Consider the following 286,519-nt stretch of genomic DNA (forward strand, 5'->3'; position numbering starts at 1 on the left):
CAGCCATTTGTCTGAAATAGTATAGGGAATCTTGCCTTGGAAGACCTCCAAGGTCCCTTCCAACTCTGTTTTCTGTTATTCTGAGATGCAACCTCCTGGGTCCCACACTGACAATTGAGATGAAATGACACCAGGAGATAATGCTGTACATTTGAAAACTTTCCATGGAAATCCATGGATCAGTTGGGAATGACGAGAACTCTAATCCACTGCAACAAAAAGGCACTAGATTGGAAAAGATGCACAGAGAAAGAAATAAGAAACTTTTAGATTCCTAAATGGCTCAGCTCCTAGATATGTGCTGGACTGTCTAATTCAGTTTACGAGTTGAGAATTGTGAAGGTTCCTGATCTACAAGATGTGAGATCCTTGAGGGTTTCAAAGTGGTATTTTCTTGGAGTGGCCACTACTTTACAGAAAATCTTTCTTTCTTTTCCAGACAGGCACAGCCTTTGGTGGCATTTTGAAAAGTTACAAGATGGGGCTTTAAATTGGATGTTGCCCAATGCAGATTGGTGTCATTGTTTTTACAGGGTTTATTAGTTGTTAATTTTAATGTTGAATTTCTGCTGTATTGTTTTAAAAAATTGTTCCATGGTTTTTATGAGTGTAAAATTATGAGTGCCATATGATTTTGAGGAGATATGCATGAAATAAATAAATAACTTGCTCCTTATAGGGGCCTCCTGCCTTACCAAAAAAGAAGTATTATTGGTTACCGGTAAATTGCCATGATAAAAAAAAAGGTGCCATATGTTTTTCAATGTGTCTATACCTGGTCTAAACATGAACTGAGAGCAAGGAAAGGTTCACTAAATAGAAAGCTGTGATAGAATCCCAGACTGGGAACAATTGAATAGATGAGAGCTAATGGAAAATAAAGAGAAGGGAAAGAAAGAAAAAGGATACAGGTAGTTCTTGACTCAAGGACACAATTGAGACCAAAATTTCCCTTGCTTAGCAACAGTTGTTAAGTGAGTTTTGCCTCATTTTATGACCTTCCTTGTCACAGTTTTTAAGTGAATCTGGCTTCCCCATTGACTTTGCTTGTCAGAAGGTCGCAAAAGGGGATCATATGACGTTGGGATGCTGCAACCGTCATAAGTATGAACCAGTGGCCAAGCATCTAAATTTTGATCACATGATCATGGGGATCCTGTGAAAAATGGTCATAAGTCACTTTTTTCTGTGCCATTGTAACTTTGAACAGTCACTAAATGAACTGTTGTAAGTCGAGGACTCCTGTATCATTTATACTCAGTTGGCTGGATTCATGGACCATCTCAAGTGGGGAACAAAGCTAGGTTTACACTTCACCCTAACATAAAACAAGAAATTACAAAGTGTAATTACATACAGTAACATACCATAATCAGGGGCCCCAGCCCCCTATAAAAGAGCAACCAAAGTATTGAGATATTTAAAAAAAACAACCTTGAGAAAGTCTATGCTGGAATACCAAAGATTTGAATGAGATGTGTAGATGGGGTTGAGGACCTGACCATTTTGGCTAAGGGGGAATGACAGAGCCCATCAATTCAGCTCAGGGCAACTTGACCCTTCAGGCCTCAATGTGAATGACTCATTCAAACTGACACATCCTCGTCCTAGATAAATGCCCAAAGTGGAAAGTGATATTCATGGACAGCCTAGAAAAAGTATCTTCTGACCTGAGAATAAAATTCTGGAGACCATAAAACCGGTGTCATAGTAAGCAAAGTCTTTAGACCACTTTATTTAGTATTGTCCACAAGCATTAATTTGATATGTTTTGCAATAGTGCTGAATATCTGTAGTTCGGGTGTAGGATGAGGGTGAAGGTTCGTTCTGAGCTTATGGGTTGGTTTCCGAGAGTTTCGTTACCAGGCTAGGTAACATCTTCAGTGGAGTTTAGGGGAAGCCCTCATAAACAAGAACATGGACACTGACATCCCCTAAACTCCACTGAAGATGTTACCTAGCCTGGTAACGAAACTCTCGGAAACCAACCCACAAGTTCGTTCGCTCCTGTAAATTGATATGTATCTAGTCCTCTTGAGCTTCCCTGCATCCGTGTAATAGGTTCTCCAGGGGAAGGATTAAAATTCAGAGGCACATTCTTTGAGTGGAAGAAGCCCCCGATGTGGCTAAGAAAGACTCCTGCTGGACATCTCGGAAAGCTGCAGTCAATTCACATATGGCAGACAGTTCTGAGCTAATGTGCTAAAGTTTGTTCGTGTAAGCATCCTGTGTTTTTGATTCCCCCCTCCCCCCGTCAGGACGGGTGGTTGATGATTAAGAGGGAAAACTGAATTCTTCCCAATCTAAGTTGCTAAAGCAAATGAGATTTTGAAAAACAAAAGGGAGAAAAAGATAGACTTTATATTTTCAATTAGAATGTCACTTTACACAGATCTAAAATTAATATTATACCATAGAATAATGGGGAGGAAGTCTTCGACCTACAACAGTTCACTGAGTGACCATTCAAAATCTGAAAAGTGACACGACTGCTTTTCACACTTATGACCACTGTAGTATCCCAATGGTCACAAGATCAAAATTCAGATGTTTGGCAACTGACTCATATTTATGATGGTTGCAGTGTCCTGGGGTCATGTGATCAACCTTTGCAATCTTCTAACAAGTTAAGTCAATGGGAAAGTCAGATTCACTTCACACTGTTGTTAAATAACCATGTTACTTAGCAAGTGCAGTGATTCACTTAACAACTGTATTAAGAAAGGTGGTAAAATGGGGCCAAACTCACTTAACAATTGTCTCACTTAGGAAAAGGAATTTTGGACTCAATTGTGGTTGTTAAATCAAGGATTATCTGTATTTTTCCTTTTCATGTTGCAGAAAGGGATCACATACCCCCCCCCCCGCCAGGACACTGCAACTGTCATAAATATGAGTCAATTGTCAAGCATCTGAATATAAATTACATGACCATGGGGATGCTGTGCAACAGTCGTAAGTGTGAAAAATGGTAATAAATCACTTTTTCCAGTGCTGTTGTAACTGTGAACACTAAGTGAACTGTTGTAAGTCGAGGACTACCTGTACTTTTAACAAAAATATACTACACAGGATACCAGACAATCTTTAAACATTTTTATCAAGATTGTCTAGTATGAAGGTCCGTGGTGCTGACTGTCTAGTGTGCTGTACAGACTGTACTTCTTTCTACAAAACCTCTTCTAAAATGCTGAACCAAGGTCCCAGAATATTTTATCAGACTGAAACTGATTGGCCTAACCAACAGAAGCTTTGCTCACCAATTTGCTCTCTGAAAAAGTTAGTGCAGGTAGAAGGGGATGATTTACCTGGATGGAATATGGTTCTTTGAGAGCTGCAGGGTTGAATTCAATACTTAAATATCAATACTTACTCCATCCCTTCTAACATTTAAGTTCCTTTCTAAGGATCTTCAGATACTGAAGACTGAGATTTTACAAAGGCAAAGAATTATCTTTGAAGAAAGATAATTCTGGGACCAATTCATATGCTATTACTAAGAATCAACATTGACTTGATGACACATCCTAGACTGAGGATGGCGAGATTGTTCCCTGAAGGACTGTCGATCATGGCCTCTGTCGTTGGGAGGGTTAAAAGGTCGTTGGACAGCCAGGGATTGGTACCCGGATTCCGATGAGCGAAACGACTCCCGATGGTAAGGAAAGGTCGAACGCCGGTCAGACCGTTTAGAGGCATAGGGAAAGACTTTCTTTTTGTCCTTACCTTCCACAAGGACTGGATCTAACGAATAAGGAACCCCCGGCAAAGGTAGATGAAGCGAGCCGCCATTTGGTCTTCATATTGGCCTGCCAGTGTCGTAACCATTGGAAACTCCTGGAAGTTATATTAGAGGCCAGTGCTCGTGAGGCAAATTTTGCGAAATTGAGGGTGGCGTCTGCGGTATATTTGGCGTCTGCTATCAATTTATTAACGTCTTGATGCAGACGGGAATCATCCGGTGGCAACCGAGACTGCATCTGCCGCAGCCAGATGATTGAAGTTCTGGCAAAAAAAAGGGCCAATGTAGGCGACTTTATGGCCCATGCCACATGCTTGGTGCGTCTTGCGACTCGAAGCCTCTGCCCTCCTATCCCCCACTTTAAGTCCTTTGGCGGCATCAGAGGGGAGGATGTTAGGTGAGGTCAGTTGCGCCAAAGGTGTGTCGATCACAGGAAGTTTGAGGAGGTCCTCCAGCAACTGGTCCACCGAATAAAGCTTTTTATCTAGGCCACTTGGGGCCAGGACGGAACCTGGTTGAGTGCACTGTCTTTGGACCATGTACACAAATAGTTTGGGCACTGGAATGGTGTCGTGTTCCGGAGTAGCCTCAGTGAAGAGAAGGCTAGCGGAATCCTGAGGATTGGCGGAAGCTGCAGCACACCCCTGAGCAATGCCCATGTTGGCGGTGATCCGTACCTTGTGCAACAGGGTTTTGAACATCTCATGTCTAAATACCATGTAATATGTGATCTCTCAGAAGGAAGCTCTTCCTCTTTGCCGGAAACTGAATTCAAAGGCCTCATCCTCCTCCATCGGATCCTGGTCATCATAATGGGATGGGGAAGGCAAGGTAGTAACATGAGAGGAATCACTGTCTGGATGGCTCAATGGTTGGGTAGACCTGCGAGAAGGCACAGGAGCTGATAAGGGGGCCAGAATGCCCCTTTGTGTGAGAGCCGAATCAATGCTCCTGGACACAGCTTGCATGATAAAGTCACACATTTCCTGAGGAATCGTTGAGGGGAGATTTTCCACTGGGTGGAGCCCCGCCGCAGTGGGAGTGAAGGATGCTGTGCGACCGTGCGGGCATGGTGGATCTGAGGTGGAACCAGATCCTTGAGCGAATACCTCTCGTATCACCGCGTGGTTGACCTGCTCATCAGCAGGCAAAGATGGAGACCAAGTGGCAAGATCCTGACATCTCTGGGGAGAAAGACCCTGGATCGCAGGTGAAATGGTGCGTTCCCTGGTTTCCGATGCGCTTGTGGCAGAAGATGTAACCACCTTCTTTTGCGTCTTGTCAAATTACTTATTTAAAGTGAGGTGTCTACGGTCAGCATCCTTATCGGCCGCTGCAGAGGAAGTTGCAGTGGACTCAGGTTTACTAGTGATAGAACGGGATTTAGATGTTGATTTACTTTCTGCTTTCCATGCAACGAGATCTGGAACAATGAGATGGAGAGTGGCTGCGATCTGCCATAATGCCAGTGGTAAGTAATCGCCTGTGACAAATGCAGGAACTGACAGAACAATTCCTTGAAGAAAAGATGCAAGCTGGTAAGTGTGACAGGAAGCTAACAACACAGCTCTGCTATGTCACCAGCCCAGGCAAAAACAAAGACAATGGGTGTCTCAGGCACACCCCAGGGACACAGAAACGGTGAGAGACTGACAACACAGTCCCTGAAACACCAACCCCAGCAGCTGTAAATAAGCAGGGAATGCTGCCGAAACAGCCCCCTTCAATTGCCAGTAAATGCTGCAATGGCTAGGAAATGGCAACACGGCTCCAGAAACGCCGGGCGCGTAGTGAATGGATGGCTGGTAGTTGTCAAGTGGCAGTTAAGAAGCTTGTAACTAACAAGCGCTGACTGGCCATTTGTGCCCTAAAATAGCGTTCGGCAGCAAAGGCGCCGTTTCGCGGCCAAACAAAATGGCCACCGGGATGGAAATTGGCCAAATTGCGGCTTTGCGATGACGGTGGCGAAAAAAGGAGCTAAGGGAAGCTTAGCCCCGACAACACGGGGCTGCCCCTTCCCACCTACCCGCCACGCTGACAATCAGAGGGAACACTGCAGCCCTGACAACATGGGGCTTGTCCAATCTCTCAGGCGCAAAGCGGACAGCATAGCTTCCCTTGCATGCCCACACTCACGGCAAGAAAGGAGAATCCCAATTGCCAGGGAGAGAGGCTGGCGGTGGCAGCTGCTGCTCAGCTGAGTGGCTGTCAGTGAAGTGAACGTCTTTCGGTGATTCTGTACAGCAAGGAGTCAGTCAGAGCCGAGAAACCGTTCAAAAATCAGTACAAAAAGGAGACGAATTTAATTTAGAATCTCAAATAAGAGAGTCCATTGATGGAGCTCAGAAGAAATCAGTCATGATGGCCGGACTGAGTTAATGAACTGGAGACAAGCCTGAAGGGGAGGTGTCTCTATGCAAATTGGATGGGTTGAGACTCAGGCTCAACCCATCCAAGACCAAGTGGCTGTGGTTTCCGACGTCCCAATATAGTCAGTTGGTGCCATCACTGATTATTGGGGGCGAGTCATTGGCCCCCATGGAGAGGGCTCGCAATTTGGGTGTCGTCCTGGATTCATGGCTGTCTTTAGAAGAGCATTTGACGGCTGTGGCCAGGAGGACTTTTTATCAGATTCGCCTGATTCGCTAGTTGTGTCCCTTTCTGGATCGGGACTCGTTACGTACGGTCACTCATGCCCTCACTTCCCGCCTGGACTACTGTAATGCTGTCTACATGGGGCTCCCCTTGAGGAGCACCCGGAGGCTCCAGCTGGTCCAGAATGTGGCCGCACAGGTGGTTACGGGAGCGATGTGGCGCTCCCATGTGACTCCCCTCCTGCGTGAGCTGCACTGGCTCCCGGTGGTCTTCTGGGTGCACTTCAAGGTTTTGGTTACCACCTTTAGAGCGCTCCATGGCTTAGGACCGGGGTATCTACGAGACTGCCTTCTGCCACCAGTAGCCTCTCACCGACCAGTACGCTTCCATAGAGAGGGTCTTCTCAGGGTGCCGTCAGTCAAACAATGTTGACTGGTGGCCCCCCAGGGAGAGAGCCTTCTCTGTGGGGGCACCTGCCATCTGGAACGAGCTCCCCCCGGAGATATGGAGGATCCCGGATTTGCGCACTTTCCGCCGTGCCCTCAAAACATTCTTATTCCAGCAGGCTGGTCTGGCCTAATCTCCCTTTTAATTGCTTTTAAATTTGTTTTATAAATTGGGGTGTTTTAAATTTGTTTTGGGCCAAAGTATTTAATGCATTTTTTAAATGGTTTTTTAACATTTGTACTATGTGTATTTTATCTTTTAGATGTTCACCGCCCTGAGTCCTTCGGGAGTAGGGCGGTATATAAATTTAATTAATAATAAATAAATAAATAAAAAATTTAACTCGGTCTTTGGCCAATGACGAGGACAACCCATTCAATGGACTCTCTGAGCAGCGCAAGGGAGAATTAATGTTTTAACTTTTAATCTCCAATGTTTTTCTTCAAGTCCCATCTCAAGGCTGTCAAAGGAAAAAGTGGTGTGATTTTTGCACGCTGAAAGGGTATGATGGTTTTGAAGTTCAACCCTTTTCAGCTGGGGAATTTTAAAAGTGGGGGAGGTCCTTGGTGATTTCTGAGCATCTTTGTTTTCTTGCAGATGTTTTGTTACCCAAACTAGGTAACATCATCAGTGCTAGTAAGGAGTGGAATTTACTCTCAATTTATATTCTAGTGGTTGGCCCTGGAGTGCTCTTTGGTTCTTTGGAGGTTCTTTGGTTGGACTGTTTACTGTTGGCTTTTTTGGGAGTTTCTTGACTGGGGTATTGCTTATTGATTCTCTATGGAGATTCTCAATCATTCAGGTGATAATTGTCCCAAAGGTGCTTTTTCAAGAGGCAACTGGACTTTGTTTTTTTCTTGAAGATGTTTCACTTCTCATCCAAGAAGCTTCATCAGCTCTGACTGGATAGTGGGGAATGGAAGGATTTATACTCCTTGCAGATAGCTAGTTATTTGCTTTTCTTTTAGAGAATTGTTAAGGCCACCTGGAGGTTTATGTATTTTCAGGATCAGCTGAGTGGTGCAAATGGGTGTGGAACTGCTGAAAAAACTGTGTTGATGGAGGGCTGTTCAATTTTGACATAGATGGCCTTTGATCCCTCTTTCAAACCAGCAGTCCTCTCTGTCCAAAATGTGGACTTTGCTGTCTTCAAGAGTGGCCTTTGTCTTTTAAATGCAGATGGACTGCTGAATCTAGTCCTGATGAGTTTGTTCTCCTATGTTGTGCCATGCCTTTATCAAGTAGCTGTTTTGTTTCCCCAAGGTACAGATCTGCATATGGCTCACTGCATTGTACTTATACCAAGTTGCTCAGTTTAAGGCCAAGGTAGATTTAGGGTGGACAATAAAAATATTGGGGTCAATAAGCTTCTACCTTAGGGTATTCTTGGGTTTGTTTACTACTGATTAGTCTGATGCTAACCTTCGAGTTAATCTATGCTGATCTGGGTGTTGATTGCTGGGGGGGGGTGTTTGGGTCTTTTTGTTCCCTTTTTGGCTGTTTGTTTCTTTTGTGGAAGGAAGGCTACTGTCCAGGAAGAAAGGAAAGCATTTAGCAACGATCCAAATATGAGGAAACAAAAAATTTCGGAGGGAAGAAAGAACCTCGAGCCCGGTTACTCAATCAACGTCGCCGCTGTTTTTAGATTCCCTTTTTTTGGAAATCTTTCGGGGGTCCTGACGTTGCGCAGCATCGCGGAAGAAAACCGGATTGGACAAAGCAAAGACCGTTGGAACCAAAGAACTGGCAAAAGAACGTTAAAAACCGTCTTTCCCGGGCTTCGTGCCCTCGGGACCCACCCCTCACCTCTGATTCGCCGACCCAGGTGTCAATCCAAATCCCTTCGAGGCAATTCAGCCAATCACCTGGCCCGGATTGTTCCCATATTAGTCTCAAGATCCGATACTCGTTAGTTTGAAATGTGGAGCTCGGCAAAGCGTCATTATTGTCTCCAGACAACGCCTCCCAAGCCCATCAAGAAATATGTCGGGCCTTTCAATCGACCGGCTAAGGCTGGACACATTCGCGCCCAGATTAACAGCCGCGGCGCTTTATCGAATTGGAAGGACGCTACTCTGGAAACACTCGCATTTACGGTTGCCGTTTATTTGACGACAGGCCGTCGCCTCTACGGCACGAGCATCACGTGCGTTGATGGCGCCGAGAGGAGGGTTCTCCCTGCTGATTGGAGGAGGCTTGCCGGCTCGTCTTTTCATTGGTTGCGTAGTGCTTAAGTACACGCCTCCTCTGCCTCAGAACAATGACTTCGGTCTACTTTATTGCGGCTTCTTCAGCTTCCCGGCTAAGAGAAACGGAATTCCGATCCTGCGTTCCTGTCAGGGATTGGCAGACGCTTCCCGCTAGTCCCGCCTCTCATCGGAACACCTCGTCTCCTCCCTTCCTCATTTTCATCGCAGTATCCCACAAGTCCCCTTAGTGATTGGCTGCGTCCCCAAGCCCCGCTCTATTCCGATTGGCTACTTCTCCGTGGGACCCCCTGTCTTGGTTCCGAGTCCCTCTACGTTCATTTCTTTCTGTTTTTTTAAAGTCCTTTCGTGATTGGATAAACCCGTCTTCCTCCTCGCTGTTCATTGGGTGAAACGTCGGCCCGGAGTGCGTGCGCAACTCGGGTGGCTCTCTCGATCTCTGGCTCGCTCTTTTTCTGGAGCTGCCGCCGTTGCTGCCGCTGTCTAGGTGGGGGGGCGGGGGGGGAGGGAGCCGCGAAGCTTTGAGCTTCCTCCCTCTCGTTTCTCTTCCCTCACCGTCGCTCAGGCATTCGGCTGGGCGACCAGGCCGCGTCCCCCCCCATTGGGGGGGAGGGGGCCCATTGTTATGGAGACGGGTTCTGGGGATCCCCCGTCGCCGCCGCCTCGGCCCAATGCCTCTCGGTCGGTCCTTCACGTTCTCAAGCGGAAGGCTCCGACTCCTGAGGCCTTCGAAGGGACGACAAACAGCAAGCCAGGTTTGCCTCTGGCCACAGCCAACGATGCAGCAATAACCATGGACCCCGGTGAAGTGCCAACCGCTGCCACCCCGGCAGCACCTTGCAACCCTACAGAGGTGACATTAACCACGATGATTGCAGAGATGACACTTGTGACCAACAATGCTGGAAAGGGGGCAGAGCCTGGCGAGGCGAGGTCTGAAACAGTAGCGATGGAAGCTGGAGATGGGTTTTCGGCGGATACGGTGGTCCCCGTGGTCAATTCGGTGGCTTCTGTCATCGCTAAGGCTACCGAGAATGACGGCGGGGTGATGCCAGCATCCGTGGCTTTGCCAAGAGACACAGTAGTGAAACCCCTACCGGTTGCACCAGCTTCGCCAACGGTGATTGTGGTAGCCCCCAGTCCTATGACCCCACCGGAGAAGACTTCACCAACATCTCCGGAGGGTTTGATGCTTCATGACTTTTCCACTCCTCGGCCACCTCAAGACATGGGTTCCCAGTCTAGCCTGGGGACTACTGCATCCAAAGTCCCTCCGGCTTCTGATACTTTGAGTTATTTAGATTCTGTTAGTCTCATGTCAGGCACGTTGGAGTCGCTGACTGGTCCTGGATTCCTTGACGATGCTAGCTCTCTGGGGTCTGATTCTGAAATCAATGGACTTGCCTATCGTAAGACTGATAAATATGGCTTCCTGGGGGGCAGCCAGTATTCCATTACACTGTAAGTATTGGCATCACTGTGATGGCCTTTATGTTGGGGAGAAGTGCTTTATCTCAAACTAGTCCCACTGATAGGCATCCCTCTCACTTGGACTAGAGTGCTGATAATAGAGAGCTTCAAATTTCTGCCCTGTGGCCCACCAGCTCTTATTCTGGTGAAAGTGAACTCAGGAGAAGTAATTGTGTCAAGTACGGCCCTGATTACGCTGCCACATAGTTAAAGAGGTCCATTATTGATCAGCTTTCTTAAATGACTTTTTTTCTAGTTTGAGACTCTGAGATACTTCCTGCCTAAGCAGGGGGTTGGGCTAGAAGACCTACACGGTTCCTTCCAACTCTGTTATCCTCCTCCTTCTCTAATACAATTTTCTGGGAAGATATAATAATGCTTCATTTTTCTGATTAGCATTCAGGAAGGAATAATGAAAAAAAAATTGTTGGTTTTCAGTAAAAAAAAACTTCCCTTTCTTCTGATCATTCTGTATTTGACATGCATCAAATTCGAAGGGCGACTAACAAATTACATTTTACTTCCTCTAAAGAAATGGACAATACTCTACACACTATTCACTTCTGCATGGGAGGGAAGGTCCATAAATCTGAATAGCTTAGGGCAGTAAAATAGACAATTGGACTATCTCAAGTTCCTTTTCCTTAAACACTTAAATATCTCATTGCAACATTGGTTCTCTGGTCTGTCAAATGAGTCATTTCTCCACTCCATATATAGCTAAGATGTATTTCTATCCTCTTTTCCATAACTATATTTTTCCTTTTCAGTTTGCATGTTCTTCCCTTTGGTGTGAAATCAGAATCGCGTCTCTCGGGGTGTGGCTTCATACACCTTTTCATTGTGATTAAGTGGCTGTATTTCTTGGCTTGGCCCATACGTGTGATGCATTTTTTTTTGTTTTTGAGCACCAGTAATGTGGCTCCTGATAATCTTTCTGTGGTTTCTTTTTGGTTTGAATACTTGTCATAAAAATCGTTCCACATACTGTTCTCTTGAAATCATCCCTATTGCAGTAACTGCATACTTTTGTAATGATGCAAAAAGAAAAGCAGTAAAAAAATTCCTGCTTCAGGATTTTGACTGATCAAACTTCAAAAAGGTGAAGTCTTCTTAAAGTCAAGATTGATTCTGATAACTTTAACTGATATCTATAGACATTATAGATAATTTTCATGGCAATTACACACAAGCAGCTTGTCACAGCCTCCTGGAATTTTTCTTCTTCTTTGCTTCCCAGTCTGGCCTATAATTCTGATATTTCACTAGGGCGGTGTTTCTCAGCCTTGGCAACTTGAAGATGTGTGGAAACACTGCACTAGAGTGAATATAAGCATTTCCCATCCAAATTCTTGCAAGCTTGCTTCTTCTGCTTAGTTTCTGAGCCTAGATAAGTTCAGGAAGATGCTGCATCCCATTAGATAAATTTATATAAGCTCTGAGCACACATACCACGAGCCTTATTTCAAGCAGCTTTTAAAGCTCCTGATTGTTTTAGAATCAGCTTACATTTCCCACGAGACTGCAGCTGAGAGAGGGTGGCAGCTACAATAATGAATTTGTGCTGAGGTTGATGCATTCTTTGTGCAGCCTGAAAAACCACGTGTTGCCTTTCCAGAAGAGCTTTCGAGCACTGCCCTTTGGAATTTATTGCTTTTCTTCTTGCTGTCTCTGCCACGGTGTCTCAACAACTTATTCAGCCAGGGAATTTGGAGTTGATTGAAAAGATTATCGTGCAGCAGTATGGGAAGCGGTGAGCCTGTGGACTTCGATCACAGTTAGATGCAGCATTATAACATGTACCACTTTCCACAGTCCCTGAGTGGCAGGTGCCAAACTGTACCCAGTTAGCATTTCTTTCCAAACTCACATGGCTATGCCAGCATTATACACTGCTGACTGAAAGGGAGCGTTTTCCCCCCCATGGCCCTAATCTCTTGTGGCATATAAACACCAAGCATCTAGACATTGATCCATTCGTTATGGTGTCCATTTGGGCACTAATGCAGCAATTCCAGCAGTTGTCTCTGAAATTAACCGTTCTTTAAAGAAAAAGATTTGCTAACAAATGCCAACTTTACTTGTGCAGCATTAGATTCAGCCTAAAGAATTTCAAGATGCTGAAGGAAATTTCAGAACTGTCTTTCTAGTTCTAGAAACCTTTAATGTCTGCTCCTTTGTCTAACAGTAACTGGTCCTTATTCAAATATTATTCGAAGATCGAATAATCACTTTCATCAGCTAGCAGATGGAAGTACTCTTCTAAATAGGGATAGGATATAATGTACTCAGTTATAAATTGTTGCAGCTAATTGCTATTTATTAGCATTATATCCAAGGAACCCTCTCTGAACTTGTTTAAGTTGCGGTTAAAATAGGAGGTGGAACAAAGCATGCCCATTTTTGCTAAAAATGAAAGTTTCTTACAGATTTACACATGTAAAAAAAGGTGTGTGCTCTCCCTCCTGAGGCTGCTGATATTTCTCTGCAAGAAAGCAGATAATAACAAAGCATGTTAGACATTATAGATTATGGTGTAGGTTTTGCTTTGTTTCAGTTGGCGTACGTGCTGTGGGAGGGGATGATGGTGTTTCTTTGTAGCAAGATTCTCTTTTTGGTGGTGGATTAGCTGCTATTCCTGCCTAACCATCTGTACTAACCTTATGTCGTTCTCAGCTGCTTGTGGAGTGGAAACCCTCTACAGGAAGCCTGTTTTTTGAGGAAAGCTGATCAGCACAAGCCAGAGTAACCAATAGAAAAAAATGTGCATGCTAAGAACTAAATTGGCTTACAATTGAAAAAGAGAAGGTAGTATTTAGTATTTGACTAAGCTTTGAATATACTTTCCAGTTACATTCACTTTTATTCATAGCTTGAACTGGAAGAGAGGGTTTAAAAAGCAGTCTAGAATTGGGGTTTGCAGTTAACATTTAACCATTTTTCCTTATAGCCAAACATTAGCTACAACATGGGTCTGATGTAAATTAGTTGTGCAATAGTATTCTGTTTTTTTCCTCCCTCATACATCTATGTTTTCTTAGCAAATATAAAGGTTTGCCTTTGCTTTCTTCCAGAATGACTTCCTGGACTAGTTTATCACCTTGGAATTTGCTGATGGGGTCCAACTCAAGTACTGAGCAGGCTTTCTTATGCTTTTGAGTCCAAATAAAATTGGCCAGGTGCTGAGATCTGGATATTGATTGGTGTGATCCAAATGATCTCTTGTCTATCTCCTGTTTATCCTTGAATAGCCTTTGGCAAATTGCTTGGAAGGTTTAGGGGAGGACACGAAAGGAAAGGAAGGGCAGGATGCGGATTTGAGGTGGCATTAATGACCAAGTCCAGGATTGTATCTGTGATACAAGCATGGTCAGTAAGTGACGGAGGCTGGTTGATAGGCTTCTTTAGGGCAGTGAAAGACATGCTTAATAATGTTGGCGCACCTGCTTCTTTTGACAGAGAAAATATGTTTTTCACAAAAGCACCAGTTAACTGCTTTCTTCCTATTGGTGTGGCTTTGGGGGAACAGTATTCTTCTCGCCCACTCAGAATATTTATTTCTATGGCTTTTTACAATCGGTCTCACCACTTCCTGTTTGGCAAGCAGCCCTTCCTGTTTTTTGCTGGGTTTTGTTAATGAGAGCCCTGCCTAGATCTTGCTTTATGATCACCATCAACCCTGAACCCCCTTGCCTGAAACCGATGAAGTTGGGTACCTTCAATCGGATGCTGCACCATTCTAGTTTTTCATATAACTAACCTAATTCTCATTGCCCCATAAACTCTCAAGAAAGACTCAGTGGATTGTGACTCACAGCAGGCTGAAGGCAGCTTCCTAGTTTCAGATCACACTAACCCAGCTGCCCTGCACGTTCTTTCATGTCTTTGTTTTATTGTTAAGGTGGAGGCTACGTGTGAACCTTGTTTGTGGTGGTGATGTGCATCAGCTGATGCCGGAGGCAATAATGGACACAGTGAGAAACCATAAACAGTGTGATAGAGAAACATTTCTGTGAGATACTGTCAGGCAGGAAAGACCAGGTCCACGCACGTGAAGTTTCAGTTAGGCTTATTTATTGCTTAAGGCCTGTGCATAGAAATTTTCTCAATTATTTAATTAATTATTTTCTCAATTAATGGTCAGCACCTGGGTAGAATTAAATAAGGGTCAGTGGCTCTCGGGTAGGATTGGAAGTACATTTGCAGCTACATACGGATTCTAGGCTGATCCCTCTTTTCTCTCCATCCCCAGGTTCTGCCTTTCCTTCTACAGATACAAATGTATAAGGAACTCTTCTCCCATAACCCTCTGGGAGCCATAAAAGCAAGGGGGAGATGCCAAAAGTGTAATCCAGGATATTTTTTTTTACCATGTACAGCACCTGACTGTGTGTGTGTGCACAATGAAGAATGTGTTAAATTATAGCGTCTGCAGGGCAATTTAGCTAAATGTAGACCTAACAGTTAATTTGTTCAGAATGGGATGACTACAGGTTGTCCTCAACTTAAAACAGTTCATTTAGTAACCGTTTAAAGTTACAAAAATATTGAAAATGGGACTTATGACCATTTTTCACACAACTGTTGTAGCATCCCCATGACCATGTGATCAAAATTCAGATGCTTGGCAATGGTTCATACTTATGACCATTGCTGTGTCCCAAGGACATGTGACTCCCTTTTGCAACCTTTTGACAATCAAGGGCAGTGGGGAAACCAGATTCACTCAACTGGGTTACTAATTTATCAACAACAGTGATTCACTTAACAACTGTGGCAAGAGTCATAAAATGGGGCAAAACTCACTTAACAAATGTCTCGCTTAACAACAGAAATGTTGGGCTCAATTGCAGTCGTAAGTCAAGGATCACCTATACATGCTATCTTAGAGGATGTTTGTGATCCATCTTGTCACAATGAGCAAGCAGTTGTAGAGCTTCCAAGACCTAAGACGCAGTGGAGTTGTGGGGAGGAATAGGTAAGACTTGGAGAAGCTTAATTTGCCACCATCCCAAAGGTTTGTCTTTTAGGGTTTGAATTGCTTTTTTTTTTTTTTTAATTTGATTTATATGCCGCCCTTCTCCGGAGACTCAGGGCGGCTTACAATGCGTTAAGCAATAGCCTTCATTCTTTTGTATATTTTATACAAAGTCAGCTTATTGCCCCCACAAACTGGGTCCTCATTTCACCTACCTTAGAAAGGATGGAAGGCTGAGTCAACCTTGAGCCTTGGAGAGATTCAAACCAGCAGAAATTGCAGGCAGCTGTGTTAATAACAGGGTGCACTAAATCCCTGTACTATCAAGGCTCTTTGCTCTTCCTTTCTCAGTAAAGGAGTTTCCTTTTCTTTGTTGGTATGGACTCTCAACATAAAGGAGATGGTAAGAGGTCTGTCATATTGCATAGTTCCTTAGCCCTTCCTCTGAAGAGCAGAAACCTTAGAATTGTGCAAGACACACATTTGTAGCATTTTTCTTAGCTCCTCGTCTTCCTCGTTTGCTTTTTTGCTGCAGGGAAAGCAACATCCCTGTGGATGTGGCCAGACAGAGGGAACTTAAGTGGCTGGACATGTTTTCTCATTGGGATAAGTGGCTGTCACGTCGATTTCAGAAGGTGAGCAGAGATTAGGGTCAGAGACCTCTGTTCCTGGCTAATAAAGAAGAGCTTTAATTTCTGCTTGGGTTTTTTGAATTTCTGTCTCTTTGCTTCACGTATTAATGATTGTACATTTTATCGCAGGTGAAATTGCGGTGCCGGAAGGGGATTCCCTCTTCTCTCCGTGCCAAAGCATGGCAGCTACTCTCAAATAGCAAGGAACTTTTGGATCAAAATCTGGGGAAATTTGAGGTATTTTCACGAATTTTTTAAGGCTACTAAAATATACAGGGAAGCCTACTTTCTTATCTTGGAGAATGCAGAAGGTTTGATTATGTCTAATAGATATATTTATATCCTGCTTTTCCAAACGCAACTTATTCTGAGGTAGCTTACACCTAATAGCAAGCCATATTAATAAACTGCAATAAAAATCCCCTAAACTTAATAATTGGGAATTCTCCTGAATAACAGGGTGGGAAAGGAGAAGGTTGAGCTGGAACAAGCAGACACCTGGAATGTCTTTCTGGAATCCGTTCCATAACAGAAACTGTTAACAATTGATCCGGTGAAGCAGCATTTCTCAACCTTGGCAGCTTGAAGATGAGTGGACTTCAACTCCCAGAATTCCCCAGCCAGCTTGCATAGAGGCAGTAAGGAAAAGTCCTCTAAGATAGGCTTCTGCCTCCAAATTCACCGACTTTCCTTCCTTGTTGCCTTTCCTTTTCTCTTAGGATTTGGAGCGTCAGCCTGGCGATCCCAAATGGCTAGATGTGATTGAGAAGGACCTCCACAGGCAATTCCCTTTCCATGAGATGTTTGCAGCTCGGGGAGGCCATGGGTGAGAGAATTAAAGAAGGGGTGTTTTTTGTCCAGTGCTCAGACGTCTAGGGTTGGAAAGTCACTGCGATCCTTTCCGTTCTCAGAATGCATAAAACAGTTTTCTCTACACACTAGATCAGCTCGTCACCCCCAACTCCTTTTGAAATTTTTCATAAGCATGCAGGTAGTCCTCAATTTACAATCACAATTGACACCAGAATTTCCATTGCTAAACAAGGTGGTTGTTAAGTGAGTCATGCAGTTGTTAAGTCACATGGTCATTAAGTTGAATCCAGCTTCCCCCATTGACTTTGCTATTTGGAAGTCAGCTGGGAAGGTTGCAAATGCAATCACATGATCCTGGAGTGTTGCAGCCATCCTAAATACATTGCAGTTGCCAAGAGCCTGAATTTTGATCACACGATCATGGAGATGCTGTGACAGTTGTAAATGCAAGGACTGGTCGAAAGTCACTTTTTTCAGCGCTGTTGTAACTTAAAATAAATGATGGTAAGTTGAGGACTATCTGTATTGGTCCAGCTCTTTCTTACATTGAATTGCCTCTGCCACTCCAGCCTCTACTACACCTACTCCTGTATCTGATGGGTCTTTCAGTGCCTTTCTTCATCTCTAGACTTAAGATAATGGGATACAGGGCTAATCAGGAACTCATGTCTGCCGTCACACTTTTAGTTGTTTCATTAACATCCTGGCACATGATCTGAGAAATGCTGAGCATTAACTGGCCTATAAGCCTTGTTATTAATTAAAGACCTGAAAGAAATATAACAGAGAATTCTGCTTTATTAGAGTTTGGTCTTGTGAACAGTGAACTCATAGAGTCCAAGAGTCTAGATTAAATTTTCCACTCCTTATCCTCCATCACAGGCAGCAGGACCTCTATCGCATCCTAAAAGCCTATACCATCTACCGGCCAGAAGAAGGTTACTGCCAAGCACAAGCACCCGTAGCTGCAGTTTTGCTGATGCATATGCCCGCGGAGGTGAGGAGCTGCTTCATTCGTACTGCAGTTGCCAGCTTAGAAAGCATAGTTTCTCTGGGAAAAAGCCACACTTCCTAGTTTTACTTATATTTGCAGAATATTTCAGCAGTTTGGAGCATGTATATTAGTGGTCCCCGATCCTCAGGCTGTGGATCACTACTGGGCCATGGCTTATTTGGAACTGGGCTCACAAGAGGCAGGTGGTTGCGTGTGTGCAGCTCCTCTTGCACGAGTGGTGCCCCAAAGACTTTTCCCTTGCGTGAGTGGAGCTGCGTGGTGTGAGAGAATACTGCTTGGGTCAGTTCCCCTCTGCCCCTGCCAGCTGGGCTGCCAGACCACCTACTCCTGATACTCCAAGAGGGGAGCGGTGAGAGAAGAGGCTGAATGGGATGAACGTGCCCTGCTCACCTTCGCTGACTCACTGAAGCTGCCTGTGCTGGACACCTGGTCTGCTTTTGGACCATTGGGCAACCTCAGCCTGAAGGAGCATGAGACAGCGCCCCCAAAGTCTTCTCTTCTCAGTGCCAAAAGCTTTTGCAAATGGGCAAAAGGCTTTGGGGGAGCGATTTCGTGCTGTTTCAGGCTTCCGTCCCTTTGCAAAAGCTTTTGGCATGAAGCCTGAAGAAGCATGAAACCGCGCCCCAAAGGCTTCCCTCTTGCTTAAATGAAGCTGCGCGCATTCTGCCACCACTTGTGAGGCCTGGTTCCCTTCTCTCTCCCACCCCACCCAGGCTGCCAAGCCGCAAAGGTTGAGGATCGCTGATATATAGTCGCTGCACTTTGGAAGTCTTTTTTACAGCAGGCATCCTGCTTGCCTACATATCAACCTCTATCCTTTTGGACTGCCGGGCACTTTACCAGTTCCAGAAGCTGGATCCAGAGCATTGACAGTGACCATGTTTTCAAGCAGCATCATGCATGTGCGAGGTTAAAACATAACCATTACACTAACTGGCAGCCCTGATGGGATCTAGGCCTCTTCTCAAATTGTGACTTTGTTCTCCTTCTGTGGCTTTGCTACCGGCTCTGATATGTTACTTCTGTGTCGTTGAAGAAACGTGGAAGCCCCAGGTTTGGGAGAGGGCTAAGGCCCCTGAATTGAATTTGCTGGCTTAGTAACTGGAAAGTTCTAACTGGGAGTTTGCTAGAATGCTAGTCTGCCATTCACCCAACTGTGGCTACTGCGATTATCCGGGCTAAAGATTCCTTGGTCTTTCTCCACAGCAAGCTTTCTGGTGCCTGGTGCAAATCTGTGAAAAATATCTTCCTGGATACTACAGTGCTGGATTGGTAAGTTTGACTGCTTTCCCACAGAGAAAAGCACTTCAAAATTCTTCACTGGTAATACCTTTTGTATTACAAGTAGTCCTTGTTTAACAATCGTTCACCTAGCAACCGTTTGAAGTTTCAATGGACTCCCCAAAAGGAACTTACTACCCATATTTGAAGTTAGGATGGCTGCGTCCTCCAGTCCCATCCCCCCACTGCATTCATGTGATTGTCTTTTTTTTTTTATTGAAAAGTTTTAAAAAGTTTTACAGACATTTCCCCTTCCCCCTCCCTCCTCCCCTTCCAACCCTCCCCTTCCCCTCTCTCCCCGCCCCCCCCACTTCCCAGAGCAAAATACAGGGTATAACATTTGATAATCATAAGCTAACATAAGCTAATTATCTATAGCCTCCTATCCCCCTCTTGAACTTTTAACTCCCCTTTTACTAAACTAAATTTAAGTACTTTATAAAATCTCTTTGATCATTCATAAGCTATTTGAAATTTTTTAATCCGATATTTGCCTTGAATATAATCAATCCATCTTCTCCATTCTAACATATATTTCTCATTTGAATGGTCCTTTAGATATGCTGAAATTTTCGCCATTTCTGCTAAATTTACTACTTTTAATGTCCATTCTTGAATAGTAAATCTTCCTTCTTCCAGTACTGTGCCACCAAGAGCCTTGCTGCAGTTATTAAGTTCAGAATCAAATTAGTCTCTATAGCCGTACAATCTGTGGAGTAAACTTTATCCTTTTTTAAAAAATATTTTGAATAATCCACCATATTTTTATCCAAAATGCTTTAACTTTTTTACAAGTCCACCAAACATGAAAATAGGTAGCATCAACACAATCGTATCTCCAACATTTGGGTTGTAGGTTTGGGTACATACAAGCTAACTTTTTGGGATCCAAATGCCATCTATAAAACATTTTATAAAAATTTTCTCTCAAATTTTGAGCTTGTGTAAATTTTTCATTTCTTACCCAGATCCTTTCCCATGTTTCCATCATTATTGGTTCCTCAAAATTTTGTGCCCATTTTATCATACAATCTTTAACTAACTCTGTTTCCGAATCTATTTCTATCAATATATTATACAACCTTTTTATGTGCATTTGACTCTGGTCCCTAATTTGTTTTATCAAATTTTCTTCACTTTGTGTAATACCAATTTTCTGATCTTTTTTCCATCTATTCTGCAGCTGTACATACTGAAACCAGGTTTGAATTGCCCTTTCCTCTCTTAATACATTCAGAGGCTTTAACTGTAGTACATTTCTTTCTGTAATCAGAAGTTCTTTATAAGTAATTACATCCTGTCTTTGTTCTATACTTATATTTTCTATCGCATGTCTGGGTAGTACCCACATGGGTATCTTGCCATTCAATTTATATTGGTATTTTTTCCAAACACGCAGGAGGGCATTCCTTAATATGTGACTTTTAAAAGTCCTGTCCACCTTTCTTCTCATAAACTAAGTAGGCATGCCAACCATATAGCAAATCATACCCTTCAATATTCATTATTCTTTCATCTGTTAAATTAATCCAGTCACTAATTGCTGACAAAACAGCTCCTTCATACTACAATTTTAGATTAGACAGTTTCAAACCTCCTCTTTCACGTATATCCTGCATTATTTTTTAATTCAACTCTTGGTCTCTTCCCTACCCAAACAAAGTTATTAATGCCTTTCTGCCATTCCTCCAAATTTGCATCCTTTTTAAGTATTGGTATCATTTGAAAGAGAAATAGAAACTTGGACAGAACATTCATTTTAATTACTGCTATTCTTCCCAACAAAGACAGTTGTAATTTTTTCCATTTATCCATTTCTATCTGTATTTTATGCCATAACAATTCATAATTATACTTGTATAATTTCCCATTTGACGTTGTAATAAAGATTCCTAAGTACTTAACCTTTTTCACTATCTCTCATCCTGTTACTCTTTCCAATTCTTCTTTTTGATTTGTATTCATATTCTTAGCTATCATCTTTGTTTTCCCTATATTTATTTTAAACCCTGACACTTGACCATATTGCCTAATTATATCCATCAAACCTGTAACTGAATTTACTGGTTGGGTTAAAGTTACAACCAAATCATCTGCAAATGCTCATAATCTATAATTATGTTGCCTGATTTTAATACCCTGTATGTTATCTGAGTCCGTATTTTATTCAGCAATACTTCCAAAGTTAAAATAAACAATAGTGGAGACAAGGGACATCCCTGTCTTGTTCCTTTCTCAATTTTAAAAGTTTCTGTGAGACTACCATTAACTATTATTTGTGCTGTTTGTTTCTGGTATATTGTCTTAATAGATTGTATGAAATGCTCTCCCAACTGCATCTTTTGTGCTACTTTCACTAAAAACTGCCAATTCAATCGATCAAACGCTTTCTCTGCATCCAAAAATATAAGCACTGCAGGGACTTGGTTGTTCTTCCCCAAATACTCCAGTATATTAACAATTTGTCTTACATTACTTTTCATTTGTCTCCCTTGTATAAATCCAGTTTGATCTTTATGAATCATTTGTTGCATAACTGACATTAGTCTATTTGCCAAAATTTTTGCAAAGATTTTATAATCTGTATTAAGCAATGATATGGATGTGTAATTTTTGGGTTGACTATGATCTTGATCTTCTTTCGGAATCAGGGAAATAAAAGCTGTTCTCCAGGATGGTGGCACCTCTCCTCCCCGTTGTGTTTTAGCAAATAACTCCTTAAGAGGTTCTACCATTTCTAATTGAATTTTTTTTTTAAATAGTTTTTATTGAATATAAATATTAAAAAAGATATACGTAACATATACACAACAAACATTTATACAACATATACACAAAAAGAGTGTAATTTCTTCTTAAGCATTTTTTCAGAGTGACGTTCTACAATTCTACTTATAATATATTCCTTCACCTCTCTTTAATCTAATAATATTTTTTATTACATATATATGTATCAATCGGTAATATATCCCCTATATTTTTTGTATATTTCTAATTTTTAACCAATTATACCAATTATTCCATATTTTATAATAGTCTGATTCTTCTTTTTCTTGTAATTCTTTGGTTAACCTATCCATTTCAGCGCATTCTAAAATTTTCCCTATTACTTCTGTTTCACTTGGTATTTTTTCTTGTTTCCAATTTCTTGCGTAGGTTATTCTTGCAGCAGTTAATATTGTAAGATATTTGATATCCTTAGGGTATGATTTGTTAAATATTCCTAATAAAAATGTTTCTGGTTCTTTTTCAATCTGTGTTTTTGTTATTTGTTCCAACCATTTTTTGATGTTAGACCAAAATTTCTTTGCTGCCGGGCACGTCCACCATAAATGATAGAAAGTCCCTTGTGCCTTTTTGCACTTCCAACAAATTGGGCTATTTTTAGGTTGTATTTTTGCCAATCTGGTTGGAGACATATGCCACCGATAAAACATTTTCAGTTGGTTTTCCTTGTACGCCGTTGCTTTCGTTAACTTTAGGTTTACCTGCCAGAACTTTTCCCATTTTTCCAAAGGTATTGTGTGTTTGATATTTTGAGCCCACTTGATCATCGTTTCTTTGACTGTCTCTTCTTTCAATTTATAGTGTAGGAGAAATTTATAAATTCTACTAATTAATTTATTTTCTGAATCTAATATAATTTTATCTATTTCTTGTTTTTGATTATAAATTTCATATGTTTTTATATGTTCTCTATATTTGGATTGTATTTGAGTGTAAGTCCACCAGTCTATTCCTCTGTGTAAATCTATCTCCAATTGTTGTTTTGTCTTTAGTTTGCCTTGATAGTCAATTATATCTTTATATCTAATTATTTTTGTCTTATCTGTTAAGTTTGGGTGCCTAATTGATTCAGCCGGTGCTAGCCAATTTGGTATCTTCATATAATGTTGTTTTTTAATTTTAAGCCAAATTTGTAATAGTGAGTTCCTTATTGTATGTGTTTTAAAATATGAATGTGTTTTGTATTTCTCATCCCACATAAAGGAGTGCCAGCCAGTTTGAAGTTCGTGTCCCTCAATTGTTAAAGTTCTAGAGTCCTTTAATTCTATCCAATCTTTAACCCACGATAGTACTGCTGCTTGGTAGTATATCTCCCAGTCAGGGAGTGCAGCTCCTCCTCTATCTTTTGTATCCTGAAGCAGTTTAAATTTTATTCGTGGCCTTTTCCCTTGCCATATAAATTTAGATGTTATTTTATTCAGCTTTTCAAAAAACGGTTTATCTATTTTAATTGGGGTGACCTGAAACAAATATAAAAATTTAGGTAATATAGTCATTTTGATGGCCGAAATTCTTCCTAGGAATGAAATGTGTAAATTTTCCCATTTTTCTAAGTCTTTCTTTGTTTGTTCTAGTAATTTATCATAATTGTTTTCTTTAATTGCTGATGTTCTTGTAGATAAGCAGATTCCTAGATATATTTTTGTTGTTGTTGTTGTTTGAATTTGTATATTATCTGTCAAATCTTTTGTTTGGATTTCCGTAAGGTTTTTAACAATTAGCTTTGATTTACTTTTATTGATTTTTAGTCCAGCCACTTCTCCAAATTCTTCTATTTTTTGGAACAAATTAGGTATAGATTCCATAGGATTTTCTGTCAAAAACACTAAGTCATCAGCAAAGGCTTGAACTTTGTATTCTTCTCTATTAATCCTTAAACCTTCAATTCCTTGGTCTTCTCTAATTTTTTTCAACAGGATTTCCAATGATAGAATATATAGTAAGGGGGAAAGTGGACAGCCTTGTCTGACTCCTTTTGTTATATTAAATTTGTCTGTTATGTCATCATTCATAATTATCCTTGCTGATTGCTTGGTATAGATTTCTGCTATAATTTTCCCAAATTTTTCCCCAATTTGCATATTTTGTAATTGTTCAATCATAAATTTCCAATTTTGGTTATCGAAGGCCTTTTGGGCGTCAAGAAAAACCAACGCTGCCTGCTTCTCCGGGTGTGATTCATAATATTCTAAAGCGTTAAGTATTATTCTCATGTTGTTCTTTATTTGGCGTCCCGGCAGAAATCCATTTTGGTCTGGGTGTATATATGTATTTAATACTAATTTAATCCTTTCTGCCAAGATTGCTGCAAATATTTTGTAGTCGGCATTCAATAATGAAATAGGTCTATAGTTTTGTATTAACTGGAGATCTGTGTCTTCTTTTGGAATGATTGTTATTATGGCTTCTGTCCATGAATTTGGTATTTTGGCTTTCTCCATAGCTTCATTATATAATCGCAACATATTCTCTCCCAATACTTCTTGCATTGTTTTATATATTTCTACCGGTAGCCTGTCGGGTCCTGGTGTTTTATTGTTTTTTTGCTTTTTCAGTACTTCATCTAGTTCTAGTTTGGTTATTGGCCTATTGAGAGTGATTCTTTGTTCTTCTGTGATTTTTGGCATTCCTGATTTCCCTATGTACTGTTTTATTTTGTCTTCCTCTATTTTCCCCTGATTATATAGGTTCGCATAAAATTTCTTAATAATTTCTTTTTTGGCCTCTTTACTATGTTGAATTTCTCCTTTATCATCTTTCAATTGGTATATCATTCTTTTTTTCTGTTCTTTTTTCAGTTTATAGGCTAGCCATCTGCCCGTTTTATTTGCGTATTCAAAATAGTTTTGTTTCGCCATTTTTATTTTTTGGGCTAGTTCTATTTGGTTTATCAAATTCAATTTATGCTTAATCATTTCCCATTCTTCTCTTATTGTTTTGTTCTGGGGCTTTTCCTGGAGTTTTTGTTCTATTTGTTTTAGGTCTTTCTCTAAATTATCTAATTGTTTTTTCTTCTCTTTATTCTTTTTCCTCGTTTATGCTATTACTAGGCCCCTTATATATGCTTTTAAAGAATCCCATGTGTTTTGTAAAGAGATTTCCTCTATTTTATTTATCTGGAAGAATATTTTTACTTCCTTTTCTAACATCAAATTAAATTCTTTTTCTTTACATAATCTTTGGTTCATTGTCCATCTCTTACATCTTCTTCCCCCTTTCCAATTTATGAATAGTGGATTGTGGTCTGCCCATTGGTTTGTGCCTATCTCAATTTTTTCTACTTCTATTTTGATATTTGGGGTCATCCATGCCATGTCCAGTCTTGACCAGGAGTTATGCGGATGGGAGTAAAAGGTGTATTGGGCCTCTTCTTCATGTGTTTCCTTCCATACGTCTGCCAAGTTTAGTTCTTCAGCCATAGTAAAGAATTCTTTTGGAAGTATTTCTTTTTTCTTTTGTTTTTTTCCCCCAGTTTTGTAATCTTTGTTTGCATTTACTATTGCATTATAATCCCCTATTACACAAATATCATCATATTCTAATTCTGCTAATTTTATATGTAGGTCTTTAAAAAAAACCTGTAGTTTTTGGTTAGGTGCATAAATCCCTACAATTAGCATTTTCCTCTTTCCTATTTCTAATTCAACCATCACCACTCTACCTTGCTCATCGGTATAGACTAGTTTAGATTGTATTTTTTCTTTTACGTAAATCACTACTCCTTTTTTCTTTTTTTGGGCCAGAGATAAATATAGTTTTCCTAATTTGGGGTTTTCTAGGATTTTTTGATAATCTTTTTGAATGTGTACTTCTTGCAGACATATCACATCTGCTTCTAATTTTCGTAATTTTGTGAAAATTTGATTCCTTTTCTTTGGGGCATTTAAGCCATTAATGTTTACCGAAAAGAGTTTGATCTGTTCATCCATTGCCTATTGTATCTGTTTTTTTGTGTTTCTTGTTTCCATCCGTTCCCTAGGTTTTGCACCTTCTCTCTGTTCTCTCTCTTTTTCTTGCCTCTGTCTTATTTCTTTTTCTTCATTTGTTTCTATTGGTTCTTCTTCTTGACTTTTACTGTTTCCTACTTGCTTTCCTGTTCTACTTCTAGTCTAAAATGTGTGTTATGAAATTCTCTTGCCTTTTCTAGAGTGTCTATTTTATATTTTTTGTCTTCCCACGTAATTAAGATCCCCTCTATTGGCAGCCATCTATACATTATCTTATATTTAATCAATAGTTGTGTTAAAAACTGATATTGTTGTCGTAGATTTCTTACTCTTCGGGGTATCTGTTTTAAAATTATAATTTCTTTTTCATTATAGATCACCGTTTCTTCTCTAGATTTCTTATAGGCTTCATCTCAGATTGATTTTTTTTAAAATTTAACATGGACTTCTCTCGCCAATCTGTGTCTTCTTATATAATTTGTTTGTACACGATAAGTTTCTTCCAATTGTCCTTTTATTTCTTCTGGCTCTTTTTGTATCATTCCTGCAATAATCTCCACCATCTTTCCTTCTAAATCCTCATTTTTTTCTTCTGGAACATTTTGAAAACGCAAGAAGTATGAGGCCTTTTCCATTTCGAGCATGGCCAAGGAATCTGACATTTCTTTGTTTAGTTGTAGGGTTTTTTGTTCCATTGCTTCTACTTTTAATTCCACGTGATCTATTTTTGTTTCCGTTTTCCTAATTCTCTGTTCATTTTCTGCTATAGAATTTTGAATGCCCCCAATTTTATCCTTCATGGTCTTGATTTCTTCCTTAACTTCTCCTAATTCATTTCTAATCTCTGCATGGAACATTCTCATTTCTTCCTGATTTTCAGCTATTTTTTCTTGTGTTTGCAACAATGTTTCCTGGATCTTTTGAAACATATCTTGTATTACATTAGGTGCCATTTCCAGTTTTTCTTTTTCTTTTTCTTTCCCCATCATGCTATCTATTGTTTTTTGTTGTGAGGAGGAAGGAGTCATTACTAACGTATTGGTTGTAGGTTTTTTCCCTGTCTTTGTTATGGTGGATGTTGTAGACATTTTTAATATTCGTGTAAAGCTTTCCAACCTTAACATCAATTATTAAGTTATTCCTTAATATCTCTTTTCCCCTCCAAATACTACTTATACACCGCACAACTTATATATAGTTATATTATATTGCCAGTTATCTCAATTGAGCAATTAATTCTTATTCACAGTATAAATCTATTTACTTATCAATCAAGATTTTAATTTAATTTTCTTAATTTTCTAATTAGCAATCTTTCCAATTACCCCCTTTTTCAGTCTATCTCAGAGATACAGTCAACTCATCTGTTATTTTGTATAAAAATCAGTCTTTCACTTTAACAATAATTCCTTGTCTAACTACAATTTCACAATACAATTTATAGCTATAAAAATATTGTCAACATATATTTCTTTCAAATATTAAACTTATTAATTAATTAGACAGTTCAAAATTAATAATTCACTTAATTTTTATTTTCTTTAGTCCTTATTGTCTTCTTGCTTTACCTCTCTCAATCTGTTCTTTCACAGTCAAAAAAAACGCGATCTGTGTCCATCTCAGTCAGTTGTTTTTTTTTAATTCTTCTCCCAGTAATCGGATCTCTGCATTCAGTTCTCAAATCTTTTTTTTTTTAACTTAAGTTCTTATTGTCCAAAGTTATTTGTAAATCCAAAGTTCGAAATCCAGACAGGTCTTCTGTATCCGTGAAATTCACCACTTAGTCCGGTATTTCAGTCTCTGCACTCAGTTTTCCGATGTTTGGGGTTTGAATCAGTTATAATTCCCAGGTTCAAACAGTTTGTCTATATCCACAGAGTCCACAGGCTGCTCCCTTTGCTCAGCTGTAAAAGTCCGCACTCACACCGCTTCGAGCGCTATTTCTCCTTTTCTTATGTTTGCTTAGTCATTCTATGGGATTCTCTCTTCCACGCTGTAGTTGTTTCCCCTTTTTTCCTTCTCCTCTTGTATCGCCGCTGTTGTAACTCACTTGTCTTCTTCTGATTCGATCGCGCGTCCCGTTTGCCGCCTCTATTGTAGGTGATCTATCTGACAGTCACTCGGATTTGCTTCCACTTTTTGCTTCGATCTAGGCGGGCGCCATCACTCCTGTCCACCGATAAGGCCGACTTCTTCTCCACCAATTTAAGAGGTTGATCGCTCGACCTCCCTGATGACAGCGCAACACCAGGGGGCTTCGCGAATTCCTCTTTCGTTTCCCGATCCCTCCAAGTTCGGGAATGCCCTTAAAGAGCAATTAATGAGGAAATTTGGGTTTCAGAGACGGAGCCTCCGTTTCCTCACCCATTCGTGATGACGTCACCGCCGGAAGATTTTTATAATACACTGCTGTCAAACTATCTGTGCCAGGAGCCTTTCCACTTTTTAATTGTTTAATTGCCAGAAGAATTTCCTCAGTGGTTATTAATACATTCAATCTTTCCCTTTGTTCATCAGTAATTGCAAGAATATTCTCCTTCTGCAAATATCTCTCTATATCATTACCTTGTATATTATCACCAGCATATAACCTCGTATAAAAATCTAAAAATGCTTTTTTAATCATATTCTGTTGATATACCTCTTTACCTTTATACTCTATTTTTTCTATTGTACGAGATTTTTGTTTTTTTCCTTAACATATATGCTAGCCACCTGCCTGGTTTATTTGCATTGCAAAAAGTATTATGTTTAGCATATTGCAAGTTCGTTGCAATTTGATCTGACATTAACATATTAAACTGTCCTCGCAATATTGTAATGGCTTCTTTTATATTCTTATCATCTGGTTTATCCACTAACGCCTGTTCCTTCTTTTTTATTTCCTCTACCAATTCCCTCCATTTTTTCCCCTGTCTACGTCTGTAAGAATTATTCAAATTTATTAAAACTCCTCTCATATATGTTTTACTTGCATCCCATACCATTTCCACAGGTGTACCCTTATGCATATTTAAAACAAAAAATTCTTTCATTAACTTTTTACATTCTATCACATTTGCCTCATATCAAAATAAGTTTTCATTCAGTCTCCAAGATCTCCTAGACCCCTCCCCAAACTCTAATTCCATCCACACCGGATTATGGTCTGTTAAAGTTCTTGGACATATCTTTGTCTTCTTTACCCTGGAAAGAAAATCATTTGTAATTAGTATAAAATCAATTCTAAAAAAAGATTGGTGCCTATCAGAAAAAAAAGTAAAATCCTGTTCTTTAAAGTTTCGTTCACGCCATATATCTCTCAACTCCATATCATCCATCATGTCAAAAAAAGATTTAGGCCATTTAGCCCGTGTTTGAATATTTGGCAAAAGGGTCTTTTTGTCTTTTTTTAGTGTCCAATACACCATTCCAATCACCCATCATTATACATGATTTGTAATCCATTTGTATTAATTTTTCATGCAAAAGTTTGTAAAATTTCTCTTGTTGTTGATTAGGTGCATATACTCCCACTAAAAGTATTTTCTTCCCTTCTATTAATAATTCAATCATTATATATCTTCTTTGTGGATCTGCTTCAATTAATTTAGCCATTAAATCTGTTCTTAGGTATACAACTATACCATTTTTCTTCTCAGGAGCTGATGCAACAAAATGTTTGCCCAGTCTAGCATTTATTAGGTATTTCTGATCACTTGTTCTAATGTGTGTTTCTTGCAAACAAATTACATCATTTTTAAACTGTTTCAAATAGTGAAATATTTTTTTCCTCTTTTGTGGTGAGTTTAAGCCATTAACATTCCAGGTCAAAAATTTATTTGCCATCCTTGACCCCTGAAAGCTTATGGAGCACCCACTGGAAGTCCTCCTGGAATTTCCTCTTCGGTCTAGCTCCTCCCACAGCTTCCATATTTGTAATTGCAATTTCTTGGGTTATTATCTGACTTTGTTGCTTCTTTATGTCTGGTTGCTGCTCAAGTTTGTCTTTGATCCTTGGGGTCTTCCATTTTTTCAAATAAATCCAAAAGTTGAACATCCTCTGAGAGTTGCAATAATTCTTGTTGAGTAGTCAAAACACCTCCTTGAGCTTGTGCCTGCATAATTTCCTTTTCCCCCTTTCTGGCCTCTCCTGCTTCTTTCCTTCTTCTGGCTTCTGGAGATGGTGGGTTTCCAGCCCTTAGTATGGTAGTGTAAAAGTCTCTTGCCTTCCAAACTAAGTTAAGATGATGTCTCTCACCCAAATAATTCACCACTAATCCGGCTGGAGCTTCCCATCTGTACTGCAACTGACGCCTTCTAAGTTCATCAAATAAAAAATGCATAGTCCTTTCGAGATCTCAACATTTTTGGGGGAATTTCCTTTTCCTTACTGAAACCTCCTATCCTGCCACTTGAAGTTTCTTCTTATAAGAAACTTGTAAAACTTCATTTCTTGTTCTCCATGTAACAAAGTAGATCACAATATCTCTTGGTAGTTGCCTCTGTCTGGCAATCCATGAATTAACGCGATAAATTTTGTCTATTTGCCAGTCACACTCTGCTTTAGATTATCCAGTAAACTGAGCAAGGGCTTCTGCAAAAATCTCTCTGAGATTTTCCTGGTTATTTTTTTTCAAGCCTCTGACCCTCACTGCCCATTCCATCACTCTGTATTGTGTCATTATGAGTTCTGCTTCCGCCTTTTCCATCTTATTTTGAGCCTCTCCCAATTTAGCTTCCACATTCAAATTAAACTGATCAATTTCATCCACCCTTTCTTCCAATGATGTAACATGACCCACCAGTCTCTTAAATGCTTCAACAATATCTTCTCTTATTGCATCATTTTGGGTTTGAATTGTTTCTCAGACACTTCTTTAATTTTTTCCTCAAAACAGAGTGTGATTTTTTCTTCCAAATCAGTAGACAGTTTTTTTAAAGCTCCCTGAAGAACTTCTAGTGTCAGTGTTTGTGTATCTGGTGGGGCTAACAAAGACTGCATTTTTGATGTTTGAGCTGGAGAAGTCCCCGCACTTTTAGTCACAACAGTTTTTATTTGCTTCGCAGCCATCTCCAAACAGCACTTTCCCACCAGCCACTCAGCAGAACCAACAGGTCTTCTTAATCTCAGTCCTTAATTATTATTATGGTTTATTGATAAGTCAATATTGTATTCTTTAATTTCCAATCCTCAAAATTCCCCAACAAAGTCTTTTTAAAAAGTACTGACAGCGTTAACGAGCATTAATGAGTGTTAACAAGCACTTTCTCTTTTAACTTTCGTTTTCACGCCCTTAAGCAACTCAGCGCCATCTTTTTTAAGCTTTCTCCCGTCACAAGCTCCGAAATAAGTAGTAATTTATTAGAGTTAAATTTAGTATTTGCAGTTGTGATTTCTCCTGTCTTTGCTCTGCCTGCTTTAAAATCCAATCGATGTAAAATCATTTAGTTCGCAGGGGTGGTCGCGGCGCCTTGTTCTGTTTGAAACAGAAATGTCCCGGATCTGGAGCTTCTTCAGGTGCTTGAGAAGCTCTCACCCTCTGCACCCCAGGATTAATCCTGGAGGTCTTGGGGAGCTCTACCCACACCTGCCTGCTCACCTTTCCCTCTTCTCCCGAGGGGAAAGTTCAGAGCCACTAGAACAGCTGATTTTCGCTGCTCTAGCGGCTTTACGAGATCGCGGGGGTTAGCGCTCCCGAAGGAGCTGCCACCGATGCCTGCGGTGCCACCGGAACTCCATGTGATTGTCTTTTGAGTGCAACTGGCCTGCATTTATGCAGAGATTTGATTACGATTTACTGTGCTTTCTAGCATGGAAAAATCAGCCAATGGGTTTGCTTACTGATTGTGGTATTTGCTTAACAAACAAACAAATTTGCTTAACAATCGCTGCAAAAAAAAAAAGTTGTAAAGTTGAATTGGTCATGTGGATGCCTCAATTTACGCCATCATAACTTACAACTGGAAATCCTAGCTCCATTACAGTCATAGGTTGAGGTTTACCTGGGCACAGAAACTTCCAGTATAAGGATGGGCACTAGGGGTTCATTTCTTGTTAAAATGTTAACGATCCTGAGAATCAAGGAGTTAGCAACCTGGGTGTCACCAGAAGGAAAATAGTTAGTATAAAAGCTCCTTTTAAAGGGTACATTTTTTAAAAACAGTCAAAATAGATGTATACAAATAAATAAATGTATAGTTTATTACAACAGTTCATTTAGTGACCATTCAAAATTACAACGGCACTGAAAAAAGTGACTAATGTCCATTTTTCATACTTATGACCATGGCAACTTCAATGATCAAAATTCAGAAGCTTGGCAACTGACTGTATTTATGATGGTTGCAATGTACCTGAGATCACGTGATCTGCTTTTGCAGCCTTCTGACAAGCAAAGTCAACAGGGAAGCCAGATCCATTTAACAACTGTGTAACTAATTCAGCAACTGCAGTGATTCACATAACAACTGTAGCAGGAAAGGTTGTAAAATAGGGCAACATTCACTTCACAAATATTAGCAACAGGAATGTTGGGCTCCGTAAATTGTGGTTGTAAGTTGAGGACTACCTGTATTAAGCTTCCTGGAAGTTTAACAAACCTGCTTTGATTTTACACCTTGTTGGTTTAAAAAATAGGTTGCACTGATGAAAAATATTCATTGCTTGCTGAAACATTGTTCTTGGCAGTGGAATCTTAAAGAGTATTGGGGGAATTATGAATTAAAAGGTACCTGATTTGGCCTGTAGATTTCCAATCTGGTTGAAATGGATGGAATTCCCTTATTAATGTACAGAAATGATGGTATCATCTAAGGAAGACATAGCATTGTCTCTAGTAGAAATATATACTCTGCTGGAGGATGGAACTTCCTGGAAAAGAGTGGGTGGCCCAAAGTTTGAAAATATTCAGTAGGGTCTTGGATTTGAAGACAAAGCAAAAACAAAAAAAACACCCTTTTGCAGCTCCTTAAAGGAGCTCATCCTTTTTCAGGATTGTGCAGCTGCAGAGCAGTTTTGAAAACAGATGGTATGGTCTTAAGGAATTCCCAACAGACACTACCTGCAAACTTTTTTAAAAAAATTTGATTTATATGCCGCCCTTCTCCGGAGACTCAGGGCGGCTTACAATGTGCTCAGCAATAGCCTTCATCCTTTTTGTATATTTATACAAAGTCAGCTTATTGCCCCCACAACTGGGTTCTCAATTTACCTACCTTAGAAAGGATGGAAGAGCCTAGTTTAGCTCTGCAGACTAAAGCACTGTAATTAACATCCAGCTGTCTGCAATTACACCAGTTCGAATCTCCCCAGGCTCAAGGTTGACTCAGCCTTCCATCCTTTTTAAGGTAGGTAAATTGAGGACCCAGTTTGTGGGGGCAATAAGCTGACTTTGTATAAATATACAAAAGTATGAAGGCTATTGCTTAACACATTGTAAGCCGCCCTGAGTCTTCGGAGAAGGGCGGCATATAAATCAAATTAAAAAAAAAAAAATTTAAAAAAAAATGGAAGGCTGAGTCAACCTTGAGCCTTGGTGAGATTCGAACCTGCAGTAATTGCAGGCAACTGGTCTTAATAACCAGCTTAATAACAGGGTGGCTTAGACCACTGTACTACCAAGGCTCTTTTGGCTTTCCACAGCTAGAATATGTGCTGCTTGTAAAGAAAGGCAATGGTTTTTCTATTGAGCCACCTCATCTCAGTTGGTTTTTCGGCAGGTTTCTTCTCCAACCTTTTCTCACTTCCCCTTCTTTCCCCCACCCCCACCCCCCGGGTCAACTTGAAATTTCATATTCTCTGACTGATCTTAAGACTGAGTTAAATCATGACTTATCTGTCACGAGTAGGCCGACTTCTGGCAGGTGTCTGATGATGAGCAAAGCTGAACCCTGCCCACCCCTCTGAGGTCAATCTAGTTTCTCATGGAAAGGAGCAACACAATTTTTGCCTACAGAAACCTTGAACGGTTGCAAACATTTCAGTCTTGCAGATTTTTTTTGGCCTTCAGGTAGCAGGATGACCCATCATAATTTTTTTTTTACTTTGGTTTAAAATGTCATACAAAGCTTTAGGGCTTAGTCAGGTGTCTGGACCCAGCCAGTTGTGCTATGTTCAACAAATAGTGGTTAAGCAAACAGTAGCTTGGTATAATGTACAATTCAATTCTGTATCTCCTCAACTTTCTTTGCTGTTCACAGAGGTTATAAACCCTGTTGAGACCTTGGCGATAAAAAACAAAAGCATTGGTGGGGGAATACAGGCTATCATGTCTAGACCCTCTGAATTCACTCCAGATCCCATCTGTGCTTCTTGTTCAGGAGGCAATCCAGTTAGACGGGGAGATCTTCTTTGCGCTTCTCCGACGAGCATCTCCCATTGCCTATCGTCACCTGAAGAGATACAAGATCGACCCCATCTTGTATATGACTGAGTGGTTTATGTGCATCTTCTCCCGGACCTTGCCTTGGTGTTCCGTGTTACGCGTGTGGGATATGTTTTTCTGCGAAGGTGAGCTATGACTTTCAATTCTCTTTGGATTTCTGTCAATTGCTGCACGCCTGTTTCTTCCCTTACACAGATTCCATCAGGAAGGGAAAAACCCACAGTGATTCTGCAATGTCTGATTTTTTTGCCCCCTGAAATGTTTTTAATTCACTTGAGGAGAACCTCCCTCAACCATTATTTAAAAAGTCCTGGCCAGCATCTTAGCAGTCTCAATGGCTGTTTAACAAAAAAACAAACAAACAAACAAACAAACAAACCAAATGGATAGAAGGAGAGAAAGAGAAGAATTATATGATGTCAAATCTAGTCTAACATGATTATTCTCGAAATGATACTGGGAATCATTCAATCTCTTTACCAGGAGAACTAAGCTGATGAGTCAGATGTTTGTGAATTATGCATGGTATTGAAAAAATTGATTTTGTCTGTCTCAGCGCTGGTGCATTGTAACTTAGAATTCCATTGCATTCCACAAGGCTTGTCTTTGCAAGAATGCTTGGAATGCATGGAATAATAGCTCCAGTATTTATTTTATTCTTATTTATTTATTCAATCAAGCCCTCCTCAACCAAATGACTCTTTGTGCTAGAACCCAGGATTATTAAATAAAAAATGTGGTTATAGCAAAACATTCAAGATAGGCCAAATGATTTTCTACACAGGAGCTTACAATTGAATCCTCTTTGTTCTACAAGGTAATGGTGATTAGTAATTCAGTGAGCAATAAAATGCAGATTAGAGCCAGGGATAGGTGGTATATTTTCCTAGTAGCTGACAACATACACCTTCACAGATACCCAGGGGCCTCTGAATGGTTGCACTTTGTATAAAATGGGGTGCTGGATTTGAGAGCCAAATTCAGCTAGGATTGTTTTAAAATCTTACAACATTTCTCCTTTAATGGATTTGGTTTCTTCAACGGCATCAAATCTTGCATTTGTGACCATATCCTTGGGCCTCTATTCCAACTTTCTTTCCCCTTTTTCTTTGATTTGATTCTTTCTTCCTTCTGTTTATCTTTTTGCAGGAGTGAAGATAATTTTCCGGGTGGGCTTAGTGCTACTCCGGAATGCCTTGGGCTCAGTGGACAAATTGCGGTCTTGTCAAGGCATGTATGAGACGATGGAGAAACTGCGAAATCTCCCGGTTCAGATCATGCAAGAGGAATACTTGATCCATGAGGTGAGAATCCCAACTTTTTTCTTTGTTGCTTCTCTTTACGTATATTGCTGCCCCAAAGTTTTTTGGCTGGGTAATAAAACAAGGTTTTCAAATATAATGTAAACCAAGAATGTGAACTATGGAAATTTTACAAAAAGCGGATTTCAACTCCCAGAATCCCTGAGCCAACCATGCTGCAGGCTATCTTACCTGACCATTGGGCAGCATCTCTTCTCTTCTCCCAAGGTCATCCCACATATATCACATTACATCATCTCAAAACTCTCCATTTCCCTGAGATCCTCAAGCCTGCTGAAATAGTCACGTTTTGAATTTATTAATGGATTTTAAATTCAGAAACTTAGTTGGGATGCTTAATGCTTTCTGAATGTCACATTTACACAGTAATTTGAAATTGACCGATAAGAATATCTGTAGCTTTTCTTTAACTATGTAATTAAAAAATATTTAAAAAGCTTTTCCTGGCTTTAATGCTGTGATGGGCATTGCTAGGGTTGTGTATTTGTGGGTGTGTTGTTGGGGCAATGTGCTGATTTTGTAAACAGCTAAAAAAGAATGCTGTAAAGCACTTAGAAGTAGTATATAAGTCTAGGCACTATTGCTTTATGTATAAAAGCAAAGGATCTGGTTCTATTAACAAGGATTTTGAATGGGATCTGCTCCTGCTTGCATGTACTTCATGACAAAGTCCTCAGCTGTAGAAGGGAAGGTGGATCAAAAGATGCCACATATAGTTATTCCTCCTTCCCCTGTTTCTTTCTTCCTCTCTGATTCAGGTGATCAATCTTCCAGTTACTGAAGCCCTCATTGAGCGAGAGAATACCACCCAGCTAAAGAAATGGCGGGAAACTCGGGGGGAGCTCCAGTACAAGCCCTCCCGCCGACTCCATGGCTCACGAGCCATCCAAGAGGAGCGCTACCGTATGAACCCTCCCCTGACAGCCAGCGCCAGCCTCCTGAGCCTCACAGGACTAAAGCACAGGGTTGCCCTAGGCAGCATCAGCGGTCCCTCCTTCTCCCCAGCTCATTCCATAAGTACCCTGGCTGAGTCTCCTTCACCTTCCCGGGTCCCTGTTGCTGCCCAGAACCAGGTGGTGGTATCCGAAGGTCTTCACGCTGCCCTGCCTTCCCCTACCGGGAATAACACTCCCTTGGGTGGCCCTAAGAAAAGCAGCATTAGCAAAGCGGAAAAGCGAAAAGAAAAAGAACGGGAGAAGCAAGAGAAGATAGAGAAGGAGAAGCAGAAGCTGCAGAAGGAGCGGGATAAGAAGCTGCAGAAAGAGCGGGAGAAGCAGGAAAAGGAGCGGGAGAAGCAGGAGAAGGAGCGGGAGAAGAAGCAGCAGAAAGAACGAACCAAAGAGGAAGCCAAGTTAAAGAAAGAGAAGAAGCTGTCTTTGAGGAAAAAAGAACCCAAATCGGCCCCTGAAGATGGAAGAGATGGAGAAACCTCAGGGGGCTCTGTGCTCCAGGACACTTATTTTTGAATAATACTAAAGGGGTGGGACAGCACAAGGCTGAGCAACTCCCGAGGACCAAAAACATGGTTGCCTCTAGAGGCATAATGTGGTTGAAGGACCCAAAGGAATAGAGGAGAGGTACGCCAAGGGGAATCGCAACTGGAAACGGAAATCCCCCAGACTGAGGGTCAGAGGGGGTTGGAGGAGAATTACCTGGAGTCCATGGGGTTACCTCTTTTGTGTGCCTGAGGTGGGCTTGAGTCCCCCATCCTGCTCTCCTCGACCGTAAGGACCAGAGAGAAAAAGTCCACAATAGCTGCTGTGCTCTATGCATAGATATGGAACTTGGAGGCCCCCATGTGAATTTCACCACAACCGACAGATGTAACTACGCAACACGCCTCTGTCCCCTCCAAGCTGGGAGCCTAACCAAGGAATCAATTGCATTCTATACAAGTACTTTGTACAGAACCGCTTCCCTTTAAAACTGTTTACCGCTCCACAGATGACATAATCTCCCTCCAGAAAGGCAAAGTATGGACTCTGCCCCCTCCCCGATATTAAGAGACTCTTCTGCCATTGCAAAGTGGATTAGCCCTTTTAACATTATCGCATATTTCCCCCTACCCACCCAATTCTCTTCGACCTGATGGGCTCCACAGGGCACTTAGGAAACATCCCATATAGATAGGTACTCTCTCTTCCCCCCCCCTTTTGCATGGCTTCTTACAGGCTAAGCTAGCTGCCTTGTCTCCTGGCCAAATCGCCTTTCTTTTCAGAACCATTTGTTGATAGGCAGACATGGAACCAGGGTAGCTTCTTCGAGCTTGGACCTTCAAGAAAAGAAAAGCTTGGTCCTGTTGTTTTTTTAAAATGATGTGTGTCAAAACTGTGGCAGAAGATTAAGGAAGCTAGTTCCCATATAAGGGATTCCTAGCAGTCAACAAGGGAAAAAAAACCCCTCAGTTTCTAGAAAAGTTTGCTGCATTGGTGCAGAAAAGAGAAGTAATTAGATTGGGTTCGAAAGAGAGGCTGCATTTTCTGGTTTTCTGATTTTGACATGTAGTCAAATAGTTTCAGTCAGAACAAAGGGGAAAAAAAGGTCAATTTCCTTGCCCTTCAGAAATAGCTTTTGGCAGAAACATTCCTGAGAAATCTAGGAGTGTAACCTTTATCTGACCGCTTGCTATTTTATCCAAAAGAGGTATTTACTTTTGGGGAGAACTTCTGTCCCCTACAAGAGATTTTGGCAAACTGTGTCTCCCCAAATGGATATAACTGTAAATTATTGAAATGTTTGTTACATTTAGCTTTTAATCCTATCCCTTAAAAACAAAAGATCCTTCTCTATTACAGAATAAATTCCTTAAGAATTAGTTTTTAACCTCCACTGATTACTTAGATAGTTCCTGGGGTGTACTTTTTGAAGATAACTGAAAATGTTTTCCAATTTTAGCGCTGCTCCCCTGTCTTTTCACAAAACCAACAGGGTTTCTTGAGCAGTGGCTGATAAAGCTGGTTTAAAACTGGTTTATAGCTTGTTGATGTAGATATTAACAAATATGATGCATGCCTGATTTCCTTGTCCCACAAAAATGGGCCTTTAAAGCAGTATTTCTCAACCTTAGCAAATTTAAGATGTGGGAACTTCAACTCCCAGGATTCCCCAGCCAGCATGGGAAATGGTTGAGGAATTTTGGGAGTTGAAGTCCATACATCTTAAAGCTGCCAAATTGGGAAACACTATTTTAAAGTAATCGGAATGTATTTTGCTCTAGACATTTTTTTTTTCTGTGGTTCGCTGTGCGGCCACAATGGAGATCTGTTTCCTTTTAAGGAACTACGTGCCGATAACTGCCTTGCAAACCTTTAATGGTGGAGCAGAAGGCAACTGTCAAAACTCTGGGTTTCTATTCTATGCAGTCTAGGAAAATAATATTGGCAGGTCATAGGGTTGATAAGTTTAGGAATGGTGGAAAGAGGTTTGGGGAGTTTGAAACTGGAAGATAAATTCTTGCTGCTTTGGAAGTCAGACTGGGCTACAGTATTATGAGTCCATACTGGATTCGTGAGTTCCCAATTCTTCCGCAGCATCTTTTCCTTCTCTTGTGTCATGTTCTCTGCAGTTGTGAATAGTTTGAAAATCATGAGCCTGTTTCAGAATCTCACTTCCCCAAATATATCTGTACCAAATAGCAGTTTCTCTTTGGATTCACATCCCTAATGAAAATGTTCTATTAGTCTATTCTCCTCTTTGTATATACTTTTTCTCTCTAACACATATATTATATATATGTTTCAGTATTGTAATTATGTATACAGATTCTTTGGGGGTTTTTCTTTGACCTTGTGCTCTTATTTAATGGGACAGACACTGGAAATTAGGAATCCATCATCTCCCCATGCCTTATTGTTATTTTTAAAGTTTTTTTTTAACCGCTGCCCCTAATTTGGTCAAGCAGTAAATTACAAATAACAACTCTTCGCTGTCCTACTTGTTAATACTTTTTCTTTGTTTTTTTAAAATAATTTGTGCTTCATTTTTATTAGATTTCCTCCTCCCTCCTGCATTGCTTTGTCTAAAAATGTTAACAAAACAAAATGGAGACCAAGTTTGTTGAGTGACTTTGTTAACCAAGGATGAATTGGACTGAAATTCCAACACTGGAGGGTTTTTAAGGAAAGATTGGACAACCATTTGTCTGAAATGGTGTAGATTTTCCTGCTGGAGCAGGGGGCTAGATTAGCATACTTCCAAGGTCCCTCCCAGCTCTGTTTTGTTGTTATTCTGAATTAAGCTATTTATTTTTATGGGATGGTTCAAATCGAAAACAATGGTTTGTTTATTGAAGAAGTCCGGGTTCAGAAAGCCTGTATCACACAAATTTCAGTTAACCAGAGGGAGATGGATTCAGACCACCCAGACCCAGAGTGATGTAGATTTAGTCCTAAATAGACCAGATTGTCCTGAGAGTCAGAGAAATTCCTTCTGGACAGCTAACTGCATTCTCTGACATTTGTGACTGAAATCAAGTCCTAGAGAGGTTTTGCTAAAACCTGGTTTTTCTAGGCACTCCATCTTGTTGTACATTTCATCCCATGCCCTATGAGGGCAGGGGGCAAAATGGATGTGAGAGTGGCTGATTTTCCCCTAAACTGTCCAAGGTTGTTCCATCTCGTATGGTGCCACCCCAGATTTGTTTTCCCCTTCAGAGGGAAAACTGTAGGAAATGGAAAGGGAGATGGCGCCTTCTTTGGCAGCTGCCAAATGAATGATCTGATCATCCAAGACTCGTGTGGACAGGCCTGGCATGGGGGAGAGGTGAAATCTTGGTTCACAGCAAAGCCTCCAGTTGGGTCAGCCCTTTGAAGCATTTTACCCTCTGGGTCTGTTACAATGATTTGGACACATTGCACATCCTGTTCTTTGAATAATACCTGGGTGGGCACCTGGTGGAATTTCACTTTGCTCTCTTGCTGATCAGTAATATGAATATGAATCTGCCACAATTTGAACTTGCATTCCCCTCCACACATTTCTGTTGCAGTTCCTTAAGCATTTTTATGAGTTTAATTAGGCTGGGGAAACTGGGAGGGAGGCTGTGAAGCTGATAAGGAAATATAGTGGTACCTTGGTACTCATCATTAATTGGTTCCAGGAGGCGCAATGAGTACCAAAAATTAATAAGTACCAAACAAATTTTTCCCATAAGGAATAATGTTGTGAGTCGCAAGCCAGCCAACACCAACAAATTCTAGCTGGTGCACTGAATGCCAAACAAACAATGAGTTCCCAGGACAAAAATTTTCACATCAAAATGTATTGAGTACCAAATTGGGTGAGTTTCAAAGCAGTCCAGTGGCGAGATACCACACTAAATATTTCACATCCCTTTTTTTCTAAGAGTAATTTCCATGAGATTCCTTTCCTTCTTCTTAGCCCATACATTCTGTGATTTTGTAGCCCTCCAGATGTTGAAATCAATTCCTTGGGCACAGCCCAGAGCTCCAATCTTTCTGGCTTTGCAGACTGGCAGGGATGGCAGGCAAGTGTGCTCACATGTGCAGTTCTACTTGTGTGAGTGGTGGGTATGCATGCCTGCTGTGTGAGCTCGCCTACCACTTCCACAGCCCAGTTCCGAATGGCTCAAGGCCCAATAGTGAGCCGCGGCCCAGGGGTTGGGGACTCCTAGTCTAGCCAATAGGGAAGTAACGACATCATCTGGACAGTCATTTGTCCCTCACATTTGTGAGTGTTCATGTTTCATTGGAAACATGGCAGAAGTAGGAAAGGAAAATGAAGCACTATATTCTGGAACCTAAAACAAGGAGTAAAGTATAAATATGCTGGGATTATAATTACACCTAAAATTATATATATGTCAAGTTTCCGAAAGATGCCCTAATTAATTCATGAACCATGATCCAAACTTCAAAGGAAATGTATTCATTTATTAGAAGAACCATTCCGGCAATACTCGGATGCAGTTAGGACTGATCCTACGTAGATTTACGTTCCCCTATGACCCTGTCTCTCCCCTTCTCTCTGGTCATGTCATAAATCACGTTCTCCAATTAACCACTTTGGCTGGCTGTGAAATCTAACACCCTCCTTCTGATTGCGGTCAGAAAGAATTTATGGAATTCACTTCAGTTCTCTCTCCCTCCTGCTCATGGTAACTTGAAAGCTTTGCAAATTGACATATAATTATACTGGGATTATCCTGTGAACCCGATTCTTTATTCTCTTTGTTGCCAACTGAAACCTCCCCCCAACTAAATTTTCATTCTGGTAATACATACATACATATATTTGCCTTAATTTTAAATAAAGTATAGTAGTTTATGCTAGGATTTAGGTCATAGGACACAGTTCAGTTTTATCCTTTTTTGTTGTGCTTAAGAATCTGGACAGAAAACTTTGAGATTTGAGATTTTCTTCAGAATAAATAGTATTCAACATCTCATCTCTGCTGCGTATCAAGAGTTTCCTGCAAAAGGGAAGCAGGTATTCCCAGGGTGCACCCCTTTCATTGGCTCCCCAAAGTTAGAACATCCTTCAGACTCCAATCTGCTACTACAGGGAGATCATGTTGAGAATCGCCCAATGATTCTATGCAGAATCAGATTTCAGAAAAGGTGTGGGTTCTTCTTGGAGTCTGAAGTAAGGATTTTTTTTTTCTAAAGCTGTACTAAATAAAGGCAGCGCATCACAAATGCTGCAACTTGTAGTAAAGCTTGAGGAAATCCTTAATAAATGATACATAGAAACAGTATTTCCACTCAAAGTAGAAGAAAAAGATAATCATTGGGGAAACATTATCATCCCTGGTTTATCTACAGTGGTATTTGATAGGCCAGAGAAGATCCTCTAAGATGGATACTGCTGACGTCAAACTAATAGCCCTGGTGGCGCAGTGGTTAGAACCCAGTATTGCAGGCTAATTCTACCCACAGCCAGGAGTTTCATCCTGATTGGCTCAAGGTTGACTCAGCCTTCCATCCTTCCAAGATTGATAAAATGTGAACCTAGATTGTTGGGGTCAGTATGCTGACATTTGTAAACCACCCAGAGAATGTTGTAAAAGCACAATGGGGCAGTATATAGGCCTTAAGTGCTATCGCTATTGCTAATACTCATTTAATTAGCATGCCTGCACCGCAGTGGCTTTGCTGCCTAGAAATTGTCAGTTGTAGCCCCAGCTGTCTAGATAGTATCAGACAGCAGAAACCAGTATAGACAGACTTTTTTCAAAACTGCATTCCAGTTGCTTTATTCTAAGCATACATTTGGGAATCTATGTGTCAGTGTTCCAGGTAACAGACCCAAGGAAATCAAAACTCCTGAGGCTTAGAATTTCCTCAAAGTGTGAATTTATTAGGAATGTCCTATTGGCACAGCTGATGAAGACCTGCCTCTGAAGGACCTGGAGTTTTCCCCACCCAAATCAAAACCCCACGTTCTTGCCCCCAGGTCACACGTTCACCACATGACCCAATCAGGTCATAGTCTCAGCTCCGGCTGACTCTTGTCCAAGCTCTTCCAATACCTGGTACAGCGTCCTTGGCTCCCACAGGAAAGAATGTTATTTTGGCTATACATACCCCTCAGCTATCTCTTATCTCCCGCCTCACGTCCCCACAGCTTCAACACACTGAAGATGCTCCCAAAATGGCTTCAGAGCTGACACTGGTTATTTTTGTTAGTAATAGGCCCCTGCTGTCTAGTATAGATCAGGCTGCAGTATTTGTGGATCCCAATCCTACCTTAGTGGAAAACAGTATTTTGACTCTTCCTGGAAAAGATTGTGGCAGGGAACCACTCTTTCATTCAGGATAGGTGACTTTGTTCACTAGACATTGGTGTAATTAAAACCCACAATAAGAAACCCACAAATGTCCCTTTCCTAAGAAGAGCTCTTGTTCTTCCTGAGTGCTGCTGCATTTCGGTCAAAAAACCTCGGCTCTCAACTTTTTCCAAAGACATATTTATTAAAAGCGTTTAAAGAAGAACCAATATTTTGAAACAAGAATTATCTTTTTCACCGATAGCGACCCCACTGAAACTGAAATTAGGTGCCTCCAAATTCATTGGTCACAGCCAAATGTTTGGGGATTGCTGATTGCCCTATTTAAAATGCATCAAATTCTCTATTTCTGGGACATGCTTCCCCTTTCGCTCCTGCCACTTTATCCTAGCCCTTTTGACATCTTTCCCAAATTCTTGATGGAGGCAAGCAAAATCCATGTTGAAGAACCTTCTTTGTTCTACCAGTTTCGGAAGCGACAGGGATAGGTCTGTTGCCTTGCAGCTTGCTTCTTCCTTAGAGTATTGTTGGCTCTTCAACCGGTGAAATTGGCCTTCTAACTCGGTAACCAATGCTCGGAAGTACTCGAATCCCGCCGTGCTCAGAGCTCGCACCCAGTCTTCCATGGTCTCTTGATCCTCAGCTGCCATCATATAAGACTGGTCAGGCAAGTTATCGGGGTAGCAGATTTTAAAAGTATGAAGCTCTGAGGTGGATTCCTGCAACTCCACTGTGCAGCCTTCTAACACAATGAGTTGACTAGGAGCCCTGTCTCCAGGCTGTTCCCGGAAGAGAAGAAGATTTCCTCGGAGCTCACACCAGCAGCACTGATAGGAAGCGGTGCGGTTATTTTTCTTATAAAGCATGCCCTGCCGGTCTGGGGGCTGATCCAGGTGGGAAGAGGTAAGGATGCTGGCAATGTGGAGTTTGATGGCGGACTGGCTCTGAAACTGGAGAGAGATGAGGAAGCATACAGACAAATAATGAGGAAGATGAAGGAGCTAAAAGAGGAACTGAGCTGAGCACTTTTCCTTAAGCAAGGCTTCCACATGTGTGGAATTATATTTCCCCCAGCAACCTGGGCAAGTTATAGTTCATTAGCAAAGGATGTTTAAGTCATGCTTAAAGAGCCGTGGTGGCACAGTGGTTAGAATGCAGTATTGCAGGCTAATTCTGCCGACTGCCAGCAGTTCGATTCTCACCGGCTCAAGGTTGACTCAGCTTTCCATCCATCTGAGGTCGGTAAAATGAGGACCCAGATTGTTGGGGGCAATATGCTGATTCTGTAAACTGCTTAGAGTGGGCTGTAAAGCACTGTGAAGTGGTATATAAGTTCTATTGCTCCCTTTGCTTTAAGAAAGGGTAGAAAGCCATTCAAAACTGTCTAGGGCAGGCCTGTCAAACTGGCAGCCTGGAGGCCGGATGTGTCATGTGCAGGCCACGCCCACCCCAGCTCCGCAAAGGCAAAAAATGTTGCGATACGTTATATGACGTGATCGATTTTGACACCTGTGATCTAGGGGTTTTGAGGCACTACAGAGAAATTCCTCCTCTGGCCATGATTGTCATCTGCCACCACCTCCCTCTCAGCTATTGGAGTTGTGAATCAAAGAGCACTAATATTTTTAGTGCCTCATGACCTACTATGCAGAAGGGGACAGAGAGATGTAGCTACAGCAGTGTTTCTCAAGCTTGGGAAGGTTAAGATGCATGGAGTTCAACTCCCAGAATTCCTCAGCCAGCATAGCTAGCTAGGGAATTCTGAGAGTTGAAATCTACACATCTTAACCTTCCCAAGATTGAGAAACACTGAACTAGAGCATTATGCATTTACTCCATGAACCCTCTTTGTCAATCACTCCAATCTCAGGAATATCATAGGAATATTTCAACCTCCAACACTGAGGTGCCCAACAGCTGACTTAATTTTGACCACAGGGTGGGTGGGGGGAATTACCATTTTTTCTGTTGCTTGGTTTAGAAGGAGAAAATGGCAGAATTCTTGTCGATTTCACCTAGTGGAGAGAAAAAAAAATGCAAGTCCAGTTTTTGAGACATTTTAGTTTTTCAACAGTGATTTTTTATTTTGAAAAATCAACTGTTCTATTTCTTTGGTTAAGTTATTCTTTTTTTAAAAAAGGAAAGTGACAAGAGAAGGGGAGAGGCATGTTTCTGGGCCACATGCCTCTCCCCTCCTCTTGTCAGTAGGTAGGTTGGAGTGGTGTTTGCTTACCTTGAAAGGAAATTCAGCATATGAACCAGGTATTACTGCTAGCACTACTAGACAACACTACTTTTGATACTTAATAGAAAAAGAGGGAGGGAGGGACCTTTCTGGTGAGCTGAGGGGGGCAGAGCAAGGATGACACAATGCAATTAAACCATAATTTACTTGGGTTTGGCTGAAGTGTGACTTCACTGGACAGCCAGTTTGAGGTAGTGGTTAAGCTAGAAAGTAGCAGACCATGAGTTCTAGTCCTGCTTTGGCCTGGGAACAAAGCAATGGCAAAGCGCTTCCAAAAACCCTTGCCAAGAAAATTGCCAGGACGTATCTAATGAGTCACCAGAGCCGAAAACTGATCTGAAGGCACCAAAAATTGCCAACTTCAGCATTGTGGCTTGGAACCTGTCAAACAGCCCTATGATTTATTTACTGCTGCATAGCAAAGGTAAACTGAATAGGTGGCATCCCATGAGCACTAATGGGCAGCCAATGATCCGAATCTACAATAATCTCAGAGGGAGATTAAGAAGCAGATAAGAAGAAAATTCTCCTTGCTCCTATCATTCTGTATTGGAAAGTTTTGTTTGAAAATAAAGACAGAGGCTCAGAGCCAGGGAAAGAGAATGGAAATAAATAGCATCTTCCTTCTGATGGAGGTCTGAATCTATTAGGGAAGTGTTTCTTAAGCTTGACATCTTTAAGAGGTGAGGATGTCAATTACCAGAATTCTGGGAGTTGAAGTCCACACCTCTTAAAGTTGTCAAGGTAGAAAACTATTGTATTAGGAAATGGGGGGAAAATAAGGGAAGCAAGCAAAATGTTTTACTTCAGGAAACTGTGTGTCCCAGAAGATTAGATATACCTCTAGACAAAACTAACATTTTAAGTTTTATTGTGTCTGAAATGTATTTTTTCTATGCAAGCTCAGTATTTGTATTTATTTATTTTTTTGCAACTTTATAAGCAGCTACTTCTACACTGGATCCAGACCAATGGCTCTGCTCAGACATATTTTCCTTTATATTTTTCTAAAGTCCCTTGGAAATTGAGTAGCTATATATTTTCCCCTGTTTTTGCCACTCAATCTTTGGCATGGGAGGACTTAAAGCTAAAAATTGTCTTCCTCAAGTTGCATTTAAATTATCTCTAGAGGGACTGTTTCCAAAGGGGAGAGGAAAGTCATGTACCTCAACACTAAAGACCCAGGATTTGGGACTCTATATTTTTTTTCCTTTTAAATTGCCAGATGAGCAACATAGCTTGTGAGAATCCTCTGTCCCACATATGCCGGAGCAGGATGCCAAGAGTGATGCCCCTTTGAAAACACTTGGTATCAGCAGGAACTACCAAGCCTATGCATCAAGACAGGAGACAGAGATAATCCTCGATTTACAATAATTCATTTAGTGACTGTTCAACATCACAACAGCACTGAAAAAAATGACTTATGATCATTTTTTAACCATTGCAGTCAATCAAAAGCGATCAAAATTTGACTCTTGACAACTGACTCATATTTATGACAGTTGCAGTGTCCGAAGGTCACACAATCTCCTTTTGCAACCTTTTGACAAGCAAAGTCAATGGGGGAGCCAGATTCACTTAACAACCGAGTTACTAACAGTTACAACTGTGGCAAGAAAGGCCATCAAATGGGGCAAAATGCACTTAACAAATATTTCACTTACCAACAGAAATTTTGGGCTCAATTGTGGTCGTAAGTCAAGGACTACCTGTATAGACTGAGAAGGCTTCTAGTTTCAAACTTCAGCCTTTCATCCTAAGGGCTCAGCCAGGCCATTACATGGAATTTAATGCATACAGTTGGAAAGGACTTTTAAAGAAGAAATAGGATGTAAAGGTAAACACAAAATTGAAAGTTGAGGACAATGGAATAAAAGGAAAAAGACGGAGAAAAAAGAGAAATTATTTGAATGAGGAAGTACACAAATTGTTTCACAAAATAGTGATGAAGAAATACAGGGGAATGAAGAGACTTCAGAGAGTGGAAAGCCCAATACAAAAGAAATTTAAAATCTACACTGAAGTAGTACAAAATAAATGTCATTAAAAAAAAAAATCTAAGCTTTTGAGTTTGAAAGGAAAGTGGATTGCAAGGAAAGGGAAAGGGACCAATTTTGTAATCTTACATCTCCTAGATCATATTGGTTGATGAAATGACAGGCAGCCTTCAGACATGCCCAAATGGGGACTCAAAACAGTGGTGCAAGATTCTGAGTTTGCAAAAAAAAATAAAATTCAAAAGAGGCTAGGTAGGCCATTTCCAGGGATATTTAAAGTAAAGAAGATCCAGATAGAGTAATGAGAGAAAAGTATGACATGCGAGCACTTGCTGAATGCATTCAGCCCTTACCTTTGGTGCCAAATTCATCAGGTTTTCCCCTTAGATTTTTCACTGGGACAGTTTTCCTTTCCTCTCAATTCAAAAGCAATAATTTCCTAGATGAAGAGGGTGGGGCTAATGCTCACCTATGTCCTCTATCCAAGTGGCATTAAAAGTCATTTGATCTCTTGGTCCAGAGTGACAGAGATAAGAGCAGGAAATGACTTTGATCATGGTTTCTTGTTTTCTTCATCCAGACCTCCCCACAAGTGAGTTTGAAGAACAAATGGCTAGAAAAAAAGGAAGATAACTTGACCACAAGCTGGAGTTCTCTCTGGTCCTAAAGAGAACCAGTTTTAGGAGGAAAATAAATTGAATATAACACAAATTGCTCTGCAAAATAGAATCAAACAGCTGAGGTACTAATGGGTTTTTATAGCACTCTGTTTAAATGTTTGGATCTATCAAATTTTGCATGGGTGAACCTTATATTTGTTTCTAATGTTTTTTTCTTTAAAAAAACTTTCTATCCTCCTTTTTATTATTCATACTGTAAATTACTCTGAGGTGGAATCATGAACTGGTGAGGTATAGAATGATTAAAATCCTAATCAGAAAAACAATTCTAGAAATTAACTTTTCTGCTTGCTTCTGGAGGGCAGGTAGTTCAGCTTCAGAGTTACTGAAAGATAGGTGGAGTTTAACTGCTAGGTGGTGTAGTCCTCATTTAGCCACAGCCTCGACCATTTGCAATTATGGCAGTGAAGAAAAAGTAACTTTATAACCAGTCCTCGTATTTACAACCTTTGCATCAGGGGTGGGTTGCCCCCAGTTCACACTGGTTCTATAGAACCGGTAGACCCCCAACGTCATCAGAACGCTTCTGCACATGTGCAAAAGAGCGCATGTGCGAGCAAAGCAAGCTGCAAACCGGTAGTAAAGGTAAGTAAAACCCACCCCTGCTTTGCATGTGTGCAAAGCAAAGGAAAGCTGAAGTGAAATCATAAGCACAGTTACGATTTTACTTAGTGACCAGTTTGCTTAACAATCAGGTTGTTGGTTCCAATTATTGTCGCTAAACAAGAAATGGGGGAGGGGTGTGTTGAGTATTGAGTGACCGGTTCAAATGAACCAATCAATAAACGAGACTCGGGAGCGGGAAAGTTAAGTAAACGTCAGTGGCTGAAGCCGCGGACAGCTCCGGGCTATAAAAGGGGCTGCCGCGGCTGAGATTGCCATTGCAGTTACGGAGCTTGAATAAAGAGTTCGTTCACACTTAGTGTCCAGTCCTTCTTTTGCGCCCATACTTAACACTGGCGACGAAGGTGGGATTCTGAAGGACAATGAACACAACGACGCAGTTCCACAAGCAATTGACAGCCACCCCAATCAATGACTACTGACGGGTCAGATCATCGGCAACCAGCATGTCTTCAATCAGCCTACCCGCCCCATTCAACCCTGCTGGAGAAGACTGGGAAGCGTACATGGAAAGGTTCTACATGTACATGGAGGCGAACGACCTACTGAGCTTGTCGGAGCAGAGAAAGAGAGCCGTATTCCTGACCCATTGCGGCCCGGCCATCTTCAAAATGGCAAAAGCCCTCACTGCGCCGGCGGAGTTGAGGACCATGACCTGGACGTCCCTGCAAAGCATCCTGAAGGCACATTACGCTCCCCAAGCATCGTCCCTGGTAAGACGGCACGAATTTTACCGAAGGGACCAGAAGGAGGGCGAGATGATCAGTCAGTTCATGGCAAACTTAAGAGAAATTTTCGCGGCATGCGACTTTGTAAGCCTAGAGAAAGCCATGAGGGACCGTCTAGTGTTAGGACTAAGGGACCTCACGTTGCAGAGTAGATTGCTGGCCAGGCCCCAAATAACATTCAAGGAGGCCCTGGAGGAAGCCTCAGCAACGGAGGCCTCCCAGAAATCCGCAGCAGCGATGAAGAAAGTCAACAAGGGGCTGCAAGGGAAAGAGGAATCCGCGGTCCATTATGAAGAAGCAAAAACGGAATCGGAAGAAGAGGGAGAGGAGAACGAAGTGTACCACCTTAGCCCAGACTGGAGAGGACAACCAAAAGTAAGAGGAAAGAAAGACTTTTGGTGTGTGGGATGCAAGAGCAACCACCCCAGGGCAGAATGAAAGTTCCGCGACGCTATATGTCAAAGATGTGACCGAAAAGGACATATAGCAAGAGCCTGCAGAGCTACCCAGCCAGCATCCCGGAGAAATCAGCCGAACTGACCACCCAGCTCACCACAAAAGGACCAACAATTCCAGACAAATGGGAAACGACAAACGTTCAGAAGACATCGAAGGAGTGAGGATTCAGGACTGGAGAGGGGAGAAACCCACCAGACAGTCATCGTAGGCCACGCGAGCGCGGGAAGATCAAACAAAATGACGGCGACTGTCCTCATTGAGGTGGGACCCTGCAAGATGGAAGTCGATTCGAGGTCACACCTATCCATGGTATCCTGGAAGACCATAAAGCAGCTGGTTCCGGACATCTCTACCCACGTCCTCAAACACTAATGGCTCACACTAGTCGATTATCAAGGGAACTGGATTCCGGTCCTGGGCACAAAGGACTTCAACATCCAGTTCAAGACCTTCAGAGGGAAGCTTCTGCTCAGCATCGTGGACCGGGACAGGCCCAGCCTTCTGGGCCTAGAATGGTCCGAATCTTTGGGACTAGCTGTAGTCGGAATCGACCACATCGGAGGTGACCAATGGGAGGCTGACCTGATGGAGGAATTTGCGGACGTTTTCGATGGGAGTTTAGGCAAGTACAAGGGGTCCCCAATATCTTTCAGCCTAGACCCCCAGGTTGCCCCCATTAGAATAAAGCCCCGGAGGGTCCTGTTTGCACTGCGACCTAAAATAGACGAACAGCTAGATAAGCTAGTCGCCCAAGGAGTCCTAGAGCCAATCGACCATGCCAGGTGGGAGACCCCCATCGTGACCCCCATCAAGCCGGATGGGTCAGTGCGTCTCTGCAGAGACTATAAGAGCACATTAAATAAGGCTTTGCAACAAAGCGCATATCCCGTGCTGGTGGTCCAACATTTATTACACTCGTTGGGCCAAGGATGAATTTTTGCCAAGTTCAATCTGGCGCAAGCCTACCACCAGCTCCCCGTAGACGAAGCTACCACAGAAGCACAAACCATAGTGACACACCGGGGGGCATTCAAATGTAAATGCCTGCAGTTCGGAGTAAGTGTAGCCCCCGGGTTATTCCAGAGTTTAATGGAGCGGTTACTCCAAGGAATCAAGGGAGTAGTCCCGTACTTTGACAATGTCCTAATTGCCGCGAAAGATCTGAGGCAATTACGACAGCGAGTGAGAGCAGTGCTAACCCAATTCCAAGAGGTGGACTTAAAGTGAAAAAGGACAAGTGCCAATTAGCAGAAACAAAGTAGAATTCCTGGGCTACTTAATAGAGGGCTACGGAATATGTCCCACTCCAGGCAAACTGAAAGCAATTAGAGAAGCACTCACTCCCACTAACAAAACAGAGCTGCAAGCGTTTTTGGGACTATTGAATTTTTATAACATCTTCCTACAGAAGGCTACGATTGCTGAACCGTTGCACCGGCTCCTGGACAGAGTGACGGAATGGAAATGGGGAAGACCAGAAGAGACCGCGTTCAAAAAAGTGAAGGACATGTTGATGTCAGACAGAGTGCTGGTCCAATACTATGGAACTTTGCCAGTTAAACTAACGTGCGACGCATCCCCGTTTGGCGTTGGAGCGGTCCTGAGCCATTGCATGCCGGATGGACGGGAATCCCCTATTGCATTCTATTCTCTAACTTTGTCCAAGCCGGAAAGGAACTACAGCCAGTTAGACAAGGAAGCACTGGCTGCAGTTGCGGGAATAAAGCGCTTCCATGAATATTTGTACGGTCGGCAATTTCAGCTCATCACCGACCACAAACCGCTATTAGGAATTATCGCGGGGGATAAACCCACCCACCCCCATTCTGTCCCCACAAATGCTCCAGTGGATAGAATTTCTGGCAGCGTACGACCACCAACTGATCTACAGACCAGGAAAGACCATCTCCCATGCCGACGCCCTCAGCCATTGCTCATTACCGGACAGCATAGAAGACCCAGCACCCGCTGCCTACATGCTACTAATTGAAACAATGGAGAACGCACAAATATCGGTGAGAGATATCGCGAGGGCCACCGCGAAGGATGGAACGCTGGTGCGCGTTTTGAATTGGATCTGGAAGGGATGGCCGGACGGAAACCTCAGCAAGGAATTCCAACCGTTTAAAACAAGACAAACAGAACTCTCAGGGCTACGGGGGTGTGTGCTATGGGGAGACAGGGTAGTTACTGAACCACTAAGACAAGACATTTTGCACACCTTACACGAGGGCCACCCAGGGATCGTGAAAATGAAAGCATTGGCCAGGAGCTACGTGGCCAGGGATGATAAGGAGATAGAAACCTGGGTGGAAACCTGCAAACTATGTCAAGAAACCCAACCAGCACCACACTCAGCCCCCACATACGATTGGGAAAACCCGGGAGCACCGTGGTCCCGTATACATATAGATTTTGCGGGCCCATGCCAAGGGAACATATTTCTCATTATTGTGGACGCATATTCAAAGTGGCTAGAGGTCAGTCTGATGCCATCGACCACGGCAGAGGCAGTCATCAGGGTCCTCAGGAGACTTTTTGCAACTCACGGATTGCCCGACCTACTAGTCTCGGACAAGGGACCCCAGTTTATGGCTAACGTCTTCGAGATGTTTCTCACTAACCAAGGAATATGGCATGCATTGTCAGCACCAGGAAAACCATCGACTAATGGTTTGGCCGAACAGATGGTGAGATCAATGAAAGAAACATTGACCCGACTGGGCCCAGGGGACCTACAAGCCAAGATCTATAAACTTCTAAGCATTCAACACATTATGCCAAGTGCTACTACGCACCGGAGCCCAGCCGAACTTTTAATGGGAAGGAAATTGAGGTCCACACTCGACAGATTACACCCTCAGTTTAGTACAGAGAAGCCTGTCGATTCTACAAGTAAAATTAGACAATTCCAAGTGGGGGACAAAGTTTACGCAAAAAACTTTAGCGGGAACCCCCTATGGATACCAGCGGAGATCACTCGGATCACCGGCCCACTATCATACAGGCTTTCCACAGCAGACGGCAAACAGTGGAAAAGACATGTAGACCAACTGAGGGGACGAATCACAAGAAGAGACACTGAATCAACTGAAAGAGCCCTCGAGCACAGAGAGGATCGACCACCAGACGGAAACACCCCTACACCAGTACAGGAGCAGACAGAGCGAGTCGTGAGAGACCAGACAAATAACAGCAGACACTTACCTGAGAGTTGGAGCGAGGAACCGAGGAACCAGAACAGCAGTCCAGTCCAGTCCGGGGAGGAAGGAGTTAACATTCAGAAAGATAAGACCATGCCGACCACCGAGTTCGAGAGAGTTCCAAAGGCAAGACCAGAGGAGCCACGGAACTCGACCTCACACTCGGAGAATAATGGACAGACTGATCTGCACAGGTCCAGTCGCGTCCCAAGACGACCCGCCTAGTTGCGTGACTACGCAACGTAGTAGCCAAGGGATTGGACAATGCCAACTAGAGGGGAGAGGTGTTGAGTACTGAGTGACCGGTTCAAATGAACCAATCAATAAACGAGACTCGGGAGCGGGAAAGTTAAGCAAGCGTCAGTGGCTGAAGCCGCGGACAGCTCCGGGCTATAAAAGGGGCTGCCGCAGCTGAGATTGCCATTGCAGTTACGGAGCTTGAATAAAGAGTTTGTTCACACTTAGTGTCCAGTCCTTCTTTTGCGCCCATACTTAACAGGGTGTTTCAAAGCTCAGCGGTTAAAGATGCTTAGCTTATCAGCTGGAAAGCGTAGTGCCAGCCATGGAGCTATCTTTAAGTTGGAAACTTCAGGGCTGCCACAGCGGTGGATGGGCAAGCTGTGGCAATGGGAGGGGGAGGGGAGACAGTGTGGGGTGTATAGCCATAACAACATATTTTCCCTTGGGAGGAGGAAGGACATTCAGCCTGCACCTGGGGAGGCAGGACTGGGAGTCAACTACAGTTGGGACAGCGACCTGATTGGACTATGTGGCGTCCATGTGGATGCAGGGGAAGGAACTTTGACTTTATTTTGCATGGGGAAAACCCGGGGGCTTCAGATTCGTGTTTTCCCAGATGTGCCAAAATGATATCTCTAATAAATTCAGGGTTTGAGGAAAATGCCTGCCTTGGAGTTTTGATTTCGTTGGGGGTATTACTTGGAACCTGACACCTAGGTTTGAGACCTGAGCGTTGCGTGATGGATGAGCTCCTGTTACTTGCTCCAGCTCCTTCCAACCTAGCAATTCGAAACCATGCAATAGCAAGTAAATATATGTACCACTTTGGTGGGAAAGTAAGTGTTTTGTACATCTCAGCAAACAGTCATGCTGGCCACATGACCATGGAAGCATCTTTGGACAATGCTGGTTTCCCTTGGCTAAGAAACAGAGATGAGCACCACCTCCTAGAGTCAGGCATGACTGGACACGTGAAACCTTTACATGTATTACCTTTAAAGCCCTATATGGCTCAGGGCCAGGTTATCTTTGAGACCGCCTTCTGCTGTATAGCTCCCAGCGACCGGTAAGATCCCACAGAGCTGGTCTCCTCCGGCTCCCGTCAGCGAAACAATGCCGGCTGGCAGGCCCGCGGGGGAAGGCCTTCCCTGTGGCTGCTCCAGCTCTCTGGAACCAGTTACCTCCTGAGGTCCGGACTACCCCCACCCTATTGGCCTTCTGAAAAGCGATGAAGACCTAGCTTTTCTGGCAGGTCTGGGGCCATTGATCTTGCTCTTGTGATCTGGCGAGATCCGGCCATGAATGGCGTGAATGAGTTTTTAATGTTTTTAATTTTTCAATGTTTTTTTTATAATTATTTTTTAAAATGTATTGTGAGCCGCCCTGAGTCTTCGGAGAGGGGCGGCATATAAATTTAATTAATTAAATTAAATTAAATTAAATTTACCTTCTAAACAAGAAATAGCTACACCCAACAAATTTTCAATAGTTTCATTTGCATATGTTTTGGTAGATTTCCTCAGATTTCCCAGTGTCCTGATGTATTTGATATAAATTCTAAAACCTTTGGCTAGTTATGCTGGTTGAGAATTCATATGTTTTTTGAAAACTGGACTAAATAAACTGCGGGTATTATGGGTTAATCATGGGTATGGTTTATCTGTGTGCAAACAGATCTTTGCAAAAACTATTATATGACAGAATTGTTTCTGTATATCATTACTCACTCATCTGTCAAGTACCAAATTTCGGTAAGCTGCATTAGAGGAACATCTGGAGAATCCTGGCCTTTGTCTCATTTTCAAAGTATCAAGTATAGAGAAAAGGCAATTAGAAAGAGTGCAGAGAAGAGCAACAAATATGATTAGGGGACTGGAGGCTAAAACATATGAAGAACAGTTGCAGGAACTGAGTATGTTTAGTTTGATAAAAAGAAGGACTAGGGCTGACATAATAGCAGTGTTCCAATATCTCAGGGGCTGCCACAAAGAAGGGAGTCAAAACTATTCTCCAAAGAACCTGAGGGCAGGACAAGAAGCAATGGATGGAAAACTAATCAAGGAGAGAAGCAACCTAGAACTAAGGAGAAATTTCCTGACAGTTAGAACAATTAATCAGTGGAACAACTTGCCACCAGAAGTTGTGAATGCTCCAACACTGGAAGTTTTTAAGATGTTGGATAACCATTTGTCTGAAGTGGTGTAGGGTTTCCTGCCTAAGCAAGGGGTTGGACTAGACCTCCAAGGTCCCTTCCAACTCTGTTATTCTATTCTATTCTATTCTATTCTATTCTATTCTATTCTATTCTATTCTATTCTATTCTATTCTATTCTATTCTATGATGATATAGTATTGGATTTAATGCCCATCAAGCCATCAGCCAAGTAATAGCCACAATCATGTATATTGTAAAATAATGTTTTTCAAATTCAGCAACTTTTAAGATTTGTAGATTTCAATTCCCAAAATTCCACACATTTTAAAAGTTGTCAAGTTTGAAAAATATATATGTAGACCCACAGGTTCAGCAATGAAGTAAAATAAGGAAGGGCAGCAATCCTTGACAGAAAGCAAATGCGTTCTATTTTTGTGTAAAAACATAGGATGTGTTCTACCTCAATAAGACCTGTTGAATATTTCCAGCAAACTAGACTCTTGGGCTGAATGTCCTTTATTTCATGGCACCCAGGTTACAGAGGAATAAGAGCTGAACGATAATGTAAAAGTGAATCTACACTTTGCTTAAATGCAGCAACTGGTTTAATAGGATAGTTGTAGTGCCCAGTCTTTTGTATTCCCCCATTGTTGTATAAGGATCTCTGCATTCTGGTGGAACTGGTGGAACACTGGAGGATAAACTACCTTGGCTGATCTCAAAAAGCTAAGCATGAACAGAAATAATTAATAATTAATCAGGAAATTTGAAAGCAATAGATATATTGGAAAGGCAAAAAAAAAGGAGGGGGGGATTAGCAAATCATTTCCTTATTGTTGCCAGACACAAAAACCTTATCAAATTGCGAGGAGCCAAGGTTAACTCAAGGAAGTTTCCCTAAGGGAATTAAATGGTTTTACAAAGAGCTATGAAGATTCATTTAATTTTGGATTTTGTGTACAGGATTTTTTTCAGTAACTTAGAAACAGGGTAAGGTAATGTAGGCTTTTCTTGTCTGTTTGGTTGTCCCAAAGGTGCTTTTTCAAAAGGCAACTGGACTTCTGTTTTTTCTTGAAGACATTTCGTTTCTCATCCAAGAACTGAAGGCTTTTCTTCCTTATTTAGAGCTTAATTAAGATAGATTTCCTTTGGCCATGGAGTTTTTAATCTACCAATTAGAATTAATGGTCATCACATCTTTCACAGAGTTGTTTATTTAAAACTCTTCTGCCCACCTTTCTTGAATGTTCTAATTTTCTGAAGGGAAGGAATTTTGTTTTTTAAAGTTGTTCTGTTTTTCTTTCTTTTTCAAGAAAAATATTGCTGTATTGGAATATTACTTGGGATCTGCAAGGCTGGTTAAATGATATGCATGAAAATAAAAAAAATAAAAAAAAGAGGCGGGTTAGGAATAGGGGGCAGTGCTTCGGTGGTTCTCCTCCTTCCTCTCTGACCATTCGCAGTTTGTGTTGGCAGGGGGGCAGAGGTCGACCTCAAGGCACCTTATTTGTGGGGTGCCGCAAAGGTCAGTCCTCTCACCCCTTCTGTTCAACATTTATGTAAAACCGCTAGGCGAGATCATCCGTGGTTTTGGGGTAAGTGTTCATCAGTACGCTGATGACACACAGCTATACATCTCCACCCCAGACCACCCCAATGATGCCCTTGCTGTGATGTCCCGTTGCCTGGAGGCCGTGTGGATCTGGATGGGGAGAAACAAGCTCAGACTCAACCCCTCCAAGACCGAGTGGCTGTGGCTTCCGGCGTCCCGGTATAGTCAGCTAGTACCATCACTGACAATAGGGGATGAGATCTTGCTCCCCACAGAGAGGGCCCGCAACTTGGGTGTCCTCCTGGATTCACGGTTATCTTTAGAAGATCATTTGACGGCCGTGGCCAGGGGTGCCTTTTATCAGGTTCGCCTGATCCGCCAGTTGTGTCCCTTTCTGGATCGGGACGCCTTGCACACGGTCACTCATGCCCTAGTCACCTCCCGTATGGACTACTGTAATGCTCTCTACATGGGGCTCCCCTTGAAAAGCACCCGGAGGCTCCAACTGGTCCAGAACGTAGCCGCACGGGTGATTATGGGCGCAGCTTGTTACGCCCATGTAACACCTCTCCTACGCGAACTGCACTGGCTCCCGGTGGTCTTCCGGGTGCGATTCAAGGTGTTAGTTATCACCTTTAAAGCGCTCCATGGCTTAGGACCTGGGTACCTACGAGACCGTCTTTTGCCACCAATAGCCTCCCACCGACCAGTTCGTTCTCACAGGGAGGGACTACTCAGGGTACTGTCAGTCAAATTATGTCGACTGGCGACTCCCAGGGGGAGGGCCTTCTCTGTGAGGGCTCCAACCCTTTGGAATGAACTGCCCCCGGAGATACGAAATATCCCTGATCTCCGTGCTTTCCGCCGTGCCCTCAAAACCCTGATGTTCCAACAGGCGGGGCTAAACATACGAACATGTGAATGATTTTTTAAATGTTATCTAATTCTGGGTTTTATTTGATTGACCAAACTAAGTAATAATTTTAATTAGCAATTTTATGATGTTTGTGTGTCTATATTTTTCTTGACTGTACACCGCCTTGAGTCCTACGGGAGAAAGGCGGTATAGAAATATAATAAATAAATAAATAAATAAATTTAAATCCCTTTAAACTGTAAAAAGTATATTTGCTGAAGTTTTTTTTCCTGTTAGAAGAATTTAGGGCAAATTTACTATTGGGACATATAGGGTATAGCTAGTCCTGGGTGAAGTCTGCTTGCATGGTCGGCCTGGGAAGGAATTGGAGGGATTGTCTCCGTGTGGTCTCTTTTCCAGAAGTGTCACATCTTGGATATAACACAAGGTTGTTGAGTGCTCCACAAAGCAACACATCAACGCATCATTCCCTTTGGGGCACACGATATCACAGGTAGTCCTCGATTTATGACAACTGAACCCAAAGTTTCTGTTGCTAAGCGAGATGGGGGTTGGACTAGATGACCTACAAGATCCCCTCCAACTCTTGTGTATTCTGTTGTACAACATTTATAACGCCGCCTATCGTTCAAAAATATCTGGGAGGCTCCCAGACGGGATTTCTTTGCATTTCTTCAAGTAGTCTTGGAACAGCACCGATCCTTAACCGCAACGACCACCCCACTTGCGTTCATTACACGTCCGTCATTGCGCAATTACAGACTGAGAAAAGGGCGGGAAAAAGTCAGCGAGGGCTGAAAATATAAATATACTAATCCCGCTAACAGGAGAAGCTCCAAAAAGGGCGAAACTATTATCGAGCGCGGATATTTAACTTTTTTTTTTTAAAAAAAATCCTCCTCTATCCATCGCGGCATTTTATCAAAAAGAGAAAAAAAATTCCCCCGGCTTGCCGCCATCATCGGCCTCATCACACGCAGCGCTTTTTATCAGTTTTGCCCACACTTTCCTTCGGCCGAGCTGGGCGGTGAAGCCACGGGGTTGCCAGGAATGACGTCACGTCCTGTGCGACGAGTTGGGTTGGAGGGGGAGGGAAAAAGTCTCTAGCTATGGCGTCATATCCGGCTCGAATGGCAGCAGGAGTCTGATATTGATTCCTACGCAGTGCTGCTGGGAGGCTTCGGGTGCTGTTGTTGCAGCCGCCTAGGTACGACCCGGGTCGTTTGTCCGGGGATGGGACGGAAAGGAAGGTGCAAACCCGCCAATTCTAATTTAGGGTCCCGCGGGGCCCCCTTGGAGAGTCAGAGGAATGGGGGCTCCAGAGGTTCCCAAACGAGTGTCGAGGTCGCCTCCTAAATTGACTTCAGACGTGGCTGCTTTGGTGCAGACTTGATTAGATGCACGAGAAAAATGGTGGGGATCCCCCTTTGGCTTCGATAAGTTCTATTAGAGCAGAGTTTCTCAACCTTGACAATTTTAAGACATGTGGACTTCAACTCCCAGAATTCCCCAATCAGCCTGGCTGGCTGGAGAATTCTGGGAATTGAAGTCCACACATCTTAAAGCTGCCAAGGTTGAGAATCACTGTATTAGAGGATGGGGGGTCGATAGGCGTCCCTTACATCCAATTCTCCATTATGCCCAGTTGAGAAAGGAGTGGGTGGGCTTCGGTTGAAATTGATGGAGACTGTTGTGGAGTTCAGGAAGTGTAGAGATTATCAGTCGTCCAGGTCATGGTTGTTCCAAAGGTGCTTTTTCAGGAGGCAATTGGAATTTGTTTTTTCCCCTCTCTTTTGAAGAAGTTTTGCTTCTCATCTAAGAAGCTTCTTCAGCTCTGACAGGATAGTGGGGAATGGAAGGATTTATATTCCTTGCAGACAAGCTGGTCATTTGCATCCTTTTAGAGCAGTGGTTCTCAACCTTCCTAATGCCGCGACCCTTTAATACAGTTCCTCATGTTGTGGTGACCCCCAACCAGGGGTGGGTTCTAAATTTTTTTACTACCGGTTCTGTGGCCGTGGCTTATTTTGTGGGTGTGGCTTGGAGGCCATGTGACTGGGTGGGCATGGCTAGCTGGTCATGTGACCGGGTGGCCATGGCTATGTGTATAGGGACTACTCAGAGGGCTGAAAAAAGTCATTTCTGACAGGTCCTCGCACTTTTGACTGGTCCTCACACTTATGACCATCCTCACATTTATGCCCGTGCAGCATTTTTAACAACCATGTCACTCATTTCACAACTGCTTCTTTTCACCATGGTGATAAGATAGGGCAAAAAACGTAAAATGTGAGGACAGTCGTAAATTTGAGAACTGGTCAAAAGTGCGAGGACCAGTCAAAAATAACTTTTTCAGCCCTCTGAGTAGTCCATGTGCACAAAAGGACTACCCAGAGGGCTGAAAAAAGTGATTTCTGACAGGTCCTCGCACTTTTGACCGGTCTTCACACTTATGACTGGTCATCATTTATGCCCATTGTAGCATTCTTAACAACCATGTCACTCATTTCACAACTGCTTCTCCACCATGGTGACAAGATAGGGCAAAAACGTAAAATGTGAGGACAGTCGTAAGTTCGAGGACTGGTCAAAAGTGCGAGGACCAGTCAAAAATAACTTTTTCAGCCCTCTGAGTAGTCCATGTGCACAAAAGGACTACCCAGAGGGCTGAAAAAAGTGATTTCTGACAGGTCCTCGCACTTTTGACTGGTCCTCACACTTATGACCATCCTCACATTTATGCCCGTGCAGCATTTTTAACAACCATGTCACTCATTTCACAACTGCTTCTTTTCACCATGGTGATAAGATAGGGCAAAAAACGTAAAATGTGAGGACAGTCGTAAATTTGAGAACTGGTCAAAAGTGCGAGGACCAGTCAAAAATAACTTTTTCAGCCCTCTGAGTAGTCCATGTGCACAAAAGGACTACCCAGAGGGCTGAAAAAAGTGATTTCTGACAGGTCCTCGCACTTTTGACCGGTCTTCACACTTATGACTGGTCATCATTTATGCCCATTGTAGCATTCTTAACAACCATGTCACTCATTTCACAACTGCTTCTCCACCATGGTGACAAGATAGGGCAAAAACGTAAAATGTGAGGACAGTCGTAAGTTCGAGGACTGGTCAAAAGTGCGAGGACCAGTCAAAAATAACTTTTTCAGCCCTCTGAGTAGTCCATATGCATAAAAGGATACAGCAATAGAGAGGGATGAAGGAAGGGAAGGGAAATTAGAGTAGGAGTGAGGGTAAGAGAGGGAGGAAGAGAGAAGGAGAAGGAGAAAGGAAGAGGAAGTAAGGAGGAGAGGGGGGGGAAAGAGAAAGTAAGAAGGAAAGAAAAGAGAGAGGTGGTAGGTTTGAGGAGAAAGATTGCTGTACAAAAAAAAAAAAGATGAAAGGGAAGAAAACCAACCCCAAACAAATATGAAGATATTAAGATAAAGAATAAATTGTTAAACTTTAAAGAATAAAAGAGAACAAATATGAATAAATAGCAATAATTAGAAACACACATACAAACATACAATGTATTTTCTTTGAACAGAGTATTTGGCCGGTTCACAAATTTAAACAGTGTTTAGTCATTTCAATTAAATTTATAATTTCTATATTTCCTTTTTGCCATATTTATTCCTCATCTATTTTAAAAAAAAACCAATATTACCCTTCATCCTCATCTCTAATCTTAATCAAATTCAATTTTTCCCTTCTATTCTATATTATACCCCTTCGCATTGTCATCTATTTTTATATCCATCCTCACATTGGTTAATTATGTAATTATGTAATACAGTTGTTTAATACAAATTCAACATTTTAATATAAATCAATAAGTTATAACTATGTTTTTTGTATATTAATCAATATGAACATGAATATTCCAATTATTTCCATGCAATCCAATTTCTTACAAATCAATTAATTATATTTACCAATAATAATAAACCAAATAATTTCCCCCATATATTCCTCCAAACCACAACTTAACCATTTCTGCTTTCAACACAATATACAATTAATAGTATCTCAATAATTACAATTCCCTAGTTAAATAGAGCTTTTTTTCTTTTCTGTTTTAAAATCTTGAACCTCCTCTTTTGCCCTAAATTTCCCATTGTTTGCAGTTTTGCACCTACTTTTTTTGGTGAGGAAAAAGAAAAAGAAATCTCTCTCTGCCTCATTTTGTCACATTGCAGCAAAGACCCTGCTTTACTTTCAGTTTCGTTTTTTCAGCATAGCTAGGGGGAAAAAAATCTGCTCCAGATTTTTTTGCAGCTAGCAGCAGAGCCCTCCGCAAAACAGCTGAGAGCAAATCAGCTGAGAGTCGAGGCTGATCTAATCAACTTATGCTAATTAACCTATCCTGAAGCTGAAAGGGGCTGTTTTTTCTAATTTTGCAGGCACCGGTCTACTCATTTGTTTTCTTTTAACACTGATCAGCTGTGGGGTGGCGCTTTGAAGCCCCACAGCAAGAATTTAAACAGTTTTTTTCCCTCTAGCCATCAGCTGGGACTCAGGAGGCAGCAATAGATTGAGAGTGGGCCGGGTAAGCGAACGGCCGGCGATCCAACAGAGGCAGAGGGTGAGGGTGAGTGAAGGCATGGGGGGGGGTGAGAGAGGGCTTTGGCGATCCTTGTGAAATGGCCGTTCGACCCCCAAAGGGGTCGCGACCCCCAGGTTGAGAACCGCTGTTTTAGAGGGTCGTTGAAGTACTTGGAGGTGGATCTTTGTCCTCAGGGTCACCTGAGTGGTGCTCCCGGTAGTGCTTCAGGAAGGGAAGTAGCCTTACTTTAAGAGATGGCAACAAAAACACCGTTTTTTTGCAAGTAATGGTTTTTCATCTTTCTGTCTACCAAAGGAAGTGGAGAATTGTTATTCGCAAACCGTGTTTAGCCTGGTGCAGGTGGCAAACAGAACCAGATACGAGAGGTGGTTCAAGGAACTTTTATTGAAGTACAGGCTAATAACACTTCATTCAGTGACTGTTCAAAGTTAACGGCACTGAAAAAAGTGACTTAAGACTGTTTTTCACAGTTTTTATTTATTTATTTGATTTATATGCCGCCCTTCTCCAGAGACTCAGGGCGGCTTACAATGTGTTAAGCAATAGCCTTCATACTTTTGTATATTTTATACAAAGTCAGCTTATTGCCCCCACAATCTGGGTCCTCATTTTACCTACCTTAGAAAGGATGGAAGGCTGAGTCAACCTTGAGCCTGGTGAGATTTGAACTTGCAGTAATTGCAGGCAGCAGATGTTAATAACAGTGTTAATAACTGTTAATAACAGTTACTACCTTTGCAGCATTCCCGATGTGATCAGAATTCCGATGCTTGGCAACTGGTTTCTACTTATGACCGTTGCAGCATCCCGGGGTCATTTGGTCAACTTTTTGCAACCTTCTGACCAGCAAAGTCAGTGTGGAAGCCAGATTCACTTAACAACTGGGAGACTAACTTATCAATTGCAATGATTCACTTAACAACTAAGACAAAAAAAAAGTCGTAAAATGGGGCAAAGCTCACTTAACAGATGTCTTACTTAACAACAATACATTTTGGGCTCAATTGTGGTCGTAAGTTGAGGACTACCTGTACGTCAGCAAAAGGAGCCGAGATCCTGAACTATACACAAATACAAATTTTATACAGTTATAATTAAAAAAGTTAACACCCTAAGAATCATTCATTGTTTGTTTGACACTTGTTTCTTTTGATTGGATTCTTGTACTTTTCCCTCCTTCTTCATACATTGCATGTTTATGCTAATAAGCTTTCTTATCAAAAGGGGTGTGTGTTTTATTATTATAATAAGCTAGAGATTACCAAAGTTTATGTCTACCCTGTTTCCCACCAAATAAGACATCCCCTGATACTAAGCTCAATCGGGCTTTTGAGCGCATGGCAATAAGGCCAAGCGCTTATTTCAGGGTTCAAAAAAATATAGACAGGGTCTTATTTTCAGAGAAACACGGTATGTGCTTTAGCTAGCATCCTTTTAACAGCGTCCTCCTAACTTTAAACTTTCTTATAACTTTCTTGTTGCTAGACAGTAGTTGTCCCATCATTCGTTACTGATCTTGTTACACTCATTGCAGCTGCAATTTTCTGCCTCTGTAATTCCTTTAACAAACTTTCCTAATTCTAACATGAGATCTTCAGAATGCAGGATTCTTCTTATTATAACATTTGGGAGTGCCTGGCAGCTATTTGGACTAAAAGCGTTATGAGGAAGTATGCAGGATTATTTTATTTATTTATTTATTTATTTTAAATAGTTTTTATTGAATATAAATATTAAAAAAGACATACGTAACATATACACAACAAACATTTATACAACATATACACAAAAAGAGTGTAATTTCTTCTTAAGCATTTTTTCAGAGTGACGTTCTACAATTCTACTTATAATATATTCCTTCACCTCTCTTTAATAATATTTTTTATTACATATATATGTATCAATCGGTAATATATCCCCTATATATTTTGTATATTTCTAATTTTTAACCAATTATACCAATTATTCCATATTTTATAATAGTCTGATTCTTCTTTTTCTTGTAATTCTTTGGTTAACCTATCCATTTCAGCGCATTCTAAAATTTTCCCTATTACTTTTGTTTCACTTGGTATTTTTTCTTGTTTCCAATTTCTTTATGCAGGATTATTTTAAATTGTGTTTTTTGGGGCACTGTTTTGGTTCTGAGGGCTTATCAGATTCTTCAGTTATATTAACCTATCACTTCATTGATGCCAAAAGAGTAGACCATATGTATTGCGTGCATCTACCCTGGAATGGGTAGCAAAGGCAGACTTGACAGCTGCTTGTTTACAAACTTTCCCCAGAGGTAGTGTATAGTAATGATAAGGTCCTTATCTGTAGAGGAACCAGCATTCTGGTAAAGCTGGATGCGACACTTATCAGAACTGCCAAGTTCATGTTTTGAACACAGCAGTCTCTCTGCTGTTGATCTGGGTTGCATTTTACAGGGTCATCATGTCAAAACGGAAAGTCACATTTGAAGACCAAGGCGATGATGATGAAGAGGAGATGATCCTCCCAAAGAAGAAGGTGAAATAAATCTTTATAGCATCTTTGCCTAATCTGACTTCTTCTGCCTGTTGTTGGTTAGAGTTCCTATCAATACTGGCCAATCTAGTGGTAGGAACTCCTAGAAATTGTAGGACAAACCACCTGATGGAACCCAGGTTGAGGAAGGTTATTATTTAACTTGAGATCCAGACAACAAAGCCTAAGGAGGAACTGTTCATTACAGTGTTTTTCAATTTGGCAACTTTTTTTTTTTTAATTTGATTTATATGCCGCCCTTCTCCGGAGACTCAGGGCGGCTTACAATGTGCTCAGCAATAGCCTTCATCCTTTTTGTATATTTATACAAAGTCAGCTTATTGCCCCCGCAACTCGGTCCTCAATTTACCTACCTTAGAAAGGATGGAAGGCTGAGTCAACCTTGAGCCTTGGCGAGATTTGAACCCTGCAGTAATTGCAGGCAGCTGGTCTTAATAACCAGCTTAATAACAGGGTGCCTTAAACCCCTGTACTACCCCTGTACTACCAAGGCTTTAAGACATAGATGGACTTCAACTCCCAGAATTCTCATGCTGGCTGGGGTATTCTGAAACGTGTGAAGTCCACAAATCCTAAATGTCTATGGAGATTCTCAGTCATCCAGGTCATACCCTGTTTCTCCAAAAATAAGACATCCCCTGATAATAAGCCCAATCGAGCTTTTGAGCGCATGCACTAAAATAAGCCTCCCCCCCCAAAATAAGCCCTCCCCGAAAATATTTAAACGCAGAACTGAAAATCAGGTAAGACTGCAAAAGGAGCCTCATCTTGTGCTACGTGCCCCAAATAATAAGACCTCTTCGAAAATAAGGCCAAGCGCTTATTTTGGGGTTCAAAAAAATATAAGACAGGGTCTTATTTTGGGGGAAACATGGTAGTTGTGCTTTTTCAAGAGGCACCTGGACTTTCTTGGGGTTTTTTTGAACCCTCATGTTTTGCTTCTCCAAGAAGCAGCTGAGAGCTGAGCTCTCAGTTGAAGAAGCTTCTTGGATGAGAAGCGAAATGTCTTCAAAGAAAAAAAAAAGTCCAGTTGCCTCTTGAAAAATCATCTTTGGGACACACATCCTAAAGTTACCACATTTGAAAAACACTGCACTGTGAAGTTGCAGTCTATAGCTACATACTTAAATTCAGGTAGTCCTCGACTTACAACATTTGTTTAATGACCCTGTGAAGTTACACATCACTGAAACAAGTGACATGATATTATTTTTGTCACCTATTACTATTGCAGCAACCCCATGGGCACATGATCAAAATTTGGATGCCTGGCAACTGGTTCATATGCAATGTCTAGGGGTCATGTGATCACCTTTTGCAACCTTCTGTCAAGCAGAGTCAATGGAGAAGCCAGATTCACTTAATAGCTATGCTGCTAAGTAACAACTGCAGTGATTCACTTAACTGTGTCAACAAAAGTCATAAAAGAGGACAAAACTCTCTTAACTGCTTCAGTTAGCAACAGAAATGTTGGGCTCAATTGCGGTTGTAAGTCGAGGACTGCCTATAAGGACCACAAGTTATCAGTGAAAAAAATAGAGAAAGTTACAGGGAGTAACTTGCTAATTTGAGGAATTAGCTAATTTTCTAACTTGACAATTGGGGGAAAACACGTAAACTCTGAAGGTTCTTCAAATGCTGAACTTCTAAATTCACTTCATCTCTTGAATAGCTGGTGGAACCTGCTATTGGAGGGCCAGGCAGCCGCTTTAAGGGCAAGCATTCGTTGGACAGCGATGAGGAAGATGAGGAGGAAGATGAAGGGCAGGGTAGTAAATATGACATCCTTGCATCAGACGATGTGGAAGGTAAGTAGGGAGCTGTATTGATTATAGATTTCAGTAATCAGAACTTCTACATTCTTTCTAAGTTAAAAAAAAATTCAGTAGTCCCCAAGATTGTGGATTTTTTTAGTGATGACAGTTAAGACACTCTGAATTATGTGGTGACCCATCACATAATCTTCAATCTCAATAAGAAAAATGTTTTCAGACTTTATAATTCAAGTAAAATGATAATTTTGGAGCAGGTTTCATATTTGCACTTTCTACTCCAATAATTTACTGTTTGTTAACAGTTTTAAAAAATTAAGGTTAAATAATATTTTTATTGGTGTCAGGTCAATCAGAAATTAATCTCCTTACTTTATCTTTTTAGGGCAGGAATCTGCCACTATTGACTATGAAGATGGTATCCGGATCACCCCTTTCAATTTGCAAGAGGAGATGGAAGAAGGTCATTTTGATTCAGAAGGCAATTATTTCTTGAAAAAAGAGGCAGTGATTCGGGACAATTGGTTGGACAACATAGATTGGGTAAGTCTTTTTAGGTAGACTTGAAGGGAAGACAGCCAGTGCAAGATAGATAGATAGATAGATAGATAGATAGATAGATAGATAGATAGATAGATAGATAGATAGATAGAGATAGAGATAGAGATAGAGATAGAGATAGAGATAGAGATAGAGATACTATATATATAGATATACTCTCTCTCCCTCCCTCTCTCTCTCTCTATCATAGGATTTAGGGAATTTTAGTTAGAAAGAAGGCAAATAAGAGATGAGTACATTATTTATTTTTGTTTATTTAGTTTGATTGTCCTCCATCTCCTAAAGTCTCACAGCTGCTGTGGAAAAACTGTGCATATACATTATTTGAAGTAAATGTAGGGGAATTTCAGGAGTGTAAAAGGAAATACCATGGACAAGCCATAGAATCCTCCGCCATCTACTCTGGTTATCAGTTTAAACCAGTGTTTCTCAACCCTGGCAACTTTAAGATGTTTGGACTTCAATTCCCAGAATTCCCTAGCTTCCTGTACATAGTACCCCTCCCTCCACCAATAAAATTGAGACCAATGTTGACAGATGGAAAGTATGCTTGCAAAAATTGGAAATGATTGCAAAGATAGATCAGCCATTTGCGTTCTTGTTCCAGACCTAAAATCCATTTTAATCCATAATACATCACTTTTCTTTTACCTAATCTATCCTTTTCTGTTTTTTACCAGGTCAAGATAAAGGAACAGCCTCCCGGTCAGAAGAAATCACTCGATTCTGCAGATAATGACGAAGAAGATGAAGATGATGAAGATCTTGAGGTGGGCCGGACACCTCTGGAGAAGAAGGAACTTCTGGAAAGGATGGTAGACTTAATGTTACCTGGTGAGACAGTAGCTAGAGCCATTCAAAGGTTCGGAGACAAGGGTGGCCCGAAAAGTAGTGGACGTCACCGGAAGCCCTGGACCCGCCTCAAAGTAGATGAAGTTGATCCAGCTGAGGAAGATGATCCCCAGAAGCCAGGGTCACCTGAGCGGAAAGAGCAGCTAGAACAGCTGTCAGGGCTGGCTGACCAAATGGTGGCACGAGGAGTCTATGAAATCTATCAGGAAACCCGGGAGAAGCTGGCTGTGAGACTCCGGGTGTTACAGCACCCTCCTGCAGCACCTTCCTCTGGTGAACCAGAACTCGACATGTTTGCTGAGGAGATCGACGAAGCCAAACTAGGAGAGAAGACATCATCAGGTGAGTGTCCTTGGGGAACTGAGTGTTCCGGGATTGGAAACATACAGTCAAGACAGTGTGCTGAATATTATCATAGCAGGTGAAGGATCACTTGTTGGGGTGTTTTTCATTATGTCAAGGTTCGGGAGGAAAATTCCGCTCAAACTTGCAAAGCTGTGTGTCAAGAGCTTATTTGGGGAAGCCTTGAAATATACAACCCCTCATCTAACACGCTCAACTATCCTTAACTCAGTACTTCTCAACCTTGGGGACTTTAAGAAGTGAGGACTTCAATTCCCAGAAGCCCCAGCCAGCCATGCTGGGGCTTGAAGTCCACACATCTTAAAAGTTCCCAAGGTTGAGAAACACTGCCTTAACTGTATGATGTTCTATTGGGGGGTAAATTCCCTATTATTAGGGAACTTAGGAAAAATACTTCTGACCTATGTGTTTATTCTCCAACAACAGGAAGTCAGACACGTGGGGAGAGTGATGACAACATACTCTCTGAGGTGATGTGGGAATATAAGTGGGAAAACACAAACACATCTGAACTTTACGGACCCTTCAGCAGCTCTCAGATGCAGGTAAGAGGCCAAAAGAGGATAAATGAACTTCTTGTTCACTTCCTCACTTTGTGTCTATTTCTCTCTACCTATTCACTATCCTAGTAATGTCCTTTTTTCTTCATTGGTACAGATAATCCTTTTCCCTTCTTTCTCCAATATCTCATTTATCTTTCTTTTTTCCTGAGTGACTTTTTTTAAAAAATGCATCTTTCTACCATTCTATTCATTTTAATTGCCATCTATTTAGTGTTGCTGGTTCTTCGATTTTGCAATTGTATATAAATCCTGGCTTATGTTGAATACTGGTAGTCCTTGACTTGGACACTTGGTGGCTGTTCGAAGTTACAACAGCACTGAAAAAAATGGCCTATGACCCTTCCCATGGTCATGTGATCAAAATTCAGCCGCTTGGCAACTGACTCACATGTATGATGGTTGCAGTGTCCCGGGGGTCATGTGATCCCCTTTTGCGACCTGACAAGCAAAGTCAATGGAGAAACCAGATTCACTTAACAACTGTGTTAGTAGTTCAGCAACTGCAGTGATTCACTTAACAAACATGGCAAGAAAAGTCGTAAAATGGGGCAGAACTCACTTAACAAATTTCTCACTTAACAACAGAAATGTTGGGCTCAATTGTGGCCGTACATTGAGGACTATCTGTACCGATGGAAGGATGATTCTGTTGATGCACCTTATTTCCCTTCCTGGCAATTGTGAGAAGAAAAACGTATTCTTTGGGAGATTGCATCAGAGAGATTTTTAATCATTGTCACATATTGTTTTTGGTTATAATTTATTTCCTTGGTCAGAATTTTTTTCCTGGACAGTACATTTGCTGTGGGGATAGTGCTTGAGAATTAATTTTGACGGATATAGTATCACTGCCCCCAAATCCATACTAACATACCCAATGTGCATTTTTTAGAATCTGTTCTTTTCCTGGCATCTTTCTTTTATTCTTTTATTAGATTCTTTTATTAGTCTTTAGGTTAAGTAACCTAAATCAAGGGCAGCATATTGGGCAATCTTGAATATAGAATCAGAAATGATTTGTGGAAGCAAAATTACTTATGTTCTTTTCTTTAATCAAAGTAGTCAATTTTGCCATTTCAGCCAACTCCATCAACTTCTGCAACCATTCGTCCATAGTAGGAATCAGACTGCTTTCGAACTTCGTGCGTGATGTGGAAAAGAATGAAACTTTGATTTCGGGTTTTACCGATTAGACTGATAGATCTTTACAGAAATGGCTTGTTCATATTATTATGAAAAAGCAAAAAGTTGTGATTTTTTTTAAAATTTGATTTATATGCCGCCCTTCTCAGGGCGGCTTACAATGCATTAAGCAATAGCCTTCATACTTTTGTATATTTATACAAAGTCAGCTTATTGCCCCCACAAACTGGGTCCTCATTTGATGTTAATGCCTTATTTTACTGTAACAGAGAGAGTCGGAAGTCAATGCTTCTTTTTTTCTTCTTCTTATCTTTTTTCACTTCTCTTCCCCCTTCCCCCCCCCACTGCTTTTCTATTTACTTTTGTATTTTGTATTTTACAATATTTTATAACTCAATAAAACTGTTAAACTAGAATCAGAAATGATGTGCAGCATTCAGTTTCCTTGCAATGCCAGATTTGATGATAAATGATCTTCTACTCCCTTATTAGCAAAACATGCAATTAATACGGTTTCATTTCTTCTAATATTTAATTTAATTTAATTTAATTTCCAATTTATATACCGCCCTTCTCCCTGAGGACTCAGGGCAGTGTACAGCCAAGATAAAAAACATAGAATACAAATATTAAAAAACATTTAAAAATATATATAAATATATAATATGGTCCTATCAAATACCATATTGGCTGAGTGCGTTTTGGGATGACTCTTTTGTTAACACTGCCAATTAAGCGTGCCTCTTTGGTTGCCTCTTTTGTGATATTCCATACCAGATGGTTTTGTTTTCTTTCATGAATGAAGGCGAATATATGTGTCCCAGGATAATGCTGCAGGATCCAATCTGGATCGGCCACCAGGACCAGAGGTTTAGTCTTCCGAGCTTTCGGATTCGTGCTAGAGCCTCATCCTCAGGGAACTTCTTTCTAGCAGAGTCTGTTTTCTTTCCTTTTCTTCTTTTCCCTGCCATCCTTCTCTCTTCCCTTTCAAATTCTTTTTTCTGTCTCTTCAGGACTGGGTATCCCAAGGCTATTTCCCTGATGGGGTTTACTGCCGGAAGGTGGAAAATTCCGAGGGCCAGTTCTACAATTCCAGGCGGATTGATTTTGATCTCTACACATGATCGGAACCCACCTCCGGTCCTGCCAAGCACGAGGGACAGAGTTCAACCCAGCGACAGACTGAAAGAACTTGCCAGACTGTGGGGTGGGGTGGGGTGAGGGCAAGGGGATATTATGTGTGTGCCTGCGTGGGTGGGTGCATTTGCCGAGGGGAAGAGGGGTTCCCATTTAAATCTAAGGATGTTTGGTATTTTGTGAAAAATAAAATAACCTTAAATTGGTTTGGATAGTCAGCCCTTTCTATTTTCCTGCTGGCTATTACATCCCATCGCTGTACATTTTATGTGGGGTAATGGTTGCCAGAGACAAATAATCTTGTACAGGTAGTCCTCGACTTATGACCACAATTGAGCCCAATGTTTCTGTTGCTAAGCAAGACAATTGTTAAGTGAATCTTGCCCCATTTTACAACCTTTCTTGCCACAGTTGTTAAGTAAATCGCTGCAGTTCTTAAATTAATAACACGGTTGCTAAGAGAATCTGGCTTCCTCATTGAATTTGTTTGAAGGTTGCAAAAGGTGATCACATGACCCCAGGACACTGCAACCATCATAAATGCATGCTAGTTGCCAAGGGTCTAAATTTTGATTATGTGACCATGGGGATGCTGCAGTGGTCATAAGTGTGAAAAACAGCCATACGTCACTCTTTTCAGTGCCATTGTAACTTTGGATAGTCACTAAACAAATGGTTGTAAATTGAGGATTACCTGTACATGTGCTGGATTACTTGATCATGGCTCATTAACCAGAGCTAGTGGATTATTTGGGATCACATGCATTATATCAACTGCAGCAGTCAACATGATTGGTTGCTGGAAAATAAGATTTTTCCATCATTAAATGAATGGTTGTAAGTCGAGGACTACCTGTATGCAAGATAGTTTCTTTCAGCCCAGAGTTTTTAAGTTTATCCGGTGATATTTTAAGTTTCTTCTACTCACCAGCCCAGAGCTCGTCAAACAAGGAAAATGTTTTTTAATAGACAAATACACAGATTTAAAAACACAAAAAAGCATAGACGACTAACCTAAAATAAAATCAACATATTTTCCACCCAGTCTTGCTTAGTGGGCAGCCTAATAATTAGTTATCTTGCCACATATATTACACATGAGCAGCTGTGTCCTTAGATTTATAGAAAGGAAATTATCTTTTCAAAAGAACAGATTGATGTTTTTATGGCTACAGAAGTGGTAGGCAATCTGATGGAAAAGTTTGATAATCATCTTGAAATCGATATTTCCTGAAAATCAACTTGAGCCAACTCATTGGCACAGGAAGGAAACTATGGTAAATTATTTCAGCAATCGGTCCATTGAAGCCAGCTAGAGATAGATAGGTGAGTTTTATGTTATTTTTATTTTTAGAAAAAGAATGGATCAGGAAGGGGATAGGAACCTCAATTTTAAAGATGGTTTTGGTGTTTCTTATCCCTCTTGTAGAGATGAACCCTATCTCATGGTATCTTCATAGAATTTCTGTGAAAGTTGTGATTGGTTAGTTTGTTATAGCTTTATTCTTGGAAGATGAGCTTTTTGTTTCCTGTGAATTTTATTGTCCCTGCCAGGAAGCAGATGTCGTATGTTCCAAAAACGTGTGCGATTCATTTAGCTGATTTTTCTGAGTAAATTTGGCTCTTTTTGTGGACAGATTTGACATTGACCTGATTCGGTGACTCAGACTGAAGTTCTAGCTCATGGGTGCCAAGTTCACGGTGTCATGTTGCCGTCACGTGACATTTCACGATGTTTCCCCCCTTTGCGGAGCTGGGGTAGGCATGGCCTGCGTGTGACGCATCCGGTCCATGGGCCTCTAGTTTGACATCCCTGTAAATCTAGCTAGTCTTGTTTTTTTAACAACTTCGAGCAACGCCATCTCTAGAAAGCTTTCCTGCCAATATCCATCTTTAGGACACAGATAGTCTTTGACTTATTCGTTTAGTGACCGTTTGAAGTTAAAACAGCACTGAAAAAAGTGACTTACAACCATTTTTCACATTTACAACCATTGCAGCATCCGGTCACGTGATCAAAATTCAGACACTTGGCAACTGACATGTATTTATGACAGTTGCGGTGTCCTGGGGTCATGTGATCACCTTTTGCGACCTTCTGACAAGCAGCATCAATGAGAAAGCCAGATTCGGTTAATAACTGTGTTATTAACTTAACAACTCCAATGATTCACTTAACAGCTGTGGCAAGAAAGATGGTAAAATGAGACAAAACTCAACAACTGTTTTGGCTAACAGTGGAAATTTTAGCTCTGTTGTAATCACAGTCCAGTTGGCAATTTTGACTAAGAGGTGTTGATAGAATTCCCTGTCAATTTTTCTTCATTGAGCAAGATTTCCCTAGGATGGAATTACAGAAGCGAAACGAGCATTGTCTGTTAAGAGTTTTGCCCACTGGGTTCGCCTACAGCAGTGATGGCTAACCTTTTGGGCTCGGTGTGTCAAAGATTTAGAAAACACCTATTTTGACTCTTCTGCTCTATCACACACACACACACACACACACAAGCACAAAGCATGGACAAAGGAGACCTCTCAAGACCTCCTCTCTGGACTCTGAAAGTCGCATGAGAAAGTCCTGCTCTCCTGGTGCCTCTGGAAACTCCAAAATCTGCATAGGGATGGTCACACAATTTTTGGAGACCTCAGCGGCCAGACAAGAGCAGGACCCTCTTGAGTGATTTCCAAAGGGTCTGGAAGCCTCACCAAAAATGACCTGCCGAATCACTTGTGACACGTGTGTCGTACGTCAGCCATTGCCGGCCTACCACATTAAGCATTCCCTGGTCAGGAGGAGAAAGGGACCATGTAGTCATCCCAGTGCTCAATATACCACAGGAAGTGATTTAGAAATACTTTAGATAGAGATTACACAAAGCAAGGCCGAAGCAAAAGTTGGAGGAACTAAGAATGTTGGGAGGAAATATATATTGGTGTACGAAGAAAAGGAAGTGAGATGCAGAGTGGAGTCAAGAGAAGAAGCTCCAGAGAGGTGAAACCACACCATGGGTCCTATCACTGAAGTGAAGCTCTTCTACCAAGCCGTGATCCTTCTTTGCCTTGGCTGCGGTAGGTAGCAGATCCCCATTGGGTTTAGTAGCTCAGGAACAGGGCAACAGGTTGCCTGAAAAGCATCTTGCCTTTAATAGATTTAAGAGCATTTTCCAGCTTGGGGGAGAGGGAGAGGAATTATTATTTCTTTATAGAACTGGATTAATATCTTTCATCCAGAATTGGCTGGATAGGAAATCCAAACTAAAGGTTTGAGATACAAGGGTTGAGCCTCCCTGCAAAACGGAGAGCCTAGGTGCTCTTGAATTAATTTCAGTAAGAATCACCAGTTGATATTTTGAAAAAAGAAAAGTTAATATTAACACAGAGGCCTTTCTTAAGTGTTGTGCTGGCTGAACAATTTTGAGAGGATCGCTAAATATCGTTTTGACTTAGCCTTTCTGTCAAGCTCTGTAAAGTAGGTTTACATAGACTGAGCCATGCAAACCAGGTGGTGTACAATGGTGTGCTTAGAATGGTTTAAATTCACTCACGTTTGAAGTAGTGCTTTCTATTTCTTATCCAAACTAAGCAGTTTGTATAAAATGCATATTTATTCAATACCTAATATAGAAACTAGAAAGGACTGGGTGCTCACTGCCCCCAGCTACGGAACTAATTTTCACTGATAGCCTGTTTTGTTTTCTGCCTAAGGAATTTTCAAGACAATTATTAAAATAGGAGATTGCTTCTAAGTTTTGTTAACTTTTTCTACGGGGTTATGCAAAAATCACTGCTTGAGGCGATACAACATAAGTAACATCCCAAGACTTAATAAAATGTCATGTTATCCATTTCAGAACATGAAAGATGTAGCTTAATAATGCCATCAGTTTATATTGTATCTTTCAACTAGCTGTTTTCAGATTTCTCTAGCAGTGGCCTATGAAATTAGCCAAGTTTAATTTAGCCATTATATTGCAGGTAGTTTTGTCATTGATTTCACTGGTACTTTTTACCTCAGTGTCAATAATCTTCATAAGAAGCAGTAATACCAGTTTTTGAACCGTAGCAGAACAGCCTTATAACCTTAGACCAATTTAAACGAACAGTAGGTTTGATTAAAGTTGCATTTTATATATATAATGCAATTCCACCCCGCAAAAAATAACAAACTGCATTTGTTATATGCTTGAAAAGGGACACAGTATTTCATCCTACTGAATTCTAATTTAAGGAGGTCTGGTTAATCTGGAGCACTCTAAGCATCTTAAACTAATCCTAGACAGTAGCTAGGAACTTGTGACGCCAGACCAAATAGAAGGAAAAGATAGTGCCAGCTTTTAAATACAATGATTTCCCAGGAAGGGTGTGTAAAACACATAATTTCAAACTGTTTTGAGCATGAAATTTCCCATTTTGAGATCAAAACTGCTGTATTGAACATTCTGGTGATATTTTGAACTTGGAACAATAATTTACAGAGTGTGAAACATTTTCAAAACACTTGGAAACAGCCCATATTGTATCAGAAACAGCCATTTCAGATTTGATATGCTTCAAAATAAGATATTTTTAGTGCTTTGCATAATTCAGAGTGCTTTGACTTCCTTTTCTGTAGTAAATTATATTCTTAACCCATGCCATTTGCATTCCCTTTTTATCTCTATCGGGTTTTATTCTGCATTTTTATAACCTTTTTTTTTAATTTCTGTTGATTGATACTTTATTCTAACCCATTTTTTATTACTTCTCTGAATTCCAAAGTAAGGAGCAGGTGAGGGGAAAAAAGAGAGTAGGTTGTACCACTTTCATCTGAATATGGATATTTTATTTTATTTATTTTAGTCAATTTGGACACCATCCGATTCTGACTGGCTCTGAGCAGTTCACAAATAATAAATCAAAACCAAGATGGGATCCAGGCAAATATTCAGATAGAAAACAAAAGTAACAAAATGAGGATTCCTGTCTGATCTCAGGATCAAGGAGAAAAACCAGGTCTTTAAGGCCCTATGGAACACCAACACGGTGGGAGCAACATGGATTTTGAGGGAGATGGGGGATAGGATATCATTCTAAAGGCCAAGCACCACAACAGAGAAGGCACACTTCCTGGGTCCAGGGGAATGGCATTGTTAATTGAAACTATCTAGAGCAGGGGTCTCCAACCTTGGCAACTTTAAGACTTGTGGACTTCAACTCCCAGAGTTCCTCAGCCAGCTTTACTGGCTGAGGAACTCTGGGAGTTGAAGTCCACAAGTCTTAAAGTTGCCAAGGGTGGAAACCCCTGCTCTAGAGTGTGCAACTCTGCCAATATATAATGCTCAAACGGAAAGTTAAGTAACTTGGCTAGTAATATTGCCTAGAAAGTTAAGTAACTTGGCTAGTAATATTGCCTAGAAAGTCCTCCACGTACGACTTTATAGGCAATAACCAGCACCTTGATTCACACCCAGAAACAGACTGGCAACCACTGCAGCTTGGCATGCTGAGCATCTTGGCTATGCTGAGGTTATCTTCAGATGATATGCTACCTTTGAGTGAGGAAGTGCTACCATATCTAAGTATGGATGGAAAGTTCTTGTGTCCCTGAAACCCACATTCAGGTCCAACTAGAGGTCGCCTTCCTGGCTGCCTTAACAATCCAAGAAGGTCTAACAGAGCAGACAATGTTTTCCTCAGGTGTCACCAACCCAAACCTCTCCCAAATCACATAACAAGACTGAGCCCCAGGCATTTCAGCCCAAATATTCTTCATAGAGGCCTTGTAGATGTACTTACCTGATCCTGCTCATCAGGGCTGGGTCATCCATGACTATCAATGAACATGATGAGGGCATCGGCAGCAGCAATTCCAAGCATGACCTTAAGCCCAACTCAACCAGAAGACTTCATATCCCGTTATCTCCAAAGAAGAACTACTAAAAGCCTTGTAATGAATCAACATTACTGAGCATACTCAAAAAAACCATCCTTCTGTTTGTGTCTACATGCTCGAGAGAGAAGAGTGGTTCTTTTTCACGAATATAATTGGGACTGGTAACTCCATCGCTAAGTGATGCAATTGTAAACTGCAATGTCATGTGACCACACAGACTTACAAAGACGGTTGCAGCAGTTCTGGTTGTCATTGTTAAGCGAGTCACCTGCAGTTGTTAAGGGCGACGTTGAGAAACTCTGACTTGTGACCCCTTGCTGGCTTCCCCGGAAGCTGTCAGTGAAGGTCACAAATGGCATTTACATGATTGTGAGACTCTGTGACCGTCATAATGGTGAGCCTGAACTATGAGGATCGCTCCTCATCTCATTCAGCAGCATTGTAACTTCCAATAGTCACTGAAGAACTGGTTGTTAGGTGAGAACTATACATTCTCACTAACAATTTTGAAAATTCAAGGATATTATCCCTCAGATTGAAATGATATAACTGGGCTTAATTCCAATATGTACCACACTTGAAACAGCCAAAATGATTTTTTTAGAGGAATCTATGCAAGCTAAGTAACATTTATTTACTTGTTTATTTAACATATTTTGATGCTTCAACAATTAAAATTAGTTTGGGTAGCTCACACAGGAAAAGAAAATACTAGATGAGGGGGACAGAGATTAAGGTCCTGCAAGATTATACAACCTGTCCCTAAAATACAGAGCAATTGTGTTTAAGTGATGTATGACGGGACGTGTGTGTTTTGGTGTTCACTTGTGAATAGCTGTGTGGCATGGGGCAAGATTGCCTGTGTGGCCTAAGTTCTCTCAGGGTTGGTGTTTGAGCTCTTCACCAGATAAAAAATGTGATGTCTTTAGCTGCTCTTTGCCAGAGTGTGGTGGAATGTAGTCTGGATTCCCAGGAGGGAGGGGCTGCATTCCAGAGAACCAAGAGACAGCGAAGTTTTGATAGTTTGGTTGGGAGAAATACAGAGGTTCTCAGAGTATATCTTTCTTGACGCTAATCGTTTGCTTTAATTTGATAAGATTTCGGTCCATAAGTGAGGAACAATAAAGGAAATTGCTTTGGGGTAACTCAGTATGTCTTTTTTAAAGTTTTGGAGCCTGACACACCTTCTTGCATTGATCTCCTTGATCAAAGCCTCTAGACCAGGGGTGTCAAACTCAAGGTCCATGGTCTGGATCAACCCGTGGGGTGCTTAGATCTGCCCCACTGGGCTGCCATGGAAATAGTGAAGGACCAGTCCATGGTGCCTCTGCCAGTGAAACTGGAGCAGAGGGCTGTAGGAGGATCCCCCCAATTCTGTCCGGGCCACCACAGGTATCCCCTGGACCAAATGACATCAAGCTGGCCATTCTCACCTGGGCTATGCTCATCCACCCTCCTGAGGTCAAACTCAACCCTGATGCAGCCCTCAATGAAATCAAGTTTGACACCCCTGCTCTAGACCTTCAGAAGAGCTTGCAATTCTTATCAACTGTTTCTCTGGTTCTTTCCTGTTCTTGCTGACCGTATTATCCAGGCAGTCAAAGAGGAACAGCGGGTTCATTTGCCTTTTTCATAAGGAGACATACTACTTGTCCTAACTGTGTCTGTCATCTGCTTCAGTTTGGGGTTTTGTTACACAAGATGGGTCACCAGTGGGCACTGAGGGCATCTTGCTCAAGAAAAGTCACAGAGATGTAGATAGCATGGAGACTTAGAGCCTGGAAATTCATTTCTAATGCAGCCCTGTGGTTTTAAAGAAAGTGAAAGAGTTATTCACAATAATGAACTTCTTCCCTCTAACATACAGTTCTGATGATTTTGTGGTGAAATATGCAGAAGTTCATGGCTTTAAAAAATTGGAATCAAATTGTCTGTCTATAGGGTAGCTGTAGAAGAGATATAGTTTTGTGGAAAAGAAAAATATGTGACTTACCGATTCTGAAGGAATTTGGGGCAGGAAGATGTTTCAAATACAGCCACTGTCCTCTATCTTCATATGCATGTCAAAACAAAGTACATTTTGTGGTTTAAAAAAAGATGAAATAAAAATTGAAACAGAAAAAGTGAAAGCTTTGTATTCTAATGCAGCCAGAGAGAACTATGAATTTCTGTGGAGATTTTGTATGTTCAAAGCATGTGATTCATTTTATTGGGTATATTCACATGATACCTTCAACCACTCTGGAGAACATGAATACTTACCATCATTGTACTCTGAGTGGCACTAATCACACTTCTTGATGACCTTTCTGTGGGAAATTATTACTTTTTTTAAAAAATAAGACTTTAAAAATTGGACACTAAAGGAATTAAAGGTTAATTGAAAGTAAAGTTTGTGTTCTCACAACAATGAAAGGAGAAGAACACAAACTTGATGTTCAATTATTAAATGAAGCAAAATATTCTAACATTGGACTTATTGTAAAATATTTTTGAAAAATGGGCTCAGAAGTTAATATTAATAGTGACATCTGCCTCTGTGAAGAGACTGTGTCTGAAAGATGTTATAGAAGAGGAACATGTTTTACCTGACTAGACTGAGATTGACTTGAAAGTAGATTTACAATTGATAGGATACTAGAATGACATGGAAAAAGTGTTACACTGGACCTTCAAACCAGCTGATTTTTTAATAGTTAAAAGACATATACAAACAATTACCCACGAGAATCACCTGGACAATTTTCCTATCTTGGATTTACAAAAGAGGGACAATGAGAAGGGACAAAGGAAAAAAAATGAAAAGAAATCAAGTTCTGCAATATGATTTGAATGGACTAAACATTTTTTAGTAATAAAAGAAAGAAATATAAAGTTGGTTTATTTGATCAGGTTTAAAATAGATATGTTGTTCATTCTGATAGTCTTTAATGGGCTTTTGCTGATACTAGAATGATGCTCTATGGATTTGTTTATATGTAAGAGATGGAATATGGAAAGAATAGATTGTATTTTAAGAGGAGATAATGAAGAAGGGGGCTAGTAGGGACTTTGGAGGTCATCTAATCCAACCCCCTGCTCAAGAGAGTAAGACTTGATCAGTGTGAAGTCTACTTAGTTGAATATTCTTACAATGGCCAAATTCATATTGGAGACCCACAAGCAGACACAATAAGTAACCTGCCCCTTATTTTACAAATAGCATTTAGCTATGTCACCTTGATGTTTGCATTTTCCACTTCAAAGACACTCAAAATGTTAGTGACCTCATCACCATGACATACCACAAAATCTCATTGCATGGAAATTGCCAAAGGAGGGAAATAATTATTATTCAACCTCAGTGAATTATCTTTTCATGTTATAACTCACGGAGTTAGAGTAAAGGTTATTTCCTTTGTTTGGCAACTCCTTGTGCTGGTTTATGGGTTTTTACCAGGCTGACTAGCTGTCCGGTGTGGCCACAGATTTGAGTCAGAGGAGCAGCTGAAGCTGGGTTTAGTAGAGCACGAGAGGTTAGCATTCAATGACCAATACAGAGTAAGCAAAATAGATAATTGTCTATGGAGATTCTCAGTCATCCAGGTCATGGTTCTCCCAAAGGTGCTTTTTCAAGAGGCAACTGGACTTTCTGCTTTTTCTTTGAAAACATTTTGCTTCTCATCCAAGAGTTGGACAAGCTTCTCCGAAAGCTGAAGAAACTTCTTGGATGAGAAGCAAAACGTCTTCAAAACAAGTCCAGTTGCCTTTGTAAAAGCCCGTTTGGGACAAAATAGGCAATGTTTCCCCACAAGGAAATACAGATAGTCCTCACCTTATGACCCCAATTGAGCCCAAAATTTATGTTTCTAAGCGAGACAGTTGTTAAGTGAGTTTTGCACCATTTTACTACCTTTCTTGCCAGAGTTGTTAAGTGAATCATTGCAGTTGTTAAGTTAGTAACACTGCTGTTGAGTGAATCTGGTTTCCCCATTGACTTTGCTTGTCAGAAGGTCGCAAAAGGGAATCACATGGCCCTCGGACACTGCAAACCTCATAAATATATGCCAGTTCCCTAGCGTCCAAATTTGGATCAAGTGACCATGGGGATGCTGCAATGGTCAAAAGTGTGAACGAAGTCATAAGTCATGCTTTTTCAGTGCTGTTGGAATTTCAAACACTCACTAAACTAACTGTTGTAAGTTGAGGACTACCTGTACTACAGCTTTCTGGTACAGGTAGTCCTTGACTTACAACAGTTCATTAATGACTGTTCGAACTTACAGCGGCACTGAAAAAAAGGGACTCATGGCCATTTTTCACACTTATGACCATTGCAGCATCTCCATGATCACGTGATCAGAATTCAGACACATGGCAATTGACTCACACTTATGACAGTTGCAGTGTCCTGAGGTCACGTGATCCCCTTTTGCGACCTTTTGACAAGCAAAGTTAATGGGAAAGTCAGATTCACTTAACAACTGTGTTGTTAACTTAGCAACTGCAGTGATTCACTTAACAACTCTGGCAAGAAAAGTCGTAAAAATCTTAAAAGCCTCCAAAGTTGGAGCATTCACAACTTCTGGAGGCAAATCATTGCAATGATTAATTGTTTTAACTATCAGGAAATTTTTTCCTTAGTTCTCCTGACATAAATTTAAGATGCTTGCAGCTCCTCTGAGCCACATGATTCCCATTTGCAACAGTGGTGAATGTAAAATTGTTACTACCAGTTCTGAAGAGGTTGTAAGAAAAATGCTGTTAAAGCCTCTGATGATCGCAGTTGACTTGCCTGATCGGCAGAAGCTTTTTTTTTTAAAAGCCTCTGATGATCCCAGCTGACTTGCTTATTTTATTTATTTATTATTTAAATTTATATACCGCCCTACTCCTGAAGGACTCAGGATGGTGAACAGCCATAAATAAAACAAATATAATATAAAATTTAAAAACAAGTTAAAAGACATATTAAATAGATTTGGCCCACTAATTAAAACACCCCTATTTTTAAGAACAAATCCAAATTAAAAATTAAACAATTAAAAAGGGTTAGGACAGCCCCGCTTGATGGAATAAAAAGGTCTTGAGGGCACGGCGGAAAGTGTGCATATCTGGGATCCTCCGTATCTCTGGGAGGAGCTCGTTCCAAAGGGCAGGTGCCCCCACAGAGAAGGCTCTCCCCCTGGGGGCCGCCAGTCAACACTGTTTGGCCAACGGCACCCTGAGAAGTCCCTCTCTGTGGGAGTGTACTGGTCGGTGAGGGGCTACCTGTGGCAGAAGACAGTCTCATAGATAACCAGGTCCTGAGCCATGGAGTGCTCTAAAGGTGGTAACCAGTACCCTGAAACGCACCCGGAAGACCACCGGGAGCCAGTGCAGCTCGCGCAGGAGAGGTGTTACGTGGGAGGGCCATGTCGCTCCCATAACCATCCGCGCGGCCTCATTCTGGACCAATTGGAGTCTCCGGGTACTCCTCAAGGGGAGCCCCATGTAGAGAGCATTACAGTAGTCCAGACGGGAAGTGATGAAGGCATGACATCTAAGGACAGCCGTGTATCCAGAAGGACGCCCAAGTTGCGAGCCCTCTCTGTGAGGGCCAACGACTCGCCCCCAATAGCCAGCGATGGCGCCAGCTAGCTATATCGGGACGCCGGAAACCACAGCCACTCGGTCTTGGATGGGTTGAGCCTGAATCTGTTTCTCCCCATCCAGATCTGCATGGCCTCCAGGCACTGGGACATCACTTCAAGGGCATCATTGGGGTGGCCCGAGGTGGAGATGTACAGCTGAGTATCATCAGCATACTGATGGTACTTCACCCCGAAACCATGGATGATCTCACCCAGCGGCTTCATATAAATGTTGAACAGAAGGGGCGAGAGGACCAACCCTTGTGGCACCCCACACACAAGGCACCTCGGGGGCGACCTCTGTCCCCCTGTCAAAACAGACTGTGACCGGTCTGAGAGAAAGGAGGAGAACCAGCGCAAAACGGTGCCCCCCATCCCCAGCTCTTCCAACTGGCCCAGCATAATACCATGGTCAATGGTATCGAAAGCCTCTGAGAGGTCTAATAGGACCAGGACAGAGGAACAACCCCTGTCCCGAGCCCTCCAGAGATCATCAACCAACGCGACCAATGCCGTTTCCGTGCTGTACCTAGGCTTGAAACCCTTCTTGCCTGATCGGCAGAAGCTTTTTTTAAAAAAAGCCTTTGACAATCCCAGCTGACTTGCCTGATTGGCAGAGGCTTTTTTTCCCTTTAAAAACATTTTTTCTATAACCTCTTCGGCTGAAAGAGGTTGTAGAAAAAATGCTTTTAAAAATAAAAAAAAGCCTCTGATGATTGCGCGACTCAGCTGGGCAATGGGGGGGGGCAGGGATTTTTGCTTCCGGTTCTGCGAACCACCCGCCTCCATCGCTACTGGATCGGGCGATCCGATCCGAACCAGGAGCATTTCACCCCTGATTTGCGACCTTCCCAGCTGACTTCCTACAAACAAAGTCAATGGATTCGCTTAACAACTACAGTGATTTTCTTAACGACTGCGGCAAAAGAGGCTGTAAGATCAGGCATGACTTATTTAATGACCGCCTTGTGACTGAAGTTCAGCCCCAATCGTGGTTGTACACTGAATTATTCATCTGTGTATGAATAATTCACTATCCTACCTCCATTACTGTCATCAGCCCCTTTTTGAAGGAAAAAACCCAGATGGGCTTCTATGCTGATTGATTCTATGCTGCCTTTCCTCTGTTGCAGGCCTTCAGTGCTTTTCAGCTTTCAATCTCATCGATTTTGAGGCTCCTGTGATTTTCCTTGGAGAGGAAACTGACCAGTTTGGCTATCGCGTCATCCAGACAAAATCCAACGGCAATTCCTGGTGAGGATGGAGCTGATTACGTTAAGAACATGGATCTCTTGCTTTTCTTGAAGTGATCTGCGTGTCTCAACTACTAATTCTAAAATAATATTTAAATATTAATTCTAAAATATTATTTAACATCCCTTCAGGTTGGTAGTGAGTGCTCCCTACGCAGGCAACCGGACAGGCTCTCTTTTCCAATGCTCATACGATACACAGAGGTGTCAACCAATTGTCCTCAACAGTAAGTGCAAGCTGAAATACATTTGTGACTCTCCCACATATGGATATTTTTTTCCATTTTATTTTATGAAAAGAGAATTTCTTAAAGTACACTGGCATTGAAAGCTTGAACTGGCTTTACATGTTACTGGGTTCACATAGATCCCTAAACCGTAATATAGTTTGATTTTTTGTTAGCATGTTACATGAATTTAGCTATTTTAGTTTGGATATTATAGATTAGCAGGTCCATCAACCCAGTTAATAGTGATTTGTCAACAAACCATGATTAAGAAAAAACATGAATTATTACGATTTGGAATCCAATCCAACTGTAATCTAAAGGATTATATTTTATGAGATTACAGGTAGTCCTCAATTTATGATCTCAACTAAGCGTATAAGGCACCCTGTTATTAAGCTGGTTATTAAGACCAGCTGCCTGCAATTACTGCAGGTTCGAATCTCGCCAAGGCTCAAGGTTGACTCAGCCTTCCATCCTTTCTAAGGTAGGTAAATTGAGGACCGAGTTGTGGGGGCAATAAGCTGACTTTGTATAAATATACAAAAGGATGAAGGCTATTGCTTAACGCATTGTAAGCCGCCCTGAGTCTCCGGAGAAGGGCGGCATATAAATCAAATTTTTTTAAAAAAAGTATTTTGTTACGTGAAAAATTTGTTAAGTGAATTGGTCTCATTTTATGACTTTTCTTGCCATATTTGTTAAGGGAATCACTGCCGTTGTTAAATTAGTAAATTAATTTTACTAATTAATTTACTAATTTAAATGAACCTGGTTAAATGAATTTAACCATTCATTTATTAAATTTATTAAATTGTTAAATGAATCTGAGTTCCCTATTGACTTTGCTTGTCAGAAGGTCACAAAATGACTCCTGAACACTACAACTGTCATAAATATGAGTCAGTTGTCAAGCATCTGTATGTAAATCACATGACCATTGGGATGCTGCAATGGTCATAAGTTGTGACAAATGGTCATAAGTCACTATTTTCAGTGCCGTTGTAACAGTCACTAAATGAACTGTTGTATTTCAAGGACTACCTATATTTTCTTAGGGCTCCAAGTCTAATTTTCTCAGTCTCCTCCGAAGACAGGGAATTATTTCAATATGATCTTGTGGCGGGAATAATTTCAAAAACTATGAAAGGCTTGAGGTTCTCACAGGAAATAGGACACAATAATTATTATGATTCTTCCCTGTGCTATTAATTAACCATACCTTATTATTTCTGTTTTTATTTTTTCTATATATATTTTTGCTACCTTTGCAATCAACTTGCAGAATGTCTGTTATTGGACAGATTAGAAATATAATAGTAAAATCATTTTTTAAAAGTGCATTCTTAGTCATTAGCATTTGATCTGAGCAATTCCTGACAGTAATGCACAACAGTGCACATGTGGATGTAGGTCCTTGCTTCAACTCCATGCACCTCTTCCAAAATCTCTTAGCCAGGCAAAGTTGCAGAATGCATTTGAGCCACTAATAAGACCAATAAATCATGAAATATTATTTATTTTTAAAAAAGGCTGCCTTGGTTCGACGTGTGTGTTTGAAAGTGATAAGATTATGAAATAGAGACAAACAGAATAACAGAGTTGGAAGGGACTTTGGAGGTCTTCTAGTCCAATCCCCTGCTCTATCTTTTCAGATGCTAAGGTCGTTCCTAGAATATCTTTAGGTCTTTCAATGGCTGCTGATGAAGAGTCTGAATCCAAGATAATGGTAAGACTCAAATAGAATTTTTAAAAAATCTAAGCACAATAAAAATATTAGTACGAATCCTAGAATCTATGTCGGTTTGCATAGGATGAGAGCCCATTGCTCACAAAGACTGAGCTGTTCTGGGTGTATAATGGAGAATTCTTGTTGATTCTGCCAAAGTTTACAAGAGCTATTTGTGTTGGCTCTTCCTACACACAGGCCTGTGGTCCCACTTGGGAACGAAGATGTGGGCAACTCGATTATCTGAACGGCATCTGCTATATTCTGAATGGCTTCGAAGGAAATGTGAAAGAGATCCAGCCAGCTTTCCAAGGTCAGATGAGAAGTTCACATTTGCACATTTGAAAGGTAGATTGTGCCAAGATCTTTGCTATTTGAGAAAGGATAAAAATGGCACCCATCTCTCTCAGAAGCTAGCCAAGGCAAAATGTTCTGCAAGGAATTATTCTTCTCCTTGACAGTAAAAATGCTAACAATAGCACATTAAATAATTATTGGTGACATCTTGGGACACCCACAATTTATTGCCAGAGATATCTATCTCATTTTGCTTCCTGGTCAAGCCAGCCATGATAAGAAACCATGTACATGTAATTCTTAACTTATGACAAAATTGAGTCCAAACTTTCTGTTGCTAAGCAAGACAGTTGTTAAGTAAGTTTTTCCCCATTTGCGACCTTTCTTGCCACACTTGTTATGTGAATCACTGCAGTTGTTAAGTTAGTAACACGGTTGTTAAGTGAATTAAGTGAATTCCCCATTGACTTTGCTTGTCAAAAAAATCTCAGAAGGGGATCATCTGACTCCAAGATATTGCAACCATACTAAATATGAATTTATTTATTTATTTATTTGTTTGTTTGTTTATTCATTCATTCATTCATTCATTCATTCATTCATTTATTTACTTATTTATTTATTTTATATTGTTGCCTATTTGCACATGGCAAGGCGGCCTACAGAATATAAAACCTTATATACTTAACAAATCTCTCATTTAGCAACATAAACTTTGGGCTCAATTGTGGTCGTAAGCTAAGGACTACCTGTAATTATATGGAAGAAGGAGTTAAAAAAAAGAAATTTCCTTTGGATTCTACTACCAACCATAGAGATCAATTTTCTTTATAATGAGTGAATAATGTTTGTTTGTTTGTTCTTTTGTTTGCTTGTTTCCCTATCTATCTATCTACCTACCTACCTACCTACCTACCTACCTATCTATCTATCTTCTATCTTTATCTATTATCTATTAACCTTTCCCCTAAAATAAGACATCCCCTGATAATAAGCCCAATCGGGCTTTTGAGCACATTCATAAAATAAGCCTCCCCTGAAATTAAGCCCTCCCCAAAAATATTTAAACACATGCACAGCCGGTCCCCGCCATTTTCTCTGGGCTTATTTCGGGGTTCAAAAAAATATAAGACAGGGTTTTATTTTCGGGGAAACATGGTATCTATTATCTATTATCTATCTATCTATCATCTATCAATATATTATCTATCTATCTATCTATCTATCTATCTAAATCTATTATCTATTATCTATCATCTATATCTATTATTTATTATCTATTATCTATCTATCATCTATCAATATATTATCTATCTATCTTAATCTATTATCTATTATCTATTATCTATTATCTATTATCTATTATCTATTATCTATTTATCTTAATCTTTTATCTATTATCTATCTATCTATCTATTACCCCTCTCTCTCTCGCTCTCCATCCATCCATCCACCCATCCATCTGTTAAATTTATATGCCAAATATAGGAAACCCAGGAAAATTTTCCGACCAACGTCTGGAAATTTGCTAAGGTAATCCTAAAGTTTATTCAATCTCTCTTCCTTCTTATCCACCCAGAATGCGTCTTTGGTGTGGACGCTGTGATTTTATACGATGATTCTGGGAGCATTAAAGACCCTGAGCTCCACATCATGAAGAACTTCTTCCTGAACCTGATGGACTCGGTGGCTGGGGCAAATGTGCAGGTGAGAGCAAGATTTGAGGGCATGCAGAGCACGTGGGACTGATAATTTCAATCCCTTTATGGAATAGCCACAGCTTGGCTTTGTGCAAATTTTGGTTTAGAGGTGTTCTATGCAATCCGACATTGGCTGGTTACATTCCGAGCCCAAATCTGAAGGGACACTAGAGGAGTCTTCTTCTTCTTCTTCTTCTTCTTCTTCTTCTTCTTCTTCTTCTTCTTCTTCTTCTTCTTCTTCTTCTTCTTCTTCTTCTTCTTCTTCTTCTTCTTCTTCTTCTTCTTCTTCCTCTCCTTCTCCTTCTCCTCTCCTCCTCCTCCTCCTCCTCCTCCTCCTCCTCCTCCTCCTCCTCCTCCTCCTCCTCCTTAAATACATTTTAATAAATTTTTCATTTAGCAACATAAATTTTAGGCTCAGTTGTGCTTGTAAGTTGAGGACTACCTGTAGTAATATTTTTAAGAATTGCAGGTTGCAGGAAGAAAGGTGAGGGATCATTAATATAAAATTACTAGACTTTCCCCAAAGTCTACTACTATGGTTCTGTAGCTCCCGTAATAACTGCAGGAGAACCAAACATTGTATCAGGAAGTTACTAAATATCTTTCTTTGGGGGGAGGGGGGTGCTAGGTCAACATTAAACAAAAAGGGAACTTATTTTTAGTCTTAGCCGCTAAGTCAATTACTCAATAGTGGAAATTCTTCCTTGATTTGTCACTGGACTAAGGTCACTGATAAAATTTTAATGTGAAATTCATAGAGAGATAAATCAGATTTTTATTGGATCTCAAAGAATGAATGTGTGATCAAATAACAGTAGCTGTACTTCTGACAACTCTGAGAATAGATGGGGAATATGACTAAATTTTGAGATGTGCCTGCTTTTGGTGGTTAGCAATAGTAATAGCACTTAGACTTATATACCACTTCACGGTGCTTTAACAGCCCTCTAAGCGGTTTACAGAGTCAGCCTCTTGCCCCCAACAATCTGGGTCCTCATTTTACCCACCACGGAAGGATGGAAGGCTGAGTCAACCTTGAGCCTGGTGAGATTCGAACTGCCAAATTGCAGCCAGCCAGTAGTCAGCAGAAGTAGCCTGCAGTACTGCATTCTAACCACTGTGCCACTGCGGCTCATGGTTATCTAATATTCTTCTTTCTTTCCTGTCTTATATAATGTTAAAAGTATTTATATATACTGTGTATCTATGCATACAGTATGTGTGTGTGTGTGTGTGTGGATGTATTACACACACATATACACAAATATCTTTTTTCTTTTTCCGTCCCCAGTTTGCAGTGGTTCAGTACTCCTCTATATTTACGCTTGTTTTTGATTTCGCGACCTATAACAACACTAGAGAGAAGATTAAAGATCTTATCCACAACTTCAAGCGTTTCAGGGGAGAAACCTACACTCCGTCTGCTATTGTCCATGTGGTGTGAGTACCAGAGAAGGGAAGGTGGGAGGGAGGGAAAAGTCTCCAATGTGCCTTATAGACCCACTCAGTTATGGTTCTCTTTACAGAGATGAAGTCTTCACAGCAAATCGTGGCATACGCCCTCACAGCAAGAAGCTGCTCATTGTCCTGACGGATGGCATCTCCAATGACAGAAGGACCACATTTAAACAGGCAACAGAAGCTGCCAACAAAAAAGGGATAATCCGCTATGCCATTGGGGTATGCAGGGAAATGGGGTGGAGACAGTGGTTCTAGATCAACGTTTCCCAATCTTGACCATTTCCAGATGCATGGACTTCAACTCCCAGAATTCTCATCACTGGCCACGCTGGTTGTGGACTGCAGATCCCAGAATTCCTCAGCCAACATGGTCATTGAAGAACTTTCTGGTACTTGAAGTCACATATTTGGAAGTTGCCAAGGTTGAAAATACTGCTTCAGGTGGACTTCAAACAAGGACGTGTAGGAATTTGTAATTATGGCACCTCTAGTCACTGCCATCTTGTCAAGAACTGATTTTATTAAACATAAAACTTTGAGCATTCCTTGTCTACAAAGAGAGGCTGGGCACACCGCACTGGGCAAAATCTAGACAACTTTAGGAGCTTCTTCAAAGGGTTCAAGACAATATTGAACAACCTCATGGTCTCTAAGTATTTGGCCATTGCTGGTTAAACATTTTAGAAGTTGAAGTCTGTCTGGAGAACATCAGTTTGAGGAAAGTTGGTCTAAGAATTTTGGAAGCTCAAGAGCTTCTTTAAAGGACTGGACACTGGCTGGAGAATTCTGGGATTTGAAGTCCATTCTTCTTAAAGTTGTTAAGGTTGGGAAACCCTGGTCTAGCAGAACAGAGATGATTCAGGAGTAAAAGTGCATAGGATAGGTGAAGTTATTGCGCTTTCTGAGGAATTAAATGTCACAGATAATGCTGAGTCAAAACCAAACAAGCTGCGTGTTGGTATAGCAAGATATGAATCCAGGTTCAAACAAAAACCATATTATTTTTTACATATTTCTGTCATAAACTAACATTTGTTATATGGCAGAAATATATAAAAAATACGGTTCAAGGGTACTTGTGGCCCATCAACATCACTTTAGGAGCTGTGAAATAATGCTCAAATGTTGGAAAATTCTTTTTTTTTTAATTTTTATTTTTTTGAGAAGTTGTGGAGAAGAGATTCCACTCCTCAAAACCTTTGATACCTGCCACCAAAATGGATCCCCTCGCTGTCCACTTTTGGAGGATGATTCTTTATCTGCTGCTCAAAGCATAGTAGTTGTGAGGTCCTGGTTTATGGCTTAACGTGTTTTGCAAGCCCAACCACTGTGGCCTATACATCTGGCTAAACCAAACCAAAGCTTAGTGAATGAAGGGGGAATCCCATGTTTGGGGAATCCCATGTTTGTCTATTGTTGGGCAGGATAACAAAGTAGCTCTTTTTTTTTTTTTAAGTTGTAGGACTAAAAGCAAGATAACCAATATTTCTGCTTGACTTCTGTCTTATTGACTATAGGAATGATGTATTGGTAGATTCATTGGAAGTCACTTTTAAGTCCAGGAAACATCCTGGATGAAATTGGCCTAATTGGTAGCTAGAAAGGGAAAGGGATGTGAAGTTCTGGGAAGTTAGTACAAATTTGTTCTTATCAGTAGTCCTCAACCTACAACCATTCATTTAGTGACTGTTCAAAGTTACAACAGCACTGAAAAAAGTAACATGACCATTTATCACACTTATGAGTGTTGTAGCATCCTCGTAGTCATATCATCAAATTTCAATTGCTTGGCAACTAGCATTTATTTGCAGTGTCATGTGATGCCCTTTTGTGACTTTCTGACAAGCATCTCGGCTTTTCTTGACTGCCTGTGCTGGACAAGTTAAACACATGACTCAAATCATGATCTAACCCGCTTTAATAGCAGCTGTTTGACAGTTCATCAGCAAATGCTGATGTAAAGTTGGAGCTGAGAGCAGCTGCTACTCAGCTCCTCTTTATAAGTCTTCCCGCCGGGGTCCTTTCAATCACCTCCAATCGGCGTCAGCTGCTGTGTGGTTTGACTTTCTCTTTGAATCTGCCACCTGAGAATTACTCGTGTCGCTGGTGTATGACATCTTCAGTCCACGTCTACAGTGTCCCACTGAGCTGTCCTCCTATTTGGGACTGGTTTCCTAACCCCCAGCAGCCCACATTTAGCTGTACCGAACCCCACTAATCCCACCACCGGCATCGCTATATTTATCACTTCGTTCCAGCCACCATCACCAGCACCCGTGTCCATTATCATGGCATCCATGTATTTCGCCGACTGGCTTTGTGTTTGAGTGCCCCTCCCGTTCGGTAAGGTGTCGAGGCAAAGTCAAAAGGGAAGAATCACATAACAACGATGTTACTAATTTCACAATTGCAGTGATTCACTAAACAACGGTGATAAGGAAGGTCCTACCTTGGGGCAAGACTCACTTAACTGTCTCGCTTAGTAACAGAGATTTGGGGCTCAATTGTGATAATAAGTTAAGGACAATCTATATTATCTAGTCCCAAAGGTGCTTTTTCAAGAGGCAACTGGACTTTCTGGTTTTTCTTTGAAGACGTTTTGCTTCTCATCCAAGAAGCTTCTTCAGCTCTTCGCTTCTCATCCAAGAAGCGTCAAGAGCTGAAGAAGCTTCTTGGATGAGAAGCGAAACATTTTCAAGGAAATATGAAAAAAAGTCCAGTTGCCTCTTGAAACAGCACCTTTGGGACAACCATGACCTGGATGACTGAGAATCTCCATAGATATATTATCCAGTGTATCCCTCTCCCTCCCTCCCCCTTGTATCTATCAGGTTGGTCGGAATTTCTTGACGGCTCAAGATGAGCTGCGCAGAATTGCATCATCAAATGAAAATGTTTTCCCTGTGGAAAGTTTTGACACCCTTGGACAACTTCAGAAACAGCTGAAGGATAAGATCTTTAATATTGAAGGTTTGAACATCCTTTTCCAATCATTCTCCTAATGCTCTTCGGAGGGTGATTCATTTATTTTTTAATTCTTAAAGTTTCTTTCGTTGGCAAACTATAAGAGCTTCCCTGTTCTTCTCTGCGATTTATCTTAAGGCTGTGATAAATATTATTGGATAGAGACCCAACCCACCTTCGTTCTTCAGGGGAGCAATAATTCAGCCCATCTCTGGAGAACCAAAAAAGATAACAAAAAGATAAATGAAACTTTTAAAATTTGGCAAATGGCATGCTCATGAGGGAACAAGAGCATTTGCTTCATTTGTGACAGATTATGTTACTACAGGTAATGCTCAATTTCTGACCGGCCGCTTAGTGACTGGTTGAAATTACAACCTACCTCTAAGGGTACTTATAACCCGGATTCGAAGTTCTAACAGTGCCCCCTCCTCGTGCTCACATGATTGCACTTCAGGTGCTTGGTAACATGGAAAACTGGCATTTCTGCTTTTTTGGGAAAACCGTTACCATAGTGAATAATGGATTTGTTTAATGACCGCATTTGTATAATGGGCACACTGTCCGCATTTAATCACTGTTGCACTTGCTGCTGCTAAAAATGTCCTAAAGTCAGGTTGGTTATGTGACTGATCCATTTTACAACCCTTACAACTTATGACCATAATGGAGAGGCTCCATTATGGTTGTAACTCGAGGATTCCACCATCCTGACATCACATCCTTAAAGCAGAGAAGCTCATAGAAGCCACGGACAGCATTGGAAACCGCATAAATTTATCACATGATTTATAAAATTCAAGTATTTTGATGCTGTTGCCAATTGTTGCTCTTATTCGTTATTTTTCTTCTTTGAAAAAGGAGTCTCTAAACCATCACCTGATGCCTCAGACAGCAGTTTTTTCGAGAAAGAATTTTCCCAAGGTGGATTCAGCTCCCTCCTTACACCGGTGAGTAATTTATATCCTTTGTGAAAATATAAGCTTTTGTCATATTAAAAAAAAAAGGCTAAAAAAGCAGAGACTTAGGATTTTAAGGCATGGTATGGATGATTTAGGGACCCATTCTGACCTGGAGTACTTCTCTAAATCCAAAGGAAAAAGGGGGGAGAAAATTTTCATCTGTCTCTTTTCACAACTAAAAGTCACAAGTGACCCACAATTAGTTTACCACTATTTTAAGGAAAAGAATCATACTTAAAAAAAAGAAGAAGAACCCTGCAGTAGGCTGCTCTGAACCCATAGGGAAGAGTGAAAAATCAGTTATTAAAATCTGTATGCACCCTGTTTACCCAAAAATAAGACCCAATCGGAAAATAAGTCCTAGCGTGATTTTTCAGGATGCTCATAATATAAGCCCTACCTCAAAAATAAGCCCCAGTTAAGATCATCAGCCACATGGACATACTTAGTACCATATTTCCCCCAAAATAAGACCTAACAGGAAAATACACCCGAACTGCATCTTTGGAGCAAAGATTAATATAAGACCCGGTTTTATTTTCGGGGAAACATGGGTAGTTTCCTTGTGGGAAAAGAAATGGGGATTTATTTATTTATTTTTCACATTTCTGAACCATCTCACAGAGGGACTTTGAGTGCTATACAATAAAAAAACAAACCCCCGGCTCTTTCACATTTCTCCTGAATTTTTCTGGTATAGGTAGGCCTCAATTTGCAACAGTTCATTTGTTTGCAATTACAATGGCACTGAAAAAAGCGATTAATGACTGTTTTTCACACTCGTGACAGTTGCAACATCCCCACGATCACATGATCAAAATCCAGACACTTGGCAACCAGTTCATATTTATGATGGTTGCAGTGCCCCTGGGTTGTGTGATCATCTTTTATGACCTTCTGACAAGCTGAGTCCATGGGGAAGTCAGATTCACTTAACAACCGTGTTACTAACTTAACAACTGCAGTGACTCACTTAACAACTGGGGCAAGAAAGGACATAAAATGGGGCTAAATTCACTTAAGAAATGTCTCAGCAACAAAAATTTTGGGCTCAATTGTGGTTGTATGTTGAGGACCACCTCTGCTTGGTGACAAGGCTACATGTGTGTATTGGGATAGATAAATTGTCCCCCTTTCATCTCTTCCTTGTTTCTTTTTCTCCTCAGGAACATGCAGTGACTGGGGCTGTCGGTGCTTATAGCTGGACTGGAGGCTTAGAAGAATCATCCTTTGGAGAACCTCCTCAGACCCAATTCCTGAACACCAGTATCAACGAGTCCTATATAGGTGAGTGATGGAGGCCAGTTATTTTTCTCCACCCTCTGCCCCAGAGTGCTAAATTGGTCAAATCCAAGAACCACAGGTTGTTTCTTCTCTTTTTCTGGATAGGTTATTCTGTGGCTTTAGCTCGCTTTCACAAAAGGACCTTCTACGTCACCGGAGCTCCACGGTTCCAGCACGTTGGCCAAGTCCTGGTCTTTGAAAGCAAGAGTGGACGCTTAACAGGAAATATTCAGGGTCAACAGGTAAAGGAGAATAGGAAACAGAATGCAGATCAACCTTCACTGTCGTGCCGGAAGGATTGTAAAACTTCATAGAACTTTTGTTTTACATCAAGGACAGAGTGTCATAGTCTAAATTCATAATTAGTCTACATCCAGCAGACTTTCTATTAGAATGTAGGTATAGATGAAAGAGAGAGAATTGTTACCAGAGACAATTCAAGTAGGGAAGTCCTCAGTACAGGTAGTCCTCACTTAATGACCAGTCACTTAACAACCATTCAGAGTTATGACAGACTTCCCCAGAGCTACTTACAACCCAGTTCTGAAGTTCCAATGGCTGCACAACCACATACACAACTGCAGTCCCGTGTTTGCATTTTGGGCACTTGAGATTTGGCTCAAATTTATGACTGTTTGCAGCGTTGTAGGGTCACATGACCACAATTTTCACAATTTTTTAAAAAAAATTTCTGGTGCTTACATCCTATTTCCAGGAGACCCTGTCCATTGACAAAAATACCATGTCTTCCTGAAAATAAGACCCTGTCTTATATTTTTTTGAACTCTGAAATAAGTACTTGGGCTTATTGCCATGCACTCAAAAGCCCAATTGGGCTTATTATCAGGGGATGTCTTATTTTGGGGGAAACAGGGTAGGTTCATTTATTAACCACTGCATTTGCTTAACAACTGCAGCAAAAAAAGTCATAAAATCAGGGACGCTCCTGTGGCAACCCAGTTAATGACTGTAGTGACTTATAATCATATTCCAGGCTCAGTTACAGTTATACAGTAAGCCAAGGATTACCTGTTGGATTTGCTGGCTGAGCCTAATGAGGATTGGAATGCAACACCAATTAGGCAATCTGATTTATTTACTAATTTATTTGACAGACCCCATTTTCCTACTCAATCACGAGCATTTTAGGTGGTTAAGACTCAATAAAAGGCAGTACAAAAATACAATTCATAAATCAAAATCAACTTTCATCCAGGGCATAGGACCTGGATATCTTCGAGACCGCCTGCTGCTACCAATGGCCTCCCACCAACCTGTGCGCTCCCAGAGAGGGCCTCCTCAGGGTGCCATCGACCAAGCAATGTAGACTGGTGGCCCCTAGGGGGAAGGCCTTCTCTGTGGGGGCACCTGCCCTCTGGAATTAACTGCCCCCAGAGATACGAAGAATTCATGACCTCGGTGCCTTCCGCCGTGCCCTGAAGACCTTTCTTTTTCAGCAAGCCGGGCTGTCTTAACACTTTTTAAAATGTTTTTAATAGGTTTGTTATTGTTCTTTTAATTATGGGGCCAAATGCATATATATCTTTTTTTAACTGTATTTTAATGTTTGTATCTATGTTTTTTACTTTGGCTGTACACCACCCTGAGTCCTTTGGGAGAAGGGCGGTATATAAATTTGATAATAAATAAATAAATCCTGCAGTGGACAGACAGTGGCTGAAATGATGATGATGTTGATACACAAGAATTTAGTCAACTAACAGTCAAACCTAAATTGGTGTTAGTATGGTACTATGCTATCCTGTGTCTGATCTCTTTTTACACACAGACACACAGACACACACACACACACACACAGAGAGAGAGAGAGAGAGAGAGAGAGAGAGAGAGAGAGGCCCCACCCTATGCCACCAGAGTGGAGGGATTGCTTAAACAAGCTATCTATTGCTGGGCAACTTCTCTTTGCGGCACAACGCTTCCTTAAAAATGGCTGACCACAAAATAAACAGCTCAGCTCCGTGACCTATTTTCTTGCATAATTTTTTTATTAAGACTTTTGAAAAGGAGATTAAAAATTAATAAGAATTAATAGAGAGAAAAGAAATGAAAGAAAAGGAGGGGGGAGAAACAGCACAACAAGAAAGAAAGACATAGAAAGAAGTAGCTTTCTGTTTTCTTTGCACCAAATATAATCACAGTTACAAAATAAACTCTTGCAGAAAATGAAAACTCTCTTTTTTCCCCCCATTATCTATTTCTTCTGATGGTCAAAGCCCCTGAGTCATAAGATTGGGTTTTGTTTTCTCTTTTCTGCAAAAGGTCACAAGATGTTTCCGGTCAGAAATAAATAGATCATGTGATGATAAACCAATAAATAATACAATGACTCAACAGGGTTGCCATGCTAAAATGGCTGAATATCTACAAAATGCTGGGCCTACAGACTGTGTGTTGTGCAATCCCACAGAACAGTTTTTCTTCTTTTTAGGTGGGTTCTTACTTTGGTGCTGAACTCGCCTCCGTGGACTTAAACGAAGATGGAAATACTGACCTCCTTCTAATTGGGGCTCCTCATTACTACAATGGAAGCCAAGGTGGGATTGTCCACGTCTCCTCCATCAACAACACGGTGAGTAAAACCATTGGAGGCTAGAAGAGAAATCTAGGATTGAGAAGAAGCTTTTTCACTTTTGGTAAATTGTCTTTCATTTTTTGCAGGAAATGCTTAGTAATTTCAGCAGGTTTTCGGTATTTCTGCCAAAGGAGGCAGATCATAACAAAATCTTCAAGCCTTCTCCTTCACAGCTGTGTGACTATAGCCTTTCATTTTTTAGCTTCAAATGCCAAAATCTTTTTAATATATACATATACATATATATTACATACAAGCAATCTGTCAGAGTTCTGAGTAAAACATCCGCTAAAATCAGAACTCCGACGCAGGTAGATTCCTCAAAGAACATTTTTATTGGATATATCATATCGAATTGGTTTCCATCATAATGGAAACCAACTCTAAAAGTCCCCTGTGTTTTTTCCCTAATTAAAAGAGCAAATATTTCACTCCCAAATGTCACTGGTCACATTGTCCAATGAAAGTAGTGGCAAGCTACTTTCAACTCCTACCTGTTGGGATGACCTTGGTTCCCACAAGAAAACATTTTGTTTTGACTATTAGACAGCCTATCTAGTTCCCCCTCCCTTCCCTCTCTCATAGTTCGTGGCAACTATGAGGCAGCACAAGATGGCTTCAACCAGGTTCGCTTCAGAGTTGACACAATCCCATTATGGGTTTCCCTCATGCAAATTTGCCTACTCACTAAAATGAACTTGTAGCCCCAAACTCAATCCTCCTGACATTATTGCGATTACAGGTTGTCCTTGTGTGTTACAATCACCATCGGGACCGGAATTTTGGTCCCTAATTGATGCAGTTGTTAAGCAAGATGTCACTGGACTGGACAAGATTCTATGACGACTTCTGTCGTGAATCACGCAGAACGTAAGCCAATCTAACTTCCACAGTTGATTCGGCTTGCAGTCACATGACACCAAGACCCTGAATACAAGTCGTAAATACAAGTTGGTTGTCAAGTGCCCAAATTCTGATCAAGTGATGGTTGTGACTTTGAGAATGAGTCATGTAACTTTTTTTTAATGCCATCATAACTTTGAATCATCTTTAAATGAACTGAGGACTAGCTGTATTCAAAGACACGCCCAGGGCAACGAAAATTTTGAGGTGCCACTGTACACATCTGACTATTCTCAGTGATTTACTGGTTGAAATGGCTATGAAAATAAAAGAGTTTTTGATAAAACTTTTAAATGCTTCTTTTTAGAACTTTATTTGTAATACACATACATACACATTAAATACAGGTAGTCCTCGACTTATAACCACAACTGAGCCCAAAACTGCTAAGTGAGAAATTTGTTAAGTGAGTTTTGTCCCATTTTACGATTTTTCTTGCTACACTTGTTAAGTGAATCACTGCAGTTATTAAATTAATAACATGGCTGTTAAGTGAATCTGGTTTCCCCATTGACTTTGCTTGTCAGAAGGTCACAAGGGGCACTTGACAGAATGTCCCCAGGACACTGCAATCGTCAGAAATATAAATCACACCCAGATGATACACTGTATAAGAAAAGATGGAATGTTTTATATTTGTTTTGTTTTTTAAAAAATAAAAAAATTATTAAAAAAAAAGAAATATAAATCAATATTCATGTGGATACCGGAATGGCCGTAAGTGTGAAAAACGGTCATAAGTCACTTTTTTCAGTGCTGTTGTAACTACGAATAGACACTAAATGAACAGTTGTAAATTGAGAACTAACTGTAAAGTGTCTTTAAACAAAAACACACATAAAACAAACTTACGTATGGATTAGTTGACAAATACTGTATGTGACCAGAGAGTGGTAGGAACTTAATCCTGTCTTTTCTTAGGAAAAATGATTTGGTTTTGGCTAATGCAACATTTGCAGCATTTTTTGGAACATAACTACTGTAGATAGCAAGAAGTTATCAAATGTTAGTTTAATCCATCTACTGCTTTGACATATTATATTAGCTTATCTGCCCAGATGCTTTTAATGAGTGAGTTTTTGATATGAGTGCTTAAATATAGAAATGTATGGTTGTTTTTCACTTTTGTTAGGTCAACTGGATGACATCCCTGGAAAATGATTGATAAGCAGCAAAGTACTGTAGAATAGAATAGAATTCTATTCTGTCTCTCTGTGTCTCTTTCTCTCTTTCTCTCTCTCTCTCTCTTTCTCTCTCTCTGTCTGTCTGTCTGTCTCTCTCTCTCTCTCTCTCTCTCTCTCTCTCTCTCTATATATATATATATATATATATATAGAGAGAGAGAGAGAGAGAGAGAGAGAGAGAGAGAGGGAGAGAGACTCACAGAGAGAGAGAATAGAATAATTTGTTCCTGACCAATGATACAGTTATTCAGGCCGCTACTTTCTGGGCCTCAAATGCTATATAAAGTCACATAAGTGTTTAAAATTCCTTCCATGTTTTAATTATTATATTTCTTATATAGTTATTGAATTTTTTATTTAGATTGTTGTATTAATTTAAACAGAGTAGAATAACAGAGTTGGAAGGGATCTTGGAGGTTTTCTACTTCAACCTCCCTGCTCAGGCAGGAAACCCTACATCACTTCAGACAAATGATTGTCCAATCTCTTCTTAAAAACTTTGAGGGTTGGAGCATTTGCAACTTCTGGAGGCAAGTAAAACTACACTAACTAATGTAACTCACGTGCTTCATTCCAGGGTGAGCTTGTTCACCTTCAAACACTACATGGAATCTCAGGTAATGGACTAGGCCGTTTTGGGGCAGCTCTCTCCACATTAGGGGATATCAGTGGCGATGGCCTCACAGATGTGGCCATAGGAGCCCCGATGGAGGATGAAAATCGGGGGGCCATTTACATCTTCCTGGGTGAAACAGACCGACTGAAGGAAGTGCACAGCCAGGTAAGTCCAAATGTCAAAAATAAAGAAGGTAACTGAAGCTTCTCTGCCTGGGTTGATGTGCTCCAGTCTTAATGATCTGTTTTTTTACTTCCTTCTTCCCCGCAGCGGATTTCGGCCGCCTCTGTTTCTCCCAGGCTCCAGTTTTTTGGACAATCCATCCAGGGAAGGTTGGATTTGAGCAAGGATGATCTGACTGACTTAGCCATTGGAGCTCTTGGAAGTGCAGTGGTGCTTCGGTAGGGATGGGTGGGGTGGAAATGGGCATGGACCAGACCTGGCCATTTTATGGCCCCCAGGCCACATCCAACCCTTTGGCTGTCCCTGTCTGACCCCGAGAAATTGGTTTTATTTTGAAGGTGATTGCTAATTTTTTCCCCAGTTTATCTATGTGCATGTGTGTATGCCTAAGCACTTTCACAGCCCTATTGGTTCAACTGTCTACAACAGTCCCAGTTTCTCATGTGGCCCCTTGTGAATATTAGTAAATGCATTAAGCGTCATGGTATAGGATGTGTGTGCAAAGTGCACTAATAATAATAGGATAGGATAGGATAGGATAGGATAGGATAGACTGGACTAGAATAGAATAGAATAGAATAGAATAGAATAGAATAGAATAGAATAGAATAGAATAGAATAGATCCTGGTTGACTCACTACGCAGCCCTGCTCACAACCAGACAACAGTAATAGGAGGGAAGAAGGAAGACACTGGAATGTAAGGGAGGTTTGAGAGGGAACTCTGGAACACAGATTGTGTGAGACAGACCCAAACCCCGAGGTCATTGACTGGGAATATCCGAGGCAGACAGGCCATTTCCAAAATAAAGCAAATGCAACTGGACTGGTGGACAATGGGACATGGGAGGTGAGGGAAGGAAAAGACTTTCTATACTATTGATGTGCGAAAATGTCGGAACTGGCTTATCCACTTCTGTACCCATATGGCTTTTCAGAAAAGTTATACTCTTGGAGAAAAAATGTCCCAGGAGTTTCTTTTGCTGTCTAATGCAGTGGGATGCTTGGCAAGAATAAAATATTCTTTATTGTGTGGTTGGATTTAATAAAATATCCATCAGTTTAGGACAGTTTTTCTCTCTCAACCATCCATCCATCCATCCATCCATCCACCCACCTACCTACCTACCCACCTACCTACCTACCTACCTACCTACCTATACTTGTGGATGCTTGTGGGTGTGTACACCTTATGTAAAATGATCTGAGAGTGGGATAAAATCAATAAAAGTAATTTAAAAATACTTCTGGGAGCATGGCTTGGCCTGTGGCACAGTGGTAGTTTCACACTGACTTGGAACCTACAGTGTGAGCTGAGTTGGTTATTATGTCCAATTGTTGGTTGTGGAATCACAGCAGCTGACAGCTTCTAGTCAATGTTGTCTGGTTTAGGAAGCTAAGCAGGGCTGGGTATTAATTGTATGGGAAACCACCAGGATAGAGACCAAGGCTATAGAGTAGACAATGTAGGAGGAGGCAATGGCAAATCACTTCCTGCTGCCAAAAAAACTACAACATGAATGAGTCCACAAAATCACCAGAAGCTAAATGTGACTCAAAAGAGACTTCACTCTTGTTAATGGTAAAAGAGGAATTGTGCTGCATATTGCATTGAGATATATGGGGATTGTGAAATGACACTTCTCCCATGCTAAGACTAGACCTTATCAGAGATCTCTGTATTTTGGAAGGCAGTTGGGTAGGAAAAATCATAACACCTTTCTTCTGCTTTCCAGATCCCGGCCTGTTTTCACTATCCTCACTTCATTGAGTTTCTCCCCTGATTTGATCCCTCTGGATGATCCAGAGTGTGGAAGCAAGAAGATTTCAAGAACTGATTCTCGTGGGCAAGTCAGTCTTTGCTTCACCTTAACTCTTCTCAGCACGAAATGGAGCTCTGGTAACATCTCAGCACGACTGTTCTTTTGCTTAATAATCTTAATGTTTTAGGTTTTAGGACTCTCCTCTTTCCCTCATGTCTTAAATGTTGATAATTTACTTTGCAACTACTCTTTTCATTTGCCAACTTCTGTTTCTCATCAACTGATTTTATTATTTGTATAAATAACTCAAGGTGGCAAACACACCTATCGTGTTTCTCCAAAAATAAGACCCAACTGGAAAATAGGCCTAGCATGATTTTTCAGGATGCTTGTAATATAAGTCGTACCCCAAAAATAAGCCCCAGTTGAGATCGTCAGTCAGACAGACACATTTTAGTACTGTCCCAAAATAAGCCCTAATGCATCTTTTGGAGCACAAATTAATATAAGACCCGGCCTTATTTTCGGGGAAACACAGTTAATACTCCTTTTGTAAGCCATAGCCATCACGTCCTACTACTAATTTCCCCACCACAACCTTGTGAGGTGGGTTGGGCTGAGAGAAAGTGATTGGCCCAAACCCCCTTAGCTCGCTTTGTGTCTGAAGAAGGATTCAAACTCAGAGTTTCCATAATACAATATAAGATATTGGCATTAATATTTAAAGTCCTTCATGGTTAGGGCCTGGCTAGTTAAGGGACTGCCTGTCTTATTTTGTACTCATCTAGCTGTTAAGATTAACAGGAGAGGCCCATTTGAAAATTGCCCCTTGGTCCAAAACCCATCTTCCTGGTATGTGGGAGCAGGCCCTAAGTTTTGTTTCATAGCTGTCCTTGCTATGAATTTTTCTCTGGATGCTAACTCATTCATTAACTTGTTCTCTCAGTCAATGCTCATTTGATTCAGGGTTTTTTTTTTCTGTCTTCCCCTTTCACTCTTTTTTTTAACAAGCTTCTTTGAGAACCACAATCAACTTCAGCCTCCAAGTTGATGTTAAACGGACCTCACCACGCCTGATGCTAGAGAATGAGACACCCAGTTTTTCAGATTCTCTCCAACTTGGAGTTATGCCCATTTGCATCAACAAGACTCTGTGGGCTCAGGTAGGTACAATTATGCCCTTATCCAAACTGCCCAGAAGGGAATAGTTGGGTCCAGAGGTGGTATTCAGCAGGTTCTGAGCAGTTCTGGAGAACCTGTAACGGAAATTTTGAGTAATTCAGAGAACCGGCAAATACCACCGCTGAGTGGCCCCGCCCTCATCTATTCTCTGCTTCCCGAGTCCCAGCTGATCGGGAGGAAATGGGAATTTTGCAGTAACCTTCCCCTGGAGTGGGGAGGGAATGAAAATTTTACAGTATCCTTCCCCTGCCATGCCCACCATGCCATGCCACGCCCACAGAACCGGTAATAAATAAAATTGAATCCTATCACTGGTTAGGTCCCTTAAGAAGGCAGCATCAAGGATATCACAAATTACATTCCAGCAATCTTAACTTTCTGGCTTCTTTGGACAAATCACAGAACTTGTGATGTTAGTCCTGAGCCCCTCCCCCCACTGTTAATGATTGACAGATACTGTTAATCTTTCCTTTTTAAAAATAATAATAAAAAAAATTCATAGAGTAAATTACAAAAAAAAAAAGGACATACAAAAAAAAACTATTCAGGTGACCCTGAGGACACAAATAAATCTTCAAGTGGCCTCAACGACTCTCTTAAAAAAATGCAAATGGCCATCTGTCTGCAAGGAATATAAATTCTTCCATTCCCCACCATCCTGTCAGAGCTGAAGAAGCTTTTGGATGAAAAGCAAAATGTCTTCAAAGAAAAAAACAGAAAGTTCAGTTACCTCTTGAAAAAGCACCTTTGGGACAACTGTCTTGCTTATCAACAGAAATTTTGGGCTCTGTTGTGGTTGTAAGTTGAGAACTGCCTGTATAATGTAATTATACATTATAAGGTAGTTATAATCTTATGTTCCCTCTTCCCTCTTAGATATTATGCAAATCTCTTTAGTCCCTGGCTGAGGAAGCTTTTGCACTGATTCACATGAAATCAGCTGTTTTGAGGAGTGAAGCCCATTGATTTCTGGCCTTCTACCAACTTATTGGAATTTATTTTTATTGGAATTGCTTCAGTTCTGATGACCTTACAGACAGCCCATTTTCCCTGTGGCAAAATTTTCTGCCTATAGGTAGTCCTCAACTTACAATAGTTCACTTAGTGACCATTTGAAGTTACAAAGGCACTGAAAAAAGTGACTTATGACCATTTTTCACACTTACAACCATTGCAGCATCCCTGGGATCATATGATTTACATTCGGCTGCTTGACAACTGATTCACATTTACAACGGTTGCAGTGTCCGGGGTCATGTGATTCCCCTTTTGCGACCTTCTGACCAGCAAAGTCAATGGGGAAACCAGATTCACTTAACAACTGTGTTACAAATTTCCCAACTGCAGTGATTCACTTAACAGCTGTGGCAATGAAAGTTGTAAAATGGGACAAAACTCACTTAACACATGTTTCACTTAGCAACATAAATTCTGGGCTCAATTGCGGTCATAGCTCGAGGACATACAGGGAGCCCTTGATTTACAACTGGAATTGATCCTGGAATTGCGGTCCAAGTTGTGCCAGTCATTAAGTGGATCACCATGTGACTGCACCAATTTGATGAGTTTTTTTGTGGCAGCTGTTAAGCAAATCCATTCTCTGCAATGGGCGGTCTTTGCTACAAATCAGAAGTAAATGCCGGTTTCTGGCATTAGTAGTAATAAAATGTGTTTATGTACTACTGGACACTGCAAGTGATCATAAATGTGAGCTAGTTGCTGAGCACTGAAAATGCAATCACATGACTTTGGGGAAGAGCTGGCAGTCAGAACTTTGAATCTGAGTCCAAGTAGCCCTGGAGAGGTCCACTGAAACTTTGACCAGATCACTAAGTGACTGGTCATAAATCAAGGACCATCTGTATGTTCCTTCTCTTCTCTGGCAACTGCAGAAATCTGCAGCTTTGATTGCAGCTATTAGGACAAGATCATGGTTCCAGAAATGCTAAGCATGCAATCGTTTCAGCTTTATAGCTTGAAGGGACTTTTAAATGCAGTAGAGGAATGGCAGCAATACAGCTGGTAAACTTTCCCTCCTAGCAAGAACTCAGAAGTTTTCACAGAAATGAATACATTATGTACTAAACCTGTAGGTAGGGAGGTGATGCTAGAAATTTATTTGATTTCCACTTTGGGATCTAATTTGATTTCCAGTTTGGGACTAATGGGAATGAAGAGGATTTTGTTGCTCTGGGATCAGATGGTCGCATGATGAAATGAAGGTTTCTTGGTGCTTTTTAACTGATTATCTGGAGAGAGCATGAATTTGTTCGTGGTGTTTTTAGCATGTTTTCAGCATTTCAGAGTGATTAGATGTCAAGGTAGGTTGGCTTCAAACGGTTTGGTGAGAAATTGGGGAATGGATCAGTGGTGGGTTTCAAATTTTTTTACTACTGGTTCTGTGGGCTTGGTGGGCGTGGCTTGGTAGACATAGTAGGGGAAGGATACTGTAAAATCTTCATTCCTACCCCACTCCAGGGGAAGGTTACTGCAAAATCCCAATTTTCTCCTGATCAGCTGGGACTCGAGAGGCAGAGAATAGATGGGGACAGGGCCAGCCAGAAGTGGCATTTACGGGTTCTCCGAACTATTCAAAATTTCCGCTACTGGTTCTCCAGAGATCCTGCTGGGAGGAGTGTAGCTGTAAGAATTATTATAACACTGAATGGAGAAATGTACTGATCTGGATAGAAATGTCTGATCTCCAGAATCTTTTTCTTAATTGGCCCCAGGTCTGCCTTGATGACTCCTTCTCTCCAGTTGTGCTGCGGACAAAGTTCTCAGTTCAGGAGCAACTAGATAACAGGAATCTGCAACCCATCCTTCACCCTGAGACAAAAACCTCCATTGACATTGAGGTATTTTTCTGTAGTCTGTCTTAGCACTTCCTTTATCTAGAACAGGTTTCCCCAACCTGTGGGCCACGACCCATTACTGGGCATGAGCTAATTGCCACTGGGCCGCGTGACTCGCTAGCCAGTATGTGCACTGCCGCATGCGCACACAACTTCACTCATGCGAGCTTGTGTTGCCAAGTCCCACAGAGATTGCTAAATTGAGGAAACAACTACAGATATCACCAAGGAATTTTCAGTGGGGTCTCAGATAAATACAGAATCTTGGAAACTATAGTAGGATGTCCCCAGTCTCATTTATAGAGTTCACTAATACGGAGACTCTAAAATGCTTTCTATTAAATCTCTCTCCACCTGAGTTGAGTTATTGACTATAAGGTAATCTGTCAGCTGACGTACTTTGCCCCCAAACTCTCACAGGCATGTTAGTTATGAAGGGATTTCACGAATGTGAAAGGTTTTGGTATGTTATAACCTGGCTAAATTGAAATCAGTCACTGGTTATGATTGTGTGATCGAATGGATTCCCCTTGGGTCCATAAAACAGTGTTTCTCAATTTTGACAACTTTAATTTGACAACTTTAAGATGGGCAGATATCAACTCCCAGAATTCCACAGCCAGCATCTTAAAGTTGCCAAGGGTGAAAAATGCTGACATAAAAGAGAGCTGTCATACAGATTTCATAATGAGAAAACTGGAAAACCCATCCTAAAGAATTAGACCAGAGGTCTGCAACCTTAAACACTCAAAGAGCCATTTGGACCTGTTTCCCACAGAAAAGAAAACACAGCCACAAAACCTGGGTGGGCGTGGCCAACTCGATGTCACTCACTTCCACCAGTCACATTACCCCCTAGCCATGCCTACCCAGCCGGTCATTAGGGCAGAGAACCAGTTGTTAAAAAACACTGGGAACCACAAAATCCTTTTGACATATCTCTCTCTCCCCTCCCTCCCTCCCTCCCTCTCTCCCCGCTTTCTCTCTGTATCTCTCTATGTCTTTCTCTCTCCCCCCTCCCTCTGTATCTCTCGTCTCTGCCCCGGCCGCTTCTCCATCATCCACCATCGCCCTTACCTTCTCAGGCCAGGCGAGGAGTGACTGGGAGGGGAGGGCGAGGAGGGGCCAGCCAGTGGTGGGATCACCTGACAGGGAGCTACAGCAGAGGGCCCAAAGAGCCGCATGTGGCTCCAGAGCCACAGGTTGCTGACCCCTGAACTAGACAATCCTGTGACCCATTGGGTCATCCTGTGTGTGAAAGGTGATGTGACCAGAATGAACATTCAATTTTAAGACGACCAAATCCCCCCCCCATAACGATGGTTACTCCATGATTATCTAAGAAGACTAAACCTCATCACTAGAAAAATAATTGTAATGATAAACAAACTTCAACAATAAGTCAATATTTACTTACCTAAACAGGAAGATTACAGGTAGGCACAAAAAAACAGAGGGAGTGGAAGCAACTTCTGACTTCTTGCTATCTTCCCCATTTACTTTTCTTGTAGGAAGCTGGTCAAAATTTGCAATCATATAACCACAGGGACGCTACAAAAAACATAGCTTTGCAATTCAAGCTGATCTGAACACCGTGGACATTTCAATTATGCAGGAGTCATGGATAATTGGGTTCTTTTAAGTTAGCAAGTTTACCCAGTAAAGTTAGCAAGGTACTCACTTCAAACATTGTGGCATTATAATGCAACTGAAGAGTATAAAAGAGACATGAGAGCTTTAGTATATAGATGCTTGAGGAACTCGTAAACATATTATCCCGTGAAAGATATATGATTCTATCCATCTGTACATTTAATTTATGCCTTTGCCTGCTTCATCTATGCCCTCCTTAAGAAAGTCCATGTTGCTCATCCCATCGCTGTTTCTCTCATATTTTGTCAGGTTCCCTTCCAGAAAGACTGCGGTCAGGATGGAATTTGTGTGCCTGATCTTTCCATATCTTTTAACTTCTCAGGGTGAGTAACATATGGTGTCCATGGACTTTAATTCTGTCCTTTGCTATTGTTCTGATCTGGGCTTCCCCAAAAGCACGAAGCCGAGTCCTCATCCCGATAAACCCCTTTTATTTAATTTACAGTGAATTCCTCTCCAGCAAAATCTTTCCTCTCTCACAGTCTTTCAAAATAGTTCACAATTACCGACCTTTACCAGGCTTGGAGAGTGGCCAGGCCGATATCTTTCAGACGCCGCAATACTTGGCAAGAATGCAGTAATGAACTAATTGTCTCCTGCAAACTCCACTCCCCCTTTGCTCCTATTTTATTCCCTCTAGGAGGGGCCATTCATCGTCCACCTGTGGCCTTACTCCTAAATCGACCTTTGTTCTTTAGCTGTTCCCTTTGTCTGGCAACTCTGTGCATGCGCACACTGGGAACAGGCTCCAGTTGTTCATCTGCCTCACTGATGTCTGACTCCAAAGGCAGCTGATAACTGTAATATGGCTCTAGCCCCCTCTCTGCCTCCGACGCAGAGCCCTCATCAGAGCCTTCCCCAGACTCCAGGACTGGCTCATTGAGAGAAATATGGATTATTCCTGTAAAGAGCATAACCTGAATAACGCCATTTTAAACACCATGTTTTACCTCATATAACCTGATTATATAACCGAGCAATAAGAACATGAAAAAGGGAATTGTGTTATTCCTGTGATGCTTGTTTTGCAGGATATATGATGCATATTTTTGAGGAAATAAATGTTCTGGTAAATTCCGAAATGGGCCTGTCTGGGGCCTGCCCATTCCAGAAGGGGAAGTCCACAAATAACACCAAGTATCAGGGGTATTTTTGTACAATATTTCTAATGGGAATAATGGGAATTTCCAGGGTGGAACATGTGCCAAATATGTTATATAAGACCTGAAACTAATACCCTAGGGAACGGTTTTTATCCTGTTGTATTGGACTTCCGTATCCTGAAAACTGTATTTAAACCATGTAATCGAAGTGGTCAAGGTTCTCTCTTTCATGGGAGAACCCTTTTGCAAAACCTTGAAATATATATATATAGCTATATATATATATATATATATATATATACACAACATATATATATATATATATATATATATATTTAATAAATCTGCTGTTTTTTCTTTTCTTGATTTTTTGCATTTAACACTCATTTTCCTCCCCAACCTCCTCACTGTCCGAATCTGCTGCCAGATCCACTGGCTGCTGGTGGGCCACAACACCATGGAAATACGTGACATCATGCAAGAGCCAGGAGATACACCTCAACCATCCACTAGGAAGTGCTATCTCTGGTTGATAGGAAGCTGTGCACGAGCTGAGAGTTAAACCCAAGATTTATGATAAGATCATGTACAAAATACAAGAGCCTGTGAAAGTTGTTTCTTCCACAATCCCCTTTATATAATGGGTCTGAGACAGGGGTGAAATACTCCCAGTTTGGACCGGATCGCCTGATCCGGTAGTGATGGCGGCAGGTGGTTCGGAGAACCGGTAGCAAAAATCCCTGCCTCCCCCCCAATGCCCAGCTGAGCCGCGCAATCATCAGAAGCTTTTTAAAATTATTTTTAAAAGCATTTTTTCTACAACCTCTTTGGCCAAAAAATGCTTTTAAAAGTAAAAAAAAAAAAAGCCTCTGATGATCCCACTGCTCACCTGGGATCATCAGAGGCTTTTAAAAGCATTTTTTACAACCTCTTTGGCCAAATAGGTTGTAGAAAAAAATAGGTTTTAAAAGTTTTTTTTTTAAAAAAGTTGGCCACGCCCACCCAGTCACATTACCCCCGCCACCAAGCCACACCCACAAAACCAGTAGTAACAAATTTTACATTTCACTACTGGTCTGAGATGCATCACTTGGATTGTGTCCTGTAGCCGTTTCTGTCAGTTCTCTTGTGCTGGAGATGGGCAGTTTAGTGGTTTGCAATAAAGGTCAGCCCAACTGCTTTTGTGCGCTGCTAATATTGGCCATTGGATAGAAGGTGTTGCATTCATTTCCTTGTAATTCCTGTAATAGATTTAGTGACCATTTCTATTTTCTAGATGTAGGGAAGTGGAGACAAGGAGATAGGAAGAGTCACTAGGGGTCCTTGGCACTGAAGAAATATTGTCCATTGTTGTATTTCAGATCTAAAGGACTGAAGCTGAGCCCAAATTTCATACTGAACTTAACAGTGAAACTAGAAAATCTGGGAGAATTGGCGTATGAGCCGGCCATTTCTTTTTATTACTCTTCTGTTTTATCTTTCCAGGGAGCTTCAGTTCTTCAAGTGAGTTTGATGAATTTTTTGGGGTGGGGGTGGGGGTTATAGTGGGAAGGAAAAGAGTAGGGGAATTAAGATGGAGATGCTGGACTTTTGTAGTTCAGAATTCAGGTGTCACCATCAGGGTTACCTGGCAGGTATGGTCTTGCTGAGTTGGCAGATCTAGAAAAAGATCAGCCATTGTACGTTCAGCATAGAAGATCAGCTAGCAGGAAAAATATACAACTACTGTATATAAAGAGGGAGTAAACTCCACACTTACCAGCACTGATGATGTTACCTAGTTGGGTAATGAAATGTCTGCAAACAAACAGCCAAGCTCAGAGACCACCAAGTACTCCACAATCTAGAAAAAACCAAGCAACATCAAAGCAGCTTAGAATTTACATAGATGGGAGACTATTAGGAAACCCCAGAGATCTAGTTTAGACTAAGAAATCTGGAAGAAATTCATCCCAGAAGAAGGCAAGCTCCTTGCACATAAGTCTGTAGCTGCTCCCTTGTAAAGTAATCTGAAGCTAACAGAAATCTAAGCAATCAATCTATGCAACTGTATATTATTTTCCCCTTAATTATCGGGGAAAAGGAAACACCAACCGACTTTGTCTGCCAGCAGACAAATAACAGGGATGGGATTAGCTAGATTTAATGAGTTGGGTAGAGGATTAACAGAATAACAGAGTTGGAAGGGACCTTGGAGATCTTCTAGTCCAACCCCCTGCTTAGGCAGGCATACCATTTCAGACAAATAGTTGTCCAGTGTCTTAAAAACTCCAATATTGGAACACCCATAACTTCTGGAGGCAAGTTGTTCCACTGATTAATTGTTCTGTCAGGGAATTTCTCTTAGTTCTAGATTGCTTCTCTCCTTCATTAGTTTCCACCCATTGCTTCTTGTCCTGCCCTCAAGTGCTTTTTCTTTGTGGCAACCCCTGAGATATTGGAACACTGCTATCATGTCCGTCCTTCTTCTCATTAAACCAGACATACCCAATTCCTACAACCATTCTTCATATGTTTTAGTTCCATAGCTTGGAAATATTACCGAAGAAGGCCTATGCTTGCATTCCCATTAAATGTACTTTGGCAAAGGTATAACTGACAGTATGTATCTATTGAAATTCTTGGTGCCTGGACAAGCTTGCAAAAGGCAAATAGTTCTTGTATATCGCTTTCCTTTATATTCCCTGGTCATGATCTGATTTTTTTTTTTAAAAAAAAATTCTCTTTCTGCTTCAAGTCGAACTGGCCTCTGTTCCCGGCTTGTCAGATGCATGGATTGCCAGGAAATGCCTCCGTACGCCATAGCTCCTGCCATTTCAGGCCGCCCGCTCTCAAGGCAGGCACTCGGGTAAGACGTGGGAAATTATTATCAAGCACAGAAGCAAAGCACAGCCGCGAGAACAAAAGTGTGTGAAAGCAAAATGTGAAAAATAAAATGTTCCTGTGTGCAAGATGCCAATATAAGCCAGGCTAGCTATGTGTCCCAGTTCTGTACAATTACTGTGCAAAGAAGAGATAGAATTCAGCGTTCTCTTGTTTTCCAAAGAAAAGATTTCTACTCTGTACGTTTATTAATGTAATCATGATGGGAATGCAACTTTAAAAAACCAGCAGGAGAAAAGCGGAAAAGGGATTGAGAGTCAGGGCACGGATGACAATGTTCATTTATTTATTAAATGTATATGCCACCCATCTCACTGTCCAAAGTGGCATATAATTTATAAATAAGCAAGTTCCATTCCTCGTTCTTCCCAGTGATTGATGGAAACAGAATCAATTCCATAACCAAAAGAGAAACAGGCAAATACATAACATTTCTACAAACTAGGCTCTTTGAGTTCCCCCCACAACCAACAACATAGGGTGGTGAGGTTTTGGAGTCAATGGGAACCGGCATCCAAAATACAGGTAGTCCTCAAGTTATAACAGTTCATTTAGTGACTGTTCGAAGTTTGCAACAGCACGTCAAGGACTACCTGTGTTTGGGATGCTGCAGCTGGGAGGGTGGTGGTGGTGGGGTAAGCTGTTTTAGCTGAAGGAGGGACTGACAAAAAGAAAATAGGGTTGAAAAGGAAAACAGACGTTCTTATAGGCTTTGCCATCTCTGATGTTTCTTCTTAAAGGCCTTTCTCCGGGTTTCCTTCCGCTCCTCCAAAGGTGATACCTGGCCGGACAAGTTCGTTTACTTCACCATCCGTGCACACAGGTAAGGACCCCATAAGAGTGTCTGCCCCCCTCTGCAAGTTTCTCATTGGTTTCTCCTAACTGCATTCTCCTTTTTGGTCTCTTCCAGTTTGAATGAGAGCAATGTGCAGGAGAACAATGAGGCTACTGGACGACTACCTGTTTTGCATCCCATCAACATCATAGTGAAAGAGTAATTCTCTCCTTTTTTTTTTTTTTGTGGCTTCCTTCCCCAATAGCCGACTTCCCAGGAATAACCCTGGTTTCTGGTAAAAATGTTGAAGAAGGAGCTGGAAAACTAGGATGCTAGTTCATTCTCAGCCACAGAAGCTCCCTGGTTGACTTTGGTTTAGATCCACCTTCACAACCCAAGAACCAGGGTAGTGTGAGGGTGAAAGTTTGTTCTCCAAGCTTCTGGGTTGGTTTCCGAACGTTTCATTACCAGGCTAGTAACATCTTCAGCGGAGTTTAGGGGATATCAGTGTCTGTATTCCTCTGTTTTACAGCGACGGAGTGGCTCAGTGGCTAAGACGCTGAGCTTGTCGATCGAAAGGTCGGCAGTTCAGCGGTTCGAATCCCTAATGCCACGTAATGGAATGAGCTTCCGTTACTTGTCCCAGCTTCTTTCAACCTAGCAGTTTGAAAGCACATAAGAAATGCAAGTAGAAAAATAGGGACCACCTTTGGTGGGAAGGTAACAGTGTTCCGTGCGCCTTTGGCGTTTAGTCATGCCGGCCACATGACCACGGAGACGTCTTCGGACAGCGCTGGCTCTTCGGCTTTGAAACGGAGATGAGCACCGCCCCCTAGAGTTGGGAACGACTAGCACATATGTGCGAGGGGAACTTTTACCTTTACCTTTATTCCTCTGTTTGTAAGGGCTTCAGGTGTGGGTGTGTCAAGTGAGGGTCAGCTATGAGTCATCGGTGAGTCTTGTGATGGGTCTTGAGTCTGTTGATGGAATTGCTTGCGGAGTGCCAGGCTTCAATGAACTCACGAGTATGGCGGGTGGTAGCAGGGCCAATGATTTTTGTATTGCTCCAATCAAACTGGTGCTGTTGATGTGGGTAGAGATTAAGGGTTTGTGATCGTGGTGATTGACTGCTAGCCGGTGTTTGAGGATCCTGGTTTTTAACTGACATGGTGTTTGTCCCACGGGGAATGAACCTTCACCCTCATCCTACACCTGAGCTACAGATATTCGCCACTATTGCAAAGCAGGGCAGTCCTGGATTATCAGCAGGGACTTCATAGTTTAACAACCTACTGTGGCTTGGGCCCAGTCATGGTCTCTCAGCTCAGCCTACTTCACAGGGTTGTTGTTGAGGGAAGAAGCAAGACTCTGCCTCTTTCATGATCCCAATGGAGGCCTCTCCTTTCCTTTCTAGGCTTCAATCCACTGCATATCTCAACTTCTCTACTCAGGACCCAGAGAAGAAAATACTTACACATAGCTATGAGGTAATGGACTTATTTTTTTCTGTTGGTTAATAACTAATTAAACTCATATCTTTTTTATCCAAATTGATTCCATCCATCTGCTCTGGTCTTCTCAAGCAGGCTTGCTGAGGGTCCATCCTGCTCATAAAGTTTGAGGGACTTGGATGAAGCAAGAGGCCTTCTTTGTGGTGGCCCCATATTATGGAATAGGCTTCAAACAAACTGTGTCCACATTCCAGAAGAGTGTTAAAACTTCTTGTTTTAGTGCATTTAGCTCCATTTGTATAGGTCAAGGTAGCCTTTGACTTATGACCAGTTGTTTAGTGACCACTGAAGTAGCCAGCTTCAAAAAGGAGAACTTAAGATCCAGATCTGAAGTTCTGATGGTCGACCACCTCTTAACCCCATGGTCATGTGACCTCACTTCAGGCATTTGGCAACACAGTGTTATTTATAGTGGTTTGCAGCACCCTGTAGTCACATGACCATGTTTTACACTGGTTTTGCTGAAAACTGGCACTTTCTTCTAGTTTTCGGTAAATCCGCTCCATAGCAAACAACGGATTTGCTTAAGAACCCCAGCATTCCCTTGACCGTGATGTTTGCTTTACAACCACTGTATTTGCTTAATGACTGCCACAAAAAGGTCCTAAAAGGGGCGGTGGTGGCTCATGTGGTAAGATGCTGAGCCTGCACTCCGCTGAGGTCCGTAGCTCAGCGGCTTGATTCCCGTGAGCAAATAAAGCACGTAGGGACAGGAAAGGAGCCTCCCACGAGGAGGCATTCAGGTGTCCTGCGAGTAAGATAACACTGCCTGAAAAAATTCCTTTCACAGAGGCAGCCAGCCACCTCGGTGATCCCTGGCTAATAGGTGCCATATGCTTAAAAAAAAAAGGGTCATAAAATTGGGTCAGTCATGTGACCAACTGTTTTATGAATCCTTAGGAATTACGCCATTAATAGGTCTCCATTAATAGGCAGTCTCCATTATGCTTGCAACTCAAGTACTAGCATTTATTTGTATATTTGTATATTGTTTTGTGATTTTATTTTTCCACCATGTTTCTGCTTTACTGTTTACCACCCAGAACAGTGTGATTATAGAGTGGGTCACAAATGCAGTTTAAAAAGTGAATAAGTAAATGTGCATGTACTCCAGAGGTGAAATTCACTTACCTTCCCTACTGGTTCGCAAATGTGCACGCGCTGCACACCACAAAGCCTTGTGCGCATGCACAGAGGCTGAAAATTGTTGCAAAAAAGGGACATCATGACGTCCGCGTGGGTGGGCGGGGCTTCATGCAGTCGGCCCTACTGTATCACATGATACGGTAGGAAACAGCTGAATTTCACCCCTGAGGTACTCCTTTACTCAACCCATCCACCATTCCAGTTATCCATCTCTCTTTGCATATGTACCTACCAGGGTTGGGTTCTACTTACCTTTACTACCGGTTCGCATCACGGCCGCATGCATTCTCTTCTGCACATGCACAGATGATCTATGATGACGTCTGGGTCAGTGGGCCTCCCACCAGTTTTACTACTGGTTCTTGCGAACTGGTCCGAACCGGGGGCAACCCACCACTGGTACCTACAATAAACAGTCTCTCTGGGGTCTTTATGAGAGATCTTTTTTTTTTTAATGGACAGAGAATTTCTCTCTCTCTCTGAAAAAAAAAATTGATTTAAAAAAAAACTGAATGCAATCCCTCAAGCATATTGAAATCTGTCAGGAATAATGGGGCAACGTATTGACTCTGCAATTTTTGGTTACACACGGTATGCTCCTAGGACTTCTTGATCTCTTGACACATTCATTCTGCCAACATCTTCTTCTCCACCTGATTCCATTTCTTCCAAATTTATTCAATTTCCGTTTTTTGTTCTGGCAGGTGAGGAATTTGGACTCAAACGCCACTGCAGTCAATGTAACATTTGAGCTTCCTCTGAAGACAAAGCAGGGATTCTTTTGGAATATAACGCCATCCTACAGTGATGTGGTAAGAAGAAAACTGCTGGTTGATTAGAGTGCCTGCAAGGGAGAACATTTGAATAATATTTGTTTGGAGAAAGATTGTAAACTTGGAAGAAATATTTAGTATTGAAAGTGTACAGATAGTCCTCAACCAGTAGCCATTTATTTAGTAACTGTTCAAAATTAAAAAGGCTCTGAAAAAAGTGACTTACAACCAGTGGTGGGCTACAAACAGTTTAACAACTGGTTCTGTGTGTGTGCATGTTCCTAACGCGCAGCCATGTGGGCGCCTAATGCGCTTGTGTGCGGTGTTCAAAATACAGCAATTTGAAGCTCAGCTGCTTACCTTCTAAGGCAGTCCCTGTAAGTAGAACAGCAGAGGCACGGAAATCAGCTGTGCCATGCGAATCAGCTGAGCCTAAAGAAGGAAATATAGGACAGGATAGGGCGGGTGGAGGGTGGGCGGGGCCAGCTGATCATCGGAACTACCGGTTCGCCTGAACCACTCCGAACCGGCAGCAGCCCACCACTGCTTACAACCAATGCTCACACTTAAAACAGTTGCAGCCTCCTCACAGTCATGGGATCAAAATTCGGCCTCTTGGCAATTGATAGGTATTTATGGTGTTTGCAGCGTCCTGGGTCATGTGATCACTGTTTGCAATCTTCTCAGGTGGCTTCTGACAAGCAAAGTGAATAGAGGAAGCCAGATTTGCTTAATGATTCACTTAACAACCATGGCAGAAAAGATGGTAAAATCAGGCGTGACTCGTTTAAAAACCGCCTTGCTTAGAGGTGGAAATTCTATTTCCAGCTGTGGTTGAAAGTTGAGGCCTGCCTGTATTATATATACCAGTAGCAAATTTATTCCATGCATGCATGTTTGTTTTTGTGTGATTGAAACAACACTTGAATGAGAATGGTGTCCAGTTTGAGGAAGCCCATGCTTGCAGAAATATTTTGGAGGGGCTTTTCAATGGGTAGGAAGCTCAGTTGGGACAGAATAACTGATTAGTTGTTGTCAGAGAGACAGAAGACAGGCCTGTCAAAATCTTAAACATTGATAACTGTCACTTTTTCTAATACAGGTAGTTCTCGACTTGGAACCACAACTAAGCCCAAAATCTCCATTGCTAAGTGAGATATTTGTTTTGTCCCATTTTACAACCTTTTTTGCCACTGTTGTTAAATGAAACGCTGTAGTTGGGAAGTTGGTAACAAGGTGGTTAAATGAATTGGGCTTCCCTATTGACTTTGCTTGTCAGAAGTCATAAATATGAATGAGTCAGTCGCCAAGCATCTGAATTTTAATCACATGACCCTGGCGATGCTGCAACGGTCATGAGTGTGGAAATCGGTCGTAAGTAACTTTTTTTAGTGCCGTTGTAACTTCGAACAGTCACTAAATGAACTGTTGTAAGTCGAGGACTACCTGTATCCAGAAAGAATGGTATGAATCTCATAAGTTAGAGTTATTGTCAAAAGGATAATGGGCTAATATATAGATTTTTTTGAAATAAACTGTAGCACATATTAATTAGTAAATTCAATTTAGGCAGCGTCTGTAAGAGTTTGAACCTCTTTTCCCCACATGCAAGAAAGGACTAATCATAGAACTATTTATTGTTTTTCCAGATAAGATTGTCCTTGAAACGGCCGTTAACTTGTTGACATTAATGTTTTGTGATACTCCTGTTTCTTTCATAGCATCACTTGGTACATTTTCTTGTTAAGTTCCACTTGTGCAAAATTGCTTTTCTTTTTTTTCCCTAGAAAAATCACTTTTCCTGCACACCGTTGTTTACTCTCAGAACAGGAATCAGCAGGAAGAATGTCACAAAACGCCTCACGGTAAGAATTTGGTATAGGTAGTCCTTGACTTATGACTACAGTAGAAAGCAGAATTTCCATTGCAAAGCAAGATGGCTTTTAAGCAAGTCAAGTCCAAATCTGTGACCTTCTTTGTCATGGTTGTTAAGGGAATCACTGCAGTTGGAAGTCCTTAAGTGAATCCAGCTTCCCTCATTGACTTTGCTTGTTGTAAACCAGCTGGAAAGGTTGAAAAAGGCAACCAAGTGACTCCAGGATGTTTCATCCGTTATAAATACATTTGCCGGGCAGCCAAATTTTGATCATATGTCTGTAGGGATGTGTGACTGTCATAAATGTGAGGACTGGTTGTAAGTCACTTTTTCAGTGCAGTTTTAATTTTGAACAGTCACTAAATGAATGGTTGTAAGTCAAGGACTACCTCTATGCACCTTCCTTTGGGTTAATATCTCTTTATGAGAAGAACTACCTCAACTGAAGCCGAGATGCATTTTTGTCTGAGATACCAGTACCAATTCTCACAAATGAAGGCAAATATATGTGTCCCAGGATAACGTTGCAGGATCCAATCAGGGCCGGTCACCGGGACCAGAGCTTTAGTCTTCCAAGCTTTTGGACTCGTACTGGAGCCCATCCTCAGGAAACTTCTCTCTTTCAGAATATGTGCTATGAGCTATTCTATGTGTCGTATTTATGTGATGCTTGGTTGTGGGTATGCAATCAACAAAAACATACAATCAATTTCGCAGCTACTAAGATTGTTGGCTGAGTAGGTACAAAAATAGCCAGGGAAATGATTGAAGCCTAGGATACAGGTCCCTTGTCAGTGAACTGGAGCTTATCGGATACTTAGGAGCTGAAGCCATACACAACCATGCACCACATAAATACTATGCATAGAACAGTCCAAAAAACACATTTTGATAGAAATTCCCTGAGGGAGGCCTCCAGCATAAGTCTGAAAACTTGGAAGACTAAACTTTTACTTCTGGTGATGGACCCAGATGGAACCTGCAGTACCAATTCTCTTCTCTTCTTTTGACAGAGAGGCTGTCTGGGGGCTGTTGCTTGCCCCAAAGTTTACTGCTTTATCAACAGTCTTACTAAGGGAGAATGGATCAGGTTCAATTTTTCTGGAGATTTTTACAGAGAAGATAAGTCTCCCAAAGTAAGTGGCACCTCTGTCTGATAATAGGGTTATTATATTATTCTGCTTGGAAGGTATATTTCTGCTAAATACCTTGGGCAAAGAAAGCATTTTAAAGAATTTCCTATTCATCAATAATCCCTATAAGGGAAATGCTTACGACAGCCACCACACCCACCTTCGGTGTTTGATTTGGGATTCATATGTGGAAAATAAGAAAAAGGAACTATCTTTTTTTAGTCAATTGATTGGTGAGTTAAGCAAAAGGGAAGGAGGAGAGAAATATAAAAATGTAAAATCATAGGCTGGAAAGGACCATAGAGGTCTTCTAGTCCAATCTGATTATTAAATCAATTATTAGGAAATAATGGAGGTGTGTGGAGGCTTCCATGGAAAGATTGCCTAAGCCTAAACCAGTCGCTCTGCATATGCTCAGGAGCGCCCTTGCCCCACCTCCAAGACCAATATTATATTGACCTCTTTCATTGACCTTTCATTGACCAAACTATATTGATCTCTTTCATTTGCTTATCACTTCTAAAGCTGAAGTCCGAAACATTCCATGTTGGCAGCGAAGCATCCATAAGGGTGGATGAGACCAGATTTTTCCTAAATGAAGCAGAGGATTTCAGCCAGGTAATTGTGCCAGGATTGGATTGGTTGATTAAAGAGTTAATGATTGAGCAGTAGAAATGCAAGGAAGGAGTCATAGAATCAATTAGGGATTGATAGGGACAGAAGGGACCTTGGAGTTCTGTCCAATCTTTTCTTGAAGATGTCCAGCAATAGTGCACCCATAACTCCATGAAGCAGGCTGTTCCATTGATTAATTGTTCTTACTGTTAGGAAGTTTCTCCTTAATTCCAGATTGGATCTCTCTTTAATAAGCTTCCACTCATTGCTCTAACTAAATACTAAAATGCACAGACATCACCCTGCCAACAAAAGTGCATATAGTCAAGGCTATGGTGTTCCCAGTTGCAATGTATGGCTATGAAAGTTGGACCATAAGAAAGGCTGAGTGCCAAAGAATTGAGCCCTTTGAACTATGGTGCTGGAGAAGACTCCTGCGAGTCCCTTGGACTGCAAGGTGATCAAACCGATCAGTCCTAGAAGAGATCAACTCTGACTGCTCTTTAGAAGGCCAGATCCTGAAGATGAAACTCAAATACTTTGGCTACCTAATGAGAAGGAAGGACAGAGAACGAGGTGGCTGGATGAAGTCACTGAAGCAGTAGGCATGAGCTTAAATGGACTCCAGAGGATGGTAGAGGACAGGAAGGCCTGGAGGAAGATTGTCCATGGGGTCGCGATGGGTCGGATATGACTTCACAACTAACAACAACAACAACAACAACAACAACAACAACAACAACATTGCTCCTATCCTGCCCTCAAGTTCTTTGGAAAGCTCTCTTAGTCCATGCTGCAACTGAGTCATGGAAGCTGGTAGCATCTTCAAGATTAACCAACTTTCTTAGGTCAAAACCTTTCCATCAGATGCCCAGAAAGGATTTGTTGTTATAGACGTGAAACACAGGGAATGGAAGGAGCAACAGAGAAGAACCAGGCGGAAAGCTAATGGACTTGGCTTCCCGCCATCATATGTGGTCTATCGTGATGAGTGGATCTTTATTGAAAGGAACAGAAGTGGCTGGTAGTAAAAAACAAAACAAAAACATGCATCTGCCGATTTTGTAATGTGGAAATGAGGGCTGGGTTTGTCAGGAGAAATGCAATAATAAGCTGAACTTGGGAGAATGAAGAAAGAGAGTCAAGAATGAATGGGTACTGAACGAAGGTGACCTGAATGCAAAACCAAGTGACTAGAACAAAAGTACATGGTGGTAATTCTGTCATGGAGAAAGGATGAAGGAAGACTGAAGCACAAAACATATGAAGGAAGAATGAATGATTGAGAAGAAAGGGAAGACTGAGAAGGTCATGGTTGGTCAAATCTAATGAAAGAGTTGAGAAGTTTAAAGCAGGGGTCCCCCAGCTCCCAGGCTGCGGCCTACTACCAGGCCTTGAGACTTTCATAACCGGGCCGCAGAAGTGGTGGGAAGCCCACGCATCCCCATTTGTGCGAGTGTGTGCATGAGTGATGGGCATGCATGCCCGCCACTCACACAAATGGAGCTGTACATGGACACACACTTGCCCACCACTTGCATGGAACCATTCCCCCACCCATTGCAAAGTCAGAAAGGTTGAGAAACCCAGGCTTAAAGAACACATTAAGCAGTTCAGGGACAGGGGACAAGCCAGAATAGTGAGTTATGTAGAGTTGTGCCAAATGGTATTGTGCAAACTTGATTCATCCATCTTTCATTTTCTTATCTCATATCTTTCATCTGCCTACCAACAGAAGATAATACAGTATTTGTAAATCAGGGTTGAACTGTGGAGTCCTTGGAGCTCTCTGAGCTTGGCTGTTTTCTTTGTGGATGTTTCATTACTGATTACTAGGTAAAATTTTAATTGTTAGACCAATCCCACTGCCTTCTAGCACTGATGACGTTACCTAGATGGGTAATGAAATATCCACAAGAAAACAACCAAGTTTTTTTTTTTTTTAAATTTGATTTATATGCCGCCCTTCTCCGGAGACTCAGGGCGGCTTACAATGTGCTCAGCAATAGCCTTCATCCTTTTGTATATTTATACAAAGTCAGCTTATTGCCCCCACAACTGGGTCCTCAATTTACCTACCTTAGAAAGGATGGAAGGCTGAGTCAACCTTGAGCCTTGGCGAGATTCGAACCCTGCAGTAATTGCAGGCAGCTGGTCTTAATAACCAGCTTAATAACAGGGTGCCTTAAACCCCTGTACTACCAAGGCTCTAGTTCAGAGAACATCCAACAATTCCGTTGCCTATTGTTCTTCCCCCTTTTTTAGCATATTGTATAAGAATGTTTACACCAAAGAGGAATAACAAAATGAGTGTGCAGCAACGCAGTAGTGAAATCTAAAATTTGTTACTACCGGTTCTGTGGACGTGGCTTGGTGGTGGGGGGTAATGTGACTGGGTAGGCATGGCCAATTTTTTTTTTTTAACTTTTAAAAGCATTTTTTTCTACAACCTCTTCGGTGAAGAGGTTGTTAAAAAATGCTTTCAAAAGGCTCTGACAATCCCAGCTGAGTTGCCTGATTGGCAGAGGCTTTTTTAAAAAGCCTCTGCTGATCAGGCAACTCAGCTGGGATCGTTAGAGGCATTTAAAAGAAAAAAAAGGGTTTTTTTCTTTTAAAAGCCTTTGACGATCCCAGCTGAGCTGCGCTATCATCAGAGGGTTTTTTTTTTTTACTTTTAAAAACATTTTTTTGGCCGAAGAGGTTGTAGAAAATATGCTTTTAAAAGTAAAAAAAAAAGCCTCTGATGATTGTGCAGCTTAGCTGGGCATGAGGGGGGGCAGGGATTTTTGCTACCGGTTCTCCGAACCACCCGCCTCCATCACTACCGGATCAGGTGATCCGGTCCGAACCGGGAGCATTTCACTCCTACAGCAAAGGCTAATTTCTCCTAGTCTCTTACGCTGTCTTATTGGTAGTTTTGCAATTGAATCTAGCAAGCAAGTTTCTGGGTAAACCGATTCCTAAAATTGAAACCAATTGTGGGAACAGGGCTTCAGTTTCCTATCGCTTTCCTTTTCAGATCACCACAGAAATTGAGTTAATTTCACCGTTCAATCCTGTCCCCATCATCATTGGCAGCACCATTGGAGGCATCGTGCTTTTAGCCATTATAGTGGCTGTCTTATATAAGGTCTGTGCAGACGGTTTGGGCTGTCAGTCAGTTTGATGTGGGTCTTGCTAGGGTCTGGGCTTATAGGACATTATTCCCATCTCTCCTTTAAATCAACCCCAGAACCAAGATTAGTTTCAGTGGAGACTTTCTCTCTATCTGATTGCAAAGAAGGGCAGCTGATTTTTTTTAGCAGGAACTTCAGATAGAAATAAAGTATGTACACAGGCTGTATTCTCTGTATGCTGTAAAATGCAACAGTATTATTATTCCATGAGATAGTTTTTGATAATTCACATTCTACGCCTCAGCTTCTTATAGCTCAGAATCTGGCAGGAAGAACCAAAAAAGAACTTAGGACCTAGTGCCCATTTGAAATTATTTGAAAATTGCATTTTGGGTGCTTGGCAACTGGCCCACATTTATAGCCATTTGCAGACCAAGATTTACGATGGTTTTAAACCAGCCCATAGCAAACAATGGGTTCACTTAACAGCCACCTTAAAAAAGGTTGTAATATTGGATCTGGTCATGTGGTGACCTGCTTTACAACTGTCACAACTTACACCCATAATTGCCAGGCTCAAATCAAGGACTACCTCTACATTCATATACATTGAGTGTTTCTCAATCTTGGCAACTTCCCCAGCCAAATTAACTTCATCTGTCCTGTGCACTTTTTTTTTTTTTTAATTTGATTTATATGCCGCCCTTCTCCGGAGACTCAGGGCGGCTTACAATGCGTTAAGCAATAGCCTTCATACTTTTGTATATTTTATACAAAGTCAGCTTATTGCCCCCACAAACTGGGTCCTCATTTCACCTACCTTAGAAAGGATGGAAGGCTGAGTCAACCTTGAGCCTTTGATTCTTGAGTTATCTCTGATCTGCTAGATATGCATGGCAGGCTGGGGAATTCTGGGAGTTGAAGTCCGCACATCTTAAAGTTCCCAAAATTGAAAAACGCTGCATTAGCTCACTAAATTGTACGTTCTGGATTTTTTCAGGACCTAGGATAAAACATGCAAGAAACAGGTTTTCTGTTAGTTACTCTTTGCAGCTATCCTGTTGCCCCCCAAATAAGACATAATAAGCCCAATCGGGCTTTTGAGCGCATGGCAATAAGGCCAAGCGCTTATTTCAGGGTTCAGAAAAATATAAGACAGGGTCTTATTTTCAGGGGGAAATGGTATTTTCACATTTTAGAAAAGAGATTAGAAGATCTTCATATTACCTGTCTATTATTTTAGTACTGTTGACAGATGCATTGCAATTTCTCCTTCACCTTAAATCTGTTTCTCTCCCTTCCCTATCCCCGCCCCTATCATCTCTCCAGTTTGGATTCTTTAAACGCAATCGTGCACCCCAAATGGATGCAGATGCAGCAGGACCAGCTGCTCCCAGTGACCAAGCTCCTTCAACTTCAGCTGCTTCCTAAGGGAGAAGGGGATTTTGGGTCTGGATGCAACTTGGAAGCCGGGATTCCCGCCTTGTCTGGAGTAGGAAGAACACAGCCAGTCAAACAGGGCCGAAAAACGGAGAGGCAGGACCTCTAGATCTCTAGGAAAGGAATGGGAGGGATGGGGAGGGATTGAGAGACGAGAGGGATAGAAGCTAAGTAGAATTAACTAATTTAAAATTCAAATAAATTTTATATTTAAAAAAAACAAAAGTATGGTGGCAGTTTTTTTGCCCACAAAAATGGTTTGAACAAACTGATGTCACCGGGAAATAAAATGACACACAGGAGAGTCATCCAAGAATGCTCTCACTTTGGAATCGAAGTTGGGGAATACTTCTGCAGGAATTCAAAGCATGCTGCTTATGGCATAGTAGAAATGCAGGAGAGCACTCCTTGCTGCATGCTTTTTTGGGTGCCTGCAAATTCCTGACTCCAAAGAGAAGATTTTAGATTTCAGATCATTAAACTTATATGCATTGCCCATCCTTCTGGTCGACTTGATGGCAAAGAGAAGAATTTTGCCATAGTCATTTCTGAGTGACTGTGTGTCTTTTTTCTTTCTTATGAAATTGCTCTGTGTTCCTCATTTAACAGTCCAACAGTGGCTACGCTTGCCTAATGTACTATGTTTACACATACTGTAGTAGGTTTGCACAACACATTAATTTAGCTGTGGTTTGCTAAGTTGATTTCCAGGATTTATACAACTTTCTGAATCATAAACTACTAGATAGTAGTGGTAATTTGTGGTTCAGGGTATCATGCATAAGATTTTATTCTCCTTATGTACACTGAGAGCATATGCACTAAAGATAAATTCCTTGTGTGTCCAATCACACTTGGCCAATAAAGATAGTCCTTGCTTAATGAGTGGTTGTTTTATAACTGTTTTGAAGTTATGACAGTGACAGAAGAGGTGCTTTATGACCCTAAAGCACTCCTGGCCATTTAAATTGTTGCACTGCCCCCCCCCCCATGGTCACATGATTGCATATTGGACAGTCATCTTTATAACCAGTCATGGCATCCCATGGCCACGTGACTGATTCGTGATATTTCCAGCAAAAACGCTCACTCAAGTGAATGGCTTCACTTAATGACTGTGACATTCACTTAACAACTGTGGTGTTCACTTAATAATCATGATAAAAGCCAAAAGGTTACTTCCGGTCACGTGGGTGCTTCTACTTATGACTGCAATGACTTAGGACTGTAATTCCAGCTTCAACTTTGGTCGTAAATTGAGGACTACCTGTAATCCACATACGGACTGGGTGAGTCTTCATCTTCCAAGTCAAGTGGGTGCTTTGGAGCACCTGGGTTCATGAGGTAGATCTTCTGCACCTACTCAATCCCCACCAGAGCCTCCGTGCTTGCAAATATATCTCAAAGGACCAGAACTTGGCATGTTGAGGTCAGCGGAGGTTGAGTCCCTCCTTGTGAAGTGGGGTCATGGGGTGCAGATGGGCCTGCTGATCACGTACCTGGCTCCTTGCCATGTGGCAGCAGCCCTGCCTGAGCTGCTCGACGTAATAGCCGGGGTGGCGGTGGAGACCCCCAGACTTATGGTCATGGGGGATTTCAACCTGCCATCCGTCGGTGAAACGTCGGAAGCAGCTCAGGAGTTCATGGCTTTCATGATGGCCATGGATCTGATCCAGTTAGTTCATGACCCCACTCATATCGGGGGACATACACTAGACTTGATTTTTGCTTCTGGTCAGTGGCTGAACTTGATTTAGGGGGGTTAGTCATTAATCCCTTGTCATGGATGGATCATTCGCTCCTTCGGATAGACTTTTGGGCCGCTTCCCTTCATCGCAGGGAGACGGAACCGACCAGGTGGTTCCGTCCCAGGCGCCTGATGTACCCGAACAGGTTCCTGATGGAGCTTGGACCATTCCCAGACGCTCTGGCTCACGACTTGGCTGAAGAACTGGTAGCCGCCTGGGACAGGGCGGCTGCCAGAGCTTTGGACCACGTCGTGCCTTTGCGGCCTCTGACCCGGTGCCGATCTCAATTACCTCCTTGGTTCTCTGAGGAGCTGAGAGAGATTAAGCGCTGGAAAAGACACCTAGAGAGTGATTGGAGGGCCAGCCGCACCGAATCTGACCGGACACTGGTGAGGTCTTATATCAAGACCTACCTAGTGGCAATAAGAGTGGTGAAATCTAATCATCTTTCCACTCTTATTGCATCTGCAGAGAATCGCCCAGCCGCCCTGTTTAGGGTGACCCGCTCTCTACTGCAGGTGGGAGCGTGGGATGATCCCTTGCAGGGTAGAGCTGAGGATTTTGTGCAATATCTGCATGATAAAATTGCTCAGATTCAGGATGGCCTGGACTCTGATTGGGTAGCCTTGGATGGGATGATAGGGACGGATCTTGAGAGTGTTATCTGGGAGGAGTTTGACCCTGTGGCTCCCGAGGATGTGGCCAGGATTTTGGGGAGACTTAATGCTACCACATGTTTATTGGACCCGTGTCCCTCCTGGTTGGTGCTGGCCTCCCGGGAGGTTACACGAGGCTGGTTTCAGGGGATTATAAATGCTTCTCTGAGTGAGAGTGTCTTCCCAGCCGCCTTGAAAGAGGCGGTGGTGAGGCCGCTCCTCAAGAAGACTTCCCTGGACCCGGCTGTATTAGCTAATTACTGTCCAGTCTCCAACCTTCGCTTCGCGGCGAAGGTTGTTGAGACTGTGGTGGTGCGACAGCTCCTTCAATACCTGGATGAAGCTGTCTATCTAGATCCGTGCCAGTCAGGCTTCAGGGCGGGATACAGCACGGAAACGGCATTGATCGCATTGGTTGATGATCTCTGAAGGGCTCGGGACAGGGGTTGTTCCTTGTTGTGTTTGGATTATAGTCATTAACTGAGGCGAGGATGTCAACGTAACATCGGTTTATTTCAGGCAACAGCAAAACATTAGAACACTGAACTGTCAGTCTATCTGACAGCTCGCCTTTTTTATACCATTTGGAGGTCCAACTCCTTCCTTGCGAGCAGCCTCCTTTGAAGTCGGATGTCCCTGATGCCACAAACTAACTGTTCTACAAGGGCATCATCCAAGTCCCTGAACTCGCAGTCTAAAGCTGCCGTTCGGAGGCGAGCCATGTATTGGTTTATGGACTCCCCTTCCCCTTGCACTATCTGTCTCGGGTTAAAATGGCAGGCTATACGGGAGGGAACTGGCGAGTAATGATTCCTCAGTTTCTCTCGTAACACCTCCCAGGGAGCCATGTGTACTTGAAGAGGAGTGACTAATGCCCTTGCCATTGCGAATACTTCTGGCCCACAAGCATTTAGAAAATGAGCGCACTTTCGGCTGCTTGAGAGTTCAGTGAATTCATTCGCTTCTAAGTTACACTCGAATCTTTCCTCATACTCCTGCCACGTCTCTGCAGTTGTGTTAAATGGGGCGAACATAGGAGAGGCCATATTCCTGTCAGGTTTGTTTGTATTTTACTTTACCTCAGTGCGGCCGCTCAGAATAACATTCACTTCGCCTCAAAATCCCACCCTCGTCACCGCTTGTTGTGTTTGGATTATAGTCATTAACTGAGGCGAGGATGTCAACGTAACATCGGTTTATTTCAGGCAACAGCAAAACATTAGAACACTGAACTATCAGTCTATCTGACAGCTCGCCTTTTTATACTTTGCAAACACAACAGGATTAACCAATCAGGAAACGAGTAACCTCCTGCACTTCGCATAACCCCATCCCAACCAATCAGGTGCAGGCATTTCCATCGCTATGGTAACACGCCAACACAACATTCCTCAGTCCTGGTCCTCCTCGATCTCTCAGCGGCCTGTGGTATCATTGATCATGGTATCATGCTGCATCGGTTGGGGGGACTGGGAGTGGGAGGCACTGTGATGTGGTGGTTCTCCTCCTTTCTCTCTGACCGTATGCAGTCTGTGTTGATGGGGGGACAGAGGTTGACTTCGAGGCACCTGACTTGTGGGGTGCCGCAAGGGTCAGTCCTCTCACCCCTCCTGTTCAACATTTATGTGAAGCCGCTGGGTGAGATCATCCGTGGTTTTGGGGTGAAGTGTCAACTGTATGCAGATGATACACAGCTGTACGCACCAGGCCACGGCATGCCAGCAACCAGGCCGAGCAAACAAGCAAAGCCCTATCCATGGGGTGCAGGAACCACGAAACCATGCCCCCTCCAATCTGTGAAAAAAAACTTCCTCCATGGAACCAGTTCATGGTGTCCAAAAAGTTGGGGGCTTCTGCTCTAAATGCTCTCTTTCCATCCGAATTGAAAGCAAAATGGCTTTCACATTTAATGGCTTCTTTCTTGATGGATAAGAGCAGCCTGCCTCCTTTTTTTCTTCTCCTAAAAGGCAGGGCTGAGGGGTTGGGAAAGAGATAATGGACGAGTAGCAAGAGTATTTAGAAACCTCTTAACCTTCTGTACCAATACATTTCAGAGCTGCTGTTTTGAAACGAAGGAAGTTAAAAGTGAATTTAACAGGACCTTCCCATAAGCTCACAGGGGTATTTCAATTTTCTGTTGACATCTTCCTGGGCTCTGCACGATTTACATCAAACCGCTACATTTAAGGTTTTCTTGAATTGTGTGGAAACCCATATTTTACTTCCTGTGCACCAAATTAGGAAATATTTCTTCAAGTACACATTTTGAACAATTCCTGGCCTTAATGAAACCCATTCCCTTTTAAAGTCATTATTTTGGAAATGCAAAGTCCCCCTCCCATGCTTTCCTAGCTTCCCATGAGCCTTTGCAGGAGAGGACCAGCAAATGTCTTCCTCATTAGGTAGATAGGCAACAACTGTACGAGTTGTGTTTTATGAAATCCAGGATGGTACATCTTGATTGTTCTGTTCCTTCTTCAAGGAGGGCAAAATATGCAGAACAGATTGACTAGGGGTGGTTTAGAATTAGTTCAATTTAGCTACCTTTTGATTTGTGTCTATACTGATTAGGTAGACAGAATGAATCAGGTAGAATTACCATATTTTTCAGAGTATAAAACGCACCTGTATCCTCAGAGGCAGAGGGAGATTTCTTTTTCATCTTTTCCTCACCAAAAAAAGATAGGTGCATCTTATAGTCTAGTGCGTCTTATACGCCGAAAAATATGGTACTTGGACACAACCAGATTTAAGATTTAGGGAAGTTACTCTTAGGTTGTCCACTGCAGAGATGTCAAATCACAAGAGCATGGAATATAAGCCTGATTTGGGGTCCAGGGGATCTAACCAAGTATTTCTCAAGCTTGGTTTATTTGAGATATGTGGACTGCAATTCCCAGAATTCTCCAACCAGACATGTTGGCTGGGGAATTCTGGAAGTTGAAGTCCACATATCTTAAAATGGCCAAGCATGGCCATGAGTAACAGATATCTTTAGACATGCACAAATTTATTCCTATAGGACCAAAAGCAAGGAACCAAATTTTGACCCATAATTCAGACATTGATTTTGCCACCTTTGATAGTTTAGTTTTGTCTTAGAAAATGAGACTGTAGAGTAAAAACAAGTCAGGGTGGTTTTTTTTTGGGTTTTATTATTAAAATGTAATGCACATTTGATTTCTTCCTGGCTAATCTGCTCTTCCCCCCACCTCTTTTCCAATAATATTTTAAATTATGTTAAATTAACTTCCTCCAATATTCTTGGGCCCTTCTCTTAGAATCGGCTCTGGAACCAAAGATTTTTGAATCCTGAGACGTCCCAAATGATGTTTATCCCACAAAGTCAAATATACACAGACCATAATTGCCAGTATGCAATGTAACAAGGGCAACATCTATCGGGTTGAGATACTTTCACGAGATATTTCTCACCCCTTGGTTTTCTCACATTCTTATTTATTGGAGAAAATATGATAATGTATTCATAGGCTAGATTTTTTCTAAGAGGTGGTCCTTTCCAGTCTCCCACCTCTGGTTACATCTTGAAGCCAATTCTGAGCTAAAACTGTCAGGGTAATGATTTAAGAACTGACCAGCTGCTACGATGATGTAATACTGGGAATGAGTCAGCAAGGTGTTTGGGGCTAACATCACTTTAAGAGCCTGTAATAAGAAGAAATCCTGTTGGGCTGTATCTCTCTCTCCGTGTGTGCTTCTGTGCTGTAATTGCTGATTGCTGTTTGTTTGACTAAAGTACAAGTATGTATATATTCTTTTGTAAATAAAACCACTATTTAAATACAAACCCGTTTACTGTATTTGCTCCTGGGTTGTCTCACATAATCACACTGTGTGCACTCTGACAAAAATACTCATCTGCTTCCCATCAGGGAAAGCATAAAGGGTCTCATGTAATTTATGGTAAATCTGAGCTTTTTGGTATGTGACAGAATCAGAAAGGCCAGCACCCCGGAGCATGTACAGAATGCATTTCCTTTGCCCCTGAGAAATGATATTATCACACATTCACAATTAGGATTCAAAACTTCCAAGTTAGTTTTAAGATTAAGCACTTCTTTTTCAGAAACTGAGCATGGGCATGAAGCCTCCAAGTCTGTATCGGATACTGAGAGCACCAAAAGAACATAGAGAAAAGTATCCTGCACCTTTTGCTAGGGAATACCATATTTTTCCTGCCATTTCGTCTCCTCTTTATAATGTAAAGTGCATAGTCATGTAGCTAACCTAGCAATCAGCATATCATCCAAAGCAGAATCAAGATCCAAGCTAAGAAGGAGTTTTTGATTCGTCCACTCGCCGCACAGAGGCATAAACCGTCCTCCCCTTTCCATCCAGTTTTCGGTCCTCTGGGGGAAATGGTGGTAAGATCTGAGCAAAACATCAGGTCACGGGGAATGGAGCGTGGATCGGCTGAATCGGCTCCCACATCCCCACCTTTAAAGCGCCAGTAATGAGTATCCTTGAAGAAGTATGTGTGTCCTGGAAGGGAAAATGAATGAATGAATGAATGAATGAATATGATGTTCCTTTTCTCCCTGAATTTGGAGGAGCACATCTGGAATGGACCACTAAATTTCCTGGGATTTCCTTATCAATTCCTTCACTGTGGAAATAAATGCATCAGGATTTGATTGTGAACATTGGATCACATTAAATTTCTTTGGTTGTTTTTGAGACCATTTTTTTGTCTCTTTTAACTTGTACTAGATACATATTTTAGTAGAAAGAGAGGAAGACTTCTTCAGCTTGGAAGACGATTTAAATAAAATTGAATGAATTTAAGGGACTGGAAAGATAAATAACCGTAGGGGAGTTTGGTAATATCCTTTAAAATATTTCACCTGCGACATAAATTACTTAACTAAAACGGGGATGGGAAAGATATTGGAATATACCATGTTTTTGGAGTATATGATGCACTTTTTTCCTCCTAAAAGAGGCTGATAATTTGGGTGCGTCTTATACTCCGAATGTAACCCATGTGCGCTGCCCAAAATGGCTACCCGGAAAAGCTGCTGCCTTCTATTACCTCTTCTGGACTTGGCCTGCTTTAGTCATTGGAGCTCCCTCCAAAGATCAGCTGTGTTTTGAAGCTGTTTTTCAGCCCCAACACAAATGCTTTGCTTGCTTTTCTAATTGCTGCTCCCTCCGACGATCAGCTGTGCTTTACAAGCTGTTTTTTAGCCCCAACCAGTCCCAACCTCAAAACCAGTGAGCGAACTAATGAGCTGAAGCTGACCAGGCTAAGGACTAGCCTGGTAGGCAGAATTTTTTCCCCCCTATTTTCCTCCTCAAACACTAAGGTGTGTCTTATACTCTGAAGAATACGGTAAAACAATTCCTCACATCATTGGCATTTTTAAGGCTATATGTGGGATGATACTGAAGGGAAATAGTAATAAGGATATAATAAATAATACTAGAATATAATATATTGGTATACTAGAATTAGTAGAAACTTGTTATTCTGTAACCATTAGGTTCTTGTAATACATATATAGCCTTTGTATTTGTATAACACATATATATTGTACCTCTATATCTGTAACACAAATATGCCTTTGTATTTGTATCACATATATTATGCCTTTATATTTGTATCTCCTGTAACAAACATATTCTGTTATTAGGCCTCTGTAATGTATCTGGTATTTGTTAAACGTATGTTCCTGTCATTTGATCTGAACCCATATCAATCTTCTTCCTGTTTTTCTTGTGCCATCTAAGAGCATGGTACCTATCTCAGTTGGAACTGCAGGCATCATCAGGGAGATAATTTACACTTCAGCCCTAACTTACACCTTTGATCTGTTACCTGCAGCCCAGGGGGCCAAATGAGCAATTGGGAGAACAAAGGAATGCTCAAGGAAGAGATAACACTAATTGGGAGGCTTCTGTTCCTTTGCAGGGCAACAAGGAATACACAAACCTAAACTAGGAGGCCAGAATTGGTACTAAGCTGATGTCTCTGAGGGTGTAAAAAGGACGCCATATCTTCCTTCCTATCTCCTCACATGCATTGTTATCTGTATGTTCTGGATATAGTCCCACCCAGTATTTTGTTTTTGGCCATAAATAAAATCTGCTTCTTTTTGCAAGCTTTGTCTTTATTTATTTTATTATTTTATTAGTTCAATTTATATGCCGCCTTTCTCCGGAGACTCAGGGCGTCTTGAGTCTCTCTCTTTGCCATTCTGGTGACTCAAGTATATTTTGGGACCTTGCAATATGATAGGTGGGATATATGATAGGTGGGAGCAGTACAGCAAATCTCTGCAATTGCGTGTGATTAATAATTATTGGAGCAAAAAACCTAAAGTCTGGAACAGGCTTGTTGGAGATTCCCTACAGTGTAGTAGGCCTTAGCATGGTGTTTTTCGCCCTCAGCAACTTTAAGTTGCTGGCTGGGGAATTATGGGAGTTGAAGTCCTAACATATCTTAAAAGTTGCTTGCAATTGAGAAAGTAGTACATACCATCATTCCAATGAGTAACGTCATCCAGCTCAGAAGGGACTCCTTTCCAGAGGGTGACAGGTTTGGGATATCCTGGTTCCACACGCCCCGGCTGATCATCGTAGCGCCAATAGCGGTCCTTCTCCAAAAGATACGTCTTACCATTGTGAGGCCAAACAAACACAGCCCCAACTACGGTGCCAGGAGGGAGCCCCAGATCAGATGTGGGACGGGGATAACCTGGATTGACTCGAGTGTCAGAAAAAACCCAGTAGTAGGGCCCTGCAAAGAGGAGGAAACAAGAAATTAATTTTGTTACAGAGATGCAAATTTGATTCCATTAATAACATCTATTGGGGTCACATGCATTTTATTCATCTTTTCCATTCAAACAGATATTTTTAAAATCTAATACCTAGCTCCCAAATGGCTGTCTGTCTGTCTGTGTGTCTGTGTGTCTGTGTGTCTGTGTGTCTGTGTGTCTATCTATCTATCTATCTATCTATCTCTCTATCTTTTGTTGTTAGTTGCGAAGTTGTGCCCGACCCATCGCAACCCCATGGACAACGTTCCTCCAGGCCTTCCTATCCTCTATCATCCTCTGGAGTCCATTTTAAGCTCACGCCGACTGCTTCAATGACTCCATCCAGCCACCTCATTCTCTGTCATCCCATTCTTCTTTTGCCCTCAGTCCTTCCCAGGATTGGGTTCTTCCTCAGTGAGTCCTTCCTTCTCATTAGGTGGCCAAAGTATTTGAGTTTCATCTTCAGGATCTGGCCTTCTAAAGAGCAGTCAGGGTTGATCTCCTCTAGGACTGACCGGTTTGATCGCCTTGCAGTCCAAGGGACTTGCAGGAATCTTCTCCAGCACCATAGTTCTGTTGTGGCCCACCAGCGGCTTGTGCAGCTTGTGGCTGATCCTGACGACGAGGAGGCTAGTGTGGTGACGCGCCAGCAGCCTGTGCAGCCGGCGCTCAAGTCGGACAGCAAGGAAGCTGAAGAAGATGTGGTGCCAGAGGCACAGATTCAGCTAGGGCCTTCGGATCCTCCAGAGGCTCCTTCAAGTGAAGAGAGTAAAGTGGAGGAGCCTCTTCTCAATGCACGCAGAGCTGCCAAAAGGCTGGAGTGGTTACTCAGGAGGAGGTCTCCTCGAGAGTAAGGCTTGGGGCTAATTGGCCACTCCCTTAGCCTATTTAAGTTTGCACACAGCTGGCAAACGTTGCAGGGAACGATGTGTGTTCATCCAGTCGTTCGCTGAGCATTTGAGAGTGAATTTTCCTTGCAAACCTGGTTTCTGGGCTAATTGCCAAGTCTTGTAAGCCTTTATCTAAACTTTGGAATTTTTGGCAGGCTGTTAAGGACATTTTTAATAATAGCCTGCATTTGAAAAAGACTGTGTTTGTAGTAAACGGAGTTGTTCGGAGTTTTGTGTGTGCTACATTTCTTGGGTTCCATAGCTGGGACAGAACAAGTTCAAAGGCCCAGAGGTGGGTTTCAGCAAATTCTGACCAGTTCTCGAGAACCGGTAGCGGAAATTTTGAGTAGTTTGGAGAACCGGTAAAAACCACCTCTGACTAGCCCCGCCCCCATCTATTATCTGCCTCCTGAGTCCCAGCTGATCGCGAGGAAATGGGGATTTTGCAGTAACCTTCCCCTGGATTGGGGAGGGAATGGAGGTTTTACAATATCCTGCCCCTGCCATGCCCACCAAGCCACACCTACAATTCTTTGGCGCTCAGCCTTTCTAATAATAATAATAATAATAATAATAATAATAATAATAATAATAATAATAATAATAATAATAATAATAATTTTATTTCTATACCGCCCTTCTCCCGAAGGACTCAGGGCGGTGTACAGCCTACTAAAAACACAAAACAACATCAGTTAAAATAGTTTAAAATTATTAAATAAATTCGGCTAAATTTTTTTAAAACCCCAGAAATTTAAAACTCAATTTAAAATTGTTATGTTGATAGCCCAGCCTGGCGAAACAACAGGGTCTTGAGTGCGCAACGAAATACCTGGAGGTCGTAGATCTTACGTATTTCCGGGGGCAGTTCATTCCACAGGGCTGGGGCACCCAGAGAGAAGGCCCTCCCCCTGGGTGTCGCCAGCCGACATAACTTGGCCGATGGCACCCTGAGGAGGCCCTCTCTGTGGGAGCGAACTGGCCAACTATGGTCCAGCTTATAGCCTTGACTATAAGCACTTTTGTTGGCAGGGTGATGTCTCTGCTTTTTAGTAAGCTACCTAGATTTGCCATAGCTTTACTCCACAGGAGCAAGCATCTTTTAATTTCTTGGCTGCAGTCCCCATCTGTGGTGATCCTCGATAAAAATATCTATCTTTATATCTATCATATCTATCTATCTATCTATCTATCTATCTATCTATCTATCTATCTATCTATCTATCTCTTCCCCCTGGAAAAAGGAGCAGGTTATCATCTCCCTCAAGAGCAGAGATACTAATATAAATACAAAAAAAAAAATAGGCTACTTAGAACAATAGTCTTCTGTACGGGTGTGAGAATTGGACATTAAAATGGCTGACCGAAGAAAAATCGTATAAAACCAGACACATCATTAGAAGCCGAAATCACAAAACTACAACTGATTTACTTTGGTCATGTCATGCAAGCAAAGTCATTGGAGAAGCCAATGATGGTAGGAATGGTTAGTGGAACAAGAAGAAAGGGCAAGCAAAAAACTTGCTGGCTTTTATGATACTATCATAACAACTGTGGTGGCACAGTGGTTAGAATGCAGTACTTCAGGCTATTTCAGCTGCTAACTGCCAGCTGTCAGCAGTTCGGCAGTTCGAATGTCACTTGCTCAAGGTTGACTCAGCCTTCTATTTTTCCGAGGTCAGTAAAATGAGGACCCAAATTGTTGGGGGCAATACATTGACTCTGTAAACCACTTAATGAGGGCTGTAAAGCACTATGAAGTAGTATATAAGTCTATTGTTATTGTAGCTGATACAAAGATGAACATCCAACAACTGAAAGAAGCTGTGCTTGAGGGGGTAGCATGGAGAGTCAGACAGAACTGGTTTAAAAAACAACGTAAGTATCTCCCATATATCAAATATCTATCTAACTTCCAAATTTCATAAGCTACCCAGAATCTCCTACTGTATATGTGAGTTGGCCAGCTATATAAATTAGTAAATAAATATTTTAAAAATCTATGTTGGCTAATTAATAGGCATGGTGAATTAATGTATTATGCTTTCACATGTTTAGAAGTGAACTTCTTAATTGTTCCCTCTCTCCTTCTGAGTTAGCCAGAAAGCTACACAGAATCCTGTTCATCAGGAATTCTAATTTATGGTATGATTCACACTGGATTTTTGTAACATCTTGTGATATTCAGCGCTCATTTAATGTCTGTAATGTGCTACTTGATTTATATCAAAGAAGCTGCTTCTTCAAACTTCAGCTCTAGGTGGTGCATGGATGTGCAGTGCACACCTAGCTATGCACATAGGCATGACATGTATGTGCTGTACCCGTGATGGCGAACCTATGGCACGCGTGCCACAGGTGGCACATGGAGCCATATCTGAGGGCACGCGAGCATTGCCCTAGCTTACCTCCAGCATGTATGTGCATGCCGGCCAGATGATTTTTGGGCCTTCTTGGCCCACTGGAAGTCAGGAAACAGGCTGTTTCCGGCCTCTGGAGGGACTCCGGGGGGATGGGGAAGGCCGTTTTTGTCCTCCCCAGGCTCCTAGAGAGGCTCTGACCGGGCCCATTGTGCCATCACATGCCAAAAGCGGGGGTTGTGTGCACATGCGTGGGGGGCATTGAATTATAGGTGTGGGCACACCTGTGCATGACCCCCCCCCGCACTCCCCCCGCTTTTGGCATGCGACGGCAAAAAAGTTAGCCACCACTGTGCTATACTCTCCTAGAGGGGTGTTCTCCCTATTGCTGTAGGGGAATATAGTCTGCAGTCCCAGGAGGGAGGGGCTGCTTCATAGAGAGTAAAGAGACAGGGGCTTGGAATGTCTGGTAGACAGAAAGAAGGCCAAAGATGGAGCCTTCCTAGAAGTTCACAAAATATACATTTATGCAAATAGTTGTTTTAGTCAGGCAAGATTCTAACAATAAAGAAACTCTCAATAGAAGAGAATATTCGTAGTTCAAGGTTGAATTATGTGGTCTTTCGTGCTTTCTGAGCTTGGTTGTTTTCTTGCAGACGTTTCATTAGCGAATTACATAACCTCATCAGTGTTAGCCATTTGTACATAAACAGAGCAAACCCAGTCCCTTCCAGCACTGATGATGTTAACTAACTGGGTAACGAAACATCTGCAAGAAAATAACCAAGCTCAGAGAGCAATAAGTACCCCACAATAAAGAAATTACTCAGAACTAACTCCATGTGTCGATCTTGGTTTGTTGAGTCTGAGAGTGAATGACTTATACATTTCTGGATTCTGACTTAATCGAAAGACCTCAGCCTTTAAGATTTTCCTCTATAAATCTGATCTTAAGCTGGTTTTTCCAATTTTAGCCTCCTTTTGCATTAGTATAGACTCTCCTTCCAAATAAATCTGCCACCTCCCATTGCCATCTTGACATACTCACCAATAAAGAACACGATCTGGCTGTCGTTGGCACGTTCATACGCAGCATCAATTGCCTTAAAATCTGGGGGGAGTCCGTTCCAGAAGCGGAGGGTCTGGGCTGGCTCCATAGAAACCAGATTCTGGGATGGCTGTATCCTCCAAAAATGTCTCGCTGCAAAAGATTATATGGTCACATTCATAGAAATCAAAGCTGATGGGGGGCAACTGACTGTTCCCTTTTAAATCTCCTAATATTTCAAAATAATAACAAAAAAAGACCGTATTGCCAGAAATCAGCAATGATTCATTAGAATTGCTGTGTTACCAATGGAGAGAAAGTAAGTAGCACTAGTAAATGACATAATTGTTGGCTGAAATTTCCTGCCGTAGCAATCACAGCATCGCAACTCAAAAGGTCCACAAAACCAGTTACTATGGGTTTTTCCATTTTACAGATAGTCCTCAATTTATAACCTTAGCAATCACTCAAGTTATGACAAATCCCAAAAAGAGGACTTACAACCTGGATTAAAAATTCCAACTGCGTGGTCATCTGATCAAACTTTGGATGCTCAATAATACAGCTACATTAACTACTGTTTCACAATGAACATGGTGTTCACTTAAAGACTGCGGCATTTGTTTAACAGCTGCAGTTTTTGCTTAACGACTAGAGTGTTTGATTAGCAACCGTAGCGTTTGTTTAAAATTGCCAAATTTGCTTTACAACCGGCACATAAAGAAGCATAAAAACAGATCAATCACATCATGACTGACCCATTTTATGGCTGTTGTGACATACAACTGCGACGGGCAGGCTCCATTATGGTCATATGTTGAGGACTACCTGTAGATCTCTGACAGGAAAGGAACCCCTTCAATTCTGAAAGACTGAAGAGATTCAGTCATCCAGGTTGTAGTTGTACCAAAGGTGCTTTTTTCAGGAGGCAACTGGACTTTCTTGTTTTTTCTTTTGAAGACCTTTCACTTCTCATCCAAGAAGCTTCTTTAGCTCTGACTGGATAGTGGTGGGGAATGGAAGGATTTATGTTCCTTGCATCCTTTTAGAGGGTCGTTGAAGCACTTGGAAGTTTATCTAATGAAGATAAACCAAGTGCTTTAACCGCCCTCTAAAAGGATGCAAATGACCAGCTGTCTGAAAGGAGTATAAATCCTTCCATTCCCCACTATCCTGTCAGAACTGAAGGAGCTTCTTGGATGAGAAGCGAAATGTCTTCAAAGAAAAAATAAGAAAGTCCAGTTGCTTCTGAAAGAGCACATCTGGTTGACCCACTGGTCATTTGCATGGCAATTCCAAAGGAAGACCAAAGCATCTGGAGATCTAAATACATACCGTATTTTTCGGAGTATAAGACACACTCCCCCCCAAAAAGGGGATGAAAATAATGTGCATCTTTTACACTGAATGTAACCACGCCTACTCACTGGCCCCCACCCTTTGGCCTCTGCCTCACAGAAGTGACCTCCTTGCAAGCAAACAGCAAGAAAAAACAGTTCCTTTCAGCTTTAGCACAGCCTATTTAGCACAAGTTGATTGGATCGGCTTGCGCAGGGCTCTGCTGCTTGCTGCAAGGAGGTAAATTGCTGGAGCAGATTTTTTTTTTCTTGTACTAATCAAGCTATGCTGAAAACGAAAATGAAAGTAAAGCAGGCTGTTTGCTGTAACGAGGCAAAATTGCTCAGAGGCAGGGGGAGATTTCTTTTTCTTCTTTTCCTCACCAAAAAAGGTAGGTGCGTCTTATACTCTGAAAAATACGGTATTTTCATATCACAGATTTATTCATCCGTCTCTCTGCTTCCCCAGCCCCTAGTACCAAAGCATCAGTTTTTCTATACATTTGACCTGAACAGGCATCAGCCAGAGCAAAGCAAATCTTTTAATCTCTTCCTCAAACCTGCCTCTTCTTTTTTCAGAGGCAAAACTAGTCCTTGACTTACAACCATTCATTCAGTAACCATTCAAAGTTACAACGGCCCTGGGGAAAAAAGTGACTTACGAAATGTCCTTGCTCTTTTGACTCTCGCAAGCATCTCTAAGGTCACATTTTCAAAACCTGAACATTTAGCAACCTAAATGTTGCTAAATGTATTTGTGATGGTTGCAGCATCCCAGGGTCACGTGATTGCCATTTGCAACCTTCACAGCTGGCTCCTAACAAGCAAAGCCAATGGATGAAGCTGGATTCACATAACAACTTTGTGATACACTTAACAACCATGGCCAAAAGTGTCATAAAACTGAGCGGGATTCACTTAAAAGCCGTCTTGCTTGCCAGCGAAAGTTCTGGTCTGGATGTACCTATTTATCCATGTCCATATTTGACTTACCTTTAAAGAAAAAAACTTCACCACGAATATTAGCAATAGCATCAAACCCGGCTTTACAACGTTCAAATGCTGGCAAGGAAGGTCTGGAAAGGAGAGAGAATTAGTGAGAGGACCCATTAATTCACTAGGGTTAGGTTGAGACCAGCAGCACAAAATATAGCCAGTGATTTGGATGTTTCTAAACCGATCTCAATAAACAAGACGACAAAGCTATTCTGTTCCCCTTGTTAATGGGTTTCTTTATGGTAGGAGGGGAAAAAAAATAGGGGGAACAGGGAGAAGATGTGGGGCAGCTACCAATGGAAATCAACAATGCGGCCTTCCATGCTAAATTCCATGCATGAGGCCTGGGGGTGCACAATAAAAGCCTTGTCTAGAATTCCCCTGCGCCTCACTTCCTCCTCCTCCTCCTCTGCATCCCATAATAGATATGCATATCAATCTTCCTCTCCCTGGATTTTGCATGAGGTCATTATAGTTACCCCTCCTGCTCTTGATTTTTAGTTGTAGTATTTTGGTCTTGTCTCTGCCTCCAGACAAATCCCAATTGCAGCAGCAGGGGAAAAAAATCAGCAGTCTTGTTCACAGCTGCAGCCCCAACCCAACCCAACACAACCGAACACAACACATACACACCCACAAGCAGCCAAAGTGCACTCGTGACCTCTGCATTGCTGACCTAAGATAAAAGGTCACTCTTAGGGTTTGTGAAAGTAGCAAATAGTCTCTCCAAGGACAGAGGGATAAAAAAATATTTTTTTAAAAAAAAAACCACCAGCACACGAGTTTTGTCTTTGGGCAGCTGTTTAAAGTTTCCTAGAAAACCAGCTGCTAAATGCCTTCAGAATGGAACAACTTGCCATAGCCCAACTTGCCTTGGCCAACTCACCACTGCCAATTTACTATGGCCAACTCCATATGGCCAACTCGCCACGGGACAATTTACCGTGTGAAAACTTACCGTAAGCCAATGCAAAAATTTTATTTTCTTATTTTAAAAAGTATTCAATTATTTTAATTTTTGCCATTCACATTTCAATGTGTCTCTGCTTTGTTTAATGATTCCATTTCACCATTTCTTCTTTATTAAATAACTTTTGTTTCGTGGTGAGTTGACCATGGCGAGTTGTCTTAGGCCAGGGGTGGGCAATTGTGGCTCTTTTACAACCTGTGGACTTCAACTCCCAGAATTCCTGAGACAGCCTGTCTCAGGAATTCTGGGAATTGAAGTCCACAGGTTGTAAAAGAGCCACAATTGCCCACCCCTGTCTTAGGCTCAAATGTCTTAACTACTCATGTTGTCTAGCGGGTTGCTCATCTCTTATTGGCTGTGGTTCAAGATATCAAAGATAGATCCTTTAATCTCTACCGGGCAAAAGGACACATGGCTGTTGATTAAGGGTTTTTTCTTTTCTTTTCCTGTGTACCTGGCCATTCCCAGTGAGTCCTTCTAGCCTGCCATTTCAGTTGTCATTAGCATGGTCCTTTGAACATAAACCTAGGTGGCAAGCAACCCATCGCTAACTTACTGTATTTCTGCAGCCCCAATCAATACAGGTAATCCTCAATTTATGACCACAATTGGGGCCAGAATTTCTGTTATTAAGGAAGGTAGTCCTTAAGGGAGTTGCACCTGATTTTACAAGCTTTTACGCCACAGTTGTTAAAAGAATGACTACAATTCTTTAGTGAATCATGCACTCATTCAGCAAATCTGACTTCCCTCATTAACTTTGCTTATGAGAAGCCAGCTGGGAAGATTGCAAATAGCAATCATAAGACCCCAAGGTACTGCAACAGTCATAAATATACACAGGTTGCCCAGCACCCAAATTTTGATCACATAATCGTGAGGATGCTGCAATGGTTATAAGTAAAAGGACCAATTGTAAGTCACTTTTTTCAATGCTGTTGCAACTTTGAACAGTCGCTAAATGGTTGTAAGTCGAGGATCACCTGCATTTAATTGTGCTCTGATTTGGCTCAGTGGCTGTCATTCTACGGAAAGGACTCCTGTTGCCTCACATTACACGAGCCAATGAGGAAAGGGAGAATTAGTAGGATCAACCAATTAGAAACGAGGCTCACTTTTCTCTCGGCTTGTCTGGTGGTAGGTCTGGGATCGGGGGTGCTGTGGGAACTGGGGGCGCTGGAATGTCTTGATCTGGATATGAACTATGATGTCGCCTACCTACAAACAGGAGAGAAATAATGAGGTGGCCACAGATCAAATGGACAAATAGGCAGTATGAGATACTTCCTGACCTGAGAAAAAGAGAAGGGATGTGTATATCAAAAGATGAAAGAAAAGGACAACTTCCTCCAACTTACTCCTAGCAGTTTGTTGTGCACAACATCCATGCTCCCTAATTGTCATAGTCATTGCAAAGCACAAGAGGAAAGCAATAAAGAAACGGTGGTTGGTACAAGTAAAATGTCTCAGCAAGGAGAAGAAATATCAGTCATGGTGGAAAGAAAGAGGGTGGCATTAAAGAATTGTGTCTTTGTAAGCTTGTTGTGTACAACATCCATGATCCCTAATTGTCATAGTCATTGCAGAGCATGAGAGGAAAGCAATAGAGAAACGGTGGTTGGTACAAGTAAAATGCTCCAGAAGGAAGAGAAATATCAGTCAAGGCAGACAGAAAGAAAGAGTATGGCATTAAAGAACTGTGTTTTTCAAAGCCTTTTACCATAGATTTGCTGAATTCCCATGGCATCATCTATAGAAAGTTGGTACAGGTGGGGCAAACCGACAGGACCTTGGTAATATGGCATCATGATGGATTCCTTAACAGAAGAGTGAGCCAGTCCCAAGGCATGGCCAAACTCATGCACTGCTACAGCAAACAGATCTGTGCCACGGCCTGAAATCAGGAGAAAAAGGATATTTTAGTCAAGATTTGAGATTCTTTGGATAATATTTTTAGAAAATACTACAGTCCTGTAGTGCAGTGTATCAGAATTCTGAAGATACCTGGTGATTCATTCTGCGGGTCATAAATCCAGGTCTCTTCATTATCAAAATGGGTATCACCCGAAATAGGATGTTCTCCAGGGAAGAAGGCATGGGCCAGGGTGCCTCCGGGCCCATCAAAAGGGTATGTATCATCATGATAAGAGGTTGCAAAATCCACCACAATGTCCGCTTGTTGAGTATTCACTTCTTTGAAGGTCAAAGCTGAAGAATTGCTCCAAGCTCGAAAAGCGTAGAAAATGAGATTCCGGATATGATTGTGGGACAGTTGTGACGAACGAGGGAAGGAACGGATGCTGGAATGGGAAACAAAGAAGAGAAGGAAAGAATAAGGTAACACCAGATGAGTTTTGCTGGATGAAATTATACCAAAGTCCTGTGTGGTTCAGTATCTTGTTTTGCAAGATGGTCAACAAAAGACTTACTGGAAACCCACAAACAGGATGTATAGGCAACATCCTCTTACAGGACACTTTTGTTACCCAGCTCGGTATCATGATAAACAAAGAATAATGAGAAGCAATTACTGATGGGGTTGGGGCAAAATGAATAAAAGTTCTGTAACAAAAAAGACACAGGAAATGGATGAAATAGAAGCAGTAAGTTATAGTAGCTCTTGTCCAAATGGGTGCAACAGCTGTGACAGAATACAGGTAGTCCTCAATTTATAACCATTCATTTAGTGGCTGTTTGAAGCTAAAATGGCACAGAAAAAAGTGACTTACGACTGTTTCACACTTATGACCCTTGCAGCACTCCCATGGTCACATGATCAAAATGCGGACTCTTGGCATTTGGCTCATATTTTTGACGATTGCAGTGTCCCTGGTCATGTGGTCATTTTTGGGACTTTCTGACAAGCAAAGTCAATGGGGAAGCCAGATTCACTTAACAACCGTATTACTATAGTGGCGCAGTTGTTAGAGTGCAGTACTGCAGGCTGCTTCTGCTGACTGCCGGCTGCCTGAAATTTGGCAGTTCAAATCTCACCAGGCTCAAGGTTGAGTCAGCCTTCCATCCTTCTGAAGTTGGTGAAATGAGGACCCAGATTGTTGAGGGCAATAGGCTGACTCTGTAAACCGCTTAGAGAGGGCTGTAAAGCACTGTAAAGCGGTATATAAATCTAAGTGCTATTGCTACTGCTATGGACCAAATTCACTTGTCTTGCTGAGCAATGGAAATTTTGGGCTCAATTGTGGTTGTAAGTCAAGGACTACCTGACACTCCATCAGTTGCTCAGTCAGTAAGTTATACAATGAGAAGTAGATAAAAAAGTGAGCAGGGAAGAAATTAACAAGACAGCATATAGATAGTCCTTGACTTATGTCCAGTTACCAGGTGACTGTTCACAGTTATGGTGGATTCCTCAAAAGGTACTTACAACTGTTTCAGAGTTCCAATGACTTCCATTTCCCATGGTCACATAACTGCATTTTGGGTGCTTGGCAGCCATTTGCAGCTTCCTGCAGTCACGTAAGCACTATTTACAACATTTTTGCCAAAAAAATGGCTTTCACTTCTGGTTTTCAGCCAAGTACTCCATAGCAAATAATGAGTTTGCTTAAAAAAACACGTTGTACACTTAGTGACCATGGATTCGCTTAATGACCTCCACAAAACAGATCGTAAAATCAGGTTGGTCACGTGATTGACCTGCTTTATGTCTGTCAACTACTTACAACTATAATTTAGGGCAGGCTCTATTATGGTCGTACTTGCACACTGAAAGTAATACTTCTTCAATTTAGAGGAGATGTTGAATTATGACTCCTAGGACAAATGGAGGTCAGAGATTTTGGAACATAAACCGCAGGAAGACAAAAACCACAGCAAAAGAAGATGTGGTTAGCATTCTCTGCATTCTCAGGCCTACTCCGTCAAAAGAGATGGGATTATTAGACTTACTGCCATGTCAGCTCGGTCTTTTTCCAGGAACTGTCACTGAGAGCATAGCGCCTCTTCCTACGTCTACGTCGCATCAACTCTGAGGTGCCAATGAAATCAGGGAGAGAGCAACGAGGCCTGTTCATCATTTTCAAAGTCTCACGATCTGCAAAAGAGAGAGGAATGATGGAACCAGAGCTGTATTTTCCATAATTTTGATTTTAATTCAAGGCCCCTTTCTCTGCTTTGACTTGGAAACAGGAATTGCAATCTGTCCTCGACTTACGACCAAAATGGAGCCCCAAATTTTTGTTGCTAAGCAAGACAGTTTTTGAGTGAACTTTGCCTCACTTTCCGACTTTTAAGTTAGTAACACCGTTGTTCGGTGAATCTGGCTTCTCCATTGACTTTGCTTGTCAGGAGGTCGTAAAAGGGGATCACATGACCCAGGGAGACTTCAATCGTCATAAATACAAGCCAGTTGCCAAGTGCCCAGATTTTGATCACGTGACTATAGGGATGCAGCAACAGTCGTAAGTGTGGAAAACTGTCAAAAATTACTTTTTTCCAATGCTGGTATGACTTTGAACAGTCACTAAACCGTTATCTTGAGGTAAAATGAGCAGCATTTATAAATTTTATAAAGAACTAAATAAATAAACAAACAAATGATTGTAAATCAAGGACTACCTGTATAGCTCCTGTATGTGAGAATGTGTAAAAGACACTTGCTTGGACTCTGGTATCAGCGTCCCTAATCCTAAACCAGTACAAATAGGTGATGTGAGGCCATAAATGCTGGTTTTAGTGGATTGTGTCACAACCTACATCAAGTTTGGAACGATTGAAGAAAATCCCAAGGCATGAAATGGGACATCATTCAGAAAATTAGTACAAGTGTAATAAAAGCTAGGGAGCACGGATCAGGAGGGGAAGGCCTTGGAGCAGTGGTGGGTTGCCCCCGGTTTGCACCGGTTCTATAGAACCAGTAGTAAAACCGGCAGGAGGCTCTGCCCACTGACCCTGACGTCATCAAAATGCTTCTGCGCGTGTGCAGAAGCTTCTGCGCTTGTGTAGAAGAGCGCGTGCGTGCACTTCGCTCACACACACACGCGGCCCCATTGCAAACTGGTAGTAAAGGTAAGTAGAACCCACCCCTGCTTTGGAGGCTCTACTTATCCCAGGTTACTACCGGTAGCAAGAAGAAGGTGGTTTTGTAGCATGATGTGACTCCATCATAATGTATCTAGACCTCTGAACACGCAACGGAATGTGTTGGAAAGGAGGACACACTAATTTGTCTAATTTTCTTGGTATTTGCAACAAAAATTATAGTGAAAAGCAAAAGTAATTAGGCATGCAGTTAGTCCTTGATTTACGACCGTAATGGAGTCTGTGCATCATGGTTGTAAATCATGACAGTTGTAAAACAAGTCGTTCACATGACAGTACCAATTTTATTATCCTTTTCGCGACATGTTAAAAGTAAATGCCAGTATGGGCAAAACCATCATAAAACACAGTCACATGAATACGGGATGCATTAAACAGCAGTAAATGTGGCCCAGTTGCCAAGTGCCTGATGTTTGATCACATAACTTGGAGAGCAACTATTGGAACTGTGAATCAGTAGGTCCAGGGATAGATCCAATGTAACTTTGAAGGGTCATTAAGGGACTAGTCGTAATTTGAGAACTACCTGTACATGAATATGAAATTACTTTTTCCAGCCTCAGAAAAACTGATTTTTCCAATTGCAATTATTTTTCCAAGTAATCTTTATCTTCAAAAACTTATGCTAACAATAATATCAAATTGATGATGACATACTTTTCAAATTTCATCCTAGAAAAATATGGCAGGTCATATAGCAATAGCAATAGTACTTAGACTTATATACCGCTTCACAGGGCTTTACAGCCTTCTCTAAGCGGTTTCCAGAGTCAGCATATGGCCCCCAACAATCCGGCTCCTCATTTTACTGACCTCAGAAGGATGGAAGGCTGAGTCAACCTTGAGCCTGGTAAGATTTGAACTACCAAATTGCAGGCAGCTAGCAGTCAGCAGAAGTAGTCTGCAGTACTGTGCCACCATGGCTCAAATGATTTACAGATAATATCATAGATTTGAATGGCTGGCTTGAAGCCAATTGCTGGAATCAAGAAATAAATGAAATAACTTAAATATAGGGCGTTGAGCCTGTTGGAAAAGAATGAAGCAACAATTTATTTCACAATACAAATAGTCCTTTACTTATGACTGTAATCGAACAAGTAACAAGGTCGTAAGTCATGCAGGTCGTTAAGTGGGTCATCACATGGCAGGGCTGGTTTTACCATTTTTTGTGGCTGTTGTTAAGTGAATGCCATGGTGATTAAGCAAATCCTTTGTTTCCAATGGATGTTTTTTGCCAGAAACATGAAGTAAATACCGGTTTACACAAAAATGTCATAAATCGTGGTCACACGATCACAGGATGCTGCAAACAGTCATAAATTCAGGGGGAGGACTGGCAATCAGAACTTTGAATGTGGGTCATAAGTGCTTTTTGGGGGGGAATCTGTCATAACTTTGAATTGTTGCTAAGTGACTGGTCATTAAGTGAGGACTAGTTTCCATGAAAATTTGAATATCTACTTTTATCAAAACGGTCCTGAACCACCACACACACACACACATAACCAAAAATTACAAGATACTTAAAAAAATGGACAATGCCTGCTGGATAGAAAACTCAAGCCAGTTTGGTTTCTTAGTGGTTAATGAACTGGGCTAGAAAGTGGGAGACCACAAGTTCAAGTCCCACCCTAGGCATGAAAGCCAACCTTGGGCCAGTGACTCTTTCCCAACCAACCTTCCAGGGTTGTTGTTTTGGGGAAAATTGGAGGAAGAAGATATGTTGCATATGTTTGCCACCTGGAGTTATTTGTAAAAACAATAAAGGCGAGATACAAATAAATAAATAATAAAAACTTGAGGCCAAAAAGAGGACATGTTGATAACTTAGTTGACCATCTAGTAACCCTACATTCACACCAGCGTCCTTCAGTGGACAGAGACACCTACCCATTTTCCCGGTTGCCGGCACACCTGCAAACCTTTGCATCGTTTTCACAGCAACGGATAACTCCTCCTCAGTTTGAAGATTTGCTGCTCTGGGATCCGGTTGAGGAAGGTAGCCATAGCGGATCAACCATTCCTGTGAGGACACAATTCACAAGATGTATCAGACAGAAGACAGGCAGAGATGGCAAGATAGCGCCTTTCACGAGCAGAGCTCCTCTGCCTTGGTTAGCCACATAACGGGCAGGAATTCAGAAATATTTTTCCTTCCCTTGACACAGAGACCCAGCTACGGGGAAGGATTGCTTGCTTGAACCCACAATGGGGCAGCTCCAGAAAGAACAAGGTGATGGGAAGGGGTTGACACATTACAGGTGTTCCTTGGCTTACAACCAGTAGTGGGTTTCAATTTCGGTCACTACTGGTTTGCTTTCAGCACACGGACGCTCACATGTGCGCACAATGCTTCTGTGCATGCGCAGAGACATCCAGGCAGGTGGGCGGAGTCTCCCACTGCCGCCGCTACCAATTCGCCCGATCTGGGGTGAACTGGTAGCAACCTACCACTGCTTACAACCATTTGTTTAATGACTGCTCAAAGTTACAATGGCACGTGTTTACAATGGAAACTGTGACTTATGATTGGTTTTCACTCTTATGACCGTTGCCATATCCCCATGGTCATGTGTTCAAAATTTGGATGCTTGGCCACTGGTTCAGAATCGTGACGGTTGCAGTACCTCAGAGTCAAAGGATTTTGTGAACTTCTGACAAGCAAAATTAATGGGGAAGTCAGATTCACTTAACAACCGTGTTACTGAATTTAAGAACTGCAGTGATTCCCTTAACAACTGTGGCAACAAAAGGCTGTAAAATGGGACAGAACTCAGTTAATTCTCTCGCTTAGCAGCAGAAATTTTGTCTCAAAGGTGCTTTTTCAGGACTTTCTTGTTTTTTCTTTTGAAGGCGTTTCGCTTCTTATCCAAGAAGCTTCTTCAGCTCTGACAGGTTAGTGGGGAATGGAAGGATCCTGCCAGAGCTGAAGAAGCTTCTTGGATGAGAAGCGAAACATCTTCAAAAGAAAAAACAAGAAAGTCCAGTTGCCTCCTGAAAAAAGCACCTTTGGGACAACCATGACCCAGATGACTGAGAAATCTCTACAGACTTTCAGCAGAAATTTTGCACTCAATTGTAAGATCGTAAGTCAAGGACTATCTGTACACCAGACCATAATTTGTTTATTAGTAGCTTATGGATCAAAATACCCTCACCCAGAGTTCAACTAACAGACTAAGTGAAAATGAAACAACTACACTAGCTAGGATCATACAATACTGCAAGCCACAATGCAGTTTGCTTTTGTGGATGGTGGCTTTAGATGGGGTGTGAACCCTGCCCCTGTAAACCCTGCTTAGGATGAGCAGGTTGGGTGAACCAGGTCAATTGTAAGATCTAATTAGGGCATATTATGTGAACATAGATGTTATATCTTAGCACAGTACAACAAATAATCCTTCTCCAGCAACCCAATTTGGAACTGGCAAGTCAGTCGTTAAGTGAAGTGGCCGCTAAATGATTGTGCTTACAATCTCCCTTCAGTTTTCCTTTGCTTTACAGATCTGCAAAAGTTGTAAATGTGAGGATTGGCCATAAAGTTAGTTTTTTCATCACCATCATAACTGGAAATGGTTGCTGTAGGTTCTATGTCAGATATTCCCACATAGGTAATTATATTGGCCTCCTTCGAGAAACAATTTATATATGTATATCACATGTTACTAGATTATTACTACAATATTAGTAGTATCATTAGTATTGCATTAGTAGTAATAATTAATAGTCCTATTTCTTTAGTTGGCTAACAAAGAACAGATTACTCTTCTCCAACTGAGGATGCTCCCAATTCCATGGATCTACATTTCCCAGAGTTCCTGGCTCACATACTAGCAATGCATTCTGGGAGTTGCAGTTCCAACCTGGAGCACACTCAGTCGAGGCAAGCTGCTCTAGGGGAATTCAAGCCAAAAAAATCCCCAACGGAGAGCATCTTGTTCTCATCTGTGCTGCGTCTTTCTGTTCACACCTGGGGATTCCCTTTTGAGGTGGTGCCAGGAGAGCTATTTTTCTCCTCAGTTGCCTAGAGGGCCATCCCTCAAGAGGATTTGCTACTGCTTTTCGTTCCATTTTTCTAAATTAGAGCAATGGTTCCTTCTTCTTTACGAGGAAATGAGAACTGGAATGCAGAACCGTGGAGGGGAAGCCTCAAAACGGTTTCCCAGTTGCTTTCGGACATAGATGGCTTCTGCTGATGCTTTCAGCTTTCAGAAGAATCCAGAACTAGCTGTTCCCCAAAGCCTCTTTCCAGCGTTAGGGAACAGAAAGTAGGAATGTGGAAACCTCCCATAAGCATTCTGTAACACAGCAGTTTCTCAATCTCAGCATTGTTAAGATGTGTGGACTACAACTCCCAGGATTCTCTACACAGCATGCTGGGTAAATACAGATTTCCAGCAAAAATATCATAAACCGGTCACTGGTTACACCTGCAAACAGATGTAAAATCTCAACTGATTTGACTGGGTAGAAAAAAGAATAAAAGTGCAATCAGCCCTCACATTCAAAGTGTTTACATGCTACATTAAACCATAATAATAAGTGTTAAAAAGCAGCTTTGGGACAATGCTTTAGCTATAGACAATCATCCCAGATACACTTTAAAAAAGGATAACTTGCTGGCAGTTAGAGATAATTCTCAGCCTGCAACTCTCTTTATGACCAGCAGACGGCACTCTAGGAAGTGGGAGGGGGGGCTCTGAATAGCTTTTGAGTCTGAGGGCTCAGAGTGAGTTTAATACATTCCCAATTTACCACAGCCCCCTGGCCCGTTGAAAGCCTCCTTTGTTTGACTCCATGGAGGCTTCTGCAGAATCCATGAGCCGCCCCCTGGTTTCTCGAGACCCCGGCGACCTCCCTACAACCACCCTTTTGCCTCAGTTTCCAAGACAGGTCAATTTCCCCCCGATGTATCTTATCTAATGATGTATAAGATCCGTGCATACAACCCCTGCTGTTTGCAGCTGGTTGGGTTTGTGATCATTTTTTTAAAAAGAGAAGGTCAAGCAGCTAGTCAACATTGCTTTCCACCGGAAGGAAAGACAAAAATGCAGCTGCAAGTATCAGGGAAAAATGGTCCGAGCCAGGAAACACTGGATTCCTTCCAAAGATACTAATTTTTAGAATGGCCTCTTCCCAAAAATGGGAAGAAAGTGTAGGAAATGAGGCACAGGACAGAGGTGCTGAGATTTTAGGAGTGGCAGGTGGGAGAGAGTTTCTATTAGTTTCCATAATGCTTGCAGAACAAAAAAAAACCCAACAACTCGAAAGTGTGTTATTAATCATTCATAGAAGGCACTTTTAAAACACTTGCAGTATTTATTGCTCTTGTCCTCAAAATAGACTTGAAAGCTGGGCTGGCCTTTTCTCTGTTTCACAGAGAGAAGCCAGAGCAGAACAGAATAGCTCTTTTAAAGTATATAAAATAGGACCACAAATAAGTATTTATTTATCCACTTCATAATTTCTTCTTCCAACTTGTATTCAGTGGTTGACAGTTCCTGAATTATTCCAAGCTGCACCTTTCAGGAAAAAGTTCTTTTTAAAAGTGAATTCTGCAAATTCATTAGGTATTATGGGAGGAAATCATAGACTTTACCGACTAAATTGGCTTTATTAACCCAAAGTAAAAATAGTTATCCCTAGTTTAGCCACACTTCTGCATTCCTGATAAATTAAGTACGCTGCCTGCAGAATTGATAGCCCTTGTACAAGAGAATTGCTTCTTCAAGCAAGTCAGCCAAATTATACATTAAGAGAAATAGCAATTAACTCAGCTTGAAGCTAGTTCAGTTTTAGCAGTGGATGAAGAGAAAGGAATTCCATTCTAGCTATTGATTCTCTGGAGTAGCTCAGGCACCAAGCAGCAAGGTCTATTTCCACAAGATATTCCAACTCTCCTTTCCAGCGTGTCCCTTATAATTTTATACTAAGGTAGTCCTCATTTTACGACCACAGTTGAGCCCAAAATTTCTGTTGCTAAGCAAGACCATTGTTAAGTGAGTTTTGCCCCATTTTACAACCTTTCTTGCTGCAATTGTTAAGTGAATCATTGCAGTTGTTAAGTTAGCAACATGGCTGTTACGTGAATCTGGCTTCGCCATTATCTTTGCTTGTCACACGGTCGCAAAAGATGATCACATGACATTGGGACACTGCAACCGTCATAACTATGAGTCAGTTGCCCAAAGTCTGAATTTGGATCATGGAGGTGCTGCAATAGTCGTAAGTGTGAAAAACGGTCACAAGTTCCCTTGTAACTTCAAATGGTCGCTAAATGAATTGTAGTTAATCGAGAACTACCAGTATTATTATAGCAATATAGCTGATTCAATCCAGAGAGTAAAAATTAAAGGATTTTAAAAACTTACTGATGTTCGGATCAAAGTGGATTCAATCAAGCATCTTTACAGACAATGCAATCCCAACTGTTGTTACCCTGATGATGTTGTTAAATCATCCCAAATTTTCCAAGAAAAAATTCAGGGAAAACCTTGTAATGAGCTGGGTAGAAAAGCTTCCAATTTTCAAACTACATGTATGCACTATAGATAATCTTCAATTTATGAGCACAGTTGGGACCAGAATTTCCATTTGCTAAGAATTGTTATGTGAGTTGCACCAATTTTATGACTTTATTTATTTATAAAGTTTATTGGCCATCCATCTTACCATAAGGCAGTAGTGGGTTCCACTTACCTTCGCTACCAATTCGGAACAGTGAGTGTGCATGTGCTTACGCTTGCTTCGCTTGTGCGTGGTGCTTCTGCGCATGCACAGAGTGTCCGCGATGATGTCTGGGCGGGTGGGCGGAGCCTCCCGCCACCACCACTACTGATTCGTCCAAACCGGGGTGAACCAGTAGAAACCCACCACTGCCATAAGGTTACTCTGGCTGGCTTACAATCATACAAAAATGTATCTACCTTAAAACGTAAATAAATCAAAGTTTAAAATCTATTTTTTAAAAAAAATCTTTTTTCCGTTGAAACACTGCCGTTGTTAAGCGAATCAAGCAGCTGTTAAGGTCGTCCAGCAAATCTTTCTTCCATCACTGAAATTGCTTGTCATACATTGTCTGGAGATCATTGTAAAAACATGTTTGCTGCCAAGCACATGAATTTTTATCTCGTGACCAGAGGCTGCAAGATTGTTATGTGCAAGTCCTAGTCATAAGCCATTGTAACCTTGAATGGTCTCTAAACGAATGATTGTAAAGTGAAGACTACTTGTAGCGTACTTTAGTTCTCCAAAAGAAGAGAAAACAAGGTATTTAAAGACACTAAAATATAGTAGCAATAAAACGTTTGGATTTCTGAATGTTAGTGCAATCAAAAACACTGAGCTGAAATGAAACAAAGCATGCAGTAGTTTACTGCTTTGTAACTGTTCACCATTTCCAAGTACAGTAATGGCAAATGCCTAATGCACAGTTTATAAAATTTCTCACAAAACCCTTTTACCTTTATTAGCTGCTCAGCTAGCAATAGTTTCAAGAATCAAAATTCTCCATGGTCAAAATTAGTGCCTAGGCAAGGATCAGAACTGTTCAAGGGCAAAATTCCCATCAGGAAAAAGATAATGGCAATTTTCCCAGGGCAAAGGGTCCTTACAAAGAATTCCACCGCTTCCCAATGTGGGAATTTGGGAGCCTAACAGATGTCTGCCTCCCAATGGCCAGAGTTTTAGAGTCAAAATATCCCAAATCTGAAAGGCAATTTGGTTCCAAATGAATTTACAACGTCTGGGAGTTTTCACAGCATTTTAAAAACCATGGTTTGTTAATTTTTTGAATAAATCGTAGCTGACTCATGCAAGATGCTAAACCAGAATCAAATCCAATCCTATTAAGGTTTCATGTGTTTGTAATTCACATCTGCAGATGTGAAAGAGAAACCAGGTATTTCTAATCCTTGGCAGTACTGAAAAAACAGATCCATATGCTGCATGAATCTCTTTATGATCCTCTGGACAAGGAGAAGGAGGATGAAAAAGATCTGCAAATCTGATAACATGTTACTGCACTCAGGGCCCCCAATTTCCCACAATTTATGGCTGAATTACAGGGGGAGAGAAAGAGGAAGGAAGCTGATGTTAGGGATCAATGATTTCTTGCCTGAAGGCAGTCTGTAACTTGAAACTCCAAGGAGATGAGTCAATTTGATCTTTCTTGAAAGAGGAACAAAATGCTACAAAAGACACACCGACAACAAATCTGTGAATCCCATTCACCCTTTATTATAATCCTCCCTGGTGAGTTCTATTTATCTCCCAAACTTTGTCTTTTTCTACCTCTCTTAATCCCAATTTCGTTCTCCAATTTATGATCTGCCTTCTCTGCCTTATAATACCACCACCCCAAATTCTAATAATCTCCCTAAAAATATTATTTTTCCCCTTCCTTCACATCCAGCCTTTCCATCCCTCCTTTGGGCAGGAGAAATGGGGGAGAGATTTTTCTCAATGACCCAACTATTTATCCTAACTATCTCTGGACCCTTCCCCACTTTTCCTGCTTTCTTGAGGGTATCTGTACTCACCAGCCCCTTGATCATGTCTTGGGAACTAGACCTTAGGACTCTAGACGGTCCTGTCTGGATCTGAGGGATGTGCCAGAGCGATGCCAGGAAAATAAGCAGCAGAAGCATCTTGGCAGTGATGTCTCCAGGCACAGTCGAGGTCCTATATAGTCTCCTCTCTCCTCTCCCCCTCCTTATCTCCCCTCCCCTCCTTCCTGTCTCTCTCTTCTCTCCGCCCTGCTAGTCAAATTAAGGGGGGGGGAGAAAGATGGGAAGTAGGAACACCCCCCCCCAGATTTTCTAGTGAACGGGTTGCAATGGAAAAAGCAAATGTTGATAGGGTTACAGAATTTAAAGAGCTTGTAAGGTGAATAGAAGCTGGTTGGTAGATTAATTGCCTGTTTATAGGGCAGAACTCAGTAGATGAAGCTTAGGTGTGTTCACTACCTGCTGAATTTCTGCCTGTCACAAAGCTGGAAAGGAAGATAGAGGGAGATTTGATAAGGCTCAAATCAGTCCAGTTGCACCTTTCCAGGCAAACAATTAAAAGGCAGATATATTATATTTTCATAACATTTACTGATCTAAGGTGCCACCAGTCTACTCTGGATTTTTGGCTACCATGGATTAACATGGTTTTCCTCCTACAGGAATTGTTAACATTTAAAATTTCTTATTAGGGACTCCAGGGATCTTAGCATTGAGTCAAAAGAAATGCTGGATGTGAAACAGAAGCCTGCCAGCTGAACTGCTGGATTCTTGCTTCTGCAACCTCGGTGTGGGAGGGACGGAGGAAGGAAGCAGTTAACCTTAAACCAGTATTTCACCCATGGAGGTTGGTAAACCAATTTACAAAATCTGAATCTCCTTCCTCATCACTGCCCCTCCTCTCCATCACTGTTTTTTTTTTTTTAATTTGATTTATATGCCGCCCTTCTCCAGAGACTCAGGGCGGCTTACAATGCGTTAAGCAATAGCCTTCATACTTTTGTATATTTTACAAAGTCAGCTTATTGCCCCCACAAACTGGGTCCTCATTTTACCTACCTTAGAAAGGATGGAAGGCTGAGTCAACCTTTTGACTCATACACTGCACTAAGCCTTATGCTGGATGCTAAAAAGGCTTTTGATATGGTTCAAACTGCATTTTTGGAACATGTTTTCAAATTCATAGATTTTGGGTTTCTTCATCTAAAGCAGTGTTTCTCAACCTTGACAACTTGAAGACGGGTGGACTTCAACTCCCAGAATTCCCCGCCACCATGGAGCAACCATTGACACTCTACACAGGAGAGGAATAAGAAATTTCCATTCCACAAATGTGTTAAAAGTTGGTTGTAAAGTGGAAAATTTAACAAATTAAAGCCACAGTCTAGCCCTATTTGGCTAAAACGAATTGACGTTTGGCTAGAGTGAATTGAAGGAACTTATCCTGACATAAAAACTTTCTCAATAGTGTGCCAAAATCTAAAACTAAATAAAGATGGATAGTCTAGTCTAGTCTAGTCTAGTCTAGTCTAGTCTAGTCTAGTTTAGCATGGCTGACTGGGGAATTCTGGGAGTTGAAGTCCATCTATCTTCAAGTTGTCAGGGTTGAGAAACACTGAGTAGAGTGAGTTCAGAGAGATCTCTTTTTCCATTTATTGAGTTACATCATGGCACCCAAAGCAATTCCCATTACCCCTCAGTTTTTGAACCTTTAGCTGTTTTAGATTAGATATTCTCAATATATTATGGGTATTGTAGGACTGAGTATAGATTTTTATTAGATGCTGCTGATTTTGATTATTCTGGAGAATTATTTAATGTCCCTACCAAAGCTTGTAGGAGCTATGTAGCAATATAGTTTATATTCATGCTACTCTATCAAAAATAGTATTAAAATGTTGGGGGGAAATCAGTTTGTTCCTTTAGGATCAACATTTTTCAATAGATTACTATTAGAATATGCTGTTTATAATATACCAGTATTGAATACATTATTTGAGATTGTATTTTTCCCAAAATATATCTCCAGTATGTTGAATTTAATATAGATAGGCTTACATTGGATACTAAAAAGTGGTTAAATTACCAATGTTAATTCTTATTACATATCGTATCATAACCTTCTTCTTGGTAAAATTCCAAGTAGATATTTTAATTTAATAGGATTTAATTTGATTTTATTTAGTTTGTCTTAGATTTTGGCACACTACTGAGAAAGTTTTTGTGTCAGGATAAGTCCCTTCAATTCATTCTGGTCAACTTTCAATTCGTTGTAGCCAAATAGACAGTGGCTTTAATTTGTTCCATTTTCCACTTGATAACCTATTTTTCTTTTAAAGTCTATATGTTTGTGGAATGGAAAGTTCTTGATTATTCCTCTCTGTGTAAAGTGTCAATGGGTGCTTCTTTTAACACTTTGCAAGTACTTGGATCAACCCCCAGAGGCTTCAATCTTCCCAGTTTGAAAGCTGCTAGATGCAACTATGCATTAATTAATTGGAAAGCCGTTAAATTGTGATCTGGAATTTCATGAAAACCATCATGAGAAGGATGAAAGCAGCATTGTCGAATAGGCTCCACCCCTTTTTGGCATGTGGCTGCTGCTGTGACCAGTCTGTCACTCCTGCTGCATAATGGCATTGTAGACTAATCCTAATTTAAAGATGAGAGAGATGTTTCATTGGAAGTGAGGAAATTAAGACCTCGAAAAACTGATTAGTATTGTAGTCCTTTTTCAGATTCTATGTTCTGAATGCAGTTTATGCCATTAACTTGCTTGACAGTACAGGTAGTCCTCGTCTTATGACCACAACTGTGCCCAAAGTTTATGTTGTTAAGTGAGAATTTGCTAAGTGAGTTTCCCCCTGTTTTATGACTTTAGTTGCCACAGTTATAAAGTGAATCACCGCAGTTGATAAATTACTAATTTGGTTGTTAAGTGAATCTGGATTCCCCAATGACTTTGCTTGTCAGAAGGTTGCAAAAAGTGACCACATGAGCCCCAGGACATTGCAGCGCTCATAAGTATGAAATAGTTGCCAAGCATCTGAATTTTGATCCTATGATTATGGGGATGCTGCAAAGGTTGTACCTGTGAAATACGATCATAAGTTTCTTTTTTCAGTGCCATTGTAACTTTGAACGGTCACTAAGTGGACTGTTGTAAGTCGAGGACTACCTGTATAATACAATTAAAACATGCGCAGACCCATGATGACATCGTGGCAGGTGGGCGGAGCTTCCTGCCTGTTTTACTACCAGTTCTATAGAACCAGACAGAACTGGGAGCAACCCACCACTGGCTCAGATGCTTTAGTGGTTTTAAAGGTACATGGAAGATTTGGATGTTTGGGAGATGGAGTTGAAATAAAATAACAATTTCATTCTATTTGAAACTAAAAAGATGAAAGTTAATATGGATAGTATATATGATGAATGGAATCATGAATTTGATTGTCCAATTTTGGAAAGACTGTGGGCCCAAGGTTTTAAGAAACATAAAGTATATTTAGGATTGAAGAACTATACAGAATCACTATCACTGTAGGTATTTTTACTTTCCTTTGATTGTACTACCACTCTTTATAAGGTTCTTGAATACTTTTAAATAAGATGAAAATCAGGGTTTTTTGTGGGTTGGTATAAGTAAGTTGAGGTCACTTTGACTCAGATGATGTGGTTATGTTCCTTTATGGATCCTTTTTGGATTCAAGCCATTATTTATATTAGAATAGCCTTTAGGAAAAGCAGTTAGATGAAATGTAATCATGAATGATACTATAAAAACATAGAAGTTCATTTTTTAGAAATGATTTCTGCCTCTATCAGGGCTGGAATTTTTCAAAGGAAATTATAAATTGTGGCCACCGGGTGCATCGGAGCAACTTCAAGAAAGCTTTGGGAGCACTGATTGGGCACTGTTTGAGGAGGACCAGTGGTGGGTTCCTCCCGGTTCGGTCTGGTTCGGCCGAGCCGGTAGCGGTGACGATATGACGTCACTGAACCGGTTCTCCCCCCCGCCCTCCCACCCCCCCACCCCCCCATGTTATTCTTACCTTTTATTTGGTCCCACCCCCAATCTATTGCTGCCTCCTGAGTCCCAGCTGATGACTAGAGGGAAAAAAACTGTTTAAACTCTTGCCACGGGGCTTCAAAGGGCCGTCCTACAGCTAAACAGTGTTAAAAGCAAACAAATGAGTCAGGTCGTAAGTGCGAGGACTGGTCGTAAGTGCGAGGACCTTCCAGAAACGACTGACCAGCTAGCCACGCCCACCTAGTCACATGACCTCTAAGCCACACCCACAAAATAAGCCACGCCCACAGAACCGGTAGTAAAAAAAATTCAAACCCACCCCTGAGAAGGACAATATTGATACTTACACTGCAACAGTACTGTTTTATATTAAAAGCTGCATTGATGTTGTCACTACCGCCAGACAAGTACAGGTGTTCTCTAACAACAAGCCCTAGATACATAGAGAAGTGTGCCTTATATTAAGAGCAAGAAATACTGCTTTCCATTCTGGTGATGCGCTACAGTATAGCGAGGCAAGAACTAAATTGAAAAAGGGTATCAAGGACGCTAAAGCTACATACAGACAGAGGATTGAACATCTTTTTGAGAACTCAGACTCTGGTCGGGTATGGCAAGGTCTGCGATAAATCGCGGAACAAAGCAATAAAAATAGTTTGTCTAGCAGTAGTGACTCTTTGGCTGAGCAGCTAAATCAATTCTTCAGCCATTTTGAGGTGGACACAGGAACGACCATCATTCCAGCTTTTACCACTGATAGTACACCATTAACATCTACCATTGATAGATAACCACTTCTACTGCAGATCTCTGATGTGAGACGCGCTTTCCAGAATGTTAATATCCGGAAGGCAGCTGGGCCTGATGGAATTCTGGGACGAGTTGTCAGGGACTGCGCTGCAGAGCTAGCTGGAGTGTTCACAGATATTTTCAATCTATCCCTGTGGCAGTGCTCTATCCCTACCTGCCTGAAGACATCTATTATAGTGCCAGTCCCTAAGCAGACAGTAGTGGTATCCCTTAATGATTATAGACCAGTAGCTTTAACATCTGTTGTCATGAAATGTTTTGAGAGGCTGGTGTTGAACTATATTAAGGCTAGTCTTCCATCTACTTTGGACCCATACCAATTTGCATATAGGGCTAATAGATCAACTGACGATGCTATGTCTCACGTTGTCCATACTGTTTTGAATCATTTGGAACAACAGGGGACATATGTGAGGCTGTTATTTGTGGATTATAGCTCTGCCTTTAACACCATTTTACCCAACAGGTTGTTGTTTTTTTAAATGTCCAATTTGGGTATAAATCAGAGGATTTGTTTGTGGATAAGGGATTTTCTGACAGATAGTCAGTAAGGATGGGATCTCACCATTCCTCTACTCTGATACTAAGCACAGGAGCCCCACAGGGTTGTGTGCTAAGCCTTTCCTTTATTCCTTGTACACACATGACTGCACTCCAGGGGTGAAATGCTCCCGGTTTGGACCGGCTCGGGCGAGTAGGTAGTGATGGTGGCGGGCAGTTCGGAGAACTGGTAGCAAAAATCCCTGCCCCTGCCCCCCCATGCCCAGCTGAGCCGCGCGATCATCAGAGGCTTTTTTTCTTTTAAATGCCTCTGACGAGCCAAGCTCTGACAATCCAAGCTCTGACGATCCCAGATGAGTTGCCTGCCGATCAGGTAACTCAGCTGGGATCGTCAGAGCCATTTAAAAGAAAAAAATTTTTTTCTTCTAAATGGCTCTTACGATCCAAGCTCTGACGATCGCAGCTGAGTTGCCTGATTGGCAGAGGGTTTTTTAAAAACCCTCTGACGATCAGGCAACTCAGCTGCGATCGTCAGAGCCTTTTGAAAGCATTTTTTTACATGGTTTTATATGTAAAAAATGGTTCTAAAGTAAAAAAAAAATTGGCCACGCCCACCCAGTCACATTACCTCCCCCCACCAAGCCACGCCCACAGAACCGGTAGTAACAAATTTTAGATTTCACCACTGCTGCACTCCATTGTATAACACCAACACAATTATTAAATTTGCGGATGACACTACAGTGGTGGGGCTCATTAATAAGAACAATGGGTCTGCTTACAGGAAGGAAGTACAAGGGCTGACATTGTGGTATAATGAAAATAATCTCACACTTAACACCACAAAAACTAAAGAATTTATAATTGACTTCAGGAGGAAGAGAGATGTACATTTAGCATTGTACATAAATGATGAGGAGGTGGAGAGGGTTGGTAGTTTTAAATTTCTGGGCATTTATATCTCGGAGGACCTCTCATGGACTATAAATGCTAACATGCTTGTGAAGAAGGCCCAGAAGAGGCTGTACTTCCTGAGAATGCTCAGGAAGATAAATCTATCTCGGCATCTACTTCTGTCCTTCTATCGCAGCACCATTGAGAGGGTTCTGACATACGGCATTCTTGCATGGTATGGGAGCAGCTCTGTAGCGGACAAAAAAGCTCTACAGGGAATCATTAAAACTGCCCAGAATATCATCGGAGTCCAGCTACCAGCCTGGATGACATCTTCGAATCTCGCTGTTTGAGAAAGTTGCATAACATTCTCAAAAACTCTTCCCATCCTGCTAACAATCTTTTTGGACTGTTGCCTTCTGGCAGAAGATATAGAACAATTAAAACTCGGACCACATGTTTTCTGAATAGTTTTTATCCCAGAGCTATAATTGCACTCCACAATGAACTAAAGGGCCACCATCAGTGAGCTGTTGGATAGTATTACTTGGTCTATTGTATGGATGTTTGGGTGGTTTAAGGGTGAAGAATTGTGGGTGGGGGTGTGTTTGGGGATTGTTATGTGTGTTAGACCTGGTCTTTGAGTGTTAAGTGAATTTCGTTGTATGGGTATACTGTGTATACACCTACAATGACAATAAAGTTATTTATTTATTTATTTATTATTTAAAGGTACAATAACAATCAGCACTCCAAATATTAAAAAGTAGATCCAAGAAACATGTTTCCTACCAATTATTGAAATGCATTTATGTTGTAAAAATGAAAAGATGGAGAAATACATTTCCTAATAAGTATAAATTTAATATTACGTTAAAGAATTTGGCTAGTTCTATATTAATACTATATAAATCTTTCCCACCCACTCCTTTTGAGTTCATTTTAATCTGCATTACTGTGTGTATTTTATTTTCCTCTGATTGTACTACCACTGCTGTAATTTTTTGTCTTTCTTTGTAAAATTTTAGCAAATAAACATGCTTTTTAAAAATACTATGCCTTTATGTTTGGGATTTAGCTTAGGGTATTATCCCCAACCAAGTTTTGTTTACTGAGACCATTTAACTTTGTTTCCCTTTTGTGGGGGTGGGTGGGGTGGATGCATTCCACCCCACCCACTGTTCTGTTTACCCACATTCCTTCAAACCTCCCTGTTTAATTTCCTGCTTCACACCTGGCTACCTCCTGATGAAGCTGAAGGTGAAGGGTGGGAGACTGAAGTCCAGCTCTCACAGGATGGAAAATGACTGGGGGGAAGGGAGAAGAAGTCAAGGCAGATTTATTGATTTAGTCCTCAATTTACAACAGCTCTGTTGTCCCCAATTCAGGTCTGAGCCTGGTGCTGAGGCCAATGAAGGACGCCAGACATGAGGTGCAGGTTTTGATTGCTTTTTATTGGGGTAACCCTAACTCTAACCCTGGCCAAAATGCCAAGAGAGCCAAGGACAAAGGATTAAGAAAGCTTTATACATTTTCATTGAAGGAGAAGGCGGGACAAGATGGGATAATAAGAAATATCATCTCATATACATTTTAGTAATAATTCTACAATTTGTTCTATTGGTCTCTAGCTATCCCTATTCCTAAGCCTTGGCTAATGAATGTCCCAGGAGTTATCTAATACACATTTTATTTGCTGCAGGCCATCTCTATTCCTAACTTTTAGCTGAGGTCTGCAAGTTGCCTAACTCTTTGTTACTTTTATCAGCTTTCTAACTACCCAGAATTGTTACAAGCTTTACTCATATTTCTTGTGAATAAGCATTCTTTGTTCTTGCCAGACAGACTCCACAATTACAGCCTTTCTGACTTACTTTCAAGTGTGTGCATGACCTTGCCTTATTTTAGCAGGCAGCCCATCAGTTCGTTTAGTGACAGTTTGGAGTTATAAAGGCACTGAAAAAAGTGACTTACGATTATTGTTCACATTTACAACTGTTGCAGCATCCTGTGGTCACGTGATCAAAATTCAGATGCTTGGCAACTGACTCATATTTATGACGATTGCAGTGTTCTGGTGTCATGTGATTACCTTTTACAACCTTCTGACAAACAAAGTCAATGGGGAAACCAGTTTCACTTAACAACCGTGTTATTAACTTAACATCTGCAGTGATTCCCTTATTGATTTAGTCCTCAACTTACAACAGTTCCCAATTCGGGTTTGAGCCTGGTGCTGAGGCCAATGAAGGACGCGATGTGGCAAGAAAATCATAAAAGGAGCCAAAACTCATGTGAACAAATGCCTCACTTAGCAACAGAAATGTTGGGCTCAATTGTGGTCGTAAATCAAGGATTACCTGTATTTAGAAAATTTTTATGGCTGCCCAACCAAGTCATGGTGACTCCAGGAAGCTTACAAGACCAAAACTCCAATACAAGACTCAGTATAACTGCCTGGTCCTCTGGTGACAATAATCAATCCAACCACTTGGTGGGCTTAGTAGTGGGTTGCTACCAGTTTGCACCGGATTGGGCAAACTGGTAGCGGCGGTGGCAGGAGGCTCTGCCCACCTGCCCAGAAGCTTCTGTGCATGCACAAAAGCATCGTACGAGCACGCACACACTCACGAGCGAACCAGGAGCAATGTCTTCAGGGCCTTTCGTAAGAGCCAATCTTATCTGCATGGATATGATGTTCCATAGGGAGGGGGCCAGCACAGAGAAGGCCCTTCTTCTGGGTCCTTCTTAGATGGACCTCCTTAAAAGGGGACCCCTACCATCTCCTGCCTTCCCACCAGGGGTGGGTTCTAATATTTTTTATTACTGGTTCTGTGGGCATGGCTTATTTTGTGGGCGTGGCTTGGTGGGGGTAATGTGACTGGGTGGGCGTGGCCAATTTTTTTTTTTAACTTTTAAAAGCATTTTTTTCTATAATCTTAAGAGGTTGCAGAAAAAAAATGCTTTTAGAAGCCTCTGATGATCAGGCAACTCAGCTGGGCTCGTCAGAGCCTTTTTTTCTTTTAAAAACATTTTTTCTACAACCTCTTTGGCTGAAGAGGTTGTAGAAAAAATGCTTTTAAAAGCCTCTGACGATCCCAGCTGAGCCGCGCGATCATCAGAGGCTTTTTTTTTTTTACTTTTAAAAGCATTTTTTTGGCCGAAGAGGTTGTAGAAAAAATGCTTTAAAAAAAAAAAAAAAAAAAAGCCTCTGATGAGGTGGGCGGGGTAAGCGAGCGGCAACCGGGCCGGGGATCAATTCGGGGGCGTAGCCAGTCAATGTTATTACCAGTTCTCCGAACTACTACAAATTTTTACTACCAGTTCTTGCGAACCAGTGCGAACCGGGAGCAACCCACCACTGCTTCCCACTCTGGTGGGTTGGGTCGATGTAAGTGGGAAAGCACAGTCATTCAAATAACTTGGTCCCAGGCCATGTAGGGCTCTAAAAGTAACAACCAGCACCTTGAATTGGACCTGGAAGCAAATCAGCAGCCAGTGCAGCTCTTGCAAGAGAGGTGACACTTATGCAAATCTAGACATGCACAAAACCATGCGGGCCATCACATTTTGAACCAATTGAAGCAGTGGTGGGTGGCCCCCGGTTTGGACTGGTTCACAAGAACTGGTAGTAAAACTGGCGGGAGGCCCCGCCGACTGCCCGGATGTCATCATCGGCGATCTGCGCGTGCGCAGAAGCAAGGCACACACACACATAAGTGATCCTGTTGTGAACTGGTAGTAAAGGTAAGTAGAACCCACCCCTGAATTGAAGCTTCTGGATACTTTTCAAGGGCAGCCCCACATTGAGCGCACTGTAGTTGTCAAGACAGGAGGTGACTACGGCGTGGACTGTGAGCAGGGCTAGATTCATTCCTTGCCTTGGGGGTGGGGTGGGGAGGGAAGCAGTGCATTTTTAAAAAAGCCTTTCAGTCGTACAATGATTTAATGATAAGCCACAGCCTAGCCATAGCTTATTTAAGAAACCCCATGCTCAGCTGTTAACTGCAATGATTAGATTCTCCAAAGAGAATGATGCAGTTGTAAAATCACGGGACAGAAAGCTACCTGAAGCTTTGGGTACTTAAGTCCCCCCTTGAACTGTTCTATGAGTAATAATGAGAAATTATTCCTAAATTCACATGGAATTGAATTTCCTGTAACTTAAGACCATTCCTTTATCTCCCATGCTGAGAAAGAGAGAAGAGACTAGAATAGACCAAACCATATGGCCTTATATGTTGTGCACATGCAGTGTATATTAATAACTTCCTTCTACAAAGCCAGATGTAGTTTGCTGTAGGGAACATTTGGGGGGCAGGGGAAGATCTTTAAAAAAAACAACTCTTCCCCACCCTTCAGGGTGATATGTTAGTGGAACAGGGTGTCTTGTAGAATTGTCTCCAAAGTGCCTTTTTCAAAAGGCAACTGGACTGTTTCCTTGAGGAAGAAGAAAATGTTTTCGCTAGTTCTCATCCAAGAAGCTTCAGCAGTTGTGAGCAGATGGTGGGGGAAGGAATGGAAAAATAGTGACAGGATGGTGAGGGAGGGGGTGATGGAAGGATTGTATTTCTTTATGACTTATGACCACTTATGACCTTTTTGCTGGTATCCTTAAGATTTATATGGATTGTTTCCCTATGACTATCATTATGTGTTGTACCTTATGATTCTTGATGAATGTATTTTTTTTCTTTTATGTACTCTGAGAGTATATACACCAAAGACAAATTCCTTGTGTGTCCAATCACATTTGGCCAATAAAGAATTCTATTCTATTCTATTCTATTCTATTCTATTCTATTCTATTCTATTCTATTCTAATGTCAGCACTTCAAGCTGCATTTACTCTAGTGCTGACATAAGAAGGAGAAGCGGAGGCGTCTGGAAAGGGACATTTGACTTTTCACCTACTTAGTTTCCCTGGAGATAATATCCTCTAGGAGATGGGATGGGAGGGGGGAAATTCCTTTGAGCTGGAGCAGTAGATTAGGGGTAGAGTGACTTGGAAGATGGCCAATGAGTGCAGAGGAGTGGGGAAAGGAAAGGGAGGGTTTTGGGTCAGGAAGTCAGTGTTGGCTACGATGGAGTCGGAGTTAGAATGTCGTGCTTAATAAATGGGAGTTTTTCATCAAAGACTTTGTTTGAAATGCAATTTATTTGAGACGACCTCAAAACCTGACATCTATTCTATTCTATTCTTATTCTTTGCAGTCATCTGGTCATTAGCACTCTCTCTGAGAGCTACTGAGGCCATTTGGGGGTTTAATCTGTGCCCTCAGGGCAGTCCCACACCATTTGAAGGGTGTTCATCCCAAAGTGTATGGCTAAATGTCTGGGATGAGAAGCAAAATGTTTTCTTTTTCTTCCTCAAGGAAAAAACAGTCCAGTTGCCTTTTGAAAAAAGCACCTCAGAGGCGACTCTGACCTGAAAGACCGAGAATCTCTACAGACGTGCTCCTCCCAATTGCCATGAGGAGAAAGAGACCCCTATACAAATGGACATATTAACTATCAGATATGATAGATAATGAACTAATTGTAGTCTGAGCGCTAAGCCTAGGTTCTGGGTTTTCCTGAAACACATTTCATATTGTGGTCAGTGTGAGATTGAATGCAGGCAATCCTCGATTTATGACCACAATTGAGCCCAAGATAGGTGAGACATTTGTTAAGTGAATTTTGCCCCATTTTACAACCTTTCTTGCCACAGTTCTTAAGTGAATCACTGCAGTTGATAAGTTAGTAACCAGACTGTTCAGTGAATCCGGCTTCCCCATTGACTTTGCTTGTCAGAAGATCACAAAAGGGGATCACATGATCTTGGGATATGGCAACAGTCATAAATATCAACCAGCTGCCAAGCTTCTGAAATTTGATCACACGATCATGAGGATACTACAAAGGTTGTAACTATGAAAAATAGTCATAAGTCACTTTTTTCAGTATCGTTGTAACTTTGAATGGTCACTAAATGAACTGTTGTAAATCAAGGGCTACCTGTATGCATTAATAAAACTCTGCATAGATTCAGGGTAAATAGGATTTTGCTTACATGGCTGGCCTATCCTTTTCTGGCAGTGGTTTGCATGGTATTCAGGTAGTTCTCAACATATGACCATAATTAGGTATAAAATTATGGTCGTAGATCATATCTGTTTGTTAAGCAGGTCATCATTGACTATGCCTCATTTTATGCACTTCAATATAGTAATTATGCTATGCTATGGTTGCTAAGTGAATGCCACAGTCATTAAGCAATCACCACGGTTGTTAAGTGAACCCATTTTATCAACGGGTGGCTTTTGCTGGAAACAGAAATAAACACCAGTTTTCGGCAAAAAATGTTATAAATCATGATCACATGACGGTGAGACATTGCAAACAGCCATAAATGCAAACTGCAATCATGTAATCAGAGGGGTGTCAGAACTTTGAAACTGGGTCATAATATATAATATATATGTACATAACACATTTTTGGCGGTCCCTCGTAACTTTGATCACTAATTATGATCAGTCATGTGTCAAGGATTACCTGTATTCAACTACACCTGTGTAAAAAAATCAAAAATTAGTCATAAAGCACAAAGGAACATGAACTAAAAGCAGCAGAAACAGGAAGAGGAATTGGCTGGGTCAGAAGTAAAAGGAAAACAAAGGGATAAATCTTTTTGGAAAAGATGATAGGATAATACTGTAGCAGAAGAAAGGGAGAATGTGGGATCTCCTTTTTATTATTTATTATTTTTTTACTAGGCCTGGTGGCTCAGCAGACTAAAAGCATTGTGATTAACACTAGCTGTCTGCAATTACTGTAAGTTCGAATCTCACCAGGCTCAAGGTTGACTCAGCCTTCCATCCTTTCTAAGGTAGGTAAATTGAGGACCCAGTTTGTGGGGGCAATAAGCTGACTTTGTATAAATATACAAAAGTATGAAGGCTATTGCTTAACACATTGTAAGCCACCCTGAGTCTCCGGAGAAGGGCAGCATATAAATCAAATTTTTTCAAAAAATTATATATATAAAAAACCAGTTCTATTGTGTCTAATTTTCAGAGTCTTCCTGGAAAAGTTTTGGCAGTTTTCTTGGCAAGGTTTTTCAGAAATGGCTGCTATTGCCTCCATCCTAGGGCTGAGAGAAACGGACTGGCCCAAGGCCACCTAGCTGGCTTTGTGCACAAGGCGGGATTAGAATTCACTACCTTCTAGTTTCCAGGCTGATATCTTAACCCAGTTTTTCTCATCCTTAACAACTTTATGATGTGCAAAGCTGGCCAGGGAATTCTGGAATTTGAAATCCACACATCATAAAGTTACTAAGGATGAGAAATACTAATTTAATCACTACACCAAACTGGCTATACTTTATTCCTATCCTCCCCTAAGAAGAAGGTAGGTTCAGATGGATCTAAGCAAACAGCTGATGGAACAAATTCAGAATAGCTAAATAAAGAAAGAATAGGGACTAGTTACTTAAGATCTCCAGGATCAGAGTGTTGCACCCAAGAGTCTTGCAGACACCATTCTGCCAAAGGTGAAATACTCCCGGTTTGGACCGGATTGCCCGATCTGGTAGCGATGGTGGCAGGTGGTTTGGAGAACTGGTAGCAAAAATCCCTGCCCCCCACCCCCCATGCCCAGCTGAGCCGTGCAATCATCAGAGACTTTTTTTAAAAAAAAAAAATTAAAGCATTTTTTTCTACAATCTCTTCAGCCAAAAAAATGCGTTAAAAAAAAAAAAGCCTTTGATGATTGCGCGGCTCAGCTGGGATTGTCAGAGGCTTTTAAAAGCATTTTTTTTACAACCTCTTTGGCTAAAGAGGTTGTAGAAAAAATGCTTTTAAAAGTTAAAAGTTAAAAAAAAAAAAGTTGGCCACGCCGATTCAGTCACATTACCCTCCCCACCGCGCCCACAGAACCGGTAGTAACAAATTTTACTTTTCACCACTGCATTCTGCAGTTGTTTTCTGTGATCTTTGAAAAATCATGGACAACAGATGTGGTTCCAGATGACAAGAGAAGGACAAACCAAACCAAACCAGCAACCCCAAGAAAAGTACTAGCAATTATAGAACAGTCAACATGATATCAAAGTCAGGCAAATCTTTGGAACAAAGATATTAAGTAGTTCATTTGCAGTCATGTATTCCCCCTACCCCCCAAAAAATCATTGCATGGCACTAGCCAGTGTAGGTTTAATTTGATTTATTTTTATTGATAGAATTTTAAAATTTTATCAAGTTCATATCACGCCAATCCAATCTAATCTTATTTTTTGATATAATGTTGTCTACCAGGAATATGGTAGATGAAAATTTATCTTGATTTCAGTAGTAAAAATTATGGCCAAATTGAAGATTTTGCTACCATTGGCTGGTTGAACATGTCACTGCGTTTTTGTATTTACCAGATGAGCTCTTATTTTTGAACTCTAAGACTTACCGTAGCTTGCCAAATTCTTATCTTTAAGCTAACTGCGCATGTCTACATTCCTTCACTTTCTTCTAGCTTTCTTTGTTCACTTGCCAAGAGGTCCAGCCAGGAGAGGTGGCTAGGAAAACGTTGCCAAGATGTAACTAATTAGACTAATGAGATGTTTTATTTTCTTTATAACAAATAAATGAGTTTTCCTTAGAAAATATATCTTCGGGTTTATTTTCTTAAAGTATACTTCAAGGGAAAGTCACGATCCACTTCTCTAAATCAAGGTGCAATTACCCAAAAGCAGAATGGGGTTAATTAGCACCCTGACAGAACAGTCATACTCAACAGATATATGTTAGAGGCTTCCTATCAGGCTGGAACAAAATGCTGTGTGGTGTACCAGAGATATTCCACCCTAAGTGTTGTGGTATTCGCTTCTTTATAAATGAGGGATTTGAAAACAGATCATTCACAGGCAGTGTAAAAAATAGGTAGGGTGTGCCTCAGAACCCCCTTAAAAGTTGTGTTAAGATTCAGGAGGATATTGACAACGTAGAAATTAGCAGAAATGAAAAAGATATCATAAATGCCAACTGAGAAGTCCTGGATCCTGGATGGCAGCAAATAAAAAATTATCTGGGTGTCTTGATGAATTATAAATTGAACAGAGCCAGGAGGTGGAAGAGGTCATTGAAAAAAACAACAAGAAGTGCAATTCTAGGCTGTATCAACAGAGTCATGCTGGCTAGGGAATTCTGGGAGTTGAAGTCCACACATCTTAATGTGGCAGAGGCTGAGGAACACTGGTTTAAGTTGTAGGTGGCTCAGTGGCTAAAACACTGAGCTTGTCAATCAGAAAGGTCGGCAGTTCGGCGGTTCAAATCCCTAATACAGGTCTCCTGTGTGAGCAAGGGGTTGGACTAGATGACCTCCAAGGTCCCTTCCAACTCCGTTACTGTTACTGTTATGTACTGGAAATCCTCTTGATTTACTTACAACCTTGACTTACAACCACCATTGGGACCAAAATTTCCATTACTGGGCAAGGGGGTTGTTAAGTGAGTTGTGTCCAATTTTACAATCTTTTTTTTCCCGCCATGGTATGAAGTGAATCACTGCATTTGTTAAGTGAACCACGTGGCCGGTAAGAGAATCCAGTTTCCCTCATTGACTTTGCTTGTCAGAATCTGGTTGGGACGGTTGCAAATGACATTCCATGACCCCATTGTAAATACATATTGGTTGCCAAGCGTGCAAATTTTGATCACATGACTGTGGGGATACTGTGACAGTTGTAAGTACAAAGGCGAGTCCTAAGTCACTTTTTAAAGTGCTGTTGTAATTTTGAACAGTTACTACAGCAGTATGCTCTGTCCCATATTTGAGTACACCAGATTGCCCTGATAGACCAGTCATGACAACAAAACAATCTCTCCCCTGGTATAGCTGACAAAGCGAGAAGAGCCTGTGGCTTAGTGGTTAATACATCTACCTAGTATGTAAGTAGCCCAAGTTCGAACAGAAGGGTATGGCTAGCTGACAAGAGCTAAATAGCTTGAAATAGATCTATACTAGTCTCCCTTTATTTCTTTGTCAGTAAATATAAATTCTACACAGTTACTAAATGGATGCTTGTGTTCAAGACCAAGTCTCCAAGCCAATGGTTGACTTCAATATCAGGCACAGAGAAAACCACAGGAAGGAGTCAAAGAAATCAAGATGGCTGCTACAATCATGTGACCAAAGCCTGTTCCTTTCCATGTTCATATCAACAGGGGGTGGGGGGGTTACTGCATGGTTGTGGGCATCGTCTTGACTTTTTTGACCTCTGGTGGGACATGCCGACTGGGTCAGCAAGGATCCTCTGCTTCTTCTTTGCCAGCTGCTTCTCTCAGCTTGGACATTTGATCCTCAGGCCGAGAAAAGAGGCAGGCAAAGCTGGGGGCTCTTCTGACAGATGCTTAAATTTGCAAGTCTTGCCATCTGCCCAAACTATCTCTGATTACAGCAATGGTGCAATTGTTGGGTGATTTCCCCGCCAGCTGGTGATGAGAAAGGGGCTGCAGCTCTGCCCGGTTGGGGAGCGAAGACAAAACGGAGGGTCTTACAACCGGGCCGGCTAAATCCATTTTTTTGTGATTTTCTGCTAGCTTTCAGATGGGAGAAAATTAGAAATATTTAGGAGCCTAAGAATTGCTTCCTTCCTGCCTGAACTGTTGAAATAAGATGTTGTAGTATGAAAAAAACATACTCCTGTCCTCCTGTTATCCGAAGAGCTTTGATGATAAGGGTGTTAGCAGATGCTATCAGAACATTTGTCATTTCCAACTATTCTTGTTTGAAAATAGAGCAAAACCACAAGCTACAAGGATTGTAAAAGTGGCGAGGACTCGAAGCCCAGTTATCGGTTAGCATCACAGTGGCGCGCTCAAAATGGATACCAGTTCTCCATCCTCCATCACAATTACTCACATTCACACACTAATTTAGAAAAATCTGAAGGTGTTTCATACCTCTGCAGTAATAGATTTGCCCTCACCAGTGCATTGTGTGGTCACTCCTTGTTGACTCATTCAGAGACAATCTTCACCCACCGGATAAAATAGGCAGATTCTTGTGTTTATCTTTACAAGTGCAACAAAGTCATCCATTTCTTTTTGATGTCTCTAATGCATTTAAGGCCTGCATTTTAACCCAATGTTACCTACAAGGCAGGGGTGGGTTCTAACTTTTTTTACTATCGGTTCTGTGGGCGTGGCTTATTTTGTGGGTGTGGCTTAGAGGTCATGTGACTAGGTGGGCGTGGCTAGCTGGTCAGAGTCATTTCTGGAAGGTCCTCGCACTTACGACCAGTCCTCGCACTTACGACCTGACTCATTTGTTTGCTTTTAACACTGATCAGCTGTAGGGCGGCCCTTTGAAGCCCCAGGGCAAGAGTTTAAACAGTTTTTTTCCCTCTAGTCATCAGCTGGGACTCAGGAGGCAGCAATAGATTGGGGGTGGGACCAAATAAAAGGTAAGAATTATGTGGGTGGGGGGGGGTGGGAGGGCGGCGGGGGGGAGAACCGGTTCGGTGGCGTCATATTGTCACCGCTACCGGCTCGGCCGAACTGGACCGAACCAGGAGGAACCCACCACTGCTACAAGATTATTTTTTTAAATTTGAGAAAAAGTTTATAGTCTGGAAAGACACAGCACAAAAGGAAACAGCAGCGAGGTGGGGAAAGAAAAACAATATTCAGGCTTCTGTTTTTAATATTACAGGTAGTCCTCAACTTACAACAGTTCATTTAGTGACTGTTCGAAGTTATAATGGCACTGAAAAAAGTGATTTATGATCATTGTTCACACTTATGACCGTTGTAGCATGCTCATGGTCACATGATTTACATTTTGGATGCTTGACAACTGACTTGCATTTATGATGGCTGCAGTGTCCCGGGGTCATGTGATCATTTTTTGCAAACTTCTGACAACCAATGGGGAAGCCAGAGACATTTAGCAACTTGTTACTAATTTAACAACCGCAGTAGTTCAGTTAACCACTGTGGTAAGAAAAGTCATAAAACGGAGCAAAACTCACTTAACAAATGTCTCACTTAGCAACATAAATTCTGGGTTCAGTTGTGGTCATAAGTTGAGGACTACCTGTACTGTACAAAAAGGTTATAATCTTTGTCCCACTCAAGTGAAATTGTTGATAAATTATGGTTGGGGGTGAGACAGGGGTGGGCTCCTGGGGGTTCGCAGGGATTCGGGAGAACCTCTAGTAAAGATTCTGTGCAGTTCAGAGAAGCCACAAATCCCAATCCTGGCTGGCCAGTTATAACATATGATGGAAATTCTGGACTCCATTAAGGTCATAAGTCGAGGACTACCTGTATTTATGTCTGGTCTTTGTACTTATGATGGTTACAATTTTCCCATGATTACATGATCATCATTTGTACCAGAGGTGGGTTCTACTTACCTTTACTACCGGTTCGTAACGGGACCACGCGCACAGAAACTTCCTGATGATATCCGGGTCGGTGAGCGGAGCCTCCCACCGGTTTTACTACCGATTCTTGCGAACCAGTCTGAATCGGGGGCAACCCACCACTGCTGTGTGTACACAACTCATTACTATTTCACTTAGGATTTCTTAAATTAACCAAATTTCCTGAATTCAAACAGCACAACATAAGGTTGCTTCACAGCAGTTTATAACAAATTAAGAAGTACACAGGTAATTTTAAAAAATACTTTTTAAAAAAAAGCATTTCCTGGCAGCCACTATTGCTTAGTGCTTCAGAGATATCTAAGTGCATAGAATTCTTTTTATTATTCATGCATGTGCTTATTTTTTTATTTCAATAATTTCTAGGCTTCCTAGACTGGATTCTGGGCAGTTTACCTAACTAAAAGCATACAAACTCAATTCATGTCTCTCAGACTACAAATAGTCCTTGATTTACAATCATTTGTTTAGCGACCATTTGAAGTTACAACAGCATTGAAAAAAAGCGACTTATGACCAGTTTCACATTTACGACTGTTGCAGCATCCCCGTGGTCACGTGATCAAATGTTGAGTGCTTGGCAACTGGCATGTATTTATGACAGTTTCACTGTCCCAGGGCCATTTGTGATCACCATTTGTAATCTTCCCATCAGGCTTCCGACAAGCAAAGTCAATGGGGGGAAGCCAGATTCGCTTAACAACTGCATAACTCACTTAACAACTGCATGATTTACTCAACAACTGCTCAACAACTGTGACAAAAAGTCAAAAAATGGGAGAAAATTCATTTAATATGTGCCTTGCTTAGCAATGAAAATTTTGGGATTTTCTATTAAACTGGTTAGCAGCAGTCAGTAAAGAGGAAGCTGCATTCGGTGTCAGGTGTGGCTTCCAGCTCATCTTCAAGGGGAAGTCCCATGTAGAATGGATTGTGGTAGTCTGAGGGATAAAAGTTATTACAGGTATTCCTCAGCTCAAACTATAATTGAACCTGAAATTATAGTCATAAACTGTTTTTGCTGGAAACCAGCAAAAAATGCCCCAAATTGGCAAAAAACATGGTGAATTCTGGACAAATGACTCCGGAACATTGTGATGAGTCATACAACTGACCCATTTGAAATTTGGCGTGGCAGAGTAACCATTTATGGCTGGTAGTACTGTATTTACTATAAAATACCCATTCCCAAGCTGTCATAACTTCAATAGGTCGCAAAACAACCAGTCCTTATGCGAGGACTACCTGTACTGTTTCCAATGCCTCCTGGCATTTACTTATTTTCTTCTTCTTCCTGTTGCTCCTGTTAAAGGAGTAACTGCAGACATGAAAAGATTCTAATATAGGTAGTCCTTGATTTACAATAGTTCATTTAGTGACCATTCAAAATTACAATGGCACCAAAAACAATGACGTATAACTAGGGGTAAAATGCTACTGGTTCACTCCGGTTTGGGCAAACCAGTAGCGGCGGCAGTGCATGGTTCAGCGAACCAGTAGCGGCCGCAGCGCAAGACTCTGCCGACCCGCCCAGATGTCGTTACTTCCCGGTTTTAACTTTGCGCATGTGCAGAGGGTATAAAATTTGATGTGACAACGGCGCGCACGCGCACTTCCGGTAGGGAAGGTAAGTTCACCCCTGCGTACGACCGTTTTTTACACTTAGGACCATTGCTGCATTCCCATGGTCATGTGATCAAAATTCAGGCGTTTAGCAACTGACTCATATTTATGACGGCTGCAGTGTCCCAGATACACGTGATCTCCTTTTGCGGCCTTCTGACAAGCAAAGTCAACAGGGAAGCCAGATTCACTTAACAATTGTATTTATTAACTGCAGTGCTTCACTTAACAACTGTGGCAAGAAAGGTCATAAAATGGGGTAAAACTTACTTAACCAATGTCTCACTTAGCAACAGAAATTTTGGGCTCCATTGGGGTCATAAGTCGAGGACTTACCTGTACTTATTGTAATAATTTATTAAGCGTGTGTGTTACCCAACTCTGGGCATTTCACAACGAAGATATTACTAACGGATAACAGATAAATGATGCCACTCACAATGACGTGAGTCTTTTTCTCTCTCTCTTGCTGAAGGCCTGGGTGATGTGGGGGCCATCTGGATCTTGGAGGGACCCTTTTTCCAAAGATCAGGAACAACATGTGTTTGCAAGATGTTCTAAAAATAGGAAGCGTGTGCTTCCCTCTCCCCAGAAATCATGCCCATTAGATAGAAGGAAATGTCAATTTTTCCCCCTCCAGCTTTTGCTCATGTAACATTAACAAGGGGTCGATCTGCAAACATTAGAGCTAAACCACAGGCATTTGCATGCATTAATAATTCCCCTGCTTATTTCTGCAGAGACCGAGTTGCTCTCAAGAACAGAGTAATCAAATTCTTCCCTATCAGTTAGTAACCTTAGTAAGGATGTATTTTCTTGGCCCTTTCCTTCCCTTGGAAGTGAACACAAGACAAGACTGAGTGCAAAATTGTAATCAGTAGCTCTTGGGTCTGAATAAATTATGGAAAGGCCTGTACTCACCTCATTTGGTGGCACATATTCCCCTTGGCAATATATTCAAGGAAATTATTATTATTATTATTATTATTTCTCATCTCTTCCGGGGAAGGGAAAAGCCAGTCTGGAGCCAGGAATATTGATCAAACATTTCAGATCTGAACTCTGGAACAAATCATTGAGATGCCAGCATTCACAGGAGTGACAGTCAACCTCCGAGTGGGAATACACATTTCTTCCTTTTAAGCAAGCAGAATCAACACAGGGACAGGCAGGCGCTCCAGCTCTTCCCTCTTCTAAACAGAGGGAAAAATCGGAAGGAAGTTACTGCTCTTGAACTGAGGAAAGAAATGGAGGGATTATCTTCCCAGCAATTTGGATAAAATACTGGAAGTACCTCCAGTTTCTGGAGGAGGCACAGAAAAGATACTGGAGGGCTTTCCTTTGGGATTCAGGTTATTTGTAAAAATCAGATTTGAGGCAGAAGCCATGTTAAATTTTAATCTCTTTTGTCTGTGAGTGCTTAAGTCAGTCGAATTTGGCAAGAGCCAGTTTGGGTTAAAGCATGAGGCTTAGAAACCAGGAGATGATGAATTCTAGTCTTTTTAGTCCTTCAGCATGAAAGCAGGCTGGATAACTTTAGGCCAATCACCAGGAGACGGTGAGTTCTAGTTCTGCCATAGACATGAAATATGTCTCCTGAACATCGTATACGGTCAGGAGACAGAGGTTTTTGCGGGTGTTTGTATGTAGGTCTTTGGTTATTCGGGTTTTCTCCTGTGTAAAATTGGAAGTGTCTTGGCGACGTTTCGACGAAGTCTCATTCGTCATCTTCAGGCTGGTGTTTTCGGCTTCGTGCTTCTAGGAGCAATGTGTGATCGCATCACGGTATATAAACCGTGTTTCCCTGAAAATAAGACCCTGTCTTATATTTTTTTGAACCCTGAAATATCAATAAAGGAGAATATTTGTAGGTCAAGGTTAAAATGGTGCTGAGCTTGCTTGTTTTCTTGCAGACGTTTCATACACACACACACACATACACACACACACACACACACACACACTATCATAGGAGACATGGTCAAAAGACGAGGCCATTGCAATAGCAATATTTTATTATTTCTATTTTATTTTAATATTTAATTGTATTTAATAACATTAGAAACTGCCTATCTCCCTTAAAGAGGGCTCTGGGTAATGTACAAATAACATGTCAAAAACATAAAAACTGAATATCAAAATTTAAAATAGAGGCAAGGGTAGTTTAAACACCAATATTAAAAGTTAACTTGTTTCTCCTTATATCTGCCAGAAAGGCAGCAGGGAGGGATGATCCATCTCCCCACCCCCATGCCAGAAATGAGGGAGAAATGATGCAAAGTGAAGGAAGTTTGGGAGTGGCAGTGGAAACTACCAAACTGCTATTTCAGATAAGGAGGGGGCAGGGGGTTAAAAAGAATTTGGGGAGAGAGGAGTTGACACCTCTGGCCTATCTACCTCCTCCCCCAAATGGGTTCAGGTAGCCCTCTCACTACTCAGACAATGGGCAAAATTAATTACAAGTATAGATGGTCCCCATGGTGGGATCATACCGGTTTAACAACCAGTTCGCTGAGCACGTGCTTTGCACTCACACTCACTTCACCCACGAGTTTGCTGAAAATTGAACTTCTGTGTTGCTGAGAGCAAGGAAAACAGCTGAGGAGCGGCAATCCACTCTGCCGCCCGGATCAGCTGGGCTTCGGAAGCAGAAATAAAGGTGAGTATAATGCAGGGGCGGGTGGGCGGACCCATTTCAAAGAAAGAGAGAACCGGCTGAAAGTCTGAGCTAACGGTTCGCCCGAACCAGTCCCAACCGGTAGAATCCCACCACTGAATGATACTCTTTTATTACTCTCAAAATATTCATACAAAGAGTTTAAAAACCCAAGTGAGGGCAGCTGCAAGATACCAAAATAACAGAGTTGGATGGGACCTTGGAGGTTTTCTAGTCCAACCCCCTGCTCAGGCAAGAAACCTTATACCAGTTCAGACAAATGGTTGTCCAATCTCTTCTTAAAAACCTCCAGTGTTGGAGCATTCACAACATCTGGAGGCAAGTCGTTCCACAGATTAATTGTTCTGTCAGGAATATTTTTTCCTTAGTACTGGGTTACTTCTCTCCTTGATTAGTTTCCATCCATTGCTTCTTGTCCTGCCTTCAGGTGCTTTGGAGAATAGATGGACCCCCTCTTCTTTGTGGCAGCTTCTCAAATATTGGAACGCTGCTATCATGTCACCTCTAGTCCTTCAACACCCCAAGTTCCTGAGATTTTAAATAAGGCTGTGTTTTGGCTGCCCTTTTTTGTTAGTAATATTGCAATATATTGGAGGAGATTTCCCCACCCAACCAATATACCTGGGAGGGACATTTATCTTGTTTAATTTTTGCTGACAGGTTAATCTCGGCTTCTTGTCCTCCAGTTAAGCTTTAACTAATTGGCAGAGAAAACTAATTAGCCAGCAATTATAACAAAATCAAGATTATAAAACCTGAACAAAAGTTGTTGAAATCTATGAGGGGTGGCACTCCTCAGTAGAATAGACAGCATTTTTTGATATCTTGCCTGACTTTTTCCTTGATCTGGTAGTAGAACTGGATATTATCAATCAAGCTTTGAATTTGACAGCTAGCTAGCAAGTGAACAAAATAGTTTAATGTTTGCATTCAGCAGGTGGACCTCAAATTCAGACAGTTTTATACCTATAGCAATAAAAATGTATTGCTTGTTTTTTTCCTGCAGTGCTGAAAGTTTGATTTTAAAATCTGCCTCAGGCCTAAAATATTTTTGGAGTAAATTGTTGAGGTCAATACTTAGGGCACCTATGTCCACAACTATTGGATTTTTATATATACAGGTTGTCCTTGATTTACAACTATTTGTTTAGTGATGGTTCAAAGTTACATTGGCTCTGAAAAATGTGACTTATGACCATTTTTCACACTTATGACCATTGTAGCCCATGGTCACATGATTTACATTTGGATGCTTGACAACTGGTTCATATTTATGTTGGTTATGGTGTCCCAAGGTCATGTGACCATTTTTTGTGACGTTCTGAGAAGCAAAGTCAATGGGGAAGCCAGATTCACTTAACAACTCTGTTACTAATTTAACAACCACAGTGATTCACTTAACATCCATGACAAGAAAAGTCTTATAATGGGGCAAATTAACAAATTTCTCACTTTTAACAACTTAAATTTGGGACTCAGTTGTGAACATAAGTTGAGGACTATCTGTATTGATAAAATTGGTCCTATTTCAGATCTATCACCAGAATTAGATTATTAAATTATTCACTCAAATGGTTTCTGCTTGATACCCCATTTATTAAATTTCATCTTTTAGACCAAACGGGAATTAGGCCACTTTATTGTTTAATGTTAATCCAGATTTCAAAGTTTAGTTCACAATAGCCTTCCCTTAGAACTTTTTAGTTCTTTGAGGTTTTTCTTTTAAACAAATGTTGATCTTGGATATATATGAAAATGACTTACTATAAGAAATGTTAAAAGAATGAGGTTACTTTCTAATTTACAGGGGTTAAAAATTGGCTTGAATCTGAATTTTATTTAAAGCATACTTACAATCATACTTTTAGAAGTGCTATAACTTGTAACAGTAACAGAGTGAAAGGGACCTTGAAGGTCATCTAGTCCAACCCCCTGCTCACGCAGGAGACCTGTACTAGGAATTTGAACTGCCAAACTGCTGACCTTTCTGATTGACAAGCTCAGTGTCTTAACCACTGAGCCACCTAGTCAGGCACTTGGTTAACTTGGTTAACTTCTGTCAACAACAATATTAATATACTGTTTTAGGAGAACTTCACATATCATAAATTTTACCCACATGGTAAAAAACTCTCCCTTGTTTTCTGACATTCCACCAATATTTTTAAATCTAACTTTGGGTGAAAAGTTATTTGAACCAAGTCATAGCAAATTTATTTTTTGGCTTCTTACACATGATTTTGACCATAGTAGAAATTTTGCTTTATCTTCACAGCTTTCTGCCAAAAATTGAGCATTATAAATGCCATTGTCATGCTTATAAATGACATTTTTAAATAAAGTGGCCTGATAACCACTTTGGTCTAACAGTTAAGGCACTAGGCTAGAAAGTAGACTGTGGGTTCTAGTCCCACCTTAGCCGTGAAGGCCAGCTGGGCTGGGTGACTTTGGGCCAGTCACTCACTCACTCTCAACTCAACCTACCTCACAGGGTTATTGTTACAGGAAAAAGAGGAAGAAGAAAGTATGGTGGATATGTTACCCGCACTGAATTATAAAAAATAAAGACAGAATACAAATAAATTTTATGTGATGTTCCAGTTTATTTTATCGTCAATGTTATCCCTTTTTTGCTGTAACCTTTAGATGAAAGTTTTCTTCATGCTCGTGTTTATCAACGTAACAAAATATGAAGATTTCCCCCTGAATTTCTGTATTGCTTCCTGCTTTGCTTGATGCGGGGTATTTTTAAACCTGTTTTACTCCTTATGCATTATTCCATATGGATTTAAGAACGGGAAGAATTGGAACTGGAATTACTAATTCTGTCATAAAACTGAGGATGATTATATTTGAGAGTCAGATATAATCTAGTGGCTAAAGAGAGCAGAGTTATAAATCTCAGCTCTGCTGTGCATGTACTGATGTCTGCAACCAACTTATTTCATCCAGGTTTGTGAATTGCAATAGGAAGTTGCAAAAGGTGCTTAAAAGTCTTTTGTAACCTTTGCCATAAAGGCAGAAAACAGGAAATAAACAAGGAAACCATTTGAGAAAAAGGGAAATACAAAATGCAGCCTAAACTGGTGCTTTCACTCTTGAGAGTTTAAATTTCACCTGGATGCCCCTGCTCACCTGGCACCTCCCATTTAAAGGTTCAGAGAACTGCTTTTGGTAGAAAATAATTTCAAGCTGCGTGACCCCAATAATCCAAGATCAAAAAAATGTGGCTTGACCTAGAATATGGCTGGGCATTCAGAAATCAGGCTTGAGAAGATGTTTTTCTCCTGCCTTTAAGCCACAGGATTTGGTTGCTTTTGTGATACACCAAGGCAGTGGAAAAACTGCACTGTCAGAAATTTCCCAGGAGAGGAGAAACACTAGCAACAGGTGAGGCTGTGAGCTAGAAAAGGTGGAGCAAACAGCGTCAAACCTCACCTGTCGCCTGGGAGGGTGGAGGCTGGAATCGGGAAATAAACAGCGAAACCCGATCAGAAGGAAAGGAACTGGAGATCGCCCAGGTTGATTGTCCAACTATGGAGCTTTTGGTGGACTTCAAGAGTTTGATATCTCTCCTGGAACATTGGATGGTGTAGGTCACCTGTGGCTTTCTTTTCCTGAAGACACCTTATTCCATGGGGAAATAGGACAAGCCAGGTCCTGCCTGCCAGCTCTTTCTCTGGCCTTTTGAACCTGCCTGAAACCAGTGCGACAGCATCCTGGCTTGTAAAATCTCCCCAGTCTAATCAGTCTGAGGGAATTCTATGGCTTCATGGCTTCTTCCAGGAACTCAGAGGAAGAGCCCCTTCGCAGCCCTTTCCCTCTGACTCCCCCACCAGCTCTGGGGGATGAGTACTATCCTTTTGGGGGTGAGGGCCAGCCACCCTTTGTAGGGGATGCTGCTGCGACTGGAGCTGCGGGGGAAGGGGATCCTGAAGATGCAGATCTGGGGGTGCTGCTTCAGAGGAAAGAACAGGACTTGTTGTTGGCAGCGGAATTGGGAAAGATGCTCCTGGAACGTAACGAGGAACTGGAACGACGTTATGATGAACTGATGAAGGAATATTCGGAAGTCAAAGAGGTGAGGCAGGTGGTTGGAATAAGGAGCAGACAGGAGAAGACCTGATATGGACTGAGATTCTTTGGTCAGATGCAAAACTTGCTAGGATTAGCTTGGGGTTGGGATTAATGCTGGTTTTGGAGTTAGGGTTGGGATTGGGATTAAGTTTAGGTTGGAGTTAGGATTGGGTTGAGATAAGGGTTGGAATTGGGGTTGCTGTTGTGGTTAAGGTTGGGGTTAGGATTAGGGTTAGTCTTGGAGTTGGGATTAGGCCCCATCATGTTCTCTCCATCCAGTGTATTTGCTAGGTTGCTATGAAAAGAAAAAGAAAGTCTCAAAAATGGGAATTTTCTCATGTGCTGTGCTGTATTGTACTTTCTCGCCAAAGTTATGGATTCAAAATCCTACAGCCCACCTCTTGTTGCCATCCCATCCTTGAACCCTTCACCTTGTCTGCTTCCCAGATTTCTATTTTCATCTTTCTCGCCCAGAGTTTATCACTGGGATTTCACTGGGCATCTACACCCCAACAACCTTCAAACATCAGGCCGTATTTTACTCCTTGTGCATCTCTTTGAATTCTTTCCAGGATAGAGATAATACATTTAACTGAAAAAAAATCTTAGGTTGCATCAGGACATTCTCTGAAGTAGGAACATTCTAAGGTAGTCCTCAACTTACAACAGTTCATTTAACGACTACTTGAAGTTACAATGGCCTTGAAAAAAGTGACTTATGACCATTTTCCACATGTATGGCTGTTGCAGCATCTCCACGGTCATACGATCAAAATTCAGACACTTGGCAACTGACTCATATTTATGACGGTGGCAGTATCCCTGAGGTTGTATGATCCCTTTTTGTGACCTTCTGACCAGCAAAGTTAATGGGCAAGCCAGTTTCAATTAAACAACTGTATTACTAACTTAACAACTGCAAGTTTCACTTAACAACTTGGCAAGAAAGGTCATAAAATGGGGCAAAACTCACTTAAGAAATGTCTTACTTAGCAACAGAAATTTGGGGCTCAATTATGGTCGTAAGTCAAGGACTACCTACCCAACACTGGTAGATTTGCCTCGTTGCAATGGAAGAGTTCTGCAGTGGCCTCCCACAAGCTATGGATAAACATGAACTTATGACATTTAGGGTGGAAATCTGAACAAAATAAAATAGTGCGCAGGTGCATGAACCAGCTGCGTATAATTCCACAGTGTGTTCAGGAGCGTGAAATGGAGAAGGTAAGGAAAAGAGGCAGTGAACTCCAAAACCCTATGCAGGTTCTTTAGTCCTCAACTTATGACCACAACTGGGATCAGAATTTCCATTGTTAAACAAGATGATTGTTTAAATGAGTTGCACCCAATTTTACAATCTTTTATTATTTGCTACTGCTGTTACGTGAATCACTGCAGTCATGAAGTGAATCCTATGGTCGTTAAGCGAACCCGGCTTCCCCCAATGACTTTGCTTGTTAAAAAATCAGCTGGGAAGATCACAAATGGCGATTACGTGAGCCCAGGATGCTGCAACTATCTTAAATACATGCCAGTTGCTAAGCACCCAAATTCCCATGACCATGGGGATACTGCGATGGTCATAAATGCGAGGACCAGTCTTAACTTTTTTCAGTGCCGCGGTAACTTTGAATGATTGCTAAAGAATTGATTGTAAGTTGAGGACTACCTGTATACTCCGTCCCAACATAACTCATTGCTGTAGACAGGATTGTGAGGTTGTCTTCCAGGGTTATTTAACTAGTTACTTGAATGGCTCAGCGACCATTGCTTCTTAAAGTTGCCTATGTCTTATCACCTGATCATGATTCACACAGTTTCATCCCACTGCTTTCCATGTCACAAAACATGAGAGTCAGGAGCTCATCTTCCCCCCCTCCCAAGAGCTTTTTCAACCAGTGGTGAAATCTGTACTGGTTTACTACCGGTTCTCTGGCTGCGCATGTGCATTGTGCATCAAATGTGTGCGTTCATGTGCAATGCCCAGCATGTACCAAATGCGAGGCATGGGGTAAGTAGAACAGCGAGCGGGGGAGTGTGTGTGGCACGCGATCTTCAGAGCCTTTTTAAACAAAATTTAAAAGCATTTTTAAAAAACCTATTTGGGCAAATAGGATGTAAAAAAATGCTCTTAAAGTAAAAATAAAAAGGTTCTGACGATCGCGTGGCACAACTGTGATCATTGGAGCCTTTTTTTTTAACTTTTTAAAAGCATTTTTAACTACCGGTTCTGGAGAAATGGTAGTAAAAAAATGCCTAAAAAGTAAAAAAAAAAAAAGTTCCGACAATCAGCTGAGCGATGCACAATCTTCGGAACTTTTTTTTTTTTACTTTTTAAAGCATTTTTAACTACCGGTTCCAGAGAACCGGTAGTAAAAAAATGCCTAAAAAGTAAAAAAAAAAAGTTCCGACGATCATCTGAGCAACGCGCGATCTTCAGAACTTTTTTTTTTACTTTTTAAAGCATTTTTAACTACCGGTTCCGGAGAACCGGTAGTAAAAAAATGCTAAAAAAGTAATATAAAAAAAAAGTTCTGAAGATAGTGCTGGGAGCATTTCATCCCTGGTTTCAACACAGAATTGTAAATGAGAAAACATTTCCAACAGGCTTCAATATATGACTTAACACAGGGATCCCCAACCCCCCCTGGCCATGGACTGGGCCGTGGCATGCCAAAAACTGGGCAGCGCAAGCAAGCGAAGTGCCATCCACAGGAAGCAGGCGGCATGCAAAACCACGCCCCCTCCAGTCTGCGGAAAATACTCTCTCCACCGAACCTGTGGTGCCCAAAAGGTTGGGGGCCACTGACTTAACAGGAACCTATTAAGTGGATTCACATTCTCCTCACCTTAGGATCACAAATGGGAACAGAATTTCCACTGCTAAGCAAGGCAGCTGTTAGTCGTGACCTATTTTATGGCATTTTTTAAAACCATAAAACGGTCATTAAGTGAATCTGGCTTCTTCCATTGACTTTGCTTGTCAGAAGCTGGCTGGGAAATGGTCAAAAATGACCGTCATAGAATCTCAGGATGCTGTAAATAGGTGTGGTTTATTTAGCGCCCAATGTCGATCGTGTGATTGTGAGGGTGCTCCGGATGTGAGGATCGGTCCCAAATCACTTTTCTATTGCCATTGTAACTTCAAACAGTCAATACGTGAATGGATGTAATTTGAGGAGTACTTGTGGTCCCACAAGATACAAATCACCAACATGGGAAAGAATGCTTAATGCGTGAAGGTTTTAGACCTCTACTCCAAAGATCGGACAACCATTTGTCTCAAATGGTGTATGGTTTCCTGCCTGAGCAGTGGGTTGGACTAGAAGACCTCCAAGGTCCCTTCCAACTTGGTTATTCTGTTAAAACATTACCCGTTGCTTCAGCTGACCCTATATCTAAGACATTGTGCCTCTCCCCAGTCAGGATGGGGGTGGAGGGTGAATAGAAAATAGAATAGGAATAGGAATAGGAATAGGAATAGGAATAGGAATAGGAATAGGAATAGGAATAGGAATAGGAATGGAAGGGAAGGGAAGGGAGGAGAGGAGAGGAGAGGAGAGGAGAGGAGAGGAGAGGAGAGGAGAGGAGAGGAGTGGAGTGGAGTGGAGTGGAATAGAGTAGAAAAGAATAGAATAGAATAGAATAGAATAGAATAGAATAGAATAGAATAGAATAGAATAGAATAGAATAGAATAGAATAACAGAGTTGGAAGGGATCTTGGAGGTCTTCTAGTCCAACCCCCTGCTTAAGAAGGAAGCCCTATACCATTTCAGACAAAAGTAGATCTAGTGTTTTCCAGATATATGTAGGATATCCAACATTAGACCTTGCAGATCTGGAAGGTTGCCAGGTTGGTTTTCTTGAAGCCGTGCCTACCACATAAACATTGTTAGTTCTAACATGGGAATTCTTGCTTAGCATAGTGAAGCAACATTGGCATCTGCTGGAATCATCTGTTTTTCAGAGATGTGCTGCTTTTCAGCCCATTCCCTTCTCTTCCCTGCAGAGAAATTTTGCTTTCTTAGCCTCTCATCTCCCCCGCCCCCAAATACTCTGCTCCCCTAGTCCTTAGCCTCGAATATAACAGGCACCAACTAGGAAATTCCTGGCCACGCTACTGGGAGAACTAGTTTGGCCCAGAGGAAGGCATCACAAAACCAACATGAGTCTGCTACCAGGGTGGATATAATTACGTAAGGGGGAAAGAAGGATATAAAAGTGAGTGAAACTGGCAGGAACAGAAGTGAGAAAGCACCCAGCGTGAGTCACTCTCATTTCCACAGAACCTCACCCACTAATGTCGGTACCCAAATATTTCTGCACAGGGCTGTGGCTCTTTTCAAGCCATGGCAACTACAGCGTTACGACACTTTTGAAAAGCAATGTTCTTTTGCTGTGCCAAGTCTGCTTGACTGTTGTTGGTGCGATCCTCTTAGGAGATCTGCCTTCCCATACTTCCTCCAGGTGTGTCAGAATGGAGTAAAACTCCTTTAAGTACACTTCCCTTGGCATGTATTTGCATTTTATTGGCACTGCCTAGGGAAGCTGCTGCAGGGAAAGTTGACAGCCTCTTCATTAGGAATTCTATAGCCTGTGGAATCTGTTGCTTTAACTTGATTTCCAGGAAAATTAAATAAAAATCCAAGCAAAGGAACGAAAAATGAAAAAACAACAACAATGGCTTTAATTATCACTAGCCAGCAAACAAAACAAGTTGGTTGCAATTGGTTTACTCTCAGCCACTAATTAGTGGATTGCTGGCAGAAAACGAGGCAGCTAACCTCACTGGCCTGTTTTTCTTGCTGGCAAGCAAGAAACAAGTTATGCCATTATGGTATCTCCGCACATAGAGTGAAGTCTCCACACAAGGCCTGAGCCACCCTGGGATCATATCCCAGCAATAGCAATGGCACTTAGACATATACCGCTTCACAGTGCTTTACAGCCCTCTCTAAGCGGTTTACAGAGTCAGCCTATTGCCTCTAACAATCTGGGTTCTCATTTTACCGACCTCGGAAGGATGGAAAGCTGAGTCAACCTGAAGCCGGTGAGAATCGAACTGCCAAACTGCAGTCAGCGGCAATCAGCAGAATTATCCTGCAGTACTCCATTCTAACCACTGCACCACCACAGTGCAGTGTTACAGGGTTGTTGTTGGGGTAGTCCTTGACTTACAACCACAATTGGGACTGGAATATCTGTTGCTAAGCAAGGCAGCTAAGCGAGTCCTGCCTGATTTATTTATTTATTTTGCAGAGGTTGTTAAAAAAAAAAAAGTGTATCATGCTGTCATTCAGAGAATCTGGCTTCCACCATTGATTCTCCTTGTTGGAAGCCTGCTGAAAAGGTTGCAAGTGGTGATTACTCAACCCTAGAACAGTTTGGTCTAGTGGTTAAAGCACCAGGTTAGGAAGTGAGTTCAACCTTGAGTTCAAATCCCATTTTAGCCAGCTGGGTGACTTTGGGCCAGTTGCTCTCTCTTAATCCAACAGGGTTGTTGTGGGGAAAATAGAAACAGGTGTTTTAATATGTTCGACGCCTTACTTGAAAAAGTAGTACATGTAGAATACAATAGTAAATGCATGTCAATTACAAAGTGCCCTAATTTTGATCATGTGACAATGGGGAATGCTGCGACAGTCATAAGTGTGAAGTCCGGGTATAACTCACGTTTTTAAGTTCTATTGCAGCTTTGAGCGTTCACTAAATGAGGACTATCTATATAGGGTGTGCTTGCTGTACCTTGTGGTGGATAATCTTGCTAGGAAGTTCTTGAATAGAGCTGACTTCCTCTATGGGGAAAGGAATTTGCAGTACATTAGGAGTAGCCCTACCATGATGCAGGGCCCTGGGAGTTAATCCTAGGAGGAAAATAATTCCTCATGTTGTCAGGTAATCCCTGGAAAGCACTTCCAACAGTACCTAAGGCAGTGAAGAGACTAACAATGTGACTTCTTGAAACAATCCCTTTTCTACCCAAATCACTTGGGCCTTCTGTCTCTCAATCATAGACCCTTTCCTTTCCTTGTGGGACTTGGCTGCAGAGTCAAAGATCATGTTATTGCTCTGTGTCCATCCGCATGAAAGACTAATGAGGCAGGAGGACCTCTTTCCTACCTCCAGAAGTTGGTTGGATTGGCAATTGAAACTTAATTCCAGGTATTATCCACCATTGCAGCCAATGCAATTGGCTGGTTTAGGGAGCCATAAGGTAGGCCAGATGGCATGAATCAATCTGCCTTTTGTTGTAGGTCCTTAGACCCCTTCTGTCACAGAACCTGGCAGCTTGACCTTCCTTAATAACAGGAAGGTCCTGTGTCTGGTGTCCACTGAAATGTTGCCTTTGAAAAAAAAGAAAGTGTTTTGTTCATGAAGCTTTTGACAAACTGACTTTTGCATTCAAAAGTAGAGTCTGGAGCTTGTGGCATGCTGTATTCAGATCTGTTGACTGTAGGGCGTCCACCATCTGGTGTCCTCCAGATATAATGGACTACCCTTCCAGTATTCTGGCATCTGATTTTGCAGCAGATCTCTAAAAAGTCAGATTTTATGCAGAAATGAAAGGTTCTGGAAGAAACTCCCAATACTGAGTCTGAAAGAATTTAGTCTGAAGTCCTGGAAATTGGGACCTCTTAGAGAGATGCAGCACATATAATGGACAGTGAGATCCTATATCCCTATGCTCAAGTCTAGTAGAACAAAGGCCCAATCTGGCCGAAGAAGTGTTCAATAATTTTTGCTAATAATTAAAAATCACTTACATCCTGAAAATATTTCTCTTTCCAGTTGAAAAAAACATTCATGGATTATATCTGAATACTGTATTCTGAATAGGGAATATTGCTTATCAATTGTAGATCATTTTGCTTATGCAATTATGACACTTGATATCCAATCATCTTCTTACTCTTCCTTATAATCATCCTGTGAGATAGACCAATACAACTAGTCCTCAATTTATTACCATAGTTGTGCCCAACATTTCTATTGCTAAGAAAAACAATTGTTAAGTGAATTTTTCCCTACTTTACAACTTTATTGCTTTAGTTGTTTAGTGAATCACTGCAGTTGTTAAGTTAGTAACAGGGTTGTTAAGTGAATCTGGTTTCCCCATTGACTTTGCTTGTCAGATGATTGCAAACAATCATCATAAATGAACCAGTTGCCAAATGTCTGATTTTTGTTCACCTGATCACGGGGATGCTACAAAGGTTGTAACTATGGAAAATGGTCATAAGTCACCTTTTTTTAGTGCTGTTGTAACTTTGAACAATCATTAAATGAACTGTTGTAAGTCGAGAACTACCTGTATCAGAAACCTGAATGCCTAATAGAAGGTGTGAGTTGAAGTCAAGGTGCTTTGGATCCCAAATCACATTCTGGATCCTTCTTTTACACCGGCCTTGAGTCTTTCCTCCTGGTCCTCACATCTCCTGCTCTGCTTCTTATAGCATCTTGAACAAGAGAAACATGAACTCCGGAGGCACCTCGAATCAGGCCGGGCAGAATTTGAAATCCGGACGGCAGAGCTGGAGGCTGACTTGGTGACCACCCGAGCCCAGCTGGGACAGAAGCGTCTAGAACAGCAGGACACCAGTCGAGAGAGCTCACAGGCGGTCTTGGATCTTTCAGAACAGAACCAACGTCTGGTGGAGCAACTCAGTCAGGTGAGGTGGTACTTTGACGGGGTTTCCTCTACCCCATTGCAAAGGAGAAGGCCTAAGAGAGAGGACTTCTGGTGTATATCAACAAAATGCAGAGTGGTTAGGTCAATCAACAGAGAAAGCTCTCCTAGGGGCAAGGAGGCACCACGCTAATTTTATTCATGCAACAGATCAGTCAAATGTTGTTTCTGCTGCCAGTTTTATTTTTTATTTTATTTATTTATTTATTAAATTTATATACCGCCCTACTCCCGAAGGACTCAGGGCGGTGAACAGCCAGAAAATAAAATACATATAATACAAACGTTAAAACCATTTAAAATACATTAAATCCTTTGGCCCAGAAAACAAATTTAAAACACCCCAATTTATAAGACAAATTTAAAATTTAAAAAAGCAATTTAAAAGAGAGGTTAGGCCAGGCCAGCCTGCTGGAATAGGAATGCTTTGAGGGCACGGCGGAAAGTGCGCAGATCCGGAATCCTCCGTATCTCTGAGGGGAGCGCATTCCAGATGGCAGGTGCCCCCACAGAGAAGGCTCTCCCCCTGGGGGCCGCCAGTCGACACTGTTTGGCCGACGGCACTCTGAGAAGCCCCTCTCTATGGGAGCACACTGGTCGGTGAGAGGTTATTGGTGGCAGAAGGCGGTCTCATAGATACCCCGGTCCTAAGCCATGGAGTGCTCTAAAGGTGGTAACCAGAACCTTGAAGCACACCCGGAAGACCCCCCGGGAGCCAGTGCAGCTCGTGCAGGAGAGGAGTCACATGGGAGTGCCACGTCGCTCCCATAACCACCCGCGCGGCCGCATTCTGGACCAACTGGAGTCTCTGGATGCTCCTCAAGGGGAGCCCCATGTAGAGAGCATTGCAGTAATCCAGGTGGGAAGTGATGAGGGCATGAGTGACTGTGCTTAACGAGTCCCGATCCAGAAAGGGACGCAACTGGCAAATTAGGTGGACCTGATAAAAAGCCCTCCTGGCTACAGCTGTCAAGTGCTCTTCTAAAGACAGCTGTGAGTCCAGGAGAACACTCAAGTTGCGAGCCCTCTCCGTGGGGGTCAACGACTCGCCCCCAATAGTCAGTGATGGCACCAACTGTATCAGGACGTCGGAAACCACAGCTACTTGGTCTTGGATGGGTTGAGCCTGAGTCTGTTTCTCCCCATCCAGAGTCTGTTTCTCCCACATCCAGTTCTGTGGCAATGAAGGTAAAGGGGCAAAACGTCAAATTTATGAGTGCAATCTAGTAGGCTTGGTTCTCAATGTTCTCGTTAAGAGAAGAGGAAGCTTGGCTTGTAGGTTAAAGGCCTGTACTGTAATATATTTTAGCATGCTGTCATATCCAGCAGTTGAGAATATATGAAGCTCAGAGTTGAGCTGACAAGTTCCTGATGTTCTCTGGGCTTTGTTTGTTTTCCTGAAGATGTTTATTACCTGCTATGAAACAGGAAAACAAGCAAGAACTCAATACTGGATATGAGTTAACCAGATTAGAGGCTAGAGTTGTTCTCAGGTGAATCACTCATGTTAAAAAGGGTGTATTGAGTAACCTGAGGGGGATTTTACAAGTTTCGGAGGCAAGAAAGAGATTGCCGAATGAGGCACCATCTTTTAAAATATCTCACACCTTGTTTGATCTGCTGATTGCAGAAATGCACAAGAGAAGGAGGACTCAAAACACTGAAATTTCAAAAGTGTGTATCAGTGTAAGCTACTGTAAATCTTAAAATAAATCAGAGTGGTCAGTCCCATCCCTCTTAAAAAGACTAAATTCATCTGTATCCTTAACTAGAATTTTGTGGATAGTGGCTGGGAGGGAGAAGAGGAGGAATCTTCTCTAAGCTGTACATCTCCACCCCGGACCACCCCAACGATGCCCTTGAAGTGATGTCCCAGTGCCTGGAGGCCGTACGGATCTGGATGGGGAGAAACGGGCTCAGGCTCAACCCATCCAAGACCGAGTGGCTGTGGTTTCCGACGTCCCGATATAGTCAGCTGGCGCCATCGCTGGCTATTGGGGGCGAATCATTGGCCCCCACGGAAAGGGCTCGTAACTTGGGCGTCCTCCTGGATTCACGGCTGTCTTTAGAAGAGCACTTGACGGCCGTGACTGGGAGGATTTTTCATCAGGTTCGCCTGATTCGCCAGTTGCGTCCCTTTCTAGATCGGGACTCGTTACGCACAGTCACTCATGCCCTCGTCACCTCTCGTCTGGACTATTGTAACGCTCTCTACGTGGGGCTCCCCTTGAGGTGCACCCGGAGGCTCCAACTGGCGCAGAGTGCGGCCGCGCGGGTAGTTATGGGAGCAGCGTGGAGCTCCCATGTAACACCTCTCCTGCGCGAACTGCACTGGCTCCCGGTGGTCTTCCGGGTGCGCTTCAAGGTTCTGGTTATCACCTTTAAAGCGCTCCATGGCTTAAGACCTGGTTACTTACGGGACCACCTACTACCATCAATAGCCTCCCACCGACCAGTACGCTCCCACAGAGAGGGGCACCTCCAGGTGCCGTCGGCCAAACAATGTCGGCTGTCGGCCCCTAGGGGGAGAGCCTTCTCTGTGGGGGCACCGACGATCTGGAATGAGCTCCCCCCAGAGATACGGAGGATTCCGGATCTGTGCACCTTCCGCCGCGAGCTGAAGACTCTTTTATTTCATCAAGCTGGCCTCGCCTAAATCTTCTCCCTTTTAAGTGTAAATTTTAAATTTTTACTATATTTTAAAATATGGGTATTTTAAATTATGGATATCAATTCAGCCAAATTTATTTAATTCATTTTATTCGATTTTAAATTTTGTATATGTATGTGTTTTATTTCATGGCTGTTCACCGCCCTGAGTCCTTCGGGAGTAGGGCGGTATAGAAATTCAATAAAATAAATAAATAAATAAAATAAAATAACCAGGTGCCTTCTAAGTGTTGAATTACAATTTCCGTCATCCCTGTGTATTCACCTATGGAAAACCTACCAAGCCTCTGTCTCCCATCAATCTCAAGCAACAGAGCTCATGGTATTAATGATGGAGGTTGTAGTCCACCAATATTTGAAAAAACCCCTAGGTTCCCCACAGGTGAGGTGGGTGATGTTAAACCGGATTGAAATGGGGATTTCCTTTTTCAATGCAAATAAAAATTCATTCTCACTACAATAACAGCCCAATGGATGGAATGTACCATGCTAGAACGAAAAACAACTTTGAGTCACGTCTTGTTGTTCCGATGGTATAACAGCACCAACCAGACTGGCAGGATTCTAGCAACATAGGAATCTAACCACAAGTAAGATAAGAAAGTCAAACAAGTGAGATAAGGGTTCTAAAATACTCCCTGTCCTTAAAAATTAAATGCAGAGATGCCATAGATTAAAAAAAAAAAACATTTAAAAATTAAAGTCACTGGCCTGATTCTTTTGGGGCCTTTGCATTTGTGAAATGTATTAATGGGATTAAAAGTGTGCGGTTTGTTTTGTAAACTGGGCAATTACATTGAAACCGAATAATACTTCCTCTTTGTCTTACTAATATGTGATATCCTTATTGGTGTCCAATATTGCTAACAAACTATCTAAAAAGTTGTTTGATTAAAATATATGTGTGCAAATGTTTATTTTCCTTTTAACATTCAAGCCTACTGTCTGTTCTTATCTTTGGGAAATTAAGGCAATGTAAACCATGCGTATCTTGGAGATATTGTTAAGGAGCCCTTAGGGCACAGGTCAGAGCACATCTCTTGACTCAGCGCAGGCTAATAAGAAAGAGGAACCCATAATACGATTTTTTTTCCAGAAACAACATCCCATTAAAAGCTTGTAATTCAGCTGCAGATGTTCATGTCCCAAGTCATTAAATTGTTAAGGAAAGGCGTTTTTTTAATATATGCTAACAGGACGTCCTTCCCTTAGATAACTAGAAAGTAGACATCTCACACAGTTCTTGCATGAATCTGAGTATTTGGTTGCACAGATAATCCTCATCTTATGAATGGTCGCTTCACGACCGTTCAAAGTTATAGTCGATGTACAGATAGTCCTCGACTTACAACTACAATTGAGCCCAAGTTTTCTCTTGCTAAGTTACAGTTGTTAAGTGAATTTTTCCCCATTTTATGACTTTTCTTGCCACATTCGTTAAGTGAATCCCTGCAGTTGCTACATTTGTAACACGGTTGTTAAGTGAATCTATCCACCCCATGGACTTTGTTTGTCAGAAGTTCGCAAAAAGAGATCACGTGACCCTGGGACACTGCAACCGTCATAAATATGAGCCAGTTTTCAAGTGTCTGAATTTTCATCATGTGACCAATGGGATAGTGCAATGTGAAAAGTGTGTGTAAGTGTGAAAAACAGTCATAGGTCACTTTTTTCAGTGCTGTTGTAACTTTGAACGGTCCCTGAACGAACTGTTGTAAGTCGAGGACTACTTGTACCTGGGAGCTATTTACGATCCAGATTCGAAGATCTGATAGTCACCCCCCCAAATCATGCGACTGAACTTCAGGGGCTTAGGAACTGGACCCCAATGATCAACTAATTGTGTTTTACAATGATTTTGCCAAAATTCAGTAGTTACTTCCACTTTTTTGGCAAAACTGCACCCATCATGAATCATTGATTTGCTTAATGACCATGGTGCTCACTTAATGAGCATGGCAGCTGGTTTATCATCACTGTGTTAGCTTAACAATCACCGCAAAAAAGTCTGTAAAATTGGGTTGGTCACATGATTGACCTATTTTACGACCGTCACGACTTACAAATTTGATGGGCGGGGTCTATTATAGTTGTAAGATGAGGACTGCTCATCATTTTGCACAATCCAGAGCCAAGAATAGCCTGCAAAAGAGGTTTAAAGAGACTCTCCCTACTGTAAAAGCCTAACCAAGAGTTGTCTGCTCCACCACCTACAATAGGTCACTCACTTGGAGCAGCAGCTCCAGGAAGATCTGATTGTATTACGTGGAGAACATCGGACTCTGACCCTTTGCAATGCTGAACATGCTGCCCGGATGCAAAGTCTGCAAGCTGAGGTAAGAAAAAAGACAGTCTATTAATGTCCCTCTTCTGACTATAGATGCCAGGTAGGTAAAAGCCTGTAACCTTTTCTTCTCCACCATTCTAGGAATGTTATTGCTTAATCTGAAAATGGTTGATTTACAGCACACAGTAAACTGGTAATTTACTCAAAGCTACTGAACTAGATCTGGGCTAAAAAAATACTGACAACCATCTGATGGCAGCAGAGGCTTGGTTTTTTCTGCTGTTTTGCTGCCATCTAGAGGTTACCTGGAATTCTGCAGCCCCCATCTAGTATCCCTAAACAACTCTCCCTTGTCTTCCCAAACCTATGTTGAACAGTTGGAGTTGCCCATAGCTAAAGAAAGGACATGGTTTGTTTATGCTCAAGTCGGTCTTCTTTCCCTCTTTTATCAAAAGGTTAATGAAAACAAGGACTAAGGGTTCCAATATCTCAGGGGCTGCCACAAAGAAGAGGAGAATCAAGCTATTCTCCAAAGCACCTCAGGGCAGGATAAGAAGCAATGGGTGGAAACTAATCAAGGAGAGAAGCAACTTAGAACTAAGGAGAAATTTCCTGACATTCAGAACAATTAATCAGTAGAACAACTTGCCCCCAGAAGTTGTGAATGCTCCAACGCTAGAAGTTTTTAAAGAAGAGATTGGACAACCATTTGTCTGAACTGGTATAGGGTTTCCTGCCTGAGCAGGGGGTTGGACTAGAAGACCTCCAAGGTCCCTTCCAACTCTGTTATTTTTTTTTTTTAATTTGATTTATATGCCGTCCTTCTCCGGAGACTCAGGGCGGCTTACAATGCGTTAAGCAATAGCCTTCATACTTTTATATATTTATACAAAGTCAGCTTATTGCCCCCACAAACTGGGTCCTCAATTTACCTACCTTAGAAAGGATGGAAGGCTGAGTCAACCTTGAGCCTGGTGAGATTCGAACTTACAGTAATTGCAGACAGCTGGTGTTAATCACAATGCTATCAGTCTGCTGAGCCAGACCTATTTTATTCTATTCTATTCTATTCTATTCTATTCTATTCTATTCTATTCTATTCTATTCTATTCTATTCTACTCTACTCTACTCTACTCTACTCTACTCTACTCTACTCTACTCTACTCTACTCTACTCTACTCTTCCTACATTTTCATGTCCTGTTCCTGAAACTAAGAGCCATGCCCTCCAACTCTTAAAAACATCCAATAGTCTAGGGGTACCCAACCCCCAGGCTGCGACCTACTACTGGGCCTTTTGATTTCTTTTGAAATCAGGCTGCGGAAGTAGTGGGTGAGCATTTGTCTTCATGTATGTATCCCCACTTACGTGAGCAGTATGCAAGCACGTGTGCATGTGCTCCATTTCAGCAAGGAGTGGGCATGTGTGCCTGTTGCTTGCACAAATGGAGCTGTGCACATCCTCGCCCACTGCTCATATGGAACCATCCCTTCACACCCCCCACACCCCACCCGCTGGTCCTCAAAGCCGAAACAGTTGGAAAACTCTGCAATAGTTCCATATCTGTCCTGTCTGAACATCTGATTCTCACTGGGAAAGTCTTCATCTGTAGAGACAATAATCAATCTTTGACTTCCGTCAGACCCCAATATGGTTGATTATTAGCATGTACCACAGTGGTGGGTTCCTCCTGTCGGTCCGGTTCGGCGAGTCGGTAGTGGTGACGATATGACGTCACCGAACCGGTTCTCCTCCCCCCGCCCTCCCAACCCCCACCCCCCGACCCACGTTATTCTTACCTTTTATTTGGTCCCACCCCCAATCTATTGTTGCCTCCTGAGTCCCAGCTGATGACTAGAGGGAAAAAAACTATTTAAACTCTTGCCGCAGGGCTTCAAAGGGCTGTCCTACAGCCGATCAGTGTTAAAAGCAAACAAATGAGTCGGGTCGTCAGTGCGAAGTCTTGGTCGTAAGTGCGAGGACCTTCCAGAAATGACTCTGACCAGCTAGCCCTGCCCACCTAGTCACATGACCTCCAAGCCACACCCACAAAATAAGCCACGCCCACAGAACTGGTAGTAAAAAAAATTAGAACCCACCCCTGATGTACCACGTGTGAAATTTGACTGGTTCAGACTGGTTTGGGCGAACCGGTAGGGACAATTTGAATCAGTTTGCCAAACCAGTAAAAACCACCCCTGGTTGGCCCCGTCCACGCCCGCCCAGTTGTCCCTGACCCCTTCCGGCCGCTCGGCCCATTCTACGTTAAATGCTGCAGCAGAGAGAATCCGAACATTTCTCCCTCCATTCACAATGGAGCTGCTGCAGCCTGTCCCTTTAAGGTACTTCGACCCCCCGGGAGGGAGGAAGCCAGGTGGGAGACCATAAAGGGAGCAGCAGCTCCACTGTGAATGGAGGGAGAAAAGTTCGGCTTCTCTCTGCCACAGCATTCACTATGAGCCCTTCTGGTGCTCATACACACATTTTTTCCTACCAGTCATGTGATTGAGTGGGTGTGGCCATGAGTGACAGCAAATTGGCCACACCCACTCAGTCACAGGACCCCACCACCACCAAGCCACACCCACAGAACTGGTAGGGAAAAAAATTGTCACCACTGGCATGTACCTTAGGTCTTTCTTTTCCAGGATTCAAGAAATGCTGGGCAATTTGGATTATATTTCCTACAAGGCCCTTTAGTGTCACTCTGGAGCACTGTGGGAAGCTCTGCTGGAATCCTTATGTAACCCTGTTTCTCTGAAGCCCCTGAGAGTTACAGTATTAATACAGTAGAATATATAATCATGAGATGATGCCCAGTTCTCGAAAACTGCTGATGGAGCAGTAGGGTTGGTTATGTCAAGGAAAGTATGTTGCGCTCACTGAATGGAAGCCATTTTGAGAAGCATAGGTAGTGTTGCGGTCCGCCAGCAGCTTGCGGACCTCGCAGTGGAGTCAGACAGTGAGGAGGCTGGGGAGGACAATGGGCCAGTCCTGGAATCAGGGGAAGACCCAGACGAGGGCTCTGCGTAGGAGGCAGAGATGGGGCCAGGGCCATCTGGGAGCGATGCACAGACTCCAGAGCCTCCAGAGGCGGACAGCAGAGAGGCAGAGGAACAGGAGGAGCCTTTTCCCAGTGCAGGCATGCAAAGAACTGCCAGAAGGCGAGAGCAGCTGAAGCAAAAAGGACAACTCGGGAGTAAGGCCAGAAGATGATTGGCCACTCCCATAAGGCTTAAAAGAGCAGCAACGAGCCGTTGGGTTCTTTTAAGCAATGTTGATTCCCATGCTTCTAGTCAGCATCTCTTGAACTTTGTGGGGTTTTTGCCAAGAAAAACCTTTGGCAGGTTGCCAAAGACATCAAAGGTTGGTGATAAGGCCTACGGACTGGTTATTAATAATTTTGTTTTGGACTATGCTGAGAATGAATTAATTCTCAGCTGTTTTAATAAAATAAGTTTGTTGAGGACTGAATTGTGTTTGGTAATCACTACTTGGGCCTTGGTCACAACAGGTAGTCCTTGACTTATCATTATTTGTTTCATCACTATGCTGCAAAAAGAGACTTATAACCAATCACAGCATCCCCCCAGTTATATGATCCCAATTCAGATGTTCGCAATCAGCATCTATTTACAAAGATTATAGCATCCTGGGGTCATATGATCAACATATGTTACCTTCCCAGGTAGCTTCCAACAAGCAAGGTCAATGGGGGAAGCCAGATTCACTTCACAACCATGTGATTTGCTTAATGACCCTGGTTAAAAGTTCTTAAAATCAGGTGCAGTCAGTGATGACTCACCTAACAAATGCATTGCTTAGTGATGGAAGTTCCAGTCACCACTGTGGTCATAAATTGAGGACTACCTGTATTACATTAACAATTTTGCATGTAGAGAACGATGGAGGATGAAAAGCTGTATTTGAGGATCCTTGGTTGATTGATTTCTTGCGGATGTTACATTACCCAAATGAGGTAACATCATTTGTTACAAACATATATTAGGAGCCATGGTGGCACAGTGGTTAGAATGCAGTATTGCAGGCTAACTCTGCCTACAGCCAGGAGTTTGATCCCGACTCAGCTCAAGGTTGATTCAGTTTTCCGTCATTCCAAGGTTGGTAAAATGAGGACCCAGATTGTTGTGAGCAAAATGCTGGCATTTGTAAACCACTTAGAGAGTGCTGTATGAAGCGGTATATAAATCTAAGCGCTCTTGCTAAATGTTCTTTTCTTGGTGGAATCTCCTATTACAAATGAACAATCAGTTGCCCAATCTGAGTTGGCAACCACACTTTGGTGATATCTGTCTTTATTTAAAAAAAAAAAATCAATAAAGACAGGTATGCGGTGTTATTCCAGATTTTCTGGGTTTGGAAGAAAAACGTCCCAATGTCTACTTGTCCCAAACCAAAACTGGATATGAGGCACTGGACTGACTGAGCAGGGAATGGTGATATGGAGCTGATCTTTGAAGTGTTCTCTCCTTCTTCTTATCTCATTTCTGACCTCTTCCTTCGCAGAATCGTCTGCTTCAAGAGCGGAAGCAAGATATGGAGAAACAGATCCGTCAGCTTCGTGAGGAGAACGAAGCCATCCAGGCGCTGGTGGACACGTTGCACGAGAACCTCCTCCTTCTCCGCAAAGAGAGCCGTGAAAAGCAGCTGCGGGTATGTTGATGTTTCTGCTTCCACATCAACGTCACGTTGAAGGGGAACAAGGGCCAGTCTTGAAACTGAAGGGACGAAACAGAAGGAGATATGAAACCTACTCATGGGAAAATGAGTCACCCGGGGCGGTTATACAAAGAATTAGGAAGAAGAAAGCAATTGCATTTCTCTTCCCCGGAAGCTATTTTCAGCCTCTCTTCTTCCTGTTTCTCTTCCCAATCAAAGTTTAAACAGGTAGAAGCGGAAGCTGAGGAACTCCGCACTGCCAATAGGCGTCTCCAGCATCAAGTCAAGGATCTGAAGGAAGAGATCCGTCTGCATGAGTTAGATACCTCTGTTACCTCCATCCAATCTGAGATCGAAAGCAGTTTAGGCGATGCCCCAGGAGCCCCTGGACAGACACCAAAGGTAAAACAGAAGGTTTTGCAACAGGTTCCCTTTTTAGTTCAACTGGGGAAATTTTCAATGTCAAAAGAAGGTTGTAATTTGTATGCTAATTTGAGGGAGTGCAGTGCATTATACATATCTGATTCATTACTAATCCTTCCCAAATGTCTATGGAGATTCTCAGTCATCCAGATTCTGGCTGTCCCAAAGGTGCTTTTTCCAAACTGGACTTTGTTTTTCCTTGAAGATGTGTTACTTCTCATCCAAGAAGCTTCTTCAATTCTGACTGAATGATGGAGAATTCTCCTCCCCTGCCACGCCCACCAAGCCACACCTACCAAGCCATGCCACACCCACCAAGCCACACCCACAGAACCAGTAGTAAAAATTTTTGAAACCCACCACTGATCTGAAGCATGTGATCTTCTTACCTAGCTGGAATAAATTATAAAGCACTTCCCCACAGCACAATATTCTGTTTCCAGCCCTGATATCTCACCACCCAACTGGGAGATGACCTTTATGTATCTTCCTTTCTGTGGGACCCTAAACAGTGAATAATTACAAATTATCTAACTCATAACCTACAGACAGACAGACACTGTTTTGTTTTCTAAAAGAAATAAATTTCCTCCATACCTGCCAGATGGTGAATATGTTTGGCAGTTGAAATAAATAAATAAATAAATTGTTTCTGGGGAGCCATTGTGCTGTGAAAAACAGCATCTCTTCTGTTCTTATCCAAAGTCTCTGAAAACAGTGACATTAGAAAAATATTGTGGTGATAGGTTCTCCTGGATCGAGGCAGGCCTATTCTTAAGAAACAATGCATAAAGCTATAATATGTGGGTATATACATACGTATATATGTATTTATTTATTTATTTAGTCATGTTTATGTAGTGTATATTGGGAGGTGGTGACCCTTTGAGAGCTGTATGCAACAACATTTCATTTTAATATATGCCAATTAGTGTACATTCGAAGTGACAATAAAGTTATTCTGTTCTGTTCTATTCCTATTATTCCTATTCACGGCAATTTGGTCCAAAGAAAAATAGTTGGTATTTTAATGCACTATGGGAAAGCCCCATGAAGAATTTCCCTGGCAAGATTCACATGAAGACAATGTGGCTGTTTGGTAATACTCGACTTACGACCACAATTGAGCCCAAAATTTCCACCGCTAAGCAAGACAGTTGGTTTGCCCCATTTAATGACTTTTCTCACCATGGCTGTTAAGTGAATCACTGCAGTTGTTAAGCTAGTAATATGGTTATTAAGTGAATCTAGCTTTCCCATTGATTTTTGCTTGTCAAAAGATTTCAAATGGTGATCACGGGACACTGTACCTATCATAAATACATGCCAGTTGCTAAGCATCCGAATTTTAAGCATGTGACCATGGACAGTTGCAACAGTTGTAAGTGTGGAAAACAGTCATAAGTCACTTTTTTCAATGGCATTGTAACTTTGAATGGTCAGTAAATGAATGATTATAAGTCGAGGACTACCTATAGTCCACCTCAAAGTTTACTTTTTAGCACTAAGCTTTCTCACTCCTTGGGCGGGCATCTGTTTATCTGCTTTAGTCTGTCCCCCATGGCGTCAACAAGACTGGTTCCACTCTAAAGAAGGCCTCTCCGAGACCAGAGGAGAACATCTCTGAATACACCAAAAAAGTTTCGGCCTTGAGCTCTCAGCAGCAAGATATCCTGGCCCAGAAGGAAATGGAGATTGCAAAACTCCATGATCAGGTAACCTGCACTGTATTTCTCTCTTATGGGAGGCAGAGGTGGTATTCAGCAGGTTCTGACCAGTTCTGGAGAACCAGTAGCAAAAATTTTGAGTAGTTCGGAGAACCGGTAAATATCACCTCTGACTGGCCCCCATCTACTCTCTGCCTCCCGAGTCCCAGCTGATTGGGAGGAAATGGGGATTTTGCAGTAACCTCCCCCTGGAGTGAGGTGGGAATGGAGATTTTACAGTATCCTTCCCCTGCCACGCCCACCAAGCCACGCCCAAGCCACACCACACCCACCAAGCCATGCCCACGGAACCGGTAGTAAAAATATTTGAATCCCACCACTGATGGGAGGGCAATGTTTCATGTGGCTTGGAAATCGCATGTTGCTTGACATTTTTTTCCATTCCCAGGTGACTTTGCAACACGTGGAACTCAGCGGTTTGAAGTCCGAGATAGAGAACCAGAGGCGGTTGTACCAAGAGAGCAATCGGGACAAGGCCTTGAAGTTAGCTGTAGCAGACCGAGATGAGGCTATAATCAAGTGAGTTCTGACTATTTGCTTTGCAAACCCCGTTGATTTATTTACAGGGGATCCTTTGACTTAATCACCATTCGTTTAGTCATCATTCCAAGTTACAAAGGAGTACTGAAAAAAGTGACTTATGACTGTTCCTCGTACTTATGATCGTTGCAGCATCCCCGTAGTTATGTGATCAAATTTGGGTGGTTGGCAACCAGCATGTATTTAGAATGGTTGCAGTGTCCCAGGGTCATGAGATCACTATTTGCAACCTTACAAGCCTGCTTCTGACAAGAGAAGTCAATGGGGGAAGCCCGATTTGCTTAGCATCCATATGGTTCACTTAACAACCATGGTGATTCATTAACTGGCTGTGCCCAAAAAGTAAAACCGGGTGTGACTCACATAACAATCACCTAGCTCAGCAACAGAAGTTCCAGTCCCAATTGTCATAAGTTAAGAATTATCTATAATCCATTTGCTCCTGATATTATAATTGCTGCTGGGTTAGTTGCCTGTCAAAGCAGTTGGACCAGCCTGTCTATCTTGGGGAGGCAACTTTCAAAGTCTGAGGCGGCCATTTACAAAGTCATCACATTTGGAGTTATCAGATAGGGGCAGGAGCGGGTTCAAAATCCTGCTGCTACCAGTTTGCTTGTGTGCGCGCACTCGCTTGCGCACACGTGGGACACTTCTACACATGCACAGAAGCATCCGGGAGTGTGGGCGGAGCTTCAAGCCACTGCCACTACCGGTTCGCCCGATCTGGTGCGAACCGGTAGCAACCCACCACTGGATTGGGGAAAACTAAGTTAGACCCAACCATATGGGCTCATTGGCAAAGTAAATTAAATGAGACCTCCATCTTCCAAGGCAGTTTACCACAGGCTAATGTTCCTCAACTGTGGTAGCTTTAAGATGTCTAGACTTCAACTCCCAGAGTTCTCTAGGCAGGCTGGCTGACTGAGGAATTCTGGGAATTGAAGTCCACATATCTTAAATCTGACAAGGCTGAGAATCACTGTTCCATGGCAAGAACTATTACGAGACAGAGATACTCATCTCCATCCCAGTTAGGCCTCCCTGACTATGTGAGGAAAAAAAGCTTTGCTGCAGATGGAACAAAAGATAATCGAAGTCATAATCTCTACCATTGCATTGATAATATTACATACTTTAGGTAATGAAACATCTGCAAGAAAACAACCAAGCTCAGACAGCACCAAGGACTTCTCATTTCAACCCTAAACTACAAATATTCTCTTTTATTGCTACAGTTGCATTTTCTAACAGGCCTTATTTATGATGATGTTGCATTATTGCGAGGGTTTAAACGATGGAAATGAGACCTTGGAGGAAATCTTTAAGCATCAGCCTTGAATCTTTCCAATTTTAGCCAAACCGTGCTCCTTTTCTGCTTATCAAAGTTATTCAACCTGAATAAACTTTCTGACTTTACTATACGCTCCGCAAAGGTTAAGGTTGCTTGTTTGAACAACTGTAATATTTATGGCTAATGGGTTAATTAATAACGTTAAAACCACACCTTTAACGGAGTTGCCACACAGTAACACCAGTTTGAAGTCACTGCATTAATACTATCAGATCCAATTGAAAATGCTGCCCTTAAAAATAATGCTTCCTTAAAAATAACCCTTTTTATAGCATAGCACCAGGTTATATCAGAACCAAAGGACACATTTAGCAAATATTATAGCAACTGCCAGCTCCCCAAAATTCAATATCACAAATTTATGACATCATAAAATAATGTCTACTCAGAAAGGTGAAAATAAACCGAAGTACAGATGACAATTCTCTCTATTTTTGTAATAATACAGGAAATGGCCGTGGGAGATCAGTCAAAGAGATGACTGGGATTGGTCAGATAAAAGGGAGCATAACCCACAGCTGCAAAATGGGTGGAGAAAGAGATAGGAAGGCACCTTCTCTAGTTCCTCAGGCTGTTAAGGAGACAGTGGAAGATTTGTTCTTTCAGACTTTCTCTTCATGTAGTTTTATAATAAAATAGAATTTGTGTTTCCTGTCTGGTTTACTTGGGAGGGCTGACATCCATTTTGCAAGTCTGAAAATACAACACACACCCCCCTTCCCAATCACCTTTACAGTTCAATAATGTAAAATGTGGATCTGGCCTTCTGTAATTGACAGAAATGTTGTCAGTGCTCATAATTTCTAAGTTCTATCTACGATTTTTTGATATGGCATCCAGCGTGTCACCATGGCCCGTTTATTCCTTATTCTTTCAGTTTCAATTTTCAGATTCGGATACTTGTGATCTTCTCCAATTCATTATCTTCTATGGAAGACAATAATATCCTGATATTCTTCGTTTCAATCACAGTTAAATCTGGTGTATTATGAACGAAGACTGTATAAGTTTTAATTCAAAATTTCCACCATAATGATTGAATCTGTCATTTCTACTTGTATAGCTATCTGGTTTGGTACAGCAACCAAACAGGACAGGTACAGACTCAAGAGATAATTAAGATTGCAGAAAAAACAACTGCAACCAGCTGCCTTCCTTAGAAGACTATATATTGCGTGGGTCAGAAGGAGAGCTGAGAAAATTACTACAAACCTCTCATATCCTGGACATAAACTGTTTCAATTCTTTCCCTCAGGACAAGGCTATAAAGCATTGTATGCCAAATCAATTATACACAGTTTTTTCCCTCAGACAGTCACTCTGCTGAACACCTAATTCGCACAATACTGTCTTATTTCTAACTATATATTTACCCAAGTTAAATGGCTGTAGCATTATTACGATCTTTCTTGCCCTCTTTACTACCCCTTCTTATTGGTATTATTATTCTGATTATTCTATTCTGTTGCTTTGCATGTACATTGAGAACCTCTGCATCGGAGACAAATTCCTTGTGTGTCTAATCATACTTGGCTAAATGAAATACAAGTAGTCTCCAACTTATGACCACAATTGAGTCCAAAACTTATGTTGTTAAGAGAGAAATTTGTTAAGTGAGTTTTGCCCCATTTTACTACTTTTCGTGCCACATTTGTTAAATGAATCACTGCAGTTCTTATAACACAGTTGTTGAGTGAATCTCGTGTTCCCATTGACACTTTGCTTGTCAGAAGGTCGCAAAAAGGGATCACATGACCCCGGGACACTCCAACCTTCATAAATATATGCCAGTTGCCAAGCATCTGAATGTAAATCATGTAACCATGGGGATGCTGCAACGATCATAAGTGTGAAAAATGGTCACAAATCATTTTTTCAGTGCCTTTGTAACTTTGAATGGTCACCAAATGAACTGTTGTAAGTCGAGGACTTATTCTATTCTATTCTATTCTATTCCATTCCATTCCATTCCATTCCATTCCATTCCATTCCATTCCATTCCATTCCATTCCATTCCATTCTTCTATTTTATTCCATTCCATTCCTCTATGTCTATTCTGTTCTGTTCTGTTCTGTTCCGTTCCATTCCATTCCATTCCATTCCATTCCATTCCATTCCAGTCCATTCCATTCCATTCCATTCCATTCCATTCCATTCCATTCCAGCCCAGCCCAGCCTAGTCTAGTCTAGTCTAGTCTATATATTATAATATATATATATTATAATATGAAAATAATAAAATTATTACGAAGTCACCCGGATGGTTAGAGAGGATTTGGCATTTTTGTCCACCTATTAAGCCCTTCCCAAGGGCCCCGATCCAATCTGGGTTGGTCACCAGGACCAGAGGTTTTGTCTTCCGAGCTTTCGGACTCATGCTGGAGCCCATCCACAGGGAACTTCTCCCTGAAGGTGGGCTCCAGCACGAGTCCAAAAGCTCGGAAGACAAAACCTCTGGTCCTGGTGACTGATCCAGATTGGATCCTGAAACATTATCCTGGGACACATATATTCACCTTCATTCATGACCCTTACTGTTCCAAGTAAAGCTGTCTTTTGCAATTGACTGATGGGGATTTTGTTAACGCTGGCAGTGTTTTGGTAGTGCTCCAGAATGTATCACTGTGATGACTGTCAACACTTTTTTTCCTACCAGGAAAGGCGAAATAGAATTGGAATTGGCAAAAATCTCCCTGGAACGCGATTCGCTGAGCCAACAGTTGCTGCGTGTCATTCGACAGAAAATGGCACTTTCCCAGGAACTGGAAGCTTGGCAAGTGAGTAAGCAAATATCAGAGCCAACAGGAAACATGTCCTAACTGTTAATCCGTTTGCAAGCTGTGAACCATGTGTCAGGAATTGTAACAATCCCGATGCCCTCTTTCTAAAAATTCAGATATAGCTTTGTCTCCTTCAACACTTCTTCCTTTCCAGATGCATTTTTGACCTAGCTAAATTGTGGGATTTTTTATTCTTTTCCTACATTCCCAGCTTGTTCCAGGTTTACTGAATGAATCTGATCCCTTTCCAAACAGGCCCCTGTGGAGGAAAAGGCCCAATGATAGGGTTTAAAAAGGGGAGCTTGCAAGGAAGCAAATGCAAAAAGAAATATTTACTGAAATATTGTGTTCTGACTTATGACAGCAATTGAGCCCAAAATTTCTGTTGCGAAATGAGACATGTGTTAAGTGAGTTTTGCCCCATTTTATGATCTTTCTTGCCACAGTTGTTAAGTGAATCATTGCAATTGTTAAGTTAGTAACACAGTTGTTAAGTGAGTCTGGGTTCTCCATTGACTTTGCTTATTAGAAGATCGTAAAAGAGGATCACATGATCCCGGGACATGATAGCTATCATAAAAATGAGTCAATTGCCAAGCATCTGGGGATGCTGCAAGAGTTGTATGTGTGAACAATGGCCATAAATCACTTTTTTCAGTGATGTTGTAACTTTGAACGGTCACTAAATCAACTGTTGTAAGTCGAGGACTTCCTGTACGTAAAATCAACCAAGGCATCTGAATGGTCTGGAGCTGGGGCCAGCAGAGTACACACTCAGCAAACATTATTAATTGAGCTCTGGGTCGCAATTGCATGTCCAACTGTATGAGAAAAGGAAACATCACTTTCAAAATGATACAACTCTATTATTAGGAACAAATCATGACATTCCGTTTCCACAGCCAAAATAAAATCACAGTCATCTCTTTTGTCTTTGCTTGGAGCATTTGAGGCAAAAATACTTTACAAGTGGGAGTTTCCAAGAGCAAAATTGTCCTTTCATTCAAAATAACAGGTAGTTCTTGGCTTGCAATGGTTTGTTAAATGATTGTTCCAAGTTACAAAGGCACTGAAAAAAGTGACTTAGAAGCAGTCCTCACACTTACAGGACAACCATCACAGCATCCCCACTGTCATGTGATCCACATTTGGGCACTCTACACTCTGCAGCATGTATTTATGTGTGGAAAGAGCCCTGGGGGCGCGGTGGTTAGAATGCAGTATTGCAGGTTAACTCTGCCAATTGCCAGCAGTTCGATTCTGACTGGCTCAAGGTTGACTCAGCCTTCCATCCTTCCGAGATCAGTAAAATGAGGACCCAGATTGTTGGGCGCAATACATTGACTCTGTAAACTGCTTAGAGAGAGCTATAAAGCACTATGAAGCGGTATATAAATCTTAAGTGCTACTGCTAGGGATATGTATGATGGTTGCACTGTCCCAATGTCATGTGACTGCCATTTACAACCATTTCCCAGATGCTTCTGACAAGCAAGATCAATGGTGGAATCTGGATTTGCTTAATGACTGCATGATTCATTTAAAAACTACACTAAGTCACTGAACTGTGGCCAAAAAAAATCATAAAATCTGGCACAACTCATTTAACAATGCCCTTGCCTAGCAATGGAAATTCTGGTCCTAAATATAGTTGTAAGTTGAGGACTACCTCTATTATAAGCAGATGAACCCTTTTAAATGAAGATGGATTGGGACAGCATATCTGATATTGCTCCAGAGACATTCAAGAGAGGATTTCTGGATTCTATTTCACACTGATCAGAATATTCTCTTTTTTCTTTGCGGCTTATAGGATGATATTCAGTATATAATTCACCAGCAACTTCTCCAGAAACAGCGGGAAGAACGCCACTGCCTCACCCCACCACCAAAGCCACCGACACAAGGCAAGGGTCCTGAATTATTTCGGGCTGGTGCCAGCATGCCCAGTGGCACGGGCTTCTTCTCATTCTTCCGGAAAAGCTGAATTGTTGAAGGTGTGGAATTTCTAATATGGCTGAAGGCAGGAAAATGGGCGAAGGGAATACGAAGACCGGACTGGATAATAAAGAGACACAATATAGAGGCTCCTGTGACGGACATCTTGTAGGGACAAAGGCTGAATGAGTTCAAGAGCCTTTTAAGGAACTTCAAACCCATATAGGCCAAGAACTTGTTCTCTTATTCTGTGTCCCACTCATAAAGATATTGGAAAAAATGGGGTTATGCTGTCAGCTAGAGAACTGTCAGCCTGGGTTCAAGACCCGAGCTCTGCGCAATGGGGTGAGCTCCCGTTACCTGCCTCAGCTCCTGGCCACCTACCAGTTCGAAAGCATGAAAATGCTAGTAGATAAATAGGTACCATTTTGGTGGGAAGGTAACAGTATTCCACGCACCTTTGGTATATAGCCATGATGGTGAACCTATAGCACGCATGCCGGAAGTGGCATGCAGAGCCATCTCCCTGGGCACGCGAGCCATTGCCCATTTCTCTTCCAGGTTTCAGTGCTCCAGCCAGCTGGTCTTGACGCGCACGGGAGCGTCAGAAACTGGGAGAGCAGCTGCCCAGTGTGCATGCATGCACTGGCCACCTGGTCTTCTGGTTTCTGGAACGCATGTGCGCATGAAGACCAGCTGGCCGGTGCACCTGCATGCACCGGAAACCAAAAGATCATCTTCCCGGCGTGCGCATGCACACCGGGTGGCTGCTCTTCTGGTTTCTGGCATGCATGCCTGTGCACGGCACACAGTGCCGAAAAGATTTGCCAACACTGGTATATAGCTATACTGGCCACATGACCACAGAAATTGTCTTCAGACAATGCTGGCTCCCTCGGCCAAGAAACAGAGATGAGCACTGTGCTCTAGATTTGGAAATGACCAACAGGGAAATCTTTACCTTTTTTTGCTCCAGGTCCTGCCCCCGATATGTTGTTTGGTTGAGTGCATCCCAGGACAAATTTGTAGAGGAATCCATGCCAATTATGGCTCCAAAAATCCCTTTACAAGAACTCATAACATAGCGGTAGATGTAGAGTGTTTGAAAAGAGACAGGAATTTCTTGGGAATATGGTTAGCCAACCATACTTCCACAGAGGAACCTCTGTGATTCTTCTTATGAGAGCTTTCAAGGTTGGCAGTATACCAATAGGATTCCTTGCCTTTCTCAGTTAGCAAGATCTGCTTATCTCAAGACATGTTTAGAGCATTCCATTCAATCACAGCTTTGGGGTGGTGTAATTTGGTGATTCATGTATTTCAGTCGTATTTAACTTAGAGCAGTTGGAGGTTTCATATCTTGGAATCATCTAGTCCAAGAACGTCCAACCTTGGCAACTTTAAGATTTAAGGACTTTAACTCCCAGAGTTTCCCAGCCAGCATGGCTGACTGAGGAATTCTGGGAGTTGAAGTTCACAGGTCTTAAAGTTGCTAAGGTTGGACCTCCCGACTGACCGTGTAACAACATCATGCAGCCAGATGCTTTTCCAATATTCAGACCAATAATTCCCAGCTGGCACAATTCAAATACTATTGAAGACCATCCAAGAAGAACTAGGTAGAGCGTTCCAGTCTGAATCACAGTCAAATCAAGTGGATGGCATCAGTCAGCCAATTGAATGAGCTGACTAAAGTCATGCAATTAAATGCAATTCTCTTTTAGTAGTTATACTGGATTGTAAAACACTAACATTGGGTCTCTCTTTTAAAACACATCTAGGTTTCCAACATCAGTTGGCCAATCTCTGCTCCAAGTTCTAAGATCACCCTCTTCTGGTGAATTGGAGACATGACTCAGCTAAGTGGATTATTCCAGAGTGGCAGCTCGAGACATCTACAGGTCCCAGCACCTAGCTTTTGATGGAATGGAGCTAGAAACATGGCTTCTGATCCTTCACTTTTTCATAGAATCAAGATTGGTAGGAAGGGGCACATTAATCTCACATCCCTCCCTTGCAAAGAAGAAATAGATTACAGGTAGTCCTCGATTTATAACCACTCATTTAGTGACATTTCAAAGTTGGAACAGCACTGAAAAATGTGGCTTATGACCATTGTTCACATAATGACCATTGTAGTCTCCACTCGGTCATGAGATCACATTTATGAAGGTTGATGTGCAATGATTCACTTAATAACTGGCAAGATACATCGTAAAATGGGGCACAAGTCACTGAACAATTGATTTGCTAAGGAGTTGGGCTCAATTGTGGTCCTAAGTCAAGAAAGACTTGTAATGTTCACTTCTTTCAAGTGGGAGACAACTGCTGGCAAAACAGCAACATCCCTGGAGGGGGAAATGAAAAAAAATCAAGATGGCAGCTTCACTCCTGCAGCTGCCATCTTGAATTTTTGACCCACATCCCACGGATACCCTCTAGCAAACTGTTCGTCGCAGCAGACCCTATTTAACTTTTCACGGTTAAAAAAAGGGGTTGAACTCAGCTGCTAGTAGCTATGTAGACACATCTATTTTCTGGGAAACATTGATTAAGCCTCAAGGCTCTCTTCTTGCCTTAAAGAGTGAATACCAAAGAATGTATCCAAGGTTAATAGGATAGATAATGGAAAATAAAAGAGAATCTGGGCCAGATTCTTAAAATCCAGGCAGGCAGAGGAGAAGAAGTTGTGAATTCAACAACACTGGAAGTTTTAAAGAAAAGATTGGACAGCCATTTGTCTGAAATGGGCTAGGGTTTTCTGCCTGAGCAGGGGGTTGGACTAGAAGACCTCCAAGGTACCTTCCAACTCTAAAACAAATAAAAAAATATTTTGTCAATTCCACCTGAAATATTGCATAGCTCATGGGCATAAGAGTCTCCCTTCAAAATGCACCAGTATTATACTCTGCAATGAATTAGAACAGAGGTCTTCAAACTTATGGACTTCAACTCCCAGAATTCCCCAGAAGCATGGCTGACTGAGGAATTCTAAGAATTGAAGTCCACAAGTCTTAAAATTGCCCAGTTTGGAGACCCCTGCATTAGGATGTCCTCTTGAATAAGATCAACCTATACCAGCCTCCCTCTGGCTGTGTTGGGACTATAAATCCTAGAATTCCTAGCCAAGACTGCCATATTCCTGGGAATTCTGGACACTGTGGACCAGTATTTCTCAGCTTTGACAGCTTTTAAGATGTGTGGACTTTAACTCCCAGACTTTCTTAGCCAGTCATGCTGGCTGAGGAATTCTGGGAGTTGTAGTTCTACAATCTTAAAGTTGAGAAACACTGCTGTAGCCCCTACTCATCCGGAGAACATCAAATCAGGGAAGGCTGACTGAGGTTTTCTCTATAAATTGCTTTTTATAAAGTATATATATTTGTGGCTTCCAAAAAATTCTGCATACTGTATATTTCTGCAAATGAGCTTCAGTCATGTTGCAGGAACACCAGCAGAGGGCAGTAATGCTCTTTCCTCTTCCTCCTCCCTTTTCTCTTCCTGTTGCATGCAAACAAGAAACAACAAGAAGATACTATTTTGCACATATAATTTCTACTGCTATTTAACATACAGAAGAATATATATAAATATATTTCGGTTTCAATACCAAAGCTGACATGCCTGATCCAGACAGAGATTTATTTATCTATGAAGAAGAAATTCTATATTGCTATAGAGTATTTTTGTTGTAAATTTGTTAATACAAATTTAATAAATGGAACTTGCTCTTCACGCTTCTCTGACACTTCTGTTGGAAACCTTATTTTCAGGGGGAAAGTAGGGCTTCACAACATTGAGCAGGGGATTCTGGGAAACCGGATTCTTAAACAGATCAAGACAGGAATTAATCTAATAATACTCAGGAATCTGAGCAGAATTTATGACCAGACGTTGTAACTCTGTTCATGCTGCAGTGACTTTACCATTCATAAGAGTTTGGATCAGTGGTGGGTTGCCCCCAGTTCGTACCGGTTCTATAGAACCGGTAGTAAAACCGGTGGGAGGCTCCGCCCACCAACCCTGACGTCATCAGAACGCTTCTGCTCATGTGTAGAAGCTTCTGTGCATGCGCAGAAGAGAATGTGGGCGAGCGAGCGAAGCAGGCGCGTGTGCGTGGCCCCATTGCGAACTGGTAGTAAAGGTAAGTAGAACCCACTTACCCACTGGTTTGGATCTACACTATAATCTAGTCCAGCTGCCTCCAGAAGGGTATGCAAAGCCATGTAGGTAGTCCTCATCTTAAAACCATTCGTTTAGCAACCATTTGAAGTTACAATGGTTGAAAACAGTGACGTACAACCGTTCCTCACACTTATGACTGACCCAGCATTCCCACAATCACATGATTGAAATTTGTACGCTTGGCAACTCACATGTATTTACAATGGTTGCAGCATCCCAGGGTCCTGGAATCATCATTTGCAAGTCAATGGGGGAAGCCAGATTCGCTTAACAACCTTATGGTTCACTTAATAACTTCAGTGATTTGCTTAACAACCATAGCAAAAGGTTGTAAAATGGGGCGCGCAACTCACTTTGCATCTGTCTTGCTTAGTCAGGAAAATTTTGGGCGCAATTGTGTTCATAAGACAAGGACAACCTCTATCGCAAGACAGCAAGTAAATGCAACTCCTTTTCCTCCTATTTTCCCCACAACAACAACTCTGTGAGGTAGGTTGGGCTGAGAGAGAATAGAATAGAATAGAATAGAATAGAATAGAATAGAATAGAATAGAATAGAATAGAATAGAATAGAATAGAATAGAATAGAGGTTAAGCGTCGGAGCTGAACTCATGATCTCCTGTTTTCCATCTGAAGAACTGTGGGACTTAACTATGAAATCAGTTCACTACAGTAGCCGACGTAACAGCTGCCCAGAGTCATTGTGTGTGAATTGGGCAGCTATATACATTTGTTTAAAAAATAAACAGGCTAGTGAAATGATTTTGAATCCTTCTGTTCTAACTCTATACCAGAAGTGGGGAACTATGGCGCCTGTATGACTTGTGGACTTCAACTCCCAGAATGCCTGAGTCACCATGGCGGGCTCAGGAATTCTGGAAGTTGAAGTTCACAAGTCCTAAAGGGCCTGTAGTTCCTCACCCTGTTGGAAGAAATGGCCCATTGGGGAGTTCCAAGTGGGGAGAAAGAGACTGGAAACATGGAGTTTGCTTGGAAAGATGGTTTAATGGTGGACAGGACCACATGGTTTGAAGTCCTGGGTAGCTGACCACATGGAGTGGAGAGTGAGTGTTATTTATACCCTCTCTTGGGGTTTGAATTTGCTTCCTGTTCCTGTGAAAGAAATATATTCTGATTGTTTGTCAGACTCCCATGGGGCCATGCAGGGGTAACTTTGTAGGTTGTCTTGAGTCCCAGGCTTGGTTGAATCTTGCTGGGTAATGTAATCTTCCCAGGTGCCATGTAATGAGATGGGTAGAGGGCTAATCTTATTATGTCCAGAGGGTGAAGGTCTTTTATGTTGTAGATAAGCTGGCCCAGCCTTTTGTCTTGTAGATAAGTTGGCACCAGTCTTTCTGGGGCTATTAACAAAGGTGGGGGCTGTTTTCCAAGAGCATGTTTCTCCTTTTCTCATCCAGGGAGGTATAATATTTTGTTTTTTTAATATTTCCTACAGTATTTCATTTTTCTAGGAGAAGGGTGGGTGCTAACTTTCTACAACCCTATATGTTTGAACATAACTGACCACGTATATCTGAAAAGCATAGCCTGGGGTGAGTTTAGATGGTCTTCCCATTTCACTTGCACAAGTATATTTTGAAATGTGACACACACACACCCCTGCACCAGTGATGAAATCTAAAATTTGTTACTACCGGTTCTGTGGGCATGGCTTGGTGGTGGTGGTAGTAATGTGGGCATGGCCAATTATTATTATTTTTACTTTTAAAACCATTTTTTCTACAACCTCTTCAGCGAAGGCTTTTTTTCTTTTAAATGCCTCTGACGATCAGGCAACTCAGCTTGGATCGTCAGAGGCTTTTAAAAGAAAAAAAGCCTCTGTCGATCAGGCAACTCAGCTTGGATTGTCAGAGGCTTTTAAAAGAAAAAAAGCCTCTGCCGATCAGGAAACGCAGCTTGGATCGTCAGAGGTATTTAAAAAAAAAAGCCTCTGCTGATCAGGCAACTCATCTGGGATCTTTGACGATCCCAGCTGAGCAACGCGATCATCAGAGGCTTTTTTTTAAAAAAGCATTTTTTAAAGCCAAAGAGGTTGTAGAAAAATGCTTTTAAAAGTAAAAAAAAAAAGCCTCTGATTATTGTGCGCCTCAGCTGGGCATGGGGGGGGGGCAGGGATTTTTGCTACCGATTCTCCGAACCACCCGCCTCCATCGCTACCGGATCGGGCAATCCGGTCCGAACCGGGAGCATTTCATCCCTGCCCTGCACCTTAAATTGCTTCTGATCCCCTGCTGGGTCTTTCAGAAAATTTGAGAGAATCTCTTGCCAAAATAATAATAGGCTGGGGATGATGGGCTATCAAAATATAGCTTCCCATTGGTAGGGTGAGAATGTTTGGATGCAGCTGATGGGCTATTAAGTAGCCAATTACAGGTAGTCCTCGAATTTCAACCATTCATTTGTTTGACTGAAGTTACTATGGCTCAGAAAAATGTGACTTTTGACAGTTGTATCCTGAGGGTCATACGATCAACAGTGGCAACTGGCATGTATTTATGACCGTTACCATGATCCAGAATCATGTGATCCCTTTTGCGACCTTCTGACAAGCAAAGTCAATGACAAAGCCAGATTCACCTTACGACCACACTTGTAACAACTGCAATACTTCATTTAACAACTGTGGCAAGAAAGGTCATGAAATGGGAAAAAACTCACTGAACAATTGTCTTGCTTAGCATTGAAAATTTTGGGCTCAGTTGTGGTCGTAAGTGGAGAACTACCGGTATTTAGAATGTGGTAGTTCTGTGTCTTTGTTGCTGTTGGTTAGCAGGAAAACCCCTTTTTTCCCCAGAATTTTAATGTTTAAAATGTAGATTGGGAACAAAATAATGCCAATATGGATCAAAAGAGAAAACAAGAGTTTGCCAGGTATTTCTAAGGAGTAAAATATTATACTGTCTACCATCAGTAAGGATTTAAACCAAGCTGATTCAACCAATTTTTTTTAAAAAAATATTTTTCATGGGAGTTGAATAAAAGCTCACCAACATTGAGTCTGCCCTTTGCTTTTGCAGTAGTAAAAGTTGTGATTCTAACGGAGGAAATGCCAGCCTGTGCCACAATCACTGGCCTGTGGGCACCCTTGCCTTTCTGCGCCAGCTGCATCCCTCTGGGTGGCATTTTCCTTTTCTCATGGTGGGCCTAAGCAGAGAACAATGTGCGTCTCTTGCAAAACAGAGGGGGCGGCTGCGACTGGCATCCCAACCCTCTGGAGAGGAATGCAGAACGGATGGGTCAGGCAGATGGTCAAAGCAAACAGTCACAGGCATGGACAATCCGTACCCCACCCCATCACTCCTCTCTCAAACCAGGAAGCTGCATTTAGTTCAGCGCTTCTCAATCGCAACAGCTTTAAGATATGCGGACTTCAACTCCCAGAATTCCCCAGCCAGTTATGCTATACTATGATGGCTGGAAACTCAACATTAAGAAAACTATGATCATGACTCCCGGCCCTCTCAATCCCTTGCAAATAGATGGGGAAGAAATGGAGGTAGTGACAGATTTTATTTTTCTGGGCTCCAAGATCACCGCAGCCAAGAAATTAAAAGACGCTTGCTCCTGGGGAGGAAAGCTATGGCAAAGTTAGACAGCATACTAAAAAGCAAAAACATCACCCTGCCAACAAAAGTGCGTATAGTCAAGGCTATGGTTTTCCCAGTTGCAATGTATGGCTGTGAAAGCTGGACCATAAGAGAGGCTGAGTGCCAAAGAATTGAGGCCTTTGAACAATGGTGCTGGAGAAGACTCCTGCGAGTCCCTTGGACTACAAAGCGATCAAACTGGTCAGTCCTAGAGGAGATCAACCCTGACTGCTCTTTAGAAGGCCAGATCCTGAAGATGAAACTCAAATCCTTTGGCCACCTAATGAGAAGGAAGGACTCACTGGAGAAGAGCCTAATGCTGGGAACTACTGAAGGCAAAAGAAGAAGGGGACGACAGAGAACGAGGTGGCTGGATGGAGTCACTGAAGCAGTCGGCGTGAGCTCAAATGGACTCCAGAGGATGGTAGAGGACAGGAAGGCCTGGAGGAAGATTGTCCATAAGGTCGCGATGGGTCGGACATGACTTTGCAACTAACAACAACAAATGCTGACTGGAGAATTCTGGGAGTTGAAGTCCACACATTTTAAAGTTGCTGAGATTGAAAAACACTGATGTAGATTATTTGGACAGGTGGCAGGATGCTTGTCCCTAGGCAGGAGAGGGGTGGGGGAGACCCTGAGCTAGGAATCCTGCCAGTGGCTTCTTCTGCCAAAAGTTAAAAGAATCTAGTTTATTTCTGGTACTTTGGGGACACACCCACCCCACTTTCTCAGCAGTAAAAGAGAGAGAAGCGTTTGCGCTGACTTGTGCCAAGTTTTTCCCTCCCCCTTTGCAGTCTAGTCTTGGGATTTCCTTGTGGTCACCCATCCATTCAGATCCAATTCCACCCAATTGTTTGGAGAACAGCCAAAGTGCTGTCCCTACCCGGGGCTCTTTTCTGCCAAGGGGCTGCTCCAAATCCAGCCACCCCACCCCCATTTGGAAATCCGACTCACAGTTTTCCCCGGCTGAACTGCTACAAAGGAAGTCGCTGCGCCCACCGCAGCTGTGAAAAGGCGAAACCTCGTCCGGAGCCTCGTGTTTAGATGCAGCCAAACATAGACACACCCTATAATGTAATTTTTCCCACTTTTATTAATAAGTGCCACCTTCCTCTGGGTCGCATCTCTTCCCTCTCCCTTCAAACCACTTTAAAAAAATTTTTTTCCCCTTTGTTCTGTTTCTCCAGATGGTTACTCTTATTATTACTATTTTTTTCAACAAGCTTTCTTCCCTCTATCGACCCTGCTCGGAAACCCACCGATGTCCACCAAGCTGCCTTCTCCGCATCCTCGCTGGGCGGAGTGGCCGGGGAGGGGGGGCGGGGGAGAGAAGGGAGGAAATAAATCCTGGTTTTACCCACTGGGACCCAACCTTGTAGCGGCCCCTTTTTTCCCCCGGCTGCTGCCATCCTTAAGCAGGCAGCCTCCAGATCCCCATGCCCTGTGCAAGGCCTGGGAGGATAGTCATTGTAGTCCCCTTCGTCTGAGGTTGGAGCCCGCTGCCGCATGCAGCAGGCGTTTTAAACGCTGGAAGAGGGAGAGGTCCAGCTGGACAATGCACGTCTGAATAAATAAATATATTACAATATTTCCTCCCCCCCCCCAAGAAAAGAAGGCAAGAGAGAAGGGAGAGAAGAAAAAAAAAAAAAGGTCGAACGGGAAAAAAATGCCGCTGCAGGAATCAATGAAGGAGATATTTGATATTGATATTTAATCAAATACTGATTATAATCAAATACTGATATTTAATCAAATACTGATTAAATATCAATATTTAATTGATATCTTTTAAATATCAATTTTTTTAAAATGGTCTGTACCTTTAACCCCAGCACGCGGGGACACACATCACACACACACACACAAATAAACCCACCTCTCTCTCCCTCCCTTCCTCCCCCCGCCCCGCAAGGGGGCTGATCCCGAGACTCCTCCAAGCCCCGCCCTCTCTTTATTCTGTCTCCCCCCCTTGTGGCCCCGCCCCGCCGTCGCCCTCCGTCGCTAAGCGCCGCCCATTATAACATAAGGCGCCGCCCATTACAAGGCAGGCCCCGCCCCCTCGCTCTCCCTCCGCCTGGTTCGAACGCTCCTTTGGGCGATCCAGTCGGGAAGCGGCGGCCGTAGGAGGGGACGAGGAAGGAAGGCGCGGGGCTGCGGGGACCTGCCGGTCATCTGATCCCAGCCAGAGCCGCGTCCGGCAGGGGACGAGGAAGGAAGGGCAGGCAGGCAGCTTCCATCACCGCCACCCACCCGCCCACCACCCGCGGGAGACCCGCCTAAGCCTGGCAGCTGATTCAGCGTTGAGCTCCTTGACTCCCGTCGCAATGCCTCCCGCAGGCCGCCTTGCGCCCGGCTCTTCTCCTCGCCTCCTTCATTGATTCCTGCAGCGGCGTTTTTTCCCGTTCTCCCTCCCTTCGACCTTTTTTTTTTTTGTTTGTTTGTTTCTTCTCTCCTTTCTCTCTTGCCTTCTTTTCTTGGGGGGAAAAAAAAAAGAGAAGGTAGTTGGGGAAAACTTTGCGATCCTTCTTCCTCTTGGCCAAACCCTTTTTTAGGGAAACTCCCAGCCTGTTTCCCTCCGACCTCGATTGGGTCTTCTGATCCCCACCCCCACCCTCCCGGTTTCCCACCCCCCCTTTTTTTTTAAACAAAAAAAAATACAAAAAATCCTATCGGATCATCCTCTTCACCATGGCAAGGGGTCTTCTTCTTCTGTGATGCTGCACTCCGTTTCCATGCTGTTCCATTTGTTTTCTGGATCTTTTTTGGAATGAGGATCTAAATTCTCACCTCCTTCCTTTTAAACAACCACTTACCTTTCTGTCCTGCTTTCGTTTTTAACAGTCAGAATCATTGTTTTTAAGGGAGTCGAATCTTGTTCTCTTTTAAAGGCTGGGATTAAAAGACTGGAGGAAAAAAAAAAAAAGAAGAAAAAGGGTTTATTTCTCTCCCTGCCCCTTTTTCCTCATTTTTTGTTTTGTTTTGTTCCCAGTTAACTATTTTCTACACTGCATCGCTTTTTGGGTAAGACAGGGATTTGGGAGAAATCTCCCCCCTTCCCTCCCGATTGGCTCAGAAACATTTAACCATTTCTGTCTGCTTCCCTTCCCACGACAAGCGAAGCCAAGATCTTAGCAAACCGTGATTCCGGTATTGGAGGACAAAACGCCAGAACAATCAACGTACATCCTACAGTTGTTTGGCAGAAGAAGAAACTGCTTTTGAACTCACAAACTGGACTGTGTTCCTCTGTCATTTGAACCCCCAAGGGAAGGAAAAAACATTTGGAAGCAAAAGAAAAAAAAGTTTTGACATCTTCCCATCTTGGGGCTAAGTTACAAACATTTCCATGCTCTTTACGGTATTTTTTTGGAGGAAAAGACGGTGAATCCTCACGGATTGACTCCGTTCCTGTACTTGGAAATTGTTGGCAATCTTTGGACGCTGTTCGGCCTCAGCGAGCTGTGATGAGGCTGTGAAGCCAATCCTGTGGGAAATTGAGGAAAAGCCCTCCAGGGAGGAACCGAGTGTGAGATACAGAAGTGACAGAAGCTGTCCCAGCACCGTGAATGGCTGCCAAGGATTATGACCACTTGTTTAAATTGCTTATCATTGGAGATTCGGGTAAGAATGTTTGTTTTTTCATTGTCATCCCTCTTCAATCTTATCTAGCTCTGTCCTTCTGTATTTATTAGATTTTTATCCTGCCTTGATTACTTTATAAGTAACTCAAGGCAGAGAACATCCATAATACAGGTAGTCCTTGACTTACAAAAGTTTGTTTAGTGACGGTTCAAAGTTACAGTGGCACTGAAAAAAGTGGCATGACTGTTTTTTCACGCTTAACGATCACAGTAGCATCCCCACAGTCACATGATCAAAATTCAGATGATTGGCAACTGATTCATAGTTATGATGCTTGCAGTGTCTCAGGGTCATGTGATCCCCTTTTGCGACCTTCTGATAAGCAAGGTCAATGGGGAAGCCAGATTCACTTAACAACCATGTTACTAACATAACAACTGCAGAGGTTCACTTAACAACTGTGGCAAGAAAGGTTGTAAGATGGAGTAAAACTCACTTAACAAATGTTTCACTTAGCAAAAGACATTTTGGGTTCAATTATGGTTGTAAATTGAGGACTACTTGTTCTCTTTTTCCCCTCTTTTTCCCCCACAGCAGCAACCTTGTAAGGTGAGTTAGGCTGAGAGAAAATGATTGGCCTAAAGTTACCTAGTCAAGCTGTCATACCTAAGGCAGAACTAGAATTCATATTCTCCTGATTTCTAGGCTAGCACCTTAACCGCTACACCAAATTGCCTCTTGTTGATCCCGCCCCCCCCAAACAATTATTTCAACTGTTTTGCTGGCTTTTTTTGTGAATTTTCAGACTTCCTAACATTTTTCAGGCTAGTTTTGCCTCTTATTCTTTTGCCATTTTCATTCTGAACACTTAGCCTGGTTCTTTCCAATTTTTCTCCCTTCAAAGACTTTTTATGTCAATCTTCCATCTTCTTCCACCAGTTAGTTGTGAGCACTTGGGATGGGCTGAATGCTTCCCTCCCTCCATATATAATCTCCTTCTTACCTGTCCTTCATTCTCATTCTTTTGTTCTTCCCCACCCTTTCTGCCTCACTTTCATTCCAGCAAACATCTCTGGGCAAAATCAAGTTCTACACAACTCTGAGAAGAAATCATTGGACGAACAACCTCCTTATCTTTATTTATCTTATATCTTTATTTATTTTCTTATTTCTAGTTCTCTTCTTGTCCCACATTACTTTCCAGGAACTCTAATTTTCTGTAACAGTGTTTCCCAACCTTGGCATCTTTAAGATATCTTGACTTCAATTCCCAGAATTCCCCTCCTTGCATGGAATTCTGGGAGTTGAAGTCTAAACATCTTACCACCGTTAAAAACTGCTCTATAGATTCCACTGATTTACAGAAAGATCCACTAAATATGTTAAAGGCTGTATTTCATTTTTTTGACATATTAGTGGTTTTCTTCAGGACTTAATTTGATTTGTAGAATTCCCAGCATCCTTTGGGCTGTAGTTTTCTCAACCCTGGAATATTTTCATTTGGCTTTAGTGATGAGGGAACATTCTTGGTAGTTTCCTTCCTGTGGTTTTTATTGTCTTGGAATATCATCTCCAAGTGGATGGCCTCCAGGCATGCTGGGTCTACACATCCAGGCTGACTTTAATTCTGGGAGATGTAGTTCAAGCATATCTGAAACTGAGAAAGGGTGATTATCATTCCTTAAATTGTTTATAATACTGTTTCCTGCATTTATTGAATATATAGGTCATTTCCTGTGTAGTTATCTTAAAGCAGAGCACAAATGTAGAAATAAAATCTATTGCTGCATTAATATTTAAGGGTGACATTGTGATACATTAAAAAACTGAATAGCGAAATAAAAATGTGGGTGGAGAAACAAGGTGGAAAATTAAGATTAAGCAGGATGGACTTTTCAATTTTTACCCGATTATAATAGCCCTTTCTCATTGGCCGTATGTTTTATATCCTGTTATAGTCCTATAGCTCTTTACCTAAGGGTAAGCTGAATTTACTCAAAGATATTAGCCTTTAATCACGTACAGCGGGCGTGTTCAACCTTTTGCCTTGCTTGGGCCGCCTTAGGTGAAGAGGAATTCTTGTGGACCACAAATAAAATATATAATACAGTTAAAAAAATGGCTCAGCAGTTAAAGATGCTGAGCTTATCAGCTGGAAAGCTTACAGTCTGGGTTCCAGACCTGAGCCCTGCAGGACAGGGTGAGCTTCCGTTACTTGCCCCAGCTCCTGCCAACCTACCAATTCGAAAGCATGTACATGCAAGTAGATAAATAGGTACCATTTCAGTGGGAAGGTAAAGTGTTCTGTGAGCCTTGACGTGTAGTCATGTTGGCCATATGACCACGGAAGCGTCTTTGGACAATGCTAGCTCACTTGCCTAAGAAATGTAGATAATGTTAAAAGTTTATGATCTTGTGTGGCCACATTACTAGCTGTTGAGGGCTGCATGCAGTCTGTGGGCCGCAAGTTGGCTACTCCCGATTGTACAGGATTGCACTGTTACTTTCTTTACATAGACTTTTCAATTCTGAAAAAAAAAAAAGTTGCAAATCAGGCAGGTGACTTGGGGCCTTCAGATATTTTAGATTTTGTCTCTCACCAACCTCAGCCAGCTTGGCCAAATCCAGAGATGGATATGTATTCCAAAACATCTGGAAGACAGCAGATTGTATACGTTGGGGCAAAACCATTTCATTCATCTCATCTGGTAAAGTCCCATCTTTCGTTTTCCAGGCTGCATTTTGAGTTCTGCCGTTCTTTGGCCATAGCTTAAATAAAAGCTTGACTCCCTGCTGAAGATGGAGCTGCCAGTACAGAGAACTGGGGATTTGCTGGGATGCACCTGCTGTGAAATTGGAGATGTTAACATAGAATTCCTCAGTTTAGGATGAATGATTCATACAGATGGCATTGTAGTTTGTAGACACATTGTGGTCTCCCACATACTGCTGACATCACACAGCTGCTTGGGAAGGTTTGAGAATGGGAATGGGGTGGGAACTCTACCTTCCAGCTGACTCACTACAAAACCAAGAAGTGGAAAGGAAGACTGGTTGAAGCAGACTTGTCCAGTTGGGGTTGAGCTATTTGTTTAGCCACCGTTCAACAGCACTGGAAAAAAAATGACTTACGATCAGTCCTTGCACTTACAACATCCCTATGGTCACGTGATCAAAATCTAGGCAACTGACATATATTTTTGACAGTTGCAGCATTCCAGGTTCATGTAATCACCATTTGTAACCCCCTCAGCTGACGTTGGACAATCAAAATCAATGGAGGAAGCTGGATTTGCTAAACTGCGTGATTCACTTAACAACTGCAGTGATTCATTTCATAACTGTGGCAAAAAATGTAAAAGTGGGTGTGACTCACATAACAATTGCCTTGCTTACAACAGAAATTCTAGAATCAATTGTGGTTGTAAGTTGAACACTGCCTGTAGTACCAATTGTCCAGGAACTTTTTCCTCTGAACAGTCACACGGGTGTTGCAAACTGAACCTTTTTTAATCTCCTGTGACAGAACTGGATTATCTTCCTTAGTTATATTCTTCTTGAAAAGGGTATAGTGTAACCTCACATGGTCTTGCTTCTCTCTCCAGTCAGAAAGGCCAGAATGATGAAGATTTCAGCTCCTGACTTTCCCTTAGGTCCGTGATGGTGAACCTATGGCACGCGTTGCCCTAGCTCAGCTCCAGTGCGCATGCCCGTGCCAGCCAGCTGATTTTCGGGCCTTCTGGGCCCACTTCTCCCCCCGCTTTTGGCACTCGATGGCAAAAAGGTTAGCCTTAGGTCCTTTGCCAGTGATGTGGTTTATCTTCTTACCTTAGGACTTTGGAAAGTTTTAATGGCTTCTTCTGTTTGCTTTCTACTCTTGATAAAGCTAATTTTGAGATGGATCAAAGTAAGACTAGTAGAAGCAGCAATCTTGGTATGCGGTCATGCGTGTTTCAGTGTATCCAAGAATCAGGGTTTGCTCCAACCTGGCAATCATTTCAATCAATTTTTTTGCAACTACTAAGATTGTTGGCTGAGCAGGGACAAAAATAGCCAGGGAAATGATTGATGGCTGGAAAACGGGTCCCTTGGCAATCAACAGGAGTGCTGATTTACCACCAGCTTATCAGGTACTTAGGAGCTGAGGGCTTGGCAGCAGAAGGAAACAACAGGCAATGATTTAATAACCGGCCATCAACACCCGAATCAACAACTAAAAAGACACACACAACCAGGCACCATATAAATATTACACACAGAATAGCCCAAAGCATACATTCTGCTAGAGTGATGTTCCCTGAGGATGGACTCCAGAACAAGTTTGAAAGCTTGGTCCCGGTGACCGGCCCAGATTGGATCCTGCAACATTATCCTGGGATACATATATTTGCCTTCATTCATGAAGAAATTGTTTCAGGATACAGTAGAAGTGGAAGTGAAGTCTCTGTCAGTTGAAAGTAGATGCTGGCTGCAGAAGAGGAAAAAGTTGATGAAATGTTTGATGGATAGATTGGCATGGTAAAAAGCTGGTGCAAAAGGCTGTTGATCTCTGGCGATCAGATTTCAATAGTGGAGGATCCCAGGTTGTTTGGTGGTGTGTCCTGGGATCTGTTTGGATCAGGTTACTCCAAGGTTTCTCTGATTTACAGAGGATTTTAGGATTTAAATGCCTGTCATGTAGTCATGGTCCTTGGTACAAATAGGCACAATAAATCAGAGGGACTGGTTAAGTTATAGAGTGAGAAGTATTTGGGGGCAGAAACAGGTTAACCTTATTAAAATGTATTCATTGGCAGATGGGGGCAGGGGGTTTTCTATTCATGTGACAATTCATATAATCAAATCATTATGGGAAGAATGTAAATTGGGTCATTGGCATCAGTTTTCATTGTTTGTATAATTATGTCATTGTGCTAATCAGTGTGGAAAATTGGTCCGGTGCATGTGAAGGCCGTTGAAAGAGTCTGAAAGAGGGCAGGTATTTTAGAATATTAAATGTGAGCTGTTTGGGTTTTAGGTGGGTCTACAGCTTGCTTGAAAACAATTCAATTTTGGTCATTGTGGTATAAAAAAGATGTGGAGACTCTAGAAAGAGTGCAGAGAAGAGCAACAAAGATGATTAGGGGACCGAAGGCTAAAACATATTAAGAACGGTTGCAGGAATTGGGTACAGCTAGTTTAATGAAAAGAAGGACCAGGGGTGACATGATAGCAGTGTTTCAATATCTAAGGAACTGCCACAAAGAAAAGGGGGTCAACCTATTCTCCAAAGCACCTGAAGGCAGGACAAGAAACAATAGATGGAAACTAATCGAGAGAGCCAATCTAAAAGTAAGGAGAAATTTCCTGACAGAACAATTAATCAGTGGAACAGCTTGCCTCTGGAAGTTTTGGGTGCCATCACTGGGGGTGTTTCAAGAAGAGATTGGATAACCGTTTGTCTGAAATAGTACAGAATTTCCTGCCTGAGCAGGAGGTTGGACTAGAAAACTTCCAAGCTCCCTTCCCACTCTGTTATTCTGTTAATTCAAAGTTTGATTGTTCAATTTAGAGAAAAATCTGAAGTGGGGTGATAGCAAGGTTTGATTTTGGGATTTGTATGCATCAACCTTGGATAAATTATTTGAGTAAAATCGTGGGAGAAAGGCTTGCCAAATCTATTGTTGAAAAATATGAGTGGGACTGCTCCTATTCTGGAAAACAATCACTGCATTCAAAATATCTTGATAAGTAGATCAGCTGAATAACATCTAGAGCTGAATAGCATCTAGTAGTGACAAATGCAAAACTCTTCCCTCAAGAAACCAAAATAAAATGCACAATTATAAGATGGGAGATAGAGGATCGATAAGGGGACTTGTGGAAAAGATCCCAAAATAGTTGTTGATTGCAAACTGCATATGAGTTAGCAGAGAGATTAGACTGCAAAAAAAATGTAGCTATAAAGTTTTCCATTGGTCATTTCAGTTCTGGATGTTATTCAGCTGATCTATTTATCAAGATATTTTGAATGCAGTGATAGAAGTATCATCCCCAAATCAGTGTATTAGACTTAGAAGACTTAGAATAACTTTATTGTCATTGAATGTGCACTAATTGGCATACATTAAAATGAAATTTCGTTGCATACAGCTCTCAAAGGGTCTCCACCTCCAATATATACTACATGTATTCTTCACGGATACATCACTCTCAGTGTTGTGTTCCTTTCTGGGCCCCATATTATAAAGATTCAGAGAAATTAGAGCAGATACAGGAAAGGTTATGGATAGTCCTTAACTTACGACTGCAATTGGGACTGGAATTTTGGTTGTAACTCCTGAGGCTTTATGTAACTGAACCCAATTTTACAACCCTTTTTATGGCAGTTGTTAAGTGAATCATGTTGGCCATAAGTCCAAATCCATTCTCCTAAATGGGTATTTTTTTTTGCCAGAAACCACAATAAACCGGCAAAAAAATGTCACAAATCATGGTCATCATCAGAGCATCAAAGATGATAAAGGGTCTGGAGACTAAAATGTATGGAGAATGGTTAACGGAACTAGGTATGTCTAGTCTAATGAAGAGAAGGACTGGGGTTGACATGAAAACTGTCGTCCAGTAGTTGAGAGGCTGTCAGAGAGAGCAGGATGTCAACTTATTCTCCAAAGTACCTGAAGGCAGGACAAGAAGTAATGGATGGAGGATTATCAAAGAGAGATCCAACATGGAACTAAAGAGAAATTTCCTGACAGTAAGAACAATTAATCAGTGGAAGAGCTTGCCTGTTATGGGTGCAACAGTTATGAATGGTACAGGAGAGGTCTTCTGCTCCAGCAGGGCGTTGAGACCTTCAAGGTCCCTTCCAACTCTATGATTCTAAGATCTAGTTTGGCTAGGCAGAAGAGACAAGTAACAGATAGGCCTTGGATAGTCTGTTCTTTTTTTTACTGTCCCTCTGATGAAAATTTGGGGAACTAATTTCCATATAGCAGTCATCTAGGGTTTGTAGGGGAAAAAAAACTCCCATTAAATCTTGGCTTAGAATTGTGTGTCTCTACAGTTAGTTCTTGAGTTACAGCCATTTGTTTAATGAAGGTATAACAGCACTGCAAAAATGTGATTTGTGATCATTTTTCACACTTAGATCATGTGATCACCTTTTGCAGCCTTCTGACAAGCAAAGTCAATGGGGAAGCCAGATTCGCTTAACAACTGGGTTACTAGCTAACTGCATGTGATTCACTTAACAACTGTGGCAAGAAAGGTTGTAAAATTCATTTGTTCTGTCTTGCTTAGCAACAGGAATCTGGGGCTCAATTGTGATCGTATGTCGAGGACTATCTGTCCCAAATTTTCAGAAATATTTTTATCCCTCATAGTGGAAAGATACTTGTAGAAACCTTGTTAACCAATGTCTTCATCCATTGTGTTGGCCAGCCGGTTATGAGCCTTTTCAATCTGTTTTCGCTTCACATGAATGGACTTCAATTCCCAGAATCCACCAGTGAGCAACATCATTGCTTAAGATAGGACATTGCTGCCTGGGGAATTCTGACAATTGAAGTCCACCCATCTTAAAGTGGTTCAGATTGAGAAACACTGAAGTTGAAAACTCTCTTAGGACATCTTCTTTCATCCCTGGTGAAGCAAGCTTACATGTCCCATGAAAAACAATCCAGTGATTGCATTCATAAATAAGAAGCAGGAATACCAGGTATAATAAACCATGAAACTCTAGATAACCTAATTACTTCCATTTTCTTTTTTCTAGTAGGTACTATGTCATAATAGTGTCAAAGAGGAGAATTTTGTACAGCACCTTCACACAGCTTTGTGGATAAGAGTGCTCGAACAAAGTATGAAGCTAATTGAAATTAAGTTTTGTTTTTTTTATGAATCTTGGTTTCCTTGTGTGTATTTAACCCAGAATTCTAGTTTTGAGCATTCTGTGAAGCTTTTCTGTGTCTGGCTATGTCATGTACTGTGAAAATAGAGAAGTTGCACGTATATACATACAACTAACTTACTTTGTAGGATATAAACGCCACAGATTCCTTTCCTGTTATGTGCTGACGTTTCTTCCCTTGGAGAGGAACAGAGAGGGCCAGAAGAGGGTCATACAGTGGCAAGCTGTTTTCTTCTACTTCTTGTTTCCCAGCTATTCCATCCCCAAGTTTCTTCAAAAATTAACATGTCAGGGAGATAACAGAGATGGGGGTAGATGGAGAACAGCTTTCTGAAAGTGAAATTATCCCCGTGTTACAGAATGAAATGTTGGGTCAACTTTCCAGCCAGGCAGTTTTGCCCTTGTTCTAGAAACTCCATTCCTTGCCTATTTTCTTAATTTGTTTTCTTGTATGCCTCTAGCAAATTCTTTGCATTCCACGGACTTTTAGCTTCATTAGACATTTGGGAGGGTTGCTCCTTCACTTCCTTTCTTCTCTTAGAAGTTTGTTCTTCTGCAAACATTTGGTTTCCCCTGAGTCTGCTTGGTATTTCTCTCTTGTGGTTCAGTAGCCATATTCTGGCCTCCTTCCTGGTGGTATTCCTGCTAAATTCAGTGCTAGAAGGAGAATTAGATTTCAAATACGGTCTTCATCACTTTGAATAGCTCAACATATTCTAGCACCGTGATGGCGAACCTATGGCATCCATATGTCTTCGAAAGCTGGCAGTTTTTTAATGAAAAAGGACAACATGCATTCCCTGAAAAGAATTCATGTGTAATAAATAACCAGGGTCTACATAGCTCAGTGAATATATGATTCACACAGTGCCTAAGTTATAATATGTTGAGTTTGGTTTGATTTAACGTGCTTCATGAAATCAATCAATTACGATGTGTAAACTGATTTTTGCATTAGGGCAAGGGTATTCAACTTTGGCAACTTTTAAAGACTTGTGGACTTCATGGCTGGCTGGGGAAGTCTGGGAATTGAAGTCCATGAGTCTTAAAAGTTGCCAAGGTTGGATACCTCCCTGCCTTAGTCTGTGTGGTGCACTCAGCCAATTCTAGTTTGTCGACAAACCAATAACAACAGGGTACTACAGTGTATTTATAGTAAAACTGCTCAAATGGCAGTTCAGTTGAACGTCACTTTGAATGACGTTGGGACCTAAGAGGCTCCGACAGGAACCAAAGGAAATCAGCTGGCACGCAAAGGGGCCTAGCTGATTTGTGAAATCTGGGAAGAAAAACAGATTTCCGTCAGTGTGTATATATGTGTGGGAGAGGGAGAGAGAGAGAGAGAGAGACGGCCTAGCATACAGCCAAGATCAGCCAAGAAAGCTTGTGCTGTGGAACTCAAACTTGGCTTATCTCCCATTGCAGCTGTAGAGACTGGAGATGCAGTTGTGTACTCTCAACCTTCACAGGAAGAGGGGATCTGATCAAGAAGCTGTGAGGAAGGAAAGGAGAAGAGCTGGAGAAGTTAGGAGAAGTTGATTTCCAGGGTTATGTCAACAGGTGACCTCAGAAGTTGCCGGAGAGAATTTCTGTCCCGTGACATCTATGGTCCCACCCTTGTAGGTGGCTTGATTACTTTAAGGCAGGGTATCGAGGTGTGCCTTCCATTTGATTCCTGCTCATAACCTTTCAACTTCCTATTTAGAAGCAAAATTTTATGACTACTCAGCATTCCGCTGATCCAATTATTATTTATCCGGTGTTCTCACCACTGCCTGAGAGTTCACATCCACGTCCTGAAAGATAATCCACAATCTCCGAAGTCTCCCTCCCCCCAGTATTGTGCAAGCTTCTCTTGCAGTCCTGTGGTTTTACCCTTTACTCTTTCTTCTCCTTGTAGTAGGACACAATAGGTTGAGACAGGAGTGGCTCTTTTTGAATAAATACTCTTAAGGTTGTTTGCTTTGGGCGGGAAGCTTGTCAGCAGCTTTGTTGAGGGCCATCTGTTGCATCAGAAGCAGTTAAGAAATGAAGGGGAGGATTAAACTCTCATTTTGCGTTTGTGTGATTTGTTCCCTTTTGTTTCCTGTCCAGGGGTTGGCAAAAGTAGCCTTCTGCTCCGTTTTGCAGATAACACCTTCTCAGGTAAGGAACTGCTCCCTGCGATGACGATCATTGGATGGGTTGGGAGTCCTGATTCTTGCCAAGTACCAAAAAATGCTGCAATTTCAATCCAGGCCAAACATTTTTGGATAAGATGGATTCTTGGCTTTAACATCTCATTTTTAAAAGCAGTTGCAAAATTGTAAAACAAAACAAAACAGATAGCTGTGCTGATCCATGAAATGCAAAAAAATCACAATGCTCAATTGGGCAATTGGGAGGAACAAAAATTCCACAATCAAGCGTGTGAATTTCCCAGAGATTTTTCTCAAGTCTGTCCAAAGAATGTGGAATCTCGCTCCCTTTTTTGTGGCAATTTAATTGGTCATAATAATGATATTGCCCAATTATGGATTGGGGATTTAATTTACCCAGCATTCTTTTATTCAGTTTTGCTATAATAGAGGTAAATGGTCCTGTCTGCTCTAATTAAATGTGTTTGTGTGCTTATTGTGTTTCTCTGCTAGCAATGCTGTAATTGAATCCTTGCTGGTATGTTTTTGCAAAGTATTGCAACATGACTTCTTTTCAAAATAAATTCCTTTTCTTTTTTCCCTCCCTCCTGCCCTGGTTGAGTTACTTCTTTCCATTTTATTTGGCTTGTTTTCAGAATGCAGTCAGATCATAATTTGCCAGTTGGCCAAACCATTGATTAAATGACCAGGAAAAAAATCTGCCAAAAATGTAGGCTGTATTGATTCTTGTAGCATCTATTTTGAGCAAAGTTCCTGTATTTTTCCTGTTACAAATAGGTTGTGCCTGTAACTGATATTAAAATCCTACAAAATCTAAGAATATTACATCCCTTTTTTCCTATTGATTTATTCATTGGCTCCCGAACTTACGACCATTCAGTTACTGACCATTCCACTGAAAAAAATAGTTTACAACTAGTCCTCATGCTTATAACTGTCACAACATCCTAATGGTCACATGATCAAAATTCGGGTACTTGTCAATCAGTGACATTTATTTACAATATTTGCAGCATCCCAGGGTCATGTGAACAAGCAAAGTCAATGGGGGGAAGATGGGTTTGTCTAATGACTGTATGATTCACTTAACAACTGCACTGATTCCCTTAACCATGACAAAAGAGGTGATACACTCTTAACAATCACCTTGCTTAGCAACAGAAGTTCAGATCCCAATTGTGGTCATAAATCGAGGACCACCTGTCTTTGGTCCTTCAAGTACCGCAATGAAATTTCTGACCCTTAACAATCCCAGCTATTGTTCTTTTTCTCTTAATAACAATAATATTGAATCACACTTCTCTTTTGCAATAATGCATCATAACATTTAGATTTAATATTTCTCAGTTTGCGCAGTAAAAAGGCATTTTTATACGGTTTTCTGATTCCTTTAATTCTTTCTTCTTTCTTCCCTGTGTCTCTCCAGGTAGCTATATCACAACAATTGGGGTAGATTTCAAAATCCGGACACTAGTGATTAATGGAGAAAGAGTGAAGCTGCAAATCTGGGATACGGCTGGACAGGAACGGTTCAGAACTATTACCTCCACGTAAGTCCAGGGCACAAGGAGTATTCTGAATACTGAAGAATGGGGATAAATTGATGAAAGATGTATGAAAGGGCCAGGGAGAGAGCCTGGGTATTAATTAGCTAGTCAGCAGTATGCAATCTTTTCACATTTACAATTTTGCAGGATAAAATAAATGCAGTTTCTCCTCAATTTACAACTACAATTGAGCCCAAAATTTATGTTGCTAAGTGAGAAATTCGTTAAATGAGTTTTGCCCCATTTTATAACTTTTCTTGACAGAGTTAAGTAAATTAGTAACATGGCTGTTAAGTGAATCTGGCTTCCTCAATGATTTTGCTTGTCAAAAGATCGCAAAAGGTGATCACATGACCCTGGGACTCTGCAATGTCATAAATATGAGTCAGTTGTCAGGTGTTCGAATTGTGATCATGTGACGATGGGGATCCTGCAATGGTCATAAATCACTTTTTTCAGTGCTGTTGTAATTTAGAACGATCACTAAATGAAGTGTTGCAAGTTGAGGACTACCTATGCTTGGACAATGTTGTGGGATTCTAGCCATTTTAATTTTTTTTTATTACGGTATTTTAATGTTGAAGGGTGTCTTCCCTCCTGAGGTTTAATGGACACCTCAGGGCTAATCACTAACCTAAATCTAAGTATTGGTGGGGCTACAGAACTGCTTTGAAACCTATTGCTGAAGGGAAGGAAAAAAGGGAATTATTGAATTTTCTCTGTTCAAAACAAGTCATTTCATTTTGTTTGGGTGCAGGTACTACCGCAATACTCATGGTGTCATCATTGTTTACGATGTGACGAATGCCGAGTCCTTTGTTAATGTCAAACGTTGGCTGCATGAGATTGGGCAAAACTGTGACAATGTGTGCAAGATTTTGGGTGAGTGGTTTTGTTACCAACTTGTCTTCCCCTCATCTTTCAGTTCAGTGGCCATTGGCCAAGGTTGTGAGTCTTTGTGATTCTATCACATTAGATTGGAACCTGATCAGGGTAATAGAAATACAAGAGATTTTTTCAATAGTTCTTATTCGTACCGGAAAAAGAGAAAGTGGATTGTGTATACTTCATGATGTCCTGCTTGTTTCTCGGGGAGTGAGATATTTTTCTTATTACAGGAATATCCAGCCTAGAAAAGTATATTCAGATGCATTGAGGTATCAGCCTATTCACATGTTTACAATTGCTTAATTCTTCTTGGTTGCTCTAGAAACAAACATAACTCCAGAGATATCTCCTTGAAGGTTGGCTGGGGAAACCTGATACGAGTCTTTATTTATTTATTGGAATAGTAGCATTGAATGTGAGGAAATTATTTGAGCTGCTAGGGTTGCATCTAGGAACAGGCAGGTGCTATTGTGCTTCCATCCTCCTTGCATTTCAGATTATGAAGTGCTGATTTGGGCCATTTGAACAAGATTTTGTTTGGGGAAAAGTATTCTACCATGGCTTTGTACGTCCTTCCTCAACGGGGAATGTTCCAGCTACTTTATGTTGGAATTACAACTCCCACAGTCCTCAACAACCATGCTAGTTAGGGCTTCTGTAGGCTCTGTGTATTGTTTGTAGCGATAGGAAGAATAATATACTGAGATACTTTGCAGAGTGATATCATAGTGGGTCTGAGGATTGAAGATAAACTGCTAGATCTAGAGATCCACTAGCTAATGCTTGGCCGAAACTAATCAACTGAACATTTGTCACATGCCTTTCACTTTGATATGAGTGATGGCTTATGACAAAAAAGCATTGTGGCTTACTGACTGCGGGACAATTCTTTCTTTATCTAACCTTATATGCTGCCAACTATGGAAATCTCTCAGCGGGTTTATAAAAGGGTAAAATAAAAATTCAGCTGAGACATTGACATAGAACTAAACACAATGATTGGGATTCCTAGAGAAGGAAAGTGATAGGAATTCATTGTATTTTTATCTCGCCATTCCCTAAAAACTCAACTGTAACAAAGATGAATATATTGCTTATAGAAAATCAATCTCAACAAAATTAAAGCTAGGGGTTTTTTTTAAATTGCATCGAGCTGCTTGGCTTTATCCAAGAGATAAAGAACTAATGGATCATCTGTTGTGGATTAGAAAACCAAGTAAATATGGAACTTTGGCTTTGCCTGCTGCAAAAAAGGAGAGACCTTAGCTGGGATTAATTCTTGCTTTGTTTGCTGTATTGTTCTCTGGTGAGCCAAACCAAAACTCAGTGTTTGTAGATCATTTGATGAAACTATGAATGGCTTGTTACCACAGCCACTCTAGTGAGTGAGAAGGCAGATTTCTTAATGAGTCACTCTTCCATCTTAAGCAGAATTATCCTCTTTAGTGTCTTTCCTCCAAAGTGTAAGACAGAGAACGTATTGTTTGACATTATCTGTTTACCTGTGACCTTTAAAATGGGAGACATCAACATTGGGGCATCTATTTGGACAACATATGCTGTGCTACTGAAGTATGTCTTTGTGATGAAATCCTTTTACCCACATACAAAAAGAAAACCAACCGCCCCCCCTCAGAAGTCAATTAAAAGGAGCCAGGTTGAGCTGCACAAGATTAGGGGGAGGAATTTAACTTCACGATTGTCTAATTAGTCTTAAGATGTGTTCAGTTCAAAATGAAGACAGTGTGCCCGAATTATCTACTTGTGCAGAATGTATCATATAATATACAGTATGAAAGGATTTGGATTGTTTTCCTTGCTCTAATTTTCCTCTTCTCCAATCCCCTCAAACCAGTGGGTAATAAATGTGAGGACCTGTCACGGAAACAAGTAGAGACCGCTGATGCCCGGCGGTTCAGTGAGCAAATGGGAGTGCGGCTTTTTGAGACCAGTGCTAAGGAGAACCTCAATGTTGAAGAGGTATTGGAAGAGGTGGTTAGGAGGGCAAAGGTGGGAAGGGAAACAGAGGCCTTCAGTGCTTCAAGAGGGGATGGATGGATGGAGCTTTGGGCTGGGGAAAAAAAAACCTGGTAAGAAGGTTGTTCAGTTCCCTTCCCCTTGTACGTTTCATCCATAGATGTTCAATGCCATCACCACCATGGTGCTCCGAACGAAACAGGAAAACCTGGCACGGCGGCAACAGCAGAACGAGGTTGTCAAAATCAACAAGCCCAAAAAGAAGCCTTCGGTCAAGAAATGCTGCTGAAGGGGCAGCCCCTATAGATGCCTCTTCCTTCTGGAGGAGGGTGTATGAACTGTGGGGAATTGTGTGGGTGAAAATCATAGCTCATATGATGTTGGGGAGAAGGCTTCTGGATCTTGGTCAGAAGGGCAGGAGAACCAGTATGAATCCTCCTAGCCCTAGAATTTTCCTGTTCTCCTTCGCTGGGAAAATTTGAGTTGTGGGGATAGAAACACAAATTGAAGCATTGCGTTCCCTGCCTGCTGATAGGTTGGGGGTGGGTGGGAGTTGTAGGTTGTGCTTACAGAAAGGGGGGTGGGTGGGAAGTACCAAGCAGCATTTTAAAAAAAAAGACTACTGAAACAGATAATTAAGGTGAATAAAATAAAGAGGATGTGGGGCATAGCTGAGCCCAAGGAAATTGTTCTTCTCCCCATAACTGAAAAAAAGCCTTTCTCTACAACTTTGCTTACTCATTGTATTTTATTTCTTCACTTGTGGTCTGATAGCTAGAATACAACCAGTGTTCAAATTTAAGTCACAGTAAGAAGGCTGCAGGATGAGGGAGAAGGTGGGCATTAGATTATTTTGGAGCAAGCTCTTTCATGCTCTGGAGCTGTGCCTCAGTTTAAATAATAATAGAAGGAAATGAAAGAAACACAAGTAAATGTGTCAGAATTTCCCAGCCGATAGTATTGGGAGTTTTCCTTCTCATCTCTCTTTAGGCTTGCTCTGATTACCCTAGGTAGGAATGGTTTAGGACCAAGCTGCATTGCTCTTTTCTTAGAATTTGGAGAGTTTTCTATCTCTTCATTAGCCCTGTCCTTCAATCCAGATGTTGGGAGAAAATAGCCAACTGTCCACGTCTTGAGTTTGAAAAAGGACTTCATAACCTTTGCAGCTATAATTGGGGTACCATTCTGTCATTCCGGTTTACCTCCAGAAACTGAGGAATAAAATAAGAATAAACTTTAATATAGGAATATGAAATGATGTCCGGATTCAGTTGATAAGTTGCCAATTATGATTCCCAACTTTGAGGTATTACAGACAGAAACTCTGTCCCCTTTCAACATTGGGACCCTCTGTGCAATTTATTTGCTTCATTAATTATTTTATATACACCCTGTAGATAACTAAAACATCTCATTTTAACTCACTGCTAATGGCATCAGATTTGTTAAGGATATACCACTATTCAATAAAGACATTTAGATATAAAAACAATTCTGCTTCTTTTATTTCCCTGTTACACCCACTCTCTAGGTACCAATAGGAAGAGTTCATCATAATGCCAGCTCCTCTCAAATAACATTTGGCAGTCTAAAAGTGTCGAGTTCTCTTTATCGGAAGCAAAAAGTCAAGAATAAAAACTTACAATTCTTCCAACTTTGATGGACATTAAAAATCTGACTTCAGTGCTAATAAAGTATAAAAGAAGTGGTTAGAATGCTCATTTAACATTTAAAAGTATATTACAATGTCCTGGGAACTATTTGCTGATTGCTTATTGAAAGAGAAAATATAGTGAGGTGTGTGTATGTGTGTGTATGACTTAGTTGCAGATATACTGTACATTATGTGGATGGAAGAGAAAGGATCAGATTATTGCAGCTGGCTGAAAATGACGAATGCCACCATGGTGGAATAAAATATTTTTGTGAAATATTTATACTGACTGGATAAAGGTGCTTTTTGTTGAAAGACACAGCCAGACAGAGAAGTGAATTTGATTTCAAAGGGAAGTAAAATTGGGGTTGTTGATTCATATTTCCATTTCCTCTTGGTTTGCCACTGCTTCTAGATGGGGCTGGACCGATGAGGGAGCTATCAGTGTCCTGATGGTGTGCAAGAGGGACTTACTGTGTGGGCTCCACAGGACAACTTCGGTACAAGGATTCCTGTGAAAATGAGGGAGGAAGCTGATTAACTGTTCATCCATTTTCCTTGTTACACCTTCCTTCCTTCCTATAGGTAACCTTTGACCTACGACTGTAATGGAGCCTGCTCATTATGGTCACAAGTGATGATAGCTATTAAGCAAAATGGTCTCACTTAACAATTCCCACCCCCTGGTGTCTCTCATAACTTTGAATGGCCACTAAGTGGCTGGTCGTTAAGCAAGGACTGCCTGTACTTTGTTAATACTCACAGAGAAAGAAACATTTCTTCAGGGGCAATGCTGCTTCCTTCGAGTCCTAACGAGAAGGAAGATGGCACCAGCATAGGGCAGTCTCCCATCATGAATTCACCGTCTACAATGACTGTGGTCAGCTCTTCTTCTGTAGAGTTGGTTTCTTCACTTGCCCCATCTTGAGATAGCCTGAGACGGAGAAAGCCTTATGTGAGGAAGTCATAATATTTTGCATCCCTGAACCCACTTTTTTAAAAAGCACAAAACTGCCATGCTTTCTGGTACCTCCGTTGTAACTCTTTCAACTGTGTGTATGCCTGCTGCCATCTGGGGTTTTCACTGTGAACAGGGAAACCGTTAGAACTGTAGATGTGGTCGTTGTCCAGGCTAAGGGAGTTAAAACGGGCAGCCATCTTCTCCTCTGACAGAAAATGTTTAGAGCTGGGTTCCCTGTTAAGGTACAGAAAGCAGTGACAATTCAGCCTCCTTAATAAAATCCTAGTTAGAATCGAGTAGTGCCAAGCTCATCATAGTTAAACTAACATGCCCCTTAGGGGAGGTGGCACTTCATTAGAAACATTTTGGAAAGTTTCTGCAAACAGGAGGACCTCCAAAACACAAGATGATCCTTTATACAGCATCTCTAATAATTTATGTGGCTGCACCATACTTAGTTATGTTATCAAGAATGTCTACACCATGACAGCATGAGAAGGTTCCAGTGTGATAGAAAGCAACATGAAAGGGCAAGCTTAATTACAGCTTATTATTTGAGAGCTTGGTTACTGCTATTGCTTAGATAGTCTTGTAAACATACAGTGGCTTAACATCTACACCTCTGAACAAAAACTTAGATTTTCCCAGAATAAGCCATCAAGTGCAACCTATATACCCAAAAATATGGAATACAAAAATGGATTGGGGCATTTTTTTTTTTTTTTTGGTCAATGCCTTTCTTAGCTGTAGCTCTCATTTTCCTCCACACTTAACTGATCTTTGCTTTCCAGGTGTCGCTTGAAAGCAAGGGATACTGACTGGCACCTAAAAAAAGAAACGAGACATCATTCTTAGTTATTTTTGTGCCACTAACATATCCTTAAAATAAAATATGAATAGCTTTTAGACGTATACTACCATATTTTTTGGAGTATAAGATGCACCTTTCCCCCCTAAAAGGGGGTGAAAATTTAGGTATGTCTTATACACCGAATGTAGCCCCACTCACCCACTGGCCCTCACCCTTTGGCCTCTGCCTCACAGCAGTGACCTCCTTGCAAGCAAACAGAAAGAAAAAACAGCTTCTTTCAGCTTCAGCACAGGCTAATTAGCACAAGTTGATTGGATAGGCCTCCCGACACTCAGCTGATTTGCTCTCAGCTGTTTTGCACAGGGCTCTGCTGCTTGCTGCAAAGAGGTAAATTGCTGGAGCAGATTTTTTTTCCCCTTGTGCTAATCAAGCTATGATGAAAATGAAAGTAAAGCAGGCTGTTTGCGGTAACGAGGCAAAATTGCGCAGAGGCAGAGGGAGATTTCTTTTTCTTCTTTTCCTCACCAAGAAAGGTAGGTGCGTCTTATACTCCAGTGCATCTTATACTCTGAAAAATACGGTACTTCATAAAGCTTTACAGCACTCTGAACAGTTTACAGTGTCAGTATATTGCCCCCAATAATCTGGGTCCTCATTTTACCAACTTCGAAAGGATGGAAGGCTGAGTCAACTTTGAGACAGTGAGAATTGAACTCCAGGTTGTAGGCAGAGTTAGTCTGCAATACTGCATTCTAGCAACTGTGTCGCCACCACAGCTCATAAACAGAAGAAGATTCCTGATGCTCCCTGGCAGATTCCCACCTTACTGCCTTTGAAAACCCTAAGATTCAAAACCTTCCCTTTGGTATCAATTTTATGTTACTTTGTTATCCACTCCTAAGCCCTTCACAATTTAGGTACAGAATTTTTGAAATATTTGCCAACCTGTTTATTGTCACACTTCATTATTTCAGCAGCAGACAAAACTCTTGGCCAAGCTTTTGTTATCTTTTATGATTTAACTATCGGGTGCTGCTCAATAAATGATTTTACTGTTTAACTGAGCTGTGCTTTTTAAATGTTTTTGTAAAGAAGGCAGATTATATGCCACCAAATTGGCATCGACTATTTGTAAACAGATTTTATCTAAGAGTAATGCATATTAGGGTGCTACTCAAAAATACTACTAAATATCCAAATAAAACTGCTGATATATAGCCTATTGTTGCCTTCTTTGCCTCAGCCCCCTTCATCATTTTTCGTTTGAAGCAGAGCTGGGCATTTTATGGGGCCCCTGGACCACATCCGGCCCTTTGGCTGTTCCTGTCAGGCATGAGGTTGATTGGAAATTAGAAATCAAATGTAAATAAGTGTATGGCCTTACTGGTTCAGCCCTCCCCAAGACTTCCAGTTTTTCATGTGGTCCTTTGGGAAAACTAATTGCCCAGACCTGCTTTGAAAGAAGTTGAGCAACAGAGCCTCTAGCATGCTCTATTAACATCTTTTCAGATGCTTCAGCAGTAGTCACATGGCCTACTGGGTGAATAAATGCCAGATGGATGAATTTTCCTCTATCCCAAATCTACAGAATCTGTTTATATTAATCTGAAAGCCTCACAGCATATGGTTACCGATACCTTTTTACACTCCTGAAATTCACCAATCTGTGTCTGGGTTTCATCCGTGGAATTGTGCATGGCACATCGCGTTCCCAGCTTGGGATGATGTTGTGGCTACAGCCCATATTCCTTGACAACACAGAGCAGTGCAAAAAATGCCCAGAAGAAACAGCTGATGGTGATCCTGGGCTTATTGTAGGATTCATCTGTGAATTAAAGCAAAAGAAAAGTTAAAAAGAATCCATTTTCCAACAGAGATGTAAATGTCTTGAATGGGTATCATGTTGAATTTGAGAACTTCTGAAAAGGAAGAGTTAGTCAGAACTAAGTAGCATTTGTTTTTATTTTTTTATATGTAGCTTTATTAAATTTCAAAAAACAAAAAAATTTAACATAAAAGGAATAGGAGAAGAAATAAAAGGGAACGATTAAAATGTGGCAAAAATATATCAAACAAATATATAGAAAAGCAACCTTCAATATTTTTCAGTACAATTATAAACTACAGCAACCTCCAAGTTAAAATAAATAATATCTATACTTAAAAGCCTTTAAAATATTAATAATCAATAAACCTGGGTAGCTTTTGTATGGAAGATTTCTAGGAAACCCAAGGCTGTTGGCTAGACTGAGAATTTCAAAAAGTATTTTTTAAAAAAGCAAACTTTTTTATTGGGTCCCAAAAATCTACATGAGGCATTTATCAGCTGAGCTGAGCTAAGCTCTGCTAAAACGTATTTCATTTTTTTTAATAGTAGCAGAGTACAAGAAACCATAGAGAATGCTTAGCTGCATACTACAACCACAATTGAGCCCACAATTTCCATTGGTAAGCAAGACAAGTGAATTATGTGAATTTTGTCCCACTTTACAATTGCCAGTTAAGTGAATCTCTGCAATTAAGTTAGTAATATGGTTGTTAAATGAATCTGGTTTCCCCATTGACTTTACCTGTCAGAATGTCACAAAAGGTAATCACATGACCCCAGGACACTGCAACCATCATAAATACATGACCGTTGCCAAGCGGCTGAATTTTGATTATGTGACCAACAGTGGGTGTCACTTTTTTCAGTGCCATTGTAACTTCGAACAGTCACTAAACAAATAGCTGTAAATCGAGGACTACCTGTATAATAAACATATACCCTTGGGGAAAATAAAGGACAAATATTTTTTAAAAATGGGGAAATTAGGAAGAGATTAATAAGAATAAAAATGTTTATAACTTTGTTTTACAAGGGAAAATTCAAGAACCAAAACCATGAAAAACTTTGCAAAATCGCATATTCTTAATAATAAATACTCCAAATCAAATAATTTATATGCAAAAAGGCAATTAAAAATGAGCCATCGGCATACAAATTATTTGATTTGTAGTATTTTTATTGGAATATGTGGTTTTGCAAAGTTTTCCTCGGTTTTGCTCTTGAATGTTCCTTTGTAAAATACTGTAAACATTGCATTTTATTATTATTTTTTACAAAGCAAGCGCCTTGATTTTCAGAGCTCTGGGAAATTTAAGCTTCTGATCACAATCGATGTCGCTAAAGAAAAACACCTCACAACTTCTTATACGGGGGATGAAGGATTACAAGGATCAGAGGGGATTTCCTTAACCTTCCAGGCCCCTTCAGGATAAGACAAATTCACTTTGACCGGACTTCGCTTTGCTGACAACAGGCCAGCCTGTACATCGTGGAATTAAAAAAAAAAAAAAATTAAGTTCCCAGCAAGCTTTGCGCCCTTTGGCAGCCATTTTAGAGGACATTCCCGACGCCTTATAGCGCGCAATGAAGAAATTCGAATCCCAGCATGCCTTGCGCTGGGCTAATAAAGCCGCCACTAGCCGAGGTGGCGTGACCATCATCACAGGAAAGGGCGTGGCTCTTCTCTGAAGGTGGGGTAAGATAACCGGTTGGTCCTTTGCACATGCGCGCTGTGGAGAAGAAATTGAGCCACTAGCAACGGTCAGTGCACGCGCACGCTGCCGGGTGGGAGGCGGGGAATGAAAGAGGCTAGAGTGCGGACCGGACGGTAGGATGTGCGCATGCTCTATTCCATTGCAGATTGACTAAGAAGAAATACGATTCTTACCGTCCTTACCGTTATTTCTCACGCTGGTCCCACAATAACGCACCACAGCCAGACGGGAAAACTAGACGCGCCACAATCATCACGTGACGAGAAGTGATGTTTTAAATGTCAGGGATTGTGGGAAGTGTAGTTCCCCAATAACCAGCAGGCTGAAACGAGGAATCCCGTCATACTTCGGGTTTTGCGTTCGGATCTTCTCTATCTTCGTTTAACCATAGAGGTGCTGAATTGATGACTCGCGCCCCCTACCGTCTGCTTTTTCCCAACTTGGAAATGAATGGATCTCAAACTTATCAGACTCGCAGGGATAGATGGGAGTTATAGTTCAGCATAGGTGAAAGCTGATTGATTAAATAGATTAAAATGCAAAGCGTGTTTCCCACCATTTGGGCCGGGAATGAAATTTGGAAAGGAGTAACTAAATTTAACATGTACTATACTTTACATCGCCTTTTTTCATCTACCCTATGGCAATTTTAAGATATGTGGACTTCATCTCCCAGGATTCCCTAGCCATTATGCTAGCTGGAGACTTCTGGGAGTTGAAATCCCCACCGCATAAAATTGTCAAGGGTTGAGAAATATTGCTTCAAGCAGTTTATTTTTTGTTGCAGAGTGGTTTCTATTTTACCCATTTATGTCCTTAATTATTTTAATCAGGATCTTTTTGAGAATTCCATATGAATATTTATATCCAACCTTTTTGTGATAAAAAAATCAAATGTGAGGTATAAATATATCCCTTGCAACAAAATCAGAAACAAATAGCAATTAAGGAGACATAGCAACAAAGCAGATAAAATGAAATGAAATCACCGCAGAATGAAACTCAATTGCTGCTTATTGATCACATCAGCTGGTATTGAATCCAGTTTGTTTCCAGTAGCGTTATATTAGAGTGGAGACTACTGCCAGTCTATCTTCTGCAGTCATCCCAAGAGGATCTGCTGAATATACAAGTAGTCCTCGAGTTACAACCATAATGGAGCCTGCCCATTGTAGTCGTAAGTCTTAATGGTTGATTTTATAATGTTTTGTGTGGTGGTTATTAAGTGAACCATTGGTTTGGATGCTGCTGTGGTGAAAACTGAAAGTTACTGGTTTTCAGCAAAACATCATAAAATACAGCAATGTGACTTTGGGACGCTGCAAAATGGCCATACATTAAGCCATGTTGCTGAATGTCTAAAGTGCAGTCATATGATTGCCGGGAGGTAATTATCAGAATTTCGGATCTGGATCATAAGTTCCCTTTTTTGAGTTGGGTTGTAACTTCAAATATTGCTAATGTCGTAAGTTGAGGACTACATATACAAGGCTGGTGGGGAAGGCTTTTGCTTTTCTACTTTATCTCCCTGTCAGGAAATTGCAAATTTATTACAGATTTTCTTTGGTGGTTTTTTTTTTTTAATAGCTTACTTCATTGTGAATGATAGTGCAGTGAATGTTGATTTTTGTAATTGTTGCCTCTCTTTCGATTCCTCCAAAGCTTTCCACCCTGGAGAAGCTCATTGATGTCTTTCTTTGGGATTTATTTATTTATTTGGAGTATGGCATATCATACATGGAGTAGCAATATAAATTAACATTTCAACTAGATTAGTAGAACCCAATAAAATATAACTGTCAAAAAGATCTACTTTCAAATATCAATGTCTAGGCCATCTAACTATTGAAGAAGAGCATTGTTTATATTAAAAAAATCATTTACTAGACCGGTATATGCCCCCAACTTAGTCGGACACGATTTCTTTGAGATTTCATTGAGGCTCAGGGAGCATCCTAGGCTGTAGAAGGCTGGAAAGATGACTCTGCGGTGAAAGGCAGTTCACACACACACACACACACACACACACACACGAGTATGGGGTGGCCAACTTGTACAAGTGCAAGAACACAATCCCTTCTACTCATGAATATTCACTGAAATTATGCTTTGAAATAAATGCGGGAAGTGAATTTTGTCATAATGAAGGAGAATTGGTAAGGGAAAATGCAGGGCAAATTTTCTGAACAGTTGTTTGTGCTGGTCTCAAAAGAGTCAGAGTTAAACCTCCTATTGTTGTGGGTAAAAAGACTATTCTGTACTTAAAAATCTGGTTGCTACTTAAAATACCCACAAAGAACTTCTCTGGATGCAGCCTAAATGGACCTCTGCTTTATCAACACAGTTCCCTCACACCCTGGACATAAACTGTTTCAACTTCTTCCTTCAAGACGACACTAGAGCATTGCACGCCCAAACAACTAGACACAAGGACAATTTTTCCCCCATGCCATCACTCTGTTAAACAACTAATTCCCACAACACTGTCAAATTACCTAGTAGGGCTGCATTATTATTATCCTTCTCATTTTTTCTGTTATCTATTCCTTATCTTCTTATGCCTATAACTTTGTTGCTTGTATCTTAAGATTTCTATTGTTTTATTTAGTATCCTAGTATGATTTATGTTGATTGCTTATTTAGTATCCTATGACTATCACTCAGTGTTGTATCTTATGATTTGTGATGAATGTTTTTTATGATTATGATCATGATTCATCACTTGTTGCTTGTATGTACACTGACAGCATATGCACCAAAGACAAAATTCCTTGTGTGTCCAATCACACTTGACCAATAAAGAATTCTATTCTATTCTTTATTTTTTTTCTCTTTGCCAGATGGACATTCAACGATCTCTTGAGCTCTTGCACATGACCATATACACTCAAAGTGTCTCACCTTGTGGCAGATATTTAGCAGCCGGAAACAACTATGGAGAAATTGCCGTATTCAGGTATTTGGATGTAACTTATCACTAGCTATGCTTTATTTATTAGTTTTTTTTAAAAAAAAATAGCAAGTCCATCTTTGGGTTAATTTTCACTCTTTTTTTCTTGGATAGCCTGTCGGCAGCATTAAGTTCAGAAGCCAAGGAGGAGAGCAAGAAGCCGGTGGCGTCCTTTGCAGGTTGGTGACGGTGGGTTGGGCTAGCAGAGAAAATCTAGAGGTGCCTTAGCAAAGTTTCTGAACATTGGCAATTTTAAGATGTACGGACTTCAACCTAAACATCAGCCTATAGTTGTTCTGTCCCCGTCCCACACACGCATCCCCACAGACAGCCCGGAGTTAATAAGCCACACGACAAAATCTTTGAAGATAAAGCTGGCAGCAACCCAGTGGCTAGCTGCCAATTCAGACTTTATTCACACAAAACAAAGATTAGACTGCAAGCATTCCGATAAAGCAGGCAAAGTTTCAGCAATACAAGGATTAGTTCAAATGCAGTCCGACAAGGCAGGCAGAAGTCCAGTAACGCAGAGATCATGGATTATTTCTAGTTTTTGCTCGTCACAAACTGAACCGGCCACCACACCCACATTTATATCCTGTGGGGTGTGGTCCAGTGACTCAGCTAATCTCTGGCATGCCTTCCCTTCTGCGCACGCTTCTCCCTGCGCCGTTGTCGAGGATCCAGCCAGCACTTATCTCCTTCGTCGCTGTCCACCTGTGGCTGCGGGGATGTGCTTGGCTCTGAGCCTATCTCTTGGCCTTCGATGTCCTCCGGAGGCATTGCCAGAGAGGAGGGTCCTGGAGAGGGAGGCCTTGCCAACTCCTCTCCCTCACTCTCAGAGTCTGCATCTGTCGATAGCCCAGGCTCAGGCAAGGAGCCACAACAATAGTAAACTGGGTTATTCTTCCATGCCCAAATTAGGGCTGTGTGTAGTCAGCAGACAGCATGGTTGGGCTGTCTGTCTCTAACCCAGGAGGAATTCTTCATTTGGCATCAATGTGGTTGAGTTTCTTTGGTTCAGCAGTGGATTCCCCAGAAGGCATGACCCATCTTGAGGCCACATCCCTCATGAAAGATCTCTCTTCTTTCCATAGCCCACAGTGGAGCTATCTATGCTATGGTGTCCACCGATCGGCAACTGTTAAGTGCTGGCAATGGAGAAGTCAAGGCCTGGAACTGGAGCGAGATTGTGAAGAAAGTACGAGTGGGTTACTTCCCTCCCCCTTCCCTCCTAGCCTGGCTGTACATTTTCTGACTTCTGCTGTTTTTAAGATGCCTTTCCTCGCCTTTCATTTTAGAGTTGCAAAGAAGCTTGGAGTAGGAGGCCACCTTATGGGTAAAGCCTAGTTTCGCTGTTTCCTTTTTTTCCTATTATTTTTTTCCTGCCCATGGACATGTTGAGATTGAAGGTTTGCCTTTCGTTTCCTTTTTAGAAGTAGACTTGAAGTGCCAGAAATCAACAGCCTGCAGTTGAACCTGAAGGTATGGCCATTGGACTGTCTTGGGATGGACCAATACAGCTCAAGAGGTTTCATCATGCCACTTTCTTTCTCCCCAACTTTCTCTAGGATAATACTCTACTGATGGCTGGAGGTGACTGTGTCATTCACATGATGGACCTGGAAACTGGAGCCTTTACTGTGAGTCCTCCAGGTGTGGGGGAAATAAGCCAAGATGTCCTATGTTTTATGGACCTTTCAGCCTTCCTGGTTTTCTCAAAAAGCCTTTTCTCATTTGGCATTCTCAAATTCTCCTTAAGATCTGGATAAATGTTGATAATTTAACTAGCAGAACATGTCAGGAACAAAAGATCAGGTCCACACATGAAGCTCCAATTAAGCTGATGTATTGCCATACAGAGGAATCTTTTCAATTCACCTGCTTGGAGTTAGATAAAAGTCAATGGAATTTAAGGGAAGTTGGACTTAGTTCACTTGTGACTACATAGGGATTCTAGACTGATCCCTCTTTTGCCTCCGCCCTCAGATCCTGCCATTCCTTCTACAAATCAGTACTTTTGATTCAGATTTAGGGAGGGAGGGAGATGATAGATATAGATGATATGCTTTTCAGCATATGCCCTTCACTTTCAGTACTGTTGCTCAGAATCCAGAAATTGAATTCAATAGATCTGGAAGTGTCTATGGAGATTCTCAGTCATCCAGGACATGGTTGTCCCAAAGGTGCTTTTTCAAGAGGCAACTGGACTTTCTTGGGAATAGATCTTGAAGTATCTTCAGCTTTCTTCTGGTGAAACATGGTTATGGCTTTTATGAAAAGTAATCAGTTCTCTCATCAACACATACCATGTTTCCCCAAAAATAAGACCCGGTCTTTTTTTTTTTTTAAACCTCCAAAAGAGGCACTAGGTCTTATTTTGGGGGTATGTCTTCCATTCGCAGTGGCAGTATCAACAGCCCCGTCCTGCAGGAGCCTGTGTGGCTGCTGCCGGCCCACTTCTGTGGTTGCTTGCTGCTGCTCGCGCACGTTGCCCCCTGGCCTCCCTTTTGCCATCAGAGACCTTCAGGAAAGGCCTCTGCAGCTGAAAAATGAGTTCTGATGGCACCTCTGAGATGAAGTGGAGGCCAGGGGCGACACACGTATCAATCTGGAGCTCGTTACTTGGCTGCAGAAGCCTTTCCTGAAGGCCTCTGACAGTGAAATGGAGGCCGGGGACAATACGCACAAGTGGCAGCAAGCAGCCACAGAAAAAGTAGGCCGGCAAGGCAGGTGTCAGGATGTGGGAGGCCTGGCTGCAACTATCCTAAGGTAAGTAGGTGCGGGGCACGTGGGCATCTCCATTCCCCCATCTCCATCCTAGCTTGATTTTTACTTGTGCACCTCGCCCCATCTCATGCAAGCAGTTGCAACTGAGTGGGCGGGGTCTTAATTAGGGCTTATTTTGGGGGTAGGACTTATATTGTGCGCATGTGTAAAAAATCAAGTTAGGGCTGTCTGTACTATCCTGGTCTGAAACCTGCCTTGAGCAGGTCTAGATAATCCTTCCATGGTTTTCTGATGATGTAGACCACTTCTCAACAATCTTGTCCAGGAAGGAAAGGCTGGAGACTGCACAAAAATTGTCCAAAATCATTGGGTCTAGCAATGATTTCTTGAAGAGAAGGGGTATCGCCTCCTCTCTTATTCACCACAGCATGGATCTAATGAAAAGATAGCTCAACTGCCTTAAAGATCCTGCTCATTCTTTTGCTTAATGACTTTCCACAGGAGAACCACACCTCTCAGAATTCACTGGGAGAGATGTTTGGGGGGGGGGTAGATTTTGGAAATAGTACAGATCAGAGACCTCCTATCTTTTGTTAGGAGTAAATGGCAACTCTGACCGTGAGGCCCTCTGGTGCCCTCAGTCTCCTTCACTGTTAACCAAAGCTAGAATGCTGATTTTTTATGGACCATTATTGGAACACCTATATAGGTAAACTTGAAGTCACTTTGTCTGTCCCTTCCTCTACTTCTCTCAGCGTGAATTTCAGGGCCACACTGATTATATCCATTGTTTGGCCCTTCGGGAGCAGCTCCGAGAATGCCTGTCAGGAAGTGAAGATGGGACCGTACGTCTTTGGGGTAAGTGTCTCCTGTGTCAAACTCTGACTCTCTCGTCCTTTCATGCGTGCTCCTGTGTCTTTGTAAAAGATCTAACAGTCTTTAGACCAGGGGTGGGCAACTCCTCCATGCTGGCTCAGGAATTCTGGGAGTTGAAGTCTATAGGTCATAAAGTTGCCATAGTTGCCCGATCCTGCTTTAGACAAATACAGTATACTCTGGGTATTTGAACTCCAATTCCCAGAATTCTCAGCAGAGGCCATGCCAGCTAGGGAATTCTAGGTTTACCTCCACAAATCTGACAAGCTGTCCTACAGGAACATAATATATATGCCTTACATTAAATTCATCAATAGTCCACTTACCTCTAGATGCACGGTGACTCAGTGGCTTAAAAAATGCCAGAGAAGGTCTGTGCTCTGGAGGTTCGAGTCCTACCATTGCGTGACAGAGTGAGCTCCTGTCACTTGCCCTAGCTCCTGCCAACCTAGTGGCTCAAAAAGCATGCAAATAGCTAAATAAGTACAACTTTGCTGGAAAGATAAGAATCTGTGTTTTGCCGCCTGCTCTGCACTGCTGGCTACAGGATTGCGGAAACATTTTTGGACAGCGCTGGCTCAATGGCCTAGAAATGGAGATGAGTATTATTCCCCTAAAGTTATCTACGACTAGTGGAGTAAAACTTTCAGGGACTCCTTTTATGACCTAACCTCATATTGCATGATTAGCAGCAAACCTCTGGGATTTCTGACTGAACATGTCAGGGATTGATTTGAGACTTTGGCTTATAAATGTTGTGCTTTATCACTAAGCTGCATTCCTTTCCTTCACGTCTAAAGCAAACCTGTATCTGGGTTCTGTCAGGGCCTTTAAAACACAGAATTTTTATCTATGTTGGCCCTACTGTTTTGGAACAGGCTCGGGATGCACAGCTACCAAAGGTTGCTTTGGCTGGAATGCAGAACAATAATGCTTCCTAGGGGGACTGTAAATACAGATGATTTTGAACTACAACTCCCAGGAATCCCTCACTGTAATTGTATTGGCTTGGTCCTGCTGTGAGCTTCAGCAGAATTTGAAGAGCTGTACATTTCTAATTTATTTGGTGGTGTTTCTGTTTCTGCCCCTAATTTGTTGCCTTCCAGCTGCAAAGGGAACGAATGCTGGGCAGCTCAACACATCTGAAGGATGCTGTTGTGATTTTCAATCAGAAAGAAAATGCTGTTTTAAGCACTGGTTTTTTTCCCCCCTTTTAATCTGGTTTTCAGATTTACGTACAGGAGGTCAAGTCCAATCAATTGAAGTCCACAAATATGAGGTATTTTCATCTTAACCTGAATTTTGAATTGTAAACCTTCCAGAGTTATTGATTGAGATGGATGGCTATAAAGAAATTGAATGGAGGGATGGATGGAGGGATGGATAGATAGATAGATATAGATAGATAGATAGATAGATAGATAGATTTTCTTTCTCCAAAACTCAGAATGCATAATAAAATTAGAATAGAATAGAATATTGGCAAGTGTGATTGGACACACAAGGAATTTGTCTTCGGTGTATATGCTCCCAGTGTACATAAGGATAATAATATTTATAATATAATAATAATATTACTGTACTTATCCTTTTTTCCAGATTTGCCCATAGATATTTTTTTAAATTAGGAATTTAAATCTCATTGATTTCAGTGAGTTTCTTGTGGGGGAACTAATCCAGAGGTCAGTTTTTAATACTGTGAGTCTAAATACTCCTTAACTCAGCAGTTTTCCTCTAAAAACTCTCCTTAATTCTTTTAGGAATGCAGCCGTCCTCAGAATGGGAAGTGGATCAGTTGTTTGGCGACAGACTCTGACTGGATGGTGAGTCCATCAGCTTCTCAGTGACTTGCATCTCCAAGAGATGCACCAGCCAAGGGCGCCCCAATTGTTTGCCTCATTAATGGGGTTTTCATGATTCTTGGGCTAGCTCTCTTCATATCATTAGCTCATCTGCATACTATTCAAAAGAACAATAAAAAAGCTCAAAAGGAAACAAAAAGACTAGAAAGACCTCCTTGCCAGCAATCAACATCCAGATAAGCAGAGATTAATACCAAAATTATTTCTAGACTAACAATCAAGCAGTAAACAATGCCCCAATCAAGGAACTACCAAACAAACAATAAAGAACAGCCTAAGCAAGGAACCACTAAGAACATTCCCACCAACGTTGATAGGGCAAGCCAAGCCACTGATATATTTTATTTATTAATTATATTTCTGTGTAGCCCATCTCCTCTACAAGGTGATTCTTATATAAACAAAGAGCAAACCCCACCCCTATCTAGCACTGATGATGTTACCTAACTGAGTAATGAAATGTCTGCAAGAAAACAACCAAGCTCAGAGAGCACCAAGGACCCATAGCTCGTCCTTTTGGAGCCCCTGATCTCCAGTTTATTCTGAAGTGGGTGATCAGTTTGTGGATTGAGAGTTCAAGCTTGCAGAGAGCACCAGGTTGGAGAAAGAATATTGTGAAATACATATATTTTTAAATATCACAGGTGTGTGGCGGGGGCCCAGCACTCACCCTTTGGCACCTACGTTCAGTGACACCCACCACTGTATTCCCCTTGCCTCAGTGCCAGCAGCAAGCCATGTTCTACCAAGATCTGGTAAGTCTTACATCCCTGAATTTCAGAACCTACCCTGCTGCCCCACGATATATTTTGACATCCTCGCTTTGCTTTGCTGCTTTTGCCTCTTTATTTAACATTATTAGCCTCATCCTTCTCTGACTCTACTCTTTATTTGTGGGTGTCTAAAAGAGACCCACTGATCTGCTAAAGCTCAGTACGAAGATTTCCAAATTGGTTTAGAAATTCAACAAAAGCCAACACTTTAAAAAAAAACTTAGTGAGAATGTATGGCTGGAGATGATCCATGTAAAAGGCGTGATTTAAAAGACACCTAAAATATTTTATACTCACATATCATAGAGAGGGGATCATTTTGCAAGACTGGTGCACGAGGAGGTTTGTAAGATACCTGTACCGAATAAAGTTAGATTTCCTTCTTTTTGTATTCCTTTTCCTTTTTTCTTTTGTCCACTTTTTAACTTTTTCCACCCTCTGATCCCCTCCCCCCTTTTAAACAATCTTCTTTTTTTGTTAATTGTATTTTATCTTTCTTTGAAATTCATCAAAGTGGGGTTTTTTTTAAAAAAGTAAACAGTGCAGAGAACAGGAGATTCTCCAAAGATTGTTTATCCAAGAGGAGAAGAACTGAAGCAGTTTCTTAGATGAGAAGCAAAACGTTTTCAAAGAAAAAACAGGAAGTCCATTTGCCTCTTGAAAAAGCACCTTTGGGACAAAGAGGAAATACTGTTTCTGTTTTGGGCGACTTAAGATGACTGCTGTTTAACCGTACTGATTTATTTTTAAGTACTTCCGTCTCAATAAGGAACCCTCCCTTCCTCATCTTTTACAGATTCTCTCTGCTGGCCACAGTCCAACCATTAATCATTTACAGATCAGTGGGGAAGTGAAGGCCCAAATTCCTTGCCTTCCTCGTTGTGTCCACTCCATTTCCATCAACGAACGCTCTGCAGAGCATAAGGTATATAGTTGACCAGTTACTCTGTGCTAAGATGGAGAGACAATAAATTTAATAATAAGGAACCTTCAGAATTGCAAGGAGGATTGGGACGGGGAGGAGGGGGAGGGAGTTGTGGGGGTGGGTGGGTATAGATATTGTGGTCTCTTCATTGGATGAATGGGAGGAGCTCAAATCGGATAGGCGTAGCCTAATATAAGAAAGGGATCATAAGATAAGATAACCTTTATGAGCCGTGGTGGCACAGTGATTAGAATGCAGTACTGCAGACTATTTCTGCTGATTCCTGGCTGACTGCATTTCGGCAGTTCGATTCTCACTGGCTCAAGGTTGACTCAGCCTTCCATCCTTTCCGAGGTGGGTAAATGAGGAGCCATATTGTTGGGGGGGAAATATGCTGACTCTGTAAACCGCTTAGAGAGGACTGTAAAAGCACTGTGGAAGAGGTATATAAGTCTACGTGCTATTGCTATTGTCATTTTTTTCTGTGGGCACACTGGCACACATTAAAAATGAAATTCTGTTGCCAGCTCTCAGAAGTATACACATACATAACATGGATATAGATATGCTATCTACATGCATATATATATATCTGCACACACACATACATACTGTACATACATATACATACATACATATATATTAATCACTGTCCATCTTGAATACATAGCGGAAAGAGGAAGCTTGATTGTTCACAAGTTTGATGCTACATGGAACAAAACTGTGGCTCAGATGGATGTTCTGCTTCAGATACTCTGAAGCCCCTTCCCAGAAGATAGCAAGGAAAACAGGTCGTGCAGAGGATATGTAGCGTCCCAGACAATCCTGCAGACCCTGCTCAAGCATCGCTTATGTCCTACATCCTGAATAGAAGGGAGTGAAACTGCCAATAATCTTTTCTGCTGTCCTCACCACTCTGCATCGCCTTCCTGTCTGAAGCAGTAATACTTCCAAACCAGACTGTAATGCAATATGACAGGAGCTATGGGGAATTAGAAAAGGCGGCAGGGGTTTCCGTTTTGGGAAGGAGGCAGATATTTGGGTCTTTTTGAATTTTGAAGAAACTCAGATCTTGGGAACAACATGGAGGTTGTTTGGAATCCTTCATCATAGCATTTGTATCCAACTTCTTGTCTCATAAAGGAGGCTTCAAGTCAGCTAATAAATACAGTGATATAAAACCAAAGCCAGCAATTTTGATGAAATGAAAATTTTAGCTGTCTCTTAAACTGCCAGTCCATTGAGAAGATTGCACAGTATAGTTGGCTAGAAAATGTTCTGAGGTCTAACCACTGCCGGGACCCGTCTGAAAATGGTGCTCGTGCCAATCAACTGCATTTTGAAACAAGCAGCGTGCAAAGCATGAAGCTGGAGTTGTGGGTAGCTAGTCTGGTTCAGCACATCATGTAAGCTCATCCCAAAATCTTTTTCTTCTCCCTTCAGGTGTTGACAGCAGCTGGAAGCAGCCACTTCATTGATGTCTTCACCAACTTTGGATACCGAGCGTTTTCTCTAAGTTTTACCTAAGATGTACATAGTGTCCTTTTGTAAATAATCTTGGTTTTGTGTAATTTCAAATCGGTTGTGATCTAGAAGACATCTCCATTCTGGGGGCATCTCTGATTGCTGAGGAGCGTGCAAAGTTTGCCTGCAAAGAAGGTTGCTCCCCAACAAGGTTGTGACAGAAACTCCAAAAACAGGCACCTCAAAGCAGGATTACTTAATATGGAAGTGAATGAAAGGAACTGAAACTTGCCTGAAAGCAGATGTCCTAATTCTACTATTGATCTGCGTGTTTCATCCCAGGACTGGACTGTCAAATCTATTCATGAAGACATGGAAACCATCATCCCCTCTCCCTTTTTTTTCTACACTTAAAAATCAATGTATTTTCACCTATACTTCCCTTTTTATTTTTACAAGTATTTCAACAATTTTGATTTTTGGTCTATTGGGTATTTTGAGGGTGGGGATAGCAATGGGAACTTTTGTAAGTTTAACTACTTAAATTTATACACCCTCCTTCCTCCTATTTTCCCCCACAACAATTTTGTGAGGTGGATTGGACTGAGAGAGAGTGACTGACTCAAAGTCACCCAGCTGGTCTTTATGCCTAAGGCGGAACTAGAACTCACAGACTCCTGGTGATTGGTCCAAAGTCACCCACCCGGCTTTTATGCCTAAGGTAGGATTAGAAATCTAACCTGATGCCTTAACCATTAAACCAGTCTCTCATTATTAGGTGTGGGGAAATTCCACAACTCTTACTTTTTAAAATTGGCCATTTTGCCATTACACATTTGGCTACCAGTTGGATACTGTGAGGAGGGCAAATGCGACCTTACTCTGATCTTTCTATCTTACCATTCTGGCTAGCATCCAGAACCAGCAGTGAATGATGGGAACAGACCTGCCAAACTATTAAAAAAATGTTCAGGATATAACCTCTCAGGTTTGCAGCCTTTGAACCTCCTGCAAAAATTTGCTGTGACAGTTTCAGCCTTTCTTCGGTGATCATGAAGGTTGGAATTACTTTATGATAGGAAACAATTTCTTGAGCTGAAGGAAAAGTTATTTATTATTTCAAATTATTAGAGCTGACCAACTCCAGTGGACACTGGGCAGCATATAATTCCCTCCTTCCAAAAAAAAAAAAAAAAATCATAAAAAGAGATTAAAAGTTAAAATCACATAGACAGCCTGGACTAAAATGATCTAAAAACAACACAAACTAAATCAAATATTCCCTCCAAACCCCCAAAATAATTAATCACGGGCTAGATTTTATGGCAGTATAAAGCCATTTTAGAAAACTCAGCAGGGTTTATTCTTCAGTAATTTCCACTTCCTCATACATATGTTCATCTTCCATTCTCTTCAGCTCTTTCAGTTCTTCCCGATGTCTTTCTTTAAACTCCTGGAGAGCTGCACTTTTCTCTTCATAGTCTTGGTTGACCAAGTAGCGTAGGCGTTTGTGGCTCGGGACGAGATAGGCTGTGGCATCTGCCAGCATGGCTGAAACCTCGTGGGCCAGGGTCTCCAAGGACAAGGGCCAGTAGATGTCGTTGCTGGCTTTGTAATGTTTGTTGAAGAGATTGAGAGGCTTCAGGAAGTAATGAGGGAGGCGCTTCTCGGCCAGGGTGTGTTTCAGCAGCCCCAGGAGGGTCTTCAGAGAGGACAGCAGAGTCTCCCAGGCCTCTTTGCGGGGATAGATCTCACAGCTCCACAGCAAAAGGGTCTGCAGGAGAGGAAAAGCAACAGAGCCATTCTTAGATCTTACATTGACTTTGGAGGTTCAGGCCTCATGACGTCCTTGGGTTGGCTCAATCATCACGCTCCTAGGTTTACCTCAAGAAGAGGCAAGAAGGGAGGAATTTGGGCGTTGGCTATATTGCAGAGGGGTGAGAGGGAGCTGAGATTTTATGAAAGTAGAAGTTAGCTATTGATGCTATTGGGACTAAATCACACAAATGTCTCTATAATGGGTGTCAAGACCGATCTGGCCAACTGGGTGATTACATCTGGTCCACGGGGCAGCCTTGGAAACAGCAAAGGACTGGCCTGCAGTGCCTCTGCCAGCAAAAATGTAGGGTTGCAGGAGGCCATTGCAGCCGAAAACAGGCAGGGAGCCTGTTTTTGCTGGCAAGAGCGCTCAGGTCACCACATGCACCCCTGATACGAGTGATGTCAAGCTGACAACCCACCCACCATCCACCCTCTTGAGGTCAAACAACCCTGATGTGGTCCTCAATGAAATTGAGTTTGACACCCTTGCTCTAACATACACACCACGGCAGCAGAGAGGGAAAGGAGATTGCAAAAGGGGGTGGTTTTACTGCTACACGATTTTAGATGCCCTCATGAGGGTTGCAAGTGAGTTTGTATGTACATTTATAAAAGCGCCAGTAGTACTTGACCCAACCTTCATTTAGCAACTAATGTTATAACCCTACTGAAAAAAGTAGTGACATGACTAGTCCTCACACTTAAAACCATCAGAGCATCTCTACAGTCCCACGATCAAAATTGGGGCACTGGACAACCAGCATGTATGTATGATGGTTGCAGCATCATGGTGTCACATTCACCATTTGTGACCTTCCCAGATCCACTTAACAACTGCAGTGATTCTTTTAAAAACTGTGGGAGAAAAGGTAATAAAATCAGATACAACAGCCGTCTTGTTCAGCAATGGAAATTCTGGTCCCAATTGTGGTCACTGGTCAAGGACTTCCTGCATATGTGGAATTTCAAGTATCTTCATGAGGATGAGGTGGAGGCTTAACCTGGCCTAGTGCACACTTAGTTCAGAAGATTCACCTTAAGATGGTAGGAACTCAGGATTTTGCCATACTCCGGGGTCCATCTAGTCTGGTTAACAAACTTGAGTAGTTGTAAAGCTGCCCGTCTCTGCCCTCCATCAGCGTCGACTTCTTTAAGGATCATCTCCTCAGCACAACTGAAAGATAGCCTGGTTCCAGGGGGAAATGGTGGTTAGGAATATGGCAACCATTCTGCAAATAGGAGCTTTAGAACCATGTATTCAGCTCAGGTATCCTCCCTGTATATCTTAAATTTGCAGCTGGCCGCCTTTCTTAACCTGGGCAGAAAAAGTGAAAATGATGGACTCTAGACCTATGCATAATCTGGGAAAAGATGCAGCTGCTTTAAAGAGTTCCATAGAAGTGCTAGATGGGTACCTCTGTGCATTAGGAAGCATCTTTCGTTTAGAATTAGAACTTAGAATTGCTCAAAGTAGATTGGTCACCTGGCTATGATGGGAATTGTGAGCAACAAGTCCAGTGTTTCTCAACCTTGGCCACTTGAAGATGGGTGGAGTCAAGACATGCTGGTTGGGGAATTCTGGGAGTTGAAGTCCACCCATCTTCAAGTGGCCAAGGTTGAGAAACACTGAAGTATAAGCAAGAGAAGCACACAGCTTCTCAAAAGAGGTTTTCCAGTGAATCAATGAGTTTGTTGTTTTTTCATTAAGGGAGATAACATCAGCCTAGGCCTCCTTAGATGAAGGTTCAAGAATCCCATTAAAAGCAGAGTTTGGCAAATGCTTAAAATGTTTTTTTGTTTTAAGACCCAGATAAGCAGTCTCACACTCTAGTGGAAAATCCTGGCCCTGTTCCAATCAGGTGTTTTATTTTGCCTCCCAATCTTGCATCCCACAGGGATTAAAGCCATGTCCTCAGCCTTGGCCATCCCGTCCCTTCCACCAAATGAGTAGGGGTTTTTCTTACCTCCAGAATCCTCCCTTTGGGACAAGCTCTAGCCCCACTTCCTTAAGGGCTTGGACCTTCCAGAGGAAGCTCTGCTTTTCATTGGTGAGGTCACCGTCCCACCAGTCAGAAAGGTGGGTGAGATCTTCCCTCATCCATTCGTTGGAGAACTCTATTGCCTTTCGAACAGCCGGCACCAGCTTCACCAAGATAGTTTCGTTCCCTTCCTTGAAAACCAACCGAATGGCTGGACCTCTTAAATCCAAGGACTCTAATTGGATGTTCCCTAGAAATGTGTCGGAGGAAAGCAGATCCAGGGTATTATGTCCCGAAGCGAAGCACAGTCCTGAGTTGTAACTATAGATAGTCCTTGACTTACGGCCAAAATTGGAATCAGAATGTGCATTTCTAAGTGAGGCAGTTAAGTGAGACTTGCCCAATTCTACAATCTTTTTTTTTTGCCAAGGCAATTAAGTGGTCATTAAATGAATCTGGCTTTCCTCATTGATTTTGCTTGTTGGAAGCCAGCTGGGAAGATTGCAAATGGAGATCACATGACCCCAGGATACTGCAATCCTCATAAATTCATGCCAGTTGTCAAATCACCTGAATTTTGATCATGCCAGGGGATGGTGCAATGGTCGTAAATGTGAAAACTGGTCATAAATCACCTTGTTCAGTGCCATTGTCATTTCAGATGGTCACTAAACAAATTTTGTAAGTCAAGGACTATTTGTACTGTATTGCATATTGGGGAAAATAAAACTAGTAAAAACAATAGCAGATCTAAAGGCTTAACTGAATAGGAAGTACAAACACGTGGCTCTCATATTTTGCAGTAAGACAGGTGAATTTTAGGGGGTCTTTGCCCAAGGACCCCTACTAGTAAGGTAGGTTCCATCTGGGATTTGAATCCTGGTCTGCCACATGAAAGGGAGTTCTTTAACTAGTATGCTATCCAGTTTTTCATAAATTATAATATACAAATGTTATGCAAATATCATACCATTATACAAGCTGTATTTGTATATAATTATGACATACGTATTATATATGCATGTTCAGTCATATGAATGAAAAAAAGATTTCATTCATATGAAAGAATGTACATATGTATATAATTTCCTTCATTCCTTCCTTCATTCCTTGGTTATCAATTTATAGCCAAGATTCCTCAGAATACTGCAGATACCCAGAAAACAAAAAACAAATGAATCATCAAATATTTTTCAGACTATAAGATGCACCGGTGTATAAGACACACCAAGATTTCAAAGAGGTAAGCAAGAAAAAAAAAGTTTTTGCCCTCCCTGGCCCCCAGGAGCACTCTGCAGCCCTCCCAAACCCCTGTTTTTACGAAAAAGGGCCCATTTTTCACAAAAATGGGGGCATTTTCGCCCTCCCAGCCCAGAGGAGCACTCTGTAGGCCTCCCAAACCCTCTGCGCACCCCGTTTTTGTGAAAAACTGGATGTGCGGGGCGGGGTTTTTGCAAGGCCAAAAATGACTGTATTCGGTGTATAAGAAGCACCAACACTTCCACCCTCTTTTGGGGGGGGGGAAGTGCGTCTTATATTCCTAAAAGTATGGTAAATCAAGACAGAGTTTGGACTTCAGGCACAATTATCCTACTTTGGACAAATTATGCAAAAACCCAGCTCTCTGCAGAAAGCTTTGAGGCAAGGAAGAAGAAAAAAGAAGAAAAGGATAATCACCATCAAGACGGATGGATTCAGTTAACATAGCAATGGAATCACCTTTGGAAGACTTGAAGGACCAAGTTAGAGACAGATCATCACTTAATGGCCTATAATCAAATATAAGGGCATCCTTAAGATAGATTCTTTGGGGATAGTGAGCTGGAATAGTGTCCTTCCTAGTGCAAAATCTTTGTTCTGATTCACTGCCTTTACAATCCTGACAGATTTTATTTCTGGTATATATTTATGCGTAAGTACATATTTCACATTTCATTGTTGTGGATCTACTATTTAAATGTACTTCTATTTCTAAAGTAGGTCAAATGCAAATAGCAAAACCATGTAATTCAAGGCCTCTCGTTTGAATTAAAAATGAAATAATGTTAAGATTGTTAAATAAAGACACCAACAATGGGAATGGAATGGAAGCCATTTGAAATTCAAAGACAAAAAAGGGCCAAAAAGCATTAGTTCCATTCAAAGAATCTGCCTCTAATCATAATCTGATTCATTCCTGAAAAATCTATGGAGGTTCTGAGTCTTCCGAGTCATGTTTGTGCCAAAGGTGCTTTTTCAATAGGCAATGGGACTTTTTTTTGTTTTTCCTTGAAAATGTTTCACTTCTCATCCAAAAAGCTTCTTCAGTTCTGATGGAATGGTGGAGAATGGAAGGATTTATATTCCTTGCAGTCATCTGGTTGCTAACATCACTCTGAGAGTCAATGAGGCCACTTGGTGGGCACAGATAAACCTCCAAGTAGCTAAAGTACTCTCAGAGAGAATGCTAATAAGCAGATGACTGCAAGGAATATAAATCTTTCCATTCCCCACCTCAGAAAGCTCATTTGCCTCTTGAAAAAGCACCTTTGGGATATTCCCGAGAAGCTAATTTCTTGCTATGCGGGGTTTCTAAGAATTTTTAAATTTGTTCATCTATGGTCAGTTAATTTTTATAGATGGGCAATTCAAAGGATAACAAAGCTGTATCTGCTCATGATGAATGTTTCCTTTTTGAAAAAAATGGACACTGCAAAAGACCAACTCACCTCTTATGCTATTAGGTATTCTGGGGACTCGGGAAGGGAACAGCCGATGTTGGAAAACAGGATCTAAAGGTTGAAGAGGAATCCAGTTTAAATTTAAGAAATACAATCTAGTTTTATGGTTTTATAATCTGTAATCACTGCTTTCATTTATTAAAACCCAATAAACCAGTGACAGGACCTCTGGAGCCCAATCCAATCCCTCAACATGTTCTCCCAAGAGAAAAATATTTACATTTTATGCTTTCTGGACTTACCATTTTGTCGAGGATGGGTGTATTCTGAGGAGATGGGAAAGAGAAATAGGAAAAAGTCAAAGAGAATCTGTTGTAATTCTAAGAACAATCCCATTTAAGAATCAGGGAACAGACTAACATTCATCCCAGCAGACACAACTTTCTATGGTATCTTGATATACAGATAGTCCTCGACTTACAACCATCCATTTAACAATGGTTTGAAGTTGCAACGACACTGAAAAAAAAGTGACTTGCAACCAGCCTTCAGACTTATAACGATTGCAGCATCCCCATGGTCACATGATAAAATTTGGGCACTTGGCATCAGCATGTATTTATGGCAGTTGGAGTGTCCCAGGGTCACATGATTGCCATTTGTGACCTTCCCAGCAGCTTCCAACAGACAAAGTCAATCAGGGCTGCCGGATGCACTTAATGACATGATTCACTTAACAACTTCATTAATTTGCTTAATAACTATGGCAAAAAAGGCCGTAAAATTGGACACGTCTCACTTAACATCCATGTTGATTTGCAATAGAAATTCTCGTCCCAATTGTGATTGTAAGTTAAGGACTAACTGTAGCGAGAAGCCTATAAATTTCTACCTCAGGGTTGTTGGGAAATGAGCAGTGCAGAAGAACAATGGCAGCTATTATTTTGAGAGTAAAGTTGGCGGGTTTGGAAAAGACGTGACTATTCATACACTAAAAAATCTCTAAAAGCTTTTGCCTGGCTAGGAGTCCCTAAATTTTACTCACAAACAACATTTTTGAAACATCTGGCCTGCATGCTTTCCTCTATTTGGATCAGCCTTTAATGAAAATATAAACAGAGTAGATCAGGTCACATCTGGCTTTGCTTTTCTACAATTAAAAGGCAAATAGGATGCTTGGCACATTGCACAATGCTAGTTTCCGCCATCATATTTATTCACAAAAATGTATCTGGAGGACAGCTCTTTGAATACTGATGGCTGATAGTGTGGTGTTAGTTTTCAAGTTTGCTTATCTTAAAAAGAAAGATAAAGGGCAGTCTTTTCCCAGTTATATTTACCCAACCCACCAGAGCCGAGAAATGGTAGATTTAATGGGTCCTCTCTCTTAAGGAGGTCCATCTGGAGGGACCAAGAAGAAGGGCCTTCTGTGTGGTAGCTCCATCCCTATGGAACATCATCGCTGCTGAAGTAAGATTGGCCCCCACCTTGAGACTCTTTTTAAGGCCCCAAAGACAGTTTTGCCAGTGAGCCTGGGGACCTTCAAGGTGATGTAGAGCCCCATCAAGAGTTGCTTTCTTGTTGTCACCAGGGGGCATAAGGGGAGGGAGAGGTTATTGGGGTTTGTATTGGGGTTTAATTTTCTGTAAACCACCCAGACGGGGGTGAAATCCAGCAGGTTCTGGAGAACTGGTAGCAGAAATTTTGAGCAGTTTAGAGAACTGGCAAATACCATCTCTGGCTGGCCCCAGAATGGAGTGGGAATGGAGATTTTGCAATATCCTTCTCCCAAGAGAGCGGAGGGAATGGAGATTTTGCAGTATCCTTCCCCTGCCACGCCCACTAAGATACACCACGCCCAAGCCACGCCCACAGAACTGGTAGTAAAAAAAATTGGATTTCACCACTGCACCCAGGATTACTGTGAATTGGGCGACCATATAAATTTTAATAAATAAATAGTAAATGTGCCGGGTAAAGGCTCTATGGCAATGTTCCCTGCGCACCTGCCGTTCGCACAAATGGAGGGCATGCGCACACGCTCACCTCCTGCTTGCACAAATGGAGATGCACATGCGTGTGTGCTCGCCGCTTGAGTGGCCCAGTTCCAAACAGCTCATGGCCCAGGATCTGGGGATCCTTGCTCTACAGACCTTCCTTATCAGGTTCCTTCTGCTAACTGAATCCTTCGTAAACAGCCCCAACCCACCAAGAAAATTAATTTTGTGAATCTGCAAAGTCCACTCCATTTTTTTTTTAAAGCATTCACCACATGCTCTCTCTTATTTTAACCATGTCTGGTCAACACAGTTGTTCATTCTTGCACTGGATGCTAATTTTTCTGAAATGGCGCACCTGGATTCAAGGCAATCCCTACGTATTGATGAAAGTCCTTCAGGATTTGCTCTGGATCCAGATTATGGTGGCTGAGACTCTCCTAGCAAAAAAGAAAGAGAAAGAAAAAGAAAGTTTCCTGCCCTCCACCCCACCCCAGAAAAAGACCTTTCCCCCAGCAAACAAGTTCCAGATTTCAGCAGCAGGGGGCGCCACCTTCCCTCCCGGCCATGCTATCAATACCTACTTGGCACATTTCTAATTTATAAGACGCAGGGTCATCAAAATCATCCTCTTCCTCATCTTCCCCCAACTTTGGTTTTGGCTTATCACAATAGATCTTCACATCTGCCTCCGCCAGGTCCTCAATATCCACCAACATTTTGGTGCCCTGGCAAAAAACCGGCAGCCCTTTGTCGGGAAGTTTACGCATTCCTTGGTTGCGAAAAACGTAGGTGGGGAGCTGGTGGGTGGGACGGCTGCAGGAATTATTGGGGACGATTCTGCTGCGGAGCGCCAACTTGGAGTTATACCGTATTGGGATGAGAAAGTCAAAGTCGTTGGAAACGTTCTCCACTTGAAGGTGCAGCCCTTCGTTGTAGCTGCCCACGGGAATGGGGTCAGACGGGTACAAGCCAGTGCTGGACTCGTAAACCCACTTCACAATCCTCTCCACCGTGCTTTTCACGACAAAGAAATTCTTCCCTACGAGCCATTCCTTGTCTCCTGAAAGGAAAACTGTTCCAGCGTGGAATTCTTGCAGGATTCTCTCTTGCTCACTTAGGTCGGCGTTGCTCATTTTGAACCTTCCTCCTCAATTGTTCTCTAAACCCCTCGTCCCTCTGAGCTTCCTTTCGCTTTTCCTTTTCATTTCTGAGCTGCTTTCCTGTTGGTTGACAGGCTCTTTGTGACTTTTGTACTTGGCAGAAGGAAGAGGGAGAAAAAGTGGTTCTCTCCACTACCACCCCCTCAGCAAACGATAAGCAAAAGCATTAACCCTCAAGTTGCTGCTCCTTAAAGTTGGGAGGTTTAAAAACAAAAACAAAACTAAGACCTTAAGCAATGATTCAATATTTTTTTTCCTAATCTTGCTCCTTCAAGCGAGAGAGAGGGAATTTTTAAGCTGTTTTTAGCTTCCTTGTTATTGTGAGGGCATTTTTCAGGAGAACTCTGAGCAGTTATAATACAAGCTGACTGAGAGCGTAATAGAGGCAGGAATTAAGTTCCAGCATGTGAAAGGATCAGAGCTGAGAAATAGCAATAATCAGCACAGGTAGTCCTTGATTTACAGCCGTTGTGAGGCCTGGCTATCATGGCCATGAATTGTGACAGTCATAAATCGGGTCACCTATGTGATTGACTTAATTTTTGCAACCTTATTTGCAGTAGTTGTTAAGGAAATGGTTTGCTATGAGCTGTTTTGCCAAAAACAGGAAATAAAGGTTTCAGCAAAACCATCAAAAACATGGACACATGCAGGAGTGAAATCCAGCAGGTTCTGACCAGTTCTGGAGAACCGGTAGCAGAAATTTTGAGTAGTTCGGAGAACCGGCAAATACCACCTCTGGCTGGCCCTAGAGTGGGGTAGGAATGGAGTTTTTGCAATATCCTTCCCCCAGGAGTGGGGAGGGAATCAGTGGTGGGTTTCAAAATTTTTTACTACCGGTTCTGTGAGTGTGGCTTGGTGGGCATGGCAGGGGAAGGATACTGTAAAATCTTCATTTCCTCCCGATCAGCTGGGACTCGGGAGGCAGAGAATAGATGGAGATGGAGCAAGTCAGAGGTGGTATTTACCAGTTCTCCAAACTACTCAAAATTTCTGCTACTGGTTTTCCAGAACTGGTCAGAACCTGCTGAAACCCACCTATGGAGGGAATGGGGATTTTGGAGTATCCTTCCCCAGCCACGCCCACCGAGACACACCTACAGAACCGATAGTAAAAAAAATTGGATTTCACCACTGGTCACATGACTGCAGGACAGTGCAAGCAGCCATAAATGAAGGCCAGTTGCCAAATGCCCAACAAAGAATGCCACAAAGAAGAGGGAGTCAAGCTATTCTCCAAAGAACCTGAAGGCAGGACATGAAGCAATGGGTGGAAACTAATCAAGGGGAGAAGCAACTTAGAATTAAGGAGAAATATCCTGTTAGAATGGTTAATCAGTGGAAGAGCTTGCCTCAAGAAGTTATGATTATTCCAACACTGGAAGTTTTTAAGAAGAGATTGGACAACCATTTGTCTGAAATGGTATAAGATTTCCTGCCTAAGCAGGGGTTTGGATTAGAAGACCGCCTTCTACCGCATAGCTCCCAGCAACCAGGAAGATCCCACAGAGTTGGTCTCCTCCAGGTCCCGTCAGCTAAACAATGCCGGCTGCCAGGTCCGCGAGGGAGGGCCTTCTCTGTGGCTGCCCCAGCTCTCTGGAACCAGTTACCTCCTGAGATCTGGACTACCCCCACCCTATTGGCCTTCCGGAAAGTGGTGAAGACCTGGCTTTTCTGGCAGGCCTGGGGCCGTTGATCTCGCTGTTGGAATCTTGCGAGATCCGGCCATGAATGGTGTGCATAGGCTTTTAATGTTTTTAAAATGTTTTTATAATGTTTTTAAATAATTTTTCTATGTTCATTGTTCGCATTATTTTTGCTATAAGCCGCCCAGAGTCCCTTGGGAGTTGGGCGGCATAGAAATGCGATAAATTAAATTAAATTAAATTAAAGACCTCCAAGGTCTCTTCCAACTCTGTTATTCTATTCTATTCTATTCTATTCTATTCTATTCTATTCTATTCTATTCTATTCTATTCTATTCTATTCTATTCTATTCCATTCCATTCCATTCCACTCCACTCCACTCCACTCCACTCCACTCCACTCCCATTCAGTCACATGATCTCAATGGTTATAAGTTGAGAATATCTGTAGTTTAGCGTTGAACTGTGGGGTCCTTGGTCTCTTTGAGCATGGTTGTTTCCTTGCAAATGTTTCATTACCCAATTAGGTAACATCATCAATGCTAATAAGTGTATAAATAGGGAGCAAACCTCACACTCACTAGCACTGATGTAGCTACTTGTGTAATGAAAGATTTGCAAGAAAGCAACCAAGCACAGAGAATACCAAGGATTCCATAGTAGCAAAATCATCCATATATCAGACAGCAGCCCAGCTCTTTGTGTTTGCTCTTAGCAGAGTGTTTCAAACAGGATTTCTATTAAAAATCTAAAGTTCCAGAGTTTATAGTGCCCCTTCTGCTATCCAGAGAGACTACAAGTAGTCCTCACTCCTTATGACCACAATTGAGCTCTAAATTTGTTGCTAAATGAGACATTTGCGAAGTGAGTTTTGTCCCATTTTATGACTTTTCTTGCCACAGTTGTTAAGTGAATCACTGCAGTTGTTAAGTTAGTAACACGGTTGTTAAGCGAATCTGGCTTCCCCATTGACTTTGCTGGTCAGAAGGTTGCAAAATGGAATTATGTGGCCCCACGCACTGCAATCGTCAAAAGTCAGTTGCCAAGTGTCATGAATTTTGATTGTGTGAACATGGGGATACTGCAAGAGTTGTGATAAAAAAAGATGTTGAGACTCTAGAAAGGGTGCAGAGAAGAGCAACCAAGATGATTAGGGGACTGGAGGCTAAAACATACGATGAATGGTTGCAGGAACTGGGCATGGCTAGTCTAGTGAAGAGAAGGACCAGGGGAGACAGGATAACAGTCTTCCAATATTTGAGGGGCTGTAACAGAGAGGAAGGGATCAAGGTATTTTCCAAAGCATCTGAAGGCCAGACAAGGAATAATGGATGGAAACTGATCAAGGAGAGATTCAACTTGGAAATAAGGAGAAATTTTCTGACAGTGAGAACATTCAACCAATGAAACAGCTTATCTTCAGAAATTGTGGCAGGTCCATCACTGGAAGCTTTCAAGAAGAGACTGGACTGCTATTTGTCAGAAATGGTGTAGGGTCTCTTACTTAGGCGGGGGGTTGGACTAGATGACCTACAAGGTCCCTTCCAACTCTGTTATTCTCTTATTCTGAGTGTGAAAAACACTCACATAAGTCACTTTTTTCAGTGCTGTTGTAACATCAAGCATCACTAAATGAAGTAATGTAAGACAAGAACTATCTGTATTCCTCTAAGCCAGTGTTTCTCAATTCGGAACTTTAAGATTTGTGGATTTCAACTCCCAGAATTCCCCAGCCATGGGCGTGGAGCTGCCAGATTCGGCCTGCAAAATTACAGGCAATCCTTAGAAGACAGTCAAGTGGGTGATAAGTTATTTTATCTATCCAAATTCAGTGGGCTCCCAATCGGCCAATACAACCCCCCTTGGCCTTTAATCAACTCACTCACAAGCACACAAGCGGTAATAGCAGGGGTGAAATCCAGCAGGTTCTGACAGGTTCTGGAGAACCAGTAGAGGAAATTTTGAGTAGTTTGGAGAACCGGCAAATGCCACCTCTGGCTGGCCCCAGAGTGCAGTGGGAATGGAGATTTTGCAATATCCTTCCCCCAGGAGTGGGGAGGGAATGGGGATTTTGCAGTATCCTTCCCCCAGGAATAGGGAGGGAATGGGGATTTTGCAGTATCCTTCCCCCAGGAGTAGGGAGGGAATGGGGATTTTGCAGTATCCTTTCCCTGCCACACCCACCAAGCCACACCACGCCCACCTAGCCACGCCCACAGAACCAGTAGTAAAAAAAATTGAATTTCACCACTAGGTAATACTCACAATTCCTTCCCACACACTTCCCCAGACCTACCACTGCTCCTACTACTAATAGTAGATCACTCCTCTCTCTCAGCCCTAGGCTGCTTCCATTTGCTCTATGTCCAGAGTAACAGAAACCACCTTCCCTCTGGAGCAATTCCAACAGAGGAACTACTGCACAAACACACCCAGTTGCTTTTCTGCTGGTGGCTGGGCAGCTGAGCTGGTTGGAGAGAGGCCTTTTCAGGCTGCACAAAGTGATACAGAAACTTCCAACTTTGCTGCCCTCTAGTGATTACCAAAAAGAGCCCGTTTGGTGTACAGTACAGGTAATCCTTGATTTACAACCATTCATTTAGTGAACTTTCAAAGTTACAATAGCATTGATAAAAGAGACATGATCATTTTTCACACTTACAACCGTTACAACAGTGTTTCTCAACCTTGGAAGCTTGAAGATGGGTGGACTTCAACTCCCAGAATCCCCCAGCCAGCAGCGCTGGCTGGGGGATTCTGGGAGTTGAAGTCCACCCATCTTCAAGCTTCCAAGGTTGAGAAACACTGTGTTAGGGCATCTCCATGGTCACATGATGTTAGGGCATCTCCATGGTCACAAGAGCCTTGATAGCACGGGTTTAGTGCACCCTGTAATTAACACAGCTGCCTGCAATTTCTGCTGGTTCGAATCTCTCCAAGGCTCAAGGTTGACTCAGCCTTCCATCCTTTCTAAGGTAGGTGAAATGAGGACCCAGTTTGTGGGGGCAATAAGCTGACTTTGTATAAAACATACAAAAGAATGAAGGCTATTGCTTAACGCATTGTAAGCCGCCCTGAGTCTCCGGAGAAGGGCGGCATATAAATCAAATTAAAAAAAAAAAAAAAACATGATCAAAATTTGGCTGCTGGCTCATATTTATGATGGTTGCAAGTGTCCTGGGGTCAAGTGATCACTTTTTATGACCTTCTGACAAGCAAAGTCAAGTGAGAAAGCCAGATTCATTTGAGAACGACATGTGACTACCTTAACAACTGCAATGATTCACTTAAGAACTGTGGCAAGAAAGGCGTAAAATGGGGCAAAACTCCATTTGACAAACGTAACAACTGTCTTGCTTAGCAACAGAAATTTTGGCCTCAATTTTGGTTGTAACTTGAGGACTATCAGTATGTAGTAGGTAAAGGCACTAGGCTAGAAAACTAGGAGACCAAGAGTTCTAGTCCCAACTTAGGTATAATGCCTGCTTAGCGGCATTGGGCCAGTCTTCCTCTCTCAGCCTTAGGGAGCAGGAAATGGCAAACTACTTCTGAAAAAACTCCAGTCAACTGGAGTCAATAGGAGTCAAAAACTGACATGAAGGTGCATGTGCTTGCACACTCACACAAAAGTACTAGATATTTGCAACCCAGGTCTGTAGTTTTATATGCAAAAAACCAAATTAATGACTTGATTCCTGAATAAATGCCTGCTGATTTGGCTTCCAAATCTGTCTATATCTACCCATCCATCCTCTCATCCATCCATTCATCCTCTATCACATGTGATCACCTTCTGTCTATTATTTCTATCTATCCATTAGATGCCGTTGCCAAATTTATTTTTGGTTTAGGCCCGGGATATTTGGGGGACCATCTGCAGACAGCAAGAGCTTCCCATCGCCCGGTGCGTTCCCATAGAGAGGGCCTCCTCAGGGTGCCGTCGGCCAGACAGTGTCGGCTGGCGACCCCCAGGGGGAGGGCTTTCTCTGTGGGCACACCTACCCTTTGGAATCAACTGCCCCTGGAGCTCCGGGTGGTCCCCGACCTCCGCTCTTTCCGCCGCGACCTGAAAACGTGGCTGTTTTGTTTGGCCAGCCTGGACTGATGGGGTTTTAATTCTAATTTAATTTTAACTGGTTAGTCTTAATTGTACTTTTAACTGTTAAATCATGAGATTTGGATTTAATTTTTTAACTTTTTATTAGATGTTTCTTAACTGTTGTGAGCCGCCCTGAGTCCGGCTGGAGATAGGGCGGCATATAAATCTCATTAATAATAAATAATATTTTCTCCTCTTCAAATCATGTTCCAGTTTTAATTCTATACCCCACCCTGCTCTGGGAACGTTGGATAGCTGCATCTTATCCAGATCCATAACATTTTTGAAGAGTGTGAGATCAAAGGTGAGATGTATCCTAGCATTAGGATGGATGCAGAACTTGTACCAGATCATGAGGAGCCCTTAGACAAATCCTGTACCCTGTTGTCAGCCTTTCAAAGCAGACCAGACTAGGAAACAAAATTATGAATGCTAATCCATCTTTTATTATAAGGTTACAGTCACAGAATCTTGCAAATGTGAATACATTTCCCCTCCTGCTCTATCTTCCTGAGAACAAAAGAGGGTTTTTGTCTGAGAAACTTTCTCGGGTTACAGTTCTGTCCCAGACTCAGGTTTCTTTTATCTATTGTCCTGGTTGCCTTTCTTCCCCCTGTTCCTCAAGGTTATTCCTTCTTCCCATGGCATCTATTGGATGAACTGAGCAAATGTCTTTCAAGGAACACTGTCTATATTTTCTGTAGGTTCCAGAGTTTCTGTGTGCACAAGATAAGGTTACTATGGTCCCCAACTTACAACCAAAATTGGGACCAGATCAATGGTTGGTTGCCCCGGGTTCGGACCGGTTCGCAAGAACTGGTAGTAAAACCGGCGGGAAGCTCTGTCCACCGACTCAGGCATCATCATCAGTGATCTGCACATGCTCCCGATACGAACCGGTAGTAAAGGTAAGTAGAACCCACTCCTGGACCAGATATTCCATTGCTAAGCAAGTTAGTCATTCAAGTGAATCACCTGGTTGTTAAGCACATCCAGCTTCCACCATTGACTTACTTTGTCAAAAGTTGGCTGGGAAGGTTACAAATGGCAATCAAATGACCCCAGGGTGCTGCAACCGTTGTAAAAACACCAGTTGCCAAGTGTCCAAATTTTTGATGATGATTGTAAGTGTGAGGACTGGTAGTAAGTACAAGGACTGGTCATGTCCCTTTTTTGCAAAGCTGTTGCAACTTTGAATGGTGGCTAAATGAATGGTTGTAAATCGAGGACTACCTGTATAATACAGGTATCAAATCATTTTTTTCAAGATTCAGGTAGTCTTTGACTTACAACAGTTCATTTAGTGACTTTTCGAATTTACAACGGCACTGAAATAAGTGATTTATGACCATTTTTCACACTTATGACCGTTGCAGCATCCCCATGTCATCAAAATTCAGATGCTTGGAAACTGACTCATATTTATGACAGTTGCAGTGTCCCGTGACAAGAAAAGTCAATGGGGAAGCCAGATTCACTTAACAACCATATTACTAACTTCAGTGATTCACTTAACAACTGTGGCAAGAAAGGTCGTAAAATGGGGCAAAACTCACTTAACATGTTTCTTACTTAGCAACAGAAATTTTGGGCTCAATTGAGGTCGTAAGTCGAGGACTATCTGTATTTTTTTTAGTGCTTTGATCCATGGTTTGAGCTTAACATCTCTTTAATGAGCCAAATCAAAATGAAGGAAGCAAAATCAAAATGAAGGAAGGGACCATCAAAACCAGGGTAATAACAGCAAAAGTGTATCACTCCCTATCCTTCCCTCTTCCTTTTTCTTCTCCCATACTCCCCCCCCCAAGATCCAAAGGAAAACAAAAGAGATTGTGTAGCGTGTGTATTGATTTAAAGGGTGAGAATTAAAGGTAGAGCGATCTATATCTGGGTCACTGGTGGTGGATCTGGAGAGTGGACGGATTCATTCCACCCTTTCATCCATTGATCTTCATCCCAGTGGAAACCAAGGGCATTGACCATCGATCCTGACCTCCCACTGATGAACCTCAGAACCGTGTTGGGGTGCGAGGGCTCTGCAGTGAAAGGCATTCCCAAACCAGAATTCGGCCCAAAGGCAAAGACATGGCCCATGTTGGTGCGGAAGGCCAGGTATTCCACAGAGTTTCCGAAACGGCCATTCACCTGCACCAATCCCTCTCCAAAGGACAGGTGCATGTCCGAAGGGCGGCCTGCTGTGCTGCCTTCATTATTGGACCATGTGTCACCATAGCGAACTTGGATGCTGCATTAACAAGAGAAAGGTGATGTTAGGTGTAGAGCCATCTTAGATGGAAATTAATGAGGATACTCAGGAGAGGTCCTTGGTGCTTGTTTCCTTGTAGCGTCTCATTAACCAAACTAAGTAACATCATCAGTGTTACAGGTAGGATTGATGATGTTACCTAGTTGGCCATGAAACGTCTGCAAGAAAACAAGCAAGCTCAGAAAGCACCAAGGACCCCTCATTTCAACCCAAAGCTACAAATATTCTCTTTTATTGATGATGCTCATCTCAGCAGACCTCTGTAGGAAGAGACCTTTCACCTATACTTCTGTCATCTTACCCTCCATCTTGGCAACTTGAAGATCTGTGGACTTCAACTCCCAGAATTCCCCAACCAGCCATGCTGGCTGAGAATTCTGGGAATTGAAGTCTATTCATCTTCACATTGCTGAGATTGAGAAATACTAGTCAAGAAAGAATCAACCTCTTCCATTCATCCCTTATTTTCCTTCAGTATTGATCTAGATATGTTCTTTAAACATGATCTGCAGCCCTTAGACATATGTTTTCACATACAAATAGCTTATTGACTGATTAGTCAGTCAGTTATCAATAAACTGTTTGCACATTTAGGTTATTTATGTTCTCCTCAGTTGATTCATAATTTTAGCTGTCAAGTTAAAGCCCAGCTATAGACAACTGAAGTTCATTTAGATATACATACCTTAGTATACTTCTGTCATTCGACCTTATTTTCATTGCTGATATAGGGCCTTCAAACTGGTTGCTGGACTGATCAAAATAGTCCCCATCATTACCACCATATTCCCCAGAGTAGGAAGAGAACGTTCTCTGGTCTGGATCCAAAAAGAAGAAGGAGAACCAGTTAATTGAATGAGTTGATTTATTTTATTTTATTTATTTTATTTTTAAATTTGTATACCGCCCTTCTCCCTGAGGACTCAGGGCGGTGAACAGCCAAGTAAAAGCATAAACTACAAACATTAAAATACAATTAAAAAGATATATATAAATTTGGCCCCATGATTAAAAACAATAACAAACAATTAAAAACATTTTAAAAAGTGTTAGGCCAGCCCGGCTTGCTGGAAAAAGAAGGTTTTAAGGGCACGGCGGAAGGCACCGAGGTCTTGGATTCTCCTTATCAGCTGATTCCAGAGGGTAGGTGCCCCCACAGAGAAGGCCCTCCCCCGGGGGTCACCAGCCTACATTGTTTGGCTGATGGCACCCCGAGGAGGCCCTCTCTGTGGGAGCGCACAGGTCGATGGGAGGCCATCGGTAGCAGTAGGCGGTCTCGAAGATAACTAGGTCCTATGCCATTAATCAATCAACAGTCCATTTCTGATCTTCCTATGTCCCCACAGAATAACTCATGAATCTATATCCCATTTTGTGTCCCCTGATTAAACAGCCTTGTATTTGTATATAGATTGGTCACTCAGAGGTGAACTAAAGTTCCATACAAACAATCATATAGGTTGGTGGAGAAAGACTGCTTTGAGATAGGAAGTTCTCTTGCAGATTCCTGCTTTCGCTTCCCATCATCCAAGAGCTCAAATATTACTGAAAAAGTTTCGTGTTCTGTTGAAACTCATACTCAAAACAAAGTAACATCATTAATGTTTGAAAATGTACCTATGTAATAAAGCAGGTGAATTGGTAGAGGTGGCTGTGAATTATTATTGAGAATGGTGGCTAATAGTTAGATCAGTGTTTTTCAACTTGGGCAGTTTGAAGATGTGTGAACTTCAACTCCCAGAATTCCACAGCCAGCATGCTGGGAATTCTGGGAGTTGAAGTTCACACATCTTACAAGAGCCTGTAGTACAGTGGACTAAAGCACTGTTATTAACATCTGCTGCTTGCAATTACTGCAAGTTCAAATCTCACCAGGCTCAAGGTTGACTCAGCCTTCCATCCTTTCAAAGGTAGGTAAAATGAGGACCCAGATTGTGGGGGCAATAAGCTGACTTTGTATAAATATACAAAAGTATGAAGGCTATTGCTTAACGCATTGTAAGCCGCCCTGAGTCTCCGGAGAAGGGCGGCATATAAATTAAAGCAAAAAAAAAGGTGCAAAGGTTGAGAAACACCGAATTAGATGATAGTGCTGTTTTTATTTTCTTTTGTAAAGATTACAGGGAATCCTCAATTTACAACCAGTCTCTTAATAATTATCCAAAGTTACGACAAACTTTTTAAAAGCCTCTTATGACCAAATTACAACTACCACACATCCTCCAAAGTCACAGGAATACATTTTAGGTCCTTGGGAACGAACTCACATTTATAACTGGTTGCAGCATCCCGCAGTCCTATGACTGTGATTTGTGATGTTTTTTTGCAGAAAACACAAAATACACTCATTGGGTATTTGCTTGACAATCATGGTGATTCGCTTTGCGAATCACCATTTTACACCATTGTAAAAATGATCATCAAATTGAGTTGTCATTTGGTGCTTTCACCTAATGACTGCAACAATTTATGACTGAAACTCTGGGTTCCATTAACGTCGTAAGTCAAGGACCACCTGTACAAGCAAAGTTAGATAACAGAGGTTACAGGCCAGGATTATACATTTAGGATTTTATAATTGTGTAAATGTTCTTTCTACTATATAAATCTATCATGGTATATCTTGAAGTTGTTGCTTATGTGCAATTTTAACTGAAATTTACTTTTTATTTTTGATGGCAGTTGGACCAGGGGTGAAATCCAACAGGTTCTGACAGGTTCTGGAGAACCGGTAGCAGAAATTTTGAGTAGTTCGGAGAACTGGCAAATACCACCTCGGGCTGGTCCCAGAGTAGGGTGGGAATGAAGATTTTGCAGTATCCTTCCCCCAGGAATGGGGAATGGGGATTTTGCAGTATCCTTCCCCTGGAGTGGGGAGGGAATGGAGATTTTGCAGTATCCTTCCCTGCCATGCCCACCAAGCCACGCCCACAGAACTGGTAGTAAAAAAAATTGGATTTCACCATGGAGTTGGACCATACTTTGGTGGCATATTATAAATATTATTTATAAATAATATAAATTATTGGTTAGCTGGTTTTTAATTTTTTATGCTAGTAACCTCTGCAGACATATTTACAAAGCTGTTGTACATGTCAGGACGATGGTATAAGTTGACACTTTACTTCAGATTTACTCACAGAGAAAGTGAGACGGAAAAAAAAAGAACACATATTCTGTAGTGAAGTTTTATGAGTTGTGGAACCCGTTTGGCTTCTTAGTCCATATAAGGCCAATCAGATGCTGCCTTTTGCTAAGGCAGAAGAGAATTGAAATGCGTGCGAGTGAAAACCATGTTGAGAATCGGGTTAGCCATCCATTAATATTTGGGATTACAGGATTTGTCTACAAGATTGGCTGCTAAACTAGTACTACGTTAGAGTTACAATTTTCAAACACAGCACTTAACATTTTAATCATTTAATCCTGGCCTGTAATTGTAGAGATGTATGCAATCAACTAGTGATTTAATTCAAATTATATCTTTTTTGGCCAGTCCTTGTAACTCAGATCTGCTACAATAATCTGTATATTGCTGGCTGGGAAAAACTGCTTAACCAATACATTTCTAATGAAATAGGTAACAGATTCCCTTCTTAAGGGTCCAAGAAAATACGCTTTTTCTGTTGTTGCCCTGTTACTTGGATCAGCCTCAATTCTCCTCACCTTTAAAAAAGCTGTTAAACCTGGCCATTCCCCTAAGCTTTAGGGGCAAACAGTGGAGTTCCCTTTTGCTCTCTTGTATGCTTAATTGCCATTTTAGTTTATTGTTTGTTTGTTTTTGTGTTGTTCATGCAGTCACAGTGTTTAAGCCTTATAAATCTGCATAAAAATATAAAATTTTAACGTGTAAGTCTGAATGGTTGTTAAGAGAATGGGAATTCTCCAAAACTCTATGCTTTAATGTATAGGTTGGGGGCTTCCCTGCCTCTAACTTTTGTCTACAGTACACATCTGGTCCTTATAATTGATATATCCACACACATACAAACGCACCATTCTAAGTGCGAATTGTCACAATTTCCTACAATTCTTATTCCTCAGGCATTGGATAGAATTCAGTGAGAGTGCTTCTAGATCAATGTTTTTCAACCTGGGCAGTTTGAAGATGTGTGGACTTCAACTCCCAGAATTCCCCAGCTGGGGGAATTCTGGGAGTTGAAGTCCACACATCTTCAAACTGCCGAGGTTGAAAAACATTGTTCTAGACTCTAGAGCTTACCTGAAGCAGTTGATACTCCAGCACAAAGAAGGGAAAGAAATATAAAAAACAGCATCCGGAAAGATGAAATTGGCTTAATCTGAAAGTTACAGAGCAGAAGAGAGTTATAGTTAACATGTTATCTTTTACAATACAGTTCTAAGCATGATGTGCCATTGAATTAAACAGTTTTCTCTTGTAAATACATCTGTTTAGAAGGCCAACCTTAAATTCATTACAATACATGTAGACTTGTATTGACATACAAACATTCGCTTAACAACCATTCAAAGTTATAGTGGCACTGAAAAAGTGACTTATAACTGGTCCTCATGCTTATGACCATTGTAACATCACCATGGTCATGTGATCAAAATTCAGGCTACGTGGCAATTGGTATGTATTTATGATGGTTGTGGCATGCCAGGATCATGGGATTGCCCAGCTGGTTCCAAACACTTAGACTTATATACAGCTTCTCAGTGCTTTACAGCCCTCTCTAAGAGGTTTACAGAGTCAGCGTATTGCCCCCAACAATCTGGGTCCTCATTTTATCTCAGAAGGATCTCAGAAGGATGGAAGGCTGAGTCAACCTTGAGCCGGTGAGATTTGAACTGCCAAATTGCAGGAAGCTGACAGAAGAAGTAGCCTTAATGGGGAAACCAGATACATTTAATGACTGCATGATTCATTTAACAACTTCAATAATTCTCTTAACTGTGGCAAAAAATCAGACGTGACTCACTTAAAAACTGCTTTGCTTAGCAACAGAAATTCTGGTCAAATTGTAATCATAAGTCAAGGACTGCCTGAAATAAAGATGCTGGGATATTATCTTAACACAGTGATGGCAGGCAGTTGAATTAGAAGCAGGTAAAATGCAGCAAGATATAAAAAACAGATTGTGTTTTCAGGGAAAGGCAGCTGAAAGAAGGAATTGTCAGTTCAAAAATGCTATTTTAAATTCACAAGTAAGCTTTCCCAAGGTTATTGTTAAAGATCACAAGTTATTCTATCTAAAATTCAGTCTTCTAAGTATTAGGATGCTGTAGAATTTAGAATTTCATGATGTTGGGTGAAATAAGAATTTAAAGGCAAAAATCTAAAAAGAAAAAAAAACATGCAAGCAAAATAAAAAAAGGGTTTGATTGTGGTGTGATTAAAATACCATCCCTTCCATATTTCTATGTCAATTCAGAAACAGGTCCTGTTATTTTTAGTGAAATTTATTTGTAAGCCAATGTATTTTAGCCTGGATTTACAAGACTTCTCATTCTTTCTCTTTCTCCCCTTTTTCCTTCCCTCCCCACTCCCACTTATTTTTCCTTTTTCCCCTTCCTCTCTTCCCTCCTTCCTCCCTTGCCTTCTTCCCTTTTATTCTGTTTCCTTCCTTCCTTCCTTCCTTCCTTCCTTCCTTCCTTCCTTCCTTCCTTCCTTCCTTCCCTCCTTCCTTCCTTCTTTCCTTTCTTCCTTCCTTCTATCCATCCATCCATCCATCCATCCATCCATCCATCCATCCATCCAAGAGATTCTCCCCATAATAGTGTCCTCAGATGCACTATGCATCTTTTCACCTTGTAATTATCACCATAGGTGCATCTACATATAATATTTACATATTTCTGCAGCACAACTCTGTAATTTACCTTATGAAACTGAATTATTAATTTGGTAGAGGAGCCCAAGGCAACAGGATTCGTTCTCTTCGTCTTCCTGAGGCTTCAGATTTAAAATAATCCCTTGTTTTCAATCTCTGTTCCTGCTGCAAATGTGGCCTGATCTGAGAGAAAGGAGCTCCTATTGGTTTGGCAACAATTTGGGACATTTCTGGAGTTTCTTTTTACCTGTTGTTAGCCACAGGGCACATGAACAGTGCTTCTATTGTGAGCTTTCCTGCTCCTGTTTAGAAGATCTTCATTCCAGAAAGTCATCATTGGATGAATCTACGCTTGACTGCTTGCACTGTACTGTCTTTTTAACCACAAAAATTTCACACTTTAGTTTCCAGTCATTTGCATGGCAAATAAAAATAGTATGGGCTCCTCTTTTGATTCACCTTGGATAAAGAGAAATTGAATCAGGGGAAAAAAGTTACCTTTCTATACAGATAGTCCTCAATTTATAACCATTTGTTGAGTGACTATTTGAAGTTACAAGACCATAAAAAAGTGACTTACAACTGGTCCTTGCACTTACGACCCCTGTAGCATCCCAGGGTCACAGGAACGAAATCTGGGCGCTTGACACTTAGAATGTATTTATGATGGTTATAACATCCCAGGTGATCTCTCTTTGCATCCAGAGGTGATTGCCTGGGTAGCTGAATTGAGCATCCAGTTATGAGGTCGCTGCCATACCTCCATAGACCCGGCAGTGTTGGCAAATTATCGTCCAGTCTCCAACCTTCGCTTCGTTGCGAAGGTTGTTGAGAGTGTGGTAGCGCGACAGCTCCCCCAGTACCTGGATGAATCGTCGTATCTGGATCCATTCCAGTCGGGCTTCAGGCCTGGGTACAGCACGGAAACGGCATTGGTCGCGTTGGTTGATGATCTCTGGAGGGCTCGGGACAGGGGTTGTTCCTCTGTCCTGGTCCTATTAGACCTCTCAGCGGCTTTTGATACCATCGACCATGGTATCATGCTGCACCGGCTAGAGGAGTTAGGGGTGGGGGGCACCATCCTACGGTGGTTCTCCTCCTTTCTCTCTGACCGGTCGCAGTCTGTGTTGACAGGGGGGCAGAGGTCGACCCCGAGGCCCCTTGTATGTGGGGTGCCACAAGGGTCGGTCCTCTCGCCCCTTCTGTTCAACATTTATGTGAAGCCGCTGGGTGAGATCATCCGTGGTTTCGGGGTGAAGTACCACCAGTACGCTGATGATACTCAGCTGTACATCTCCACCCCGGACCACCCCAATGATCCGGGGTGGAGATGTACAGCTGAGTATCATCAGCGTACTGGTGGTACTTCACCCCGAAATGATGCCCTTGAAGTGATGTCCCGGTGCCTGGAGGCCGTGCGGATCTGGATGGGGAGAAACAGACTCAGGCTCAACCCATCCAAGACCGAGTGGCTGTGGTTTCCGACATCCTGATATAGTCAGTTGGTGCCATCACTGACTATTGGGGGCGAGTCACTGGCCCCCACGGAGAGGGTTCGCAACTTGGGTGTCCTCCTGGACTCACGGCTGTCTTTAGAAGAGCACATGACGGCCGTGGCCAGGGGGACTTTTTATCAGGTCCACCTGATTCGCCAGTTGCGTCCCTTTCTGGATCGGGACTCGTTAAATACGGTCACTCATGCTCTCGTTACTTCCCGCTTGGACTACTGCAATGCTCTCTACATGGGGCTCCCCTTGAGGAGCACCCGGAGGCTCCAGCTGGTCCAGAATGCGGCCGCGCGGGTGGTTATGGGAACGACGTGGCGCTCCCATGTGACCCCCCTCCTGCGCGAACTGCACTGGCTCCCGGTGGTCTTCCGGGTGCGCTTCAAGGTTTTGGTTACCACCTTTAGAGCGCTCCATGGCATCGGACCGGGGTACCTACGAGACCGCCTTCTGCTACCAATAGCCTCTCACCGACCAGTACGCTCCCATAGAGAGGGGCTCCTCAGGGTGCCGTCGGCCAAACAGTGTCGACTGGCGGCCCCCAGGGGGAGAGCCTTCTCTGTGGGGGCACCTACCATCTGGAACGAGCTCCCCCCAGAGATACGGAAGATCCCGGACCTGCGCACGTTTCGCCGTGCTCTCAAAACTTTTCTATTTCAGCAAGCTGGCCTGGCCTAACTCCCATCTTTTAAATTTCTAAATTTTTTAATTCGTGATTTTACAAATTGGGTGTTTTAATCTGTGTTTCGGCCGAAATATTTAATAATTTTAAGGGATTTTTTAATATTTGTATTATTTGTATATATATATATATATACAATATATATATATCAATCATCATACGTCCCCAACTTTTTGGGTACCAGGGACTGATTCCGTGGAGACAGAATCCACGGAATTTTTCCACAGACCAGAGGGACTGGTTTCATAGGCTGCCTGCATCCCATGGATGGGGCTTCGCTTGTTTGCACGATCCAGTTTCTGGCATGTCGCAGATCAGGGCCTGTCCACAGACCGGGAGTTGGGGACCCCTGCGCTAAATAATACAACAAGCAAAAGCAATGTGGGAAGCCAGATTCACTCAATGACCTCATGATTCACTTACCAGCTGCAGTGATTCGCATAACAACCATAGCAAAAAACGTTGTAAAATTGAGTACACTTAACAGCCACTTTGCTTAGCAGTAGAAATTCTGGTCCCAATTGTGAGGATGCTTGTATGTGTGAGGAAAGGTCATAATTCACTTTTTTGAGTGCTGTTGTAACCTTGAACAGATGCTAAGTAAATGGTTGTAAATTGAGGACTACCTGTATTAAAGCTTCTGGGAGAAATTCAGGATTAAAAAATCTAATAACTACATACCAGCCTTGCTTAACATAGCGTATTAAGCTATGAAAAATGATCCAGTGTTCAAACTAAGCAACTTACTATCTAACAAACTAACTATCTTACCATGTTATGCTAAGATAGTCACTGGATATTCATTGCCAATAACTGCCCAATTTTGTGGTTTGTGAACCTGAAGATAGTAAGAGCTGCTCTTGAAGCAAGTGAACTCACAGTCCTGTGGAATTATTTCTTGCACAGATGTTGGATAGTAAAGCATAGACGAGGAACATTATGCAAAGGCATATAACTACCACATGATGGCAGCAGAGCCCATAATATTGCTGCGGCTCAACCCATACTGCCTTAACCTGTTTCTCAACCTTGGCAACTTTAAGAGATGTGGACTTCAATTCCCAAAATTCCCCAGCCAACAATACTAGCTGAGGAATTCTGGGAGTTGAAGTTCACACCTCTTAAAGTTGTCAAGGTTGAAAAACACTGGTCTTAATTTTCTACAGTATCATGTATCAGTATCAGCTGCCTTGTTCAGCAAACTCTGCTGTTTTTTTATCAGTTGATCTGTATTATTACTGTTCACAACTAAAACTGCTTGTATAGCTTTAACTTCAGTATCTCAAACTGTCTGTTTCTGAATGGCTGATAGGTGGAGTGCGCCAGGGATTCTGGGAGCTGAAGTCCCAACATGTCTAGAAGTGCCAGGTCACAGATGGCCTGTCCTGATGTTTAGCATCACAGCAAGAGAATCAATGAAATCAAGATGGTGGATTAAAGTCCTGCCTCTTTTGGGGGACATTTAAAAGGGGACGGAGCTTTGATCCACACTAGAGTTTCTTAACTTTGGACACTTTAAGATGTTGGGATTTTAACTCCCAGAATTCTCCAGCCAGTCACTGACATGCCCCAATTGTTGGAAAAAATATCCAGGTCCAATTCTAATCTGGGAGAAAGGCACTGGAGACAAAACGGAGGCTGGAGGCCAATTGGAAAGAGGGTCGATTAATTGATGAAGCAGAACCACTAAGCACGTGGGATTCTGGGCAGCTGGCCACATGGAGTTGAGAGTGGAGGGTATTTATATCTTCTCTTAGGCTTTGAACTTGAACTTCCTGTTCCTGTGAAAGAACATGTATTCTATTGGCTGTTGTCAGACTCCCATGGTGCCATGTACAAATCCCAGGACAGTCATGGCTAACCTTTTTGCCGTTGCGTGCCAAAAGCGTGGGAAGCGTGGGTGTGTGTGGTGTCGTGCGTGTGCGTGCCCACACCCATAATTCAATCTCCCCTGCCCCCTGCGCATGTGCGCACAACCCCTCTGCCCCCCCGCTTTTGGCACGTGATGCCACAGTGGGCCCAGTAGACCCGTTTTTTTGCCCTCCCCAGGCTCCAGAGGCTTTCTAGGAGCCTGGGGAGTGTGGAAACGGCCCGTTTCCCGACTTCCAGTGGGACCAGAAGGCCCGAAAATCAGTTGGCCGGCACGCATGCACACTGGAGCTGAACTAGGGCAACACTCGCATGCCACAGATATCGCTCTGCATGCCATGTGTGCCATAGGTTCGCCATCACGGTCCTAGGAGTTTGTCTAAGCTAAATTTAGTTGAGGTTTCTGAGGTTTCTGAGACAATAATTCCTATCCTTTTGATGAGGGCTAATCTGCCTTAGTTTGGACTTTGCTGCAGGGAGTAATGGATTACCAAATCAGCATTTCTAAAGCTGCCCCATCTCAGTATCTGCTTGGGGGCCAGGGAGCTAGGGCTCTGTCTCCCTTAAGATTTTTTATTTCTCTTTTAGGGGAAATATTTTATCCTGCCTATCTGGTTGTTCAGCGAATTGGGCTTCCCCATTGACTTTGCTTGTCAGGTTGTCGCAAAAGGTGATCACATGACCTATGGACACAGCCGTTGTCATAAATATGAGCCAGTTGCCAAGCATCTGAATTTTGATCCCGTGATCATGGGGATGCTGCAACGGTTATAAGCGTGAAAAATGGTCATAAATCACATTTTTCAGTGCTGTTGTAACTTTGAACGGTCACTAAATGGACTGTTGTAAATCAAAGACTATTGTGTATTGGAAAACTCAGGCAACTGACATCCAGGGATTCAGTGGTGTTTGCAGGATGTTGTTGGAAGAAATATACAGCTCCCGTTCCAAGCAGGGAGAAAGGCAGTGGAAATAAAATAGAGGCTGGAGACTGATTGGAAAGAAAGGTTCCCTTTATTGATGAAGCAGAACCACCAACCATGTGTGATTGAGGGCAGCTGACAAATGGAGTTTAGAGTGGGTGGGTTTTTATACAGGGGTGGGTTCTAAATTTTTTTACTACCGGTTCTGTGGGCATGGCTTATTTTGTGGGTGTGGCTTGGAGGTCATGTGACTAGGTGGATGTGGCTAGCTGGTCAGAGTCATTTCTGGAAGGTCCTCGCACTTACGAGCAGTTCTCGCACTTACGACCCAACTCATTTGTTTGCTTTTAACACTGATCAGCTGTAGGGCGGCCCTTTGAAGCCCCCCCCCCCCGCAACAGTTTCAACAGTTTTTTTCCCTCTAGTCATTAGCTGGGACTCAGGAGGCAGCAATAGATTGGGGGTGGGACCAAATAAAAGGTAAGAATAACGTGGGTGGGTGGGGGAGAACCAGTTCGGTGACGTCATATCGTCACCGCTACCGGCTCGGCCGAACCGGACCGAACCGGGAGGAACCCATCACTGTTTTTATACCTTCTGGATTCCTATGGGGTTATGTAGGGGTCATGGCTTGCTCTATAGCAAAAGGGAAAATGCAAATCCTAGGTCCGTGATGGCGAACCTATAGCACGTGTGTCAGAGGTGGCACGCAGAGCCCTCTCTGTGGGCACTCACGCCGTCGCCAGCTGCTCTTCTGGTTTCCTGCATGCACATGCTCACTGGCCAACTGATCTTTGCACATGCCGGAGTCCCAGAAACCCAAAGACCAGCTGGCCAGTGTGCACGCGGTCTTTGCACCTGGTCTTTGGGTTTCCGGCACTTTGCCATGCGTGAAGACGGCCTGGCTGGCGTGCATGCGTGTGCCAGAAACCCAAAGGCCAGGTGGCCGGCACGCACATGCACACTGGACAGCTGGTGTTCACGTTTCCGGGATTCCGGTGCATGCACGAGTTCTGGTTTAGGCATTCAGTGCCAAAAAGTTTCACCATCACTGTCCTAGGTGTTTGTCTGAGCTAATTTGATCAACTTTTTGTTTGTTGCTTATCTGGAGTTTCTCTCTGACCCAGTCTTTCTGAATGGATTACCAAATCTGCATTTCTAAAAACTGGCCCCCTCAGTTTCTACTTGGGGCAGGGAAACTGGGGCTGCTTTCTGCCTCCCTTAAGTTTTTTTTTCTTTTCATTTCTCCTTTAGGGGAAATATTTTATCCTGCCTTTTTAAATATTTCCCAAAATATTTCATTCTTCTGGGGGGGATGGGCTTCCCACAATGTGATCAAAAAAGTCAAGATGAAGCTGTAATTGTGCCACTGAAACTCCAACTAATTTTTTATGTGCAACGTTGCAGCCCGTGTCTTGACTTTTTCTGGTCATGCCTTGCAAACTCCACAGGAAGTAAGTTTTAAAAACCTGGGTTTTTTTCCATCCCTGGCATGGCTGCATTGGATTAGGGGAATTAAAAGTTGGCGGTGACCAGGACAATATTTCTACAGCCTGGAAGCTTCCAGAAATTGCAAAAAATCTGTGCCCCTTTTTAAAATGGAGTTTACAAGAGATTTTGGGGAGGTTAGAAACAGGACAGAGAAGAACACAGGCAAAAAATGTCCAGATAGTGGATGAGTCAATGGACAGTTATCTCATAAAATGCAGCTTAGCCATGTTGAAGGAGACTGGGAGGAAGCATGAAAAAAAATGAAAAATTCCTCATACAGTTTCCAAAAATTCTGTATTAGTTCCAAACTAGGCTTAAAGCTACTTTAGGGAAATTAATGCACTTTCTGCTTCTTTGATGTTTCTCTGATGGATGGGGCTTCACTGATCTGTACCATCAACATTCCTCTTTCTTTTTCTTTTTTAACTCCAGGAATAGCCTGGTAATTAAAAATTGTTTTGGTTTGTTCCTTCCTAGAACTATTCATTTAAGAAAAATCCCACAGTCTTTTTTTTCCAACAGCCTTGGTCCCTCCCATACCCTCACCCTAAGATTTGTACAGTGGTGAAAAATCAAATTGTGTCTTTGAAGATGCAAGAATCACAAAAACTAAACCTGTTTATTTTTTTCAAGCTGTTGGAAAAAAATGGGAACTATGAGGGAAAAATGGCTATGGGTAATCCTCAATTTGCGTCTCCAGTTGGGATTGGAACTTTCATCACTAATGAAGTGGCCATTACGTGAGTCATGTCTGATTTTACAACCTTTTTGCTGCAGTCATTAAGTGATTTACCGTGGTTGTGAAATGAATCACACAGACGTTAAGTGAATCCAATTTTCCCCATTGATTTTGCTTGGTGGAAGCAAATGGGAAGATTACAAATAGTTACCATAGGAGCTTAGGATGCTGCAACGATTGGTTGCTGCCTGAAATTTTGCCTGAAATTTTGATCACATGACCAGAGGGATTCTGCAATGGTCATAAGTGTAAGGACTGGTTGTAAGTCACTTTGTTCAGTGTTATCATAAACCAGGATATCTGGAAGTTTTCTAGACAAGATATCCAGAGTGTCTCAAAATTGTCTTTTAAGTGTTAAGGGTGTTAAGTGAATTTCGTTGTATGGGTATACTGTGTATACACATACAATGACAATAAAGTTATTAATTCAGCGCTCCTCTTAAGGATTGAAAGCATTTCACTTTCACTGTCTCTGCCACGCATGAATTCCTCCCTGCAACCTGACTATTAAGGACACAGAACATGATTACAGTGAAAAGGGAGAGTCAACCCTCCCCCACTTCCGCTATGTCCCATCCTTCTTTTCTGACTCATTCTGTCTTTCCAAGTACCATTGTTCTCCTTTTTTGCATTTTGCAAAGGCTGAAAAACCGAAGGGCATTTTTGACGGGGAAGCTGTAGCCTCGCCAGGGAGGCTGTGAACGGGCACCTCTTGGGCACCGTCATGGATGGACACGCTCACCAAATCCCACTTGGTAGCCCAGGTTGGGCTGGGAGCCCTAGACGGTGCCCAGACTCCCAAATTCTCCTCTGTGTGTGCCTGAGGCTGTCTGAAACAGCTTTGGCTTCCCTCCGGTTCTCTTTCTCCGTCTGTGAATCATTTTGCCTGTTCTGGCTGGGTTGCTCTCCCCAGCCGCCTGGCACGCACACACGCACAACGCAAGAGTGTTGTGCATTCCTTCCCTATGACTTTATCCGTCTGGGCTTCCTTGTCTTCTGGTTTACATCTCTTTAATCTTCCTCCTCCCTCCCTTTGCTGGCAGTTTCTTTCTTTTTTGCCCGATGGGAAGGGAAAGGCGGGTTTTCCACTTTGTGGATTTCGTGATCATCACTGGCTTCGTTCTCTTTATATGGCCAGGGAGACCAGGCGCTCAGTCAGTTTGGCGCTGGAGGAGGACCACTCTACCTAGACCGGAGGGTGATTTGGAAGCAGCCTTTCCTTGCTGGATTCCAGAGTTGTCACGGAACAGCTGGGTTCAGACAACCAGACAACCCTTAAGTAAACCAAGCACAGTTTTGGAGTGACACCCCCCACACACACACCTTGGTTGGGTTCACACAATATAAACCAGCTACTGCATTTTAGTCTGAGTGTTGTGTGAATCCAGTCAAGATGACATAAGGATCACCTTCCTTCACCCTAAGAAAGAAATTAGTTTTACATATAAAAAGTATAAACCTTCAATAAGTGAGCTCTGAAACAAAATTATCCAATTCAAACATGTGTATTTTTACGTGGAGAATTAAAAAGAAAAAAAATGATATAAAATAGATCTCTTTTTTCCTGAATTAAAAACCAACACATTTATGGTTCTACCTTAGGATTTATCATCAATTTTCAACTTGGCAGCCTTTTAGATTGATCAGACCACAGGGAATGATGGGAGTTGTAGTCTGATATCCAGAGAGCTGCCTCATTGAAGAAGGTTGCCTTATAACTACAATCCACGCTGTTCCTCAATCTAGTATTGAAATGAATCCATCTTATTTTGGGGCAATGAACAGAAATTCCACATAATCGGATAGGAAAGGAAATTCATACTTAAAGTCTAAGTCAGACAGCTTATTGAAAACTTGGTTGCTAACTGAAAGCCATATTTTAATTAAATTATCATGTCTGGGCTGCAAAGTTCTGAATGGCCACTAGTTAGCAACAAGGAGTTGGAACTTTGGCATAACACTGCTGCCATCTAGTGATCCTCTGAAGCTTTGCACCCCAGATAATGGTAGCCCTTATTTTTATTCTTTAAAAAATTGAATGCATATACAGGTATTCGTTGACTTACAACCATTCATTTAGTGACTGTTGAAAGTTACAACAGTACTGAAAAAAAGTTATTTACAACTAGTCCTTAACTTATGACCACGGCAGCATCCTTTTAATCATGTGATCAAAGTTGAAACTTTCTTAGCAAAGCAAAGTCAATGGGGGGAAGCGGGATTTGCTTAATAACCACATGATTCAATTAATTATTTCAGAGGTTCTTAACAACTCTGGCAAAAAAAGATAGTAAAATTGGGTGCGATTCATTTGCTTACCAACAGAAATTCTGGTCCCAATTTTCATCATAAATTGAGGATTACCTGTATATATAATCAATCAATCAATCAATCAATCAATCAAGTAAGTAAATACCCATGCAGATTGGTGTGTGTGTACTGTAATATATCTAATTAAAACCAAAATAAAATTAAAATAGATCTATGAAATTTCAACAAAAGAAAAATTATGTGCTGAGGTCTAAATTGCCTTAAACGGTTGCATCCCTGGCATTTTGGTGGAGAGAAGACTCTGCCTCTATTTGCATAATTTTGGGAAGTCACCCAGAGTAATTCATTTCCACAGAAAAGATTGATGCAAGCTACTGATGCCTTCATTGACTAATCTGAATCTTGCTATACCTTTTCAGATGAAGGGCGGAGCTTAATGACTAACTCCACCCCCCTTGCCTTAACCACAAAATAGCTTCCAGGCAGGAAATGAGAAGATCCGTTTCACTGGAGATTTCAATGTAGCTCCTGCCAAGAAATTCTGGAAATTAGACTAAGTACTAAACGGTTCCTCTCATCAAGCAGAACTTTAAGTCCTCTGGTTTGTGGGTGGAAGCGTCAATAATTAAACTCATTCAGGCCCTATAAATCAAACTATTTTTTTCTCTTTTACATTCATGCGATGATCGGCATTATCACCCACATCAGATGAACCTCAGCTATAAAGCAATTTTGCCCTTGCTGGGAAATTCAGATCCTTTTCTTATTTTTTGCTAGAAAACCCTGGCAAGCCTCTGCCTGTCAATTATTCATCGGAAACAAAGAACACCTGGTACCTTTGAGGCCTTAGACAGTTGAGATGCAAGTAATATTTTTCCATTTGCTTGGTGGAAGAATCTTGTTTAATCTAAAAATGTGCATATACTGCTGCTTCTCGACTTCCCCAGCATAGCATACACGGCTGGGGAATTCTGGGAGTTGAAGTCCACACATCTTAAAGTTGCCAAGGTTGAGAAACACTTCTCTTAAACCGAAGTGCCACTCAAATTAATCTGAGTTATAAAAACCTCTGCAACAGTAATTATCACCTGTCCTGTCTGTGATGTTTTAGGGCTGCGATTAAAAAAAAAGTCAACATGGCAGCCATAATCATGAAGCAGAGTTTCATTTGCATGGTTGAGGCATCCATCTTGACATTTTTACACTTCTGTGGAATTCTTTGTCTACCAGACAACAACTATCTTCACATAACAGGCCCAGCCAAGTCAGCTAAATTCCCAGCCAATGCATTCACGCAAAACCACATGCTTTTCCCCCATTTTAAGTGTGTTTGTTTTCCTGTCTTAGAATGCTGATGTGAGTCCAGCTCGTTCCCATTTTGATTTTTTTTGCCCCTGCGACAATCTCATATCTTCACAAAGAAAAACAACAACAGAATTAAGCAAACACACATTACCAAATTGGAAAAAATAAAAGAGGCAGAAGAAGAG

At 41.8% G+C, this 286,519-nt stretch overlaps 11 protein-coding genes and 1 long non-coding RNA gene across 37 annotated transcripts; 6 read left to right on the forward strand and 6 right to left on the reverse strand.

Moving 5' to 3' along the window:
- Positions 1 to 8,672: 8,672 nt before the first annotated feature.
- TBC1D10B (TBC1 domain family member 10B) lies at positions 8,673 to 39,643 on the forward strand. Its single transcript, XM_034419749.3, has 9 exons — positions 8,673 to 10,452; positions 15,975 to 16,074; positions 16,201 to 16,308; positions 16,791 to 16,897; positions 17,767 to 17,881; positions 19,106 to 19,171; positions 34,216 to 34,405; positions 35,430 to 35,584; positions 36,361 to 39,643. The coding sequence occupies exons 1-9, from the start codon at positions 9,617 to 9,619 to the stop codon at positions 37,066 to 37,068; spliced, it is 2,385 nt and encodes a 794-aa protein (XP_034275640.1). The 5' UTR covers positions 8,673 to 9,616; the 3' UTR covers positions 37,069 to 39,643.
- Positions 39,644 to 43,508: 3,865 nt separating this feature from the next.
- On the reverse strand, positions 43,509 to 53,384 carry LOC117666792 (sesquipedalian-1-like). Of its 3 annotated transcripts, none has more exons than XM_034419747.3 (4): positions 53,293 to 53,382; positions 48,064 to 48,207; positions 45,307 to 45,364; positions 43,509 to 44,299 (listed from the first exon to the last, which is right to left on the reverse strand). In XM_034419747.3, the coding sequence occupies exons 3-4, from the start codon at positions 45,307 to 45,309 to the stop codon at positions 43,670 to 43,672; spliced, it is 633 nt and encodes a 210-aa protein (XP_034275638.1). In that variant the 5' UTR covers positions 45,310 to 45,364; positions 48,064 to 48,207; positions 53,293 to 53,382; the 3' UTR covers positions 43,509 to 43,669. The 3 variants fall into 3 exon arrangements, with proteins under 3 accessions (XP_034275638.1, XP_034275636.1, XP_034275639.1); XM_034419745.3 differs by having other exon boundaries at positions 47,948 to 48,207; XM_034419748.3 differs by lacking the exon at positions 48,064 to 48,207 and having other exon boundaries at positions 53,293 to 53,384.
- A 5,801-nt stretch (positions 53,385 to 59,185) lies between these two features.
- CD2BP2 (CD2 cytoplasmic tail binding protein 2) lies at positions 59,186 to 71,807 on the forward strand. Of its 4 annotated transcripts, XM_087891808.1 has the most exons (8): positions 59,230 to 59,319; positions 62,614 to 62,702; positions 65,111 to 65,192; positions 66,883 to 67,018; positions 67,368 to 67,525; positions 68,224 to 68,737; positions 69,185 to 69,303; positions 71,478 to 71,807. In XM_087891808.1, the coding sequence occupies exons 3-8, from the start codon at positions 65,118 to 65,120 to the stop codon at positions 71,586 to 71,588; spliced, it is 1,113 nt and encodes a 370-aa protein (XP_087747934.1). In that variant the 5' UTR covers positions 59,230 to 59,319; positions 62,614 to 62,702; positions 65,111 to 65,117; the 3' UTR covers positions 71,589 to 71,807. The 4 variants fall into 4 exon arrangements, with proteins under 4 accessions (XP_034275633.2, XP_034275635.2, XP_087747934.1 ...); XM_034419742.2 differs by lacking the exon at positions 62,614 to 62,702 and having other exon boundaries at positions 59,186 to 59,319; XM_034419744.3 differs by lacking the exons at positions 62,614 to 62,702; positions 71,478 to 71,807 and adding an exon at positions 70,402 to 70,887 and having other exon boundaries at positions 59,186 to 59,319.
- A 2,691-nt stretch (positions 71,808 to 74,498) lies between these two features.
- LOC117666857 (integrin alpha-X-like) lies at positions 74,499 to 124,489 on the forward strand. Its single transcript, XM_060692825.2, has 30 exons — positions 74,499 to 74,670; positions 84,219 to 84,339; positions 84,471 to 84,565; positions 86,221 to 86,294; positions 86,493 to 86,607; positions 88,171 to 88,298; positions 89,583 to 89,731; positions 89,818 to 89,971; positions 92,584 to 92,722; positions 93,578 to 93,666; positions 94,845 to 94,965; positions 95,068 to 95,204; positions 97,412 to 97,552; positions 100,220 to 100,423; positions 100,529 to 100,659; positions 102,177 to 102,340; positions 103,215 to 103,366; positions 106,118 to 106,243; positions 108,143 to 108,216; positions 110,358 to 110,499; positions 111,734 to 111,844; positions 112,620 to 112,702; positions 112,790 to 112,873; positions 114,069 to 114,141; positions 116,016 to 116,123; positions 117,872 to 117,949; positions 118,974 to 119,096; positions 119,619 to 119,711; positions 122,728 to 122,838; positions 124,154 to 124,489. Exons 1-30 carry the CDS (start codon positions 74,607 to 74,609, stop codon positions 124,253 to 124,255), a joined length of 3,486 nt encoding a protein of 1,161 aa, XP_060548808.2. The 5' UTR covers positions 74,499 to 74,606; the 3' UTR covers positions 124,256 to 124,489.
- Positions 124,490 to 129,803: 5,314 nt separating this feature from the next.
- On the reverse strand, positions 129,804 to 154,831 carry MMP25 (matrix metallopeptidase 25). The gene is made up of 10 exons (XM_034419740.2): positions 154,656 to 154,831; positions 148,006 to 148,138; positions 144,961 to 145,105; positions 143,056 to 143,351; positions 142,772 to 142,945; positions 142,167 to 142,269; positions 140,079 to 140,161; positions 137,749 to 137,901; positions 133,168 to 133,428; positions 129,804 to 131,171 (listed from the first exon to the last, which is right to left on the reverse strand). The coding sequence occupies exons 1-10, from the start codon at positions 154,761 to 154,763 to the stop codon at positions 130,924 to 130,926; spliced, it is 1,704 nt and encodes a 567-aa protein (XP_034275631.2). The 5' UTR covers positions 154,764 to 154,831; the 3' UTR covers positions 129,804 to 130,923.
- Positions 154,832 to 181,054: 26,223 nt separating this feature from the next.
- BICDL2 (BICD family like cargo adaptor 2) lies at positions 181,055 to 211,486 on the forward strand. 3 transcript variants are annotated; one of them, XM_034419738.3, is made up of 10 exons: positions 181,055 to 181,669; positions 189,121 to 189,336; positions 194,243 to 194,359; positions 198,839 to 198,985; positions 199,211 to 199,393; positions 200,965 to 201,129; positions 201,530 to 201,660; positions 205,690 to 205,810; positions 207,627 to 207,810; positions 209,533 to 211,486. In XM_034419738.3, the coding sequence occupies exons 1-9, from the start codon at positions 181,361 to 181,363 to the stop codon at positions 207,798 to 207,800; spliced, it is 1,563 nt and encodes a 520-aa protein (XP_034275629.2). In that variant the 5' UTR covers positions 181,055 to 181,360; the 3' UTR covers positions 207,801 to 207,810; positions 209,533 to 211,486. The 3 variants fall into 3 exon arrangements, with proteins under 3 accessions (XP_034275629.2, XP_034275630.2, XP_060548807.2); XM_034419739.3 differs by having other exon boundaries at positions 207,627 to 207,720; XM_060692824.2 differs by lacking the exon at positions 209,533 to 211,486 and having other exon boundaries at positions 207,627 to 208,035.
- Positions 198,220 to 217,419, reverse strand: LOC117666789 (uncharacterized). Its single transcript, XR_004591908.3, has 2 exons — positions 216,503 to 217,419; positions 198,220 to 199,050 (listed from the first exon to the last, which is right to left on the reverse strand). It is a non-coding gene; the product is annotated as an uncharacterized LOC117666789 (long non-coding RNA).
- A 222-nt stretch (positions 217,420 to 217,641) lies between these two features.
- On the forward strand, positions 217,642 to 235,273 carry LOC117666786 (ras-related protein Rab-35-like). 2 transcript variants are annotated; one of them, XM_034419736.3, is made up of 6 exons: positions 217,642 to 219,169; positions 229,116 to 229,166; positions 230,586 to 230,709; positions 231,464 to 231,588; positions 233,450 to 233,574; positions 233,732 to 235,273. In XM_034419736.3, exons 1-6 carry the CDS (start codon positions 219,115 to 219,117, stop codon positions 233,858 to 233,860), a joined length of 609 nt encoding a protein of 202 aa, XP_034275627.1. In that variant the 5' UTR covers positions 217,642 to 219,114; the 3' UTR covers positions 233,861 to 235,273. The 2 variants fall into 2 exon arrangements, with proteins under 2 accessions (XP_034275627.1, XP_034275628.1); XM_034419737.3 differs by lacking the exon at positions 233,450 to 233,574.
- On the reverse strand, positions 234,301 to 240,914 carry HCFC1R1 (host cell factor C1 regulator 1). 11 transcript variants are annotated; one of them, XM_034419735.3, is made up of 8 exons: positions 240,723 to 240,914; positions 238,635 to 238,822; positions 236,961 to 237,011; positions 236,256 to 236,420; positions 235,989 to 236,159; positions 235,700 to 235,737; positions 235,215 to 235,257; positions 234,301 to 234,782 (listed from the first exon to the last, which is right to left on the reverse strand). In XM_034419735.3, exons 2-7 carry the CDS (start codon positions 238,820 to 238,822, stop codon positions 235,238 to 235,240), a joined length of 633 nt encoding a protein of 210 aa, XP_034275626.1. In that variant the 5' UTR covers positions 240,723 to 240,914; the 3' UTR covers positions 234,301 to 234,782; positions 235,215 to 235,237. The 11 variants fall into 11 exon arrangements, with proteins under 11 accessions (XP_034275626.1, XP_087749991.1, XP_087749990.1 ...); XM_087893865.1 differs by having other exon boundaries at positions 240,714 to 240,901; XM_087893864.1 differs by lacking the exon at positions 240,723 to 240,914 and adding an exon at positions 239,568 to 240,463.
- THOC6 (THO complex subunit 6) lies at positions 240,424 to 252,555 on the forward strand. Of its 8 annotated transcripts, none has more exons than XM_034419729.3 (13): positions 240,424 to 240,586; positions 243,381 to 243,496; positions 243,605 to 243,669; positions 244,588 to 244,691; positions 244,792 to 244,829; positions 244,927 to 244,975; positions 245,062 to 245,133; positions 246,976 to 247,078; positions 248,326 to 248,375; positions 248,857 to 248,919; positions 249,603 to 249,713; positions 250,528 to 250,656; positions 252,100 to 252,555. In XM_034419729.3, the coding sequence occupies exons 2-13, from the start codon at positions 243,381 to 243,383 to the stop codon at positions 252,181 to 252,183; spliced, it is 984 nt and encodes a 327-aa protein (XP_034275620.1). In that variant the 5' UTR covers positions 240,424 to 240,586; the 3' UTR covers positions 252,184 to 252,555. The 8 variants fall into 8 exon arrangements, with proteins under 8 accessions (XP_034275620.1, XP_034275616.1, XP_034275617.1 ...); XM_034419725.3 differs by having other exon boundaries at positions 240,461 to 240,586; positions 244,588 to 244,697; XM_034419726.3 differs by having other exon boundaries at positions 240,549 to 240,653; positions 244,588 to 244,697.
- Positions 252,556 to 253,206: 651 nt separating this feature from the next.
- On the reverse strand, positions 253,207 to 261,893 carry LOC117666783 (uncharacterized). Its single transcript, XM_034419724.3, has 7 exons — positions 261,162 to 261,893; positions 260,936 to 261,017; positions 258,883 to 258,906; positions 258,629 to 258,691; positions 255,906 to 256,170; positions 254,977 to 255,127; positions 253,207 to 253,894 (listed from the first exon to the last, which is right to left on the reverse strand). The coding sequence occupies exons 1-7, from the start codon at positions 261,711 to 261,713 to the stop codon at positions 253,481 to 253,483; spliced, it is 1,551 nt and encodes a 516-aa protein (XP_034275615.2). The 5' UTR covers positions 261,714 to 261,893; the 3' UTR covers positions 253,207 to 253,480.
- Positions 261,894 to 267,908: 6,015 nt separating this feature from the next.
- LOC117666877 (zymogen granule membrane protein 16-like) lies at positions 267,909 to 275,724 on the reverse strand. The gene is made up of 4 exons (XM_034419884.3): positions 275,599 to 275,724; positions 273,974 to 274,052; positions 270,437 to 270,569; positions 267,909 to 269,730 (listed from the first exon to the last, which is right to left on the reverse strand). The coding sequence occupies exons 2-4, from the start codon at positions 274,026 to 274,028 to the stop codon at positions 269,367 to 269,369; spliced, it is 552 nt and encodes a 183-aa protein (XP_034275775.1). The 5' UTR covers positions 274,029 to 274,052; positions 275,599 to 275,724; the 3' UTR covers positions 267,909 to 269,366.
- Positions 275,725 to 286,519: the final 10,795 nt, after the last annotated feature.

This window comes from Pantherophis guttatus, chromosome 4, assembly GCF_059756535.1.
Source record: "Pantherophis guttatus breed Tessera chromosome 4, ASM5975653v1, whole genome shotgun sequence".
NCBI classification, from domain to species: domain Eukaryota; kingdom Metazoa; phylum Chordata; class Lepidosauria; order Squamata; family Colubridae; genus Pantherophis; species Pantherophis guttatus.

Bases quoted from the DNA above. Each gene is read 5' to 3' on its own strand.
- CD2BP2 (XM_034419742.2), top strand. From the start codon at position 65,118: ATGTCAAAACGGAAAGTCACATTTGAAGACCAAGGCGATGATGATGAA. The intron at 67,019-67,367 runs GTAAGTAGGGAG...TTATCTTTTTAG, and splicing joins TGCATCAGACGATGTGGAAG to GGCAGGAATCTGCCACTATT. The intron at 69,304-71,477 runs GTAAGAGGCCAA...CTGTCTCTTCAG, and splicing joins TCAGCAGCTCTCAGATGCAG to GACTGGGTATCCCAAGGCTA.
- LOC117666877 (XM_034419884.3), bottom strand. From the start codon at position 274,028: ATGCTGTTTTTTATATTTCTTTCCCTTCTTTGTGCTGGAGTATCAACT. The intron at 270,570-273,973 runs GTAAGCTCTAGA...TTTTGGATCCAG, and splicing joins TGGAGTATCAACTGCTTCAG to ACCAGAGAACGTTCTCTTCC. The intron at 269,731-270,436 runs GTATGTATATCT...TTGTTAATGCAG, and splicing joins AATGACAGAAGTATACTAAG to CATCCAAGTTCGCTATGGTG.
- TBC1D10B (XM_034419749.3), top strand. From the start codon at position 9,617: ATGGAGACGGGTTCTGGGGATCCCCCGTCGCCGCCGCCTCGGCCCAAT. The intron at 16,309-16,790 runs GTATTTTCACGA...CTTTTCTCTTAG, and splicing joins AAAATCTGGGGAAATTTGAG to GATTTGGAGCGTCAGCCTGG. The intron at 19,172-34,215 runs GTAAGTTTGACT...CTTCTTGTTCAG, and splicing joins GATACTACAGTGCTGGATTG to GAGGCAATCCAGTTAGACGG.
- BICDL2 (XM_034419738.3), top strand. From the start codon at position 181,361: ATGGCTTCTTCCAGGAACTCAGAGGAAGAGCCCCTTCGCAGCCCTTTC. The intron at 181,670-189,120 runs GTGAGGCAGGTG...TGCTTCTTATAG, and splicing joins AATATTCGGAAGTCAAAGAG to CATCTTGAACAAGAGAAACA. The intron at 189,337-194,242 runs GTGAGGTGGTAC...CACCTACAATAG, and splicing joins TGGTGGAGCAACTCAGTCAG to GTCACTCACTTGGAGCAGCA.
- MMP25 (XM_034419740.2), bottom strand. From the start codon at position 154,763: ATGCTTCTGCTGCTTATTTTCCTGGCATCGCTCTGGCACATCCCTCAG. The intron at 133,429-137,748 runs GTGAGTATGTCA...TCCTCTTTGCAG, and splicing joins CCAGATCGTGTTCTTTATTG to GGCCCTACTACTGGGTTTTT. The intron at 131,172-133,167 runs GTATGTACTACT...TTTCCCTTCCAG, and splicing joins CGTTACTCATTGGAATGATG to GACACACATACTTCTTCAAG.
- LOC117666783 (XM_034419724.3), bottom strand. From the start codon at position 261,713: ATGAGCAACGCCGACCTAAGTGAGCAAGAGAGAATCCTGCAAGAATTC. The intron at 261,018-261,161 runs GTAGGTATTGAT...CTTTTTTGCTAG, and splicing joins ATAAATTAGAAATGTGCCAA to GAGAGTCTCAGCCACCATAA. The intron at 255,128-255,905 runs GTAAGAAAAACC...CCCTGGAACCAG, and splicing joins CCAAAGGGAGGATTCTGGAG to GCTATCTTTCAGTTGTGCTG.
- LOC117666786 (XM_034419736.3), top strand. From the start codon at position 219,115: ATGGCTGCCAAGGATTATGACCACTTGTTTAAATTGCTTATCATTGGA. The intron at 229,167-230,585 runs GTAAGGAACTGC...GTGTCTCTCCAG, and splicing joins TGCAGATAACACCTTCTCAG to GTAGCTATATCACAACAATT. The intron at 231,589-233,449 runs GTGAGTGGTTTT...CCCTCAAACCAG, and splicing joins CAATGTGTGCAAGATTTTGG to TGGGTAATAAATGTGAGGAC.
- LOC117666857 (XM_060692825.2), top strand. From the start codon at position 74,607: ATGGGTCCTATCACTGAAGTGAAGCTCTTCTACCAAGCCGTGATCCTT. The intron at 103,367-106,117 runs GTAGGTACAATT...AATTGGCCCCAG, and splicing joins ACAAGACTCTGTGGGCTCAG to GTCTGCCTTGATGACTCCTT. The intron at 117,950-118,973 runs GTAAGAATTTGG...TTCTTTTGACAG, and splicing joins ATGTCACAAAACGCCTCACG to AGAGGCTGTCTGGGGGCTGT.
- THOC6 (XM_034419725.3), top strand. From the start codon at position 243,381: ATGGACATTCAACGATCTCTTGAGCTCTTGCACATGACCATATACACT. The intron at 243,497-243,604 runs GTATTTGGATGT...TTTCTTGGATAG, and splicing joins GGAGAAATTGCCGTATTCAG to CCTGTCGGCAGCATTAAGTT. The intron at 250,657-252,099 runs GTATATAGTTGA...TTCTCCCTTCAG, and splicing joins AACGCTCTGCAGAGCATAAG to GTGTTGACAGCAGCTGGAAG.
- HCFC1R1 (XM_034419730.3), bottom strand. From the start codon at position 238,822: ATGAATCCTACAATAAGCCCAGGATCACCATCAGCTGTTTCTTCTGGG. The intron at 236,160-236,255 runs GTACCAGAAAGC...TCTCCGTCTCAG, and splicing joins TTGAAAGAGTTACAACGGAG to GCTATCTCAAGATGGGGCAA. The intron at 235,738-235,988 runs GTGAGTATTAAC...TCATTTTCACAG, and splicing joins GAAGAAATGTTTCTTTCTCT to GAATCCTTGTACCGAAGTTG.